The sequence below is a fragment of the Oncorhynchus nerka genome, linkage group LG13 (genome assembly GCF_034236695.1).
Source record: "Oncorhynchus nerka isolate Pitt River linkage group LG13, Oner_Uvic_2.0, whole genome shotgun sequence".
Lineage (NCBI taxonomy): Eukaryota > Metazoa > Chordata > Actinopteri > Salmoniformes > Salmonidae > Oncorhynchus > Oncorhynchus nerka.
The window spans coordinates 78,129,566-78,417,923 of record NC_088408.1 but is presented as its reverse complement, the minus strand read 5'-3'; the positions used below and the strand labels follow the sequence as shown (position 1 = coordinate 78,417,923).

Genomic DNA, 288,358 nt, shown 5'->3' with positions numbered 1-288,358 from the left:
CAGACAAGGGCACAGTTTCATGCCAGCATCCTGATGTGTAGTACACTGTTTATAAGGAAACTGTTTACAGTGGTTTCACATCTCCTTCCACACTGTATTCCCTCCCCTTAAAGAGATTTGCCGGTACTTTTGTATAGCTTTTACACCGTTGATCTGAACGTACACTACCGTTCAAAAGTTTGGGGTCACTTAGAAATGTCCTTGTTTTTGAAAGAAAAACACATTTTTGACCATTAAAATACCATCAAATTGATCAGAAACACAGTGTAGACATTGTTGATGTTGTAAATGACTATTGTAGCTGGAAACGGCAGATTTCTTATGGAATATCTACATGGAGGGAAAAAAAGTATTTGATCCCCTGCTGATTTTGTACGTTTGCCCACTAACAAAGAAATGATCAGTCTATAATTTTAATGGTAGGTTTATTTGAACAGTGAGAGACAGAATATCAACAAAAAAATCCAGAAAAACGCATGTTAAAAATGTTTTAAATTGATTTGCATTTTAATGAGGGAAATAAGTATTTGACCCCCTCTCAATCAAAAAGATTTCTGGCTCCCAGGTGTCTTTTATACAGGTAACGAGCTAAGATTAGGACCACACTCTTAAAGGGAGCGCCCTAATCTCAGTTTGTTACCTGTATAAAAGACACCTGTCCACAGAAGCAATCAATCAATCAGATTCCAAACTCTCCACCATGGCCAAGACCAAAGAGCTCTCCAAGGATGTCAGGGACACGATTGTAGACCTACACAAGGCTGGAATGGGCTACTAGACCACCGCCAAGCAGCTTGGTGAGAAGGTGACAACAGTTGGTGCGATTATTTGCAAATGGAAGAAACACAACAATAACTGTCAATCTCCCTCGGCCTGGGGCTCCATGCAAGATCTCACCTCGTCGAGTTGCAATGATCATGATAATGGTGAGGAATCATCCCTACACGGGAGAACTACACGGAGGATCTTGGCAGCTTGGACCATAGTCACCAAGAAAACAATTGGTAACACACTACGCCGTGAAGGACTGAAATCCTGCATCGCCCGCAAAGTCCCTCTGCTCAAGAAAGCACATATAAATGCCCGTCTGAAGTTTGCAAATGAACATCTGAATGGTTAAGAGGACAACTGGGTGAAAGTGTTGTGGTCAGATGAGACCAAAATGGAGCTCTTTGGCATCAACTCGCCGTGTTTGGAGGAGGAGGAATGCTGCCTATGACCCCAAGAACACCATCCCCACCGTCAAACATGGAGTTGGAAACATTATGCTTTGGGGGTGTTTTTCTGCTAAGGGGACAGGACAACTTCACCACATCAAAGGGACGATGGACGGGGCCATGTACCGTAAAATCTTGGGTGAGAACCTCCTTCCTCAACCAGGGCATTGAAAATGGGTCGTGGATGGGTATTTCAGCATGACAATGACCCAAAACACACGGCCAAGGCAACAAAGGAGTGGCTCAAGAAGAAGCACATTAAGGTCCTGGAGTGGCCTAGCCAGTCTCCAGACCTTAATCCCATAGAAAATCTGTGGAGGGAGCTGATGGTTCGTGTTGCCAAACATCAGCCTCAAAACCTTAATGACTTGGAGAAGATCTGCAAAGAGGAGTGGGACAAAATCCCTCCTGAGATGTGTGCAAACCTGGTAGCCAACTACAAGAAACATCTGACCTCTGGGATTGCCAACAAGGGTTTTGCCACTAAGTACTAAATCCTGTTTTGCAGAGGGGTCAAATACTTATTTCCCTCATTAGAATGCAAACCAATTTATAACATTTTTGGCATGCGTTTTTCTGGATTTATTTGTTGTTATTCCATCTATCACTGTCCAAATAAACCTGCCATTAAAATTATAGACTAATCATTTCTTTGTCAGTGGGCAAACGTACAAAATCAGCAAGGCATCAAATACTTTTTTCCCTCACCGTACATAGGCGTACAGAGGCCCATTATCAGCAACCATCACTTCTGTATTCCAATGGCACATTGTGTTAGCTAATCCAAGCTGATCATTTTAAAAGGCTAATTGATCATTAGAAAATTATTTTGCAATTATGTTAGCACAGCTGAAAACTGCTGTGCTGATTAAAGAAGCAATACAACTGGCCTTCTTTAGACTAGTTGAGTATCTGGAGCATCAGCATTTGTGGGTTTAAATACAGGCTCAAAATGGCCAGAAACAAAGAACTTTCTTCCGAAACTCGTCAGTCTATTCTTCTTCTGAGAAATTAAGGCAATTCCATGCAAGAAATTGCCAAGAAACTGAAGATCTCGTACAACGCTTTGTACTACTCCCTTCACAGAACAGCGCAAACTGGCGCTAACCAGAATTTTAAAAAAGTGTGAGGCCCCGGTGCACAACTGAAAGGACAAGTACATTAGAGTGTCTAGTTTGAGAGACAGATGCCTAAATTCCTCAACTGGCAGCTTCATTAAATAGTACCCGCAAAACACCCGTCTTAACGTCAACAGTGAAGAGGTGACTCCGGGATGCTGGCCTTATTTGACCATGGTGGTCATTTATGAACATTTGAACATCTTGGACATGTTCTGTTATAATCTCCACCCGGCACAGCCAGAAGAGGACTGGCCACCTCTCATAGCCTGGTTCCTCTCTAGGTTTCTTCCTAGATTTTGGCCTTTCTAGGGAGTTTATCCTAGCCAACGTGCTTCAACACCTGCATTGCTTGCTGTTTGGGGTTTTAGGCCGGGTTTCTGTACAGCACTTTGAGATATCAGCTGATGGACGAAGGGCTATATAAATACATTTGATTTGATTTATTGATGTCACTTGTTAAATCCACTTCAGGATAGATGAAGGGGAAAAGACAGGTTAAAGAAGGATTTTTAAGCCTTGAGGCAATTCAGACCTGGATTGTGAATGTGTGCTAGTTGCACCCCTTCTGAAAAAACCTACACTCGATCCCTCCGATGTCAACAACTACAGACCAGTATCCCTTCTTTCTTTTCTCTCCAAAACTCTTGAACGTGCCGTCCTTGGCCAGCTCTCCCGCTATCTCTCTCAGAATGACCTTCTTGATCCAAATCAGTCAGGTTTCAAGACTAGTCATTCAACTGAGACTGCTCTTCTCTGTATCACGGAGGCGCTCCGCACTGCTAAAGCTAACTCTCTCTCCTCTGCTCTCATCCTTCTAGACCTATCGGCTGCCTTCGATACTGTGAACCATCAGATCCTCCTCTCCACCCTCTCCGAGTTGGGCATCTCCAGCGCGGCCCACGCTTGGATTGCGTCCTACCTGACAGGTCGCTCCTACCAGGTGGCGTGGCGAGAATCCGTCTCCACACCACGTGCTCTCACCACTGGTGTCCCCCAGGGCTCTGTTCTAGGCCCTCTCCTATTCTCGCTATACACCAAGTCACTTGGCTCTGTCATAACCTCACATGGTCTCTCCTATCATTGCTATGCAGACGACACACAATTAATCTTCTCCTTTCCCCCTTCTGATGACCAGGTGGCGAATCGCATCTCTGCATGTCTGGCAGACATATCAGTGTGGATGACGGATCACCACCTCAAGCTGAACCTCGGCAAGACGGAGCTGCTCTTCCTCCCGGGGAAGGACTGCCCGTTCCATGATCTCGCCATCACGGTTGACAACTCCATTGTGTCCTCCTCCCAGAGCGCTAAGAACCTTGGCGTGATCCTGGACAACACCCTGTCGTTCTCAAATAACATCAAGGCGGTGGCCCGTTCCTGTAGGTTCATGCTCTACAACATCCGCAGAGTACGACCCTGCCTCACACAGGAAGCGGCGCAGGTCCTAATCCAGGCACTTGTCATCTCCCGTCTGGATTACTGCAACTCGCTGTTGGCTGGGCTCCCTGCCTGTGCCATTAAACCCCTACAACTCATCCAGAACGCCGCAGCCCGTCTGGTGTTCAACCTTCCCAAGTTCTCTCACGTCACCCCGCTCCTCCGCTCTCTCCACTGGCTTCCAGTTGAAGCTCGCATCCGCTACAAGACCATGGTGCTTGCCTACGGAGCTGTGAGGGGAACGGCACCTCAGTACCGCCAGGCTCTGATCAGGCCCTACACCCAAACAAGGGCACTGCGTTCATCCACCTCTGCCCTGCTCGCCTCCCTACCACTGAGGAAGTACAGTTCCCGCTCAGCCCAGTCAAAACTGTTCGCTGCTCTGGCCCCCCAATGGTGGAACAAACTCCCTCACGACGCCAGGACAGCGGAGTCAATCACCACCTTCCGGAGACACCTGAAACCCCACCTCTTTAAGGAATACTTAGGATAGGATAAAGTAATCCCCCCTTAAAAGATTTAGATGCACTACTGTTCCACTGGATGTCATAAGGTGAATGCACCAATTTGTAAGTCGCTCTGGATAAGAGCGTCTGCTAAATGACTTAAATGTAAATGTTAAATGTGCTACTCAGAGGGTGAATGGGCAAGACAAAAGATTTAAGTGTCTTAGAATGGGGCATGGTAGTAGGTGCCAGGCGCATCCGTTTGAATGTGTCAAGAACTAACGCTGCTGGGGTTTTCAACAGTTTCCTGTGTGTATCAAGAATGGTTACCACCCAAAGGACATCTATCCAACTTGACACAACTATGGAAAGCATTGGAGTCAACACGGGCCAGCATCCCTATCTACTTTGATGCTAAAATCAATCGAAACCACCCTGAATGATGGCACAGCTGTGTTCTGCATTGTGTGGCTGCTCTGCTGGGTTCAACACGGAGGCAATTATGACTGTTCTGTTTTTTATGTTTCCCTGGCCTTTCCCTGCAGTGATTGCATTTGAGCTCCAGCAAAGGACCTCAGGATGTGTACAAGCCAAGTAAAGCTCTTCCTCCCTCTATCCACTCAAAGACCTCTTCATCACGGTTGACAACTCTACAGTCTCACCCTCCCAGAGTGCAAAGAACCTTGGCGTGACCCTGGACAACACCCTGTCATTCTCTGTAAACATCAAAGAAGTGACCCACTTCTGCAGATTCATGCTCTACAACATCCGTAGAGTAAGACCGTACCTCACACAGGAAGCTGCGCAGGTCCTAATCCAGTCACTTATCTCCCGTCTGGACTACTGCAACTCGCTGTTGGCTGGGCAACTTATCCAGAACTCTGCAGCCAGCCTGATTTTCTACCTTCCCAAGTTCACCTCATGTCACCCCGCTCCTCCGCACACTCCAAATGCTTCCAGTCGAAGCTCGCATCCACTACAAGACCATGGTGCTTACCTACGGGGCAGCAATAGGAACTGCCCCTCCCTCCCTTTAGGCTATGCTCAAACCCTACACCCCAACCTGAGCACTCCGTTCTGCCACCTCAAGTCTCTTGGCCCTCCCACCCCTACATGAGGTCAGCTCCTGCTCAGCACAGTCCAAGCTCTTCTCTGTCCAGGCACCCCAATGGTGGAACCAGCTTCCCCCTGAAGCTAGGACAGCAGAGTCCCTGCCCATCTTCCTTAAACGTCTGAAACCCTACCTCTTCAAACAGTATCTTAAATAATCCTCCTCACTTCGATCGCCTGCCCCCATTTAAAAATAAAATGCATTAATACATATACATGCATATAAAAAAAAATTGCACGCAGATCACACAGGTGCTGTAGAGTGGCATTTACTACCAGGAAGTCATCTCTCTGGTTGCGTCCCAAATAGTACCCTATTCCCTACAGATGAAGGATCTTAGTTTGAGACCATTTGCCAAACCTGCAGCAACAGAAAATGTGAGTTATTATATGGATTATAGTTAATGGACATTATTTGTAGGGGTTGATTTTTCGGTAGGGCAAATCCAGTCAGACATTGGAAATTACTCACTAGAAGCCTTTTTGAACATTGAATACACTACACGTTTGCATTTCCTGCTGTTCAACAAGATTCTCAGAAACAGTAGTGATCAAATTAAGATCCTACATCTGTATACTGCACTCGTTTTGACCGGGGCCCTTAGGGTGCTCGTCAAAAGTAGTACACTATATGGCGGAATAGTGGGCCATGTCGGTTAACATCTCGCTGTAACAAAGACCTTCGGGTCGAAACTTTGGACATTAAAACTGCGGGAGCAATAAACAGTGTGAAGGTATAGTATCTAGCCATCTTTCTTTCATCTTTTTACTTTTTATACTCTGCACCTGCAAGTTACTGGATATGCATGGCTACGCATGGCTACACTGCAGCATTTCCAAACCAGTCCCTATGTATGTTGTGGCCAAGATGTAGGCTCTGGCTCAACTCACACAGTGTCAAAATCTGTCCTCTGTAGTATTGTGGTAATATAACTAAAGTTGCTCTAATTCAGGATATCAAGGAGGATAATCCTCTCCCTGGTTGGGTTGTGTACCAGATGGCCCTTTGAAGCTGTTCCTTACCAGAGAGGAAGGGGTTTAAACTTTTGGGCTGCGATTTCATTTTGGAGCATATGGGCTTTATGGAAGGAAAGCAGCTCAAATCCAACAAGTGCACAGGAGGGAATTTAATTCCTTAAAAAAAAGGTTAAGTCGGGTATAAAAGTAAGATATTTGGGGCTTGGATATCTACATACAGTACTGTAACTGGCATAGGCTGAGTAATACTGTCTGTAACATCCCGACTAGTGCCCAGGCTAAATGTTTGTATAGAAAGTGATGCCTTACTAATGTGCTCCAAATGTAAAATGAAACACCTTGCAGCTTGATACTGTAAATCAATTGTGAAATAACACCGATTTCAGTGTGTTAAACAGCAATTCAAAATGTAACAATGAATATAATGCATCACCAAAATACTCATATTTTAACTCAACTCATTCAGATTGCTGTGTCAATAATATTCAAATTCCACATCTGTTATTCAGGCAGTAGCGTACTGCCATGCAGCCGTGTAGACAGTGGATAAAACATTGATTCTCCAAGCCGTGAACAAGTGGAAGGTTGAGAAGATCCTTCCAAAGCAATCTACCAAAGCTAACTGAGATCCAAATAAATACTCCCATAACCTTGTCTTTTTCAACTGCAAACTATCAAAGAGACAAAAACATAAATGTTTATGGAGTCAGTGAACTGATTATATCATGAATCAAGAACATATCTATAATAGCAACATGTGGAACATCAATCCTTCTATCCTTCATAGATCAAATGTGTCATTAGCTATGTTCATATGCTTGCTGGCAGCATATTCTCAGAAGTTAAATGTTTATTCTCAGTTTTTTTAAATACTTTGTAATACTATACTTTATACTTTAAGTATTATGATCATTTTTAACACACACACAACTGAAGTGGAGGAAACAACACATCTATTCTTGGTCAATTTAGGCTATTCCAAGTGACTCTTAAACTTGGTTTTACATGGTAAATATGCTAGGTCTACTGTACATTGCAATTACAATATAGATACATATTATTGCATAACACTTGTCACTTCAAACCTGTTAACTATTTGTGGATATTTGGACTGGATATTTCACAGTCCAGTGTAGTGTTATGGTTTAATTAGGTAATGTGAATTATTGTCTTAAAGGAACGTCGATTAATGAAGTTGACAAATTCCTTGTGATAAAACACTGCCCTCAAGTGGTTAATGAGGTACATCACACTCCCTTTGTATGCTCACACAGTACATCTGCATTATTGTACTGACAATATCCGGTAACACTTTACTTGACACCCAGTGTTATATAACTTGTAATAACATGGTTATAACACTGTCATGACCGATAGATTTTCCCCGGTTGTGATATATATTGCTTTATTTTATGGCTAGTTATGACATGTACATAAGAGCGTCAAAACCCACATTTATTCAAATGACTTTTTCTCCTACCAAGAAGTTTCCTTTGTTTGAAAGTTTCTTAAATCCTTTGTATTTGTTGTCATACATTTTTTACAGTCATGTATTTTTCATCATATTTTCAATAACTTGAAGAAAATACACTTTATGACACTGTCAGGAAGCATTATGACAATCATAATCATATAAGCCAGATAGGCCTATCACGTACATGCCCTCATGTCAGTCATCAGTCAAAAAGAGGGTGTCTTGTTCTGCTCCTGCATTCATCCCAGTCATGAGCAACAGAGCACAGGGGTAGGTGCATGTCTGACATCAGTGTGTGAAACGCACAAGGTGGCTAAAAACAGACCTCCATCCTATGCTAGCTTGTTACAGATGGCCCGGCTAGCTGTCTGAATCACCGTGAACCCAACCAACCTCACTACTCGCTGGACCCTTATGATCACTTGACTAAGTATGCCTCTCCTTAATGTCAATATGCCTTCTCCAGTGCTGTTCTGGTTAGTGTTTATTGGCTTATTTCACTGTAGAGCCTCTAGCCCTGCTCACTATACCTTATCCAACCTTTCAGTTCCACCACCCATACATGCGATGACATCACCTGGTTTCAATGATGTTTCTAGAGACAATATCTCTCTCATCGTCACTCAATACCTAGGGTACCTCCACTGTATTCACATCCTACCATACCTTTGTCTGTACATTATACCTTGAAGCTATTTTATCACTCCCAGAAACCTCCTTTTCCTCTCTTTTCCAGAATAAACATGCCCCATTCAAGAAATTTACAACCAGGAACAGATATAGCCCTTGGTTCTCTCCAGACCTGACTGCCCTTAACCAACACAAAAACATCCTATGGCGTTCTGCATTAGCATCGAACAGCCCCCATGATATGCAACTTTCCAGGGAAGCTAGAAACCAATATACACAGGCAGTTAGAAAAGCCCAGGCTAGCTTTTTCCAAGCAGAAATTTGCTTCCTGCAACACAAACTCAAAAACGTTCTGGGACACTGTAAAGTCCATGGAGAATATGAACACCTCCTCCTAGCTGCCCACTGCACTGAAGATAGGAAACACTGTCACCACCAATAAATCCACTATAATTAAGAATTTCAATGAGTATTTTTCTACGGCTGGCCATGCTTTCCACCTGGCTACTCCTACCCCGGTCAACAGCACTGCACCCCCCACAGCAACTCGCCCAATCCTTCCCCATTTCTCCTTCTCCCAAATCCAGTCAGCTGATGTTCTGAAAGAGCTGCAAAGTCTGGACCCCTACAAATCAGCCGGGCAAGACAATCTGGACCCTTTCTTTCTAAAAATGTATCTCCCGAAATTGTTGCCACTCCTACTACTAGCCTGTTCAACCTCTCTTTCGTGTCGTCTGAGATTCCCAAAGATTGGAAAGCAGCTGCGGTCATCCCCCTCTTCAAAGGGGGGACACACTCTTGACCCAAACTGCTACAGACCTATATCTATCCTACCCTGCCTTTCTAAGGTCTTCGAAAGCCAAGTCAACAAACAGATTACCGACCATTTCGAATCCTACCATACCTTCTCCGCTATGCAATCTGGTTTCAGAGCTGGTCATGGGTGCACCTCAGTCACGCTCAAGGTCCTAAACGATATCTTAACCACCATCGATAAGAAACAATACTGTGTAGCCGTATTCATTGACCTGGCCAAGGCTTTCGACTCTGTCAATCACCACATCCTCATCGGCAGACTCGACAGCCTTGGTTTCTCAAAGGATTGCCTCGCCTGGTTCACTAACTACTTCTCTGATAGAGTTCAGTGTGTCAAATCGGAGGGTCTGTTGTCCGGGCCTCTGGCAGTCTCTATGGGGGTGCCACAGGGTTCAATTCTTGGACCGACTCTCTTCTCTGTATACATCAATGATGTCGCTCTTGCTGATGGTGAGTCTGATCCACCTCTACGCAGACGACACCATTCTGTATACTTCTGGCCCTTCTTTGGACACTGTGTTAACAACCCTCCAGGCAAGCTTCAATGCCATACAACTCTCCTTCCGTGGCCTCCAATTGCTCTTAAATACAAGTAAACTAAATGCATGCTCTTCAACCGATCGCTGCCTGCACCTGCGCGCCTGTCCAACATCACTACTCTGGAAGGCTCTGACTTAGAATATGTGGACAACTACAAATATCTAGGTGTCTGGTTAGACTGTAAACTCTCCTTCCAGACTCACATCAAACATCTCCAATCCAAAGTTACATCTATTTCGCAACAAAGCATCCTTCACTCAGGCTGCCAAACATACCCTTGTAAAACTGACCATCCTACCAATCCTCGACTTCGGCGATGTCATTTACAAAATAGCCTCCAATACCCTACTCAATAAATTGGATGCAGTCAATCACAGTGCCATCCGTTTTGTCACCAAAGCCCCATATGCTACCCACCACTGTATGCTCTCGTTGGCTGGCCCCCTTATCTGTCACTTTATTCCTAGTTATATGTACATATCTACCTCAATTACCTCGTATCCCTCCACATTGATTATTAATTACATGTTTTACTTTTCTATTATTTCTCTATTTACTTTCTCTCTGCATTGTGGGAAGGGCTTGTAAGTCAGCATTTCACTGGTAGTCTACACCCGTTGTTTACCAAGCATGTGACAAATACGATTTGATTTTAATCAAATTATGCACGTGCATGAATGCATACATGTTTGTGTATGCACACTCTTGCACAAGTGCACATCTTTACACACAGTACGCGTATGAGTGAATGTGTGAAGGAGATTGTGAGAGTAAAGACAGCAGAGGGCAGTATATACACACACTCACCAACCCTTACAATGTGACAGACACACTTCGTTGAGATACCTATCATACAGCAATATACATACAAAGAAGTTATTGGGTACAGACAGTGCAACACTTCCTGGCCAATTTATATTTTCACTCTTCATCCTTTCGCTTCCCCCACACAGCCTAGCTATCTTTATAAGGGCATTATCTCATTATGTGCTCAATTGATCAGCAGAGCCATTTTTTCTAAGTCTTCATCAGGCGCTAATTAAAAGACACCTATAAAATGTGCCAGATTACAGGCCCCGGAAGACCCTGGAGGACTGGGCCTGATCAGTACTGCTGAGAGCCCCCACCGACACCCACCCAGCTCCATGGTGACACTGAAATATCTCCCCATTAAGAGACTCACAGTCTCACACACAACCCTGCTAACAAATGGACTGGGGAAGGGTTTTCTGTTTTCACCAGCCAGCCAAGCAACACGTGCATGCCTGTCTATCTGTGTAAAGGATAGGCCATCTGTCTACCTGCATGTCTGCCTCTCTGCCTGCATGTCTGCCTGCCTCCATGCCCGTCTGCCTGGCTGCCCAGCTAACAACAAACATTTCCACAACTTTAGAGAACGTTCCCTTAAGAGTCTCATTAGGTCATTAACTAACATTTCCATAGGAATGTTCCCGTGATGTGCAAGGAATGTTTACAAGAGACCATTCCCTTAATCTCAACAGAACTTACCCAGAACGTGGTTACCATGTTCTCAGAACTTAAATGGGAACTGCACCCACTGATTTGGCATCTTTTTTGCTTGTTCCTCAAGAAATGCTGGCGACCATGACAGAAGCCAAACTTGAGTTGGCATGGGGGTGTGGCTTGATGTGGGTGTGTCCTTTCCACCACCAAGGCACACCCACTGCCCGTAGCTGTTTCCCCCCACTCAATAAACCTCCTGCAGGTTAAGTTCAATAACTACAGGCAGATGTATGGTGAGATGCTGGAGGAAGCTTTGAATAGGTCAGTAGCCTACAGAGTAATATGAGAATGCAATTGCTGAATTTATGTAGATATTCTAAACTAAGTGTTTTGATAAGTTTGAAATGTAGCAACAGGTCTATGTAGAATAAAAAACTATTTACATAATACCATAGAAGCAGTGTTCTGCTAATATAACGTGTACCTTTAAAACTTTCATTGTCATTCCCAAGCGATACAGATACTGTGCCTATTAGCATTTTGTCTGGTGGTAATGAAGCTACCTTGGCAAACATGACAGTGGTCATATCTTCCTGTGTGGTGTTCTGTGTATTACAGAAGCTCCCTGATCCTGGTGCAGAACACAGAGGATTTATCCCTCCCCATGTTGACTGATACCATTAAATTAAATAATAAAAATAAAAAATACAGTAGAGGTAAAAGTTGTATCTTGTAAAATTTGAATGCCGAGTGCCAGGCCTCACTCCATTTAGAGACGCCAGTATCAAGCCCGTCTGTCAGTCTGGACATCACATCATCTTGCAAGTCTCCAATGCTGACTCCATAGATGCATTTGTGAACACATAAAGTCACTGTTCTATTACCAATTGCAGTTTGGGTAGGTGATATCTGACAAACAAACATATACTATGTTGAAATTGGATCAGGTTAGACTAAACCTACCTAATTCTGGTCTCCCTTTTGACGATCGTTGGTGAGTAAGCAAGAGGTGAGGCTGGAGGTAAGGTCTTTGCGTGCGCGCCATTGATGGGCATGGCGGCGTAGAACAGTGACTGGCCACTCAAAGATACTGGTCAGTCACACACACACACACACACACACACACACACACACACACACACACACACACACACACACACACACACACACACACATTACCAGTGGTGGTTTTGATTAGCATGGTGGAACCAACCTGATCGCTGCATTCACCTTTCTATTTCACTTCAGATATGATAATACTGATGGTTCCCTTGCCGGTCTCCTCTATGTTGCATGTTCGGCTGCAAAATGGACATCCCTCAGACATCTGCAGCAAGCAATCCTCATAACCAATGTACTTCATCATCTTATGAGGTGGTGTTGACTGGTAGGGCCTGTGACAGGGTGACACAATAGACAGCCAAGTGGTAAATTGCATTTTGTTATTAAGGACAAAGCTTTTTGATAATGCACTTCACAACCAAAAATGATTACTACTTGTATTTGCTTGGCTGGGTAATTAACCTACCAGTTGAATTAAAAACCAGGCATATTTTTATACACATTTTCAAATAACACATTACCATTGTTAATGAAGCCATCTGTCATCAGGGTAGTACAGTGTTGTGAGAAAGTATTTGCCCCCTTCCAAATTCTCTGCTTTTGCATATATTTTGTTATACTGAATGTTATCAGATCTTCAACCAAAACCTATTATTAGATAAAGGGAACCTGAGTGAACAAATAACACAACATTGGATCCATGTCGTCCAAAAAGTGATACTTTTGACTCATTTGTCCATAGAACATTCTTCCAAGAGTCTTGATGATCATCCAGGTGCTTCTTGGCTAACTTGAATCAACTTTCTGGACAAGATAGGTACCAGTATGTCTGGAGAAAACCAAACATAGCATTCTACAGTAAGAACCTCATACCAACGGTGCCACAATTGAGATGTTGTGGCACGACTTTAAACGAGCAGTTCATGCTTGAAAACCCACAAATGATGTTGAGTTAAAGCAGTTCTGCATGTAATAGTGGGCCAAAATTCCTCCACAGCGATGTTAGAGATTGATCAACAACTACAGGAAGCATTTGGTTGCAGTCTTTGCAGCTAAAGGTGGCAAAATCAGTTATCGTGTGTAAGGGGCAATTACTTTTTCACACAGGGGAATATGGGTGTTACATACTTATTTTATTTATTTAATTAACAAAGTTATGTTATTTATAAACTCTGGTTCCCTTTATCTAATATTAGGTTTTGGTTGAATATCTGATAACATTCAGTATCAAAAATATGCAAAAATAGAGAAAATGAGAAAGGGGGCAAATGCTTTTCATGGCAATCTAATTCTAGTATGCCACTAGTTAACACAGGCACAACTCATACTGACCGCCTATTTCTACAATTTGTCTTAAAATGTTATTTAAAACCTAACCCTGAACTTATTCCTAACCTTAATCTCATTGCTAACCTTATGCCTAACATATTTTTGATTTCATACATTTTTAAGATATAGCCATTTTTGACTTTGTGGCAACTAGTGGAAACCCTAATTGTAAACTAACTGTTGCTCCAGATTGGATTAGATTCAGGCCGGTGACGCTGTTGCAGTTTGTTGCTCCTATTTCACTGTATTAGTCAGAGACATGAATTAGCTAAATCCATTATTTAGTTTGTCCCTAGACAATACACTTGCAAATCCGACTTAACTAAGTATTTAGCTAACTACGCTAATGTTAACTAAAACTATTGCTAGCCTGCCTCGCTAGCTGACGTTATTTAGCCTCTGGTTTTATCAAAAGATAGCTACCATAATAACTAGCAATAACATTATCTAACACTGTTAGCTAAATTATACCAGAGCGTTGATTATATTCCAGTATCTCTGGTTATACTCACCACTACCGGTCGTTGCACACCAAACTATCATTACTGGTGCAGACTTAGGGACCGACGAACTCGAAGCATTGATGTCTTAACTATTATTCTACAATATAGAAAATGGTAAAAATAAAGAAAAACCCTTGAATGAGTAGGTGTCCAAACATTTGACTGGTACTGTATATATATACACACCTACCTATTCAAGGGTTTTTCTTTATTTTTTACTATTTTCTACATTGTATAATAATAGTGAAGACAACAAAACTATGAAATAACACATATGGAATCATGTAGTAACCCCAAAAAAGTTTAACAACTCTAAATATATTTTATATTTGAGATTCTTTAAAGTAGCTACCCTTTGCCTTGATGACAGCTTTGCACACTCTTGGCATTCTCTCAACCAACTTCATGAGGTAGTCACCTGGAATGCATTTCAATTAACAGGTGGGCCTTGTTAACAGGTGTGCCTTGTTACCAAGTCCGTATTAAGGCAAGAACAGCTCAAATAAGCAAAGCGAAATGACAGACCATCATTACTTTAAGACATGAAGGTCAGTAAATCTGGAAAATTTCAAGAACTTTGAGAGTTTCTTCAAGTGCAGTCACATAAACCATCACAGTAAATTACAGTAAAGGAAGACCCAGAGTTACCTCTGCTGCAGAGGACAAGTTCATTAAGAGTTACCAGCCTCAGAAATTGCAGCCCAAATAAATGCTTCACAGAGGTCAAGTAACAGACACATCTCAACATCAACTGTTCAGAGGAGAATGCGTGAATCAGAGGAGAATGTGTGAATCCTTTATGGTTGAATTGCTGCAAAGAAACCACTAGTAAAAAACACCAATAATAAGAAGAGACTTCATTGGGCCAAGAAACATGAGCAATGGCCATTAGACCAGTGTAAATCTGTCCTTTGGTCTGATGAGTCCAAATGTTAGTTTTTTGGTTCTAACTGCCGTGTCTTTGTGAGACGCAGAGTAGGTGAATGGATGATCTCCGCATGTGATTACCACCGTGAAGCATGGAGGAGGAGGTGTGATGGTGTGGGGCTGCTTTGCTGGTGACACTGTCTATGATTTATTTAGAATTCAAGGCACACTTAACCAGCATGGCTACCACAGCATTCTGCAGCGATATATCATCCCATCTGGTTTGCGCTTAGTGGGACTATCATTTGTTTTTCAACAGGACAATGGCCCAACACACCTCCATATGTGTTATTTCATAGTTTTATTGTCTTCACTATTATTCTACAATGTAGAAAATAGTAAAAAATTAAGAAAAACCCTTGAATGAGTAGGTGTCCAAACTTTTGACTGGTACTGTGTATATATACAGTATACTGTATAAATACACTGAGTGTACAAAATGTTCTATGATTTAGACTGACCAGGTGAATCCATGTGAAAGCTATGATCCCTTATTGATGTAACCGGTTAAATCCACTTCATTCAGTGTAGATGAAGGGGAGGAGACAGGTTAAAGAAGGATTTTTAAGCCTTGAGACAATTGAGACCTGGATTGTGTATGTGAGCCATTCAGAACGTGAATGGGAAAGACGAAAGATTTAAGTGCCTTTGAAAGGGGTCTGGTAGTAGGTGCCAGGCGCACTGGTTTGTGTCAAGAACTGCATCGCTGCTGGGTTTTTACACACTCAACAGTTTCCCGTGTGTATTAAGAAGGTTTACCACCCAAAGGACATCCAGACATTTTGAAACAACTGGGAAGCATTGGAAGCAACATGGGCCAGCATTCCTGTGGAACGCTTTCGGCACCTTGTATTAGGTGTTAGGAAGCTGTTCTTAATGTTTTGTACACTCAGTGTAAAGGAAGAGAAGGCCTAACCCCAGAGATAGAGAGAGATATGCTGGTGGCATGCTACGACACCGCCATGTATTTCTTTATGTCAGATGGCTACTGCGTCTGCTAAACAGATATAGACTTTTAAAAATTATTCTATCAGAATATTTTGTATAAAGATAAGAATTATATTGTTCGATTATAGGAGTAACTGAAACATTCTTCCTCACCTCAAATTCAACTGTCGTTGTCAGTTGGAGCACCGGGGCGCACTGCCTTCATATCATAGACCTGCAGTAGCTAAAGTTTAATAATAGCCACACCAGACCAAACTTTCACAAACGTTTCTAAACTTTATTAGGGAAATATCAAAAGTAAGTCAAGCCATTGAAAATATGAGCAGAAGAGCAAATGTAAACCAGGTGAAAAACGCGCTACCCTCCCGTGTCCAATAAAAAAAACACAGAACCCTCCCATATTTTGGACCACCCCTCCCCCAGTTCATTTTGATGCCCCCTAACTGTATCATTTAACCCCCCACCTCACTAATATTAAACCTCCCATAAAACACATCTAGAACATTATTGTATATTCTGAGAACATTGTAACCACGTTCTAAATAAGTTGTTTGACATTAAGAGAATGTTCTATCTTTAACACCAAAACATGTAAAAAAGTTATCCGAAGGGTTTCGATAACGTAGATATGTTCCCATAACTAACGGAAAACTGGACACTCATACATTAAGAGAACATTACAGGTAACATTACAGAAACGTTCTCTCTCCCTAGAATTCTTAGCTGGGTGTGTAGTGCTCCAGGCAATAGAGCTAGCTATCTCATGCTGGGACTCTGGTTAGATCACACTCAGTGGAGGAGAGGTGCATTCATCAGGCCCCTGCACTGGCTGAAACACACTCTCCCAATCCATCATCGCACCCTGCTCAGTTACTGAGAGAGGATGCCCTCTAGTCTCTACCCCCACTGACAGACCCTGCTTCTTTCTCCTTGTGACTTCCCCTCACGCTGTAGAGTGAGGGAACAAAGGATTGATACTGAGAATACCCTGTCACACATAGAACTCAGGGACTCGGGTCAAGCTCAACAAGGCATGGAAGGGTCGCCCACCACTTCTCTCACTTAATTGTCACTCACGGCTGGGTTAGGAGGCCAGTGGCTTGGCATCTGATGGCCTGGAGATGGAGCTGTGTAGTAGTTATAAGAGCACAGCTTGGCATCGCCGCATCACACTGTGTGTATGTGCGCGTGTGTGTGCTTGTGTGTGTGAGTGTGTGTGGTTGTGTGTGTTTGGGGGGATTTACAGACTCTCTCATCTGCAGGAAATGCCAGGTCTTCAGTTGCTGCGTAGCTAGAGAGATGTAGTGGAGGGAAGCTTGAGATAGGCTGGAGGACAACTGTCTTTATTACAGTCAGTGGTGGAAAAATAACATTTTCGTGCTTGAAAAAAAGTAAAAATACCTTAATAGAAAATTACTCAAGTTAAAGTGAGTCACACTGTAAAATACTACTTGAGTTAAAAGTATCTGTTTATAAATAAACCTAAGTATCAAAGGTAAAAGTAAATTCTATAAAACATTTCAAATTCCTTATATTAAGGAAACCAGACGGCAACATTTTCTTGTTTTATTCATTTACAGCTAGCCATTGACACACTCCAACACTCAGACATAATTTACATTTATGTGTTTTAGTGAATCCACCAGATGAGAGGCAGTAAAGATGGTGTCCAGGTGTTTTCTTGATAAGTGTGTGAATTGGACGATTTTCATGTCCTGCTAAGCATTCGAAATGTAACGAGTGCTTTTGGGTGTCAGGGACAATGTATGGAAGTAAAAAAATAAATATTTTTAAGGATGTTGTGGAGTAAAAGTTGTCAAAAATATAAATAGTAAAGTAAAGTCTATGCCTCAAAATACTACTTAATTAGTACTTTAAAGTATTTTTTCTTAGTTACTTCACACCACAGTGACCTCTGTCAAAAATACTTCCTCCCATCCTCCCCACTCCAGGTGAGTTTCTGAAGTCCATCCACTCAGACTGACCCCAGAGGGTAACACCATACAGAGCTTATTTCCAGGGGCCAGAGCAAAGAAAAGGGAACGTCTGTGGCGGGCGATCACAGCAGTCAAAGTGCTGGGAGGGAAAGACTTGAGCCTGGAGGTCCAGGGGCACTTTAAATTGCCAGACAGACAGTGATAGGAGCGAGAGTAGATGAAGTGCTGCGACCCGGCGGTGAGGGAAAGCAGCTCGGAGTACCGCTGCGTGGTAGAGCAGAGCGAAGTGGAGCAGAGTGACTCAGCCATGTTTTGATGGGGGGAGACACAGAGCTGCCGCCTGCCTTTGCTGTCATTGATGCCCTTGTCTTGCAGTGTTGTTGTGGCATCCAACGCAACCACCGCCACCGTCCGTCCGTCTGTGGCGCATTAGGGATGGTTGCTCCGCATACCAGAAGAGCCGTGGGGAGATGTACTCACTGCTCTCTGACAGGAGTGACAGATTAATAAAGTTGCATCATGTCTTCGCTAGACGTTGGAAGGTGAGCGGTAAGGAAGGAGTGGTGACGGTGGAAAAGGAAGACGTTAACTTGTAGGAGCCAGTTAATGCTGTGTTATTCTTTATTGATCTACAAGGACAGTGGTGAAGCGCACCATTAATTAAAAGTGTTTCATGAGGGATACAGGCGTACATTGAAATAACACTGTAGTCATATTCCTTACCAATTAACTTTGTTGCAAACAAACTTTTTCAGATGAGGTCAGTCGTTAATTTCTGTAGAAATCAAAATAACACATTTGTCACAAAAAGGGTCACAGCATGACTAAAAGATGATTTTAGATGTTTAAGCGAAAACAACAGGTGTTCAGATAAGCATGGAGAGATCATTTGTATTCAACAATACTGTGACTACTGTGAGCTGCTAAAAAACTTGCATCTAAAGATCAACAATTAAGAAAGGAGCCTATTATTTACTGAGAGGTATCCAGAAATAAACACTTACAACTGAAAAAACAGACAGCCTTTCACTCTAAAAAAGAATCATCAATAGCACCTTATATTGTTCTCTGCCAGACATTTCAAACAAGCTCTATATTAAAACAAACGTTTGTTGTATTCTGCAATTGGATATTGAGAGCATTACTGGTTTCTCCCACAATTCCCAGAGGCTTAACTTCAAAACACAGCTTGCCTAAGGCCATCTTTTAAATCCTTTGCAGACTATTAGGCATTTTGCACCAATGTCTCTCCATCACTCTCCAGGGACTAGAATGCAATGGTTCTCAGCTCAACCTGCACACTTCATTTGCTAGTGTTATACATTGAGGCTGACCTAATAAAATCTTCACAAGGTATTTTAGCTCAATTTCAATACAAAGGTGCCCCTGACGTAATTGAGAGACATCCCCTGTGCACAATACTCCTTCTGATCTGATTAGATGTTAAACCATAAACACTCACGTTTTCCGAGTCATCAGTGCTGTGGAAATCACTGCCCTCCCCTCCTCCTACTCTTCATCTTCTTCCTCTTCCTCCTCCATGCCTCCAGGCTACTGTGTGACCCCTGTGTCCTGACACTTTGGAGACCTGCCCTTGACAGCAGCATCTGGGAGCAGCCACCGTGCAGCCCTCCCATGGTGCAATGCTCAGTGATGCGTGAGTCCATGAAGGGCACATGGGAGGACAGGGGAGGACAGGGTCCCCTCACTTCTTCTCCCCACCCCACCCTCCCCAACGTAAACCAACCCTCCCCCATCCTACAATGCCCTCTCTGACACCTGACGTGTGGGACCTGAGAAAGAGCGAGCGCAAAACACTGCCGGATGCACTCATCATTTTAATGTTCCACTGATGGAGAGATGGGCTTTTTTCTCTTTCCCTCCTGGCTTTGCAGTGATTGAATTCAGACAAGTCTGGATTTACAATCACAACCCGGCACCATTACAGTACAGCTCTGATCCGGCAAGCACCCCTGTCCTTGTGCCGGGCGTAATGACACTTTGCTGCACTCTTGGTAATGGGCAGAGGAGATGGAACAAGTCTAGCGGTGTACAGTACCCTTGAGATTTCAAATCAAATACCTTCTTAACCCTTACACAAATTGATTCCTTAACCCCAGAGCCCACTCTACTTGAACTCGGAATTATGCCATCAATGGAGAATGAAATCAAAAGAGAACACTTTGGTTTTTCATTTTCTCATGCAGAAAAATATGGTTGTGGCATCAAAGGTCAGATCACACAATCATGATACATGTATAGGTTGCACAAACAACCCCATCCAATACACCAGTCTTTCCTACACAAACAAACTGCACTTCTCTTCTGTCAGCATTCTTGCTCTCTCTGAGGAATCTCCACTGATCTCTTCATTTTATTTATTTAGGAACAGTGGGTTAACTGCATTGTTCCGGGGCAGAACGACAAATTTTGACCTTGTCAGCTCGAGGATTTGATCTAGCAACCTTTTGGTTACTGGCGTAAAGCTCTAACCACTAGGCTACCTGATGTGAGATGGGATGGGAGTTTTAGCCCTAGCCTATAGTGAGTCACAGAGATGGATGCTGGTATAGTGCGGACTAGAGTTGAGTCCCAAAAGCCATTTTGGTTGCGACCTAGGCCTGGATGTAACAGATTAACTTCCTCATGTGCTGTGCTGTGCTGTGCCAAGCTGTGATGAGCTGTGCTGTGCCATCACCAGCCTGTCCCTGGCCACCTGGCCTACTTCCCAGCACACCGTTATACGCAAATTAAAGGCATATTCAAATACAGCGCTATTAAAAAACCCATGATCTAAATGTTTTAGAATATAATCACTATGCATTTTATGACCTTTATAAGAGCAAATATGTTGTGCAGTCTCTGAAACACTATAAAAAGGGTACTCTACAGCACTAGCATGAACACTGGGTTGGCAAATATGCAAGCCAAACAGTCTACATGACCACTATTGTCTATAAAGCAATAACACAGAATACAGTAGGACTCAATGTCAGTATCCCATACCACTTTACTAAGTAAGCCACACAGTGGTGGCTATAGGTCACACCCTCTATGTATATTTGTCTTTCACCCAGAATCCCTGAACCAAACTTTATTTAGTTCCTGCACCTTGCAGTAAGGCACATTTATTCAAGGACAAATGTTCTGTAGGACAGAACTGTGCATTAAGAACTGAATCACTTTGGTGAAATTAGGCCTTTATTGAGGGGTGTCTGACTGTCACCTGTCACATATCAGGGGCCCATTGTATTTGTTAAGACTGTCCCTACACGTCAAACCTGTTGTTTTTCATTTGGATGGCGTGCAGTGTGTGTGTGTGTGTGTGTGTGTGCATGCATTCCCTGGAGGGGGGAAATGTCACTGACAGACCCCTCTCTGGTGAGAATAAAATGATTGTCCAAGTGTCCAAAGTGTCTCTGCCACCTCAGTCTCAAAACAGATATGACTTACCAATTCACGCCATCCATACGCCTCGTGTGAACATGGCTGTTACAAACTAGAGAATGTATCACAATGTGTGAAGTACATGTAAGTCATTTTTAGGAGAGAGTCTGTCAAAAACAAAAAAGTGATTCCAAAACAGACATACAACTGTATAAAGTTATTATACCAACAATGGAAAATTATAGACAAGAATGTATGGAGTCAAGGGCGAAGATACCATGAATTGTTCGCTCCAAAGGACAGGTCTTTGAGAGAAATAATGGTATGATGTACATATTGATTGGATACGCCTCGATTTTCCATTTCCTGCACTTTCTATGATTACCTTTGTGATTTATGGTGATTTAGAGTTCTGCACTCTCCAAGTATTTCACTGGAGGGGTCTGAGTATTTCAGTTTGACAGGAATACGATGAGAAAAAAGAAGAAATCTGCACACTGCTCTTGATTACCTAAATTACCTCAACTATCTCGTACCCCTGCACATTGACTTAGTAGCCTTGTTATTGTTTTAAAGTGTTAATATTTCCATTTTTTTCTTATTTGCAATTATTTCTATATTTTGTACTTTTCATTGTTGGGAAAGGGCTTGTAAGTAAGCATTTCACAGTAAAGTCTACAGCTGTTGTATTGGGTGCATTTGGCAAATCAAATCAAATTTGATATGATTTGATTTACAATGTGCAGGGATACTGGAGTGATAGAGGTAGATATGTATAAGGGTAACTAGGCATCTGGATACATGATAAACAGAGTAGCAGCAACGTAAATGATGATTGTTTGGGAGTGTCAGTGTGCATGTGTGTAGAATCCTGTGAGTGTGCATATCGACAGTGCAAAAATATAAATCAAATACAAGGGTCAACTCAGATAGTTCATGTAGCCATTCTGTAGCTATTTGGCAGTCTTTTTGGCTTGGGGATAGAAGCTGTTCAGGAGCATGTTTGTGTCAGATTTTACCAGTACAGCTTGACGTGCGGAAGCAGAAAGAACAGTCTATGGTTTGGTCAGCTGGAGTCTTTAATGGTTTTCTGGGCCTTCCTTTCACACAGCGTGATATAGAGGTCCTGGATCGCTCGGCCCCAGTGATTTACTGGCCTGTCCACACCACCCTCTGTAGCACCACGCAATCAAGGGTGGTGCGTTGCCATACCAAGCAGTGATGCTGCCAGTCAAGATGCTCCCAATGGTGCAGCTGTAGAACCTTTTGAAGATTTGAGGGCCCATTCCAAAACTTTTCAACGTCCTGAGGGGGAAGAGGCACTGTTGCGCCTTCTTCATGACTGTGCATGTGTGAGTGGACCATTTTAAGTCGTTAGTGATTTGGACATTGAGTAACTTGAACCTCTCGACCAGCTCAACTGGAACCCCCCCCGCCGCCATTTCCTGTCGTCCATGATCAGCTCCTTGGTAGTTGTCCCGGCACCTGTATGCTGTCTCATTGTCCCTGTTGAATCAGGCTTACCACCGTCGTGTTGCCCGCAAACTTGATGATGGTGTTTGGTGGAGGTGATGTTGCCTACCCTCAGCACCTGTGATCGGCCCTTTACAAAGTCCAGGATCCAGTTGCAGAGGGTTGTTCAGTCTCAGAGTCCTAAGCTTGGTGATGAGCTTGGAGGGGACAATGGTGTGGAATGCTGAGCTGGAGTCAATGAACAGCATTCTCACATAGGTATTCCTCTTATCTACAGTAGGTGGGTGAGGGCAGTGTGGTGTGCAATTGAGATTGCGTTGTCTATGGATCTGTTAGGGCAGTATGCAAATTGGAGTGGGTCTAGGGTGTCTGAAATGATGGAGTTGCTGTGTGCCATAACCAGCCTTTCAAAGCACTTCATTATTACAGATGTGAGTGCTACAGGGTGGTAGTCATTGTGTCATGAAGCCTTAGAGTTCTTGGGAACAGGAATGATGGTAGTCATTTTAAGACGTGGGGATTACAGGCTGGGACAAGGAGAGGTTGAAAATGACAGTGAATATGCCTGTCAGCTGATCTGTGCATGCTCTGAGAACGCACCCTGGTATACCATCTGGCCCTGCGGCCTTGTGAGTGTTGACCTGATTAAAGACCTTACTCACATTGGCTTCTGAGAGTGAGATCACCCAGTCCTCTGGGTCGGTGGATGCCCTCACGCACAGTATGGTGTTGTTATTGTCGAAGCGTGCATAAAATGCATTGAGTTCATCTGGAAGAGAGGCATCATTGGGCAGATCTCGGCTGGGTCTTCCTTTGTAATCCATAATGGACTGTACCCCCTGCCACATACGGCAGGCCTCAGAAACTATGTCATATGATTCCAAATTATTCCTATATTGTCCTTTGCTTGTTGATGTCTTTGCATAGCTCGTAGAGGGACTTCTTATACTAGTTTGTGTCTTCAGCCATAGCCTTAGGGTTGTCTGTGATAGCCCTGTGTGCGGTAGCCCTGTCCTTTAGCTCAGCGCCAACCTCAAAGTTAATACAGTGCTTTTGATTGGGGGAGCTGTGAACCTTCACTGTTGGGAGAACGTTGCCAATGCATTTCCTTAAGAAGGCAGTGACGGAGATGGTTAGCTCGTCAATGGTATCGGCAGAGTCTAGCAACATATTCCAATTAGCGCTAGCAAAGCAGTTCTGTATCATAATCTCTGTCCATCATTTTTCTATGGAGTGAGTCCCGGTTACTTCCTGTTTGAGCTTCTGCTTGTAACAGGAAGCAGGAGTACAGAGTCATGATCTGATTTCCCGAATGGCGGATGAGGGAGGGCCTTGTATGCTGCTTGTGTTTGCTCATAACCCCCTGTCTTTATGAGTGGACGCATGACTTTCATGGCTGAATTTACATCCATATGCTCCCATGAGGCTAAGAAGGAGCTGTCTCGGCCGCTCGTGTAACATTTAGCAGCTTTGAGGCATGTGCTACGCCTCCAGTCTACAACCCACCCGTAAAACCAACCAATCAAAAGACCACTACAACACAGTAGACCTCTGAGAAATCCAATGTCTCTTTGTGAGGTTATTGATCATTCCTAGCTTCCAGTTCCAGAACCACGCTCTGCCCAGAGCCCACTCTTCATTCTATGGCTGTAACAAACGAGAAATAGGGGCCACATTGAACGGCTGCACTCTTAAGTGGTCTAAATCGCTAACTGATTAGTAGCCTTGTGTGGCGCTAGCTAGGCCAGGCATGAACATATGCAGAGCAGAGCAGGTCGTGGCAAGGTAGAGGTACCACTCACTATGTATTCAGAGTTTCTCTCCCTCTCTCTCCTGGAAAGGTAACCTCACTGCCATGGGTGTACCCATCACCTTGTTCTAGCTAACATACTCTGTAAATACAGAATCACCAGGGGACTGTGTGGACAGCAGATTAACACTGTCAGAATGTTTTCAAGAGATAACGACAAATTGGAATGGCACTGAACATGTTGTTTTTTGATCGGGCTCCGAGTACACATTTGCATGAAATTAATATGTGGATGGGGAAGAAAATGGGTGAGCACTCAAGTTAAACTCATTAGCAAGCCCAGCAGGGGCATTTGTTCCACAGCTATCAAGGAATCCTGAGCAGAGCTTTTCATTATGCATTCAATTCTAAAGCTCCCAGTCTATTTGGTTGGATAAAAAGCATTTAACTACTAGAGATGGGGAGAAAAAAAACAATGTCCGGAAATTGGTTGCTACATTTAAGAAGTGCCTTGTTTGTTTGTTTTTGTTGTTGTTGTTGATAAGGACACATTTATTCACATGTCCCTGACCTGGTGGTATGGGTCTTTACAGAGTTTCCAAACGGACAAAATTGAATTACTGTAGAGTACTTTGTTATGGGTCTTGCTTACAATTTTGTAGCTGGTGCTTTAATTATCTGTAATTGGTTTTAAATAGCAGAATACTCACTGAATTATTACTCAGTTATGAATTGCAACAAAATTAGAACCACTTCAATGTTTTCATGCACATTATCATGTCTGTTGATATTATGTGAAAGAAGCACAACTGAATTCTCTGAACCACACACTCATAGAGGACCATACTACGTAAGCACAGTTCTGTAGACAAATGCAGCAAACGTTCTGTACATATGTCAGTTCAGTAAAAATCTACCATTAGCTGAGTCACTCCTCTTCTTTCTGTACCACTGAGACTTGTAAATTCACTCAAAATAAGAAGTGTCTCAGTTATTCGCTTCAGAGCAATTTTCTAACGGGGCATTTCTAAGAACCCCCTTAGCTATGTGTTATTAAGGATTTACTTACGGGCTTTCATGCCTTATTGCTCACTTAGCTAACCAACCATGTTCAGTGTTTTACTTCAGTGACAGACAATGTCATAGTGAAATGATATAAAGCAGTGTTGTGCTACTTGAGAACGGTCTAGGTCTCGAGACCACATATTGAGTGTATCAGTCTTGTCTCGGTGTCGGATGCATTTTTACTTGGTCTTGACCCTGTCTCAGACAATGAGGACTCACATCCGAGACCAGCAGAGTAAAAAAACTCTGAATTATCAGCTCCCATTCAGTCAGCACATAAAAGCGCTTCACCGGTCCAAATATCCACACTCTTTTCACATTAATATCTTATCGTCTACTGAAACCTGGACTTCTATTTTACTCCTAATTTACTGTCCTTTACTTTCTTGAAAAATATCCTCAAACGTTGTCTCGCTTGTTAGAATTTCCATGATTCGCTGGTAGGGAAGAGTGGGGGAAATTGTTTAAACTTGCACACTCACTATTACAGTAGTAAGGGGAGACCAGGGGAAGTTGTTACATATTTAGTCTTTTCATCTATTATAGACCTGTTTGGGTTAGTAATCATTTTTACTGTCTCTATTTGCCCTCAGCATGCATTTGTTTTCACCATTCTGAATGTATAAAGAATCCATATGCTGTTCTGAAATATGGACACAGAACTACTGAACAATTTGAACTCTTATTATGGGGGCGATTTGACACAATTACAATCATGGTCTTGAATTGGACTCACATCTTTCTGGTCTCGGTCTTGACTCGGTCTTGGACCCCTTGCCCCCCTCCCGGTCTAGGTCTTGACTTTGACTCAATTTGCTCCTGTCTTGGTCTTGGCTTGCCTCAATTTAGGTGGTCTCAAACACCACACTGATCTAAAGAGTTAAAAGATTAGGAAAGACATCAGTTAATCCAAAATGGTTAAGAGGTTGACTGTAGGATAACTTTGCAATATTATTGTGTTCCAGACATTCATTGTGCAGATTACAATATTCAGTATGATTGATCCCAGACAGAGCTTTATTAATAGTCATGTCTCTCTTCGGTGTCAACAGGTCAATATATATGCCTACGTCCCAAATGGCACCCTATTCCCTATGAAGTGCACTACTTTTGATCAGGGCCCAAAGCGCACTACTTTTGACCAGGTCCTTTAGGCCTCTGGTCAAAAATAATGAACTACATAGGGAACAAGTTGCCATTTGGGATGCAGTTAGCGTTCACCTGGAAGTCTTGATTAGGGTTGCAAAGTGAGGATATATTACTGGTAACTAACAAAGGTGTAAATCATTATCCTAAGTATTAACCATCAACTTAGTGAATACCATTTGTGTTTAGTATGAGTGTTTTTCCTTTAAATATATTTTTACACACTTTTATTTGACTAAAATTCAATAATATATATGAATACATTTTTTTAAAAGTTATTCAAGTATAAATTACCAAAGTTACTATAGAATGCCATAGTTTACCTGTTAATAACCAAAATGACTGAATGTTAACTTTGGTAAATGACCAGTAGCTTTGCAACCCTAGTCGTGATGCTTTAATGTTCACTACATGGTGGGTGTTGGGTTGCTTAAGTTTTCCTGTAGGGTGAATGATATTGAAACAGCAAATCCATTTGCAGAAAACCTTTAGCAATATTCATGGCATACATAACATAACACTTACCTGACACTGGAATTACCACAGTGGAATTATGACTGTTTACAATGCCCTTTATCCAGGTAGAGAAAAGAAAACATTGCATTTACTGTATTTGAGATAAGGTCATGTTCTCTATAATGATTTTTATATACTTTATGTAATCAGTTCATACTGTAAATGTTGCTCCAGCCACCAAGACATAACAGGTTTCATCCAAATAAATTAAGTGAATCTGCTTAAAAGAGAGTCTGGCGTTAAAGGTTACCACGGTGATAAAAAACTGGGCAGATTCAAGTGGATGAAATAAGTTGGGACAGTTAATACAAAAGCTGCTTGGCTAATGAAAATGGATTCATAGTGACAGCTGCAGATAATGAGCTTTACTCAATCAGCTTGAGAGTGCATCCAACTGCCATTTCAATTGTTACCTTGGTGATGTTTTAGTGTCCATTGGTCTATCAAAATAAAGAAAGTCGCTCTCTCCATGTATAAACTCCCAGCAATTTAATGGGTATTTACCAACGTTTCTGCATCACTGTGCCTTCCTCTGGGTAATGTCATGAATACTTGAACCAGGTTATGTAGACACACAGTGCAATTAGTGTAACCAATGACAGTGGTGAGGGGTGTGTCATAATGACTAAGTTCATTCAAATGAATTAGTGAAACTGTTAAAAAATAGTATATGGCATATTAAACATATTATGCTATTGTTATCATATAGAAACAAAATGGAATATAGGAACATAATGGAATATAGTACATCCTATTAGCGTCAACATACATTATTGTTTCATTCAATTTCACATAATCATTTCGTATTTCATTTCATTTTTGTTACATGTAATCTTTTGGTTCAACCTTAATATAAAATGAGTATCATCAACAGAGGGAAAATGTTAGGTGTAAGACCTGCTCATAAAGGAACATTTGTTCATAAGAAGGGCCTGAGATCAAAGTCAATATTCAGACCACTAGGGGTCAATGTTTTTAGATAGGATATCCAGTATGCCTCCCTTTGTAGTTGTAAGATCTCAATGTTACCTCCTCTCCTTGGTAGAGCAACATGCTCAATGCCTGTGTATTTGAGGGAAGAGATGGGATGGTTAGATTCAACAAAGTGAGCTGCTACTGAATAGTCAATGTTCTTACACCTGATTGAGCTGTGGTGTTCAGCTATGTGTTGTTTTAAGTGTCTTTTTGTTTGTCCTACATAGGCTTTTCCACATGAACAGGTGATGAGGTAGATTACTCCCTTGGTCTTGCATGAGATGATACTCCTAAAAGGGATCTTTTGACCTGCATGTGGGTGTCTGAAGAAAGATGTTTTTATGGTGCTATTGCACTGTGTGCATGAGCCACATTTGTAGTTCCCATTTGGGATAGGTGTCAAGAGTGTCTAAGTGGGCTCAGGGGGCATGTCAGATCTCACCAAACTATCTCCAATATCGCGACCACGCTTATAGACCACCAGTGGGGGTTCCTTGAATAGGTGTGCAATTTTTTTGTCTGATTGCAGAATATGCGAGTGCTTTTTCAGGATTGCTTTCATTTTATCCGAACCCTTGGTGTACTTAGTGCAAAAGACGGTTGCGTTGTTTTTCTTCTTTGGTAGAGTTTTTAGTAATTGCTCTCTTGGTTTTTGAGATATTTTCATCATTGCAGCATCAAGAATTTTGTCCTTGTAGCCTCTCATTTTGAATTTATCTGTCATTTTTTTAGCATTGCTGTCAAAATCTGACTGGTGGCCACAGATTAGTTTAACCCTGCATAACTGGCTATATGGCAGACCATTATGCAGGGGAAGGGGATGCATACTATCCGCACATAGCAAGGTATTGCGATCTGTGGGCTTTGTGTATAAGTCTGTGTGTAATGCATCATTCTCTTTGATAATCCATAAATCCAGGTAGTTTATTTTTCTCTCATCAGTCTGCATGGTGAATTTGAGGTATTCAGAGCTCTCGTTTAGTAGAGTTTGGAATTAATTTAGTTCCTGCTGACTTCCTTCCCAGAGCATAAAGACATCCTCTATGTATCTCTTCCATATAAGTATTTTAGAAAGTACAGGTGTGTCTCTGTTTTAAAAAGGAATGCTTCTTCAAATTGTCCCACATACAGGTCTGCATAGTTGGGGAGAAAAGGGGAGTCCATGGGTACACCCCGACTTTGAAGGAAAATGTCTGACTCAAAGACAAAGTAGTTATGGGATAATACCAGTTCAGTAAGTTGTAAGATGCAATCATTGGATGGAGCAAGGGTAGAGTCTATCTGCTGAAGGAAGTGTTGCAGCATCTGCAAGCCTCCAGTGTGTGGGATGTTAGTGTACAAGCTCTCCACATCAAAAATAGCCAGCAGGGTGCCCTCTGGTATCCTTCCTAAGCCCTCTATCAATGAGATCATGTGACTAGTGTCTTTGACATAAGATGGGAGATTCTCAACCATTGGGAACACATACTGGCAGGGAGAGCACTGCTGTGTTTTAGTGCAGTCAAAAGAGACCGCCACAGAGCGGGGTTAGACAATTAGAATCTGTTACAATGAGAAAAATTGCAAATTTAATGTGAAAGAAATCCTTCAACATTGGGGTTTCCACAATAAGTTTATTGCATAATACATATCCAATCTATTGAAAAAGGAAAGGATCATGAAAATGAATACGTTGATGAACATAAAGTAAACATCCTTGCCCATTTGGTAGGCACGTCCTAATTTCACCAAGTGAGGCATAATTCATGATCATCGTTATTTTGTGGTCTCTGAAGCAACAATCCATCAAAAAATCTGTGAATCAAATCAGTCATATTGTTGTGTTGATCTTGACCGTAATTTAGCTGTGTTGAACTTAAAATGTTTCTTGATTGTCATTTATAGGAATTCTGAAACGAACTGTCCACGAATTACAATTTTATGCTCCATTCGAAGAAATCAGGATGAGCATATGGTAGCTAGGCTGCTTAAAAGTGAACTATCACGTTGTAGGCCTACACAAGCCACAAGAGATGATCTGTTGATGACCACATACAGTATGGTAACTGATTGGTTGGCAGTGTCGCACCATTATTACTTACCTTGATCAACATTTTTATCATGTTCATGTTACTAGAAAGGTTTTCTGTTCCTACAGCAATTCTCATTTCAAACCACATCCATTCACTTTATTAAATGTGAAATCTTTCAGCTCCAAGCTCTGGTCTAGAGGTCACTAAAATGTGAATGGAGACTTCTTCAAACACAGAATTTTAGTAAAGCTTCCTTCCAGAGACAAATATTTCTTTATGGGAAATAGACATAATATAACTTCCACACAGCGAGACATTTCTCTCACAAGGCCAACTGACAAAAGGGCTGTACTTCAAAGAATACATAATTTAACATCCTGCTTTTAAAGTGTATTATTTGCCATAGGCGGAAAGAATTTTGCACAATCATCATCAAAATGCTCTGGGAGTCATGAAAACGTCATTTACACAGACAACAAAGCATTGGCTGTGATTTCCTTCTGTTGTTCCATCTCAGGAGCTTTTATGTTATTTAAGGTTGTCATGATGTCTTATTATGGAGACATAGAGGATTGGATTCACTCTCATGTCATTATTGATTATACAGCAATGGAAGAGCACATGCACAATGGGTGCAATATCTGCTGTCCATCCAAGAGCAGCCAAACTATTCCACTGACAAACAAGCAGCCAAACTGTTACCATGCATAATTATTGTGAAATGCTAGACCCAATTACATTGTGCAGTACATTATTGAACTCCAAACATACAATATTGGCTTAGCCTATCACACCAATTCACCACCAGCGTTTTAGAAAAATGCCTTAAATCAAGACAACTCGAAACAGAGGGGCGAAAGGTGGAACACCGACATTTACTCTGGGAGAGTTCTCTGAATAATTACCTGTGTGTGTGTGTGTGTGTGTGTGTGTGTGTGTGTGTGTGTGTGTGTGTGTGTGTGTGTGTGTGTGTGTGTGTGTGTGTGTGAGTTTGGTTTCAAATGAAACAGTTGAATAGTGCACAGATTAAAGGAGTTCATCCTCCAGCAACCATTAATCAAACACATTGGAATTAACTTTCAATTGACTCTCTTACCCTTGGGGATAGAATAGATGCCACACTGAAAAATGGGGTAAGCAAGCAATCTGTAGTTCAAACTTGGTTTGTTTCTGTGGTCGGTCTGCTGGTAAGCCATAACAAAAAAAAGTAACCTTTCATTTTCATTAGAGGCAGAGAAATGCATTATCTAAAAGCCTGATGGCTATTATATGCCAAGGAGTTAGCATAATAGACTGTAAGGACAAGCTGCTCTGTTTTTCTTGCCAATATTTGTATTTATGCAGGCATTTTCAATTTAAAAAAATAACTCCATAATGGGTAGATTGCTGATCGCAATGTTAATAATGAAATCACTGTACCGGGGGATATGCTAATAATTCAAACCTGTTAACTAAAAGACCTTTTGGCAACACATCGTAACACATTACTTTACGTTGCTCCTACTGTATGTACCTGTTTAGTAGCACTATGCTATAGGTACTACGATAAGATAACTTTATTGGTCAATTCAAAACAAGGTCCAACTGAAATTTGACTTACATTTTTAACCCAGCCCCTCCAAAAGACACATGTACTGTACATACACATATACAGGTTTTGGAGAGATGTGGGTGGAAGCCCCACTGGACGCCCGGGGAACTACTGTACTACAGTAATAGCATTATGAATATAGAGTGGTACTTATGCATTGACCATAGCTATCTACATAGCACTTGTATTGTATAGTATGCTTTACAATTGGCTCATTAATCCCCCTCCTCTCCCCTGTAACTATTCCCCAGGTCGTTGCTGCAAATGAGAACGTGTTCTCAGTCAACTTACCTGGTAAAATAACGGATAAATAAATATGCAGTTGGCTCCAAAATTACTGGCACCCCTGACTGGCAATGCACAAACAAAACTTAAAAAAATAGAAACAATAGAATTATAGAGATAAACCCAAAATACTAACGTGAGAAATACTGTACTTTATTAATATTTCAATGGAACCCACCAACATCATTTATTGATTTAATTAGAAATCAATGTCCTCTAAATCAAGGTTTCACAATTAATGGCACACTTAAAGATTATTGTAAATAACATTTACAAAAATTAAACCAGAAATTAATTTCCACTTACTTAAGTTTATATAAGCCTTAAGGAACTATGTTGAGCCAGTGTCACGGATCCCTCCGGAACTTTCAACACGCACACCTGTCCCCTATTCCCACTGATTAGTATTTGTATATATGTGCCCTTTGGTTTCCATTGGGGGGTCGATTATTGTTACAATGTGCGTTGGTGCGTGGGCTTTCGTGCTCTTGTGGATTGAGCAGATGATTACAGGTTTGTCCCGCGTGTTAATCAGTGTGCGTGTGTGTTATTTCTTCGAGGTACTCCTCGTTCTTTTGTTTGGGTTTCAACCTTGTGTTTTGTTACGCGTTTGTTTGATCTTCGTCCCCGTGCCCTTACACAGCACACCGTAATTTGAGGGATATATAAACCCATATTACGCATTCCTGCGTCTGTCTCCCGAATCATTCATACCAACGTGACAGCCAGTACATCACTTCCTGTTTCACGAGGGTATAAAAATGAGGTAACACGCATGTAATATCCCTGAGTCATCAAACACCATGAAGAAAACAAAAGAACTAGCAGTTCAAAAGAGACAGATGGTCGTAGACCTTCATAATCCTGGTAATAGCTACAGGAAGATCCACAAACGATTGAATATACCACTGAGCACTGTCAGGGCAATTATTAAAACATTCAAAAGATATGGAATAGTTGAAATCCTCATGGGTAGAGGGACGTAAGGATGGGGAGGAGGATGGTGAGAGAAGCAACAAAATCCCCAAGAATCACTGTGAAAGAATTGCAGACCTTGGTGGCGTCTTGGGGTCACCAGGTTTCAAAAAGCACCATCAGACGCCACCTCCACAACCACAGGCTCTTTGGGAGGGTTGCCAGAAGAAAGCCCTTTCTCACCCCTAGACACAAACGCAAGAGCATTGGAGTTTGCCAGGCGTCATTTAAATTATGACTGGAAGAAGGTGCTCTGGTCAGATGAGACCAAAATTGAACGTTTTGTTCAGATACAGCTTCGGCATGTTTGGCGTCGAAACAGAGATGCATGCATGGCAAGGCACCTCATACCCATGGTGAAATATGGTGGTGGCTCAGTGATGTGTTGGGTCTGTTTTAATTGCAGAGGTCCAGGGGCACTGGTTAAGATTGATGGTATAATGAATTCCACCAAGTATCAGGCAATTTTGGCTGACTATCTGGTTGCCTCTGCCAGAAGGCTGGGACTTGGCCGTAGTTGGACTTTCCAACAAGACAATGACCGAAAACATACCTCAAGATCCACATGTTCTCACATGTTGGTCTTTTGAGTTAATCTCTATAATTATATTGTTTATATTTTTTTTAAGTATTGTTTGTGCAACTGCCAGTCAGGGGTGGCAATAATTTCGGAGCCCACTGTATATATTTTGCTGCCACACTTTTTTATTCTCATTGCAACCTTCCAGACATGACATAACAGTGACACCAGGAATACGACATTCCTGAAGTGGATCCTCTGTTCGGACTACCACCCAGGACAATAGAGCTAATCAAAACAACAACGCCGCAGAAGGGGCAGACTTAGCGTCCACCTGGCCAGGCTCCGTAGACCTGCACATCACACACCGCTCCTGAGTATAGTACAAGTCTCTTGACAACAAGGGAGACGAAATTCGAGCAAGGGTTGCCTTCCAGAGAGACATCAAAGATCGTAACATTCTCTGTTTCACGGAAACATGGCTCTCTCGGGATATGTTGTTCGGAATCGGTTCAGCCACCGGGCTTCTCCATGCATCGCGCCGACATAGATAAAAACCTCTCTGGGAAAAGGAAGGGCGAGGGTGCACGCTTTATGATTAACAATGGTGTAATCACAACAGCATACAGGAACTCAAGTCCTTCTGCTCACCCGATCTAGAATTCTTTACAATCAAGTGCAGGCCATTTTACCTACCAAGAGAATTCTCGTCAGTTATATTCACAGCTGTGTACATTCCCCCTCAAGCAGACACCAAGACAGCCATCAAGGAACTTCACTGGACTATATGCAAACTGGAAACCATACATCCTGAGGCTGCATTTCTTGTAGCTGGGGATTTTAACAAAGCAAATTTGAGAACAAGTCTACCAAAATTCTTCCAGCATATTGATTGCGTTAAGCGCAACAACCTCGACCACTGATACTCTCATTTTTGCGATGCATACAAAGCCCTCCCCCACCCTCCCTTCGGCAAATCCAACCACGATGCCATCTTGCTCCTTCCGTCTTATTGGCAAAAACTCAAACCAGTGACAAGAACCATTCAACGTTGGTCCGACCAATCAGAAGCCATGCTTCAAGATTGTTTTGATCATGTGGACTGGAATATGTTCCGGTCAGCCTCAGAGAACAACATCGACCTATTTGCTGACTCGGTGAGTGGGTTTATAAAGAAGTGCATTGGAGATATTGTACCCACTGTGACTATATAAACCTACCCTAACCAGAAACCGTGGATGGATGGCGGCATTCACGCAAAACTGAAAACCTGATCCACCGCACTTAACCATGGAAAGAGGTCTGGGAATATGTCTGAATATAAACAGTGTAGCTATTCCCTCCGCAAGGCAATCAAACAAGTGAAATGCCAGTACCGGGACAAGGTGGAGTCACAATTCAACGGTTCAGACACGAGACGTGGCAGGGTCTACAATAAATCACAGACTACAAAAAGAAATCCAGCCGCGTCACGGACACCGACGTCACGCTTCCAGACAAACTAAACACCTTCTTTGCCCGCTGTGCCCGACAGTGCCACCATCGCGGCCCGCTAACAAGGACTGCGCCCCCCCCTCTCCTTCTCAGTAGCTGATGTCAGTAAAACATTTAAATGTGTTAACCATCGCAAGGCTGCTGGCCCAGATGGCATCCCTAGCCGCATCCTTAAAGCATGTGCAGACCAGCTGGCTGGTGTGTTTACGGACATATTCAATTGCTCCCTATCCCAGTCTGTTGTCCCCACATGCTTTAAGATAGCCACCATTGTTCCTGTACCCAAGAAGGCAAAGATAACTGAACTAAATGACTACCGCTCCGTAGCGTTCACTTCTGTCATCATGAAGTGCTTCGAGAGACTAGACAAGGATCATATCACCTCCACCTTACCGGCCAACCTAGACCCACTTCAGTTTCCACACCGCCACCAACATGTCCACAGATGACGCAACCACCATCACACTGCACACTGCCCTATCCCATCTGGACAAAAGGAATACCTATGTAAGAATGCTGTTCATTGACTACAGCTCAGCATTGAACACCATAGTACCCTCCAAGCTCATCATCAAGCTGGAGGTCCTGGGTCACAACCCCGCCCTGTGTAATTGGGTCCTGGACTTTCTGAAGGGCCGCCGCCAGGTGATGAAGGTAGGAAACAACATCTTCCCTTCGCTGACCCTGAACACTGGTGTCCCACAAGGGTGCGTGCTCAGCCCCCTCCTGTACTCCCTGTTCACCCACGACTGCGTGGCCATGCATGCCTCCAACTCAATCATCAAGTTTGCAGACAACACAACAGAAGTGGGCTTGATTATCAACAATGAGGAGACAGCCTAAAGGGAGAGGGTGAGGGCACTCGGAGTGTGGTATCAGGAAAACAACCTCTCACTCAACATCAACAAAACAAAGGAGATGATCGTGGACTTCAGGAAACAGCAGAGGGAGCACCCCCCTATCCACATTGAAGGGACAGAAGTGGAGAAGGTGGAAAGTTTTAAGTTCCTTGGCATACACATCACAGACAAACTGAATGGTCCACTCACACAGACAGCGTGGTGAAGAACCTCAGAAGGCTGAAAAAATGTGGCTTGCCACAGAAAACCCTGACAAACGTATACAGATGCACAATCGAGAGCATCCTGTCGGGCTGTATCACAGCCGGGTACGGCAACTGCACCACCATCAACCGCAAAGCTCTCCAGAGGGTGGTGAGGTCTGCACAACACATCACCTGGGGCAAACTACCTGCCCTCCATGACACCTACAGCACCCGATGTCACAGGAAGGCCAAAAAGATCTTCAAGGACATCAACCACCCGAGCCACTGCCTGTTCACACTGCTACCATCCAGAAGGCGAGGTCAGTACAGATGCATCAAAGCTGTGATTGAGAGACTGAAAAACAGCTTCTACGTCATGGCCATCAGACTGCTAAACAGCAATCACTAACTTAGAGAGGCTGCTGCCTACATTGAGACCCAATCGCTGGCCACTTTAATACATGGATCACTAGTCCCTTTATACAATGCACTCTAAATAATGCCACTTTAATGTTTACATATCTTACATTACTTATATCACATGTATATACTGTATTTTATACTATCTATTGCACCTTGCCTATGCCGCTCGGCCATCGCTCATCCATATACTTACATGTACATATTCACCCCTTTACATTCATTCATATTCACCCCTTTACATTCACCCCTTTAGATGTGTGTGTATTAGGTAGTTGTTGGGGAATTGTTAGATTACTTGTTGATATTACTGCACTGTCGGAACCATGTGACAAAAAAAACATTTTCTTTTATTTGAGTGTCCTCCCAGCAGGGGAGCTGGTCAAATGCCCATTCTCTGTCTGTCTGTCTGTCTGTCTGTCTGTCTGTCTGTCTGTCTGTCTGTCTGTCTGTCTGTCTGTCTGTCTGTCTTTCTGTCTGTCTGCCTGTCTTTCTGTCGCTCTTTCTGTCTGTCTATCTCTCTCACTGTCTGTCTGTTGCTCTCTCTTGCTCTCAATCTCGATCTCTCTCGTCTGTCTGTCTGTCTGTCTGTCTGTCTGTCTGTCTGGCTGTCTGTCTGTCTGTCTGTCTGTCTGTCTGTCTGTCTGTCTGTCTGTATCTCTGTCTGTATCTCTGTCTGTCTCTCTGTCTGTCTGTTGCTCTCTCTCGCTCTCGCTCTCTCTGTCTGTATGTAACTGTCTGTATGTATGTAACTATCTGTCTGTAACTGTCTGTATGTATGTAACTGTCTGTCTTTCTGTAACTGTCTGTCTGTAACTGTCTCTGTCTAACTGTTTGTGTCTGTCTGTCTGTCTGTCTCGCTTTCTCTCTCTCTCTCTCTCGCTCGCTCGCTCGCTCTTACTCTCTCTCCATCGCCACATAATTATCTTCTCTGGAAGAACTGCACATGCCTCTATCTTTAATTACAATCACACAGATGGGGGCTTTAGCAAGGGGTGAAAGAGAGGGCTGTAGGCTGGCTCCTGTGCTGTGCCTCCAGTTTATTTTCATTTTTTTTCTCCAAATGGCATGAATGTTGTCGGACTAACTCCCACAGCATACAGTTTATTCTCTGTTAAGTAAAGAATAACACATTCTTGCTATTGCAGAAGTAGTTTACAAAGGCTTTTGATAGGAGAAATGGGGATGTGTTTTGACCTGACACAGTGGCTCCCCAAAGCAATGTTCTAAATGTGGATTTCAGTCTGACCATCTGGGCTGCTCTGATCCCTGCTGCCAATACACACTTTGCAGCACAGGATTGTGGGTTTGATTCCCACAGGGGGCCATTGCTAAAAAGTATGAAAAATGTATGCACTCACAACTGTAATTCACTCTGGATAAGAGCGTCTTCTGAATGACTCAAATGTAAATGTAAAAATGTATTTACATGCTTGTGTGCATACATACATAATGTATGTGTTAACATCATTTACGCTAAACATATGAGAGACAATGCCAGCTGGCATGGTCTTTGGTCCTTGAACATCATATACCGCACATGTTCTCAGCTTTCACTATTTGTCATTTACTGTAACATTCATCCCCTGAAGCAAACAACATAGGCAGGCAGCATGGCAGTACATCACCTTCTGCCTGGCATCATACAGTAGTACCACTATACAGTACATCGCCTGACATCATACAGTAGTACCACTATACAGTACATCACCTTCCGCCTGGCATCATACAGTAGTACCACTATACATTACACCGCCTGACATCATACAGTAGTACCACTATACAGTACATCACCTTCCGCCTGGCATCATAGTACCACTATACAGTACATCAGGCCTCTGTAGAGCATCTGTTTGTGTGCATCGGCTTCCACATGACAGTAGTTCTATGTTATATTTTAAATTAAAGACGTAAAGACCTTATCCATAAGCACACACTCCCCCGAACATGTACACACACACACACACAAACACACGCGTGCGCCCGCACCCGCACCCGCACATGCGCCCGCACACAGACAGACACACACACACACACACACACACACACACACACACACACACACACACACACACACACACACAAAGGTAAACACTGTACAATAGGCCTACCTGTGGAATGCTCACAGGTCATGTGATATGACTGTACATTCCAGCAGCCTGGCTAGGATGTCTACAGTAAATTGTAAAGAAACAATGATCTTCCTATTTTAGCATTCAGACAGTAAATCACAAACCATAAGCTTTGGGAACGTTTTTTGTCTCCAGCGACGAACCTACGGAACCCAATCAACCAGCATACATACAGGAACAGAGCCTTGACATTCATATAGAATAATAACTAGTGCATAGAGATCCTATTCAATTACAATTCTAATTCCTAATTCTATGGACAAGTATTTGACAGTTCACAGACAGCACATAGGGATTTAAAACAACAATATAACTGGCATAATGATGAGGTAATATGGATAGTCCATTTATCTTTGATTAGATGTTTGATGCAGTGATTCATTCCCTTGGCTAGCTATTTCATTATTCTTTCTAATTACCTGTACCGATTCGCCCATCAACGCTCGCTACACTGGCAAAACATAATTGCTTCTGCCATAAATCAAGAAACATTTCAGGGTAGTCTGGAGAGTTCCCACCCTGGTCCATTAATATATACGGTACACACTGAAAAAGTCAGGTTTATGTCCGTATTGATAAACCCACTCATTAATTTTGATATTAATTCCGATTTGTTCAATTACAAACAACAATCACACTCGCTGTCATCTTCTCCGGATGGAATATCAGATCAGCAGTGCTTGTTAATTCAGTCAATTCAGTTTTACATCGTGTCCATACATTTGAGCAGCCGTCCGTACAGTTTTACATCGTGTCCATACATTTGAGCAGCCATCCGTACAGTTTTACATTGTGTCCATACATATGAGCAGCCGTCCGTACAGTTTTACATCGTGTCCATACATTTGAGCAGCCATCCGTACAGTTTTACATCGTGTCCATACATTTGAGCAGCCATCCGTACAGTTTTACATCGTGTCCATACATTTGAGCAGCCATCCGTACAGTTTTACATCGTGTCCATACATTTGAGCAGCCATCCGTACAGTTTTACATCGTGTCCATACATTTGAGCAGCCATCCGTACAGTTTTACATCGTGTCCATACATTTGAGCAGCCATCCGTACAGTTTTACATCGTGTCCATACATTTGAGCAGCCATCCGTACAGTTTTACATCGTGTTCATACATTTGAGCAGCCATCCGTACAGTTTTACATCGTGTCCATACATTTGAGCAGCCATCCGTACAGTTTTACATCGTGTCCATACATTTGAGCAGCCATCCGTACAGTTTTACATTGTGTGCCATACTTTTGAGCAGCCGATCCTTACAGTCAGCTCAACTCAGGGCCAATGTGTTGGGTTGATGTTGAACAGACAAACTCCTTCAAGAGTGTCTGTTTGGTCCAACTTGCTTCTGAGACCAGAATGGTTCAGAATGATGAATTATAGGTAGAGAAAGACTTGTGTATGAAGGTCAGGAAGCACATGGTCTCTTAATGAGGCTTGTTGCTAATAAACACTCCATTCCATCGGCTGGCTCAGCTGCCTCCCTTCAGCGAGTCTGGAAAAACAAAACAAAAACGCCAACAAGCCTTTTAAAACTTAACAGCATAGATTCCAGTCCACTGGGTTATTAATATTGCAATTGACTTTAAGGCATTAGGCAAATCAACGGCCCCGGTTGTACTGCAGGAGAAGTGGGCGAATCAAAATGAGCTAAGGTAGACAGCACTGGGTCTTAGTTGTTTGACTGAGGTAAAAAGTGTTCATGTATGAACTTACTGGCACATTCTCAGGGCAGGCAGCACTGTATTAGAAGTCAGTATAATATGTTGCTGCTACCGTCTCTTATGACCAAAAAGAGCTTCTGGACATCAGAACTGGGATTACTCACTTCAAATTGGACGAGTTCTTCCTCAATGAGTCAGATGCGAGGTATATACTACGGACACCCGACCAGGCCCAGATCCTAGTGATTTGCCGGAAAAGGATCAAGCGACGAGTGGCTAATCTGCCCTTGCCTTCCGTTCTGCTAGTTAACGTTCAATCGCTGGAAAATAAATGGGATGAACTGAAAGCATGTATATCCTACCAACGGGACATTAAAAACCGTAATATCTTATGTTTCACCGAGTCGGGGCTGAACAATGATATGAAAGACATACAGCTGGCGGATTATACACTCTATCGGCAGGACAGAACAGCAGCCTCTGCTAAGACACGGGGCAGGGGCCTATGCATATTTGTAAACATTAGCTGGTGCACGATATCTAAGGAAGTCTCAGGGTTTTGCTCACCTGAGGAAGAGAATCTCATGATAAGCCGTAGACCACACTATCACACTAAGTTTTCATCTGTATTTTCCGTAGCTGTCTACATACCACCACAGACAGAGGCTGGCACTAAAACCGCACTCAATGAGCTGTATTCCGCCATAAACAAACAGGAAAATGCTCATCCAGAGGCGGAGCTCCTAGTGGCCCGGGGACTTTAATGCAGGGAAACTTAAAACAGTTATACCTCATTTCTATCAACATGTTAAATGTGCAACCAGAGGGGAAAACATTCTAGACCAACTTTACTCCACACAAAGAGACCAGTACAAAGCTCTCCATCGCCCTCCATTTGGCAAATCTGACCTTAACTTCTTGCGTCGAGCTATCCCGGATCCGGGATCGTGACTACAGCCTCAAGCCCATTACCATAACGCAACGTTAACTATTCATGAAAATCGCAAATGAAATGAAATCAATATGCTAGCTCTCAAGCTTAGCCTTTTGTTAACAACACTGTCATCTCACATTCAAAATATGCTTCTCAACCATAGCAAAACAAGCATTTGTGTAACAGTATTGATAGCTAGCGTAGCATTTAGCGTAGCATTTAGCTTTAGCATTCAGCAGGCAACATTTTCACAAGAACCAGAAAAGCATTCAAATAAAATCATTTACCTTTGAAGAACTTCAGATGTTTTCAATGAGGAGACTCTCAGTTAGATAGCAATTGTTCAGTTTTTCCTGAAAGATTATTTGTTTAGGACAAATCGCTCCGTTTTCTGCGTCACGTTTAGCTACGAAAAAAACCTGTATCCAGGATTGTGTAAATCTATCCACAAGCTCATTAGCATAACACAACGTTAACTATTCATAAAAATCGCAAATTAAATGAAATCAATATGCTAGCTCTCAAGCTTAGCCTTTTGTTGACAACACTGTCATCTCAGATTTTCTAAAATATGCTTCTCAACCATAGCAAAACAAGCATTTGTGTAACAGTATTGATAGCTATTGATAGCTAGCGTAGCATTTAGCGTTAGCATTCAGCAGGCAACATTTTCACAAAAACCAGAAAAGCATTCAAATAAAATAATTTACCTTTGAAGAACTTCGGAACTAAAAGAAAAGAACTAAACTTAGTTTAGGACAAATCGCTCCGTTTTCTGCGTCACGTTTAGCTACGAAAAAAACCTGTATCCAGGATTGTGTAAATCTATCCGCAAGCTCATTAGCATAACGCAACGTTAACTATTCATGAAAATCGCAAATGAAATGAAATAAATCTATTTGCTCTCAAGCTTAGCCTTTTGTTAACAACACTGTCATCTCAGATTTTCAAAATATGCTTTTGAACCATAGCAAAACAAACAGTAACAGTATTGATAGCCTAGCATAGGATTATGCCTGGCATTCAGCATGCAACATTTTCACAAAAACCAGAAAAGCATTCAAATAAAATCATTTACCTTTGAAGAACTTCAGATGTTTTCAATGAGGAGACTCTCAGTTAGATAGCAAATGTTCAGTTTTTACAAAAAGATCATTTGTGTTGACAAATCGCTCCGTTTTCTTCATCACGTTTGGGTAAGAAAAAAGATGAAAAATTAAGTAATTAAAACGCAAACTTTTTTCCAAATTAACTCCATAATATCGACAGAAACATGGCAAACGATGTTTAGAATCAATCCTCAAGGTGTTTTTCACATATCTATCGATGATAAATCCTTTGTGGCAGTTGACTTTCTCTTCTGAAGAAATGGAACGCGCATGGACCTAGAGATTACGCAATAATTTTGACACAGGACACCGGGCGGACACCTGGTAAATGTAGTCTCTTATGGTCAATCTTCCAATGATATGCCTACAAATACGTCACAATGCTGCAGACACCTTGGAGAAACGACAGAAAGGGCAGGCTCATTCCTGGCGCATTCACAGCCATATAAGGAGACATTGGAACACAGCGCCTTCAGAATCTGGGGCATTTCCTGTATGAAACTTCATCTTGGTTTCGCCTGTAGCATTAGTTCTGGGGCACTCACAGATAATATCTTTGCAGTTTTGGAAACATCAGAGTTTTTTCTTTCCAAAGCTGTCAATTACATGCATAGTCGAGCATCTTTTCGTGACAAAATATCTTGTTTAAAACGGGAATGTTTTTTATCCAAAAATTAAAAGAGCTTCCCCTATCTCGAAGAAGTTAACTCTATCCTTCTGAATCCTGCTTACAAGCTCAAATTAAAGCCGGAAGCACCAGTGACTCGGTCTATAAAAAAGTGGTCAGAAGAAGCAGACGTTAAACTACAGGACTGTTTTTCTAGCACAGACTGGGATATTTTTCCATGATTCTTCCGATGGCATTGAGGAGTACACCTTAACCAGTCACTGGCTTTATCAATAAGTGCATCGAGAACTTCGTCGCCACAGTGACTGTACGTACATACCCCAACCAGAAGCCATGGATTTCAGGCAACATTCGCACTGGGCTAAAGGGTAGAGCTGCCGCTTCAAGGAGCGGGACTCTAACCTAGAAGCGTATAAGAAATCCCGCTATGCCCTCCTTGATGAACCATCAAACAGGCAAAGCATCAATACAGGACTAAGATCAAAATTGTACTACACCCGGTCCAACGCTCGTCGGATGTGGCAGTACTTGCAAACTATTACAGACTACAAAGGGAAGCACATCCGAGAGCTGCCCAGTGACACGAGCCTACCAGATGAGCTAAATAACTGATATGCTGAAAAGATTTGGCATGGGTCCTCAGATCCTCAAAAGGTTTTACAGCTGCACCGTCGAGAGCATCCTGGCAGGTTGCATCACTGCCAGGTATGGCTCGGCCTCAGACCGCAAGGCACTACAGAGGATAGCGCGTACGGCCCAGTACATCACCGGGGCCAAGCTTCCTTCCATCTAGGACCTCTATACCAGAGGAAGGCCCTAAAAATGGTCAAAGACTCCAGCCACCTTAGCCATAGACTGTTCTCTCTGCTACGGCACAGCAAGCGTTATAAGTCGAGATACAAGAGGCTACTAAACAGCTTGTACCCCCAAGCCATAACACTCCTGAACAGCTAATAAAATGGCTATCCACCCCCCTCCCACGCTGCTGCTACTCTCTGTTGTTATCTATGCATAGCCACTTTAAAAACTCTACCTACATGTACATAATTACCTAATTTACCTCGACACCGGTGCTCCCCACACATTGACACATTGACTCTGTACCAGTACCCTCTGTATATAGCCCTTATTTACTGCTGCTCTTTAAAACTTCTTAGGGATAGGAGTCCCGCTCACTTCCAGTGAAACTGTAGGGCATGCATTTCAAATAAATAATCATAAGTATTATGGATTTTAAACATTTTAAACATGTACATGTAATTGTCTTATATCGGTTCAAAGCTTAAATTCTTGTTAATCTAACTGCACTGTCCGATTTACAGTAGCTATTACAGCGAAAACATGCCATGCGTTTGTTTGAGGACGGCACCCAACATCAAAATAGGTTTCTTAAATTCACATATAACGATTAAATATTCATGCACTTTTTGAAACTCTTCCCCTGATTTGTTATCCAAAGGCTCCCAGCCGAAACATGTAGTTTTGTTTTGTTAGATAAAATCCTTCTTTATATCCCAAAAAGTATGTTTAGTTGGTACCATTGATTTGAGTAATCCACCTGTTCAATTTGCAGAGAAAGGAATCCTGAAAATCTACCCCTAAACTTTGTTTTAACAAGTCAAAATATATTTCTATTTACTCCTCAGATTCCCTAAAATGTAATCAAACTATAATATGTATTACAGAAAGAAGTATGTTCAATGGGAAACCGATTTTAGCAGGTGTGTAATGTCTTAATCTAAAATTGATATTTCTTATTCGTTTTTGAAGTTACAAGTCTGAAACCTTGAACATAGACTGCTGACACCCTGTGGAAGCCATAGGAATTGCATACAGGGAGCTAATTTTCAACATGACCTTTTTTCTTGCATTTCTAAGAGGACGGTCTCTCCAGAAAAAAACATTCTGGTGGTTTTTCTTTGGATTTTCTCCTACCATATATATTGTGTTATATTCTCCTACATTATTTTAACATTTATACAACCCTCAAAGTGTTTTCCTTCCAATGGTACCAATTTGTGTTTTTCTTCATGTATTGGGTCAGGCCAGGGTGTGGCATGGAGTTTTTGTATTTTGGTGTGTTTTGTCTTGGGGTTTTGGTGTGTATGTATTTGGGATTGTAGCTAGTGGGGTTATCTAGCAAAGTCTATGGCTGTCTGGAGTGGTTCTCAATCAGAGGCAGGTGCTTATCGTTGTCTCAGATTGGGAACCATATTTAGGCAGCCATATTCTTTGAGTTTGTCGTGAATGATTGTCCTGAGTGTCTTGATGTCCTTGTTTGATGTTAGTTGACACAAGTATAGGCTGTTTTCGGTTTTCGTTTCGTTTATTGTTTTGTAGTGTTCGTGTTTAGTCGTGTTTACGTTTGTTTAATAAATATGGATCGCAATCGACACGCTGCAGTTTGGTCCGACTCTCCTTCACCATATGAAAATCGTTACAGAATCACCCACCACCAACGGACCAAGCAGCGTGTCAACAGGCAGGAGCAGCCCAAAGAGGAGATACGGAATAAGGATTTCTGGACATGGGAGGAAATCCTCGACGGGAGAGGACCCTGGGCTAAACCAGGGGAGTGTAGCCGCCCAAAGGTGCAGCAGGAGAAGAGGCAACAGGAGCAGCCCAAAGAGGAGCACAGTATGGACTATACTTCTTGGGAGGAGATAGACCGGTGGGCGGTCGACCCAGGGAATGTGCCGGAGCCCGCCTGGGATTCGATGGAGCAGTGCGCGGAAGGTTATCGGAGAATGGAGTTGGCGAAGCAAACTCGGCGGTGCAGACGGAAGCCTGAGAATCAGCCCCAAAAATTTCTTGGGGGGAGGCTCAGGGAGAGAGTGGCAGGGTCAGGAGTCAGACCTGAGCCAACTCTCCCTGTTTATCGTGAGGAGCCAAGGAGGAGACCAGAACCAGAGCCGGTGTTGGAGGTGAGCGAAGCAGAGACTGTGAAGGAGTTAATGGGGAAATTGGAGGAGAGAGAAATGAGGGAGTTGCTGTGTTGGTGCTTTTTGCATGGAATTCGCCCGACGGAACGTGTCGGGGATTTGATGGCACCTGAGTTAGCGCTCCATACTCGTCCTGAGGTGCGTCGGCTGGAGTCACCAGGTTGGCTGGTGAAGTTGGTGCCAGCCTCACGCACCAGGCCTCCTGTGCACATCCCTAGCCTTGCACGTCCTGTGCCAACACTGCTCTCAAGATCTCCAGTACGCCTTCACGGTCTAGCCCATCCTGTGCCACCTCCACACTCCAGTCCTCCGGTAGCAGCTCCCCGCACCAGGCTTCCTGTGCGTGTCCTCGATCCAGTACCACCAGTTCCAGCACCACGCACCAGGCCTTCAGTGCGCCTCGCCTGTTCAGCGCAGCCAGGGCTTTTCTCCTCTCCTGCGCTGCTGGAGTCTCCCGCCTGTTTAGCGCAGCCAGAGCCTTTCTCCTCTACAGCGCTGCCGGAGCCTCTCGCCTGTTCAGCGCAGCCAGCGCTTTCCTCCTCTCCTACGCTGTTGGAGTCTCCCGCCTGTTTAGCGCAGCCAGAGCCTTCCTCCTCTACAGCGCTGTCGGAGCCTCCCGCCTGTTTAGCGCAGCCAGAGCCTGTCTTCTCTCCTGCGCTGCCGGAGCCTCCTGCCTGCATGGAGCAGCCTGAGCTGTCAGTCTGTATGGAGCAGCCTGAGCTGTCAGTCTGCATGGAGCAGCCAGAGCTGTCAGTCTGCATGGAGCAGCCAGAGATGTCAGTCTGCATGAAGCAGCCAGTCTGCATGGAGCAGCCAGAGCTGCCAATCTACATGGAGCAGCCAGAGCTGCCAGTCTACATGGAGCAGCCAGAGCTGTCAGTCTGCATGGAGCAGCCAGAGCAGCCAGTCTGCATGGAGCAGCCAGAGATGTCAGTCTGCATGGAGCAGCCAGAACTGCCAATCTGCATGAAGCAGCTAGTCTGCATGGAGCAGCCAGAACTGTCAGTCTACATGGAGCAGCCAGGGATGTCAGTCTGCATGAAGCAGCCAGAGCTGTCAGTCTGCATGGAGCAGTCAGAGATGCCAGTCTGCAAGGAGCTGCCAGTCTGCATGGAGCTGCCAGTCTGCAAGGAGCAGCCAGAGTGGTCGGTCTACTTGAAGCAGCCAGAGCTGCCAGTCTGCAAGGAGCTGCCAGTTTGCAAGGAGCTGTCAGTCTGCAAGGAGCTGTCAGTCTGCAAGGAGCTGCCAGTCTGCAAGGAGATGTCAGTCTGCAAGGAGCTGTCAGTCTGCAAGGAGCCACCAGTCTGCCCAGCGCCGCCAGTGCCGCCAGTCTGCCCAGCGCCGCCAGTGCCCCCAGTCTGCCCAGTACCGCCAGTGCTCCCAGTCTGCCCAGCGCCACCAGTCTGCCCAGCGTCGCCAGTCTGCCCAGCGTCGCCAGTCTGCCCAGCACCGCCAGTCTGCCCAGTGCCGCCAGTCTGCCCAGCGCCGCCAGTCTGTCAGGATCAGTTAGATCCACCAGTCGGCCAGGATCTGCCAGTCGGCCAGGATCCGCCAGTCAGCCAGGATCTACCAGTCAGCCAGGATCTACCAGTCAGCCAGGATCCGCCAGTCAGCATGGAGCAGTCAGAGCCGCCAGTCAGCAGGGGTCAGACAGATTCTTCCAGATTTGCCAGTCAGCCAGAATCTTCCAGATCTGCCAGTCAACCAGGCTCTTCCAGATCTGCCAGTCAGCCAGACTCTTCCAGATCTGCCAGTCAGCCAGGATCTGCCAGAACTGCCAGTCAGCCAGGATCTGCCAGTCGGCCAGGATCCGCCAGTCAGCCAGGATCTGCCAGTCAGCCAGGATCTGGTGGATCCATCAACCTGCCTGAGATTCCTTTCACTCCTGAGCTTCCTTTCACTCCTGAGCTTCCTTTCACTCCTGAGCTTCCCCTCAGTCCCGAGCTTCCCCTCAGTCCCGAGCTTCACCTCAGTCCCGATCTGCTCCTCAGTCTAGTGGGGTTCTGGGTGAGGACTACTAGGCCATGGTTGGCGGCCAGGGTGGACTATCTAGGGACGCAAGGAGAGGGGACTAAGACATTTACTGAGTGGGGTCCACGTCCCGCGCCGGAGCCGCCACCATGGACAGACGCCCACCCGGACCCTCCCTATTGATTTGAGGTGCGTTCGGGAGTCCGCACCTTAGGGGGGGGGGGTCGTTCACGCCCTGGTCTAAGTATTTTGTGTTTTTCTTCATGTATTGGGTCAGGCCAGGGTGTGGCATGGAGTTTTGTATTGTGGTGTGTTTTGTCTTGGGGTTTTGGTGTGTATGTATTTGGGATTGTAGCTAGTGGGGTTATCTAGCAAAGTCTATGGCTGTCTGGAGTGGTTCTCAATCAGAGGCAGGTGCTTATCGTTGTCTCTGATTGGGAACCATATTTAGGCAGCCATATTCTTTGAGTTTGTCGTGAGTGATTGTCCTGAGTGTCTTGATGTCCTTGTTTGATGTTAGTTGACACAAGTATAGGCTGTTTTCGGTTTTCGTTTCGTTTATTGTTTTGTAGTGTTCGTGTTTAGTCGTGTTTACGTTTGTTTAATAAATATGGATCGCAATCGACACGCTGCAGTTTGGTCCGACTCTCCTTCACCATATGAAAATCGTTACAACCATTTAGTGTACAGAGAAATAACAACACAAATGTCAAGTACAGGTAGCCTAGTCAAATAATTAACATCCGATCACATTAACCATTACTCTCTCGCAGGAATTCCACGATTAGAAAAAGTAAGATCAGGACTACCTGGCCTGGTGACTCCTTGTTGTCCCCAGTCCACCTGGTCGTGCTGCTGCTCCAGTTTCAACTGTTCTGCCTGCGGCTATGGAGCCCTGACCTGTTCACCAGAAGTGCAACCTGTCCCAGACCTGCTGTTTTCATTTCTCTAGAGACAACAGGAGCGGTAGAGATACTCTAAATGATCGGCTATGAAAAGCCAACTGACATTTACTCCTGAGGGGCTGACCTGTTGCACTCTCTACAACCACTATGATTATTAATATTTGACCCTGCTGGTCATCTAGGAACATTTGAACATCTTGGCATGTTCTGTTATAATCTCCACCCGGCACAGCCAGAAGAGGACTGGCCACCCCTCATAGCCTGGTTCCTCTCTAGGTTTCTTCCTAGGTTCTGGCCTTTCTAGGGAGTTTTTCCTAGCCACCGTGCTTCTACATCTGCATTGCTTGCTGTTTGGGTTTATGTATAGCACTTTGTGACATCAGCTAATGTAAGAAGGGCTTTAAAAATAAATTTGATTGATTTGATTGAAGATATCATGAAAGAACCTCCATTATAAGTGGACACAAGGCTGAACAGATAAAACCCCAGATCTTCTCTAACACCTCCTACCTGCTCAAATAGCGCAGTGAACTCTACATTTGGCCCTTGGCGACTGCTGCCTTGGAGTGGGTGTCTATTTGCACTCTCTCTACCATTTCCTTTGGTCTGGGTATTTTTTACAGTAGATACACCGCCATTGATGTCCATGATCTGTCTGACCTCTGGGTTTTCTTGCATAATAGCGTCTCTTCTGACCGCAGTACATCTCTAAAGGACTCAGCAGACCATGTCTGTGCCCCAAATTACACCCTATTCCTTACATGGTGCACGACTTTTGATCAGGGCAGATGGGGCTCTGGGCTAAAGGAGTGCACTATGCAGGGAATAGGGTGCCATTTGGGAGGCAGTCAATGGCTGCCACATCCAGCCTGAGAGCAGCTTCAGAGGATGAGAATGTTCTGTACACTCATCTAAAAGCTTCCGTTCAAGGGTGGGAAAACAGGTGGTGGAGACTCTATGGCTCATGTGTTTTGCTGTTCAGACTAGGCACCACATGTGCTATGGGTAACACAGTTCAGGAGCTTTTCCTGACTATGTGACTGAGCCGTCACTTGAAAAACTCCAGTCCCATGTTATATTATTTCTACTGTTTTATTAAGTTCTTAACATTGTAGGTGTCCACTGAATAAGGTAAATCCGCTTTTAGTTTTCACCCTCCACATTTTTGGAATCACTTACAAAATTCATTACATTTGGATTCCCTGGTGCCACTAGGGCATTTTAAAACCATGATGATGAGTTCACAGAAGTGTGCAATTGTTTTGAGTGATTGATTTAGTAACTTGTTTATAAAGGCTGTGATGTTGGTGATGTTCTGATGTAGTGTACTTCTTATTTTATCTTGTTAGATTTTTTAATGCATTGCTTTGTGGTCTCAGGGCACCATTGAAAAAGAGTCCCTGGTCTCAATTGGGCTCCTCTGATTAAATAAAAGTTAATAAAAGGATATCGTACACAGTACAGTGTACATTTATGTAGCATACTGGATAATGGGATGCATGCTCAATTACAGTGTGTTAAAAACATCCAAATTGTGGCATTTCTTTGGTGCTCAACATGGAAAACAAAGCTTATTAGTCTCTCCTCTCCATCCGGTCACTTTCACAGGTTTGAGAGAGTCATGCAGAGACACTGTGAGCTGGATGAGTACGGTGTGTCTGGCAGCCTGCCAGGCTAATACGGCTAAAAGGCCTCAGAGCTAGATTGTGTCTGGCTTAGCTGTCCTCATTCTGAATACACAAAACAGGAACAGGGCACAGGGAATGTTTGGTAGAGGAGGAGAAAGAAGGCAGAGAAATGGAGGTAATACAATGATATACCATACACATTTTATTCAAATATGGTTTTTTTGCTGCTGTAATTTTAGGAGCTGTATTAGTAATAGTAATATTCGCAGTTGTAGGAGTTGCAGTATTCCTAGTAGCTGCAGCAGCATTAGCAGCAGCAGTAATAGTAGTAGTAGTAATAGTAGTTGTAGTTATAATAGTAGTAGTAATAGTAGAAGTATTGGTATCATAGTAGTAGTAGTAGTAATAGTAGTAGTAGTAGTATTGGTATCATAGTTGTTGGTATAATAGTATTAGTAGTAGTAGTAGTAGTAGTAGTAGTAGTAGTAGTAGTAGTAGTAGTAGTATGAACAGCAATGGGTCAGCAGAGGTGGATAAGGTGGCTACTGAATAATTCCCTAAGCCTGTCTGTTTCAGCAGCAGACTTCTCTCTCCACAAACCAAATCAGCACCTTTTGTAATGTGATTCATATTCAGCAGGAAACCTCATTACGTTCCGCAGATAAAGCCAATGATTTCAAAGCTGCTTGTCATGCAGAGCATGAGAACAAAAGGGATAGATTCAAGTGTATGAATAACAACCGAGGAGCCAATGTGTTAGCCTAGCGTGTTACCTACTCTGAGCCTAGCAGGATAGACACATGGCCTATTATCATGCAGTTGTGAAGTTCAATAGAGCAATGTGTTTGTTTCTCATTCATTAACATTGCATGTTAAACAGTAGTCCACGTGTCTTGTTTTATCTCATCTTACATTTGAATGAAATGGAAAATTCATTTAGATTTCTCATTTACACGTTCCCATTATGTTGGAATGGTTTGAATTAGAATGGCTTCAATTAAGATCCTTCACTAAAACATCTGATTGGTTCTGGGGGAAAGGCTCCATGTGCAAAGGATGTTGCCATTTTTGATTTGGAGATTTGAGGAAGTCATGGTGGGACTAATGAGTGCTACAATCAATGTAGAAATGTGTTTTGTGGGTATTACCAATGGGGATAACAGCATTAAAATACCGTTACCAATATGGGCAAGTTTGAAACGAGAGTTATGCCCCTGATAAATAAATGTAAAGCTGGTGACTAGGTAATCTCACCCCAGCCAGCTCGTAGCAATTGAGCCTGACGAGGTTAGCGACCTCACTGGCCTGATAAAGCACATAAACCATATATGTAAAATGAAGAATGCACTATGCTACTACTTGAATGCCTTGGTTTCAGAACAGTTGCCTGAAGAAATAACATTGAAAAATGAAAAGGTGTACTGGGACTTTCAACCTCTATCTCATCAAGGAATTGACTTTAGTGCCAGAAAACATTTACAAGCCTTTTTCTCTTCGTACCCCTGCCATTTTCCAAGCGAGAATTTTGCAGTCAATAAATATTTGACAGTTTTAGCCCACATCTGATTGTATTGGAAAGTCAAACAAATAAAAGAATATAAATCTGCGCTTGGCTCCTCTGAGGAGAGAGACCAGGGATTTATTTTTTGGAAGGCCTACTTCTGGGTTACTCTAATCAAGAGAAAGTGCTCAGGGATTGGCTCTGTTTGGCTGTAATTAACTAGAATTGTGATTTATTTGGAATCACTGATCAGGCAACATTTGGTCTCTAGTAGGAAGGGCAATGGCAAACTTTTCAGCCATTGAAGTCAGAGACTTGAAATTAAGACGTTTGGCGGAAAATAGTGTAAAAAATAAATTAAAAGCATTAAAATATTTTATTTCTTTTAATTAATTGTTTACACTATTTCCCGCCAAACGTCTTAATTTCAAGTATCTGACTTCAATGGCTGAAAAGTTTGCCATTGCTCTTTTATATTGTAAAGGGTACAAAATTATTACAATATGTACATGATATTTGCATAGGCAGGTACAGTACATACACATTTAACATAGTAGGCTACTTACACCTGTGATACCTGTTTGCATTTTGTGTAATTACACTGAGGTTAGTCTAACACATCTCTGAGGAGGTTGGACTTGAAATCAATTAGCACTCAATCAAGTCATAAGCCAATAATAATTGATAAACCCTTTTCTGGCTGTTGTTGTGATTAGTAGAGGGAAGTGTATCGGTTATTTCAATTTCAATAAATGCTTATTGGGAGTATGGTAGCTCAATCAACATGACTATTTATTCTATGTATGATTTATTCTGTTGGGATTAGGATAATACAATCAATCTAGAATCTGACCGGATGCAGTGCACCATATGAATTCAAATAACATTATTTTTATATTCATGTTTATTTTATCCCTGAGACAGATCATGAATATGCCTCTAAACGTCACAACACAGTAGCGCTCTTGCTTTGAGAGAGAGGCTGAAAGAGAGAGGGAGAGGATGGGATGCAAGACAGCATGCGAGAGCTAGCAAAAGAGAAGGGTTGGCTCACTCACCATGCAGTCAGGCAGTGCGAGCATCGGAACCGTTTGACAGCATTTGATGACAAAACCCGTTCTGAACTTCTATCTATCGGCACCTCAACGTTTTATTGCGATCAATCGTGCATTGATGGGAGAAACTCGCTGCACATTTGAGGGAGGCATGTGCACATTTCAAGACACATGCAAATCTATTTCAGGATCAGGACGAATCCAGTGACCACAACGCCTTTGAAAGAGGAAATGTCAAAGCAGTAATAGAGTATGCTGCTTCGCAAATACGGAATAATGCACTGCTCAGGGTGGACGAGCTGATGTTGTCCTCGTGACTGAGATTTTGACGACTTTCCACGTTGCAGTGCACGCATAGATGTTTTTCTACAGTAAATACTCGCTCCTATTTAAGACTATGGTTCGTGTCTGACGTTATTTATTTCCAGTGGACACGACAGAATGCGTTCTATGTATCTTCAACAGCAGCGCTTCTGTAAAGGTACAGGCGTGCGGCGTTGCATATGATCTAAAGATAAAGCATTGTTTTGTCCAGCGTCCTTACCAACCTTGAACTTCCTCAATACAGCATCTGCATACCACAGTCTGGGAGACTCGACGCTTGGATGTCAACAGTAGCCCCCCCACATCAGCGCTAGAGAAGCGTTCCTCCGGCATCTCAGTGGTGCTGAAAGGACAGCTCCTTGTTTCAGGATCCCAAAGTTGACTTCCACTGAAAGCATCTGCTTTTCACTGCAATACAGCCGACAGCCGAAGTAGCTAAAGTACTCCAAATGCATTATTATTTGGCTTAACGGCTTCTGCCCAACTGTTCTATTAGGGTTCATGGCTGTGGCACGCAAAATAAAAACTTTGCTCACGGTTAACATTTTTGTTTTTGTGGGGATCATATTGTTCTCGGTATATTGTAGAATACAGGACCGTTCTGAGGAACTCATTCAGATCGGCAGGATATCAGACCAGAGACTGAGGGCCAGGAATGGCAAAGTTTCCAACTTGGTGGACAGGCAGTCCATACTTCAGAGACTGGAGCGTCTGGAGGACGTTGTCTACAACCAATTAAATGGTATGTATTATTATAACTTTAACAACATATTCAGCATATAGCTTTTACTCAAGTATGAGATATTTCTCATTTTCAGCATTGTTAACTATGGAGTCATATCTCTGTATAGTTATATACATCCTGAATTACTGTCATTTTACTACAGAGCAACTATAAACAGCCCATTTAAAACTATAAACAGCCTACTTTTCCAAATACATTGAATTTGATCAGACAATGGACAATAAGATGAATATGCAACTGGTATATCAGCCATTCAGACAGTATCAGTCATTATGGTACAGTTATTATGTTCAGAGTGAGTCATCCAGTGATGAATGGTGGCTCTTCATGGAGCCACAAATTATTGCCAACAAGTGAATAGGTTTTACTCAAGTAAAATCAATGCAACTGTTCCTAATCTGTGCACTTAACCTGGTCTAATCCCTATCAAAAACACCAGCCAATAGTCGTTAGTATTGGACTCATGGAAGTGAATATTATTGAGAATCCCATAGGGGTGAAAACCCTGGTTCTGGCTACAGAATTCTGCTTTGTCATTCCCTTGGCCCAAATACAATAGTTTTGTCTGAAATGTAAAAATGAAATGGTAAAATTAAATGGTTCTCTAATCGAATGAAAAAACAGACTTATTTCTTTGTGTTACCTTTAGCCATTGAAATGTGTTGCAGGAGGTTTGGTCTGTCTGGCAAAACAGCATCCTTTAAATCATGTTAATGTTATCTCATCTCTCATTATGCTCCATGGTCCCACACTTTCATGAAACATGAGAGATTCAGACACTGAAAAGTCCAACATTTATTTTGAGACAGCTAATGCATGCATCACTATTTAGCATTCAGTCAATTCCACAATTACAATAAGAATCATCCATATGTTTACATTTTAACATTTTATGTTATCAATAGTATATAGAAATCCTATACCAATTGTAAGACAAGCAGCCTGTGCCATCACTGATTTGTTTGAAATAGTGTATGCATCTAATGACAAAGTATAATTCCCTCAATCTCCCTGTTTAGTCGATGTCAACAAAATCTAGCTTCTGCCGCTGACAACTCGGTAAACCTCAAGGTAAAAAGGTTAACATAAAATCCTTTCCATAGAGGCAGGTTCAAAAAGGATAAGTCTTGTATCCACTGTATCAAACTATCATGGTAGTATTTGTGCTTGATGCTCAGCAAACTGCCTGTTCATGTCAGAACTATTATAAACAGGATTTTGGTGAAAGTGTTGTGAAGTCAGTTTATTATTCTCTTTGTCAAAAGTGGTCAAGGACAGTCTGTATCTACTGTTAATGCTATATAGCATGGCCACAAAACACTCCTAGTTTGAGGGGTTTTATTTGATCTTATTACTGTGCTTTGGTGCTGGCTGGCATCATTTTTGTACGAAAGAGGTCCCTCTGTCAGTTTGAGTTATGCTTTGCCTTTGGAGCCAGGAGGCACTGGCTCACCAAAAGTATAATGCATCCTCTCATTCAGGGGACTTTGTCTGGAGCGAGGGGCCGGGGAGCCACCATGTATTTGCCCTGGAGTGTACAGAGTCAGACAGAGTCAGACAGAGTCAAAGAGAGAGACAGAGTCAGACAGAGTCAGGAGGAATCCTTCCCTTCTGTCAGCATCTCTTCATGTTTAGCATCCGGATATTTATTGACACATTTAATCATACATTTATATCCTGATTTATTTCTCAATTTTTAAATGGGGAACAGATCACTCATTGTATTCTATTGCCATTGGGATTGGCGTTACAGAGTGAGAACCTTGTGTGCCAATAACCATTACCATGTCCGGCAGTGATTTGAAGTAATAGCCCATTTTTCAGTTGTTTATTGTCCAACAATGACATACCAAGGGATTAAGGCTTAGATTAGATTTAGAAGACATTTACAAACTCTTCATCCATTACATGGCTTTGCAAAGTGATGCCGCTCCTGTGCATTGCGCAAGCATTTATTCCAGTACTCCTCAGTCAGTGATTTGGACGATGTTATCTCATTTTTTCTTTGACTCGGTGTGTGATATTGGTGATATTTAGGTTCCAGGTAGAACCCTTTTGGGTTCCAGGTAGAACCCTCTTTGGAAAAGGTTCTACATGGAACCCAAAAGGGTTCTACCTGAAACCAAAAAGGGATCTCCTATGGGGACAGCTGAATAACTTTTTCTAGTGTATACAGTATAGAGAATAGTGTGTCATTTCAGAAGCAATTACAGGAGCAATCTAATCTAATACTATCTAATATTTCCATTAGGTCATTCCTCACCAGAACACCAGTAAAGTGTGCTATCTGTAACTTTGCAATCCACTATGGAAATAACTGACAAGAGGCTAGGGTCATCAGCAGTTCTCCTCTCCTCTGCTGAAGAGGCACTATCCTCTACTGGATAATCATCTATCTGGGTTTAAGCTTCTTGTTAACAGGCTTATAGGACAGTGTTGTGACCTAAGCGGTGCATTAAAAGTGCCAGATCTCTACTTCCTTTCAGTGCAACTTAAGATTCACCAACAGATCCTCTCTGATCTGCGTATTTATGTTTTAGGCTACAATTTTAAAAACAAGTATATGTGTTAACCAATAATCATCAAGACATTCATATGTTATACCTAATTTACATGTTCCAACTTATGTTGCATTAATATGATAAGGTCCCTGTTGTATCTAGATGTAATTAAAATCCTGGATGTATTATAAAGTTGCCCCAAGACACTGGCCTAAGGTCAGCTCTGAGTCTCACAATGAAGTTAAGCAAAAAATATCATGCAGTTGATACTTTACTTTCTCCCAAGATGAATGCCCTGTCATTCATGCACTGTTCTCCCCAGCTCACCTCTCTGTCCTCTGACTGAGTGACCCTGCAGTGTGTCACAGCCTCCGGCTCATTGTTGTCCTTAAATGGACAGGCTGAGCTGAGCAGGGCTGAGTGTTTGTCATCAGTGATGCATGTCACTGAGTCCTGCTTTCATCCTGAGTGAGCGGAGGTGATTAGATGGCATGGCAGCAGCCTCTGAGGATGGTCCAGCTGCAGCAGTAGATATGACTCGTATTTATAATTTCCAATTATGCTGCAGAAAGACATTTTGTTTATATGTTAAAGTATGGAAAGAGAGAACTCCTGACGAGGAATTAGAAATGAAATGATGTTTCATCACCTCATACCCCATACACACTTGATGCTTCAGCCCGTACCTTAATGGTATTCATCACAGTGTGAGTATAATTTTATATTGGAGAGCCACAGACACCTCCCCAGCAGATTGGCGTGGGGGAATGGAGCCTGTGATGGAATATATTTTCCAGTAATGATATGTAGATGAGGAATCATCAACCAAACATTTTCAGTAACTGATGAGAATCTATTCAGTTCCAGCTTTTAGGAATCTGAATCTCTGTAATGTATTCAACGCCTCATCTGACAATCTGCATTTGAGCTACAAGATAATTGCACTTTGTGAAGAGCTAGAGATTTCATATGGTGGTCAAAAACTCCAGCAATTTCATTCCTGTGATTATTTAAAGACTTTAATTTCATGATTCCCTACAAAGCGCTGACATTAGTTGTCCTCGCCCTCCTAAATGAGGGGTCAGATCCATGTGAAAATATTTAATTTGCGTTAGGAAACTGGCATATTTCCTGACTTATAGACAGATCTACTGTACTGTATGTTGACTGTAAAGTATTTTTGCTAAATGGTGCTGTTTGTGCACTTCTTTTGATACAGTACTTTCTTCTTTCAGTCCTTTGCATGTGTTACCATGTAAGCTTGGATTGTTATGATGATTCATTGGGTCTCGAGATACAGTATCACAATGACAATGACAATTTACAAATACAAGTAACCCCTCTAAATCCCGATGACCCATTAGCTTGCCCTTTTTCCGTCATGAGCAGCAAATCAAGGCTTAATGCATTATCCTTTATGCGTTATGCATTTCCCTTGTTGCCATTGTTTTATGGATCACCGACATTTGAGCTTTTAAAACCAACTACTGGTAGTTAATTTCCTCTATTTGAACAACAGATCACTCAACCACATCCAAGACATCAATATTTATCACATCTCAGCATCACATTTGACACGCATAACGCCACTCTCCCTTTAAATCATTCACAGAACGGAGGTGTCTTTCAGTTTGAATCTCATCAGCCCAAATCAGACATTTTTTGAAGGTTGTTACATAATTTATCACTGTTATGACGCTATAATGTATCCTGTTGTGGGCGCCTCTATAAAAATGGATTCTGAGGTGAGTGACTGAGCATCGAGATGGATATGCACTTGGACATAGTGCACCCAGATTGATGTTTGATGGTAGCCAGCCTTTCTTGTCCCCATATCCGCACAGAAACAAATCTGTCCATCTCAGGGTGTTGGAACAGTACATCATTATGCGTCCCAAATGACAACCTATTTCATATAAAGTTCACTACTTTTGACAAGGGCCCATAACACTCTGGTCAAAAGTAGTGCACTATAGGGATAGTGTACCATTTGGCACACACCCTTCATCTCCCCATAGTGTGCTGCTAACCTCTTCATACTGGAAATAGTGCCTATGTGTTTGCAGTGGAACAACCAGATGTTTCCCTGTAATTAATTCATTGTGGGATAATGAAGGTGTTTTGCTAATCTGCAGTTTGAAGAATGAAACTAGAGGAAGTAGAGGATAATGTGTTGAGGATGTATCAGTGATACAACATGAATCATCACAACAGCATAGTACCAAAGACATCTCTAGAGAGGCTTCTGGTTAGGCTAAGAAGCTTGAAGCTCTTTTAGCTGACTTTGCCATAGTGAATAAGCAGTAGAAAAGTAACCTAAAAAGTGTCTTACTGCCGATAAATTACCGGTCAATCTAACAAATCTGTCGTCAGTGTCCTGGAAAAACCTTCTATCCTTGATTTCTTTCACCCCAGATGTATTGTGATTAATAGTCGCATAACTCACATAATAATATGTTAGGCCTGTTGTGTGCCTTGACTAAACAAGTGAATGTTTAAGCTCATTACATACAGGTCCAACCCAATGGCCCACAGAGTCTGGCCAACATCACAGTACAGTAACATGATGTGGCTTAGAGGCACACTGACATTCAGAGGACTGGCAGAATACTATGATAGCTGGAGCATTTGCCATTGCCATTTGCCTCAATAGTTTTCCTCACCTGTGTCACAATTGTCTCTCATTGTTGTAGAAAATTACTTGGCCTACTCATGGGTTTTAGTGAATGCAATCATTCTATGTTAGATTGTGCCTAGAATGTGAATTATATTAAATGGCTTGAGCTTTGTCTAATTAAATATTTCAAGTCACTTTATACACTTAACAATATCTACTTTACCGATCCAGAGTGGTTTGTAATAAAACACAGTTGAATTTAATATTTAAATGGCAATATCTATGAAGCTAACATATTGTTTTAGTATGGTCATAAGATGGACCATTTAGCAATTTGATTTAAACTTTTAGGACCCCTGTCAATATCCCCCCCCCCCCAAATATTATATAATGAACCATTGAGTTTGGCCTGCTATTAGCCCATAGAAATGCATTGAATAAAGTGTTCATACATGGCAAGAAATATAGTCCAAAAATAAATCAAAAGGATTATGGTTTGTGGTGTCTGAAATGCTTCTGAGGGATATTGGAAAGCATCAGGAACCAAAATAAAAAATAAATAAAAGGTACATGTGTAACCCTAGTCCCAAAAATACCTTTTTACATCACAGTCACGGGAGACATTCTCACGAGTCACGTGAAGCTTGTGGGCATTGTAGAGCGAAACGGAGAACACGTTCGTGTTTGCGAGAGTCACATCTTTCCATAGTGGGGTCATATTAGTCCAAACTGTTTGGACTCTACAGACGTTTTCATGAGAAGACCAATTTTCAGAATGTCTCATGGTCTGACAAACACCACTGTAGCTCTGCCATCTTCCACCGTAGATGCAGAAGGCCGATATCGACGTGGTGGATTGAGACGCAGCCCTTGCAAAAACCCAGAAGTCTCTAGCTTAAACACACAGATTTTGATGGCTATTTTTTTATTATACTAATTGGATTTCCCAACGGGTGCATTGAATCTAGGGGGTCAAGAAAGTATACATCAGGCCTCCCAAGTGGTGCCGTGGTCTAAGGCACTGCATCGCAGTGCTAGCTGTGCCACTAGAGATTCTGGGTTCGAGTCCATGCTTTGTCGCAGCCGAACGCGACCGGGAGACCCATGGGGCGGTGCACAATTGGTGCACAATTGGCCCAGCATCATCTGAGTTAGGGGAGGGTTTGGCCTGCAGGGATATCCTTGACACATCGCACACTAGCGACTCCTGTAGCGGGTCAGGCACAGTGCACGCTGACACTGTCGCCAGGTGTACGGTGTTTCCTCCAACACGTTGGTGCGGCTGGCTTCCAGGTTAAGTGGGCATTGTGTTAAGAAGCAGCGCGGCTTCGTTGGGTTGTGTTTCAGAGGACACACGGCTCTCGACCTCCGCTTCTCCTGAGTCCGTACGGGAGTTGCAACGATGAGACTAGACTGTAACTACCAATTGGATACCACGAAATTGGAGAGAAAAAGGGGTAAAAAAAATCTTTGTGGTGGAGTTGTTGGTTTTCATCAAAAGCTTAACAACAAAAATGAAAGCTTTCTTTTCCACATCTATTTTCATTATTAAGTTGTAGCATTGTAAGGATTTCTTGTTTTGCTCCAAGCAACAGAATATTCAGCCTCCATAAAAAGAACATGAGAAACATGAAAAGATGAATCAGCAGCAGACTGAGAAATGGTAGCTACAACAAATTATCCTCTGAGGTATTACCAAAGCACAACTTTATCGGCAGCAGCACAACAAAGGCAGCTCCAAAACCACATAAACTGTCCACTCACCACTTCTATAAATCCCTGAGCTGGTTCTGTTTGCTGTTGCTGCTCAATAAAGTGTCAAAACAATACAGGGTAAAACCAGTCCTCTGAACCGCACTCACACAATGAGTCACATTGCTTGAGGCGTAGAGTAGCATTGGGTCCCTGGGCCACTACCTAGGCTTTAGCTTAGTGGGCTAATGTGTTCTTTTGACGTGTAAGAGACCCGGGTTTAAACCTTGTCAGTCGCACAAGGCCTATTTTAAAATAGCTCTCCTCCACTCTGTCAGCAGTAGCAGACAGACTTCTGTGAGTGCATCCGCTTCTCCTGTAATGGAATTTGCTTCAGCCAGCCAGAAGAAGTGGGGAGTACGGGGAGCAAAATAACCAGGACCGCGGAAAACAAAACTGCAGGGATGCTAGGCTGTTTCCGAGTCTCATGCAGAGAGAGTGGCACTCCAGATTTCACTTTCAGTTGCTTCTTAGATTGCCTCAATGTCATGAGAGCGGGCAATTGGGATTCAGACGGGGTCCATAATGCTAGTGAGCCCCACCCAGGGTGTCAGATGACACCACTGCATTGCCCCTGATGGGATCCCTCTCGTGGGAGGTGACAGTTTGCAACTGCCAACTGTTCAGCTCCAATGGCAAATCTCCCAGAACCTCCCCAAAAAACATTTATTGCAATGGCTTGTTGGGGAATGTGTGACCCTAGATCTTCATTAGTATGCGCTGTTTACTTGCTGTTTCTGTCCGTCTGTTGAGAAGAGGCAACATGGTTTTCCTGTGGAGACCACTCTAGAAGTCTGACAGGAATATCAAATTAAGCCCCTACAATGTCACTGTGCAGCAGAGTTTAAAATAGCCAATCCAGAAAAGCTATGAGACATCATACCTAGGCAACTTGCAGCACAGGCTAAAATATCCAGATGGGAGAAAAAGCAAAAGACTCACTCCATACTTAAACAGACAAGGGGGGCCGAGTTAGGGAAACCCTGACCTAGTGAACGGCTATAGAAATGTAGTGGAAAGGCTGTATTTGTTTGTTGATAGATTTTGTATTATTTACCCAGTTGACCTCTTCCTCTGCAGGGAATTATAGCAGTCTAGAGAACCACTTTAGTGGCCAGTAGTATCCCTGTCAGTTCCAGTTCAAATCAAATCAAATTTGAATCGTCACATGCGCCTTATACAACAGGTGTAGACTACAGTAAAAGGCTTACTTAAAAGCCCATTTCCAACAATGCAGAGTTAAAAAGTAAGACAGATATTTGCTAAATATAAGAGGAATTAGTAACACAATAAAAACAATAATGAGGCTATATACAATGAGTATCAGTACCCAGTCAATGTACTGTAGCTCCATTCAGTTCATTTTTTATCCTGAAAATCTCCCCAGTCCTTAATGATTACAAGCATACATGATGTAGCCACCACTATGCTTGAAAACATGAAGAGTTGTACTCAGTAATCTGTTGTATTGGATTTGCCCCAAAACATACACTATATATACAAAATTATGTGGACAGCCATTTAAATGAGTGGATTTGGCTATTTCAGCCGCACCCATTGCTGACAGATGTATAAAATCGAGCACACAGCCATGCAATCGAGATAGGCAAACATTGGCAGTAGAATGTCCTTACTGAGCTCAGTGATTTTCAAAATGGCACCGTTCAACTGTAAGTGCTGTTATTGTGAAGTGAAAAAATCTTGGAGAAACAACTGCTCAGCCGCGAAGTGGTAGGCAACACAATCTCACAGAAAGGGACCGCCGAGTGCTGAAGCGCATAAGAATAATCTGTCCTCGCCTGCAACACTCCCTAACGAGTTCCAAACTGCCTCTGGAAGCAACATCAGTACAATAACTGTTCGTCGGGAGCTTCATGAAATGGGTTTCCATGGCCAAGCAGTGGCACACAAGCCTAATATCACCTGCGCAATGCCAAGCGTCCCTGGAGTGGTGTAAAGCTCGCCGCCATTGGACTCAGTGAAGCAGTGGACAGTGGAGCAGTGGAGCAGTGGACACAGATTCTCTGGAGTGATGAGTCCCGCTTCACCATCTGGCAAACGAATCTCTGTTTGGCAGATGCCAGGAGAACGCTACCTGCCAACTGTAAAGTTTGGTGGAAGAGGAATAATGGTCTGGGCTGTTTTTCATGGTTCAGGCTAGGCCCCTTAGTTCCAGTGACCTGAAATCTTAACGCTACAGCATACAATTACATACAACAACAGTTTGTGGAAGTCCCTTTCCTGTTTCAGCATGACAATGCCTCCATGCACAAAGCGAGGTCCATACAGAAACCCTGACCTCAACCCCATCAAACACCTTTGAGATGAATTGGACTGCGAGCCAGGCCTAATCGCCCAACATCAGTGGCCAAACTCACTAAACTCTTGTGGCTGAGTGGAGCATGTCCCCACAGCAATGTTCCAACATCTAGTGAAAAGCCTTCCCAGAAGAGTGGAGGCTGTTATAGCAGCAAAGGGGGAGAAACTCCTTATTAATGCCCATGGTTTTGGAATGAGATGTTCGATGAGCAGGTGTCCTCATACTTTTGATCATGTAGTTTAACACTTTGTATTCAGGACAAAAAGTTATCAGGGAGGTTTTCCAGTGCCACATTTATTGCAGTATTACTTTTGTGTCTTGTTGCAAACAGGATGCATGTTTTGGAATATTTTTATTATGTACAGGCTTCATTCTTCATTCTTTTCATTCTGTCAGTTAGGTTAGTATTGTGGAGTAACTACAATGTTGTTGATCCATCCTCAGTTTTCTCCTATCACAGCCATGAACTATTTTAAAGTCACCATTGGCCTCAAGGTGAAATCCCTGAGCGGTTCCCGTGCACTCCAGCAACTGAGTTAGGAAGGACGCATGTATCTCTATAGGGACTGGATGTAATGATACAACACCCAAAGTGTAATTGATAACTTCACCATTCTCAAAGAGATATGCAATGTCTGCTTTTTTATTTTTACTAATAGATGCCCTTTTTTGAGAGGCATTGGAAAACCTCCCTGATCTTTGTGGTTGAATCTGTGTTTGAAATTCACTGCTCGACTGAGGGACCTTATAGATAATTGTATGTGTGGGGTACAGAGATGATGTAGTCAATCAAAAATCATGTTAAACACTATTATTGCACACAGAGTGAGTCCATGCAACTTATTATGTGAGTTGGTAAGACAATGTTAAATCCTGAACTTATTTAGGCTCGCTGTCATTCTATGTTTTCTATTTCTTTGTTTTTGGCCGCCTGTGGTTCCCAATCAGAGGCAGCTGTCTATCGTTGTCTCTGATTGGGAATCATACTTAGGAGCCTTTTTCCCACCTAATGTTGTGGGTAATTATTCATTTTCTCTGTGTGTGTGTGTGTGTGTGTGTGTGTGTGTGTGTGTGTGTGTGTGTGTGTGTGTGTGTGTGTGTGTGTGTGTGTGTGTGTGTGTGTGTGTGTGTGTGTGTGTGCGTGTGTGTGTGTGCGCGCGCGCGCGCCCCCCACGGTTGCGTCACGGTCGGTTTCTGTTTACCTGTTTTTTTGTGAAGGTTTCACTTTATTAAAAGATGTGGAATGACATGCACGCTACGCCTTGGCTCATTTATGACAGGGAGTTTGAAGACCGTGAATGTGACACTCGCCATAAAAAAATAGTTAAATACATATTGACTCAAGACTTTCAGCTTTTCATTTTTAATTCATTTGTAAACATTTTGGAAAAGATAATTCCTCTGACATTATGGGTTATTTTGTGTAGCCCAGTGACAAAAACCGTAAATGTAATCACTTTTAGATTCAGGCTGTAACACAACAAAAGTGGTAAAAGTCAAGGGGTGTGAATACTTTCTAGTCACTGTATAATAAACAGAGTAGCGGCGTCAATATGCATGTGTATGTTTTTGTGTGTGAGTGAGTGAATGTAGTATGTGTGTGTGTGTGTGTGTGTGTGTGTGTGTGTGTGTGTGTGTGTGTGTGTGTGTGTGTGTGTGTGTGTGTGTGTGTGTGTATGTTGGAGTGGCAGTGTAGTATGAGTGTGTGGGTAGAGTCTAGTGAGAGCCAGTGCAAGTGAGTCAGTGCAAAACAATTAAGATCAATAAATAATTACGGGGGTCAATGTAAATTGTCTGGTTAGCCATTTGATTAACTGTTCAGTAGTCTTATGGCTTCTGGGTCGAAGCTGTTCAGGTGCCATTTTGTCCCAGACCTGGTACTCCGGTACCGCTTGGGTGGCTGGAGTCGTTGAACATTTTTAGGGCCTTCCTCTGACACCACCTGGTATAAAGGTCCTCAATGGCAGGGAGTTCGCCACCAGTGATGTACTGGGCTGTACACACTACTCTCTGTAGAGTCTTGCAGTCAGATGCTGAGCAGTTTCCATACAAAGCGGTGATTCAGCCAGTCAAGATGTTCTCAATGGTACAGCTGCAGAAGTTTTTGAAGATCTGAGGGCCCATGCCAAATCTTTTCAGCCTCCTAAGAGGGAAGAGGCGTTGCCATGCCCTCTTCATGACTGTGTTTGTGTGTATGGACCATGATAGGTCCTTAGTGATGTGGACACAGAGGAACTTGAAGTTCTCGACCCGCTCCACTACAGCCCCGTAGATGTGAATGGGGGCGTGTTCAACCTTGCGTTTCCTGTAGTCCACGATCAGCTCCTTTGTCTTGCCCACGTTGAGGGAGGGGTTGTTGTCCTGGCACCACACTGCCAGGTCTTTGACCTCCTCCCTATAGACTGTCTCATCGTCATCGGTGATCAGGCCTACTGCCGTTGTGTCATCCACAAACTTAATGATGGTGTCGGAGTCGTGCATGGCCATGTAGTTGTGGGTGAACAGGGAGTAGAGGAGGGGACTGAACACGCACTCCTGAGGGACCCCCGTGTTTGCGGACGTGTTGTTGCCTACCCTCACCACCTGGGGACGACCCGTCAGGAACTCCAGGATCCAGTTGCAGAGGGAGGTATTTAGCTTAGTGATGAGCTTGGAGGGCACTATGGTGTTGATGCTGAGCTCTAATCAATGAACAGCATTCTCATGTAGGTGTTTCTTTTGTCCAGTTGGTAAAGGGCAGTGTGGAGTGCAATAGAGATTGCATCATATGTGGATCTGTTGGGGCGGTATGCAAATTGGAGTTTCTGGGAGGGTAGTTTTGATGTGAGCCTTTCAAAGCATTTATGACTATACAGATGTGAGTCATTTAGACAGGTTAACATGCCATTCTTTGGCACAGGGACTACCGGGGTTTCCTTGAAACATGTAGGTACTACAGACTGGGTCAGAGAGAGGTTGAAAAGGTCAGTGAAGACACGCGCCAGCTGGTCAGTGCATGCTCTGAGTACGCATCCTGGTAATCTGTCTGGCCCTGCGGCCTTGTGAATGATAACCTGTTTAAAGGTCCTACATTGGCTACGAAGAGCGTGATCATACAGTGCATTCGGAATGTATTCAGACCCCTTCCCTTTTTCCACATTTTGTTACGTTACATCCTTTTCCTAACATGGATAAAATAAAATCCTCATCAATCTACACACAATACCCTACAATGACACAGTAAAAATAGATTTACATAAGTATTCAGACCCTTGCTATGAGACTCGAAATTGTGCTCAGGTGCATCCTCTTTCCATTGATCATCCTTGAGATGTTTCTACAACTTGATTGAAGTCCACCTGTTGTAAGTTAAATTGATTGGACATGATTTGGAAAGGAACACACCTATCGATATAAGGTCCCACAGTTGACAGTGCATGTCAGAGCAAAAACCAAGCCATGAGGTCAAAGGAATTGCCCGTAGAGCTCTGAAACAGGATTGTGTCGAGGCACAGATCTGGGGAACATTTCTGCAGCATTGAAGATCCCCAAGAACACAGTGGTCTCCGTCATTCTTGAATGGTAGAAGTTTAGAACCACCAAGACTCTTCCTAGAGCTGGTCGTCCTGTCACGTTCTGACCTTAGTTCTTTTGTTATGTTTTTGTTTTAGTATGGTCAGGGCGTGAGTTGGGTGGGTAGTCTATGTACTTTTTTCTATGTTGTGGTTTTGTGTTTGGCCTGGTATGGTATGGTTCTCAATCAGAGGCAGGTGTCGTTTGTTGTCTCTGATTGAGAATCATACTTAGGTAGCCTTTTCCCACCGGTGTTTTGTGGGTGATTATTTTCTGTTCTGTGTTTTTCTTCACCGTACAGGACTGTTCGTTTGTCGTTTTGTTGTTTTTCCAGTGTTCAGTTGTTTCATTAAAGAATATGAACACTTACCACGCTGTGCATTGGTCCTCACCTTCTTCCATCGCCAACGGCCGTTGCACGTCAGGCCAAACTGAGCAATTGGGGGAGAAGAGCTTTGGTCAGGGAGGTGACCATGAACCCGATGGTCACTCTGACAGACCTCCATAATTCCTCTGTGGAGATGGGAGAAACTTCCAGAAGGACAACCATCTCTGCAAAACTCCACCAATGAGGCCTTTATGGAAGAATGGCCAGACGGAAGCCACTCCTCAGTAAAAGGCAAATGACAGCCCGCTTGGAATTTGCCAAAAGGCACCTAAAGGTAGGGCTGTTGCGGTGACCATATTACTGCCACACAGGTGGTCACAAGTCATGATGGCAGTCTAATTCCACATGACCGTTTAGTCATTAGTAGCCTACCAAACTGGTACTCAGCACTCTATTGTCCCTCTATTCACTCTGACATCAATGCAAATGTAATCGAAAATCTAAACGAACACTTCATGAGAGCCCTTAAGCTCATTTTGGGCAATATTTCTACAGTTTATGCAATTGCACGAGAAACGTGTGATGGCCTCTACTAAAAATAGGAGGCTCCCCTTAGCTTTCTCTAGGCTTACTATATTTATTTATAAATGTTCCTAATATTAAGCACATTGCTTATATTTACAACAGGAGTATAGCCTACCTGGCTGGCATGTAAATGAACCACGCGAAATCTGTCCTCCATTCACTACATAAATGCATAGATTACATGGATTTTTTCCTACTGCCCCTTTTTCGATACAGGTGCATGATAATGGTCCATTCTAAATCAAAACTAATTTCCCACATATATTATTTAGTATATGTAAAGACAGGATTAGATCAAGAATAGTCTGATGGGTGATAATATTAGCCTATCACTTGTGAATTATACAGTTGAAGTCGGAAGTTTACATACACTTAGGTTAGAGTTATTAAAACTCGTTTTTCAACCACTCCACACATTTCTTGTTAAGAAGCTATAGTTTTGGCAAGTCGGTTAGGACATCTACTTTGTGCATGACACAAGTACATTTTCACAGACAATTTATTTAACTTATAATTCACTGTATCACAATTCCAGTGGGTCAGAAGTTTATATATACTAAGTTGACTGTGCCTTTAAACAGCTTGGAAAATTTCAGAAAATGTTATGGCTTTAGAAGCTTCTGATAGGCTAATTGACATCATTTGAGTCAATTGGAGGTGTAACTGTGGATGTATTTCAAGGCCTACCACCAAACTCAGTGCCTCTTTGCTTGACATCATGGCAAAATCAAAAGAAATCAGCCAAGACCTCAGAAAAAAATGGTAGACCTCCACAAGTCTGGTTCATCCTTGGGAGCAATTTCCAAACGCCTGAAGGTACCACGTTCATCTGTGAAAACAATAGTATGCAAGTATAAACACCATGGGACCAGGCAGCCGTCATACCACTCAGAAAGGAGACGTGTTCCCTCTCCTAGAGATGAACGTACCTTGGTGCGAAAAGTGCATATCAATCGCAGAACAACAGCAAAGGACCTTGTGAAGATGCTGGAGGAAACAGGTACAAAAGTATTTATATCCACAGTAAAACGAGTCCTATATCGACATAATCTGAAAGGCCGCTCAGCAAGGAAGAAGCCACTGCTCAAAAACTGCCATAAAAAAGCCAGATAACGGTTTGCAACTGCACATGGGGACAAAGATCGTACTTTTTGGAGAAATGTACCCTGGTCTGATGAAACAAAAGTAGAACTGTTTGTCAAGAATGACCATCATTATGTTTGGAGGAGAAATGGGGAGGCTTGCAAGCTGAAGAACACCATCCCAACTGTGAAGCATGGGGATGCCAGCATCATGTTGTGGGGGTACTTTGCTGCAGAGGGACTGGTGCACTTCACAAAATAGATGGCATCGTGAGGAAAGAAAATTATGTGGCTATATTGAAGCAACATCTCAAGACATCAGTCAGGAAGTTAAAGCTTGGTTGCAAATGGGTCTTCCAAAAAGATAATGACCCCAAGCATATTTCCAAAGTTGTGGCAAAATGGCTTAAAGACAACACAGTCAAGGTATTGGAGTGGCCATCACAAAGCCCTGACCTCAATCCTATAGAAAATGTGTGGGCAGACCTGAAACAGCGTGTGCGAGCAAGGAGGCCTACAAACCTGACTCAGTTACACCAGCTCTGTCAGGAGGAATGGGCCAAACTTCACCCAACTTATTGTGGAAGCTTGTGGAAGGCTACCCAAAACGTTTGACCCAAGTTGAACAATTTCAAGGCAATGCAACCAAGTACTAATTGAGTGTATGTAAACTTCTGACCCACTGGGAATGTGATGAAAGAAATAGAAGCTGAAATATATCATTCTCTCTACTTTTATTCTGACATTTCACATTCTTAAAAGAAAGTTGTGATCCTAACTGACCTTATCACAGGGAATGTTTTACTAGGATTAAATGTCAGGAATTGTGAACAACTGAGTTTAAATGTATTTGGCTAAGGTGTATGTCAATTTACAACTTCAACTGTATATTATCACTTGTGACTGATGCTCAGCATAAAAAACAGTGCCTTTTTTTGCTACTTTTTCTAATCATAGAAAAACACCTCATGTGGCCTAGCTCTATGTTTTGATAAGATTTGTATTACAACTAAAGTTGCCAAATGACTTCTTCAAAATAAGCACATTAATCAGCTTTACAAGGGGTGTAGAGCCTAACTGGCATACATAAGCATCGCATGTTTCAAGTTTGGGGAAGATCATTTTCACATATAAAATGCACTTTTATAATAAAAGCATTACATGCATAATTGCATTTGCCGTCAATTTTGATAATGGTGTTTTCTGCTAATGGACGTTAGAGCTTATCGCCTACTACCATGTGTGCATTGCTGCACTTATAATGTGAAGAAATAGCCTAATAGTTCATCAACATTTTGAGCTAAACGTTCTGATCTGTTGCGTCAGCCACATTATGTAAAAAATGTTTTGCTGATGCTAGTGGTTGTATTAATCTGGGATCTATCTATGGGGGATTGACATAGGCTAGTGCTTTTGCTGTACGTTAGGCCTTCTCATCTTGTTGGCTGACAAAAAGTAAATGTGGACAGTTCTTCCAACATCTTAAATATGCACCTCGGAATTGGACAAGGACCCGCGCAGTTGCGTCCCCGATGTGTCTGTCTTCACTTGTAGCCTGTGAGAAAGACCTGATCATGTGATGGAGAGCCATGTGAGTGAGAGCTGGTTCGGGGTGCTCAGCACTCAGGGAGAAAGGGTATGTCACCGTGAAGTTCTAGGAGTTATCAAGTGTTTGTCAAATTGGGAATGAGTTTCTGATGTAGTGTGTACAGCCTGCGCAAAAAAACTAAGCAGATTTCATGCCTTTCAAACAACTTTTTTCAAATCTTCATAAGATTCGCATCATGCAGCCTTACAATGTATTAAAAATCAAAACATGTAGCCCAACGTTTGTAGAACAATTAAAGTTACATGAATAACTCTAAATTAAGCATATAGAAATACCTATTTCTTTGTTAAACGCTCAACACACAATAGCCGTATGTGGGCACCCCCTCAAATCGTTTGGAGAAAATGTCCTTTCTATTTGATTCAGCTTTGTTCAATTGTATTCTTCATACTATAAAATGCCACGGAATTCTAAGCAAACTGGTTGGCTAAATGAACTAGGGCAGTCCACAGCCATTTGGCATAGCCAGATCAGGCTTTTAGGCTATGTGTGGAAGCCAGGAGATGCTAAATGTGTTGATGTTAATGAACTTTTAATTACTGAGAGACCGACAGTTATTTGCTTGACAATCACCAGCTGACAAAATTTTGTGACCGCCACAGCCCTACCAAAAGGACTCTCAGACCATGAGAAACAAGATTCTCTGGTCTGATGAAACCAAGATTGAACTCTTTCGCCTGAATGCCAAGTGTCAAGTTTGGAGGAAACCTGGAACCATTCCTATGGTGAAGCATGGTCATGGCAGCATCATGTTGTGGAGATGTTTTTCGGCGGAAGGGACTGGAAGACTGCTCAGGATCGACGCAAAGATGAACGGAGCAAAGTACAGAGAGATCCTTGATGAAAACCTGCACTCAGGACCTCAGATTGGGGCGAATTTTCACCTTCCAACAGGACAACAACCCTAAGCACACAGCCAAGACAACGCAGGAGTGGCTTCGGGACAAGTCTCAATGTCCTTGATTGGCCCCCCACATACAGGTGTGCCAAGCTTGTAGTGTCATACCCATTTTATTCCAAATAAATGTGCAAAAATGTCTAAAAACAGATTTGCTCTGTCATTACAGGGTATTGTGTGTTGATTGATGAGGGAAACAACTATTTAATCAATTTTAGAATAATGCTGTAACATAACAAAATGTTGAAAAAGTCAAGGGGTCTGAATACTTTTCGAATGCACTGTTGTAATGTGTATGCTGGGAGTCGGGAAGCAAGTACAGGGAGTGCAAATTTTATAATAAATAGAACATAGTACAAAAATAGAAACACACGAAAAGCTTACAGACATGAAACAATAACAGAGTCAATAACTCCTGGGAAAGAACCAAAGGGAGTGACAGATATAGCGGGTGTAATCAGGAAGGTCATGGAGTCCAGGTGAGTGTCATGAGGTGCAGGTGCGCGTAACGATGGTGGAAGATGTACGTAATGATGTGACAACTGGTCACATCGCGTTCCAGAGAGGGGAAGCAGGAGTAAAAGTGACAATACCCCCTCCCTGAAGCGCGGCTCCAGCCGCCAGATGACGCCGACCAGAGGGATGGTCCTGAGGACCAGGAGTGGGCCAGTCGCTTTTGCTAAGGCGCGGGAATGTAGAGACAGCTGAGGTGCGGGAGCCTGACGAAGCGGCTGAGGCATCTCCGGTTGCTTCGGCAGCGGCACTTGGACCCGACAAGTACTCGTTACAACTGTACAGTCGTCCAGAACAGCTGGTGCACTTATGCATAGTTCAGTGTTTCTTGCCTCGAAACGAGCATTGAAGGCATTTAGCTTGTCCGGTAGGCTCGTGTTACTGGGCAGCTCTTTGCTTTCCCTTTGTAATCCGTGATAGTTTGTAAGCCCTGCCACTTCCGACAAGCTGGTAGTATTCGATCTTAGTCCTTTATTGATGGTTCGTCGGAGGGTGTAACAGGATTTCTTAAAAGTGTTTGGATTAGTGTCCTGCTCCTTGAAAGCAGCAGCTCTAACCTTTAGCTCAGTGCGGATGTTGCCTGTAATCCATGGCTTCTGGTTGGTCACTGTGGGGACAACGTTGTTGATGCACTTATTAATGAAGCCAGTGACTGATGTGTTAAACTCCTCAATGCCATCGGATGAATCCCGGAACATATTCCAGTCTGTGCTAGCATAACAGTAGTTTAGCATCCACTTCATCGGACCACTTCCATATTTAGCGTGGCACTGGTGCACTGTTTGAGGATATAGTTATGGTCCGATTTTTGTAGGCCGGGGGTGTCACGATTGTCTAATTAGTTGACGGACCAAGGCCCACATGTTTATTACCGTAAATGAAACTCACAAAAACAATAAAGAGCAACGAAACATGACGTTCTGTAGAGCTCACAGGCATCAACACAAAAACAAGATCCCACAAAAGCCAGTGGGGAAATGGCTGCCTAAATATGATCCCCAATCAGAGATAAACAGCTGCCTCTGATTGGGAACCATACCAGGCCAACATAGAAATAAATTCACTAGATCACCCACCCTAGTCACACCCCGACCTAACCAAAATAGGGAATAAAATGGCCCTCTATGGTCAGGGCGTGACAGGGGGAGAGCTTTGTATGCATCTCTGTGTGTTGAGCAAAGGTGAGTTTTTTTCCCTCTTGTTGCACAGGTGACATTCTGGTAGAAAAGAGGTAAAATGGATTTTCCTGCACTAAAATCACTGGCAGCTAGTTCTAATTGTAATTAGGTTAACCAAAAGATTATCTTCTGTTCTTCTCCAAATAAGGAGAATTCCAACAGTGGTTTTAGACCTGATATCCTGTAAAATGAACAATACCATGGCAATGTACACATCTGTAATTTAATACTTGTGCCATAAAAATGTTAATCGAAACATTATACTGTATGTATCTCTGTCTTGCAATACCACTACTTCTTCTCTGTTCCTTGCTCTGCTCTGTCATCTTGAGAAATCCATGTCCAGGTTGGTATTTGCAGCACCTCCATAGACAGACAGAGTAATGATGTCCTACAGAAGAGCCTTGCCGAATCTAAGGGCTGTCACCCTCTATGATCCTCACAGCCCATGAATGTCAATCAGCTGTCCCTCTGCATGGCCTCTTCTCTCACCTATCATTGTCTCTCTCTCTCCCTCTCTCTCTTTCTCTGTCTCTCTGTCTCTGTCTCCCTGTGTGTGTGTGTGTGTGTGTGTGTGTGTGTGTGTGTGTGTGTGTGTGTGTGTGTGTGTGTGTGTGTGTGTGTGTGTGTGTGTGTGTGTGTGTGTGTGTGTGTGTGTGTACGTGTGTACGTGTGTACGTGTGTTTGCGCGCGTGTGTGTGTACATTCATGTCTGCATGCGTGTGTGCCTGCATGTGCCTTTGTGTGTGTGTGTGTTCTGCAGGTCTGGCTAAGCCCATGGGGCTGGTGGAGGGGCCTGGAGGTCTGGGCCAGGGAGGAGCAGCTGCTACTCTGGGGGATGACAGCCATGTTGACGGGGAGGGGAAGTACGAGGACTATGGCTACAACGCCCAGCTCAGTGACCGCATCTCCCTGGACCGCAGCATCCCCGACTACAGACCCAAAAAGTAGGATTCATTTTATTCATTAATTTATCTATTATTTATTTATTTGTGCTAAGAAAAAATAATACTGTTGCTACGTCTCTCTCTAACTAAGGTGCGTGAATAGAGGAGAAAACTGAGTGTATTTATTATTTATTATTTCAGAGAAGTACAAGTGAAACAGACAACAGAGTTTCAATAAAGTAAATAGTGCAGGTTAGGTTTGTCTCCCTAGCTAGGCCACTGCAGGCTGCATCAGCATCCAGGGCAGCTCAAAGCACAAACAGGACCGGCGGCATACAAAGGAAATTGCATAAAACACGAGTAAGCCTTACATGAATTACATTGTGCCAGACAGCAAGAGATGATGTTGATAGTGGGGCGGCAGGCTAGTTCATAATGCAGTAAAAGAAAGAAGTCCAGCAGTATTTCTTATAAAAGAGACCGTGGATACCCCATTGGGAATATTAATGGTCTTTTTCAAATTAATTTCATATTTAGAATGTAGGACTACATCTCCGATACAATGACTGGAAGCGCATAATAAGGCCTGCCACTGGCGTTTAGATCAGCCTGTGTCAAAGAACAAAAACAGACAGAGAGAGACTCAGGGAGGAAATCTGACAGCCAGAGTCTTCTTTGGGCTTTGCCAGCGATAACAATTCATTCAAATCCACACCGCTTTGTTCTACCCTATCCCTTTCTTTCACGCTGAAAAATCAACGAAAGGAGAGAGAGAGCAAAAAGAAAAGTTACTCATTAATAATACCAGCTGAAAACTGCTTGGTGGAAAATAGGATTTTAGGAAATGGTTCTTTATGAAGAGGATAATGTCTACAGGAAGACAGTGTTAGCGGTTTGATAATGTCTACATGAAGTCAGTGTTAGTGGTTTGATATAAGGTCTACAACAAGTCAGTATTAGCGGTTTGATGTCTACAGAAATTCAGTGTTAGTGGTTTGGCTAAACCGGTTATCTCCATGTTGTTGTTTACTCTCTAGTGAGAGATGCAGTCAGTCCTGTGTTTTGACACTCGGCTCTACGTTATGTATACCCTGTGGAAATAATGATACATGCAGGTCCATGCTGTGTGTCTGTGTGTGTGTCTGTGTGTGTGTGCGTGTGCGTGTGCGTGTGCGTGTGCGTGTGTGTGTGTGCGTGTGCATGTTTGTGTGTATCTGTCCTGGCATTAGTACTGAACGACCTGCCTCTATTTTAAATTAACACAATTGTTCACTCTTCCGTTAACAAACCTATGCTCAGAAAGGTAGCCCATATTGAGATGTAAACAGATCATTCCAGAGGGTGAAACCCTCCCCAAAACAAAGCAGTTCATAATAGCCATACTGTAGACACACTGTTTGATGAAGATACAGTGAGCCTCATATGCATAAAGGACATCAATATGTTTAGCTTAAAGTATTCTTGTCTTACGGTGCTGCATAACATTGGTACAGCTGAAGAACATACGCACATCCAGGTACTTTCTGCAGAAGCTGGAGTTGTAGGGAAACTCATGGAAAACAGAAAGGAAAATGCTGCACACTGCTGCTCATGCAGGTGATATTTATTTACAATGTTTCGACCCTTACGTCTTCATCAGGCATCCATATCCCAGATGGGAGTGGAAGGTCCTATACATAGGGTCATTACTCAGTGACATCACTTCCTGAAACAGGGGGTTAAAAAAATTATATTGCACCACGGCTGGAATTAAATTAAAACAAACATTGTCCCTGCACCTTGAATGACCTTGTTGGGGTAGTTAATTAGACAAGTAGCAAGATGTCTACTGAGCAAAACAAGACAAGTACTTTAATTGTAATCAAAACCTGGGTTAGGGCTATTTTCATATTATGTGAGTTTATGGCATTGCAGATTGGATTGAATTGAGCTGTGCAGAAACAATGTAAGACACACCTTCAATACACTGACACCATTTCCACCCTACTGATCCAAGCCCATCTGTACTGCATTGGCCTGCTTATGCATTCCCCTTGGTTTTTGAAATATTGCTAGAAAGAACTATGTGAAAAAATACCCCAGCCAACACAGTGTAGGATTGGGGTCGGTAGGATAGTGTGGAAAGGCTAACATAAGACACCTCTGATCTAGTACCGTAATTGCACAGGAGTCATTGAGCAGAGAGGTGTTTGATGACCACAGGGAGGCTGGGTGGGATGATTGAATGATCTCTACATCCTCACTCCTCATCCCCTCCGTCTCTGTACCCATTGGATGTGATATAGATCTTCTCCTTTTGTAAGATTTTAAGACCTACCAGCCGATCTATTCATATTAATTACATCCCACTAACAGCTCATGGTCAAATTAGGATTTATCAAGAGCGACCATTTCCAGGGACCAACTCTATTATCCCTATTCAGTGGTCTGAGCTTTATGATGGCAATCCTTCCAGCTGTGACTTTTTCTAATGGTGATCCAGAGGAAGTTAACTAGAGGCTTTATTATCCCAACCAGGAGCTGCTGGGTGGCCTGCAGCACAATGCTTCAATAATAAGTCTTAAAGAAGGATGGTGAATAATATTTACATTATTTAGTAGACACTCTTATCCAGTGTGACAGTAGTGCATACATTTTCATTCGTACTGGTCTCCTCGTGGGAATCAAACCCATATCCCTGGCGTAGCAAGTGCCATGCTCTACCAACTGAGCCACAGGGGACCACAATGTACTAGCTAGCACCTGAGCTTCACAGAGGGCAGAAAAGAATAGCGTCTGAATGAGAAGGAAAATTCAAAACATTTCTAGCCTAAACCTCACAGTCAATATGAAAATGCAATTTCCTTGCTGTTAGCTCTCTGTTGCTCTCTAGTTTCCCTCTTTACCCCCTGATCATTCCAAATGAGACATTATACAATATTTTCTATTTCAATTCATCTGTATCATTTGTAATCAAGACATGTCACGATATTGATTTTCACACCTGGATTGGGCAATAATGGCGCCGGAGGAGATGGCTGCCGTTTTACAGTCCCTTAACCAATTGTGTTATTGTGTGTGTTTTTTTACGTTATATGTAACTTATTTTGTACATAATGTTTCTGCCACCATCTCTTATGACCGAAAAGAGCTTCTAGATATCAGGACAGCGATTACTCACCCCGTACCGAAGAAGATTTTTTCTTTAACGAGTCGGACGCTAAGGATTTACTTTAGACCTCTGACAATGCCCTCATCCTAGGCATTTGCTGGAGAAAGAGACGGAGATATCGGGCGATGTAGGTCTGGGTGCCTTGTAAGGATCCGAAGGCGAGTGGCTAATCTGCCTTTACTACCGGTCCTATTAGCCAACGTACAATCTTTGGACAATAAAATAGACAAACTTCGAGCACGTACAGTATATCCTACCAACGGGCCATTAAAAACTGTTATATCTTATGTTTCACCGAGTCGTGGCTGAACGACGTCATGAATAACATACAGCTGGCAGGTTTTACATTTTTTTTGGTAGGATAGAACAGCTGCCTCCTAAGACAAGGGGTGGTGGTCTGTGTATATTTGTAAACAACAGCTGGTCTCAAGGTTTCGCTCGCCTGAGGTATTGTATCTCAAGATAAGCCTAGACCACACTATTTCTCAGGAGAGCTTTTATCTATATTCTTCGTAGCTGTCTATTTACCACCACACACCGATGATTGCACTAGGACCGCATTCAATGAGCTGTGTATGGCCATAAGCTAACAGGAAAATGCTCATCCAGAGCTGGTGTGCCTAGTGGCCGGGGACTTTAATGCAGGAAAGCTTAAATCTGTTTTACTTCATTTCTACCAGCATGTTACATGTGCAACCAGAGGGGGAAAAAACTCTAGACCACCTTTACTCCACACACAGAGACACGTACAAAGCTTTCCCTCGCCCTCCATTTGGCAGATCTGACCATAATTCTATCCTCCTCCTTCCTGCAAAAACTCGGTCTATAAAAAATTGGTCAGATGAAGCAGATGCTAAGCTAAAGGACTGTTTTGCTAGCACAGACTGGAATATGTTCTGGAATTCTTCCCGATGGCGTTGAGAAGTACACCACATCACTTCACTGGCTTCATCAATAAGTGCATCGATGAGGTCGTTCCGACAGTGACTGTACGTACATACCCCAACTAGAAGCCATTGATTACAGGCAACATCCGCACTGAGCTAAAGGGTAGAGCAGCTGTCAAGGAGCGGGACTCGAAAGCTTATAAGAGCGGAACTCGGAAGCGGGACTCCGAAGATTATATAAGCTTATATAAGAGCGGGACTCGGAAGCTTATAACCCGGAAGCTTATAAGAAATCCCGCTATTCTCCCGACGAACCATCAAACAGGCAAAGCATCAATACAGGACTAAGATTGAATACTACACTGGCTCCAACACTTGTCGGATGTAGCAGGGCTTGCAAACTATTACAGACTACAAAGGGAAGCACAGCCACGAGCTGCCCAGTGACACAAGCCTACCAGACGAGCTAAATATTTCTATGCTCGCTTCAGGGCAAGTAACACTGAAACATGCATGAGCACATCAGCTGTTCTAGACGACTGTGTGATCACGCTCTCCATAGTCGATGTGATTGAATGATCTTTACATCCTCACTCCTCATCCGCTCAGTCTCCGTCCGACATTTAAACAGGTCAACATTCACAAGGCCGCAGGGCCAGACAGATTACCAGGACGTGTACTCCGAGCATGTGCTGACCAACTGGCAAGTGTCTTCACTGACATTTTCAGAGTCTGTAATACCAACATGTTTCAAGCAGACCACCATAGCCCCTGTTCCCAAGAACATTAAGGTAACCTGCCTAAATGGCTACCAACCCTTAGTACTCACGTCTGTAGCCATGAAGTGCTTTGAAAGGCTGGTCATGGCTCACATCAATACCATTATCCCAGAAACCCTAGACCCACTCCAATTTTCATACCAATCCAACAGATCCACAGATGATGCAATCTCTATTGCACTCTACACTGCCCTTTCCCACCTGGACAAAAGGATGCCTATGTGAGAATGCTATTCATTGACTACAGCTCAGCGTTCAACACCATAGGCCCCTCAAAGATCATCGCTAAGCTAATGACCCTGGGACTAAACACCTCCATCTGCAACTGGATCCTGGACTTCCTGACATGCCGCTTCCAGGTGGTAAGGGTAGATTTTTCCATGCTGATCCTCAACACGGGGGCCCCTCAGGGGTGTGTGCTCTGTCCCCTCCTGTACTCCCTGTTTGTCAGGATTTGGCCAGGGTTGTTCCGGTTTTTGGTCACTAGATGCCCCCATTGTGCCTTTTTTCTGTCAGGACCCGGTTACAAACCCGGGTCTCCGGAGTGAGAAACAGTCACTTAACCAACTGAGCCACGAATAGTTGGCAGAACCCAGAAGATGAGGCAGACACAGCAGTACTTGAGACGATGTATTTAATGAAGTAAAAAATGAAGTTCTTCAGGAAAACATGTAACTCCACAACTTCAAAAGGAATTCCACAAGAACAAAGGTAATCCTCCAAGACAAAAAGGTAAATCCACAAAGTGGAAGGTATAGCACAAAAAGCCTAAAAAAATACTCAAAAACAAACAAACAAGAACAAAAAACAGAATTCCACAAGAGAGTCCACCGGGATCAACAAGAGTACACAGAGTACTAGGGCTGGGTGCTAACATACAAACACAGAGCAAAGGACTGAGGAAAACAAAGGGTTTAAATACAATCAGGGGAAACGAGGCACAGGTGCAAATAATAATGGGGCTCGAGGGAAAACAAAAGGTCAAAAGGCACAATGGGGGCATCTAGTGACCAAAAACCGGAACAACCCTGGCCAAATCCTGACACTGTTCACTCATGACTGCATGGCCAGACACGACTGCAACACCATCTTTAAGTTTGCCGATAACACAACAGTGGTAGGCCTGATCACCGACAACGATGAGACAGCCTATAGGGAGGTCAAAGACTTGGCCGTATGGTGACAGGACAACAACCTCTCCCTCAATGTGATCAAGACAAAGGAGATGATTGTGAACTACGGGGAAGGAGAACCGAGCACACCTGCATTAATATCGACAGGGCTGTAGTGGAGCAGGTTGAGAGATCACCAACAAACTATCATGGCCCAAACACCCTAAGACAGTTGGAAGAGGTCACGACAAAGCCTATTTAGGAGACTGAAAAGATTTGGCATGGGTCCTCAGATCCTCAAAACGTTCTACAGCTGCACCATCGAGAGCATCCTGACTGGTTGCATCACTGCCTGTTATGGCAACTGCTTGGCCTCCGATTGCGAAGGCACTGCAGAGGGTAGTGCGTACGGCGCAGTACATCACTGGGGCCAAGCTTCCTGCCATCCAGGACCTCTATACCAAGCGGTGTCAGAGGAAGGCCCTACAAATTGTCAAAGACTCCAGCCACCCTGGTCATAGACTGTTCTCTCTGCAACCACACGGCAAGCAGTACCGGAGCGCCAAGTCTAAGTCCAAGAGGCTTCTAAACAGCTTCTACCCCCAAGCCATAAGACTGCTGAACAGCTAATCAAATGACTACCCAGACTTTTTGCATTGCCCCTCCCCCTTATTTTACGCTGCTACTACTTTCTGTTTATTGTCTATGCATAGTGACTTTAACTCTACCAACATGTACATATTACCTCAATTACCTCAACTAACCGGTGCCCCCGCACATTGACTCTGTACCGGTACCCCTTGAATATTGTTACTTTTATTTAAAAAAAATTACTTATCTATTTTTTACTTAACACTTATTTTTCTTAAAACTGCATTGTTGGTTAAAGGCTTGTAAGTAAGCATTTCACTGTAACACCTGTTGTATTCAGCGCATGTGACAAATACAATTTGATTTGATTGCTCCAGTATTCATTGAGATCAATGTTGGTACATTTATCAAAGCAATGCAACAGATGTGGTTGGTTCCCCAAAGGCATGTCCTTCTTCAGTATCTGTGACTAGGAGACTATAACTAGACTATAAATCAACAGGAAGGGCACGTGGATATGCGCTACCTCATTTCTTAAGCCTCTGATACCTGGGGATGGGATCGCAAGGTCCCCGTGGTGGTCAATGGTAAGTAAAATGCTTTCAGCTATGTTTCTCCCCCGAAAACTGAGTTTATCTCCTCAACAGGGCAGCGAAATGACAAGGTAAACAATTGTCTTTCTGAGAACAGACTTTCTATAGGGGGAGAGTTGCTTTCCCATTTCCTGTGCAGCACAGGTTATCTCAGGTTAATGTGAAATTTCATAGCGAATAACATGGCAGTGAAAACCAGACGGGCCGGCCGGCCGGCACAGTGTCGCAGGCCGAGGAGGGACTGTGATGGGAATAAGTCTTAATCTGCCGCTCTGTTTCTGTCACAGCTCGTTCCAGGTCAAATTATGAGAGCCTGCCAGTGAGTTTAGTTTCATTACAAACAGATGAGTCGATCGCTCATCCTGTTATGGACCTACAAGCCTCCCCGTTGCTGCAGACAGGTACACATTTAAGGTTGAACGATGGCATAAATTGGACTCAGTAACTAGGGCATTGGAACTACAATATCACTTAACAACCTCGACACTGAATTTGGCCATAGACACAACTCAATTGAAGTGATCTGGTGCATTGCCCCATCTCCTTCTGTCTGTCATTATTATGGAAACAATTAAACATATACTTGCTAACAACTAGCCATGAAAAATCGAACTAAGCCCATATAAAACATACCTCATTTGATTTGGTATGGTTGTCAGCTTGTGGTTGTGTCCCCACTAAAGAAAAACAATTGCACAAAGATTTGTGTTTATAATGCCTGTATGGCTGATTGAAAGAGGCAGTAGAAAAGCTGTCACAGAGAATAAAAGAAACTTGAAGAGAGAGAAAAGGAAGGACCCCATGATGGGTCGCCTGATTTGAAAATGGGGTCGCGAGAGAAGCTCTTAAATACATTTTTAAAAATGTGCTTTGTTTATAGAACCGGGGTTAGGTCATTAACCTCTGGCAGCCACTAGATCCGGTTGTAAAAACAGAGGTCTCTGTTTTCTTCCTACAAATGTCGCTCTATCTTTTTAACGTTTTAAGCTACAAAATATTATGACCCCATCACTGAAAGATAAGATTCTCAAGAGCATGTATGTCTTCTGTTTCCCTCTACAATACCCACAAGCCTCATTAGAACAGAGTGGACAAGACCAGGCACTAAATCAGACTGGGGGAATAAGAACATCATCAATGATGATGTTCTTTTCTACACAGAAGATCATACAACATTATTGCCTTTTACATTTTTTTTATTTCACCTTTATTTAACTAGTTGAGAACAAGTTCTCATTTGCAACTGCGACCTGGCCAAGATAAAGCATAGCAGTGTGAACAGACAACACAGAGTTACACATGGAGTAAACAATTAACAAGTCAATAACACAGTAGAAAAAAAAGGGAGTCTATATACATTGTGTGCAAAAGGCATGAGGAGGTAGGCGAATAATTACAATTTTGCAGATTAACACTGGAGTGATAAATGATCAGATGGTCATGTACAGGTAGAGATATTGGTGTGCAAAAGAGCAGAAAAGTAAATAGATAAAAACAGTATGGGGATGAGGTAGGTAAAAATGGGTGGGCTATTTACAGATAGACTATGTACAGCTGCAGCGATCGGTTAGCTGCTCAGATAGCAGATGCTTGAAGTTGGTGAGGGAGATAAAAGTCTCCAACTTCAGCGATTTTTGCAATTCGTTCCAGTCACAGGCAGCAGAGAACTGGAACGAAAGGCGGCCAAATGAGGTGTTGGCTTTAGGGATGATCAGTGAGATACACCTGCTGGAGCGCATGCTACGGGTGGGTGTTGCCATCGTGACCAGTGAACTGAGATAAGGCGGAGCTTTACCTAGCATGGACTTGTAGATGACCTGGAGCCAGTGGGTCTGGCGACGAATATGTAGCGAGGGCCAGCCGACTAGAGCATACAGGTCGCAGTGGTGGGTGGTATAAGGTGCTTTAGTGACAAAACGGATGGCACTGTGATAAACTGCATCCAGTTTGCTGAGTAGAGTGTTGGAAGCAATTTTGTAGATGACATCGCTGAAGTCGAGGATCGGTAGGATAGTCAGTTTTACGAGGGTAAGTTTGGCGGCGTGAGTGAAGGAGGCTTTGTTGCGGAATAGAAAGCCGACTCTAGATTTGATTTTCGATTGGAGATGTTTGATATGAGTCTGGAAGGAGAGTTTACAGTCTAGCCAGACACCTAGGTACTTATAGATGTCCACATATTCAAGGTCGGAACCATCCAGGGTGGTGATGCTAGTCAGGCGTGCGGGTGCAGGCAGCGAACGGTTGAAAAGCATGCATTTGGTTTTACTAGCGTTTAAGAGCAGTTGGAGACCACGGAAGGAGTGTTGTATGGCATTGAAGCTCGTTTGGAGGTTAGATAGCACAGTGTCCAAGGACGGGCCGGAAGTATATAGAATGGTGTCGTCTGCGTAGAGGTGGATCAGGGAATCGCCCGCAGCAAGAGCAACATCATTGATATATACAGAGAAAAGAGTCGGCCCGAGAATTGAACCCTGTGGCACCCCCATAGAGACTGCCAGAGGACCGGACAGCATGCCCTCCGATTTGACACACTGAACTCTGTCTGCAAAGTAGTTGGTGAACCAGGCAAGGCAGTCATCAGAAAAACCGAGGCTACTGAGTCTGCCGATAAGAATATGGTGATTGACAGAGTCGAAAGCCTTGGCAAGGTCAATGAAGATGGCTGCACAGTACTGTCTTTTATCGATGGCGGTTATGATATCGTTTAGTACCTTGAGCGTGACTGAGGTGCACCCGAGACCGGCTCGGAAACCAGATTTCACAGCGGAGAAGGTACGGTGGGATTCAAGATGGTCAGTGACCAGTTTGTTGACTTGGCTTTCGAAGACCTTAGATAGGCAGGGCAGGATGGATATAGGTCTGTAACAGTTTGGGTCCAGGGTGTCTCCCCCTTTGAAGAGGGGGATGACTGCGGCAGCTTTCCAATCCTTGGGGATCTCAGACGATATGAAAGAGAGGTTGAACAGGCTGGTAATAGGGGTTGCAACAATGGCGGTGGATAATTTCAGAAAGAGAGGGTCCAGATTGTCAAGCCCAGCTGATTTGTACGGGTCCAGGTTTTGCAGCTCTTTCAGAACATCTGCTATCTGGATTTGGGTAAAGTAGAACCTGGAGAGGCCTGGGCGAGTAGCTGCGGGGGGGGCGGAGCTGTTGGCCCAGGTTGGAGTAGCCAGGTGGAAGGCATGGCCAGCCGTTGAGAAATGCTTGTTGAGGTTTTCGATAATCATGGATTTATCGGTGGTGACCGTGTTACATAGCCTCAGTGCAGTGGGCAGCTGGGAGGAGGTGCTCTTGTTCTTCATGGACTTCACAGTGTCCCAGAACTTTTTGGAGTTGGAGCTACAGGATGCAAATTTCTGCCTGAAGAAGCTGGCCTTAGCTTTCCTGACTGACTGCGTGTATTGGTTCCTGACTTCCCTAAACAGTTGCATATCGCGGGGACTATTCGATGCTATTGCAGTCCGCCACAGGATGTTTTTGTGCTGGTCGAGGGCAGTCAGGTCTGGAGTGAACCAAGGGCTATATCTGTTCTTAGTTCTGCATTTTTTGAACGGAGCATGCTTATCTAAAATGGTGAGGAAGTTACTTTTAAAGAATGACCAGACATCCTCAACTGACGGGATGAGGTCAATGTCCTTCCAGGATACCCGGGCCAGGTCGATTAGAAAGGCCTGCTCACAGAAGTGTTTTAGGGAGCGTTTGACAGTGATGAGGGGTGGTCGTTTGACTGCGTAGCGGATACAGGCAATGAGGCAGTGATCGCTGAGATCCTGGTTGAAGACAGCGGAGGTGTATTTGGAGGGCCAGTTGGTCAGGATGACGTCTATGAGGGTGCCCTTGTTTACAGATTTAGGGTTGTACCTGGTGGGTTCCTTGATGATTTGTGTGAGATTGAGGGCATCTAGCTTAGATTGTAGGACTGCCGGGGTGTTAAGCATATCCCAGTTTAGGTCACCTAACAGAACAAACTCTGAAGCTAGATGGGGGGCGATCAATTCACAAATGGTGTCCAGGGCACAGCTGGGAACTGAGGGGGGTCGGTAGCAGGCGGCAACAGTGAGAGACTTATTTCTGGAGAGAGTAATTTTCAAAATTAGTAGTTCGAACTGTTTGGGTATGGACCTGGAAAGTATGACATTACTTTGCAGGCTATCTCTGCAGTAGACTGCAACTCCTCCTCCTTTGGCAGTTCTATCTTGACGGAAAATGTTATAGTTGGGTATGGAAATCTCAGAATTTTTGGTGGCCTTCCTGAGCCAAGATTCAGACACGGCAAGGACATCAGGGTTAGCAGAGTGTGCTAGAGCAGTGAGTAAAACAAACTTAGGGAGGAGCCTGATGATCTTCTAAACTTCCCAATACCTTCCTGATATATTTCAGCCACTTCAAACCATACTTACTTCAGATTGAAATACTGTAAACACTACTGTCAGACTGATTTGTAATAGACTGTTATAGCCCCAATTAAAACATTGGCCTTTGATTACATCACTTTTATACATGGTGGGGTCACGCATTTTTTAAAATCAAAATGGGGTCGCCGGGCCAAAAAAGTTTGGAACCCCTGATTTATAGTATGACCTATTTAGACAACAGCTTCAGATTCTAATTTAACACTATAATATAATGTGATATATCGGATCATTTAATGGTATAATTTACCATGTATTAACACCCTAACAGTCTATCCTCTCCATATCATTGTCAATTTCACTCCAGTCAAACACACACACACACACACACACACACACACACACACATACACAGGACTCTGGTGCATTGAGACGTCATTGGTAGCACTGACTGACTGCACAATCCCCACAAGCTTCAATCGGTAGAGAGGACAGAACGCAGCCATGCTGAGTTCCATCTGGTGCACACACACACGCAGCCACACACATACACACATTCCCTCCCGGACAACCCCACTGTCACTAAGCACACAACCCTGACTCAGTGCGCACGGCGCTTTTATGTGTCACTACACCTGAACTCATGATTTTCAACGTCAGCACTTCAAATGCCAGAATGCACAGAGCCAGGATGCCCTGTTAACTCACCAGATAAGCTAACCTGGTCTCAGGGCAATTTGTTGGATTTTATACATATATTGTTCCCTCCATTTTGAATGATATATTATGTTACGTTAGTCGTGCAATAGCATACTGGTCAGACTCAGTAGGCGAGCACACCATCCACCGATTCCAAGCATATTACTCGCCAATGTCCAATCTCTAGATAACAATGTGAATGAAATTAGGGCACGAGTTGCCTTCCCGAGAGACATCAGAGAATGTAACATCTATTTTTCATGGAAACATGGCTTACTTGGGATATGTTGGTAGAGTCGGTACAGCCACCTGGTTTCTTCACGCATTTCGCTGACAGAAACAAACATCTCTCTGGTTAAAAGAAGGGTGGAGGTGTATGCCTTATGATTAATGACTCATGGTGTAATCACAACAACATAGAGAAACTCAAGCCCTTTTGTTCACTCGACCTAGAATTCCTTACAATCAAATGCCGATTATCTTCCAAGAGAATTCTCTTCGATTATAGTCACAGCCGTGTATATCCCCCCCCCCCCCCCCCCAAGCCGATCCCTCGTCGGCCCTGAAAGAACTTCACGGGACTCTATGTAACCTGGAAACCATACATACTGAGGCTGCATTTATTGTAGGTGGGGATTTTAACAAAGCTAACCTAAGAACCATACTTCCTAAATTCTATCAGCATATCTAATGCGCGATAAGAGCTGGTAGCTTTCTGGATCATTGCTACTCTAACTTCCGCAATGCATATAAAGCCCTCCCCCGGCCTGCCTTCCGCAAATCTGACCATGACTCCATTTTGTTGCTCCCAGCCTATAGACAGAAACTAAAACAGGAAACGGCCGCGTTCAGGTCAATACAACGCTGGTCTCACCAATCAGATTCCACACTTCAAGATTGCTTCGATCACATGGACGCGTGGATATGTTCCGGATAGCCTCAGACAATAACATTGACGTATACGCTGACTCGGTGAGCAAGTGTGTGACCATTAAAACCTTCCCTAACCAGAAATCGTGGATTGATGGCAGCATTCGCGCAAAACTGACAGCGTGAACCACCACTTTTGATCATGGCAACACGACCGGAAACACGACCGAATATAAACTGTGCAGCTGTTCCCTCCGCAAGGCAATCAAACAAGCAAAGCGTCAGTATAGAGACAAAGTAGAGTCGCAAATCAAGGGCTCAAACACGAGACATATGTGGTAGTGTCTACAGTAAATTACGGATTACAAAAAGAAAACCAGCTCCGTCACGGACACAGACGTCTTGCTCCCAGACAAATTAAACAACTTCTTCACTCACTTTGAGGACAATACAGTGCCACTGACATGACCCGCTACCAAAGCCTGTGGACTCTCCTTCTCCGTGGCCAGCATGAGTAAAACATTTTAAAGTGTTAACCCTCGCAAGTCTGCTTGCCCAGGTGGCATCCCTAGCCGCATCCTCAGAGCATGCACAGACCATCTGGCTGGTGTGTTCATGAACATATTCAACCAATCCCTATCCCAGTCTGTTGTCCCCACATGCTTGAAGATGGCCACCATTGTTCCTGTTCCCAAGAAAGCTAAGGTAACTGAACTAAATGACTATCGCCCCATTGCAATCACTTCTGTCATCATGAAGTGCTTTGAGAGACTAGTCAAGGACCATATCACCTCCACCCTACCGGATACCCTAGACCCAATCCAATTTGTCTTCCGCCCCAATAGGTCCACTGACGATGCAATCGCCATCACACTGCCCTATCCCATCTGGACAAGAAGAATACCTTTTAAGAATGCTGATCATTGACTACATCTCAACATTTAACAACATAGTGCCCTCCGAACTCGTCATTATGCACTGGGTCTCGATAACGCCCTCTGCAACTGGGTCTTGGACTTTCTGACAGGCCGCCCTCAGGTGGTGAAGGTAGGAAACAACATCTCCACCCCGCTTATCCTCAACACTGGGGCCCGACGATTATGCTTTCACAGCCCTCTCCTGTACTCCCTGTTCACCCATGACTGTGTGGCCATGCACGCTTCCAAATCAATCATCAAGTTTGCAGACGAAACTACAGTGGTAGGCCTGATTACCAACAACGACGAGACGGCCTACAGGGAGGAGGTGAGGGCCCTCGGAGTGTGGTGTCAGGAAAATAACCTCTCGCTCAACGTCAACAAAACTAAGGAGATGATTGTGGACTTCAGGAAACAGCCGAGGGAGCAGCCCCCTATCCACATCGACGGGACAGTAGTGGAGAAGGTGGAAAGTTTTCCTTCCTTTTCCTCTTTTCCTCTGCGTACACATCACAGACAAACTGTAATGGTCCTCTCACACAGACAGTGATGTGAAGAAGGCGCAGGAGGCTGAAGAAATTTGGGTTGGCATCTAAAACACTCCTAAACTTTCACCGCCTGGTATGGCAATTGTACCACGGTCTGCACAACGCATTACCAGTGGCAAACTACCTGCCCTTCAGGACACCTACAGTACCCGATGTCACAGGAAGGTCAAAAAGATCATCAAGGACAACAACCATCCGGCGGACGTAGAGTATTATACGTATGTCTCTGAGACCAGGCTGCTTGTTGCGTTGTAACAACAAAGGAGAATTTACGGGGAGAATTTACATTGGTGGTTAGGAGAACTAACAACAAAGGTTAGGATCAAATCAGAGTTCTTTTGGTGAAAAGCTGAATTTCTTCAGCCTCCTGAATTTATTTATGAATTTATGAATTGATGATTTACGTTAAATGTTAGGAGAACTAAAACAACAAAGTTTGGCATAACAGAATTGATGAAAAGTTAGAATAAGGGTTAGGGGTAGGGTTAGCTATAATGTTACAGTTGTCTCTGGCGTGACTCGAACACGTAACCTTTGGATTGCTAGGGAGTCGTGGTATATGCACATCCATCCTCCCCGACCAACATCACTGCTTTTGCTTTGTCTAAAGTATCTAGAACATTAGTACATATTATATGTCTTGGAGGTGCAGATAAATATGCGTAGTATGCTTCGTATGGCTCTGAGGCCAGGCTGAATGAGCATAATGTGTAGACTGCAGAGTACATGTTATTAAAGGAATATTTTTCTTTGTGAGAGCAAGAGAGAGTGAACATGAAGAAGCCCATTAGAGGGAAAATATTTAGTAGTCAATTTAAGTTTGGATCAATTTGTTGTGATGCAGTTCTGCCTACACCGCCTCATAAACATTTAATTTCAACTAAACGTGAGAAATGTTCAAAAATGTAAACATCTCATTATGGCTAGTACCCTCATTATCACCAGATTACACCAGAAAAATAGAAGATGAAAAAACACTGTTGAGCATAACAAGCATGGGAAGCGTAAAGAGGTTTGCAGTTGAAATATAATTAGGATGCTGGTGGGGGATGGTTTACAAGATGATCATGTGTACCAGTGGTTGCCATAGGAATCAGTTTCAGTGTGACCCGCTTTACCTCTAGATGACTGGAAAGTATTACGCTACTGTGAAACCCCTAGGTAAATGCAATGGGAGGAGTCCAACCGGCTATGATAATGAACAGCATCTATAATGAAAGTGCTACTGTCTGGTGCCTGTTTGTGTGCTTGTGTACAGCAGCAACCATGACTGTGGTTGTGTGCTATTCATTTCATTAACTGGGTCATTTAAAACGGCAACATGAAATCGGATTCCAATCACTAGAATCACTGCTCCACAGTTCCAGTTACTATGATGTTGGTGTGAGGCCTAATCAGTGGGAGCAATTGAGCTCCTGGTCTGTAGAGAGAGCGTGGGGAGGAGAGAGAGGGAGTTAGAGAGGAGAGAGAGAGAGAGAGAGAGAGAGAGACTGTTGGCTGTGGAGACTGGAGGGAGAGAGAGAGAGAGAGAGAGAGACTGTTGGCTGTGGAGACTGGAGGGAGAGAGAGAGAGAGAGAGAGAGAGAGAGAGAGAGAGAGAGAGAGAGAGAGAGAGAGAGAGAGACTGTTGGCTGTGGAGACTGGAGGGAGAGAGAGAGAGAGAGACTGTTGGCTGTGGAGACTGGAGGAAGAGAGAGAGAGAGAGAGAGACTGTTGGCTGTGGAGACTGGAGAGAGAGAGAGAGAGAGAGAGAGAGAGAGAGAGAGAGAGAGAGAGAGACTGTTGGCTGTGGAGACTGGAGGGAGAGAGAGAGAGAGAGAGAGAGAGAGAGAGAGAGAGAGAGACTGTTGGCTGTGGAGACTGGAGAGAGAGAGAGAGAGAGAGAGAGAGAGAGAGAGAGAAATGAAATGATCAAATATACAGACAACAAATTCCGATTGGCTATACTAAAACTCTTTAACATCATACTTAGCTCTGGCATCTTCCCCAATATTTGGAACCAAGGACTGATCACCCCAATCCACAAAAGTGGAGACAAATTTGACCCCAATAACTACCGTGGAATATGTGTCAACAGTAACCTTGGGAAAATCCTCTGCATTATTATTAACAGCAGACTCGTACATTTCCTCAATGAAAACAATGTACTGAGCAAATGTCAAATTGGCTTTTTACCAAATTACCGTACAACAGACCATGTATTCACCCTGCACACCCTAATTGACAACCAAACAAACCAAAACAAAGGCAAAGTCTTCTCATGCTTTGTTGATTTCAAAAAGCCTTCGACTCAATCTGGCATGAGGGTCTGCTATACAAACTGATGGAAAGTGGTGTTGGGGGTAAAACATACGACATTATAAAATCCATGTACACAAACAACAAGTGTGCGGTTAAAATTGGCAAAAACACACACATTTCTTCACACAGGGTCGTGGGGTTAGACAGGGATGCAGTTTAAGCCCCACCCTCTTCAACATATATATCAACGAATTGGCGCGGGCACTAGAAAAGTCTGCAGCACCCGGCCTCCCCTGCTAGAATCCGAAGTCAAATGTCTGCTGTTTGCTGATGATCTGGTGCTTCTGTCACCAACCAAGGAGGGCCTACAGCAGCACCTAGATCTTATGCACAGATTCTGTCAGACCTGGGCCCTGACAGTAAATCTCAGTAAGACCAAAATAATGGTGTTCCAAAAAGGTCCAGTCACCAGGACCACAAATACAAATTCCATCTAGACACTGTTGCCCTAGAGCACACAAAAACTATACATACCTTGGCCTAAACATCAGTGCCACAGGTAACTTCCACAAAGCTGTGAACGATCTGAGAGACAAGGCAAGAAGGGCATTCTATGCCATCAAAAGAAACATAAATTTCAACATACCAATTAGGATTTGGCTAAAAATACTTGAATCAGTCATAGAGCCCATTGCCCTTTATGGTTGTGAGGTCTGGGGTCCGCTCACCAACCAAGACTTCACAAAATGGGACAAACACCAAATTGAGACTCTGCACGCAGAATTCTGCAAAAATATCCTCCGTGTACAACGTAAAACACCAAATAATGCATGCAGAGCAGAATTAGGCCGATACCCACTAATTATCAAAATCCAGAAAAGAGCCATTAAATTCTACAACCACCTAAAAGGAAGCGATTCACAAACCTTCCATAACAAAGCCATCACCTACAGAGAGATGAACCTGGAGAAGAGTCCCCTAAGCAAGCTGGTCCTGGGGCTCTGTTCACAAACACAAACACACCCTACAGAGCCCCAGGACAACAGCACAATTAGACCCAACCAAATCATGAGAAAACAAAAAGATAATTACTTAACACATTGGAAAGAATTAACCAAAAACAGAGCAAACTAGAATGCTATTTGGCCCTAAACAGAGAGTACACAGCGGCAGAATACCTGACCACTGTGACTGACCCAAAATTAAGAAAAGCTTTGACTATGTACAGACTCAGTGAGCATAGCCTTGCTATTGAGAAAGGCCGCCGTAGGCAGACATGGCTCTCAAGAGAAGACAGGCTATGTGCTCACTGCCCACAAAATGAGGTGGAAACTGAGTTGCACTTCCTAACCTCCTGCCCAATGTATGACCATATTAGAGATACATATTTCCCCCAGATCACACAGATCCACAAAGAATTCGAAAACAAATCCAATTTTGAAAAACTCCCATATCTACTGGGTGAAATTCCACAGTGTGCCATCACAGCAGCAAGATTTGTGACCTGTTGCCACGAGAAAAGGGCAACCAGTGAAGAACAATCACCATTGTAAATACAACCCATATTTATGCTTATTTATTTTATCTTGTGTCCTTGAACTATTTGTACATTGTATATATATATATATATATATATATATATATATATATATATATATATATATATATATATATATATAATATGACATTTGTAATGTCTTTACTGTTTTGAAACTTCTGTATGTGTAATGTTTACTGTTCATTTTTGTTGTTTTTCACCTTATATATTCACTTTGTATGTTGTCTACCTCACTTGCTTTGGCAATGTTAACACATGTTTCCCATGCCAATAAAGCCCTTGAATTGAATTGAATTGAATTGAGAGAGAGAGAGAGAGAGACTGTTGGCTGTGGAGACTGGAGGGAGAGAGAGAGAGAGAGAGAGAGAGAGAGAGAGAGAGAGAGAGAGAGAGAGAGAGAGAGAGACTGTTGGCTGTGGAGACTGGAGAGAGAGAGAGAGACTGTTGGCTGTGGAGACTGGAGGGAGAGAGAGAGACTGTTGGCTGTGGAGACTGGAGAGAGAGAGAGAGACTGTTGGCTGTGGAGACTGGAGAGAGAGAGAGAGACTGTTGGCTGTGGAGACTGGAGGGAGAGAGAATCCACTGCAGAATTATTAACAACAGACTCGTACATTTCCTCAGTGAAAATGTACTTAGCAAATTACCGCAGAACAGACCAAGTATTCACCTAGCACACCCTAATTGACAAACAATCAAACCAAAACAAAGGCAAAGTCTTCTCACGCTTTGTTGATTTAAAAAAAGCTTTTGACTCAATTTGGTATGAGGGTCTGCTATACAAATTGAAATAAAGTGGTGTTGGAGTAAAAACATACAACATTATAGAATCCATGTACACAGACAAGTGTGCGGTTAATATTGGCAAAAAACACAAACATTTATTTCCACAGGGCTGTGTGGTAGGACAGGAATGCAGCTTGAGCCCCACTCTCATCAACATATGCAGTGCATTCGGAAAGTATTCAGACCCCTTGACTTTTTCCACATTTTGTTACATTACAGCCTTATTCTAAAATGGATCAAATAATTTGTTCAATTGATTGGACATCATTTGGAAAGGCACACACCTGTCTCTATAAGGTCCCACAGTTGACAGTACATGTCAGAGCAAAAACCAAGCCATGAGGTTGAAGGAATTGTCCGTATAGCTGCGAGACAGGATTGCGTCGAGGCACGGATCTGGGAAAGGGTACCAAAAAATGTCTGCAGCATTTAAGGGCCCCAAGAATACAGTGCCTCCATCATTCTTAAATGGAAGAAGTTTGGAACCACCAAGACTCTTCTAAAGCTGGCCACCTGACCAAACTGGGGGGCTGGAGTCAGGGAGGTGACCAACAACCCAATGGTCACTTTGATAGAGGTCCAGAGTTCCTCTGTGGAGATGGGAGAATCTTCCAGAATGACAACCATCTCTGCAGCACTCCACCAAACAGGCCTTTATGGTAGAGTGGCCAGACAGAAGCCACTCCTCAGTAAAAAGCACTTGACAGTGCACTTGGAGTTTGCCAAAACGCATCTAAAGGACTCTCAGACCATGAAAAACAAGATTGTCTGGTTTTATGAAGCCAAGATTGAACTCTTTGGCCTGAATGCCAAGCGTCACGTCCAGAGGAAACCAGGCACCATCCCTACGGTGAAGCATGGTGGTGGCAGCGTCATGTTGTGGGGATGTTTTTCAGTGGCAGGGAGACTAGTTAAGATTGAGGGAAAGATTAATGGAGCAAAGTACAGAGAGATCCTTGATGAAAACCTGCTCCAGGGCGCTCATGACCTCAGACTGGGGCATAGGTTCACCTTCCAACAGGACAACGACCCTATGCACACAGCCAAGACATCCCCTACCCGATCAACAGCCCTCCACCCCCCACAGCAACTCGCCCAAGCCTCCCCCATTTCTCCTTCACCCAAATCCAGATAGCTGATGTTCTGAAAGAGCTGCAAAATCTGGACCCCTACAAATCAGCCGGGCTAAACAATCTGGACCCTCTCTTTCTAAAATTATCTGGTTGCAACCCCTATTACTATCCTGTTCAACCTCTCTTTCGTATCGTCTGAGATTCCCAAAGAAGGTCATCCCCCTCTTCAAAGGGGGAGACACTCTAGACCAAAACTGCTACACACCTATATCTATCCTATCCTGCCTTTCTAAGGCCTTCGAAAGCCAAGTTAACAAACAGATTACCGACCATTTCGAATCTCACCGTACCATCTTCACTATGCAATCTGTTTTCAGAGCTGGTCATGGGTGCACCTCAGCCACGCTCAAGGTCCTAAACGATATCATAACTTCCATCGATAAGAGACATTACTGTGCAGCCATATTCATAGACCTGGGCAAGGCTTTCGACTCTGTCAATCACCACATTCTTATCGGCAGACTCAACAGCCTTGGTTTTTCAAATGATTGCCTCTCCTGGTTCACCAACTACTTCTCTGATAGAGTTCAGTGTGTCAAATCGGAGGGCCTGTTGTCCGACCTCTGGTAGTCTCTATGGGGATGCCACAGGGTTCAATTCTTGGGCCGACTCTTCTCTGTATACATCAATGACGTCGCTCTTGCTGCTGCGGGTGATTCCCTGATCCACCTCTACGCAGACGACACCATTCTGTACACCACCTCTGGCCCTTCTTTGGACACTGTGTTAACTAACCTCCAGACAAGCTTCAATGCCATACAACTCCCCTTCTGTGGCCTCCAACTGCTCTTAAATACTAGTAAAACTAAATGCATGCTCTTCAACCGATCGCTGCCTGCACCTGCCCGCCCGTCCAGCATCACTACTCTGGACGGTTCTGACTTAGAATATGTGGACAATTACAAATACCTAGGTGTATGGTACACTCTCCTTCCAGACTCACATTAAGCATCTCTAATCCAAAAGGAAATCTAGAATCGTCTTCCTATTTCGCAACAAAGCATCCTTCACGCATGCTGCCAAACATACCCTCGTAAAACTGACCATCCTACCAATCCTCGACTTCGGCGACGTCATTTACAAAATAGATTCAAACACAGTGCCATCTGTTTTGTCACCAAAGCCCCATATACAACCCACCACTGTGACCTGTACGCTCTCGTTGGCTTCAAACTCGCTTCAAACTCGTCGCCAAATCCACTGGCTCCAGGTCATTCACAAGTCTCTGCTAGGTAAAGCACCGCCTTATCTCAGCTCACTGGTCACCATAGCAGCACCCACCCGTAGCACACGCTCCAGCAGGTATATCTCAGTGGTCACCCCCAAAGCCAATTCTTCCTTTGGCTGCCTTTCCTTCCAGTTATCTGTTGCCAATGAATGGAATGAACTGCAAAAAACACTGAGGCTGGAGACTCATATCTCCCTCACTAGCTTTAAGCACCAGCTGTCAGAGCAGCTCACAGATCACTGCACCTGTAAATAGCCCACCCAACTACCTCATCCCCATACTGTATTTATTCATTAATCTTGCTCCTTTGCACCCCAGTATCTCTACTCACACATTCATCTTCTGCACATCTACCATTCCAGTGTTTAATTGCTATATTGTAATTACTTCGCCACCATGGCCTATTTATTGCCTTGCCTCCCTTATCCTACCTCATTTGTACATACTGTATATAGACTTTTTCTACTGTATTATTGACTGTATGTTTGTTTTACTCCATGTGTAACTCTGTGTTGTTGTATGTGTCGAACTGCTTTGCTTTATCTTGGCCAGGTCGCAGTTGCAAATGAGAACTTGTTCTCAACTAGCCTACCTGGTTAAATAAAGGTGTTCTCAACTAGCCTACCTGGTTAAATAAAGGTGAAATTTAAAAAACGAATAATATATAAATAAATCAACATCACAGGAGTGGCTTCGGGACAAGTCTCTGAATGTCCTTGAGTGGCCCAGCCAGAGCCTTGATTTGAACGCAATCAAACATCTCTGGAGAGACCTAAAAATAGCTGTGCAGCGACACTTCCCATCCAACCTGACAGAGCTTGAGAGGATCTTCAAAGAAGAATGAGAGAAACTCCCCAAATACTGGTGTGCCAAGCTTGTAGCGTCATACCCGAGAAGACTCGAGGCTGTAATCACTGCCAAAGATGTTTCAACAATGTACAGAGTAAAGGGTCTGAATGTGATATTTCAGTATTTATTTCTTTATACATTTGCAAAAATTCCTAAAAACCTGATTTTACTTTGTCATTATGGGGTATTGTGTGTTGATTGATGAGAAGAAAAAAATGGAATCCATTTTAGAATAAGGCTACAACGTAACAAAATGTGGAAAAAATCTATGGTTCTGAATACTTTTCAAATGCACTTTATATGAACGAATTGGCGCGGGCACTGGAACAGTCTGCAGCACCCGGCCTCACCCTACTAGAGTCTGAAGTCAAATATCTCCTGTTTACTGTTTACTGCACTTCCTAACCTCCTGCCAAACGTATGACCATGTTAGAGACTCATATTTCCCTCTGATTACACAGACCCACAAAGAATTTGAAAACAAATCCAATTTTGATAAACTCCCATATATATTGGGTGAAATACTGCAGTGTGCCATCCCAGCAGCAAGATTTGTGACCTGTTGCCACAAGAAGAGGGTATCCAGTGAATAACAAACACCATTGTAAATACAACCCATATTTATGTTTATTTATTTTCCTTTTTGTACTTTAACTATTTCCACAATGTTTCAACACTGTAACAGAGAGAGAGAGAAAGTGAGAGAGAGGAAGCAAGAGAGAGAGAGAGACTGTGTTGGCTGTGGAGACTGGAGACAGAGAGAGCAAGAGAGTGAGAGAAAGAGAGAGGGGGACTGTTGGCTGTGGAGACTGGAAAGAGAGAAAGAGACACCAAATAATGCATGCAGAGCCGAATTAGGACGATTCCCGATAATGATCAAAATCCAGGAAAGAGCAATTAAATTCTACAACCAAGTAAAAGGAAGCGATTCTCAAGCCATGAGAAAACAAAAAGATAATAACTTTACACATTGTAATGAATCAACAAAAAATAGCAAACTAGAATGTTATTTTGCAGTAAACCGAGAATACACTTGTAGCAGAATACCTGACCACTGTGACTGACCCAAAATTGAATTAAGAAAAGCTTTGACTATGTACAGACTCATTGAGCATGGCCTTGCTGTCGAGAGAGGCTCTGTCATAGGCAGACCTGGCTCTCAAGAGAAGACAGGCTACAGTATGTGCCCACTGCCCACAAAATGGGGTGGAAACTGAGCTGCACTTTCTAACCTCCTGCCAAATGTGTGATCATGTTAGAGACACATATTTCCCTCAGATTACACAGACCCATAAAGAATTTGAAAAAAATCCAATCTTGATGGAGTCCTATAACTTTTGGGTGAAACAACACAAATACTACAGTGTGCCATCACAGCAGCAATATTTGTGACATGTTGTCATAAGAAAAGGCCAACCAGTGGAGCACAAACACCATTATAAATACAACCTATATTTATCTGTTTATTTATTTTTCCTTTCGTATTTCAACTATTGTTACAACACTGTACATAGCCAATAATATAACCTTTGAAATGTCTATATTATTATTTTACTTTTGTGAGTGTAATGTTTACTCTTAATTTCTGAAATGGGAGAGAGAGAGAGAGAGAGAGAGAGAGAGAGAGAGAGAGAGAGAGAGAGAGAAAGAAAGAGATATGTTTATTTATTTTCCCTTTTGTACTTTAACTATTTGCACATAATGACATTTGAAATATCTTTATTATTTTGGAACTTTTGTGAGTGTAATGCTTTCTATTCATTTTTATTGTTTATTTCCCTTTTGATTATTATCTACTTCACTTGCTTTGGCAATGTTTACATATGTTTCCCATGCCAATAAAGCCCTTGAATTGAATTGAGACACAGAGAGAGCGACAGAGAGACAGAGACAGAGAGAGTGAGCTAGCCAGGACAGCGCTGCTTCTTCCATTTACAGCCAGGCTGCAGCTTTCCCTTGCCACAACCCTCACAAGAAAGATATGTGTTCCTATTTCCCTTACTTTGCTTTGTCAGAAAATGGTTTGGGACCGTGTTACGCTTCTGGCGACAACAATATAAAACAACATTCATTCACTGAGCATACAGTACGTACACAACTCTTCATACATTTTGCATTTCAACATATTCTGTCTCATACAATTAATACAAACAAAGCTTGGTTTATTCAAATGAAAGAAGGCAGCTCACTTTGACCTTTTCACTCTCCAAATCCTGAATTGTGTTCCATAATTCTAAAACGGTCTGATTTGTTTCATTACAGGTGCAAGCAGTTGACCTACCCAGAGGACCTCCCTCAGATCTCAGTGGTGTTCATCTTTGTGAACGAGGCCTTGTCGGTCATCTTGCGGTCCGTCCACAGCGTGGTCAACCACACCCCTGCACACCTTCTCAAGGAGATCATCCTGGTGGACGACAACAGCGACAGTGGTAAGACTTCTAGTCTCTATGCTTCTTCAGTATAACCATCTAACTGTTCATTCCTCAATCAATCAATCAATTGAATTTATATAGCCCTTTTATCATCAGCATTTGTCACAGTGCTGCTACTGTCTGCTGACCTAGATCTTAAAGAGCAAGCAAAACCAGAAGATTCTACTAGATTGTTTCCAACATTTCATTAGAAAAACCACAATCCCTGTGTTACTGCATTTTGTTTTGGATTATTGCTCCACAAACATTACTTCTCCAATTCATGTTTGTCTCTTTAAAAGTGGAGGGTGGTGTCACAAACAAAGAATTGCATCGGTTTGTGTGTAGGAAAAGTGCCAGAGGTGTCAATTCCCTTATAAAACAAACTAGTCAAGTTTCTTAACAATAAATACATGTCCAATTTAAGTGGGATTCTGTCTGTCTGTCTGTCTGTCTGTCTGTCTGTCTGTCTGTCTGTCTGTCTGTCTCTGTCTGTCTGTCTGTCTGTCTGTCTGTCTGTCTGTCTGTCTGTCTGTCTGTCTGTCTGTCTGTCTGTCTGTCTGTCTGTCTGTCTGTCTGTCTATGTGTGTGTTCAGAGAAGAGAGGAGAATGAACGAGGGAAAAGTATAGAGCGGGTGAGAGAGGGATGAAGAACCCTCGGGGGTGTGCTATTGAACACTGTTAGTGAGTTTAAAAATAACCAGAAAAAAATCTCCATTGTGATTTGGTCTTCATGAGGTTTTGGTTGCTTCCACACACCTGCACGCCCCATGGCAGCCAGCCCCGCACAGCCCCGACTCCCAGAAGCCTGCCTGTTTCAGTGGACAGAGACAATGAACTAGATTCCAACCGACACTTGGCCCTCCATCACTTGGCATGAAGTTGGGCTTAGTCCCAGTATCCCCCAGGCTGGCGCAGAGAGGAGGCGCATAAATAACATCTTGATAGAGGACCAAGAGTCAACATTGGCACATGCCTAGTGTCCCCATAGAGGCAATAGGCAACCATTTAAACCAAACGAGGTAGGCACAAATGGCAGCCGCTGCGTCAAAATACCAACCCACTTACTCCCCCCTCTCTGAATACCCCATTGTTTAATGGTTGTGATTGGTGAAGGTTATGTGTGCGTGCACATGTAGAAGCTGTTCTCTCCAGTGACATTAGAATATTAACATGCAGGCTTGGCTACTTGAGGCACAGCACAGTGGCATAAGGAGTCACACACAGGGAACATGTTTTTCTTGTCTCTCTGACACACATCCTTTAGCTGGGACATTTATTGGTTGCTGAGAGGTTTCTTTTCAGGGTTGCTCCTTAGCCATAGCTGGGCGGGCGGGGGAGCTAAATGCATGTTCTACCTGATCAGGGTTTAGTCTAGCTGTGTATACCATACAGCAACAGTCCCAAACATTCATTCATTGTTCCAGCTCACATAGTATTAGATGTAAACGGTTTAATGAGCCTGTTGGAATTCAAATCTATAGGAAAGAAAGGGGTATACCTAGTCAGTTGCATAACTGAATGCATTCAACCAAAATGTGTCTTCTGCATTTAACCCAACCCCTCTGAATCAGAGAGGTGCAGGGGGCTTCATTAATCAACATCATTGACACTTGGGGAGCAGTTCATGTTGTGTGTTAACTGCCTTGCTCAAGGGCAGAATGGCAGATTTTTCCACCTTGCCAGCTCGGAGATTCAAACCAGTGACCTTTCGGTTACTGGTCCATCACTCTTAACCGCTAGGCTACCTGCCTAACACTAGGCATGTTCTCACTACCTTAACATTACCACCCTGAAATCCTATGGCTACCTGTACGGTACAATATGTGTGAATTTCATGCTTCAAATTTTTATTTTATTAGATTTTTTATTTCACCTTTATTTAACCAGGTAAGCTAGTTGAGAACACGTTCTGATTTACAACTGCAACCTGGCCAAGATAAAGCAAAGCAGTGCGACACAAACAACACAGAATGACACATGGAATAAACAAGCGTACAGTCATGAACACAATAGAAGAAAAAAAGGGGGGGGATCACGTGACCCTTGAACGAGATGGCCGCGTGAACTAAGAGCTCCGCACAAGTAGTTTCCAATTCCTAATCTTACCTCCATTCCAAGTTCACACTCATTTAGCTTTAGTAAGAAAAAGTCATGGCGGCTACAAAAGGCGACACTACAGGTGACATTTTTACCCGGACTCGAGTATTAGCGACGGAAAAAGCCTCCAAGAAGAAGCTAGCTTCAGAAAAAACTAGCGCCATTAGCCAGGAGCAAGAGAACCCGCTCCCCCACGAGGCACAACGAATGCCAACCTCGCACTCTGTCGAAGACATCCTCTCTGAGTTGAGATCCCAACGTACAGAACTAAACACCAAATTAGATGCCATTAACTCTCAGCTCAGTGCGATAGCGGGCAAGGTGACAATCCTGGAAAACGCATTGCCTGACATCAACAACAAGATAACCATAAACGGGCGCCTGGACGAGGCAGAGGGGCGAATCCTATCCATGGAAAACTTATTGACAGATGCCATGGAAACAATAGCATATGCTAAAAAGAAAATCGAGCATCTGGAAGAGAAAACAGAGGACCTGGAAAACAGGGGCGAAGGAATAATTGTGTTCTATTCAATCTGGGCGAAAAGAAGAGGGAAACATGCCACTGATCCGCTACCTGCAAGACAAACTTCCCGAGTGGCTCCACCTGCCCACCGACAGGCCCATAGAACTCGAGAGAGCTCACCGAGCACTGAGGCCCCCACCAGCAGCCAGACAACCACCGCGCCCAATCACCATACGTTTCCTGAGATTCACCGACAAGGAACGAGTCCTACAGGCGGCGAAAAACAACACCATCACAGTGGGAAACGCCAAACTCGCTTTACACCAGGACCTGTCAGCTGGAATACGCCGAAAGCGCCGAGAATTTGACGAAGTGAAGAAATACTCCATTGACCGAGGCATCTTCAGGGGATTCAAATACCCAAACGAGCTCAGGATTCTTCACCAAGGAGCCTTGCGACACTTCAAAACTCCCGAAGAGGCAAAACGTTTTTTGAAAGACAATCCTGGCCAATGAGAAACAGACCAATGACTAAATGCGATTAATGCCAGTACTAAAGGAGGTAAGACGACATATAGCCGATATCCAGAGACCCACCCCCTAATTGTCATTATAGCCGTCCAATTTATATTTATTTGCCTTTAACTGAGAGGGATGGGCTGTATAGCCTAACCTAGGCCTACTAATGTTTCAGCCTACTTTTATTTCCCTGTTTTTTGTTGTTGTTGCTATTATTACCTGGGGTTCCCTATGTCCCTTGGGGGAGGTATATGTAGGCTGGGCTATTGATTTTATTTTTCTCCCCTCTTTTACTGAGGTCTGGACGAGGGCAACTGTGTTACTTACTCAATGCGGGGTGGAGAGGATGAGGCATTTCTTTGGTGGGGAGAGGGAGACGTTGTGCGTTGCTAACTGTTCCCGGTTTTTGTTTTATTCGAACACAGAATTGAGACTGAGCGGGGGGTAATAGATCCAACGGGATGTGTCGAGTTGTTTGGGAACTCGGCTGGGGTGTTCAGAGATTATTATTTTATGTACACCATTTATTTTCCTTTTATGTGAACGCAGCTGTAATTACTATCCACTTTTACCCAGCGATGACTTGCACTAAAGTTCGATTACTGCTCGATGACGATGACTAGTACCTTAAATCTATTGACATGGAACTGCCATGGTCTAGGGCATGCAATAAAACGGAAAAAGATACTATGTGCTCTAAAAAAGGAAAAAGCAGACATTGCGCTATTACAAGAGACACACCTCTGTGATGCTGAACATGCCAAACTCCGCAGAGCTTGGGTGGGACAGGTGTATTTCTCATCTTTCAAATCAAACAGTAGAGGCACAGCCATACTTATCCATAAAAATGTTCCATTCATAATAGACAAAACATATCTGATCCGGAGGGGAGATTTATTTTGATAACTGGGTCACTCTATGGTCAACCAATTACTATATTAAACATATACGCCCCTAACACAGATACTCCTGCCTTCTCATGTCAAAAATTATAACCCTGTTCAATGAGCATTGTGTCTCCTTTGGTGTGGTGGCCGGAGATTTTAATTGTACCCTTAACCCAACCCTAGACAAATCATCTCAAGTCCCCACCACAAATCCTAGATCTGCAAAGATGTTGAACTCTCTTACTAAAGAGATGGGGCTGATAGATATCTGGAGAGAGAATAATAGCTCATCTATGGACTATACATACTACTCTAATGTCCATAACACCTACTCCCGTATAGATTACATTTTTATCCCAAAGAGTTTCATAAATTCAGCCACTTGTACAATCGGACCCATAGCACTTTCAGATCACGCCTTTGTCCACCTCCGCTTGACCTCTGCAAAAACATCCCGAGGTCAAAGAGCTGGAAATTCAACACCTCCATGCTATCAAATGACGAGTTCCATACATTAGTAACTACATGGATAGACAACTACACACAAGACAATAAAGATTCCCCTGTTTCTCCGGCCACAATGTGGGACGCTGCTAAAGCCACACTAAGAGGTCATCTAATTGCATATGCTTCCTCTAAGAAAAAGCAATGGAAGCACACAGGCTAGATCTTGAGAGGGAGCTGGAATGCTGTGAAAAATACATAAACAATCCCTAGACAGCACTTCCTGGAGTCATCTTAAAGCAGCCAAAGCCAAACTGAATTTGGACTACACTCGGGAGATAAAAAAAAAGTTTTCTTTACTAAACAGAAATACCATGAGTATAGCAATAGGCCCAGTAGATTGCTTGCTTACCAATTAAAAAAGGAGCAGTCAGAGCGTACAATCATGGCTATCCGAACAGCAGAGGACGAGGTCACATATGACCCAAAAAAGATCAATTTAACTTTTCATGATTTTTACTGCAAACTATATACCTCTGAGAGAAAACACACGGAGGCAGAACTCCACTCTTTCCTAGAGGGAATCTCGCTACCTAAACTATCAGAGACCGACCAGGAAGATCTCAACTCCCCCTTCACTCCTGAGGAGATCCTGGAGGCAATTACCTCCATGCCACCTAATAAGTCCCCAGGCCCAGATGGATTCCCCAGAGAGTTCTATAAAGCTTTTTGGCCCCAGCTCAGCCCTATCTTCATGCCAATGCTGGAGGATTTTTGCAAAAACGGAGTTCTCCCAGACTCAATGCACACAGCTCGCATTACAGTGTTGCTAAAAAGGACAAGGACCCCTATCCTGCTCGTCCTTCCGGCCCATAAGCTTGTTGGATTTCGACTATAAAATAATTACCAAATTGCTCGCCATAAGACTAAACACTCTTCTTCCCAAAATAATAAAAGCGGACCAAACTGGATTTATTAGAGACAGATACTCTTCTGATAACATTCGCCGTCTTTTTGATATTATTGATCAAGTAAACGCACAAAAGACCCCTGTCCTGCTGGCTTCACTGGATGCTGAGAAGGCGTTTGACAGGATGGAGTGGAGCTTTCTGTTTTCAGTCTTAGAAAAGTTCAATATGGGCCCAAATTTTATTAAATGGATCAAATCACTATACTCTCATCCAAATGCCATGGTGACTACTAATGGACTGAACTCTGACAGATTCCCTCTGGAGCGGGGCACAAGACAAGGGTGCTCGCTGTCCCCGCTGCTCTACTTGTTGGGGGCGGAGCCTCTGGCAGAGCTGATAAGGAGCAATCCAAGTATTATGGGTGTTTCTGCAGGTGGCCTGCAGCACAAGATTTCGCTTTACGCGGATGATGTCTTGCTCTACATATCCAACCCTGAGAAATCCCTCCCTCTCATTTTAGACACAATTGCCCAGAATGGCAAGTTCTCAGTTTATAAGATCAATTTTAACAAATCCACTGTCTGCCCTCTCAATATTACACTCACCAGCTCTATGAAGACACTTTGTCCTTTCCAATGGAAAACACAGGGGTTTCAATACCTCGGGATCTTCATAACACCAGATCTGAATAGCCTTTTTAAGGAAAATTATCTTCCACTCCTGGATCGAATCAAGAACAATCTCCAAACCTGGATCTCCCTCCCAATTAGCTTAGTAGGAAGAATTAATGTAATCCGTATGAACGTCCTCCCTAGACTGAACTACTTATTTCAGATGCTCCCATGCTATCTCCCAGTTTCCTTCTTCAAAACAACTAACCAAAGCATCACCAAATTTATATGGGGCAATAAAAACCTAGGATCAAGTTTTCCACTTTATCAAAACCCGAATCTAAAGGTGGTCTTGCCCTTCCCTCCCTTCAATTGTACTACTGGTCTGCCCAAATCCGCAACATGCTAACATGGATCACAAACAGACAAGAGTCAACGTGGATTCAGATAGAAGCCCAATCCTGTGGTTCATTGCCCTTAAGCTCAATTATATTCATTAATAACTTTAGTGAAGTGGGCAACATAGGCAAATCCTTTGTGATTTACAGCACCCTACTAGCGTGGAGGGACTGTAAGAAATACCTGGGCATTTCCCCCCAAATATGTTCTCACTCGCCTATAGTAGGCAACCCAGACTTGCCAAAAGCCCTGAGGGATGCCAACTTTAATCTTTGGCATACTCTAGGAATCAGGACCTTTTCAGACCTATTTCATCAGAAAACCACTACACTGAAATCCTTTCAAGAGCTCTGCAGTGAATTCGACGTGCCAAGATCCCATTTTTTAAAATATCTTCAAATTAGACATGTAATTTCCTCATTTACCTCCAAGAGGAGGTTTAGAACTCAGTTGAACGAAGTTGAAACCCTTCTTGTCACAGCACAATCCATTAAAGGCAAAATATCTTGCATCTATAGACTCCTTTCTGAGAAAGGAAGCTCCTCCTTTACTCCTTTGAAAATAATCTGGGAAAAGGACCTTGGTCTGACTATTAGTGATGAGTTATGGGCGGAGGTTTGCGACAAGGTATACTGCTCCTCTACCAGTGTAAAAATGAAAGAATCTAATTACAAATTTTTGTACAAATTTTATTATACTCCTTTGAGACTCCATAGAATGAAAACAGATATGTCTCCTAACTGTAAAAGATGTACCTCTGAATGTGGAACCTATATGCATGTATTTTGGAGTTGTAGGGAGATTGCCAGATTCTGGCAATCTGTACATACCGCTGCACAGAAAATACTAGAGGTACAGTTTGATATGACCCCATGTATCTATCTTCTTAATGCCCAGCAGGACTTTGTTCTTGATCCTGACAGAGAAAATTTGCTTATGACTATTACATACTTTGCTAAGAAATGTATTCTTCTATTGTGGGCCTCTAATACCCCCCCTACATTTAAAATGTGGATTGACCAGATTGTTGACTTCCTTCCTCTTGAAAAGCTCACTTATGACCTCCACAAGAGACAGCCCAAGTTTGATAGACTCTGGTCCCCACTATTCAACTATATTTCAAACTGGACAGAGTGAACGGGGTGACTAGGGAAATGCGCAGATACATTTTGTGTAAGGTACTGTAAAACCTAAAAACGAATTATTGGCCCATCGTCTCAGCGAATGCTAGAAATAGCTGATAAGAACCTTGATAGTGCTGCTGCAAGTGGTATGTTTGTTTTTTTGTGTGTGTGTTTTTATTTTAATTTAGTTTTTGAGTACGTGTGCGTATGTGTGTGTGTATGTATATGTGCGTATGTATGTATGTATGTATATACAGGTACCAAGGAAAATATATAGATTAAGAAAAATAAATGCTTTTATTTGACTTTATCATTCATTTTAATTGTATTTTAATTTTTTCAAATGTATTATTATTTTTTGACTTTTTATTTTTTTAAAGCCTGTCACATCTGTGAATGTGGAATGTGTTTTGTTGGTTGATTGAAAAACAAGAACTTAATAAAACTTTAAATTGAAAAAAAAGAAAAAAAAGTCAATTTACAGTGTGTGCAAATGGCGTGAGGAGGTAGGCAATAAATATGCCATAGTAGTGAAGTAATTACAATTTAGCAGATTAACACTGGAGTGATAAATGAGCAGATGATGATGTTCTAGTAGAGATACTGGTGTGCAAAAGAGCAGAAAAGTAAATAAAAAACAATATGGGGATGAGGTAGGTAGATTGGGTGGGCTATTTACAGATGGACTATGTAAAGCTGTAGCGATCAGTTAGCTGCTCAGATAGCTGATGTTTAAAGTTAGTGAGGGAAATATAAGTCTCCAGCTTCAGTGATTTTTGCAATTCATTCCAGTCACTGGCAGCAGAGAACTGGAAGGAAAGGCGGCTTTGGAGATGACCAGTGAGATATACCTGCTGGAGCGCGTGCTACGGGTGGGTGTTGTTATCGTGACCAGTGAGCTGAGATAAGGCGGAGCTTTACCTAGCATAGACTTATAGATGACCTGGAGCCAGTGGGTCTGGCAACGAATATGTAGCGAGGGCCAGCCGACGAGAACAAACAGGTCAGTGGTGGGTGGTATAAGGGGCTTTGGTAAAGAAACGGATGTCACTGTGATAGACTGCATCCAGTTTGCTGAGTAGAGTATTAGAAGCTATTTTGTAGATGACATCGACAAAGTTGAGGATCGGTAGGATAGCCAGTTTTACTAGGATAAGTTTGGCGGCGTGAGTGAAGGAGGCTTTATTGCGAAATTGAAAGCAGATTCTAGATTTGATTTTGGATTGGAGATGTTTAATATAAGACTGGAAGGAGAGTTTACAGTCTAGCCAGACACCTAGGTATTTGTAGCTGTCCACATATTCTAGGTCAGAACCGTCCAGGGTAGCGATGCTAGTCGGGCAGGCGGGCGGGTGCGGGCAGCGAACGGTTGAAAAGCATGCATTTGGTTTTACTAGCGTTTAAGAGCAGTTGGAGGCCACGGAAGGAGTGTTGTATGGCATTGAAGCTCATTTGGAGGTTGGTTAACACAGTGTCCAAAGAAGGGCCAGATGTATACAGAATGGTGTCGTCTGCATAGAGGTGGATCAGAGAATCACCAACAGCAAGAGCGACATCATTGATATATACAGAGAAGAGAGTCAGCCTGAGAATTGAACCCTGTGGTACCCCCATAGAGACTGCCAGAGGTCCGGACAACAGGCCCTCCGATTTGACACACTGGACTCTGTCTTCGAAGTAGTTGGTGAACCAGGCGAGGCAGTCATTTGAGAAACCAAGGCTATTGAGTCTACCGATAAGAATACGGTGATTGACAGAGTCGAAAGCCTTGCCCAGGTCAATGAAGACGGCTGCACAGTACTGTCTTTTATCGATGGCGGTTATGATATCGTTTAGTACCTTCAGCGTGGCTGAGGTGCACCCGTGACCAGCTCGGAAACCAGGTTGCACAGCAGAGAAGGTACGGTGGGATTCGAAATGGTCAGTGATCTGTTTATTAACTTGGCTTTTGAAGACTTTAGAGAGGCAGGGCAGGATGGATAGAGGTCTATAACAGTTTGGGTCTAGAGTGTCACCCCCTTTGAAGAGGGGGATGACAGCGGCAGCTTTCCAATCTTTAGGGATCTCGGACGATACGAAAGAGAGGCTGAACAGGCTGGTAATAGGGGTTGCAACAATGGTGGTGGATAATTTTAGAAAGAGAGGGTCCAGATTGTCTAGCCTAGCTGATTTGTACGGTTCCAGGTTTTGCAGCTCCTACAGAACATCTGCTATCTGGTTTTGGGTGAAGGAGAAGCTGGGGAGGCTTGGGCAAGTAGCTGCGGGGGTGGGGGGGGGCATGGCCAGCCGTAGAGAAATGCTTATTGAAATGTTCGATTATCATGGATTTATCAGTGGTGACCGTGTTACCTAGTCTCAATACAGTGGGCAGCTGGGAGGAGGTGGTCTTGTTCTCCATGGACTTTACAGTGTCCCAAAACTTTTTGGAGTTAGCACTACAGGATGCAAATTTCTGTTTGAAAAAGCTATCCTTAGCTTTCCTGACTGACTACGTGTATTGGTTCTTGACTTCCCTGAACAGCTGCATGTCGCGGGGGCTATTAAATTAAAACTCATATTTTCTGTTTTGCACTGTCAATCCCTTTAAAACCCATTCCTTGGTCCATAATTCTCCGGTGCTGCCGATGCATTCCAGCTTTCTATTTATTTGCTGTGCACCAGAGGGGATCCTTTAACATTTCTCCCTCCCACCAAAACAGCCATGCAATTATTGCACTCTGTTGGGTTTCATCATCTTTTAGCTGCATCTGTGTAGCCACAGTTTGCACATAGGTCACAAACCATTATAGTAAACAAACATAAATGCGTCCACACACTCACATAAGCCAACAGGCAGGCACAGAGACACAGAGACATGCACCATACTCTCACGGTTAGTAACCTTAACCCCGACCATTAACCAAACCATAACCCTGACCTAACCTTAACCCTATTCTTAACCTTAACCAATTTAAATGTCAACTTCAAATCAAATTTTATTTGTCACATACAGATTAGCCCTGGTGTTCATTCAGAGGTTGTTTTATGTGCGGAGCAGGCCCCAGGCATCAGTCCCAGGCGTCTGCCCCAGGCGTCTGCCCCAGGCGTCTGCCCCAGGCGTTAGTCCCAGGCGTCAGTCCCAGGTGTCTGCCCCAGGCGTCAGCCCCAGGCGTCAGCCCCAGGCGTCTGCCCCAGGCGTCTGCCCCAGGAGTCAGCCCCAGGCGTCAGCCCCAGGCGTCAGTCCCAGGCGTCTGCCCCAGGCGTCAGTCCGTTATAAAGCTGTCCACGCCAATTGCCCTTATTATTCTTTCTCTCCCTCCCATAGAAAGTTGAGTATGTGCAACCTGATGGGAGAACCTCAAACACTTAATTAATCCTCCACAAACATTACATTGGGCTCATTCATTCAGTTAGTCTGCCATTTGTAGAATTGCTTGTTTACCTCACAGCCTTTATTTCCAGGGATGACAGTGACACGGAAAGAAAGCTAGCCTCATCCCTTGGAGTAGAGTAAGAGGGGGAGAAAGTTTTTACAGTACAGAAAGAATAAGGTAATCTGTGTTGTGCTGGGTCGCTCTAGTTTTACTTACTCTATGTAACTCATGATGCTGAGCTTTGTTGTGTGTTGTTCCTGGGGCAATTCATATCCCCATTCATTTCAGAATAACAAATGTATTGTTGTATACCAGATTCAACCTTTTCTGCAAGCTATTAATTTCAAATACAATGTAAAAAATAAAATGTTATTTGTCACATACGCAGAATAGAACAGGTGAAGACCTTACCATGAAGTTCTTACTCACAGGCCCATTTGCAGTGAAGTCAATACTTGTCAGTGTTTCTGTTATCCAAAATAACTGATTCTCTTTGTCTTGTTTTTCCAGTGGAGCTGAAGTTCAATCTGGACCAGTATGTGAACAAGCGTTACCCAGGTCTGGTGAAGATCGTCCGCAACAGTAAGAGGGAAGGCCTGATCCGAGCCAGGATACACGGTTGGAATGCTGCAACCGCCCCGGTTGTAGGTTTCTTTGATGCCCATGTAGAGTTCAACACTGCCTGGTAAGAACTGTGCTTCATCTTCATACAGTATCTCCTCATTGTCCATTTTTACTCTTGGGGTTCATGTTAGAGTGCAGTGGTTGTAGTCCTACATAATCGTAGATTAAATATGCGGGTCGCCCCTTAAGCATTTTGATTAAGCGTCAGCTAAACTGTGCTTACGCTATGAGGAATTGTTACTGAGGCAGCACATTCAGGGAACATGACCTCCATTTTGAATTAGTTAGAACAGTTAATAAGCTTTTGCTGAGATTCAAACTCATCACTTCTGAACTGTGACTAATGGCCAATAGAAAATACACTGAGTTTCAATTATGTTACCTGTACTGTACTGTAGTGTAAGTCGCTGAAATAAGCCTAAACCTTGTTTTTACGGTGGTGGGACAATGACATAAGAGATAACAGATTAAATGTTGTTTTTGCCACATTGTTTCACCCTCCTCCAGCCTTAGGCTTTAGTGTTATAAGCATGATGGAAATGACTTAAGGGGGTCTCAACCCAATGTCTGGCTGGCACCTATGCTTACCACCAAACAAGACACTCAAGCGCCTTGTAATTGGCACCTAATTTGAGCCTGTCATCCTGTCAGGCTTTTCAAGACATAGAGTGTGTGGTGTGTTCCTGGCGAAGCTGGGGGGAAGCTGGGCGAGGGCTGGAACCAAAGGTTTGGGTAATAAGTTGTTTGTCTGCCTCCCTGGCTGTAGCTCAGGCACTTCACCTAACAACATACCACCACTGCTTCATAACTGAAACATCAGCCAGAAAGGGAAGCGAAGACGACAAATATTTGCAGAATATATTTACATATCGCTTCAATAAAATTGTGGTTAAATATCTTGTTCAAGAGTATTGCATTCTATCGTGTTATGAATAAAGCATAGAGTTTGACTGTAACATGAAAATCTAGGGCCTAGATTTACCATGTCAGGTCACGTGGTCTGACTAGATTTACCAAGTCAGGTCACGTGGTCTGACTAGATTTACCAAGTCAGGTCACGTGGTCAGGAAAAAGTCCTGGTCTCCTCCTTCCTACTTATGAATAAACAACTGTATGATTCCAACACAGATTTGACTATAATAAACAGCATCAAAGCTTAAAAAGACACACAAATATGAGCACAGATAGTATCATACAAAATCAAACCAAATCACATATAGCCACAGACAGTCCATCTACTGTGATCTGATCCACCAATCATTCATCACTGTCATCCTTTTGACCTCTGGGCAGAGGAGGATCTCATGTACCTCGATTTTCACCCAGGAGTGCTTTTAGTGAGAACGTAATGGACACTCCAAACCCACAGGGTGTCTCTGCCAGTCAGCCAGCTACATCGGGGAGTTGGTTGGTTTCATCAGGAGTTGGAGTGGGTGATGATAATTGATACCCTGGTGGTTCCCTCATCTGTTTCCCCATCTGCTCCTGTTAAAAAATGGATGTGCTTTTCCGCCCCCTCACCATCCTTTCACCTCCACAGGTCCACCCTCATTGTTTCTGATGTTCGCTCCCCTGTTTTACATGCAGGGATCTATCAAAATGATCCTTTGAGTTAGCTCACTTGCTGCCTTCATGACTCACGCCGCACGCACGCATACCCTCACACTCACACTCTACATTTAAAGCGTGTTCGATACGGCAGCCGTGCATTTGCTTTGCATGAGTCTCTATTTCTGAAAAGTACAGCTGTGCACTTGGACCCCAGTGATTCTATCGAATAAGCTGTGATATGTTAAAAAACATAGAGATAATGTATATGAGATGAAAAGCATCAGCCACTACATTCTTGTAAGAAACAGGTTGTGTTGCATACAGTCCATTTTTCCCCACTTCAACTGTGAGTGTACTTATACAGTATGTGTGCACAGAGCTGTGCATAATATAATCTATTTCAGTGGGAATAGGGGGAAAAAACATGACAAATTTGTTGAATGTATGTGGTGTATTGTTCTGCTAGCCCGCAACCTTAGATGTGTCCAAGCCCCTGTATTCATCATCATATGACTATGCAATATGGCACATACTACAGTAATAAGTGAGATGGATTGTTCCCCTGCCTTTTTGTCATGAGACACAGTGAATGACCTTGTAAAAACTACTAGTGCATACCCAGGCACCCAGTTTGCTGAGCCAAGTGAACCTGCTGGCATTCTGAAGCCAAGAAGCTGTCTAGTTGATGTTGTTTACCCTTTGTATTTTATTATTTTATTTAACTAGGCAAGTCAGTTAAGAACAAATTCTTATTTACAACGACGGCCTACCAAAAGGGAAAAGGACTACTGCGGGGACAGGGGCCTGGGATTAAAAAAATAAAGGACAAAACACACATCACGACGAGACAACACAACACTACAAAGACACACAACACACCTAAGACAACAACATAGCAAGGCAGCAACACATGACAACAACATGGTATCAACACAACATGGCGGCAGCACAACATGGTAGCAGCACAAAACAAGGTACAAACATTATTGGGCACAGACAACAGCACAAAGGTAGAGACAACAATACATCATGCAAAGCAGCTACAACTGTCAGTAAGAGTGTCTTTGATTGTGTCTAGTATGCAATTGATTACACACATTTTTGGATTTATAGGATAGTTAGATATAATTGCATCATACTTGGTTTATTTAAGTGTGGATAGTTCTCATGTGAATAGTTTTCACAAATGGAACGGATGGAACACATTCAGTTTTACAGGATGTTATATCATTGCATTATTTTGTGTTCTCTAAATATGTGCACAATCCATTTCCTCCCTCTGAAGCCATTCCAGTACAACTATATATCCAAGGCTGAGAAACAGGGTCATTCATTCCGAGGCGAACATTCTAATCCCACTAAGCTCAATTTTTCTGTTCAGTAAATACAATTAATGTGGTGGAAATACAACAGGTTTGTAATAAGCATCTACGCCTCCTGAACTCTGAACTCACAGGGAGAGCCTCAGATAAATTGATATTGTTTATTTTTTTATTCTGCACCATTGCAATCTCAGGTTATTAATGAATAGTTCATGCGAGCGCTATGTGTGTATGTGTGCCTGCTGAGTGTGTGGGGGAGATTAGAGGTTGTGGGTGTTGGATGTTGGCTGCATGGCTGTAATGAAATGCACGGCTCACAACCCCACGCTTTGATGGTGTTGTGATGCTGCTGCACCTTGTGATCCCACCGTTTCCCAGGATTCAGATTGAGGTCAGGGAATGGAAAATAGGACCAATAAAAGAGAAAAGAGCAATATGACTGTTCCAACCTCTTCCAAGGACCTCTCAACTGGTTTGGATTGTGGATTCGAATCAGGGTGTCTGTAGTGATGCCTCAAGCACTGAGATGTAGTGCCATAGACCGCTGCGCAACTCGGGAGCAGGCCAATCAAAGTAGATCAGGTTTAGATTAGGTTACACACTGTATATTAAACACCATCAAAGGAAAGGTCAATTACACCTGCTTTTACACCTGCATTACTTGCTGTTTGGGGTTTTAGGCTGGGTTTCTGTACAGCACTTTGAGATATCAGCTGATGTACAAAGGGCTATATAAATACATTTGATTTGATTTGATTTGAATTATAACAGTATTCTAATACACATAATAATATTCCATAACCTATATAGACTAGAACAGTGGTCACCAACATTTTCTTAGTAGAGATCACATTGAGTCACAATGCAATTCTCTGCTGGGTGCAGGAGATCAAGTGCTCCTACAATGTATTGTGTGAGATCAATAGGGCCTCCCTATAGTGCATGGGTGGAGAAGCACAGACCTAAGTTCTATTTCCAATTAAATTACATTCCTAAAAATGATAGGCCATTGACTGGAAATAGATATTGTTTCATTCATTTGCCTAATTTCATATAAGAGAGGTCTGCTTTTCTCCATGTAGGCCTTCCCCTTAATATAAATAACCCTTATATTTCAAAACTGGAGTGTCAAGCTAGGCTATATGATGACACTGGTAATAGGTCAGTTGTTGTAGCCTACAACTTGCGAGGCACATCAGAGCATAAATTGAAATAACCTTTATCTCACTGGACTGATGGTCAATCGGATGGAGGGAGAGAGTGGGATTTCTACAAGTGTTGAAAAAAACACTGTTGTAGTCCTAAAAAAAATAAAACTCACTAATTTTCTGTACTCTTTGACAATCTCTCTCTAGGCATGGTTTTTAACTCTTACAGTAGCCTTTTCTACAGTCAGTATCAACTTTGCTGTGGGCTCATGGAAGCTGCTGTAGACACAGTGATCTAAGTTATCCAATTAGCCAGCGGTATGACTACAGGTGCACCTGATTTAGCTCTATCTTCACACTAATAAAATGGTTTAAAATGGGAATGCAGGGCATTCAGGGCAGCTGAATCAAGACCATATATTGCATTATTGGTGAATAGGCTACAAAGAAAATATATAAAAACAATAATAGCCACCCTGATTGGCTGGGCCTGGATTCACACTGCCAGTTCCGGTGCTCCTGCTTTTAATGGATATAATGAAAACAGTGTTGCTGCGCTGTGCAGGTCTATTACTACAAGTATTATTTTGAATTCTGAGCTAAAGTGAAACATGCCTTTCCTTTCCCCCTCGCTCTGACTGACTGGCCTTGGTTCAGTGTTTATCCATCTTGAAAAGAGAAGGATGGTATAAACGCTTACACAGTGAGTGCTTCACAGACCACATACCAGGCAGGCATCCAAAAATACAGAATAGACAGAGATTTATACTGCTAATACAACAGCGTTATCAAATCAGCCTGAATTAACCCCCAAGCCTATACTGCATACCAGGTAAACTGAAAACGTACAAAGTAATCTCAAGAATCTATCGGGATATTGGCAAAATCTATTTCACTGTAACTTTAAATTCAGTGTGAATTACCTTCCCTACCTTTCATCTGGAGCAGTCATTTATACAGGATTAGTATATAATATTGATATTTATGCTACAGATTCAAGCATTATTTATCCAAAGAAACAACTCTGAAGACTGGATAGTCTAAGATCTGTGCACAGTGTACAGTCTCAATGTGCTAGAACAGGGATGGACAACTGGCGGCCTTTTATAGGCCTGCGGACCAATTTCACCCTACATTTTTTTAGGAACTCAGTCGGGATCTCAATTTACTTTTGAGAGTTAGAATAATAGAGGTGAATACACAAGGTTGAATACACAAGGTGCAATTTCTAAATTTGATTGTGCATCGGCAGTCACTCAATTAGCACATGTTTAGATTGGTAAATTAGTCTAGTGGCCAGCTATCTAAACTTGCAGTAAGCATGGTCGAATTACTGACCGGGGTGGGGGCCATTGATCATCAGATGTAGATACACAGACCCACAAGCCACTGTGGCTCCTCATGATGAGTTCAGCTTTTTTGTGGCCCCCTCCCCCATCAAAGTTGCCCATCCCTGTGCTAGAACATGACCGGAAGCGATGAAGTCTGAGATCCCCACACACACACTCTCTTTCTCTCTCTCTCACACACAAACAAACACACACAGAAATGAGAATGCACACACACACAGCGTTAATGTTCTCATAAATGGAAGCTACAGGATGTCACAATGAAATTGCCTCTACTTTCTGCACAGGCAATTTACATGTTCTGCTGCATTTGGCCTGCAAACAAATTAAACTGATCCTATTTTAGGCACTTGGCGCCTGCAGTTCTGTGTGTGTATGGTTGTGAATGAAGCTAGATCCCATTATCTGATAAATCCGTGCTTGAGAAACTTTTCAAACAGGAATTCCATTAATCTGGAAAAATGGAGTTGTAATCTCACACGGCCTGCGTTCTGGGCTCTGTACAGAGGACAAAGGTAGGACAGATAGGGAGAGGAGGCATCCTCAGAAGGTGGCATGTGGACTCAAGTACACACAGATAGAGATTGAGCACATTTTGATCCTGACATATGACGCTCTACGACCCCAGGTATGTGTGACTTTGCTTAGGTTGGGAAAATCAGTGTTGATCGTAATATTAGACAATCTTTTAATTGGTTTTGAGTGTGTTAAAAACACACGCAAGGCTGTTTATTTTGGAGCATGTAGACATTCAATAAATCAAATCATGAAAATAAACAACGGATACAATAATCCGTTTTTTCCAAAACGTCTGTACATTTTTTTTTAAAGTCTTGAAACCAGGCAAGGTAGGAATAAAATGAGAGAAGCTCTAGAGTAACAACTAATGGTAAGACCTATTGCCACAATGTATTCACAATATTACATGAGTCATCGCTGAGGGAAAAAACACTATTTGAATATGAAACCAGATTGAATCTGGACAGATGTCGGTGAATAACCCTCCCGGTGATGGTGCATATGAAAAGAGAGGAAGAGCAGAGGGGGAAAATGACAAGCATCATCAGTCAAACCTGATCCCTCATTGTTTCTACGCCTTGTCCTCTCCCTCATCAACACTGGGATCCCTGAGGTACCTATTGAGGTAGCTAGTGTTGAGCATGCTGCTAACTACCTCTGGGGTGCTACTGTACCCTAGACTCTGAAGGACAAGGGAAGATGAATGGCTGATGAAGTGTACTGGAAAAGGGGGTTCTGGGTCCTCAAGGTTAGAGAATGCATACAGGATGTACCATCAGCAACATCTCAGCATGTGAGGCTATACACAAATCCTGGAGTTAATTCATCTTTATGCAGTCATTTTCAATGAATTTCAAAGTGTTCATTGACAATATTAAGTAGCATTGCAATATTCTTTATCACCCTTCAATTATTATGTTTTCATCATTCCAGTTTGACTTCAAAGCACATATGGTAAATAATGTTTGTCAGACAATTTGGTTCATCAACACCTTCCTTTACCTGGATACAAACCAACTTTCCAACAGCAGATGGTGAACTCAACCCCTCTCCCACAGACTTTTATCATTGCCATTATGCCTTAAAGTAAGTAGCGACCCAGGTCTCTCATATGCCAATCTTTCTCAATGAGATGGGAAGCTTTTTACAATCACTCCACTGTTATTAAATGATTGCTTTTACTAAGTAGTGCCTCTGTCAGTCATTTTTACTGGCAAACCCACTTATAGCTCCATTTGGATCCATTCCTCTGCACTCTTTCCACTACCTTGATGTGATGAAGAATAATTCTGCTTTTGGAAGATAAATGGGCTTGGTTTTAAAGAAATGGAGAGAACGGGGAGGAAGCGAGAGAGAAGAGGAAAGAGTTTAAGAAAAGGTGGTGAGAGAGATAGAGGATTAGAATGGAGAGAGATAAGGGAGAGGGTATATTTAAGAGTTACCTTAAATATGAGTCGTAATTGCAGCCTCCTGTCAGATTGAGAATAATGCTTGTCTGGAATGGATATTTGCTCTAAAACTGTACTGAACCGTCCGACATTAGACAGATGATCAAAATATAGCTAGGGCTGACAGTAAGGCTAAATAATTGACAGCGACCCTGGATTATTCCCTTACCATCTATCTAACGGTATCAGCATGCATGCCTTAGGCCAAAGGAGTAGAAAAGAAAGGAAACAAACACATCAATTCTGTAGCCAGCCACTTCAATGACCTGGGGACACCAACACCAAGACTGCTTCTCACTGCTTGATGTACTCTGACACAGAATGTGCCAAGCAACACCCTAGAGCACGACCCATTGTTGAAGACTGGCAGGCTTTTGGAGAAAGGATTTTTATTGAGGATCACTGGCAACCCTGTACATGGGAAATAGTAGCTAAAGATCTCAAGGGAGCCAACACTGCTTTTTTATTGCTGGGCATATGTATTCAATTGATTTCCTTACTGTTTTACCCACCTAAAGGTATGTTGATGGATGTTTGTTTGATGGTTGTGCTTGAGAAAACTATTCTATGACAGTGTCACAGTACAGTAGCTCATCCCTGATGTCTGTCTCTTCTCTTAACTAAGGGCGGAGCCTATCCTGACCAGGGTGAAGGAGGACCACACCCGGATCATCCTCCCGGCCATCGACAACATCAAGTTCAACACATTCGAGGTGCAGCAGTATGCCAATGCGGCCCACGGCTACAACTGGGGCCTGTGGTGCATGTACATCATCCCCCCTCAGGAGTGGCTGGACAAGGGCGATGAGACAGCTCCCATCAGGTAACACCCCTCACCATAGCTGAGCACCCCCTCCATTATAGATGAGGATCTTTGATGAAATACGGATAGCTAGGTCCCGGATATGACTTGTACATTGTTAGAGCCATCAACTATATGGCTCTATAGGTCTTTTGTACAAGTGTACAGGCCAAACAATCAACAGTGAACCTCTCTATTGAAAAAAAGTATCTAATTAAAATGATAAATATCTTAATATTGATGTGTGCGGTGCACGAGAGGAAGCCTTGAATATTGGGTCATATGTGTTTTTACATACGGTGGGTGAGCGTTGTACATTACTCTAGTTTACACAACTGTGTTTATTGGGTTAGTTCTCTACTGTATGGAAGCAATAGTCACTGTAATCATAGAATTTATGATTATTACCATAATTATTCACCTAGGGTCCTCAGGTAAATCATGTCTTATGTATTTTTATACAACGGGTGATTTGGAATTCACATTGTTAGAGCCTATTCTGCTCATGATATACTTAAAGTTGAACTGACAGCATTTTAGCAACATTAAATCTTATTAAAATCTGTTCACATACACCCCTAGAAAGAATGACACCTTTTTTTATTTACATTTTTTAAAACATTTTCTGACAAGCGAGCACTTGGATATGGTCATTTTCACATTTTCATAAATTCTCAGAATGTTTGGGAATGACGTATAGTAAGTCATTTGTGAAAATTCTCTAGCGGCCATGCATTTGGACAATTAATAGACACTGCAGCAAATAAAACCTAATTAAAACATCTGTCCTGACCAGGACCAGAGTCTACGGAGACCGGTGTGCCATAGCCAATCAGACCTACAGTAGATCTATATGCAAAGAAGCCATGTGCCACATGGGCCTGCCATCATTCACTTTGAACTGGACTGTGTGTATACAGGCAGTAGCAACAGTTTGACTTTAGATCATTAGAACACATTTGCCAAAGCCACAAAATACACCTGAATGGTTTTCTGTAAATATGTACACTGAACAAAAATATAAACACAACATGTAAAGTGTTGCTCCTATGTTTCATGAGCTGAAATAAAAGATACCCAACTTTTTCCATACGCACAAAAAGCTTATTTATATCAAATTTTGTGCACAGATTTGTTGACATCTATGATTGTGAGTATTTCTCCTTTGCCAAGATAATCCACCCACCAGACAGGTGTGGCATATCAAGAAACTGATTAAACAGCATGATCATTACACAGGTGCACCTTGTGCAGGGGACAATAAAAGGCCACTAAAATGTGCAGTTTTGTCACACAACACAATGCCACAGATGTCTCAAGTTTTGAAGGTGTGCAATTGGGATGACGACTGCCAGAATGTCAACCAGAGCTGTTGCCAGAGAATTGAATGTTAATTTCTCTACCATAAGCCGGTTCCAATGTCAATTTAGAGAATTTGGCAGTAGGTCGTCACAACCTCAGACCACGTACAGTGGGGCAAAAAAGTATTTAGTCAGCCACCAACTGTGCAAGTTCTCCCACTTAAAAAGATGAGAGAGGCCTGTAAATTTTCATCATAGGCACACTTCAACTATGACAGACAAAATGAGGAAAAAAATCCAGAAAATCACATTGTAGGATTTTTAATGAATTTATTTGAAAATTATGGTGGAAAATAAAAATTTGGTCACCTACAAACAAGCAATATTTCTGGCTCTCACAGACCTGTAACTTCTTCTTTAAAAGGCTCCTCTGTCCTCCACTCGTTACCCGTATTAATGGCACCTGTTTGAACTTGTTATCATTATAAAAGACACCTGTCCACAACCTCAAACAGTCACACTCCAAACTCCACTATGGCCAAGACCAAAGAGCTGTCAAAGGACACCAGAAACAAAATTGTAGACCTGCACCAGGCTGGGAAGACTGAATCTGCAATAGGTAAGCAGCTTGGTTTGAAGAAGTCAACTGTGGGAGCAATTATTAGGAAATGGAAGACATACAAGACCACTGATAATCTCCCTCGATCTGGGGCTCCACGCAAGATCTCAGCCCGTGGGGTCAAAATGATCACAAGAACGGTGAGCAAAAATCCCAGAACCACACGGGGGGACGTAGTGAATGACCTGCAGAGAGCTGGGACCAAAGTAACAAAGCCTACCATCAGTAACACACTACGCCGCCAGGGACTCAAATCCTGCAGTGCCAGACGTGTCCCCCTGCTTAAGCCCGTACATGTCCAGGCCCATCTGAAGTTTGCTAGAGAGAATTTGGATGACCCAGAAGAAGACTGGGAGGATGTCATATGATCAGATGAAACCAAAATATAACTTTTTGGTAAAAACTCAACTCGTCGTGTTTGGAGGACAAAGAATGCAGAGTTGCATCCAAAGAACACCATACCTACTGTGAAGCATGGGGGTGGAAACATCATGCTTTGGGGCTGTTTTTCTGCAAAGGAACCAGGACGACTGATCCGTGTAAAGGAAATAATGAATGGGGCCATGTATCGTGAGATTTTGAGTGAAAACCTCCTTCCATTAGCAAGGGCATTGAAGATGAAACGTGGCTGGGTCTTTCAGCATGACAATGATCCCAAACACAACGAAGGAGTGGCTTCGTAAGAAGCATTTCAAGGTCCTGGAGTGGCCTAGCCAGTCTCCAGATCTCAACCCCATAGAAAATCTTTGGAGGGGGTTGAAAGTCCGTGTTGCCCAGCAACAGCCCCAAAACATCACTGCTCTAGAGGAGATCTGCATGGAGGAATGGGCCAAAATACCAGCAACAGTGTGTGAAAACCTTGTGAGGACTTACAGAAAACATTTGACATCTGTCATTGCAAACAAAGGGTATATAACAAAGTATTGAGATAAACTTTTGTTATTAACCAAATACTTATTTTCCACCATAATTTGCAAATAAATTCATTAAAAATCCTACAATGTGATTTTCTGGATTTTTTCTTCTCATTTTGTCTGTCATAGTTTAAGTGTACCTATGATGAAAATTACAGGCCTCTCTCATCTTTTTAAGTAGGAGAACTTGCACAATTGGTGTCTGACTAAATACTTTTTTGCCCCACTGTATATGGCGTTGTGTGGGCGAGCGGTTTGGTGATGTCAACTTTGTGACCAGAGTGCCCCATTGTGGCGGTGGGGTTATGGTATGGGCAGGCATAAGCGAAGACAATTGCAGTTAATTAACCTTTTTACGGCTGCTGTCCCTGTACAGGGATCAACATCAGCGGAAATTTCAGAGTGACAACTAATAGTACTCGATACAACTCAAACTTTCATTAAAACACACATGCAGGGTACTCAATTAAAGCTACACTCGTTGTGAATCTAGCCAACATGTCAGAATTTTAAAATGCTTTTCGGCGAAAGCATGAGAAGCTATTATCTGATAGCATGCAACCCCCGAAATACCCAAAGGGGACGTAAACAAAATAATTAGCGTAGCCGGCGCTACACATTAGTAAACGTTAATAATCGATCAAATTGATCACGGGGCGATCTGTATTCAATAGCAGCAAGTCTTGAAATCATGGTCCATATTCTCCCTTTCATAACTTCCTCCGGTGTAGTCGACGACAGGAAGTGCCTATTTCTCATTTGACCAAGGATTAACTTCAACCCAATTGCCAAGACTGGCGACATCGTGTAGAAGCTGTAGGAACTGTAAACTGGACGCTATCTATTTTCCCTTGCCATAGACAATACAGAGACTGGCGGAGTGATATTTTGTTTTTGTTTTTTGTGAACAGTTTTCCTTGGGATTTTGCCTCCTACACACGTTCTGTTATAGTCACAGACATGATTTAACCAGTTTTATAAACTTCAGAGTGTTTTCTATCCACACATACTAAACATATGCATACATTATATTCCTGGCATGACTAGCAGGACGTTGAAATTTTGCGCGATTTTTAACAAAAAGCTGCGAAAATTCGCAGCGCAATAAGACACAAGAGGCAGTGGCCATTTACCTGTGACTGTATACATGATATAGCACTGTCTAGTGTGCTTTATTGCTTTTTTGAAACTGTTAACATGTTAAAAATGACAATGATTTACATATTTTCATTAAAATGTTATTTTGATAAGTCAATACATACAATGTCATTCTTTCACCAGAAGATATTCACCTAATTTTTGAACGCTTTTAAAACACGGAAGACAAACGCGGAAACTATGGATACAACCTCGTCCATGCTCGGTATTATCATAATTTATATGCGAGCCACTAGAAATCCCTACATTAGCATGTTTCTGTTAACCGAAACATCCTGACAAAATACAACATATTACTGGCCTTACACAGTACCCAAACCGGCCGTGCACAAATTTATTTTGCCCCTCCCCCCCATACCAAACGCAATCACGACATGCAGGTTAAAATATAAAAAACTCAACCAATTATATTAAATTGGGGACAGGTCGAAAAGCATTAAACATTTGTGGCAATTTAGCTAGCTAGCTTGCAGTTGGTAGCTAATTTGTCCTACTTAGCTAGCTTGCAGTTGGTAGCTAGTTTGCTGTTGCTAGCTAATTTGTCCTGGGATATAAATGTTGAGTTGTTATTTTACCTAAAATGCACAAGGTCCTCTACACCGACAATTAATCAACACATAAAGCGGTCACCGGAATCGTTTCTAGTCATCTCTCCTCCTTCCAGGCGTTTTCTTCTTTGGACTTTATATGGCAATTGGCATCTAACTTTCATAGTTACCACAACACGACCGAACTCAGTTCATCTTTCAATCACCCACGTGGGCATAACCAATGAGGAGATGGCATGTGGGTATCTGCTTCTATAAACCAATGAGGACATGGGAGAGGCAGGACTTGCACCATGATCAGCATCACAAATAAGAACTGACTTCTATTTTAGCCCTTGGCAACGCAGAGCAATGTGGGTGCAATAATTGAATAACATGTATGTTTACATTTATTTTGCAACACTGGAGCATGCAACTGGGGCGGTTTGGTCAGCATGTTATGTGCCTGGACCTAAACTAAACTGCAGAGAAAAAACCTGATTCAAATGGTTGCCCAATCAGGCAGGCTACAGTAGATGCAAGGCATTTGAGCAGTTATTCAAATAGCCTACACAGCCAGCCAATCGCCAAATAATGCTTTTGGGAACGGGTAGAAAAAGTTAACATCAATCTAGAGGCAAAAATGACATTGTTGTGGTTTAATTCCAAATGCCAAAAAGTGCAAACGGAAAGTTGAAAATATATAGAAGTGAGGGACAGAAAAGTAATGTTCGGAAAATATTTGGTGAAGTGGTAAAAAGAGGATGATAGCAGTGCTGGCTATGTTATGTGTGATGATTGTAAGGCTTGATACAAATTCGACAGTCTCAAGATGGGACTTTAAATAGGTCTATGGCATGTCAAGTGAACTGTAGCCTACTGTTTGCATGGGTTAAATCAGGGGTGTCAAAGTCAAATGGACGGAGGGCCAAATAAAAAAATCAGCTACAAGACGAGGGCCGGACTGTTCGAATGTTCATTGAAAAATTTTTAAATGACGCATATAGTCTAGTGAACCTAATTGAACCTACTGAAAACCTAACAAATATATTACAATATGATCAGATAAATAAAGCAATATTTTCTTATGGCTCTGTCAGTAATCTTTAATTTTCAACAGACACAAAAGACAAATTTCCTTTATATAAATATCCCCATAACATGAACATTAAATGAAAGAAACCGGTATTCAAGGCACCATCAGTAGACTATATTTTCTATTTTAGCAAAAGTGGGCTAAATTTACTTCAAAGAAAAAACAATAGTAGCAATTTTCTATCATCCACTCAACTGAAATATTTTTAAAATATAATTGGATTGAAATACAAAAAAATAAAGTGCAAAAATCTATTAATCAAAAACAACACTTTGTTTAAGGAGAAGTAACATGCAGTGAAAACAAATATTAAATTTTAACTTTTAAACTTGAACTGAGTAAAAACTCTAAATATGTGATTGCACAGTAATGTTCACTTGTTTGAGGTTGAGGGTGATACTTGGTGGTGTCCCATCTTTTCCACAAGTTCATCAATGTTCGGGGTAAGGCTCTGAGCTGAAGAAATCCTCAGAATTGAGTGGAGGTGTTCAGCAGTAAGTCGACTTCTGTGTGATGTTTTGTTCAGGTTCATCAAAGAAAACAGTTGTTCACACAGGTATGTGCTGCCAAACATAGACAACGTTTGAGCAGCCTGGATGCGCAGCTGGGGCATTGTGCCGGGAGGAAACGGGCGAACTCCGCAGCACCCACTGCCGCATATTTTGCCCTCAGTGCATCATTGCATTGGAGGTCAATCAACTCCATTTGGAGGTTTGGTGGTGAGCTTTCCACGTCAACAGCAAATGGGTTACCGAGCAGTTCCAACCTGCTTTTTTGTGCTTCAAAGTCAGCAAATCGGCGTCGAAAGTCAGCGGCAAGCATACCTATTTTATCAGCCAACTGTGTGCTCGGGAACGCACTGGTAGAGAGCTTCTCTTTCATGGTCTGGCAGCTGGGAAAGTGGCTCAAATTTTCTTTCCGCATCTGCGTCTCCCACAGAGTCAGTTTGGTTTTAAATGCCTTCACTGTACTGTACATATCAGAGATGACACGATCCCGACCCTGCAGCTGCAAGTTTATTGCATTCAGATGACTCGTAATGTCACACAGAAAAGCCATTTCACACAGAAACATTTCGTCTCGGAGTTGTGTTGTGTCTTTCCCTTTGCTGTCCAAGAACAGACAAATCTCCTCACGAAGCTCGAAACATCTTTGAAGCACCTTTCCCTGGCTTAGCCATCGCACCTCTGTGTGATAAGGCAAATCACCATGCTCCGTTTCTAACTCCGTCAGAAATGCCTTGAACTGGCGGTGATTCAAACCTTTGGCTCTGATAAAGTTAACTGTGCGCGTGATGATGCTCATTACATGCTCCATTTTCAAGGCTTTACCGCACAACGCTTCCTGGTGTATGATACAATGATAAGCTGTCAGCTCACCTGTCGCGTTTTCCTCTTGCATCTTTTCCCGTATCTTCGCCACCAGTCCGCTCCTGTGTCCACACATCGCAGGTGCTCCGTCGGTTGTCAAACCCACGAGTTTTTCCCAAGGCAGCTCCATCTCATTTACACATCTTGACACCTCTTCATACAAATCATGCCCCGTAGTTGTGCCATGCATAGGACGTAAAGCCAAAAACTCCTCTGTCACGCTTAGGTTGGAGTCCACTCCGCGGATGAAAATTGACAACTGGGCAATGTCAGAAATGTCGGTGCTCTCATCCACAGCCAAGGAATATGCAATAAAATCTTTTCCCTTTTTCACAAGCTGCTCTTTTAGATTGATGGACAACTGGTCTACTCTCTCGGCAATGGTGTTTCTGCTCAGACTCACATTTAAAAAGAGTTGCCTTTTTTCTGGGCAAACTTCGTCACAAACTTTAATCATGCAGTTTTTGATGAAATCCCCCTCCGTAAATGGCCGGGCTGATTTAGCGATCTCTTCTGCCAAAATAAAACTGGCCTTGACAGCAGCCTGGCCTTGTGATTTGGCTTTTTTGAACAGAGCCTGTCGAGATTTGAGGCCTCGTTTTAATTCCTCTGCCTTTTGTAGCCTTTGTTCCATGTCCATATTCTTGTTTTTGTCCGCGTGTTTCGTTTCATAATGTCGTCTCAGATTATACTCTTTCAGTACCGCCACACTTTCTCCACACAGAAGACACACAGGTTTTCCAGCTACCTTCGTGAACATATACTCCGACTCCCACCTTGTTTGAAACCCCCGGTTCTCAGTATCCACCTTCCGTTTTGCCATTTTTGATGGGTATCTGAAAGTTAATTTTACTGTGATGCTGACGACTGCTGTGCCAATAAATATTGAAATGAAGCAGCCTACTGCTCGGTGCGTCACCTTTGCATTGTGGGAAATGTAGTATTGGTGCGTGTAAAAGATCTGCGGGCTGCCGGCTTGCTGCGGGCCGGTTCTAATAATAAATCAAGATCATCCCAGGGGCCGTAAAAACCTTCTTGCGGGCCGGATGTGGCCCGCGGGCCTTGACTCTGACATATGTGGGTTAAATGGAATCTGAAATCTGGAAATTGACCAACCAGAATAACCTACTGTTTTTTTGGCAAACTCTATTTTCCTCTGAAAATACTAGTCCGGTGCGAATCAACGTCCCTGTGTTTTGAGTTTGACAGGTGTTCAGCAATAAAAAATATTTGATTGATAAATTTAACAAAGTGTTGCGCATAGCCTATATATGAAGGGCCTACATGTGTGGACTTTCACAGTGAATGCTTTTATTTAAACGTTTTGTGCGAATGGAATGAACATCGCCAAATACATCATTAAAATATTTTGCGCCTCTGGAATGACGGACATTCTGGGGTAATACAGTACATACCTAACCAACGTTCTCTAGTAATACTAGTTCCGTGCAAATTGAGCTATAACCTTAATAATAACTCCTGCAGAATTAAGCATTTCTTGCAGAAAAATTAGACACCAAATGTAGGCAAAATTTGGATTTAGGAACAGGAGTGGAGAAATATGATTTCTTTCTTTCTGTATCTTGAGAGAATGCAATGTTCAGTTAGATACCATCTGTAGAGGTGTTGTCTTCATCATAAAAACATCATAAAAGCTGATAGTATTTTAACCAAATAAAATATGCATCGAAACCGAACTGAAATCTTATCAGAAACGCATTCGGGTTGTTTTCACAGCTTTCTTTTTCCTTACAACTGGTCTAAATATAATTTGGACATTTTGTACAGAAAATCGTGTTTTTGTTGTTGCTTTATCGTAATTTCTCCCCAGCCCCTAAACGTCTTTGCACTGCGAAAGATGACATGGATAAAAAGGTGTAGATTCACACGCAGATCGAGGCAGGTGTTAATTTCGCCTTCTCAGAAGGCAGGAATCGTGGTCACAGGCAGGCAATGGTCATACACAGGTAGACAAACAGGCAGGTGAATCAACAACTAGGACTGAATGCTATAACTGGTTCTCACAAACGAGCTAGGAAAAGGCTTAGTAGAGTTCAAACTAACAATACCTCACAAAGGCACAAACAGAAAGAACTGAACTAAATAAGGAGCTGATGCGACCAGGCAAGTAACTAACACAGGTGAAATCAATGAACAAAAATTAAAGACAAGGCTTCGTTGAAGAACACAACGAAACAGAACACAAGGTTGACTAAGAAAATAAATACAAAACCTTACACTTGTAGGTCTAGCACCTTTATCGAACTTGAATGAAATACATATACAATTACACTTACACTTTTTTACTTGACTTTTACACTCTATAAATGGAATCGTTCAAATAATTTACTCCAGCAAATTTACCACGTGTGTACTGCAGTACGTAAGTAAAGCGGAAGTCGAATCCATCACATCACACCGTTGTTTGGCTTTGCCCATAGCAACATTCGAAAATGAGGTGGATAGTCCAGACAAATTTGGTTGTTAGTGATTTTGTTCATGTTGCTACAGACACGACCCTAGGCATTAATTATGTTGGCATAGTTGCTATGCAAAAGGTCTGGTCTTCAGATCTAAACAAAATGGCTGCTATGCAAGGCTGGAAAACATGTCTTGTTATTTGCTAGCTAGCTAGGCAACTGCAGCTAACTCATTCACTCACGTCAAACTTTTAACCTGGAATGACATTACACTTGCTGCATTTTCGTTTGTTTGAGCTTCTTTTCTGTTGGTATTTACTTGGATTTGATTTCGACTGGCTCAGAAAAAAAAGTTGTCTGGTCGGCACGATTCACTCTATGTATAGTACTCGCTACAGAAATCGAAATTCAAAAGTGAAACATTGTTTCCGAGGCAGGCAGACAGCTAGGCTTATATTAACCATGCTGTATCAAACCAAATGCTTAAGCTGGAAGCAAGGGGAATTCATGTGAGTGTTGAGATAAATACAAGAGATGATTCGGACAGTATTTTTATGGAGGCGCAGTGTTCATTTTCAGATGGAACTGTTAGCAAGCATCGGAGTGTCTGGTGATGACTTATACAGCACGCCTTGGAACGCTGATCGTCCAATTCATCCAGGATCCAAACAAGCAGTTTTATAATAGACAATTTACACATGGCTGATCATTCATTAAACGTGCCATCCTTTCTGTCGTTATCTAGCAACGCACTACTACTTTTACAAATGCACTGTCCAGCCATGCAATTTATGAACTTGATCTCCACTGTAAAACGCATCTAGACATTATCTCTGACATTTGCAACATTGTTCAAAAGTGAAACATTGTTGGAAGTCGGGAGGAGACAGAGAGCCAGCTTTTCACAGTCAGTCGAAATCGTGAATCAGCATACTTTTTATGGATATATACAAAGACATTTCAATAGAAAAAAAGGCAAAACGAAACAAAATGCAGCTAGCTTGCTGTCTTTCCAGCTTTAGTCTGAAGTGATTGTGTTAGCTATGTTGTTGGCTAGCTAACAGGGGGGAAGTTCATAGCAACCATTTTTTGTTTACCATAGCAAAGTTCTGGAACTATCAACCAGCCTTGGTTAGTTTTGCTTCACATGGCATTCAATATGAATAGAACTAACGACCAGAGAATACCTACGATTGCACTGGACAACAAGTGTTAGTGAATGTAGAATCACGTTTTGTTGAAAAATGTATCGTTTGAGAAAGAATCTAGCTTTTTAAAGTCCACATACAGTTGAACTGTATGTGGCTAGTAGATCATCTCATTTGAAAATCATGGGCAATTATATGGAGTTGGTCCCCCTTCTCTGCTATAACAGCCTCCAATCTTCTGGGAAGGCTTTCCACTAGATGTTGGAACTAGAGGTAGACTGATTATGATTTTTCAGCGCCGATACCGATTATTGGAGGACCAAAAAAAGCCGATACCGATTAATCTTCCGATATTTATATATATATTTGTAATAATGACAATTACAACAATACTGAATGAACAATGAACACTTTTATTTTAACTTAATATAATACATCAATAAAATCAATTTAGTCTCAAATAATGAAACGTGTTCAATTTGGTTTAAATAATGCAAAAACAAAGTGTTGGAGAAGAAAGTAAAAGTGCAATATGTGCCATGTAAAAAAGCTAACGCTTAAGTTCCTTGCTCAGAACATGAGAACATATGAAAGCTGGTGGCTCCTTTTAACATGAGCCTTCAATATTCCCAGGTAAGACGTTTTAGGTTGTAGTTATTATTGGACTATTTCTCTCTATACCATTTGTATTTCATATGCCTTTGACTATTGGATGTTCTAATAAGTACTTTAGTATTGCCAGTCTAATCTCGGGAGTTGATAGACTTGAAGTCATAAACAGCGCAATGCTTGAAGCATTGCAAAGAGCTGCTGGCAAACGCAATAAAGTGCTGTTTGAAGGAATGCTTACGAGCCTTCTGCTGCCAACCACTGCTCAGTCAGACTGCTCTATCAAATCGTAGACTTAATTATAATATAATAATACAGGTAGCCTGTTGTGATAAAAATGCCATAACACATGTCCTCTCATGTATTACTGCTTAATTAATATGTTCACGATTAAAGTGTTATATCATATATTCTACATCACACAGAAACAGTCATATTTCTCCAGACATGTTTGGCTGGGCAAGGTCGAAACACACACTTGGTAAATCAGGTCATACAGAGATTAAATTAATTATTCATATAACCCCAAATGCTGTGTCTGAACACTGGAGGTGACTGCTGAACTTATGGGCCATTTGTCTTCTTGTTGAGGCATTAAAGCATATTACCATATGATTGTAATTTCACACAATGTCAGGAGCCAACCAAGAGCGACAGCAGAGACAAGATAAGAATCAGCCTTACCCTCTTAAGGAAGATTTCAAACAGGCTGATCTGACAATACGGCTATGCTATTTTGCTTATCACTATTTGAATTGCCTACAACCGAACTATGCATTGCCAGTTAGACATAAATTGTCTTTCCAAAATGTGCCTTGCAAATGTGCCAGCAAAAATTGCAGGTGCTGTTTGCTATTTGTGGTCCTGTTATTGATACTTTGCTATGAATGGACAGTGTGCCTAAAGTGGCAGGTAGTGTGTCAGCCATTTGGATCCATTTTGGAAATAATTTCTTTACTTGTTTCCTCAAGCTCTCTGCCCACCAACAATAGATCTATGGCTATTCAGAGCTGAGACCGATTGCCATGGTACTAATGTATTTGGACACATTCAATATAAAAGCAAACACGTCTCTTTTATAAAATTTGTCAGGTTACTAAGAGTGTCTGAAAATGTAATAAGAATTGAAGGTGAAAACCCTACAGAGGATGAGTGTGTAAGCAGTGTGTACATTGGAAAAGTGAGCTTTTTTTGCCAGATATCTATAGAGAACTGACTGTGCAGTAGGAAGTGGAGACAAAGCATTTTTGATGAGAGAATTAGACATGCTTTGGTTGTTTTTTGAGTGTGTGTGTGTCTTTCTTTCTTTCTTCCCCCACAATAATTCCAAAAAGTACACTCCAAGCAGATTATTTTGTGAAAAAGAAACTACTGCAGTTATCGTCTAAACACAACTATATGCATACAAATATATACATGCACAGCATCCTTGATAGCCCTAAAACAACATTATTTTGAATATTATCAATGAAATCATAGTCTCCTCTTCATCCTTCCTCTCCAATAACCTCCTTCCACTAATTTATTGTAGGCCCAGTCGTAGTGGACTGCACTCTCCACTGTGCATGTTCATGTATGGTGTACTAACTGCAGACACAATGTTGCAGTAAATAACGGCTAAACGCTGATCAGATTGAAAAGAAGCCTTTTAACGATGCGTGCCATCACACAACATGGACAGCTATATTTCTATATAACGTATGACATCTTTGTCACAGAGCACTTTAAAGTTCCATGGATAAAGCCAGTAAAAGCATGCCTATGGTGACAGTAGTCCCGGAAATAAAACTACTTTAGAGACCTTGAGAGGGAGAGCAGGGTGGAGTGGAAAAGAGTGACCCATTCTATCCTCAGGCCATCACAGACGGCTATCTCATGGCATGTGTGTGTGTGTTCCAAGGGGAAACTTCCTGACATTTCTGACAGTGTCATCTATATTTACTAGAGGACATTGTCCCATCATAGCTTCCCCCTCATACCCCTCAAATGTCCCTAAAGCAATCTTTCTTGAAAAGCTTTATTGTATACTTAGTTACATTGTATTATGAGGATGTCTCTGGAAGTTGGTCCTTTTGATGTTTTAACAGTGACACCCATGGAGAAATGCATATCTAAAGACATGCCAAACCCTGAGCCTGTGCTATTTTTACAGAATGTAGATTTATCAAAACACATTCATGTCTGAGTACACTTGTACATCACATGCAAATATAAAATTAAGAGAAAACACTGGTGTCCTCTGTTAATTATTTTTTATAGCAACACATATAAAATGCATTGTTATTCAAAGGGCTTTCCAAGGTTAATTCTGCATAGATTTGGAAACTACATAAATTCAAGTCAATCGTGTATCGGCCTGCAATGTAGCCCGGGGTGCATACTGTCTTGTGTGCAGTGATTATAAACATTATTATGAATCCTGTTGTTTAAGTAAAGGCTCTAATCAACAGAATGCACAGTGGGTGTATAAAGGTTTGTCACTGAAGCTGATCAAGACAATGACAGGGGAATGAACACAGTTTTTGAAAGCCTCTCCCCCTCTCTTTCCCTCTCTCTTTTCATCTAGGACACCAGCTATGATCGGCTGCTCCTTTGTGGTGGACAGAGAATACTTTAGTGAGATTGGCCTCCTTGATCCTGGCATGGAAGTCTATGGAGGCGAGAACATTGAGCTTGGCATGCGGGTGAGTACAACAACACTGATTCATTCTGCTTATCAAATTCCTTTCCTATTCTCAAATGGAAACATTTATTTTTGAGAAGTTACAACATGAAGGTATTACATCATAACCACACAAAAAAAGTAGTTAGAAATGCCATTAGAAAAGTTGGGGTTGTTTATGAGTCTATTCTGCTAAAGCTAGTGGGTTTGGGTTCTGATTGCTAGGTGGAAAGGAAAGGCTAGTGTGCTGGAACACTAGCAGTCATTACAAATCCAATATTAGGTACAGTAGCTCCGGATCACTTAAGTCACTGGTGAAAATATTTATGAAATATATTTTCCCGTCTTTGGAATGGCTCATGATTAAGTTTCCTTATTTTTTTTTTTAGGCTTAAGGGTTACAGCTTAAGATTCAATACCCAGAGGCATCAACAGAGAAATGTTTAAACTCTGCAAAGTCAGAAAGTTTCTCAGATAGGAGGGAAAACCCTTAATGCAAATAAATATTCAGTCAACCCAAAGGCCTTAAAGCCCTATACTGAAAATGTCAAAATCTTTGCAGCTGATTTTAGTTGAATTTAATGCTTCATGTGAGCGGCGGCTTGGTTGAAGAATTGGTAGCGTTTAAATTCAGAAAATGTTTCTCCTCAGCCAAGTGGAAGTACTCTGAATCTAAACTCACTCTCTGCTTATTGAAATGAGAAATGCTTGAAAGATCCTTCTTCATTTAATGTCATCACTTTCATTTCAAAATCTTCAGAATGCTTGAATGGTGCTTCAGAAGGGTATCTGTAGCCTTTGAAAACTGACTCCAGAGGCGAGAGGATAGATCCTGGTTGGTTTATTGATAACTCAACCCCTCAGATGAACCTGAAGGCAGTGTTATAGTAGCTAATGACCGTCTCAGAGTCCTCATCATTCCAAGTGGACTAGCATACCATATCCTCATCAATAGCAAGGTTTCCCCCCCAAATAGTAAGAGGCATTCAGACAATAATATGTTCTCCATGTCTCATTATGCAGTAACTGTTTGTTTTAGGTTTAATTCCAGTGAACAGTCACCTTCCTCATTGCTCCTAATGGTTATTTCAGTATTCGGTGTGCCATCCCAAATTTCAGTCTTCAAGGTTAACTGTGTTGTGTTATTCACCGGACCTGTCTTCACGCAGCAAACCATGCCACTGGGTGGGTTCATAGGGTAGGAGATTCATTCAGACAAGGCCACTAAGTAGTGTTATAACAAACCCACTAGAGTGTGTGTTCTATACTGATGTACTCCACTTTCTTATTCTGCTCAGTTGGATGACTTGTGTCAGGTCTGACATTTGCACTGTGCTAACCTAAAGTAATTGCACTCTCCTTGAGTCATGTAATAATAACTTAACACCAATGTCACAAACATCGGCATAAGTCTCTCTTTGTCTTTCACCATAAAACTTACACGAACAGTATTTTTATTTCAAACCTTTTCTTTAGTTCTGGTATTGTGTGAAGAAAATAAAATACATTATCATTAAACAAACAGGATATTGAGATAATATACAGTTGAAGTCGGAAGTTTACATATACCTTAGCCAAATACATTTAAACTCAGCTTTTCACAATTCCTGACATTTAATCCAAGTAAAAAGACCCTGTTTTAGGTCAGTTAGGATCACCACTTTATTTTAAGAATGTGAAATGTCAGAATAATAGTAGAGAGAATTATTTATTTAAGCTTTTATTTCTTTCATCACATTCCCAGTGTGTCAGAAGTTTACATACACTCAATTAGTATTTGGTAGCATTGCCTTTAAATTGTTTAACTTGGGACAAACGTTTTGGGTAGCCTTCCACAGCCTTTCCACAATAAGTTGGGTGAATTTTGGCCCATTACACCTGACAGAGCTGGTGTAACTGAGTCAGGTTTGTAGGCCTCCTTGCTCGCACACGCTTCTTCAGTTCTGCTCACAAATGTTCTGTAGGATTGAGGTCAGGGCTTTGTGATGGCCACTCCAACACCTTGAATTTGTTGTCCTTAAGCCATTTTGCCACAACTTTGGAAGTATGCTTAGGGTCATTGTCCAACTGGAAGACCCATTTGTGACCAAGCTTTAACTTCCTGCCTAGAAATGTCTAGAAATGTTGCTTCAATATATCCACATAACTGTCCTTCCTCATGATGCCATCTGTTTTGTGAAGTTCACCAGTCCCTCCTGCAGCAAAACATCCCCACAACATAAGCCTGCTACCCCTGTGCTTCATGGTTGGGATGGTGTTCTTCAGCTTGCAAGCGTCCCCCTTTTTCCTCCAAACATAACAATGGTCATTATGACCAAACAGTTCTATTTTTGTTTCATCAGACCAGAGGACATTTCTCCAAAAAGTGTGATCTTTGTCCCCATATGCAGTTGCAAACCGTGGTCTGGCTTTTTTATGGCGGTTTTGGAGCAGTGGCTTCTTCCTTGCTGAGCGGCCTTTCAGATTATGTCAATATAGGACTTGTTTTACTGTGGATATAGATACTTTTGTACCGGTTTCCTCCAGCATCTTCACAAGGTCCTTTGCTGTTGTTCTGGGAAGGATTTGCACTTTTCGCACCAAAGTACTTTCATTTCTAGTCTAGGAGACCGAGGGTCTCCATCCTGAACAGTATGATGGCTACGTGGTCCCATGGTGTTTATACTTGCGTACTATTGTTTGTAAAGATGAATGTGGTACCTTCAGGTGCTTGGAAATTGCTCCCAAGGATGAACCAGACTTGTGGAGGTCTACAATTCTTTTCCTGGGGTCTTGGCTGATTTCTTTTGATTTTTCCCATGATGTCAAGCAAAGAGGCACTGAGTTTGAAGGTAGACCTTGAAATATATCCACAGGTACACCTCCAATTGACTCAAATGATGTCAATTAGCCTATCAGAAGCTTCTAAAGCCATGACATAATTTTCTGTAAATTTCCAAGCTGTTTAAAGGCACAGTCAATTTAGTGTATGTCAACATCTGACCTACTGGAATTGTGATACAGAGAATTGTAAGTGAAATAATCTGTCTGTAAACAATTGTTGGAAAAATGACTTGTGTCATGCACAAAGTATCTTTCCTAACCGACTTGCCAAAACTTTAGTATGTTAACAAGAAATTTGTGGAGTTGTTGAAAAACGAGTTTTAATAACCTTTAGCGGGATCATTTTCGTCTACATCCGGTGATTTGCAGAGCACCAAATTCAAATTAAATTACTAAAAATATTTAATTTTCATGAAATCACAAGTGCAATACACCAAAACACAGCTTAACTTGTTGTTAATCCAGTTGGCATGTCAGATTTAAAAAAGGCTTTACGGTGAAAGCAAACCATGTGATTATGTGAGGACAGCTCAGCAGACAAAACATTAGAAACAGCTAGCAGCAAAGTAGATTGGTTTACGAAAGTCAGAAAAGCAATAAAATAATCGATAATATTTCAACCGGACGGTAGCCTTTTCAATAGAAGAGAGAAAGGAAAGGTCTCGCTCCTGGCGCGCGAGCGCACAAATCTGAGGACATCTGGCTATCCACTGACGCAATGTGATCATTCTCGCTCATTTTTCAGAATAAAAGCCTGAAATTATTTCTAAAGACTGTTCACACCTTGTGGAAGCCATAGGGAAAGGAATCTGGTTGATATCCCTTTAAATGGAGGATAGGCTTGCAATGGAAAAGAGTAGTTTCAGAAAAACAGCACTTCCTGGATGAATTTTCCTCAGGTTTTCGCCTGCCATATCAGTTCTGTTATACTCACAGACAATATTTTGACAGTTTTGGAAACCTTAGTGTTTTCTATCCTAATCTGCCAATTATATGCATATTCTAGTTTCTGGGCCTGAAAAATAGGCAGTTTACTTTGGGCATGTTTTTCATCCAAACATCAAAATACTGCCCCCCAGCCTAAAGAGGTTTTAATGACTCCAACCTAAGTGTATGTAAACTTTCAACTGTATACCTGCATGTACAGTATCAGTCAAAAGTTTGGACACACCTATTCATTCTAGGGTTTTTCTTTATTTTTACTATTTTCTACATTGTATAATAATATTGAAGAGATCAAAACTATGAAATGACACATGGAATCATGTAGTACCCAAAAAAGTGTTAAACAAATACAAATACATATTTATATTTGAGATTTTTCAAAGTAGCCACGCTTTGCCTTGATGACAGCTTTGCACGCACTTGGTATTCTCTCAACCAGTTTCATGAGGTAGTCACATGGAATGCATTTCAATTAACAGGGGTGCCTTGTTAAAAGTTCATTTGTGGAATTTCTTTCCTCATTAATGCGTTTGAGCCAATCTGTTGTGTTGCGACAAGGTATGGGTGGTATACAGAAGATAGCCCTATTTGGTAAAAGACCAAGTTCATATTATGGCAAGAACAGCTCAAATAATCAAAGAGAAACGACAGTTGATTATTACTTTAAGACATGAAGGTCAGTCAATATGGAACATTTAAAGAACTTTGCAGTCGCAAGAACCATCAAGAGCTTTGATCAAACTGGCTCTCATGAGGACCGCAACAGGAAAGGAAGACCCAGAGTTACCTTTGCTGCAGAAGATAAGTTCAGTAGACTTAACTGCACCTCAGATTGCAGTCCAAATAAATGCTTCACAGAGTTCAAGTAATAGACACATCTCAACATCAACTGTTCAGAGGAGATTGTATGAATCAGGCCTTCATGGTTGAATTTATGCAAAGAAACCACTACTTAAAGAAACCAATAATAAGAAGAGACTTGCTTGGGCCAAGAAACACGAGCAATGGACATTAGACCGGTGGAAATCTGTCCATTGGTCTGATGAGTCCAAATTTGAGATTTTTGGTTCCAACCGCCATGTCTTTGTGAGACGCAGAGTAGGTGAACGGATGTTCTCCGCATGTGTGGTTCCCACCGTGAAGCATGGAGGAGGAGGTGTGATGGTGTGCTTTGCTGGTGACACTGTGATTTATTTGGAATTCAAGGCACACTTAACCAGCATGGCTACCACAGCATTCTGCAGCGATACACCATCTCATATGATTTGCACTTAGTGGGACTATCATTTGTTTTTCAAATGGACAATGACCCAAAAAATATCTCCAGGCTGTGTAAGGGCCATTTGACCAAGAAGGAGAGTGATGGAGTGCTGCACCAGATGACCTGGCCTCCACAATCACCCAACTTCAACCCAATTGAAATGGTTTGGGATGAGTTTGACCATAGAGTGTAGGAAAAGCAGCCAACAAGTGCTCAGCATATGTGGAAACTCCTTCAAGACTGTTGGAAAAGCATTCCTCATGAAGCTGATTGAGAGAATGCCAAGAGTGTGCAAAGCTGTCATCAAGGCAAAGGGTGGCTACTTCGAAGGATCTCAAATGTATATTATATTTTGACTTGTTTAACACTTTTTTTGGTTACTACGTGATTCTATATGTTTTATTTTATAGTTTTGATGTCTTCCCTATTATTCTACAATGTAGAACATAGTACAAATATAGAAAAACTCTTGAATGAGAAGGTGTGTCCAAACTTTTGACTGGTACTGTATATGAATGGCTGAATAACATTCAGCTTTGCTTCACCGCCATACATTTTGTATATTCCTTTAATGGAATGGAGATCGGGAGCAATTATGTCTCCAAGGCCTACTCATTGAAACTGGTGAGTGAGAGAGACAGAGAGAGATGGGTGGATGAATGTATGGATGGATGAATGAATGAATGAATGGATATAGAGACAATGAGAGAGAGAAAGGGAGGGAGAGTTGCCATTTGGAATAGGCGTGATTGACAGGAACATGTTTAACAATTACCCAGGGCAGCTCTCAGTAGCTGCCTGCTGCCCAGGACCATTTCACCACGGGTGTGGATGTAAGGCCAAGTTCACAGCCAAAGGTTGTGTAGTATTGTAATTTACTGTGCATTCTACACTCCATATAAAAGGGTTTTCTGGGCTGGCACCTAGGTGCTGGCCTCTTTAAAAGAAGAGAAAGGTTAAGATAGAGAGATGTTGAGATGAGCTGGTGCTGGGTTCATAGGCCACAGTGGTGTTTTGTGTGATTGTGGAGACCTTGAGATAGCAGTAGATGAATAAAACAAGGGCATTGGAGGGTATCAAGATCAGAAGTATAAGATCTTGTTGGATTTTTTCCATGTACGGTATAGAGATGTATTTACACTAGAGAGAAGAGGAGGAAAAGACCGATACAAGAGAGGTAGTCAATGTGTAAAAACAATAAGATACATTGACTATTGACGTTAAAGTAAATGTTTCAGTACATAACCTGGGTATGGGTTTAAAATTACACTCATTTGTAAGTCAGAGTGAACTGCATCAAAAATGAGCTACTTTAATACTAATATTTTATTGGAAGAGCTGCAATGACATCGATAATCAACAACATTAATATCATGGCTAAATTACCTAAAGTACCTTGATAACACAGTTTGCCAATCTATCTCAGTATGTGTAAAATGTAGGTAATTTAGTCAAGATATTAATGATGTTGATTATCGATGCCATTGCAGCACTTCCAATAAAATATTATTAAAGTCGTTTATTTTTTATGCAGTTTACATTGACTTACAAATGAGTGTAATTTGAAACCCATACCCAGGTGTCAGACATTAAAATATTGCTTACCTTGAGGCTGAGTATGCAAAGAGAAAACAATGTCAAGAAGGAATAGAAATTATGAATTCTGCCAGAGGTGTCAATACACATTTATTGCGTCATGGTTTTTCCATCTCTCACTTATTGTTTGCTGATAAAGCATCTCATGAGACCACAACATCGCTCTTCATGTCCCCTCAGCTACAGTATACATACAGTACCAGTCATAAGTTTGGACACGCCCTACTCATTCAAGGGTTTTTCTTTATTTTTTACCATTTTCTACATTGTAGAATAATAGTGAAGACATCAACACTATGAAATAACACAAAGGATTCATGTAGTAACCAAAAAAGTGTTAAACAAATAAAAATATGTTTTAGATTTTATATTATTCAAAAGTAGCCACCTTTTGCCTTGATGACAGCTTTGCACATTCTTGGCATTCTCTCAACCAGCTTCATCTGGAAAGCTTATCCAACATTCTTGAAGGAGTTCCCACATATGCTGAAAACTTGTTGGCTGCTTTTCCTTCACTCTGCGGTCCGATTCATCCCAAACTATCTCAATTGGGTTGAGGTCGGGTGATTGTGGAGACCGGGTCATCTGGTGCAGCACTCCATAACTCTCCTTCTTGGTCAAATAGCTCTTACACAGCCTGGAGGTGTGTTGGATCATTGTCCTGTTGAAAAACAAATGATTGTCCCACTAAGCGCAAACCAGATGGGATGGTGTATTGCTGCAGAATGCTGTGGTAACCATGCTGGTTAAGTGTGTCTTGAATTTGAAATAAAACACTGACAGTGTCACCAGCAAAGCACCCCCACACCATCACAACTGCAGTTGAAGAAACTTCTACAATGTGGAAAATTGTGAAAATAAAGAAAAACCCTTGAATGAGTATGTGTGTCCAAACTGACTGGTACTGTACATACATGCATAGAATATATCAAGGGGTCAAGAGTGACACTGCATGTATTTGTAAAGGGTTTATCAAGAGTTACAGGGAGTATAAATACCTACTTATGAATTTGTAGATACAAATCAAATATGTCTCTGTTACATTAGAAATAAATGATAAACAGACATTCTTTATAGGTTAGTTCCCACCTAAATGGTCTTATTGGTATATAGGCACTATGCGCTCTGCAGGGTTTTCTTCAAGAATTCAGGTTTTACTCAGCCCCAATTTAACTAAACCTTCTGTGAGTGATCCCACCAGGGCACTTCTCTTGGGACAATCCAATTAATTCAACCAACCCAAGCCATTTCACATGTATTTAACAAAAAACTTACACAATAATTTCCTGAAAGCCCCTCTACCGTATCCACACTGGCTCTGGTTCATCCCTGGCATATAGTCATAATCTCACTTCAGTTTGAGAGGGAATTTGCTTAATTAAAACTCCAGAAACATCAATACAAATTTGGAGAGGAGACGGACATCGCTCAACTCAGCTGGGTCCTCTCCTACCCAAAAGATAGGATACCCTCCTGCCGCTTCACTTTCAGGGTTTGTTGTTTGGCAGGATATTTTCACGTACTTGTAGAAAAGGGAGGAAAGGGAATCCACACAGAAGAAAAGGGAATCCACACAGTAGAAAAGGGAATCCACACAGTAGAAAAGGGAATCCACACAGTAGAAAAGGGAATCCAGACAGTAGAAAAGGGAATCCACACAATAGAAAAGGAAATCCACACAGTAGAAAAGGAAATCCACACAGTAGAAAAGGGAATCCACACAGTAGAAAAGGGAATCCACACAGTAGAAAAGGGAATCCACACAGTAGAAAAGGAAATCCACACAGTAGAAAAGGAAATCCACACAGAAGAAAAGGAAATACACACAGAAGAAAAGGGAATCCACACAGTAGAAAAGGGAATCCACACAGTAGAAAAGGGAATCCACACAGTAGAAAAGGGAATCCACACAGAAGAAAAGAGAATTCACACAGTAGAAAAGGGAATTCACACAGTAGAAAAGGGAATCCACACAGAAGAAAAGGGAATCCACACAGAAGAAAAGGGAATCCACACAGTAGAAAAGGGAATCCACACAGTAGAAAAGGGAATCCACACAGAAGAAAAGGGAATCCACACAGTAGAAAAGGGAATTCACACAGTAGAAAAGGGAATTCACACAGTAGAAAAGGGAATTCACACAGTAGAAAAGGAAATCCACACAGTAGAAAAGGGAATCCAGACAGTAGAAAAGGGAATTCACAGGCCTTTAACTAGACTTGTGTTCTTTTTTTGTTTCTTTTTTTTACAGTTGAACATATTGGAGGGAGTTTGTGTCTTGAAACTTCAAACATTTCTATAGTTAAAGAAAACCAGACAAAGATTGGTACACTATTGAACTTGGGTAATGCCAAAGCTTTCAGGTAAAACACTCACCGATTTGAATTGTTGTTTTCAGATGCTGTGGCTAGTTTGTCCACTGTTTGTTCCTTTTACAGCAAATGTTCCTTCTATGCTCGGGAGACCGACACTGCCAAATGGATTGTTAGAGGATAGTTCCTTTTATCAAAAACACAAGTCTTTTTGCAATGGTGGTGGTGGTACATAGTTGTTAGCTACACATTTCAAGATGTCCTCACACTACACTTACCACAGTTCATGTTGACCACAGAATTAAATAGTGTTATAGCTCTATGATGTTTACAAAATCACAATAGAGTTCATACTGGGAAGAGGGTACACAATCATAATATCGAAGAGTAGAGGAGATCTCTCTGTAGTGGTGTTTGCTTTGCTTTCCTCTGTATCCTCACATCCACAACAAAGAGAGAGAGAGTCACCTTGAAAAGTTCAGCCCTGTCATTATGAGCCCACATTAAGCCTCAGCCATCTGTGGTAACCAGCCATTCCAGTTCCAGCCGCTGCTAAAGCTAAATCACCTGGAGGCCCACGTCCATCAGGCAGCAAATGACGAAGTGGCTGACCATATGTGGGCCCACTAAAACAAACAGACCACTTACAAAAAATAGGACTGATTTGAGCCAATTGCTGAGGGAATTTGATCATTTGGCTATACTACATCATGGTTTGAAGGTAGACATGATGAGCCTTGGGAGAAGAAAGTGATAGATGAGAAATATTTACATTAGTGTGAGAGATCACTGCAACAGGAGACCTGATCTGTGTCGTATATCAAATATCGACTACAGATATACTGTATCTCTTCCTTTCCTCCACTGGCTCATCTCTCCATTACATGAATGATTAATTCTCACATAATACAGTCCTTTAACCGAGAGGACATGGGAGGAAAGATCCGTTTTTCATCAATAGGCACAGTGCAAAGGTAACAATGGGGGAGACCATACCATATTGATCAAGCATTTGTCCCTTTCAATACATGCATTATTTAGAGGGCATGAATCAATCTGCTAGGGATTAATGGACAGAGGTATTTACTCTATGCTTCATTACAGTAGGTTGTACCTCACTACCTCACCACTTGTCACAGGAGGGAGGACAGAGAGGAGAATAGGAACTACAGTGATATATAGCTTTCTTATTCTTATAATACCATATAGGGACTCTTAATGCTCCATTCATTCAATGGTGTGAGTTTACAAAATGTGGCTGTCCCAGTTCTTAAAGTTAATATTGAAGTAAATACGGTATAGATATGGGCAGCTTTTGTGTACTCTGTCAAAGTGATTAGCAATGAATTTACATAAGCAGTAATTATGATGCAAAGTTGTTTTAATGCACTGTTTCATTTAAAACCAGATAGCATTAAAACACGTTTAGAATTTGCATTGTAGTGTCTGTGGGCACATATAATTGGACTGAGTTTATATTGTTTTATAGGGTATAGTGCTGTAACAGTAATCTGCCAGTAATTTATGGTGAAACAGGTTTTGAAAAGCAAACTTATCCCCTAACAGCCCATGCAGCTTATTTTCAAGACTTTAAAATTCTTGAATCCGACAGCCTTTTGAAGATTGCCATGGTTATGTGGGTATCAAAAACATAATGTAGCACTCGACAGACAGACAGACAGACACACAGACAGACACACAGACAGACAGACAGACAGACAGATAGACAGACAGACAGACAGACAGACAGGCAGGCAGGCAGGCAGGCAGGCAGGCAGGCAGGCAGACAGACAGACAGACAGACAGACAGACAGACAGACAGACAGACAGACAGACAGACAGACAGACAGACAGACAGACAGTTATGCCCCGAAAAAGTTAAGCTTATTAACCACCCAACTCTGTCTGAATTTACCATACTTACTTAACTTTACTAACTTATCTTTAATTGGGTGGTGTTCGATGTGTTTGACAAGATATACATTATTTTGACACCTAATCTACTGTAACACAAAAAACGGAGGAATCCGCAAGTATGCTAGACATTTCACAAATAAACTCACTACAGTACAATCAAGAGGGACTACCAAGGAGAAGCAGGGGATTCAATTGCTTTGCATGTTTTGACAGTAGAGTTGAAAGAGCAGCATCACATCCCTGAGATGTCCTGGTTTGAACTATACATTTTCGAGAGAGAGAGAGAGAGAGTCACTCATCTCATAGGTCCAGGTTTACCGTTTGGAGGGGCAGGGTAGACACACACTAACTTTGCATTGCAACACATTACGATGATGCTGCCGGGTATTCTAATCATTCTCAAGAGCTTAGACGATGGTCTGACTAATTCTGATTCTGTTAACCATGGTGTTGCATGAGTATAACATACAGTACCAGTCAAAAGTTTGGACACACCTACTCATTCCATGGTTTTTCTAAATGTTTACTATTTTCTACATTGTAGAATAATAGTGAAGACGTCAACACTATGAAATAACACATATGAATCATGTAGTAACCAAAAAAGGGTTAAACAAATCCAAATATATTTGAGATTATTCAAAGTAGCCACCCTTTTCCTTGCTGACAGCTTTGCACACTCTTGGTATTCTCTCAACCAACTTCATGAGGTAGTCACATGGAATGCATTTCAATTAACAGGTGTGCCTTGTTAATTTGTGGAATTTCTTTCCTTCTTAATGCATTTGAGCCAAACAGTTGTGTTGTGACAAGGTATGGGTGGTATACAGAAGATAGCCCTATTTGATAAAAGAACAAGTCCATATTATGGCAAGAACAGCTCAAATAAGCAAAGAGAAATGACAGTCCATCATTGCTTTAAGACGTGAAGGTTAGTCAATGTGGAAAATGTCAAGTAGATTCTTCAAGTGCAGTCGCAAAAACCATCAAGTGCTATGATGAAACTGGCTCTCATGAAGACCGCCTCAGGAAAGGAAGACCCAGAGTTACCTTTACTGCAGAGGATTTCAGTAGAGTTAACTGCACCTCAGATTGGAGCCCAAATAAATGCTTCACAGAGTTCAAGTAACAGACACATCTCAACATCAACTGTTGAGAGGAGACTGCATGAATCAGGCCTTCATGGCCAAATTGCTGCAAAGAAACCACTACTAAAAGACAGCAAAAATAAGAAGAGACTTGCTTGGGCCAAGAAACATGAGCAATGGACATTAGACTGGTGGAAATCAGTCCGTTGGTCTGATGAGTCCAAATTTGAGATTTCTGGTTCCAACCGCCATGTCTTTGTGAGACGCAGTGTAGGTGAACGGATGATCACTGAATGTGTAGTTGCCATCGTGAAGCATGGAGGAGGAGGTGTGGGGGTGCTTTGCTGGTGACACTGTGAATTATTTGGAATTCAAGACACACTTAACCAGCATGGCTACCACAGCATTCTGCAGCGATACACCATCCCATATGATTTGCACTTAGTGGGACTATTATTTGTTTTTCAAAAGGACAATGACCCAACACACCTCCAGGCTGTGTAAGGGCTATTTGACGAAGAAGGAGAGCGATGGAGTGCTGCATCAGATGAAATGGCCTCCACAATCACCCAACCTCAACACAATCGACATTGTTTGGGATGAGTCGGACTGCGGAGTGAAGGAAAAGCAGCCAACAAGTGCTCAGCATATGTGGGAACTCCTTCAAGACTATTGTAAAAGCATTCCAGGTGAAGCTGGTTGAGAGAATGCCAAGAGTGTGCAAAGCTGTCATCAAGGCAAAGGGTGGCTAATGTATACACTTTTTTTGTTTACTACATGTTTCGTGTGTTATTTCATAGTTGTGATGCCTTCCTGTTCACCCATGACTGCGTGGCCATGCACGCCTCCAACTCAATCATCAAGTTTGCAGACAACATTACAGTGGTAGGCTTTATTACCATCAACGATGAGATGGCCTACAGGGAGGAGGTGAGGGCCCTCAGAGTGTGGTGTCAGGAAACTAACCTTACTCAACGTCAACAAAACAAAGGAGATGATCGTGGACTTCAGGAAACAGCAGAGGGAGCACCCCCCTATCCACATCGACGGGACAGTAGTGGAGAAGGTGGAAAGTTTTAAGTTCCTCGGCGTACACATCACAGACAAACTGAAATGGTCCACTCACACAGACAGCGTGGTGAAGTAGGCGCAACAGCGCCTCTTCAACCTCAGTAGGCTGAATAAATTCAGCTTGTCACCAAAAACACTCAAACTTTTACAGATGCACAATCGAGAGCATCCTGTCTGCACAACGCATCACCGGGGACAAACTACCTGCTCTCCAGGACACCTACACCACCCGATGTCACAGGAAGGCCAAAAAGATAATCAAGGACAACAACCACCCGAGCCACTGCCTGTTCACCTCGTTGTCATCCAGAAGGCGAGGTCAGTACAGGTGCATCAAAGATGGGACTGAGAGACTGAAAAACAGCTTTTATCTCAAGGCCATCAGACTGTTAAACAGCCATCACTAACATTGAGTGGCTGCTGCCAACATACTGACTCAATCTCTAGCCACTTTAATAATAAAAAATTGGATGTAATAAATGTATCACTAAACTATGCAACTTTATATAATGTTTACATACCCTACACTACTCTTCTCAAATGTATATACTGTACTCAATACCATCTACTGCATCTTGCCTATGCCGTTCGGCCATCGCTCATCCATATATATTTTTATGTACATATTCTTATTCATTCCTTTACACTTGTGTGTATAAGGTAGTTGTTGTGAAATTGTTTGATTATGTCACGTTCGTTGTATGGATGAGACAAAGGCGCAGCGTGATTTGAATACATCTTCTTTAATGAAGGAAGAACACTGAACGAACTATAAAAAAAATATTTAAAAAAACAAACGTGAAGCTATATAGAATAAGTGCAGACACAGGCAACTAATACATAGACAATCACCCACAAATTATCCAAGGAATATGGCTGACTAAATATGGTTCCCAATCAGAGACAACGAAAAACAGCTGCCTCTAATTGAGAACCAATCTAGGCAACCATAGACATACAAAAGACCTAGACTAGTACCAACCCCATAAACATACAAAAACCCTAGAAAGGACAAAAACACAACAAACCACCCCTTGTCACACTTGTTAGATATTACTGCATGGTCGGAACTAGAAGCACAAGCATTTCGCTATACTCGCATTAACATCTGCTAACCATTTGTATGTGACAAATCAAATTTGATTTGATTTCAACATTATTCTACAATGTAGAAAATAGTAAAAATAAAGAAAAACCCTTGAATGAGTAGGTGTGACAACTTTTGACTGGTACTGTAAATAGTGACAAAAACACCAGTGGGGGGGTGTAGGCCAAATGAATTATGCTCAAACCAAGGTGTAGCAATTATTATTATTTTTTTAAATGGCCCATCTCTCTGTTATAGAGGATATGTTTAATTATTCTACTATTCGTACTGAACATTTGAGGGAAAGATTTTAAGTTCCTTTTAAAATGTTTTGTTCTTCATGTCCACATACTGAATCAATACATGTACAGTATATGTGATTTGCATGGAGGAGTGATTACAACCGTGCCTTGAATGCTAGGTGTCCACACTGCACAGTGGGGTTCTCAAATTGAATTAGTCTTCAAAGTCACACTGTCTGTCAGAAAAGCATACAAGAAACGGATGTGAGGGATATTGATTTTTCTTTACAAAGCAAAACAGCTTCATGGGAGAAGATATCACTTTGTGGTCAGGATTTCCTGCTATGTCTTTGAAATGGGCAAATCTTTCATATTTTATGTTAAAAGGAGGAGATCTCTCCTGGGTCTAGAAACCAGTGAGCATAATTTCAATTAAGACCAGAGACAGAGACACAAATTCCTAAAACACAACTGAGCATACACAGAGCTTATTAAGTCAAGTGGTAAAACAAGCCCACAGATGCAAGTCTTTCTTCTTATAGTTGTGAATATTTCCGCTCTGCGTTGTAGTGTACATCTCTGTAAGGCTCTGACAGTAAAGCTGTTGAGGGATTCACGGGGCTTTGTTAAAAAGCAATAAGATATCCCAATCCCTTTTAATCCTCCCTCATCCATTTGTTGCTTCACTCTAATTTAACGCAACATTTTTCACAAAATTGCAGCTCCGTGGCAGAAATGGAAATAAGGACCTTTAGGGCAGTCTCCCTCCCAACGATGAGTCAGGAATCACTGGTGGCTCGTGGCTAGTCCCATTCTGTGTCATGAAGTTAAACTGGGTTAACGCTATAATAGTTGGATTCATTGGTTTCACAAGATTATTCACATTTGTCTAGGTACTGTTGTAGTTGGTACTGTATATTACAAGACAAAAAGGGATTAGGAGCCGCTGTGTTAGAGAAACTTGACTGTTACCAGACCTTTGTATATGCTAATCAGAGAAATGTACTCTATGCGATATAGGGGAGATCTGTATAGACTTTTGAATGTTTCAAGTGCTATAACTCAGAAATGTCAATTTTGTGATTTGTGGGATTGTCAATGGGAGAAGTACATTATCTAAGTCTAAGGTATATATTTTCATAACCATATGGTTGATTGCAAACCTCCCTTTGTGGAACATAGACACTTAGTGGTATATACCCACATTTATAAAGTATTTATAAATTGTTACCAATTTCAAAAGGTGTGCATTTTACATTATTTACAGGTGACTATCAGTAAAGTAGTTATGGAAAATGTATGTTTTCTTTTGGCTATAAAAGTTTATAGTAACCGGAGGTCTCCTTGGGTCATACCTCGGTACATTGCCTTTGTCTCGCCATCCATGCTAACATGACTAGTAAATATTAGAGCTTAACTCTGACCCCCCAGGCAGCTTCTACAGTCACTGGAAAGGACTGACATTGTCCATTGTATTAGTTACTAATACTGGACAATTTCCCACACTGTCGTGTCAAATTAGTCAGCTGCCGGTCAAGTAAGATGAGGCAGAAAATTAAGTCTGCAGGACCTCAGCCAAACTTCTGAAGATCTCAGACTGACACCATGGCTACATGTGTGCATGCGAATATGAGTTGATTTTGTCGATTCCCACTAGACGGGATCATGACACGCAGGTTAAAATACTAAAACCAACTATATACATTTTGGGACAGGTCGAAACACATGAAATATTAATGTACATTAAGCTAGATAGGTGTTGCTAGCAGTTTGTCCTGGGAGACATTGGGTTGTTATTTTACCTAATCATGCAAATGGTCCCCTTTCTAGCTGGTTCTTTGTAGATCATTAAAATTGTGTTTCGTTACTCCGACAATTAATCCACAGATAAAAAGGGAAACCTAAGCTATGTTTGAAAACCCATACTAACATACTGTATACTATATACTTAATGAGTATATGCTACATGCTATTAGTTCATTTTAGTATAGTGTAAACGAATGGTATCCTTTCAGTTGTGTACTAGCGCTTCACCTATCCACCGGAAGTTGATGCTGTTGATATGCAACTTCTTCCTCTCTTGTTAGCATAGCTAACAAATTACTAGCTAAACATCTTAAGACTTCATTAACAATGTCCATTGATTACTTGTTATTTGAAAAGGCATTACTTTATTACATTGCTCAATATTTTGTAAACATTTGTCATAATTAGTTCAAACAATGAATTTGAATCCGCTCTCGTCACTTTGTCTGCATATTTTTTTTAAATCTGAAAATGTTGTGAAGTCACGCTCATTTTCTGAAGAATTTTTTATTTAATTTTTTTTATTTCACCTTTATTTAACCAGGTAGGCCAGTGGAGAACAAGTTCTCATTTACAACTGTGACCTGGCCAGGAAAAAGCAAAGCAATGTGACAAAAACAACACATAGTTACATATGGGATAAACAAACGTACAGTCAATAACACAAAATCAAGTCCAAATCAAATGTATTTGATCAAATACACATGGTTAGCAGATGTTAATGCGAGTGTAGCGAAATGCTTGTGCTTCTAGTTCCTACAATGCAGTAATAACCAACGAGTAATCTAACTAACAATTCCAAAACTGCTACCTTATACACAAGTGTAAAGGGATAAAGAATATGTACATAAAGATATGAATGAGTGATGGTACAGAGCGGCATAGGCAAGATGCAGTAGATGGTATCGAGTACAGTATATACATATGAGATGAGTAATGTAGGGTATGTAAACAAAGTGGCATAGTTTAGTGGCTAGTGATACATGTATTACATAAAGATGCAGTAGATGATAGAGTACAGTATATACGTATACATATGAGATGAATAATGTAGGGTATGTAAACATTATATTAAGTAGCATTGTTTAAAGTGGCTAGTGATATATTTTACATCAATTCCCATTATTAAAGTGGCTGGAGTTGAGTCAGTGTGTTGGCAGCAGCCACTCAATGTTAGTGGTGGCTGTTTAACAGTCTGATGGCCTTGAGATAGAAGCTGTTTTTCAGTCTCTTGGTCCCAGCTTTGATGCACCTGTACTGACCTCGCCTTCTGGATGATAGCGGGGTGAACAGGCAGTGGCTCGGGTGGTTGTTGTACGTGATGATCTTTATGGCCTTCTGTGACATCGGGTGGTGTAGGTGTCCTGGAGGGCAGGTAGTTTGCCCCCGGTGATGCGTTGCGCAGACCTCACTACCCTCTGGAGAGCCTTACGGTTGTGGGCGGAGCAGTTGCCGTACCAGGCGGTGATACAGCCCTATATACACACAATAGAAAAAGTTTATGTACAGTGTGTGCAAATGTAGTAAGATTAGGAAGGTAAGGCAATAAATAGGCCACAGAGGCGAAATAATTACAATTTGACATTAAACACTGAAGTGATAGATGTGCAAGTAGAGATACTGGTGTGCAAAAGAGCAAAAAAAATATAGAACAATATGGGGATAAGGTAGTTGGGTGTGCTATTTACAGATGGACAGATTTGCATTATAGATTTGCATTATGGGCCCGAAAAGCACAGAAATATTGTCCACTGCTTGGACACTTCGTATTTTAACTAATGTAGTACGGCATCTGGGAACTTTTGGCATACTAACTATATCCATACTATAACCAATAAGCATACTACATACTCAAATTACATCACAAATAGTAAGGTTAGTGTGGTTAGTATGAGTATCCTCATTCATCTTTGAAGCAAACACATGGGTTTGTATGTTCCTGATACAGTTAGGAGGGGATTTGCATCATTTGGAGCATCTCAGATAGAACCAAGTTCTATTTTAGCGATTGGCTACGCAGACACTCGCTCACGCTAGCGGTGTGGGGGTAACTTGGTCTCAGAGCATTTCGTATTATTCTGTACGTAAATCTGAGACACTCCATTTAGAATATGTTACGTATTAATTTGTGGATGTCCATCAATCATTTCGTATGATATGTTACAAATTACAATTTGTGTAATAAACCATACAACTTACAAATTTGGCAAATTAACAATATGTTGCAAATTTGCAAATTGTATGATATAGTACAAATCCTAACTAGGTGGGTAAAGATATTAAGCTAGGGATTAGAAGGGATAGCTAAAAGGTTAGGGGAAGGGTTTGCTAACATGCAAAGTAGCTAAAAAGTAGTAAGTAGTTGAAAAGTTGTTAATTAGCTAAAATGCTAAAGTTGTCTGAGATTCAAACTCGCAACCTTTGGGTTGCTAGACATTCATGTTATACAAAATGGACAGTTTGTGTTTTAGGAACATATCTTTTGTGTTGTCCCCACATTGTTCTCAGATAGTTCCCACAACCTAACGAAACATTCTGGGAACCTTTTTAAAGAACAAATTATGTGTTATGGGATGTGTTATGGGAATGTTCTTTTAACGACCGGCAAATGTTTCATACATATGAGAACATTTTCCATGCCCAAACAAATGTTCTGGGAACTTTCACAGAACTAATTACTGGTTATTACCTGAAAACCTGATGAGAACTTTGGGAGAATGTTCTGTGGTGGTTGTTACAGATTTTCTATACAAAATGTTAGTGAATGTCGACTGAACATCCCAAGGATATTTAGTTTTGTTTTAATTGAAAAATACAAATATTTTGTCAAACGAGATACTAAGTCTTTCAAACTAGATACTAAGTCGTTCAAACAAGATAATTGTTATTTTGTCCAATTACACCGGCTCCGACGCTCCTGATGTTTAAATTTTTTTTAACCTTTGTTTAACTAGGCAAGTCAGTTAAGAACAAATTCTTAATTTCAATGATGGCCTAGAAACAGTGGGTTAACTTTCTTGTTCAGGGGGACAACAGATTTGAACCTTATCAGCTCAGGGATTCGATCTTGCAACCTTTCGGTTACTAGTCCAACACTTTAACCAATACGCTACCTGCCGCCCCAGATGTGGCAGGGCTTGCAAACTATTACAAACTACAAAGGGAAGCACAGCTAAGAGCTGCCCAGTGACATGAGCCTACCAGACGAGCTAAATAACTTCTATGCTTGCTTCGAGGCAAGTAACACTTAAACATGCATGAGAGCATCAGCTGTTCCAGACGACTGTGTGATCACGCTCTCCGCAGCTGATGTAAGACCTTTAAACAGGTCAACATTCACAAGGCCACAGGGCCAGACGGATTACCTGAACGTGTACTCTGAGCATGCGCTGACCAACTGGCAAGTGTCTTCACTGACATTTTCTACCTCTCCCTGTCTGAGTCTGTAATACCAACATGTTTCAAGCAGACCACCATAGTCCCTGTGCCTAGGAACACTAAAGTAACCTGCCTAAATAACTACCGACCCGTAGCACTCACATCTGTAGCCATGAAGTGCTTTGAAAGGCTGGTCATGGCTCACATCAACACCATTATCCTAGAAACCCTAGACCCACTCCAATTTGCATACCGCCCCTCAACGTGATAAAGACTAAGGAGATGATTATGGACTACAGGAAAGGACTGACCACGCCCCCATTCTCATAGATGGGGCTGTAGTGAAGCAGGTTGAGAGCTTCAAGTTCCTTTGTGTCCACATCACCAACAAACTAACATGGTCCAAGCACACCAAGACAGTTGTGAATAGGGCACAACAAAGCCTATTCAAATTTATTTCAAATCAAATGTATTTATTTATATAGCCCTTCGTACATCAGCTGATATCTCAAAGTGCTGTACAGAAACCCAGCCTAAAACCCTAAACAGCAAGCAATGCAGGTGTAGAAGCACGGTGGCTAGGAAAAACTCCCTAGAAAGGCCAAAACCTAGGAAGAAACCTAGAGAGGAACCAGGCTATGTGGGGTGGCCAGTCCTCTTCTGGCTGTGCCGGGTGGAGATTATAACAGAACATGGCCAAGATGTTCATAAATGACCAGCATGGTCGAATAATAATAAGGCAGAACAATTGAAACTGGAGCAGCAGCACGGTCAGGTGGACTGGGGAAAGCAAGGAGTCATCATGTCAGGTAGTAGGAAGAGAAAGAAAGAGAAGGAGAGAATTAGAGAACGCACACTTAGATTCACACAGGACACCGAATAGGACAGGAGAAGTACTCCAGATATAACAAACTGACCCTAGCCCCCCAACACAAACTACTGCAGCATAAATACTGGAGACTGAGACAGGAGGGGTCAGGAGACAACCTTCAGAAGGATGAAAAAATATTTGGCATGGGGTCCTCAGATCCTCAAAAGGTTCTATAGCTGCACCATCGAGAGTATCCTGACTAGTTGCATCACTGCCTGATATGGCAACTGCTTGGCCTCCGACCACAAGGCACAACAGAGGGTAGTGCGTACGGCAACATTACATCACTGGGGCCAAGCTACCTGCCATCCAGGACCTCTATACCAGGCGGTGTCGGAGGGCCCAAAACCCTGTCAAATACTCCAGCCACCCTAGTCATAGACTGTTCTCTCTGCTACCGCACACCAAGCGGTACCGGAGCGCCAAGTCTAGGTCCAAAAGGCTTCTAAAACACTTCTAGCCCCAAGCCATAAGACTACTGAACATCTAATCAAATGGCTAGCCAGACTACCTGCAATCCCCCCCCCCTTTTACACTGCTGCTACTCTGTTATTATCTATACATAAGTCAATTTAATAACTCTGCCCACATGCATATATTATCTCAATTACCTTGATTAACTAGTGCCCCCGCACATTGCCTCGCTATTGTTATTTTACTGCTGCTCTTTAATTATTTGTTACTTTATTCATTTTTTTGTATTTTTCTTAAAACTGCGTTGTTGGTTAAGGCTTGTAAGTAAGCATTTCACTACAAGGTTGTAGTCGGCGCATGTGACAAAAACAATTTGATTTGATTAATTAGGCCTAATTTATTATGCAGCTTGTCAGACCATTTAATGGTTGCTGCAGCCATTCATTCACTGATTCCATCCATTGATATGATTTTCAGTTCTTTGTTAGACTAAAGCATGGCTGCTTTTGAATGCCAGAGAATGTAAGTGTGCAAGTGTGGAGGGAGGCGCATAGCATAATTGAGCAGTTTAAAAAATAATGTTGGCCTTCTCTCCGGCTCCAATTTCGCTATGCCACAAGCTTTGGGCAGGCTTTGCCTTGAATATTTAGTTTCCATTATCATTATTCTTTTAATTAAGCTTATTCCATTTAAATTATTTAGCCTACCCCACCCACAGTTGCCTATATCTAGTTTATATTGTGCTTTCTAACATTAGGATATGTAGTTCCTAAAGAAATTTAACATCTTCCCCAATAATAAACTGTGTGTAACTCAGGAATTAAAAGAGCTTCTCAACCAGAACAAAAGTGTTTAAATCAGGTGGCAGTAAAGAGGAAAGGAAAAATATTCAGAGGCAACTTAAAAGCTAAATTAAGGAGTGCAAGATACCATACAAAGACAAATTACAAAACCTTTTCAAGGAGAAAGACAGTAGGAAAGCCTGGCAAGGGCTGCAAACCATCAGTCTACAAACCAAAGAGACATTCTATGATCATGTAGGACCTTTGCTTTTGCAAATGATTTGAACAGTTTCTATTGTAGGTTTGACATGTGTGATTTTACATCACAGCAGAAAGTGGCCAGTATAGACGGCATACCAGCTGTTGCTATAAAGATCTCTGTGAATAACGTCAAGCAATACTTTCAATGTGTAAGCCCACGAAAATCATATGGTCCAGATGGCGTCAGCAGCAAGGCACTTCACGCATGCACAGACGAGCTCGCATTTCCATTCTAGAAGGTGTTCTAGCTGTCACTGAACAGTGGGACAATTCCAGACTCATGGGAGAAGTCACTGATTGTCCCAATACCTAAAAACAACAGGCCAAAAGAATATAACGATTATGCCCTGTAGCCCTTGAAATCTGTACCTATGAATCATTTTGAATAAATAATTAAACTAATTCTCTCTGGTCTCTCATCCCAAATAGACTCAAACCAATTTTCCTTCCATGACTCCAGGGGTGTTGATGATGTGTTTGTCAGAGTCGTGTGTATCGGTGGCAGGGAAGTCGGGCGCAGGAGAGTCAAACGGAGTGTAAATGGAGTCTTTTAATATAAATCCACTTAACATGCTCCAAACACGTACATACATAAACGAACATGGGTACGAGGACCCGTCACGCACCTATTCACCATAAAACAACACCTGACATAAAACAATCTCTGACAAAGACATGAGGGGAAACAGAGGGTTAAATACACAACAGGTAATGATTGGGATTGAAAACAGGTGTGTGGGAAGACAAGACAAAACCGGTCTCCTCCCCTTCTGTCACACCCTGATCTGTTTCACCTGTCCTTGTGATAGTCTCCACCCCCTAGAGGTGTCGCTTATTACCCTTTGTGTATATATCCTTTTGTTTCTCTCTGTGCCAGTTCATCTTGTCTGTCAAGCCAACCAGCGGTTTTCATTGCTCCTATTTTTTCCCAGTCTCCTTTGGTTCTAGTTCTCCTGGTTTCGACCCTTGCCTGTCCTGACTCCGAACCCGCCTGCCTGACCTCTCTGCCCGTTCTGTCTTCTAGCCTGCCTATCCCCTTGTACTGTTTTGACTCGGATCTGGTTACTGAACCCCTGCCTGGCCTGACATCGAGACTGCCCTTTGTCTGGTACTGTTTTGGACTCTGACCCAGTTTATGAACTCTCGCCTGTCCCCGACCTACCTTTTGCCAACCCCTTGGATTAATAAATATCGGAGCTCAACCATCTGCTTCCTGTGTCTGCATTTGGGTCTCGCCTTGTGTCCTTATACCTTCATCCAAACTGATCGAAGTGGATTTAACAAGTGACATCAATAAGGGACCATAGCTTTCACCTGGATTCACCAGGTCAATCTATGTCATGGAAAGAGCCAGTGTTCGTAATGTTTTGTACACTCAGTGTATACAGTATTCCTATGAAACCATAGAAGGATACTTAAAGACGTCCTCCAGTAATTTTTTAAATGTTACTGTTAGTATAAATACAGTAAAGTACACACAATTCTTAAATATTTTTTTTTAAATAGTGTTTTTTAGACACAACTGTAAACATCAATTAGTTGGGCATTCAAAGAGTTAGTCTGATGGGGGTTAATGATGTCATTGGCTTCCCCCTTGCTTGATTAACAATAGAGGAGCAATAGAGAACAAAAGAGGAAAGGCCCACTCGCCATGCCATGAGGATACCTGGACCACCTATTGAGCTGTGCCTTTTGTTAAATAAATCAACTGATAAATGAGACTGGTGTAGGACTTTACATATGTTTATTTCCTGATATATTCAGAGGTGAAAAGGTCATGTGTGGATGATGCTTTTATGTAGGTTACCAACTGACTGTGATACATGACTGTTGACTCCATAGAATGCCATAGGAGTCCTATAAAGGCACAAACGTCAACACTCATAGACCAGGGTAAAACACCAAACTTTGAGATAAATGTTGTTTTACCTTGGTAATAATGTGTATTACTGCTGGTAAAAAAAAAACACTTCTTTAAATGTGACTTGATGGGCCAGATGATGCACCTGCAGATCAATTATTGCCTATTTGAGGAGATCAGGCGAGAGCTGTGCTACAGGCAAGGCTCTCTCAGCATGGCGTAAATGTGTTTTCCATGCAGCCCTGGCACAATCATCACATCATCATTATGCCTTTTGTGTCCAGGGAAAAGAAGGCATTTGGTCTGATTTGTTTTGCTAATGCCCTGGCTGACACCTCCAAAGATACGAGAGCGAGACAGCAGTGTGAGAAGACATCCTGGAACAGACGTGACATACACGAGAAGCCAGCAGTCTGCTCCTTCTTCTGCCTGGTACTGGTCTGCTGCATGCCACTGATTGGCTAACACTGGGATGCTCTCTCTCGCTGTCTCATCATGCTGCAAAGGTCACATCATCACTGATGACTTTGCGTTTTAACCTCTAGTGACACCCCATCCCGTGAACGGGACCGTTGTCATCATCTGACACTAATTAGCATAACGCAACGGACATAAATCTTCCTAGAAAATATTCCTATTCATGAAAATCACAAGTGAAATATATTGGAACACAGTTTAGCCTTTTGTTAATCACCCTGTCATCTCAGATCTTCTAAATATGCCTTACAGCCAACGTTAGACAAGCATTTGTGTAAGTTTATCATAGCCTAGCATAGCATTATGCCTTGCTAGCAGCAGGCAACCTTGTCACGGAAATCAGAAAAGCAATCAAATTAAATCGTTTACCTTTGATGAACTTCGGATGTTTTCACTCACGAGACTCCCAGGTAGACAGCCAAAGTTCATTTTTTTCCCAAAATATTATTTTTGTAGGCGAAATAGCTCCGTTTGTTCTTCACGTTTGGCTGAGAAATCGCCTGGAAATTGCGGTCACCACAACTCTGAAAAATATTCAAAATTAGCTCCATAATATCGACAGAAACATGAAAAACGTAGTTTAGAATCCATCCTCAAGGTGTTTTTCTAATATCTATTCGATAATATATCCGTAGGGACAATTCGTTTTTCACTAGGACCGATTGGAGTAATGGCTACCTCTGTATTTTACGCGAGAATCTCTCTCGGAGCCACCATGTGACCACTTACGCAATGTGGCCGCCTACGGCTATTCTTCAACAGAAATGTGTAAAACTATGTCATAATGCTGTAGACACGTTGGGGAATACGTAGAAAGCATAAGCTCGTTGATGGTACATTCACAGCTGAATAGGGAGTCATTGGAACGCAGCGCTTTCAAAACCTTCCGGATTGGATTTTTCTCAGGCTTTCGCCTGCAACATCAGTTCTCTTATACTCACAGACAATATCTTTGCAGTTTTGGAAACGTTAGTGTTTTCTATCCAAAGCTTATATTATATGCATATTCTAGTATCTTTTCCTGACAAAATATCCCGTTTAAAACAGGAACGTTTTTTTTCCAAAAATGAAAATACTGCCCCCTAGCACCTTAACACTAGAACCACCAATGGCCATTGATGTTTGATTTTGTACATTTAAAAAATCTGCCAAAAAAAGCAACATCCTGCTCCTTCCCTGATCTTTCCTTAATATTTGTTTTTTACATTGCACAGTTGTCAGAAAACCTCAAACAGGCTTTTTACCTGTTTTTTTTCTTTACACCTATTAATATCTTAAAGGGCCATGACAAATGCTCTGTAGGACGTTGGTATCTAAATCTGCCCCCCCCCCCCCATGGAATGGATATATTTCCACAAATATTCCTTCCTTGTTTTTGCACTATTTAACAAGTGTTGGTGCTTACTGTTTTATCAACATGTCATATCCAAGTATTACGCTCTATTTGAGCAGTGGCAGTCAAGCATACTGTGCTTCATCTCAATGTGCTTCTTCTTCTCTCTCGTCACTAAGAGACTACAGGAAGTCTATATGTTGTTGTAATTCACAAGTCTGACACTTTGGAAATCACGACTGAAAGATATTGATCTTCAATTGACTTTTAGTGAAAGGAAGGGTATATTCTAGTAGCCAAGCACTGCAATCACACACACACACAACCCTGGTTGTTTATCCATTCTGAACAGCATACCGTATACAAAGAAAACAAGCTGTATTCAAATATTACAATAGATATGTGGTTCTGCTACAGATTAAAAGGAAGAGAAGTTGCAATAGTGCGATTAGTGTGTGTTTGTTGTTCGAAACCTAATCATTGATCAATAAAAAAAAAATCATTCATTAGTGAATGCATTAAAACGACATCCACAGACTCACAATGAAAGCAAGTAGTTGGTATGTTGTATATTTGTCTTAGTCCATTGTCACTCCACGGTTCTCTGCTGTTTAATCTAAGAGAGGGTTTACAGCCAATCGGGGTCATTATGCAGGTTGGTTGAGTGAAATGAAACCATTGAGGGTGGGAGATGGAGGAGGTGAAAGGTTTTTCACAACTATGAAATGGGTCAAAAAGCATCCATATTAATTCAGTGAATGAAACATTAAATTAAACACACTCATATAAACACATGGTAACAACAACTTGATTAATATTTGATGTCTGTAATTTCCATGAACATGTCACACTGTACCATATGGCTCAGGGGCTCAGCGGCTCCAACATATTACCTCGATGAATTTCACAGACCCACTTATCAGCAAGAATGTGTTTGGCTTATTTGAATATTTGCACGGCATTATATTAGTCTAGTGCTTGTTACACTATCGCTCAAATACCTCTGCATAAAATATGGTGAATTACAACAAGTTAAAACATAAGCTGCCACAAACTGCTAGGGAAAAGATGGAAGAGTATATGCTCTGCATAGCAGCAGGCTTCTTGGGGTCATACACTTACAGCATACACTATATGTCCCCTCTGGGCACAAATTATGACACTGAGTACAACGTTTATCTGGCAAATCCCTGCAATGATCCAGCTATTACTCTTGTGTCCACAGTGACTGAGAATGGAGAAGGGGGAGAGAAAACCATGACAAACAACACCAGCCATTACATGCTAGATACAGTACAGGCAATTTCAGAAGGACAGATAAAAGGTCAAAGTTAATGGTGGAGACTGAAGTGAAATTGTGCAGCTAATTGAAGTCCCTGACTGTGCTATTCCTCTGCTAGCTAACTGTTTTATCAATTCTCTCTGATGTACCCACTACATGTCCAAACATGTCATATCCAAGTATTACGCTCTATTTGAGCAGTGGCAGTCAAGCATACTGTGCTTCATCTCAATGTGCTTCTTCTTCTCTCTCATCACTAAGAGACTACAGGAAGTCTATATGCTTTTGTAATTCACAAGACTGGGTCCAGATTGCAGTTAGGGTAACACTTCATTTTATTACAGTGTAATTACATATGTAATTACACTGTAACAAGTGTTGTAATTAATTGTGATAATTCATAGTTACCTTGTAATAACAACATGTAACTGGTGGTAATTGCAGTCTTTAAATAGAGGGGTGTAACAACAAATGCTTGTTACCATGCTTGTTGCAAATGTTAAAGTTTCCGATCGCATCCCAACCTGCACAAAGTGTTAGCCAATTGAAAATCGACTGCCTCATTGACACAACTCTGTAATAAAGCAACAGCCGTTAATAAAAAGTTAAAATATTATACAAATCTAAATATAAATGCACTTAAAATGGTCATATGACAAACTCTTATTCCATAATGTAACCTTGAAAGAGTTTTACTGTTGAGGAACATTCTCACTTTTGGATGGGATTCCATGGTGCAATTATTTACTTAAGACATCATGCCAAGATCTCAATGATTTTTATATAAACTAGTTGACTGATAGGGGGTGCTGGTAAAACCACCGTGCCTCTACTTGACACCCCCAACATTATAAAGAATGTATATTTTGGAAGCTATAGAAATGTATTATTATTATTAATTTATTATTAACGTCTACATTCGTTTTTGACACATTTATTCTATTACAAACACCTGGATATATATTTTTAAATATTATGTGAAAAAAACATAAAATGAAAAAAAAATGGAAGTACAATTTTTAGAGATTACTAATGCTACTGTCCCCATTACAACAATAAAAATACTTAAATACATGTTATTTTGTCCTTGAAACAATTGATTGAAATACTGTAGAAATCCAATCATTCCTATGGAGGACTGCTCCTACTGTTTGCTTCTAAGCCTCTCAATGTACAATACATAGCATCAGCAATCCAGGGTTTCTATACACATTTCAAGAACCTGCCCATCTGCGCAACATGCTCGGAATAACAAAGACCTCGAACGTGCCCACGTGTTGACACTGACGTCATACAACAGTACGCAAAGAACAGGGTTGAGAAGAAGGCCAGTGTGCAAAATCCAGACATGGAAGATAGGGTTGGGCGGTATTCATATTTTCATACCTTCATACCGTTCCTGTACTATATAGTACTGCCAACATAAGGGCCATTAGTCCTTTTCAAATGTAATTTTATTCAATTTTGTCTACACACAGAACAAATTAAGGAACTGGGGGGGATTGATTGTCTTTTTGGTTTTAACCAAGAAGCATTATCTTGCAAGTAGCCATTTAGCTAGCAAGTTAGTAAACCAAATGCATAGTTCGAGCAGATGTAAGTGCCTTTGAATGGGGTATGGTAGTAGGTGCCAAGCGCACCGGTTTAAGTGTGTCAAGAACTGCAACACTGCTGGGTTTTTCAAGCTCGACTGTTTCCCGTATGTATCAAGAATGGTCCACCACCCAAAGGGAATCCAGCCAACTTGACACAACTCTGGGAAGCATTGGAGACATGGGCCAGCATCCCTGTGGAACGCTTTCGACACCTTGCACAGTCCATGCCCGATGAATTGATGCTGTTTCTAGGGCAGATGGGGGTGCAACTCAATATTAGGAAGGTGTTCCTTATATTTTGTGCACTCAGTGTGTGTGCCTATGTTAGCAAATGTTGTAAACAAAAACACAGGTTAAAGTCACACACAATGTATTAACCTATTACAACTGGAGCAGGCCAACCCTGCTGGGTGTGCAGGTTTCTGTTCCAGCCCAGCACTAACACCTGATTCAATTTAACAAATTAGTTGATAGTCATGTGTGCTATTGCTGGGCTGAATAGAAATCTGCTGCCCAAGTAGATCAGGGACCCGTGGAGTGAGGTTGGCCTCCTCTGGTATTTACTTTTTTTTGTTCACCTGAAATTATGCTTTAGTAATAATAGATAACTTGTTACTAACCTTTATATTTGAGTTAGCTTACTTATACACTTTGAAATTCTATTACATAAATTGTTGATTCTTTGAAGTGAAGTGTTTAAACTTGTTTTAATTGTTAACTTAAAACTATTATTCAATGTTGATTCATCACAGATCACAATCCTGCAATAAAGAGGGGAAGGGAATCTGTCTCTTATTTGTCTGTGTTTCTGTGTTGTATTCTTAAATGAACATTACCTTTTTGTTCAGTTGTAATCTCTGGATATCAACCATGTGAACCCATTTTGCATTTGATGATAATGGCATGCAATGCCTTTGCAGCCATAGGCCTACAGTATGATGGTATTAGCCTTTAGGGCCTTTGTAATTCACCACTGGAAAGTGCATCTGTAGCAGAGAATAGCTTAACTCACACATTGTTTACATATTGTTGAGCTATATGTTCTCAATTTAAAAACCAGTACCATACCAGTAGACAATGTAAATGAGGCTAATTATTATACCAGATGTTGTACATGCCATGTGCTGACATGAAATTGTTTAGTGCGAATCCAACCCTTGTAATCTAGGTAGATGAAGTGTCGAAGCAGGAGATGATGGGTCCTAGCTTAAAACGTACTACTACTAAGTTCAATGCCAGATACTTTTCCCCCCAGAAGGTCTGAGTGGCACTAGGAAGTACCACTGTGATAATGAAGATGGTTTGTCTAAGACTACTACAACAATTACATTTTTTATGCTAAATGTGTTTAAATTGTAAAAGAAAGAAAGAACAGTTAGGCTTTAAGAAATACATTTTATTCAATGAGGCAAGCCAATGCAGAGATGGCACACAAAATACTTGAAATTTCACAATATAGTCTATTATTAAAGTTCGGTATGTTTACAGTATCATAAACAATATTTGTTTACATGTGGTTCCAAATTACATTTGATATATTCATACAAGTGTACGGAAATAGATCACTATGAAACTGTGTTTCTGTTGAAGGGGCACTTCCTTCAGTTTAAGGGGCACTTTTGTCATGACGACAAGGTGACGTTGCTCTCTACTCAAATGGCACAACAGAATCATTCAGATTGACCAAGGCACAGCATATGACAATCATTTTGTCTAACTGAGGGATGTCTCCTTTCATGTCTGGAAAAGGAGGAGGTAGTAGAGGTAGAAACAGATTCTGCTGCAGCATTGCTCATCTTCACAGTGGGAATCCGGTCCTTGATAGGTCAGCTGGTGAACCTACTGTCAGGACCCGGTTACGAACCCGGGTCTCCGGAGTGAGAAACAGTCACTTAACCAACTGAGCCACGAATAGTTGGCAGAACCCAGAAGATGAGGCAGACACAGCAGTACTTGAGACGATGTATTTAATGAAGTAAAAAATGAAGTTCTTCAGGAAAACATGTAACTCCACAACTTCAAAAGGAATTCCACAGGTAATCCTCCAAGACAAATAGGTAAATCCACAAGGTGGAAGGTATAGCACAAAAAGCCTCAAAAAATACTCAAAACAAACAAGAACAAAAAACAGAATTCCACAAGAGAGTCCACCGGGATCAACAAGAGTACACAGAGTACTAGGGCTGGGTGCTAACATACAAACACAGAGCAAAGGACTGAGGAAAACAAAGGGTTTAAATACAATCAGGGGAAACGAGGCACAGGTGCAAATAATAATGGGGATCAAGGGAAAACAAAAGGTCAAAAGGCACAATGGGGGCATCTAGTGACCAAAAACCGGAACAACCCTGGCCAAATCCTGACAGAATCCCCCCCCTAGGAACGGCTCCTGACGTTCCTACCAGCTCTCTCAGGGTGGAGAGCCCTGAACTGACGAATGAGGTCAGGGTCCAGTATGTCTTTGGCAGGAACCCAGGAGCGCTCCTCGGGACCGTAGCCTTCCCAGTCCACCAGATACTGCCAGGACCGCTGCACCCGGCGGGAATCCAGTATCCGATGGACGGTATAAGCCGGCTGGCCTCCAATGACACGAGGCGGAGGGGGATGTCTGTCTGCCGGGACAAGGGGAGAAAAAACAACAGGTTTTAATAAGGAAATGTGAAATGTGGGATTAATCTTAAGGGATCTGGGTAAGTGTAGGCGATAAGAAACTGGGTTAACTCTCCTGGCAACCTTAAAGGGACCGATGTATTTTTGGGACAGCTTGCGAGACTCCACCCGTAGTGGTAAGTCTCTTGTGGAGAGCCAGACTCTCTGGCCGGGGCGCAGGGTAGGCCCGGGACGGCGACGTCTGTTGGCTTGTTGTTGGTACCTCTGTGAGGAACGCATAAGATTAAGACGGGTCTTCCTCCACATAAGCCGACAGCGTCTGACGAACTTCAAGGCTGAAGGCACTCTGACTTCTGCCTCCTGGTCCGGGAACAATGGAGGGGCATAGCCAAACTGACACTCGTGCGGGGACATACCAGTGGAGGAGGAGCGCAAGGTGTTGTGCGCGTATTCGGCCCAAACAATGAAGGACGACCATGTGGACGGGTTGTTACGAGTCATACATCGGAGGGTGGCTTCCAGCTCTTGATTCATCCTCTCTGTTTGGCCGTTGGACTCCGGATGGTACCCTGAAGATAGACTGGCAGAAGCACCCATGAGTTGGCAGAAGGCCTTCCAAAACCTTGAGGCGAACTGGGGACCTCTGTCAGAAACCATATCTTGAGGAATGCCGAAGACTCGGAACACATGATTAATTACCAACTCAGCCGTCTCCTTGGCAGAAGGTAACTTAGTCAGAGGGACGAACCTGGCCGCCTTTGAAAACCTGTCGATTATGACTAGGATAGTAGTATTGCCATGGGATGGAGGAAGGCCAGTAATAAAGTCCAACGAGATATGGGACCAGGGTCTGTGGGGAATAGGTAAAGGGTGAAGGAGTCCTTGAGGGCGGAGGTGAGAAGATTTGCCCTGGCAGCACACGGGGCAGCCATTGACGAAAGAGGCAACGTCTTCTCTTATGGTAGGCCACCAGAACTTACGCTGGATGAACTCCAAGGTGCGACCTACGCCCGGGTGACAGGTGAGGCGAGAGGAGTGCCCCCACAGAAGGACCTGAGTCCTCACTGCCTTGGGGACAAACAACCGATTGGCAGGACCCCCTTTCGGGTCCGGTTCGATAGCTTGAGCTCGTCTCACGGTATCCTCAACTTGCCACGAAATCGGAGCCACGATCTTAGCAGCAGGAAGGACAGGCATGTCCGTGTCATCTCGAATGGCAGGAGCGTAGACTCGGGACAGGGCATCCGGTTTGAGATTCTTCGACCCGGGCCGATAGGTGAGGATAAACTGGAATCGATTGAAGAAAAGAGACCATCTAGCTTGTCTAGAGTTCAACCGCTTCGCCTGCTGGATATACTCCAGATTTTTGTGGTCCGTAAGCACTTGAAACGGGTGAGAAGCCCCCTCGAGCCAGTGTCTCCATTCCTTCAATGCCATCTTAACCGCTAGGAGTTCACGATCCCCACATCGTAGTTCCTCTCAGCCGGGTAAGCCGGTGTGAGAAGAAAGCGCACGGATGAAGCTTCTTGTCTTCACCCCTCTGAGACAGGACAGCTCCAACACCAACCTCTGAGGCGTCTACCTCCACCACAAACGGTTCATCCGTAGTCGGTAGTATCAGGATGGGAGCAGAGAGGACGCGCTGCTTGAGTCCTTGGAAGGCCGTCTCAGCTTCTCTTCCCCACAAAAACCTTGCATTGCCACCCTTGGTTAAAGCTGAGAGAGGGGCTGCCACCAAGCTGAAGTTCTTGATGAACTTGCGGAAAAAGTTTGTGAAGCCCAGGAAACGCTGAACTTCCTTAACGGATTTGGGGTGGGCCAATCCGCTACCGCCCTACCTTCCTGGGGTCCATTTGGACTCGACCGGGTTCCACTACAAATCCCAGGAATTGTACTCGGGATGAATGCAATTCACATTTTTCCGGCTTAACGTACAGATGGCTGTCTAGGAGGCGTTTGAGTACTTGTCTGACATGCTTTGTGTGTTCTTGAAGAGAGCTCGAAAAGATGAGGATGTCATCCAAGTAAACAAACACAAATATGTTAAGCATATCCCTAAGCACATCGTTTATGAGCGCTTGGAACACCGCTGGGGCGTTGGTCAGGCCGAAGGGCATCACCAAGTATTCATAGTGACCAGTAGGCGTGTTGAACGCGGTCTTCCACTCGTCACCAGGTCTGATCCGCACAAGATGGTATGCGTTCCGCAGGTCAAGCTTAGTGAAAACAACTGCTTCCTGGAGCAGCTCGAAGGCTGTGGCCATAAGGGGTAGCGGGTAACGGTTACGGACGGTTATGGCATTGAGTCCCCGGTAGTCGATGCAAGGACGTAATCCACCGTCTTTCTTGGCCACAAAGAAAAACCCTGCTCCCGCCGGGGAGGTGGATGGACGCAAGAGGCCTGCTTCCAGAGTGTCCTTGATGTAGGTATCCATAGCAGCTCGTTCGGGTGGAGATAGGGAAAAGATCCGACCCCTGGGGGGGCAAGTGCCCGGAAACAGTTCGATGGGGCAATCATAAGGTCTATGGGGTGGTAGCATGGTGGCCCTCTGTTTGCTAAATACCAGTTTGAGGTCATGGTAACACTCGGGAACTCGGGTCAGGTCGATGGATTCTAAAGACTCGGGAGTAGAACTTGGGGAATTCGGGAAAATACATGTAGCTTGGCACGTAGGACCCCACTGCTTGATAGTGCCCACAGACCAGTCGATGTGAGGGTTATGGCTGTGAAGCCAGGGGTATCCAAGGACGAGAGGGAACTCGGAACAGGAGATCAAATGAAAGTTCATCAATTCCTTGTGTTGTGAAACTGAAAGTCGCAAAGAGGTAGTGACATGAGTGACAAGTCCAGATCCCAAAGGGCTTCCATCCAATGTAGTAACCCTCATGGGGTTACTTAGAGGTTCAGAGGGAACGCCATTCTCCTTCGCCCAGACACCATCCATGAAGTTACCTGCGGCTCCAGAGTCTACCAAGGCTTGAAGGTGAAGCTTGTGGTTGTCCCAGGAAAGGGTGACTGGAATGAGCAGACGGGAGTTGGACGGATGGGAGGAGGTTATGTTTCCCGTTACAGTTCCCCCCCGGTCTGTACGGGACAGAGCGTTTCCCTGGAGCCCGGGACACGTGGAACGGAAATGGCCCGGTTTGCCACAATATAGACAGCGTCGCTCCCTCATCCGGCGTTCTCTCTCAGCCTGGGAGATGCGTCCAATCTGCATGGGTTCCGGTGGAGCCAGCGAGGATAAAGGTGGGGACTCGGAGCTGGGACTGATAGGGGCTAGAGGTCTACGGTTGAGTTCTCTCTCTCTCAGACGCTGGTCAATGCGTGAGGCCAACTTGATCAGGGACTCGAGATTGTCCGGTGGTTCCCGAGTGGCCAGTTCATCTTGGATAGTGTCGGAAAGGCCTTTCAGAAAGCACACAGTGAGCGCCTCGTTGTTCCAGCCACTCGCTGCTGCCACCGTGCGGAACTGGATGGCATAGTCCGTCACGCTGCGCCGACCTTGGTGGAGAGTCAGGAGCTGTTTGGCTGAGTCAGGACCACTGCTTGGGCCTTGAAACACTCGTTTGAATTCCTCAGCAAAGGCAGAGTAGCTGGCACAGCAGGAACTATGGGCATCCCACACAGCAGTAGCCCAGGCCAGGGCTTTTTCCGACAGCAGGGTGATGATATATGCGATCTTAGACCGGTCGGTGGGGAACGACGAGGGTTGCAGCTCGAAGGAGAGAGAACATTGGGTGAGAAACCCTTTACAAGCACTTGGATCACCTGAGAACCGTTGGGGAGTTGGAAGACGAGGTTCAGCCAGAGGGTTAACTGCCATGGGTACGTGAATCTGAGGTACTGGGACGGGAACTGTTGCCGAGGTAAGTCGATCAGATATCTGCTTTATGGAAGTCAGCATCTCCGACAGAAGATGAGAATGTCTAGCCATTAAGGCCTCTTGCTGAACCAGGGCAGCTTCGTGGCGTTGGACAGTCTCCTGGTGGTGGAACAGCCTGGCAACAAGGTCCTGGGAACTGGCTGCCTCTGGGTTCATTTTTTGGCTCTGTGTTTCTGTCAGGACCCGGTTACGAACCCGGGTCTCCGGAGTGAGAAACAGTCACTTAACCAACTGAGCCACGAATAGTTGGCAGAACCCAGAAGATGAGGCAGACACAGCAGTACTTGAGACGATGTATTTAATGAAGTAAAAAATGAAGTTCTTCAGGAAAACATGTAACTCCACAACTTCAAAAGGAATTCCACAGGTAATCCTCCAAGACAAATAGGTAAATCCACAAGGTGGAAGGTATAGCACAAAAAGCCTCAAAAAATACTCAAAACAAACAAACAAGAACAAAAAAACAGAATTCCACAAGAGAGTCCACCGGGATCAACAAGAGTACACAGAGTACTAGGGCTGGGTGCTAACATACAAACACAGAGCAAAGGACTGAGGACAACAAAGGGTTTAAATACAATCAGGGGAAACGAGGCACAGGTGCAAATAATAATGGGGATCAAGGGAAAACAAAAGGTCAAAAGGCACAATGGGGGCATCTAGTGACCAAAAACCGGAACAACCCTGGCCAAATCCTGACACCTACAGTACATAAACAAATACAAAGCACACCTGATGTTAGAATATAACTTCTTCAGGTCACTTTGTCACGCCGGCTCCCGCTCCCCCTCTCTGGCGCTCGAGGGTGCCAGGCTGCCCAGTATTACACATACATGTCACCATCATTATGCGCATTACCGCAAAGAGAAGTTTCAATAGTGCATTACCACAGAATGTTCATCTGTGAAGTGCCTGTGCTTTAATAGAGGCAACATTGAAGATTAGTGCGTGTTTGTTTGATTAAGTCTGTGTTTGTTGTTTGAAACCTAATCATTGATCAGTAAAATGAGAAGTCATCCATTAGTGAATGTATTACAAGGACATCCACAGACTCACAATTAAAGCAAGTAGTTGGTACATCCATCCACAGACTCAAAATTAAAGCAAGTAGTTGGTACATCCATCCACAGACTCAAAATGAAAGCAAGTAGTTGGTACATCCATCCACAGACTCACAATTAAAGCAAGTAGTTGGTACATCCATCCACAGACACATAATGAAAGCAAGTAGTTGGTACATCCATCCACAGACACATAATGAAAGCAAGTAGTTGGTACATCCATCCACAGACACATAATGAAAGCAAGTAGTTGGTACATCCATCCACAGACACATAATGAAAGCAAGTAGTTGGTACATCCATCCACAGACTCACAATGAAAGCAAGTAGTTGGTACATCCATCCACAGACTCACAATGAAAGCAAGTAGTTGGTACATCCATCCATAAGTACCTTGGCATCATACTTGATTCCAACCTCTCTTTTAAAAAGCATGTGAAAAAGGTAATTCAAATAACTAAATTCAATCTAGCTAATTTCCGATTTATACGAAATTGTTTGACTACAGAGGTAGCAAAACTGTACTTCAAATCTATGATACTCCCCCACTTAACATACTGCTTGACTAGTTGGGCCCAAGCTTGCTGTACAACATTAAAACCTATTCAGTCTGTCTACAAACAGGCTCTCAAAGTGCTTGACAGGAAGCCCAATAGCCATCATCATTGTCACATCCTTAGAAAGCATGAGCTCTTGAGTTGGGAAAATCTTGTGCAATACACCGACGCATGTCTTGTATTCAAGATCCTTAATGGCCTGGCTCCCCCTCCACTCAATATTTTTGTTAAACAGAAAACCCAGACATATGGCAGCAGATCCACAAGGTCTGCCATGAGAGGTGACTGTATAGTTCCCCTAAGGAAAAGCACCTTTAGTAAATCTGCATTCTCTGTGAGAGCTTCCCATGTCTGGAATACACTGCCATCAGACACACATAACTGCACCACATATCACACTTTCACAAAATGCTTGAAGACCTGGCTAAAGGTCAATCAGATTTGTGAACATGGTCCCTAGCTGTGTGTTGCCGCTTTCCATGTTGTCTGTTGTCTGTAGCTTGTGAGGTGTGGAAACACTTTGTTGCTTTTATGAATTTTGTCTTGCTGCTTTTTGTTCTATGTTGCTCTGTCTGTATGCTATGTCTTGCTTGTCCTATGTTGCTATGTCTTGCTTGTTCTATGGTGCTATTGTCTATATTGTAATTGTTTTTAATAACCTGCCCAGGGACTGCGGTTGAAAATTAGCCGGCTGGCTAAAACCGGCACTTTTACTGAAACGTTGATTAATGTGCACTGTCCCTGTAAAAATAAACTAAACTAAACTAAACTAAAACAGACTCACAATGAAAGCAAGTAGTTGGTACATCCATCCACAGACTCACAATGAAAGCAAGTAGTTGGTACATCCATCCACAGACTCACAATGAAAGCAAGTAGTTGGTACGTTGTAGCCATGCAGGTGCGTATTGGGTAAGTAATGGTAATGGGGCTGATTGATTTCTTAGTCCATTGTCACTCCACGGTTCTCTGCTGTTTAATCTAAGAGAGGGTTTACAGCCAATCGGGGTCATTATGCAGGTTGGTTGAGTGAAATGAAACCATTGAGGGTGGGAGATGGAGGAGGTGAAAGGTTTTTCACAACTATGAAATGGGTCAAAAAACATCCATATTAATTCAGTGAATGAAACATTAATTAAACACTCACATAAACACACTTGAGTGTTACTGTAAATGTAAATTATGGTAACAACAACTTGATTAATATTTGATGTCTGTAATTTCCATGAACATGTCACACTGTACCATATGGCTCGGGGGCTCAGCGGCTCCAACATATTACCTTCACAGACCCACTTATCAGCAAGAATGTGTTTGGCTTATTTGAATATTTGCACAGCATTCTACACTGCTCAAATAAAGGGAACACTTAAACAACACAATGTAACTCCAAGTCAATGACACTTCTGTGAAATCAAACTGTCCACTTAGGAAGCAACACTGATTGACAATACATTTCACATGCTGTTGTGCAAATGGAATAGACAACAGGTGGAAATTATAGCCAATTAGCAAGACACCCCCAATAAAGGAGTGGTTCTGCAGGTGGTGTCCACAGACCACTTCTCAGGTCCTATGCTTCCTGGCTGATGTTTTGGTCACTTTTGAATGCTGGCAGTGCTTTCACTCTAGTGGTAGCATGAGATGGAGTCTACAACCCACACAAGTGGCTCAGGTAGTGCAGCTCATCCAGGATGGCACATCAATGCAAGCTGTGGCAAGAAGGTTTGCTGTGTCTGTCAGCGTAGTGTCCAGAGCATGGAGGCGCTACCAGGAGACAGGCCAGTACATCAGGAGACGTGGAGGAGGCTGTAGGAGGGCAACAACCCAGCAGCAGGACCGCTACCTCCGCCTTTGTGCAAGGAGGAGCAGGAGGAGCACTGCCAGAGCCCTGCAAAATGACCTCCAGCAGGCCACAAATGTGCATGTGTCTGCTCAAACGGTCAGAAATAGACTCCATGAGGGTGGCATGAGGGCCCGACGTCCACAGGTGGGGGTTGTGCTTACAGCCCAACACCGTGCAGGACGTTTGGCATTTGCCAGAGAACACCAAGATTGGCAAATTCGCCACTGGGGCGGCAGGGTAGCCTAGTGGTTAGAGCGTTGGACTAGTAGCCGGAAGGTTGCAAGTTCAAACCCCCGAGCTGACAAGGTACAAATCTGTCATTCTGCCCCTGAACAGGCAGTTAACCCACTGTTCCTAGGCCGTCATTGAAAATAAGAATTTGTTCTTAACTGACTTGCCTGGTTAAATAAAGGTAAAAAAAATAAAAATTAACTGGTGCCCTGTGCTCTTCACAGATGAAAGCAGGTTCACACTGAGCACATGTGACAGACGTGACAGAGTCTGGAGACGCAGTGGGTCAGTCATAGTGTGGGGTGGCATTTCTTTGGGGGGCCGCACAGCCCTCCATGTGCTCGCCAGAGGTAGCCTGACTGCCATTAGGTACCGAGATGAGATCCTCAGACCCCTTGTGAGATCATATGCTGGTGCGGTTGGCCCTGGGTTCCTCCCAATGCAAGACAATGCTAGACCTCATGTGGCTGGAGTGTGTTAGCAGTTCCTGCAAGAGGAAGGAATTCATGCTATGGACTGGCCCGCCCGTTCCCCAGACCTGAATCCAATTGAGCACATCTGGGACATCATGTCTCACTCCATCCACCAACGCCACGTTGTACCACAGACTGTCCAGGAGTTGGCAGATGCTTTAGTCCAGGTCTGGGAGGAGATCCCTCAGGAGACCATCCGCCACCTCATCAGGAGCATGCCCAGGCGTTGTAGGGCGGTCATACAGGCACGTGGAGGCCACACACACTACTGGGCCTCATTTTGACTTGTTTTAAGGACATTACATCAAAGTTGGATCCAGACCTCCATGGTTTGATAAATTTGATTTCCATTGATAATTTTTGTGTGCTTTTGTGTTCAGCACATTCAACTATGTAAAGAAAAAAGTATTTAATAAGAATATTTCATTCATTCAGATCTAGGATGTGTTATTTTAGTGTTTCCTTTTTTTGAGCAGTGTATATTAGTATAGTGCTTGTCACACTATCTCTCAAATACCTCTGCATAATGTATGGTGAATTACAACAAGTTAAAACATAAGCTGCCACAAACTGCTAGGGAAAAGATGGAAGAGTATATGCTCTGCATAGCAGCAGGCTTCTTGGGGTCATACACTTACAGCATACACTATATGTCCCCTCTGGGCACAAATAATGCGTCAGAAACGCAGCCAAACCAATATTTTCTAATGAGAGCATTCTCAATGTGTCAGTGGAAGTCCCAAGTGAATGCAATGGGTTACATTTATGCAACCCTGTCCAACAGAAAGGTTCGAGATAGAACTTTTGACGCAATTCATCCTGACTAGGGATCCATCTATCAATCGAATTTGAGCAATGACCTTTATCCTCCTACCTCAATTCTCTCTGCTATGCCTTATACCCACATGCACTCAGTGGACCACCATGCATCGTTGCATGTGGTTTGGTATGAAACCACCTTATGTTTGACATAAAGCACAGTGTAAGTCCATGCTAGCACAAATTTATGCAACTGTCGTGTCTTTGGCTATGCCGGATTAAGTGATATGACATGCTATTCTATAAAATAATTTCTCTGTAATTAATATTACCTGATTGAGCTAATCATGTAAATGTAATTAACTAGAGAGTCGGGGCACCACAAAATAATATTTATAGAGCTGTTATCTTCCGAATAAACTCTTAAAGACCTAGTAATATTTTACATCAATAGCAGTCAATATTAATCGTCATTTTAATTCAGTCTCATCTGAAAGTTGTAAATTCTTGGTTATCTGCACAAACCCTGGGTATCAAGTTGAACCAGCAATACAAAATTGGGTTTAATTATTTATTTACTAAATACCTAATCACACAGAATTACACATACACATAATTAAATCATGACTTGATTACAAATGATGTCATAAAGGAAAACGTCCCTAGCGAAAAAACGTCCCTAGCGAGCGGAACAGATATAACAGCTTGTTACACAAAAGAAAAGGGTCTGGGTTTGAGTGAAAGAGCGGGAAGACTGAGGACTGAGGTCCAAATCTAACTGTGGTTACACGTGGTCTGCCTTTGTGAGGCTGGTTGGACGTACTGCAAAATTCTCTAAAATGACGTTGGAGGCAGCTAATGGTAAAGAAATTAACATTCAGTTCTCTGGCAACAGCTCTGGTGGACATACCTGTATTCAGCATGCCAATTGCACGCTGCCTCAAAACTTTAGACATCTGTGGCAGTGAGTTGTGTGACAGAACTACGCATTTTAGAGTGGCCTTTGTCCCCGTCACAAGGTGCACCTGTCCACTGATCATGCTGTTTATTCAGCTTCTTGATATGCCTCACCTGAGAAATTCTCGTTAACAGGGAAAAAATACATTTGTGCACCAAATTCGAGAGAAATAAGCTTTTTGTGCATATGGAACATTTCTGACATCTTGTATTTCAGCTCATGAAACAGGGGACCAACACTTTACATGTTGCGTTCATATTTTTGTTCAGTATACAGTTTGTATTTCGGTACGATAGCTTTCTCTGGTGGAGCTCCATGATTTCTTCAGGGTATTTTTCTGCGGCATGCAGGCAGTTGTCTGTCTGCTTGTATTCTGAGAATGATGTAAATGTTGGGTTCAGTGGAATGTTAATGGTTTGGAACATCTGTTATGTTGTGATGATCGTTATTAAGAGACTCTCAGGGTGCCGGTAGCTCTGCAGTTTAAAAGACAGGAGAAGTTCATTACCATATGCTGTCCTCTCTAATGTCTTTCTGCTCTGGACAGAGTTTACATTTAAGCTATTTCTTTCTCTCTCAAGTTGTGACTTCACTTTCCTTTTTATGCTGTCATTTTGTATCTGGACAAGAGTCACAGTATTTTTTCAGGCTGTATTCAATCAATACTTTCAGCAGTGATGGATGTTTTTCTCCAGGATGACATGCATTTACTGTTTAGTTGTATGTATTACCCCTTATGTACAGACAGACACTATTCAGGATTAATCCGGTGTCAGGGTTTATATGTGTCACAGGAAATTTTCCAGGGACACTCATATTTATGGGCCATTCCAACACACACTCATTTATTAGGCCCCTTTTCACCTACTCCAGCAGAAAATAATGGCCCATGCAACCTAATTGCTGCATCGAGGAAAAGCACTCCTTTGTAAAAAGATAAACAAGGAGGAAGCTATAACAACGAACAGGAAATCCTGTAGATACAAATGTTTTCTCTGTCAGAGCCATTTCCCATTTCCCATTGTGGAAGATCAGTGATGTTGCTTTCCCTGTAACTGGCTTTGGTCTAGGGTAGATAGATAGATTTATTTGACCATTTGAAACATCTTACAGATCCGTCCCTTTGTTACCATTTTCGCCTAAAATGACATACAAAAATCTAACTGCCTATACCTCAGGACCTGAAGCAAGAATATGCATATTCTTGATACCATTTCAAAGGAAACACTTTGAAGTTTGTGGAAATGTGTAATTAATGTAGGAGAATATAACACATTAGATCTGGTAAAAGATAATAGAAAGAAAAAAAACATGCTTTTTATTTGATTTTTTTACCATCAACATTGAAATGCAAGAGAAAGGTGTCACAACTTCACCCGAAGTCGGTCCCTCTCCTAGTTCGGCGGCGTTCGGTAGTCGACGTCACCGGCCTTCTAGCCATCGCCGATCCACCTTTCATTTTCCATTGGTTTTGTCTTGTCTTCCCTCACACCTGGTTTCAATTCCATCAATTACATGTTGTGTAATTAACCGTCTGTTTCTCCCATGTCCTTCTCCGTAATTGGTTCTTGTAGTGCTTGTGTACATTATGCTAGTGGATACCGGGTTTTGTTTGACCCATTCATTTATTGTTCTGTTTACGGTGGTTTTATGTTTATTAAACGACACCGTTATAAATCAGTTTTTGCTCTCCTGCGCCTGACTTCTCTGCCGCCAGTACGCACCCCGTTACAAAAGGCCAAAATGTATTATTCCAGCCCAGGCACAATTTATATTTTGGCCACTAGATGGCATCAGTTTTGGACTGATCCAATGAACCATTGCATATATGTTCAAAATGTTGTATCAAGCCTGCCCAAATGTGCCTAATTGGTTTATTAATACATTTTCAAGTTCATAATTGTGCACTCTCCTCAAACAATAGCATGGTATTCTTTCACTTTAATAGTTACTGTAAATTATACAGTGCAGTTAGATTAACAAGAATGTAAGCTTTCTGCCTATATCAGATATGTCTATGTCCTGGGAAATGTTCATGTTACTTACAACCTCATGCTAATCACATTAGGGTACTATGTTAGCTTAACCGTCCCGTGGGGGTTGGGGGAACACCGATCCTGTAGAGGTTAAAACATAATACGACAACACGTGGATAATGCATTTGAAATCATCAATGTATTTCCATTGTGGTCCTTTTAAAATGGCGACTGCACTTCCTGATTTGGCCTGGTTTTGAAGATTGCTCATTAAGAATGCTAGCGGCAATGACTGAAGCTATTTGAGAGTTATCTTGGGGGTGTGATTTGATGTGGGTGTGTTATGTTCGCATATTGTGTCCTAACAGGTACGGTTGTTTGTCCCTCCTGAATCACTGTAGCAACAACATAGCCATTTCCTCAAAATAGTCACTTTCTTAAAATAGTCAGAATGATATCTAAGATAAATCAAGAAAGCTGTAATTAATTTAGACGTTTTTGCCAAGGAGGTCCTAGTAACGCAATTTTACATCTAGCAAAGTGTTTGGTGCAGTATATTTGAAGTTTTAAAAAAGTGCTAAAAAACTACTCAGTGTACTGCATACAGCCTATTGAGTCAGGACATTGTGTCTGTGCACTCAGGACTGATTTCTGAGAACAATAACATGTCTGCAAGCTGTTAAACTATCGTAAATAAAGCACAAGCTACACGCTGTTTATCAGTGCCCAAAATCACTTGCTAGCTAGCAAAGTTCCAACTCTGTGTTTGTCAAGGAAGCTAGCAAGTAGTAGCCAGCAGGCACATTGAGCAGCCAGGCCACAATCAGCTTATCAAGTCATTGGTGAGTGGTGACGTTTGTGCTTCACTGCCGTTTAGGTTTTTACAACTTTCTCACTTACCAGAGTGTGAGTCTGTCAGGCAGTGTTTCATAGGGAATCATGTTACAAAACAGGTCGTGGGAGGACACAAAGGCTCGCGAATGGGAAGTTACAGTTGTGATCATCTCAATTCTCATATTGCCCAACAAATGGGCAGACTAGAGCGATTGACACTATCAAACACATAAGGAAGTGGCCACTCCGTAAAAGGCTTAGTGCCAAGGGTGATTTCAACGTAACATTGGTGACGTGTTGTCTTATGTAAACTAAACAAGTCTGAGGCATTGTGTAATGGGCAGGTCTGTCTCACTGTCTGGAGGTTCTGGCTGCTATTTTTGGATAAAGCGCACAGCTGATAGAGCGCAATCAGCACAGCTGCTTCTCTCATGTTAGTGGGCATTGGGCAAGTGGGCGTGATCATAGTTCATACCCAACCCTCCAGTAAGTTTTGACAAACTCACAAAACTCAGTTTTGGACGAGACTGACTTTATTACCAAAATTATCCTATTTACACTTTGTAGTAAATTCTGACACTAGATTGCATGTTTCTGACTCATACCGATGCCAGACAGGCTGTTTAAAACTAAAGAAGATGGTTAAAAAAATGTACAAACATAAACATAGAAGGCCTAGGCTACACAGTAGAGCTAGCCTACTAGGCATACTTGGGTTACACAAATAACACACAACAAAATAAAGGACAAGACGACATTGTCATAGGCATAGAGCAGGATTCCCTCAGAAGATCAGTGATCACAGGCTCCTAATCTGAGTTAGATGATGGCTTGATGATGGTGATGCCAGGTGATGCTTGATGCAATTGATGCCACATGAGGGTGATTCAGTTTGCCTGCCAGCTCTGATATTATCCTCTGCCTCTGTCTAGCCTTTGATGCCTTGTGATGGAGTTGGTATACTGCAGGGTCACTGTCTTCTCTCTGCTGTTCTCTCCTCTAGGTGTGGCAGTGTGGGGGGAGCATGGAGGTGCTTCCCTGCGCCAGAGTGGCGCACATCGAGCGGACCAAGAAGCCATACAACAACGACATTGACTACTATGCCAAGAGGAACGCCCTGCGGGCCGCCGAGGTCTGGATGGATGAGTACAGGTCCCACGTCTACATGGCCTGGAACATCCCCATGAATGTGAGTGTAACCATAGTCTCACAGCACCTGACCTATGAAGAAACCTAGAATGGCTAGAGTTGTGGTTTTTGTATCCATAGGAAAATAATGACATTATATGACACAACAGGCATTCTATTGCTAATCTAAAGGAACATTGCTTGAGACCTGAAGACTTGTGGTTCACAACGCTGCTGGTCACAAGAGCCTGGCTGGTCTTTCAGCCCACCCATCCATCCATCCCATCCTCACCACTTGTTCATTCAGACCAGCAGCCTGTTCTGTGCCGAGCGGGGTGGGCCCCTCTAGACAGACCGCTAGGCCTCAATGGATATTCAGATTTCATTCCACTCGACCTTCAGAGCAGCTCAGTGAGATCTGAACGACGACGTCAGGCTCTGAGTGGTGGAGCGGAGTGAAGAGCTGAAACCAAATGAATGACTAATTTAATCAGTGCCACTTTCATACACATCAGTTAAGACGTAATTGCTTTCAAGGGCCTTTGAAATAGGCGTGGAAAATAATAAACAGCCATTTTCAATAATAAATAAAAAGGGATTAATGGCGAATACTAATTGCCATGTCTAGTAAAGGAGTACTGCAATGATCTGAGTGGCACAGTGGGCGGTGACAATGCTTTAAAACATAGCCTGGTAGTAATTGTAATGTTTTCAAGACATTATTGTCATTAGAAACAAACTTTGGATTGTGTTTCACTCAAACAAGGCCTCCTGCACAGGGGCACATTACGGTAATGATCCCAGGGAGGCCAATTCTTCTGTTAACATGGCAGAACGGTCATTCAAAACACAGGGAGAGGCACAATGGATACAGGCAAGAGGACAGTAACTAAGACAGCACCCTATTAAACAAACTGCCTCATCGCCCAACATTCTTCGTCCAGTGTAATTAGGAACACAGTGGTACAGTGCTCTATTAACCCTCTGTCCCATGGTGCAGACTTATTTTGTACATAATGCTATAACTAATATATCTCCCATTCCCAACACCACACACACAGGATCACATAGTTTTGTTGTTGGTTAGAGAGGCTGGAGGAGAACGCAATTACTCCGGTAGGAGGGCAGGGTCTGATTCACTGTGATTACCACCACCATGTAGTCCAAACAACATCTCTCATGGAATGCATCTGTTATAGCTAATAAAAATAACAGAGGACAATGCCAGTGCTCATTATTCACAGATATTAAAATATGGCTGATACCTGTGGCTCAATGTAGTGAAGTATGCTTAAAGGTCCAGTGCAATCAAAACATGAATTGCCTGTGTTTTGTATACACTGAGAGTACAAAACACAAGAAACACCTTCCTAATATTAAGTTGCAACCCCCTTTGCCCTCAGAACAGCCTTAATTTGTCGGGCATGGACTACAAGGTGTTGAAAGTGTTCCACAGGGATGCTGGCCCATGTTGACTCCAATGCTTCCCACAGTTGTGTCAAGTTGGCTGGACGTTCTTCGGGTGGTGGACCATTCTTGATACACATGGGAAATTGTTGAGCGTGAAAAACCCAGCAGTGTTGCAGTTCTTGACCCACTCAAACCGGTGCGACTGGCAGCTGCTACCATACCTTTTCAAAGGCACCAAAAATATTCTGTCTTGCACATTCACCCTCTGAATTGCACACATACACAATCCATGTCTCAATTGACTCCAGGCTTAAAAATCCTTCTTTAACCTGTCTCCTCCCCTTCATCTACACTGATTGAAGTGGATTTAGGTGACATCAATAAGGGATCATAGCTTTCATTTGCATTCACCTGGTCAGTTTATATTATAGAAAGAACAATGTTTTGTACACTCAGTGTATATTTCCACACTATGAAGTTGGAATAATACTCAGAAATTGTGAAAATTATGATAATGCTTTTTTATTGTAAGAGCTGTTTGAAAATACCTCCTGAAATTTCAGCCTGTTTTGGTGGAATGTAGTTTTGGCCTGCCTTGTTACATCACAAGACCAATAAGAAAGAGAGTTCCAAACCTCTCTGCCAATAACAGCTAGTTTTCTGTTTCCCCCTCCCCACTTAAGAAATTGCTCTTTGCTAAGAAGCTATTTATGTTTTATTTTTGGCAATTTTAATATAACAATCACAGTAAGGTACTTAATTGAAACCAACAAATTATTTGATATTTAAGGTTTAGAAACAGCTGCGGTCCAAACAGAAACAGGCTGCAGTACAAACACTTAAAAGACACACCCTTGTCCACTTACCCTCGCCTTATGCCCTTGGGGGAATCCCCGTTGCCATCTTGGAAGACAGTCCAAATGATTGGCCAGGCAAGGGAAGCAACATAAGCCCTCGTTTTTAGTCGGCTTTGCGAGTGTACAATTATGTTCTCTCCGGGGCCTGAAACTCCCCATAATTCAATTTGCGACGATTGTACATCCACTAAGAAAAGTCTGCGAAAATGTAAAAACAACATCAATGGAGAAGTCAACGTACAAGTGTAAGTAAAAAGGAATGCAAATCATTTTGAAATTGTGCTACCTTTGCACATGACGGCACAAACACGTCTCGTAAAACGTTGTTTTTGTTTGGTCTTCTTTTGGAAATTGTAGAAATAAAACATTTTCCTTCTTCAGAAGTTCCAGCTAGGCAGGCTAACGTCGGTTAGCTAATACATTTGCTAGCTATCACGGTAGGCTTATATTAATAATTCTATGTAATATAAGTAGACATGCAATCATAATTGACTATAGCGCATGTAAAGTACCCACAAGCTACCGGTGGCTGAGGACACAATCATCGCGGGTTGAACGAGTGACAAATTTCCGGCCAAGGGTGGTCCATTTCAAAATCATTCCTTCCTCCCTCGCCACTTGCCCTGCAAGTGTATACTCATCAGAAGTGTCCACTTAATTTGAGGGCTGAGGGGATAGGGTGTGTCTTTTCATTGTTTGGACCGCCGGCATTGAGCCTTTCTCTTAATGAGGCAGTGCATGTCTGCTGTGGAGGCCAGGGCACAGTGCAGACCTCAGAGCAGAGCAGTTATTAAGCATTCCCCACATCAATTTGGGAAGCCACCTCCATGCACAACGCTGCTCGGCGTGGCAGGGCCATGAACACTCATAATTAAGCAGCTGATTAGAATTTGCACAGCATACTGTCATGTCTAATGAAAGAACAATGATTGTCCCACATGACAGCCTCCATCTATCTCTTAACCAAATACACTCTTCTTCTCTCAGGCTCCTTCACTTTTTGCTTTTTCCACCCTTCCTCCTTCCACAAATCTTTTGAGGCCTCCATTTTTCTAATTACATGAAGAGTAGTCATATATTGCTTAGCTTAAGTCATTGTGTCCTGGTTTAATGTATTTTCTCTGTGTTTGCTGCCAGAACCCTGGGGTTGACTATGGGGACGTGTCTGAGCGGGTGGCCTTGAGGAAGAGGCTGCAGTGTCGGAGCTTCCGCTGGTACCTGGAGAATGTCTACCCAGAGATGCGCATCTACAACAACACCATCACATATGGGGAGGTGAGACATTCCCTATTCACTATCAATAATAGGTTTACAATACAAAAGCACAATCAGGTTTTGAGTGGAAGACCTGTACTGGATGTAGTGGAAGACCTGTACTGGATGTAGTGGAAGACCTGTACTGGATGTAGTGGAAGACCTGTACTGGATGTAGTGGAAGACCTGTACTGGATGTAGTGGAAGACCTGTGCTGGATGTAGTGGAAGACCTGTACTGGATGTAGTGGAAGACCTGTTCTGGATGTAGTGGAAGACCTGTACTGGGTGTAGTGGAAGACCTGTACTGGGTGTAGTGGAAGACCTGTACTGGGCGTAGTGGATGACCTGTACTGGGCGTAGTGGAAGACCTGTACTGGGCATAGTGGAAGACCTGTACTGGGCGTAGTGGAAGACCTGTACTGGGCGTAGTGGAAGACCTGTACTGGGCGTAGTGGAAGACCTGTACTGGGCGTAGTGGAAGACCTGTACTGGGTGTAGTGGAAGACCTGTACTGGGCGTAGTGGAAGACCTGTAATGGGCCTAGTGGAAGACCTGTACTGGATGTAGTGGAAGACCTGTACTGGGCGTAGTGGAAGACCTGTACTGGGCGTAGTGGAAGACCTGTACTGGGCGTAGTGGAAGACCTGTACTGGGCGTAGTGGAAGACCTGTACTGGGCGTAGTGGAAGACCTGTACTGGGCGTAGTGGAAGACCTGTACTGGGCGTAGTGGAAGACCTGTACTGGGTGTAGTGGAAGACCTGTACTGGGCGTAGTGGAAGACCTGTAATGGGCCTAGTGGAAGACCTGTACTGGATGTAGTGGAAGACCTGTACTGGATGTAGTGGAAGACCTGTACTGCGTGTAGTGGAAGACCTGTACTGCGTGTAGTGGAAGACCTGTACTGCGTGTAGTGGAAGACCTGTACTGGATGTAGTGGAAGACCTGTACTGGATGTAGTGGAAGACCTGTACTGCGTGTAGTGGAAGACCTGTACTGGGTGTAGTGGAAGACCTGTACTGGGCGTAGTGGAAGACCTGTACTGGGCGTAGTGGAAGAACTGTACTGGGCGTAGTGGAAGACCTGTACTGGGCGTAGTGGAAGACCTGTACTGGGCGTAGTGGAAGACCTGTACTGGGCGTAGTGGAAGACCTGTACTGGGCGTAGTGGAAGAACTGTACTGGGCGTAGTGGAAGACCTGTACTGGGCGTAGTGGAAGACCTGTACTGGGCGTAGTGGAAGACCTGTACTGGGCGTAGTGGAAGACCTGTACTGGGCGTAGTGGAAGACCTGTACTGGGCGTAGTGGAAGACCTGTACTGGGCGTAGTGGAAGACCTGTACTGGGCGTAGTGGAAGACCTGTACTGGGCGTACTGGAAGACCTGTACTGGGCGTACTGGAAGACCTGTACTGGACGTACTGGAAGACCTGTACTGGACGTAGTGGAAGACCTGTACTGGGCGTAGTGGAAGACCTGTACTGGGCGTAGTGGAAGACCTGTACTCGGCGTAGTGGAAGACCTGTACTGGGCGTAGTGGAAGACCTGTACTGGGCGTAGTGGAAGACCTGTACTGGGCGTAGTGGAAGACCTGTACTGGGCGTAGTGGAAGACCTGTACTGGGCGTAGTGGAAGAGCTGTACTGGGCGTAGTGGAAGACCTGTACTGGGCGTAGTGGAAGACCTGTACTGGGCGTAGTGGAAGACCTGTACTGGGTGCAGTGGAAGACCTGTAATGGGTGCAGTGGAAGACCTGTAATGGGCCTAGTGGAAGACCTGTAATGGGCCTAGTGGAAGACCTGTACTGGGCGTAGTGGAAGACCTGTACTGGGCGTAGTGGAAGACCTGTACTGGGCGTAGTGGAAGACCTGTACTGGGCGTAGTGGAAGACCTGTACTGGGCGTAGTGGAAGACCTGTACTGGGCGTAGTGGAAGACCTGTACTGGGCGTAGTGGAAGACCTGTACTGGGCGTAGTGGAAGACCTGTACTGGAAGACCTGTACTGGGCGTAGTGGAAGACCTGTACTGGGTGTAGTGGAAGACCTGTACTGGGTGTAGTGGAAGACCTGTACTGGGTGTAGTGGAAGACCTGTACTGGGCGGAAGACCTGTACTGGGCGTAGTGGAAGACCTGTACTGGTTGTAGTGGAAGACCTGTACTGGGCGTAGTGGAAGACCTGTACTGGGCGTAGTGGAAGACCTGTACTGGGCGTAGTGGAAGACCTGTACTGGGTGTAGTGGAAGACCTGTACTGGAAGACCTGTACTGGGCGTAGTGGAAGACCTGTACTGGGCGTAGTGGAAGACCTGTACTGGGCGTAGTGGAAGACCTGTACTGGGCGTAGTGGAAGACCTGTACTGGGCGTAGTGGAAGACCTGTACTGGGCGTAGTGGAAGACCTGTACTGGGCGTAGTGGAAGACCTGTACTGGGTGTAGTGGAAGACCTGTACTGGATTCAATTTTCACGACACGATACAAAAACAGAAGGAATATGTGCAGCCTACTGTGTGTTTGAAGAAAGCTGACAATAACATTCTACAAAGAATAAAAACATCACATTAGTTTGCCAAGAGATCATTAATTCATCAACCCACACATTCTTGAAATCTCCTCTTCAGTCTTCTGTTGAATTATCTTGTCTCTTGCAGTGATTGCAGAGTGCTTTGTGGTAAGGAATGCTTCAGTATAAGAAGTAGTGTTTGTTTTAATATCACATACAGTGTTAGGCAAGATATGTTTAAATACTGTATGCACAAGCAATCTATCGTCAACAGTGTATTTCATCCCGTCTGCGCTTCAGAGATTACATGTTGAAGGGAAATTAATTAATTCAGAGGGAGTCATCGAAAGGTAAAGGTATCATGTTTCCATAGCAACACGGCACAGCTACAAGATTCAATGCAATTTCCCCGTAATGAAATTTAATTAAACAGTTATTAGCTTTCGATGCCTACTTGATTGTTTTGAGCTCGACTGCACAACCCTGCACAGCGAAAAAGGTTCTGACAGGACAAGAAATTGAATGCAAGAAGTCGGTCAATTCGTAATCATTGTAAAATAAAAGTCAAGCCTTTTACTTATTGATTTCAAATTCAGAGAAGGGGAAGGAAATCAGCCTTTTCAAATATATGGTTGACATATATCCGAAGTAAACTACAGATTCATCAAGCAGCACAGTGTTGGTGGCCCTGGTTCTTCTACAGTCTTGATATGAATGCTCTCTACGCCGGCATCTTGCAAATGGATTCCTCAAAGCAGCTCCCATTTAGGTGGCACTATTTCAAATCTGCGACAAGCCACGGAACAGTTACCTTGTGTTGCCACAGCGCAGCAGCTGAAGCTCATCTGTCATTGGAACTTCAGCGCACCCCCTGCACTGACCAGACCAGCAGAGCGGAGCCTATCTGACAACACAACATGATAGATATCTTCACAGGGTGGAAATAAAGTGATACACATTCAAATCACATACCTCCTCCAACACATAACTCCACTAACACACACTAGCATCTGGACTAGGAGTGTAGAACATTGACGAGGTTTTCCTTGCATACATGATACCCTATCTTAGAATAAAATGAAATCTCTCATTACTATAGTGTGTAGATGATTTGTTTATGAGACATGGTGAGATGACAAAGTGACATTGCATTTACTAAGGGACAGATTTATTTAAGAGTTACCTTTTACAGTGTTAGATAAGACTGTTATAACAACCGTTTTGAGTTTATACCTTTTTATTTCCTTCTCGAAATAACAAATGCAAACTTTAATCTGAATCAGGAACAATAAGGTCTATGTCTGTTGTGTTGCAGGTCAGAAACAGTAAGGCCAGTGGCTACTGTCTGGACCAGGGATCAGAGGACGATGACAAAGCCATCCTCTATCCCTGCCACGGGATGTCCTCACAGGTTAGCAGATTTCACTCCTATTAGCTTTGATATATTTACAAATAATATAAAGACTGTTCATATTTTCAAAGTTGGTTGAACGTGAATGTACCTTTTTTCTTCAACAAATAAGTGTTTAAGCATTATTCTTACATTATACTGTGTAATGCCATGGTATCTCATTATTGACAGCCAAGCAAAATAACATTTCATTTTGGGGGAAAAGCTCAGACTTGTGAATATATTCTGCTAAATGTGGTTTTAAGAAGTCTAGGCACTACAAAGTCCTCCTGAAGTGGAAGTAATTCATCAGCCAGTAGATTCTTGCTTTCTTATTGGTTTGTTCTAATATTCTAATCCATGGCCTCTAGAGCCCCCTGGAAGTTTCATTGGAGAATGTTCACTAGGTGCTGACCTGTGAGTGCCAGGGCAAAAGGGGCTTTGACTATTTTTGTTGTGCACATGCAACAAAACTAAAGCTCATGCCTGAGAAACAATCATGCAAATATTATTCATGGCTGATTATTTTTTTCCCCCTCCAGATGCGGAGTGACATGTTTATTATCAGGCGCATGCTGAATATCAATAAATTGTTGAGCACTGGGTGGCTCTTTCCTCCTTCCCTCCTTCTGAGAGAGCTCAGTGCAGTCCAGTAATGTAAAGCTACATCAAGTCTTTAATCCTAACCTCAGGGGAAATAAACAAATGGAAATGAATTTTATGCCATTGCATCATTAGATTACAACGATGACTGGCACTATGCTACTACACAGGACCCAATTCCATTTTTGGAGCCGTTTAGATTTTACTGAACCTTTCCAATTCTGTATGAAAAATGTAATTGTGCTGAATAAATCTTTATTGTGCCTCTTAAAAGTCTGTCTCTGTTTCTACCATGCCTCCTGTAAGGAGATTTAAAAGCAGGAGGACAATGGCACACCTTGTCCATTTGGCTAATCCTAATATAGGGCATGACAGAGGATGGAGGTTCCAGGCCCAGGGTCTCCCCACTCAACCCCCTGGCTCACCCCAGCAGGAATCTCAGCTATGTATGTTGTTCATGGAGCACTGGATGTTGCTCCCTGTTTTCTATTTTCACCACTTATGCTAAGAGGCCTCTTAAGTCCCCAGCCAGGAGCTCTGTAGTAGTCATGGCCTGCATACCAAATTGCACCCTTCCCCCTATATAGTACCCTAATTTTGACCAGGGCCATAGGGAATATGGTGCCATTTGGGACACAAACAGGGTGTTTCACATCAAACACAGGTATCCTGCTGTGGCTCAGCCCCCATAGGGAGAGGACATGTCCTGTCTTCTGTCCAGGCTACACTGAGCCTGCCTGCCTGGGCCATACATGTAACATAAGCCTGCATGGCCCCTCACAAAGTACAGTAATCTCAGTGGGACATTGCAGTGCTGTCGCTCCATGGTAGAGCGAGGGGCGGAGGAGGAATTACTGTAGCAGGTAGTCTCCCTCAAATACTTCCTCCTATACAATAAAACATCATTTAATGTGCTCTACCCTACTGTGTTAATGTGCCAATTAGTGAACACATGATTAGCCTGACCCAAAGAGGCTCCCCCCAAACCTTATGGCGTCAAGAAAGTAATTGAGCATCAGCTTCTAATATAATGCTTTGAGAACTGGTTGATTGGCTTTCCAGAATAATTTTGTTATGTTGGCTAAGTATTTGTAATAATAACATTTGAACTGCATTAGGAAATAAAGGCATCTACTCCGTAACGCTGTCAACACATTTTAACAGGGATTATGTCTTTGGCCTGTGCCCAGTTCTCGTTTACACTACTGATAAATCATCTTGTGATGCCATTTACTACACATTTCACGACCTGTAAACACTAGGATAGAAAATCCGTTTGAGGTATTTTGAAAGAAGAAAAAGAAGAGTGAAATGAATGAATTACAAAATAAATCACCTAATCCTTTACGATCTATTAGCCTTGCTGCCAGGCAGGAACCCACTTCCAAACAGAATTTTGCAGCAGACAGCATATAGTTTAAAAAACTTTTATTGGTATTTTAAACACTTTCTCTTGGTATTTCAATAGAAATAGTGAAAAGGCAATCAGCTACAGGATATTAACCAGTCCAAAGGTAGTAAAAGTTTATATTTTTTACTCAAACCATAGCCTCCTTCAAACAAGTGTACCTTGAAAAGTCTGGACAAGTACGTGGCAATATATTTTTCATATGTTCCAAATTGGTGTCTCTTAATCGTTAAGGTTTTTATGAGTGCAGTACTCTGCTAAAAGGGCACCCAGTCAGCTTCAGTCATAGCGACAGTACAGCCTGTTAGCCCCACATGAGCTGGCTGGTATATAGTTTTATCCAGCTCAGAGTATTTGGTTTAAGAGAGTGGTAACAGAAAATATAAACCGGCAGCTATCAGCAGCCATTCATTCAGCTGCAAGGCTCACATATTCTCCATCTAAGCCTAGTCCTCAACAGTATGGGTTCAAAAGCATTCTGTTACATTGATCACCCTCCTCTTGTTCTGGTTCATACAGTTACGTGTAGCTCCGTTACAATACCCACTCTTAGCTGGATGACTGAGGAACAATGGAGAAGAGCAGCATTTCACACTGTGTGTCAAGTGGGTTGTATTGAAGACCCCCTTATCTTTGGCATCTCATTTCTGTGAGAGGATCAGTGTAATGAATAATATATGTTAACTCTACTGTATCCTTATGTAAAAGATATGAGGCACAGACATACACTATTTCATGTACTGGATTAAACGTCTAGGGATAATATTTGGTTGCAAAAATATTTAGCATTAATGAACTATATACTTTCTATCTGTATATAATGCCCTAGGAAAGTCACATAATAGACTTAGCTCCAAAAATATTAAGATAATTGAAGTCCGCATACGGTTAATGAATTTGCTCATTGAATCAGAGTTGGAAGATGAAAATACCTTCCAGTGCACTGCAATATCTATGAACTACTTGCCAATTTTGTTTTCAGCATTTACACAAATGTACAGTATTTTGGATCCATGCTTATTTTTGATACAATCAAATGAACTGCCTGATGTTCATCTCTGTTTCAGCTTGCCCGTTACTCAACAGAGGGGCTTCTACAACTAGGACCTCTAGGGTCGACCACCTTTCTGCCTGACACCAAATGTCTCATCGACGACGGAAGAGGGCGCACGCCTAGCTTGAAAAAATGTGACTCTGTTTCGCGGGTTTCCCAGAGGCTGTGGGATTTTACACAGGTAAAAACAAAACACAAATGGATTCAAATCTAATAATTGATCAATGTTTCTGGCTTCTTTGGAATAACTGAGTCATGTAATGCATACATATAGAGGCATTGAGGTCAAATAAATTGTTCTGTATAATACGATGAGCCATGTGCTAAATGTTAGATTAAATGTGGTTGCTGCTGGTAAAGGTACCTCCATTGCAGAAGACTATGCAAAATCCCACTGAGTCATAGCAAAACACATTTCCCACTTTCATTCAGTGCATTTGCATTCACAACTGGCTCAAAGAAGGATAATAGCAACGTGGATTCTACTTTGAAGTGTGCCAGTACTGAGTATAATAACACTATTTGAACCATAATATCTACCATCAGGATTATAGAGAGTGATTTGAGGTTATGCAAAGTTATTTGGAAGAATGTGTTCTTTTTCAATCTCAGTGTTACTGATATGATCTTTTCCCATCTTGTTTTGCAGAATGGTCCAATCATCAGCAGGGACACTGGACGGTGCATGGAGGTGGAGATGTCCAAAGATGCCAACTTCGGCCTTCGATTGGTGGTGCAGAGGTGTTCTGGTCAAAAGTGGATGATACGGAACTGGATAAAGCATCCGAAGCATTGAGGCAAGACATTTCCTCTGAGAAAAGAATTCCATTTCAGTCTTGGAGGGCAAACCCATGGACAGCAGTCTGAGAGCATTCCATATGAGATAGCTATAGGCCCTGGGACTGATGAGATGAGTAGTTCACAGTTTGTGGACTCTTCTATGGACTGTGTGCACTGTGCCCTCCCCTTAGGGCATAGAGCTTTCAACTGCTGAATCTTTAGAAGAAGATATGTTTTCAGCTGAGCTGGGGGTCAAACATGGAGAGCATACCATAGGCCTACAGCGAGCTATACAGTACTGTTTGAAATGCTTTTTTTTACAGAACATCCACCTATGTAGAAAATTAATAATAAGACAATGGAATGCAACTCCTAAGGGGGTTCAACACTGACAATGACAAGCAATGTGTATTTGGTATAAAGCCAATCCCAGGAATCTTTGCAGATCAAAATATGAAATTGCTTATTAGTCACCATATCAACTTGTAATTACTTCAGGCTATCATTTGGAGAATTTCTTTGGACATTTCGCTATCCTGTTAAGAGATTTAATATGCTTCAAAAAGCTGTTAATCCTCCCGATGAACTGATCAGGATGCAAAGCAACTACTGTTCTCACAAATACAAAAGGATATTCATTTCTCTTTTTCTTTTTGGCTGTATTGCTCGCCACTGATTATCAGAGCAATAACGTGCCTTTTCCCATCCTTATGAGTCATCTGACCAGGGAATGTCAATTCCACAAGCATGTACAAATTAGTTTAAAGTAATTAATATATAAACCAACGTAAAAATGGCTAAATAATAGTATTGTTGTAAAATTGATATTAGTCCTCCAAGAACAGTTAAGATAATAAAAATGTTTATGACCCAGGAGTACATTTTGTAAAACTGGATTCATTCAAGAATTCTAGATTATTCACAGAGCAAGGTAGTGTATATAATGGAACATTCCATGATTTCTAAAGATGTTCCTTACTCACAATGCTGTTCACTGCATGTTACATGGAAGCCGGGCCTATTTTTACAGATGTAAAGACAGATGCTGGTGGTTGTTTTACACTGACAGCGAGCACAATTATCTGCCTTTGTTGTGTTTCCACTTAGTCTCCTACTGGATACTGGCCTCAACTCTCTAATCATTAAAACCCACCCACAGGATAGCATGTCTTCACAAAGTACTGAAAGCTTTCCAATTTATTATGCTCAGCAAGAAACTTTTTCCCCACTGTATTTTCTGATGCCCGGCCAACTTTGAAGATAAATAATTCTTCTCTAAACCTTTTTGGTACCATATTTTGTGCCTCATTCATTCTAATGAATGGTCAAAATGTAGAAGTGCAAATGACATTTTCTTGACAAGTGAATTATATTTTTTAAATCTGTTGCCACATTTGCTAGAATAAATGTCGGACCAAGGCGCAGCAGATGTTGAGTTCCACATTTGAATGATAATGTGAAACTTAAGACAAAAACAAATAAACAACAAACCGTGTCTACAGAGGTGCCACATGCACGAACTCAAAACAATATCCCATAAACAAAAGTGGGAAAAACAGCTACTTAACCCATTTAATCCTGAATTTTTCCAAGACATGAAAATATCCAAATCAAGTGTCATTAGTAACCCTTTGAAGTAATCAATCATTATTTTTTGAAATTTTTATGGAAAAATAGGTGAAAAGGTGTGTTTTTATGGTCAGTCACAATTGTGACCGGTGGGATAATGTCACATACAGTGCCTTGCGAAAGTATTCGGCCCCCTTGAACTTTGCGACCTTTTGCCACATTTCAGGCTTCAAACATAAAGATATAAAACTGTATTTTTTTGTGAAGAATCAACAACAAGTGGGACACAATCATGAAGTGGAACGACATTTATTGGATATTTCAAACTTTTTTAACAAATCAAAAACTGAAAAATTGGGCGTGCAAAATTATTCAGCCCCCTTAAGTTAATACTTTGTAGCGCCACCTTTTGCTGCGATTACAGCTGTAAGTTGCTTGGGGTATGTCTCTATCAGTTTTGCACATCGAGAGACGGACATTTTTTCCCATTCCTCCTTGCAAAACAGCTCGAGCTCAGTGAGGTTGGATGGAGAGTATTTGTGAACAGCAGTTTTCAGTTCTTTCCACAGATTCTCGATTGGATTCAGGTCTGGACTTTGACTTGGCCATTCTAACACCTGGATATGTTTATTTTTGAACCATTCCATTGTAGATTTTGCTTTATGTTTTGGATCATTGTCTTGTTGGAAGACAAATCTCCGTCCCAGTCTCAGGTCTTTTGCAGACTCCATCAGGTTTTCTTCCAGAATGGTCCTGTATTTGGCTCCATCCATCTTTCCATCAATTTTAACCATCTTCCCTGTCCCTGCTGAAGAAAAGCAGGCCCAAACCGTGATGCTGCCACCACCATGTTTGACAGTGGAGATGGTGTGTTCAGGGTGATGAGCTGTGTTGCTTTTACGCCAAACATAACGTTTTGCATTGTTGCCAAAAAGTTCAATTTTGGTTTCATCTGACCAGAGCACCTTCTTCCACATGTTTGGTGTGTCTCCCAGGTGGCTTGTGGCAAACTTTAAACGACACTTTTTATGGATATCTTTAAGAAATGGCTTTCTTCTTGCCACTCTTCCATAAAGGCCAGATTTGTGCAATATACGACTGATTGTTGTCCTATGGACAGAGTCTCCCACCTCAGCTGTAGATCTCTGCAGTTCATCCAGAGTGATCATGGGCCTCTTGGCTGCATCTCTGATCAGTCTTCTCCTTGTATGAGCTGAAAGTTTAGAGGGACGGCCAGGTCTTGGTAGATTTGCAGTGGTCTGATACTCCTTCCATTTCAATATTATCGCTTGCACAGTGCTCCTTGGGACGTTTAAAGCTTGGGAAATCGTTTTGTATCCAAATCCGGCTTTAAACTTCTTCACAACAGTATCTCGGACCTGCCTGGTGTGTTCCTTGTTCTTCATGATGCTCTCTGCGCTTTTAACGGACCTCTGAGACTATCACAGTGCAGGTGCATTTATACGGAGACTTGATTACACACAGGTGGATTGTATTTATCATCATTAGTCATTTAGGTCAACATTGGATCATTCAGAGATCCTCACTGAACTTCTGGAGAGAGTTTGCTGCACTGAAAGTAAAGGGGCTGAATAATTTTGCATGCCCAATTTTTCAGTTTTTGTTAAAAAAGTTTGAAATATCCAATAAATGTCGTTCCACTTCATGATTGTCTCCCACTTGTTGTTGATTCTTCACAAAAAAATACAGTTTTATATCTTTATGTTTGAAGCCTGAAATGTGGCAAAAGGTCGCAAAGTTCAAGGGGCCGGAATACTTTCGCAAGGCACTGTATGCTAAATTAACATATTTCTCCTATGCTATTATCAAAGTTCTTATAAATCCCAACCCAGTTATTAACACATTTAAAACTGTCACTGGCAGTCCCAAGCATTGCCTCTAGAATGCCCCGTCACATTCTAGCGTGACTATTTTACACATCAAAGACCCTTATACAACACGATATGAATACTGAGAGCAAAGACAAAAAAACAACCATCAACATATTTCAATACTGTAACATACATTGTAACATTGTTACTTTAGTACAATATTAATTGAAACATTAATATTGTAACATTTGAACATGCACTTTAGTGCAACATTCACTAACAACTGAATAGCAGTCCTGTGATTCATTCCCACTGAACATAAAGGTAACATTTAGGAGAGGTAGCCTGTAGAATATGCATTCAAGTAGAGGCCTACACTAAACAAAATACAATTACACATATATATATTTTAAAAAAGCACCACTGCACAATGAGTGCATATATATATATATATATACACACACACACACACACACACACACACACACACACACACAGTGGGAAGAACAAGTATTTGATAACCTACAAAATCGGCAGTGTTTCATACTTACAAAGCATGTAGAGGTCTGTAATTTTTATCGTAGGTACACTTCAACTGTGAGACACAGAATCTAAATCAAAAATCCAGAAAATCACATTGTATGATTTTTAAGTAATTAATTTGCATTTTATTGCATGACATAAGTATTTGATACATCAGAAAAGCTGAACTTAAATTTGGTACAGAAACCTTTGTTTCCAATTCAATTCAGATCATACGTTTCCTGTAGTTCTTGACCAAGTTTGCACACACTGCAGCAGGGATTTTGGCCCACTCCTCCATTCAGACCTTCTCCAGATCCTTAATTGAAACATTAATATTGTAACATTTGAACATGCACTTTAGTGCAACATTCACTAACAACTGAATAGCAGTCCTGTGATTCATTCCCACTGAACATAAAGGTAACATTTAGGAGAGGTAGCCTGTAGAATATGCATTCAAGTAGAGGCCTACACTAAACAAAATACAATTACACATATATATATTTTAAAAAAGCACCACTGCACAATGAGTGCATATATATATATATATATACACACACACACACACACACACACACACACACACACACACACACAGTGGGAAGAACAAGTATTTGATAACCTACAAAATCGGCAGTGTTTCATACTTACAAAGCATGTAGAGGTCTGTAATTTTTATCGTAGGTACACTTCAACTGTGAGACACAGAATCTAAATCAAAAATCCAGAAAATCACATTGTATGATTTTTAAGTAATTAATTTGCATTTTATTGCATGACATAAGTATTTGATACATCAGAAAAGCTGAACTTAAATTTGGTACAGAAACCTTTGTTTCCAATTCAATTCAGATCATACGTTTCCTGTAGTTCTTGACCAAGTTTGCACACACTGCAGCAGGGATTTTGGCCCACTCCTCCATTCAGACCTTCTCCAGATCCTTCAGGTTTCGGGGCTGTCGCTGGGCAATACGGACTTTCAGCTCCCTCCAAAGATTTTCTATTGGATTCAGGTCTGGAGACTGGCTAGGCCATTCCAGGACCTTGAGATGCTTCTTACGGAACAACTTCTTAGTTGCCCTGGCTGTGTGTTTCGGGTCGTTGTCAGGCTGGAAGACCCATCCACGACCCATCTTCAATGCTCTTACTGAGGGAAGGTTCTTGGCCAAGATCTCACGATATGGCCCCATCCATCCTCCCCTCAATACGGTGCGGTCGTCCTGTCCCCTTTGCAGAAAAGCATCTCCAAAGAATGATGTTTCCACCTCCATGCTTCACGGTTGGGATGTTGTTCTTGGGGTTGTACTCATCCTTCTTCTTCCTCCAAACATGGCGAGTGGAGTTTAGACCAAAAATCTATTTTTGTCTCATCAGACCACATGGCCTTCTCCCATTCCTCCTCTGGATCATCCAGATGGTCATTGACAAACTTCAGACGGGCCTGGACATGCGCTGGGTTGAGCAGGGGGACCTTGCGTGCGCTGCAGGATTTTAATCCATGACAGCGTAGTGCGTTACTAATGGTTTTCTTTGAGACTGTGGTCTCAGCTCTCTTCAGGTCATTGACCAGGTCCTGCAGTGTAGTTCTGGGCTTATCACTCACCTTCCTCATGATCATTGATGGTCCACGAGGTGAGATCTTGCATGGAGCCCCAGACCGAGGGTGATTGACCGTCATCTTGAACTTCTTCCATTTTCTAATAATTGCGCCAACAGTTGTTGCCTTCTCACCAAGCTGCTTGCCTATTGTCCTGTAGCCCATCCCAGCCTTGTGCAGGTCTACAATTGTATCCCTGATGTCCTTACACAGCTCTCTGGTCTTGGCCATTGTGGAGAGGTTGGAGTCTGTTTGATTGAGTGTGTGGACAGGTGTCTTTTATACAGGTAACGAGTTCAATCAGGTGCAGTTAATCCAGGTAATGAGTGGAGAACAGGAGGGCTTCTTAAAGAAAAACTAACAGGTCTGTGAGAGCCGGAATTCTTACTGGTTGGTAGGTGATCAAATACTTATGTCATGCAATAAAAGGCAAATTAATTACTTAAAAATCATACAATGGGATTTTCTGGATTTTTGTTTTAGATTCCGTCTCTCACGGTTGAAGTGTACCTATGATAAAAATTACAGACCTCTACAAGCTTTAGGTAGGAAAACCTGCAAAATTGGCAGTGTGTCAAATACTTGTTCTCCCCACTGTATGTATATATATATATATCAGAGTTAGGCTTCAGACCGAAGTGCAAGATTAGTTTGTGCATCACTATTTTAAACTGTGATCAGTCAGACCTACTGTCATACAGTATGCCTTGAATCAATTGACCTTTTCCAAAAGCATTTGTCATTTTGAGTGTCTTTTTCGTCGACTTTCTTTTCTTCCTAGAGTCCGTTGTACTGCTTCTCCTCACCCTTTATCGACTTTTCTATTTTTCTTTTGTCTTTTTCAGACCTTTTCCATTCGCTCTTATCTCCTTTTCTACTGTCCATGGTATATCTTGAAGCACTCAATGTGCAGTGGCGCTTTGCATTTCTCACATGCATAGGTAGTACGTTTGTCCCAATGATGACTTCTCTGGAACCGGTGCATCGTGTTGATTGGCCAGTGAGAAGCTTTGTCATATCTTGCCTGATATTCAACAGTAGCAGCAAGTAAAGATCTCCTTCCGTGGCTCAGTGGTTTCGTGCCAAACTTTTGCATATTTGGGTTGTATACTATGTGTTTTGGAATCACATCAGTGGCAGGCCTCTTCGATCGTTTGAACACTCAATCTTTATTTTTGACCACCTGTGTCACGCCCTGACCGTAGAGAGCTCTCTATTTTGGTTTGGTCAGGGTGTGATTTGGGTGGGCATGCTATGTTCTTTTTCTATGTGTTTGTATTTCTTTGTGTTGGCCGGGTATGGTTCTCAATCAGGGACAGCTGTCTATCGTTGTCTCTGATTGGGGACCATACTTAGGTAGTTTTTTCCCACAGGGTTTTTGTGGGTAGTTGTTTTCCATATCAGTGTTTGCACCTTACGGGACTGTTTCGGTTTAATTTATTCTCGTTATTTTTGTATTTAGTGTTCAGTTCAATAAATAAATATGAACACTTATCACGATGTGCTTTGTTCCGACTACTCTTCATCATCCTACAACGAAAGCCGTGACAACCTGCAGCTTTACCCTTGGCTCTTCTAGCTGACCCCTATGGCTTGTAGAGGCCCTTGGCTCTTCTGACTGGACCCACTGGCGGGTAGAGGCCCTTGGCTCTTCTGACTGGACCCACTGGCGGGTAGAGGCCCTTGGCTCTTCATTATCAACATATACAGAACTTGACTCAAAGTGAAACTAAAAGAAAGAACAGAGTAGAAAGTTAGGTAGAACAAGAACTATGTATACCTAGATGCACTGTTATCCCGCTGGTCACTATTGTTGCTGTCAACATGTTTACACATTCTATGACCACACTGAACAAAGTTGAGTAATTGCAAATGCATATATCAATACTAGACACCTTAAAGATGATATGTAAGAAAATCTTTGTCCTGACTTTATGTTAACATACTTTACTAACCATTTGTTTGGGTGCTTTGATGCAGCCATCCTCTTCTCATGGTGCAACCAGGAAGTAAACAGCTCTGGTCATGTGACAATTTACACTAAACATGTGACACTGCACATCTTTCATTGAGACCCTTTATTATTTCAATATTTGCTGGAAATGCATTGATAGATCATTCAGTAACATTTTTAGAGCCTTATAACGGAAAATGTTTTTTACGATGGGATTAAATTGTTTAAATATGATCCCCAATTAGAGACGATACCAGCTGCCTCTAATTGGGAATCATACACATCACCAACATAGAAAACAAACTAGAACACCACATAGAAATAAACAAACTAGATCACCCCCAGTCACGCCCTGACCCCCTTCACCATAGAGAAACAATAGCTCTCTATGGTCAGGGCGTGACAGCTGTTGAATGCTGTTATTACTTGCAAGAGATGTCCTTGAATGTCATCTATCCTCGAAACCCAGGGCCAGATATCGTGCGCAGCACCAGGCAGGCAGACGTTCCTCCTCCAATAAGCATGGCCATTATATCCACCTGTGTGCTCCTGAGGCCAGTTTTAATTTGGTTTCCAGCTGGTTCACCACCAGAGATGGCTGGAGCTCTCGTGTCACGCCACGCTACCTCTCCTCTAATCATTTCATAAAAGCAATGCATTATTTCTGTCCTCTAAAAATGTCAAGCGCATCATAAGGCTTGGGCTTTCCACTGCAATGTCTTATTCAAACGCCAGCAAGATTTACAAACAGCACTGATGAGCCAAATCAGTTTCATAGTGTTGGTAAATAGAGGAAATTATTATTTTGTCAATTATGCGTTGTTTGAACACACACAGACAGAGTAAGGATGTTCTACTTGGGAGAATTGATAGCAGGCCAACTACTGTGCCGTGAAATACGCTAGTGTTCTTGATATTTTACATTCCCCACCTTGGGGGAAATACAGTACATATGGCAGCTATTGGCTTAATGGCAGCTAGCTGAGAACTAGAGGAGGCTGAGGCTCCCCTGAGGCTCTTACCTTCATGTACACTCACTGATTGTGTAAATGCGTGTGTATGTGTTTGTGCGTGCATGTGCCAGGGTTTCCATTAGCCGGTAACAGCCGGCTTTTGGGGCAAAAAAATGGAAAACACAGTAAATAAAATTGGCTCCAGCCAATTGTCCCCCTCAAAATATCCCATTGTGAAATAAGGCTTTTTAGCCTATTCATTGATGGAAATACCCATTGACGTAAATACATTTGACCTGTCATGCTTATTGGTCTATGGGTTAATTTGCATAAATTTGTGGAATTAAATTGGTGCATGTGTACATTCCTTATGTATCTTATTTATCACCTGCACACAGCATACAGATACAGAGCCTTTGAGCGGAAAATCTGTCAGACAGCACTTTTATAAGCCTAGTCATTGCGCAACCATTCTAAATGCAATCGTTTGTTAAAATATATATTTTTTAGTGTCTGAGTTGCAAAGAAAAAGCCATATCTCAGACTGGCCAATAAAACGAATAGATTAAGATGGGCAAAAGAACACAGACACTGGATAGAGGAACTCTACCTAGAAGACCAGCATCCCGGCGTGACCTCTTCACTGTTGACGTTGAGACTGGTGTTTTGCGGGTACTATTTAATTAAGCTGCCAGTTGAGGACTTGTGAGGCGTCTGTTTCTCAAACTAGACACTCTAATGTACTTGTCCTCTTGCTCAGTTGTGCAGTCTCCCACTCCTCTTTCTATTCTGGTTAGGGCCAGTTTGTGCTGTTCTGTGAAGGGAGCAGTACACAGAGTTGTACGAGATCTTCAGTTTCTTGTCAATTTCTCGCATAGGATAGCCTTCCTTTCTCAGAACAAGAATAGACTGATGAGTTTCAGAAGAAAGTTATTTGTTTCTGGCCATTTTGAGCCTGTAGTTAAACCCACACAGGAAGATGCTCCAGATACTCAACTTGTCTAAAGAAGGCCAGTTGTATTGCTTCTTTAATCAGAAAAACAGTTTTCAGCTGTGCTAACCAAATTTCTAATGATCAATTACCATTTTAAAATGATCAACTTGGGTTAGCTAACACGACGTGCCATTGGAACACAGGAGTGATGGTTGCTGATAATGGGCCTCTGTAAGCCTGTGCACATCGATTTAAAAAATCAGCCGTTTCCAGCCACAATAGTCCTTAACATTAACAATGTCTACACTGTATTTCTGATCAATTTGATGTTAATTTAATGGATACAAAATTTGTTTTTTTTTCAAAAACAAAGACATTTCTAAGTGACCTCAAAGTCAAATATTGTATACAGACTTACATATACCATTGAAATCCGTAGCCTATGTTCTATTGGTTTTCAACTTAATATAATTTCCCGATAGACAAATGCACTTTCACGGTAGCTACTGCCTTGAGAGCATTGCTGCGCAATAATGTTAAGAAATAATAGTTTATCAACATGTTAAGCTAAACATTCTAATCTGTTGTATCAGACTCATTGATTTTTTATGTTTTTTTTTAAATGTAGCCTGGGCCTACTGGTTGTATGAATTTGGGATCTATCGTCCCACAACTGTCCCGGAGTCTGTTTGGTCTATTTCTTTCTCGGCAAGCTGACCAACAGAATAGATCAACTTTTCTACTATGGGGGAAAGTAGATTGACATAGGCTCATTGGCAGCTCGTCCTGAGTGTGCCCTGTGCATATTCACTCTTTATAATTGTTGGGTCAGTACCACTTAAAAGTTTGTTTTTGGACAATCAGTTCCTCCTCCAGTTTAGATGGACGTTATATTATATTTGTGTCTCCTCTTCTCGTAGGTATATTATGTGGACAACATTGTTTTTGTTGATCTGTTTGTCAGTATCATTAGAGTACACTACCCTATAATTTGTTGTATTAAAACAGATTCTACTAATGTCTCTAGTCATATAAAGTGTAGTATAATTGCATGAAATGTGTTTTTCCCATGAAAAGAAAGAAGAAACATATCTGATATAGCCTATAGCCTGGCCTCTACACTATACATGCTCAGCCATGCATTGAACTGTCTTTTTTGTGAACAGTGATTGAGTTATATTATTAGCCTAAATTATGACTATCCAAACTACTCATCACATTACGAATAGTAGGCTATCTTACATAAATGTGATGATGCATGAAATGCTTTATGAAAATATTCTTCCCCAAACTTGAAACTCACGTGCCACCTAATCATAGGCTAGTGATTTTGCTGTTAGTTACTGGTCTTGCTGGCTGAGGAAAAGTACATGTGGACAGTTATTCTAACATCTTCAAAGTGTGCAGTCAGGACACACGTCATTGCATCCTCGACTTGCATGTTCTGTTCAGACTAATTACCATAATCTAAATGTGATTTCTGTCATTTTGAGCACCGTGAGTGGACACCCTAATCAGGATACGCACCCATTGCATATTGGTAGAGAAATGTACCGGTAAATTAAAATGCTGCAGGTCAAATGTCTGGCTCCACATTTTCACAACGGAAACCCTGTGTGTGAGTGGATTTGCATTACACGGTTAAATTCCACAATAGCTGTTGCGCACCTCCTAGCGGAGACTGGAGCAGATCATCCGACAGAGAATGCATTACAAATTTCATTCTTGATTACGTGCTGCGTAGACAGATAGTGTGACAGTGAGTGATGGGCTGGGGTGGCAGGAGTGTGGTAGAGGAGGGAGTGATGGGGGAGCAGTCTGTGGGCAAGAGTTGCAGGTGGACAAGGACACACAGCTGTCATGAGCAGGGGACCAGGTAGTTTCTCATTGGCATGCTGACAATAGTATTTTTATGCCTGGGGCCCAACCAACAGGGAGAGGTGACTTCATTACTCAGACAGATGGAGGGAGCAATCACTGACAAATGAAGGGGGAAGGGTGCATCACACAGAATCTTATAGGACTCTGTGTTCCGTTGTCTGATTGCATATACAGTACGTAGGCAGCTCGTCACTGCAATCTGAGAATTATTCTACAGAAACATTGACAGCAATTATTGGAATGTACAGTACCAGAAAGAGGATAGATTTCCAGCACTGGAGCTAGTCAGCCACTGAGACAGAGCATTGTGTGGATATTCATAAGAATAGTTCAATGGGGGGTGGGAAATAAGCATAAACCAACTGTATGCTGTAGAAGATATAAGATCCTATTAAGATATGTCAAATAAAAAAATGTATATATTTGCTGTACCAATGAAGGCTCAAATACATTGAATAATGATCCATCCATGATCTGTTCTGTTATTTTGATTTATCTTGCCCCGTTAAGTTATCATTACTAATTTAACAATATGTGACTCGTTTCAGGAAACTAGGCATATGTCGCGCATCTCTACTTCAAAGGCGAGGCATTTCAATGTAAAACTGTATTCTGGAACATGTTAACTTTCATGTGCCTTAATAACAAACTTGTATGCCATCTGTAAATTCAAATACAATTGTTAAATTATGATTCTAGTTGGTTTTTAAAAAAAAAAGTCATGAACCTTCCTGCTAGCCATGATTGACTGAGATAATGGATGGGCTGGACATGCCGAGAGAGGAGTTCAGATTGGTCTGCCATGTAGCACGCTTCTGTCTATAACAAAGGGCTGCTCAGGTAATCCTTTCTAATGCGTATTTTTTTAAAGATATCACAAATAACTGCAAAAGTGTTGCTCTCCACTTTCTGGAGGACAGAGTTTTGAAATCAGTGGAATGCCTGGTGGAAGCAGAGTATGACAGATAAGGAGATGGAGAAAATTCTGGCATTTGATTGCAAAATGCAGAGGGAGTTGAAAAGAGAGCACACAGAAGGGTGTTGTATGAAACACCTGTCTCCGGATTACATCTTCAAACTAAGGGCAACCATGGCATCCGTGACAGAGAAGGAGAAGCATTCATCCGGGTAAGAGAGTCTAGCTAGCTACATTTTCAGATAGTATGCATTTCTAATTGTATCAGAAAATAATTTTCATTGCAAATTAAAACTTCTTGACGCACCCATCCCGTTAGCGGGATCATTTTCATCAAAACCCGCTGAATTGCAGCGCACCAAATTCAAATTAAATTACTAAACATATTTAATTTTCATGAAATCACAAGTGCAATATACCAAAACACAGCTTAGCTTGTTGTTAATCCACCGGGCGTGTCAGATTTCAATACAGCTTTTCGGCGAAAGCATAACAAGTGTTTATGTAAGAACATCTCTCTCAGTAGACAAAATATTACAAACACAGCAGCCAAGTAGATTGGTCACGAAAGTCAGAAAAGCAATAGATTAAATCGCTTAACTTTGATGATCTTCGGATGATTGCACTCACAAGACTCCCAGTTACACAATAAATGTTCCTTTTGTTCCATAAAGATTATTTTTTATATCCAAAATACCTCCATTTGTTTGGCACGTTATGTTCAGAAATCCACAGACTCGAGCGGTCACAACATCGCAGATGAAAATTCCAAATAGTATCCGTAATGTCCACAGAAACATGTCAAACGTTTTCTATAATCAAATCCTCAGGTTGTTTTTCAAATCGATAATATATGAACCGGGACTGTCGCTTTTTCAATAGGAGAGGGAGAGCCAATGGCTGCCCCACTCTGTTAAGCAAGCAAAACTCTGCGGACACCCAGCTATCCACTGACGCAATGTTATCTTTCTCGCTCATTTTTCAAAAGAAAAGCCTGAAACTATGTCTAAAGACTGTTGACACCTTGAGGAAGCCATAGGAAAATTAATCTGGTTGATATCCCTTTAAATGGAGCGAAGGCAGGCTATGGAACATGGAGATTTCAAAATAGAAGCCACTTCCTGGTTTGATTTTCCTCAGGTTTTCGCCTGCAATATCAGTTCTGTTATACTCACAGACAATATTTTGACCGTTTTGTTTTTTTCTTATCCTAATCTGACAATTATATGCATATTCTAGTTTCTGGGCCTGAGAAATAGGCAGTTTCAAATGGGTATGTTTTTTTTTGCCAAAAACGAAAATCCTGCCCCCTCAAGAAGTTAAAGCTTACTGTTAGCTAACTAGCTAAAGTTACCTGGCTGGCTCGCTAGCTAACGTTACATGTATGATCTGTGTAGCAATATTATTTGTATATCAGAACCATTTGCATTGCTAGTTATAGCCTAATGTTTAGCTAGCTAACTAACATTGAATCTAGTTAGTTAGTTACCTGCAGATTCATGTAGGGTTGTAACGTTATGAGTTGGGATTATGGTTAATTGTTTAGCTAGATAGCTAGCTACAGTACATGTCCAAACAAAAGACACTATGCAAAGTATCATTTCACTGTACCATTTACACCTCCTGTATCCTATGCATGTGACAAATAAACATTGACTTTATTTGAGCCGAATGTCTGTCAAATATCCAACTTACAACATCAAACTAATTCTACCACGGTCCAAAATTTTTCGCGCTGGCTACAGACTTGCATCTTGACAGGGATCAATCATCCAGTGCAAGGTGGAGACTAGAATCGGAAGTCAAATGTCTACTGTTCGCTGATGATCTGGTGCTTCTGTCTCCAACCAAGGAGGGCCTACAGCAGCACCTAGATCTTCTGCACAGATTCTGCCAGACCTGGGCCCTGACGGTAAATCTCAGTAAGACAAAAATAATGATGTTCCAAAAAAGGTCCAGTGGCCAGGACCACAAGTACAAATTCCATATAGACACTGTTGCCCTAGAGCACACAAAAAACTTTACATACCTCGGCCTAAACATCAGCGCCACAGGTAACTTCCACAAAGCTGTGAATGAGCTGAGAGACAAGGCAAGAAAGGCCTTCTATGCCATCAAAAGGAACATAAAATTTGACATACCAATTAGGATCTGGCAAAAAATACTTGGATCAGTTATAGAACCCATTTCCCTTTATGGTTGTGAGGTCTAGGGTCCGTTCACCAACCAAGAATTCACAAAATGGGGCAAACAACAAATTGAGACTCTGCATGCAGAATTGTGCAAAAATATACTCTGTGTACAACGTAAAACACCAAATAATATATGCAGAGCAGAATTAGGCTGATACTCACGAATTATCAAAATCCATAAAAGAGCGGTTAAATTCTACAACCACCTAAAAGGAAGCAATTTCCAAACCTTCCATAACAAAGCCATCACCTACAGAGAGATTAACCTGGAGAAGAGTCCCCTAAGCATGCTGGCCCTGGAGCTCAGTTCACAAACAAAAACAGACCCCACAGAGCCCCTGGACAGCAACACAATTAGACCCAACCAAATCATGAGAAAAAGATAATTACTTGACACTTTGGAAATAACTCACCAAAAAATAGAGCAAACTAGAATGTTTGGCCCTAACAGAGCCTCTATGCTCACACACAGTGGCAGAATACCTGACTACTGTGACTGACCCAAAATTAAGGAAATCTATGTACAGACTCAGTGAGCATTGCCTTGCTATTGAGAGAGGCCGTCATAGGCAGACCTGGCTCTCAAGAGAAGACAGGATATGTGCACACTGCCCACAAAATAAGGTGGAAACTGAGCTGCACTTCCTAACCTCCTTTCAAACGTATGACAATATTCGAGAGACATATTTCACTCAGATTACACAGATCCACAAAAAAACTATTTTGAAAAACTCCCATATCTACTGGGTGAAATACCACAGTGTGCCATCACAGCAGCAAGATTTGTGAAGAACAAACAAGTGAAGAACAAACACCATTGTAAATTCAACCCATATTTATGTTTATTTATTTTCCCTTTTGTACTATTTTCTCTTTTGTAACTATTTGCACATTACAACACTGTATATAGACATAATATGACACTTGAAATGTCTTTATTCTTTTGGAACTTCTGTGAGTGTAATGTTTACTGTTAATTTTTATTGTTTATTTTACATTTGTTTATTATCTACTTCACTTGCTTTGACAATGTTAACATATGCTTCCCATGCCAATAAAGTCTTGAATTGAATTGACAGAGATGATGAAAAAACACATGAACTCTCTATGGTAGAGAAGAGATACTGTGGTATTCCACTAGAGCAGCACATGCATAACCTACAGTACCTGTAATTACAGTTTTTTGACCTGGCATTTAATAGAGACCGGCTTTTCTTTGCTTAAATGTGAAGCATGACCGGCCATTAAAAGAAACCAGCGTTTGTTGGAGGCTTGGCACTTAATGGAAGTTTTACGATAGTTCAGCTCCTGTAAGAAGAATGTGGAACGCAACCCTTTACAACACCATGTGCAATTCCTGACTATTTGTCGGAGGCAACTTCATGGTGAATTTAAATGGGTCATGTCTTAGCATATTAATGTTATCTAGTTTATGAGCTCCCTGAGATTAAATAATTTACTTGACCAATATTTAACCTATTTTAATATCTCAATCCGGGGTGGCAAAAAAACACCCAAAGAAACATATTTTTTTAAATATAAAGTATTGATCATTATGAATTACAGAATTTAAAAAGTTTCAATAAACCCAGTATGTAAAGGAAAATCAACCAAAAAAGTGAGCCTCCAACCCCAACCTCCCGTCCCATTCCTCCAACCACCCATATCCGGTCCCTCTTTAAATGACGTTCAGCTTTAAAAGGCTTCATAAAGCCTTCACAATGCCTTCAATACTGTAAGCACTACATAAATGTGTTACAAAGTATCTATAACTGAATGTCATGCTTTATAAAGGGTTGATAAATGTGGCATAAATGTGTGACATAATCACCAATGTCAAATGTGACATAACGCACAATGTCGAATATGGTATAAACATGTGCTTTATAAAGGGTGACATGTTGGGTCCAAGGATGGCAAATGCTCTAAAGCAATTTGAGTCATTTTAGTCACATTACACCTAATCTTGTTCCCAGACACTTCTGCATGGTGTACTTGCCTCCTGAGTCGGACTAGAAGTCCACTCCGAATACCTCTTCTCCATCGGCAGCGTTTTGGAGCAGCCTCGGGGATAAGTTAAATTGCTCTGGGACGTGCGAACAAAGGATCCAATTCGTGAAAGTCGTACTCCTGGTAGTAATGTTGGTGAGTTACCGTCGCTCTGATTTCCAAAAGTTATTTACGGCTGTATGCAATAACACAAAAACGTTCTGGGCTAATAATGTAAGAAATAACACACCAAAAAACGAAATACTGCAAAGTTGCTTAGGGACTAGAAGCAGAGCTGCCATGTCTGTCGTCGCCATCTAACAGCTAAAACAAATAAACGTTAAATATATGTTTAAACCACACATTTCCTTTTATTTGTAAATTTTTAAACAATACAAGTCCCACATGTAATAGTAGAAAAGTGTGGAAAAGGGTCAATAACCATTCATGATATTCTGTATGAAAAATTATTGTCTAAACATTAACAATGATTCATATTTGTTCATATTTAAATGACATTTGCATTACATTTTAAAAGGTCAAATAAATGCACCCAATGTGAATAACTATATCGAATAGATATTGGTTTTACAGCCAGAACTATTCTGGGTGCAGCAGTAAAAGGACTGTAGGTAATACTCAGTAGGGTCAGTAGAATGTCCTGTATAGATAGTGTCACTTCATGAGGCTCTGAATAAGAGTGTTTCTGGCCTGTTACTCCACCCATTCCATTGGCGGCTGAATCACATCACATGTGAGCTTACTGCACTACAGAAAACCCTCTAACCGAACAACAATGCAGGGTATGCTCACCGAATTAAAGAGCAACAACACTCAAAAATCAAATATTCTTAGATTTTTCCCAGACCTCAAAAGTCATCCTCTACTTTGGTTTAAGCATTGTTGTGAACTCAGAAAATTTTAAGTATCAAAAAATGGGGTAAAATAAAAATAATGTGGGAAACCCAAAACCAGGAAAAACAAAACCAAGAAAACATAATTTGGGGGAAAAAGATTTTAAAAGGCCCTATCAATGTTTTTTTGCTGTGCATGACTGCACTTTAGAGCGTGTCATCCTGCAGCACAGCATTTTGGGAGAAGTTGAGGTCAGGTCCAATATTGACTTTGCACCCAAGAGGAAAAGAGGTGTGGCCTTTCTGAAAAATAATATAATATATAACATTTAGCAGACACTTTTATCCAAAGCAACTTACATGAATACATTTTTACGTGTGGGTGGTCCCGGGAATCGAACCCAATATCCTGGTATTGCAATTCTCTTACAAGATACATGACATGAAATTCGTAAGGACTTAAAATCTGCATAGCTACAGTATAGAAAGGTATTATAAATCACATTTGTGTTCTCCTTTTACAAATCAATGGAAGAGAGAATGTTCTTTCTTAAACTTCTCCACAATGAGTTACTATACAATACTGTCAGCAGTCATCAACTACAGAGAGGTATTTGGCAGTAAGCTACTACAGCTACATCCTCAACAATGACCAAACTTTGCTAACATTCAGGGAACTGACATCCCATCGTTAGCTCGAGAGAAGAAAATAGACATGTCAGATATGGATGGATGGTAGGCAGTAAGTAAGGGAGACCTAACTTGAGGAATCATCTATTTGAATTTCTTTCTGTGTCTGTTTTATTTCTCGATGCTTTCATGCACACTTTCATCATCAACAATAACTGATGTAGGTATGACGTCAATGCAATGCAGTGCAATAGAGATCTTATCTGAGTGAGTTGTACTGTACATTAACTATGGGTTAATGTGCTGAGAGAGTGAAGGGGGGTTGTACGTGCCTCAACAGCTTGTGGATCCTGTAATGAGATCTCCAGAGATGACAAGAGTAGCTCCAAGACACAATTAGACCAGCATAGCTCTACCTCCAAGTTAGAGTAGTACAGAATAGTACAGAGGTGCAGTGTGTAACCTTCGAGTGTGTGTGTGTGTGTGTGTGTGTGTTTGTATGTGTGTGTTTGCTTGTGGTTGCGTGCGTGCATGCACGCTTGTGTACCATCGACCCTTAAACAATGGTGTGTACAGTATATAAGCCAGTGGGAGGTGATGAACAATAAAGAGTTATATTACATATGCTGTCTGTGTGAAGCATGACCAGCCATTAAAAGAACCCAGCGTTTGTTGGAGGCTTGTCGTTTAATGTATGTTGAAATATTTATTCTTATCTAAATCAGCTGGTTGAGATATAATAATAGGTGCGTAGTGGAACAGTACACTATAAGTATGCCTCTAAAGTAGACAAATAGACATGAACAATTTTGCCTGTGGATTTTAATTTTATTCTCTCAATTGCAAGCTCCAATTTGCATACTTATAGTCTTTAAACCCTTTCCTGTGGCTTTCTAATGCCCTCTCCTGGCTGCTTCTCAGGACATACTGTATGTGTAAAGAATTTGACATGTTTTTACTGACATTGTATGGAGAGGCATCTGACCTCCACATAGCTTAGATGGAAGAGAAATTAATTTAATGAGCATAGTTATTGTACTTAAGAATATACAACAAGAGTGTACATTATGGGCTACTCTCTTATATCCAGTACTGCTCTGCTCTGAACTTATCAACAAGGCTGTCAGTCAGAGCTACTTCAAACATAAAGGGAATAACAACACTAACTATAAGAACAATCCCAACAGCACGCATATGTCTATATCCAGCTCCCAGCATGAGTGCTGTAAACAAAGACATTGATTAGACAGCGGAGCAGGAGACAAGAAAACATTTCAGCTCATTACACTCAGGTATGGGTCAATATGTGTTCCTGTTCAACTCCTCAGCAGTGAAGTCAAAGAAAGTCAAATCTATAGAGAAACAGCAGGAATATATCATGAGATGTAATTAAGATGGCGGCGCTGAGGAGGGTGCTCGTCTTGTAGGTTCCTACTCGACTTGGCTTTTTTTATGGCTTTTTTTGTTGTTAATTGTTGATTGTAATTCAAATAAACGTTGAACTCAGAGAAAGGCTTCAATCGCAGAGGAACATCAGGGAATGCTGTGTCTTTGTTTTTACAGAGACATGGCTTACGGACAATACACTCACCACCTCTGCTATTCAACCAGATGGCTTTTCCATTTTCCTTATGGATCTGGTGGCCTCCCTCCCAGATGAGGTTAACACATTTTATGCTTGCTTTGATGCAGAAAATACCAAGCCATCCAGGAAGACTTTTGCTGCTCCAGATGAACAGGTGCTTTCACTCTCCGAGGCTGACGTGAGGAAAACTCTCAAAAGAGTGAATACTCTCAAAGCCACCGGCCCAGATGGCATCCCTGGCCGTGTCCTCAGAGTGTGTGCTGACCAGCTGGGGAGTGTCTTCTCGAATATCTTCAACCTGTTCCAATCCCAGGCTATAGTGCCCACCTGCTTCCCAGTGTCCAAGAAAAACAAGGTGACATGCTCAAATGATGCCCCGTCGCACTCACCCCATTCATCATGAAGTGCTTAGAGAGGCTGATCATGGCCTACATCAAGGCCAGCATGCCAGGCACCCTGGACCCACTAATTTACCTACCCTCTAACAGATCCACGGAAGATGCCATTTCCATCATTATTCACATGACTGTAACACATCTGAACAAGAGGAACACCTATGTGAGAATGCTGTTCATTGACTACAGTTTACTATTCAACACTATTGTTCCCTCCAAGCTCGACACCAAGCTCACATCCCTGGGTCTGGATACCAACTGGATCCTGGACTTTCTGACGGCCAGACCATAGGCTGTGAGGATTTGCACGATGTCCTCAGCCCTCTGCTGTACTCCCTGTTCATCCACGACTGTGTGGCTTTGCACGACTTCATCATCAAATTTGCTGATGACACCACGGTTGTAGGTATGATAACCAACAATGACAAGTCAGCCTATAGGGTGTTGGTAAGTGAACTGGCATTCTGGTGCCAGGACAACAACCTCTCCCTCAACGTCAGCAAAACAAAAGAGTTGTTTGTTGACTTTAGGAAGCAGAGGAGGTGATTTGCATAAATGGGAATGTGGTAGAGAGAGTCAGCAGTTTCAAGTTCCTTGGCGTCTACATCGCTGAGGACTTGACATGGACCAACAACATCACCACTCTTGTCAAGAAGGCACAACAGTGTCACTACTTCCTAAGGAGGCTGGAAAAATACTACCGCTGCACTGTAGAAAGTGTCCTGGTTGGTTGCATCACTGCCTGGTACGGGAAAGTGCTCCTTTCACGACCACAAGACCCTCCAGCCGGTGGTGGGATTGTACTCCCACTACTCAGAACGGTGCCTGAGGAAGACCTGCAGCAGCATCAAGGACCCCACACACCCCAGCCACATGTTGTTCACTCCCTTACTGTCAGGCAGAAAGTATCAGAGCACAAGGTCTGATACCAACAGGCTCAGAGACAGTTTCTGTCTACACTACATAACCAAAAGTACTTGGACACGTGCTCATCAAACATTTAATTCCAAAATCATGGGCATTAATATGGAGTTGGTCCTCCCTTTGCTGCTATAACAGCCTCCACTCTTCTGGGAATGTTTTCCACTAGATGTTGGAACATTGCTGCAGGGACTTGCTTCCACTCGGCAACAAGAGCATTAGTGAGGTCGGGCCCTGATGTTGGGTGATTAGGCCTGGCTTGCAATCAGTGTTCCAATTCATCCCAAAGGTGTTCGATAGGGTGGAAGTCATGGCTCTGTGCAGGCCAGTCAAGTTCTTCCATACCGATCTCGACAAACCATTTCTGTTTGGACCTCACTTTGTGCATGAGGGCATGTTCATGCTGAAACAGGAAAGGGCCTCACTGTCACGACTTCCGCCGAAGTCGGTTCCTCTCCTTGTTCGGGCGGTCGGTGTCGCCAGTCTTCTACCCATCATCGATCCACTTTTCATTTTCCTTGTCTTCCCACACACCTGGTTTCAATTCCCTCATTACATGTTGTGTATTTAACCCTCCGTTCCCCCCATATCCTTGTCCGGAATTGTTTATTGTAAGTGCATGTGCACGTTTATCTGGTGTGCGACGGGTTTTGTACCCATTGATTGTTTGTTCTGGATGCGGGTGGTTTTATGTATTAAACTGCTCCATTGTAAACCCAGTTTTTGCTCTCCTGCGCCTGACTTCCCTGCCACCAATACGCACCCCTTACACTTCCCCAAACTGTTGCCACAAAGTTGGAAGCACAGAATTGTCTAGAATGTAATTGTATGCTGTAGTATTAAGATGTCCCTTCACTGGAACTAAAGGGCCTAGCCCGAACCATGAAAAACAGCCCCAGACCATTATTCCTCCTCCACCAAACTTTACAGTTTGCACGATGCATTCATCCATCAGACTGCCAGATGGTGAAGCGTGATTCATCACTCCAGAGAATGCATTTCCACTGCTCCAGAGTCCAATGACAGCAAGGTTTACACCACTCCAGCCGAAGCTTGGCATTGCGCATGGTGATCTTAGGCTTGTGTGTGGCTGCTCGGGCCATGGAAAACCATTTCATGAAGCTCCTGACAAACAGTTATTGTGCTGACGTTGCTTCCAGAGGCAGTTTGGGACTGCCGAGCGCTTCAGGACTCGGCGGTCCCGTTCTGTGAGCTTGAGTTCCCTACCACTTCGCGGCTGAGCCGTTGTAGCTCCTAGACATTTTCACTTTACAATAACAGCACTTACAGTTGACCGGGGAAGCTCTAGCAGAGCAAGAATTTTACAAATGACTTGTTGCAAAGGTGGCATCCTATGACAGTGCCACGTTGAAAGTCACTGAGCTCTTCAGTAAGGCCATTCTACTGACAATGTTTACCACTGGAGATTGCATGGCTGTGTGCTCGATTTTATACACCTGTCAGCAACAGGTGTGGCTGAAATTTCCGAATCCACTAATTTGAAGGGGATTCCATACCCCGTTCAAAGGCACTTCAAGATTTTGTCTTGCCCCTCTGAATGGCCCACATACGCAATTCATGTCTCAATTGTCTTAAAGCTAAAAATCCTTCACCTCTTAAGGATCGGACACTTTTTTTCAATTTCTGCCTAAAATGACTGCTTGTAGCTCAGAACCTGAAGCAAGGATATGCATATTCTTGATACCATTTGAACGGAAACAGTTTGAAGTTTGTGGAAATGTGAATGTAGGATAATATAACACATTAGATCTGGTAGAAGATAATATGAACAAAAAACATCTTTCTTTTTTTTTCATCATCTTTGAAATGCAAGAGAAAGGCCATACATTGAGAAAGAATTCTAGGTGTAATTTATATGTTGTCAGTGTGTGTGCAAAGATTCAGACTGATCCGGTGAAATCACAGCAAGATTACTGAATGTAAGTACATTATTTACCTTCAGAGGTGAATGTATCAAACCAGTTGCCGTGATAAAAGTGTTTTGTTGTTGTGCACTATCCTCAAACAATAGCGTGGTATTTTATTGCGGTAATAGCTACTGTAAATTGGACACCGCAGACTAACAACAATTTAAGCTTTCTGCCCATATAAGACGTCTATCTCCCGGAAAGTTGGTTGTTGTTTCCACATCATTCTAGTCAGATTATCGCATATTGAGCAACAACTGTCCCAGTTTAGGGACACCGATCCCATAGAGGTTTTAACCTGTCTCCTCCCTTCATCTACACTGATTGAAGTGGATTTAACAAGTGACATTAATAAGGGATCATACATAGCTTTCACCTGGTCAATCTATTTCATGGATACCAACAGAAGTCAGTTGTACAACTGAAATGTGTCTTCCGCATTTAACCCAATCCTGCTGAATCAGAGAAGTGCGGGGGCTGCCATAATCGCCATCCACGTCTTCGGCTCCCGGGGACCAGTGGGTTAACTGCCTAGCTCAGGGGCGGAACAATAGATGTTTAGCTTGTCAGCTCAGGGATTTGATCCAGCAACCTTTCAGTTACTGACCCAATTCTCTAACCACTAGGCTACCTGCCAGAGCAGGTGTTTTTAATGTTTTGTATACTCAGTGTACATTCATGCTACACGCATTATGATTTCTAAATGCAGTACCATTTCAAGACTTGTACCATTTCAAGACTTGCTTGTTGTAGCACTGTCGAGAAGGAACCTGCAAGTAAGCATTTCGTTGGACAGTGTTGATCATGTGTATCCTGCTCATACGACTAATAAAACTTGAAACTTGAAGCAGGCTCATTGTGAGATCATTTTCGATAGTCTCAGGGTAGATTCAGAGTGGATTTGTGTTGTGTGGTGTGCCAGTGAAGTGAAAATGAATGCAATTTATATCGAGAATCATGTATAGAGAGCACAGGCAACACAATAATAATATCATTGTGAAGCAGGTTCATCAGATCGTTGTATTTCCATAGACTCAGAGTGGATTCATTGGTTTGGTGTAGTGTGGCAGGAAACAGCTTGCTGACTCTGAGTGTTATACAGGCAGCAGAATGTTGTCGGACTGGAGTGTTCTTTTATGCAAATATGTACCGTCAAGTCTACTTTGTGCTCATTTTGCATCATGAAAAGTGACAGTTAATGGTTCCGCTTCCAAAATGCCAAAAAAACAATGTAATGACCTGAGGGAGAATATTAACAACAATACATTATTTATTACATTTCTAAAGTGCTTTTCACTATATAGAATAATCTCAAAGTGTATGAAATAAAAATAAATAAAACCAAATTGACACAAGTGTAATGGTTTTCTTCCGCTGAAGGAGAGGAGGACCAAAATGCTGCGTGGTTAGTGTTCAACATCTTTAATATAGATGATAACCGAGAACACTACAAAATAACAAATGTGAAAACCGAAACAGTCATATCTGGTGCAATGACACAAAGACAGAAGACAATCACCCAATACCCAAAGAACATGGCTGCCTAAATATGGTTCCCAATCAGAGACAACGACAGACAGCTGCCTCTAATTGAGAACCAATCTAGGCAACCATAGACATACAAAACTACCTAGAAAGGAAACAGCCCCATAAACATACAAACCCCCTAGACCAGACAAAACACCCCATGTCACACCCTGACCTAACCAAAATAATAAAGAAAACAAAGATAAATAAGGCCAGGGCGTGACAACAACACAGTGCAACTGACACAATTAACCCAGATAATGCTACAAGGGACAAGGACACCAAGGAGCACAGCTATCAACAGAAAGCCTTACTACAGAGAAAGGTCTTTAGGCCCGTTTTAAAGGAGCCCAGAGTCTGTGGTGCCTTCAGGTAGTCATGGAGAGCATTCCAGAGGCTCGGGGCGGTCAAGCTGAAAGCCCGATCCCCTAGGGAGTAGCGATCCTGAATGCATTACCCATATCATAACAGGGAGTGCGTGTGAGGTCACTCTCCAAAGGAAGGCTTTTCTAACCCTCTGAACTCTTTCTGGGTCTTTATCACACCAAAGGAAGATTATACTGTGAAATTAAAACTGTGCTGTACCACTTCTGGGTATTGGTTCATTTTTACTGCATATGTAGCTTTTTTTATATGTGACCATGTATACTGCTGCTGGTACATTTCCCCTGAATAATTTGGGTTCTAAGGAGATATCACATCTACCATTAGATTAAAATATGTGTGGCTGAGAAATGATGCAGACCTTCCTTATTTGTTATCTGGCTATGATTGAAAGGGGGTTCATAGTCTTCACAGTCAATGTAATGCAGTCAGACTATCAGAGGAGCCCTGCATCTAATCGTCTTTGATATTTCAAAGAGGCTGCTTACAGGAATACCTAATGGGGGTGTAGACACATAATGTACTGGAGTGATGTATTCGATAGCAGTGATTGTATGAGGAGAGTAGCCTATACAATCCATTTAACAAACCAGTATAGAAAGAGGAAAATAGCTACATCTCTGTTCTACACAGAACCCAAGGACTAGAGGAAACAATTACTAAACACATTGCTAAAGCATAAAGGGCCAATTGTTGAGAGTTAAGTTGTGACCTCTGAAATGCTATCGCAATAGATTGTCTGCATTCAACGTTGAGCAGCATTAGCACTATTGTAACTATGTCATGTTGTCGTATTATTGGATAACAATTTCGTAAATGTAAATGTATCAATCAATCCCTAAATGTAGAATATGCTACTCTGAGCAATTATCAGAATACCTTCTACAAAAGAATATAGACACAGGAACTGGCAAAGAAAGCCTCGTCATGTTCATACTAAAGGTCGAACAATCGGACAATCGGAAATTTGTATTTTTGGGCACAGATTTGTCTGTTTTTTATTTTATTTTATTTAACTAGGCAAGTCAGTTAAGAACACATTCTTATTTTCTATGACGGCCTAGGCACGGTGGGTTCACTGCCTCATTCAGGGGCAGAATGACAGATTTTTACCTTGTCAGCTCGGGGGATTCAATCTTGCAACCTTACAGTTAACTAGTCCAACGCTCTAACCACCTGATTACATTGCTCTCCACGAGGAGCCTGCCTGTTATGTGAATGCAGTAAGCCAAGGTAAGTTGCTAGCTAGCATTAAACGTATCTTATGAAAATAAAAATAAATCAATCAACATAATCACTAGTTAACTATACATGGTTGATGATATTACTAGTCTATCTAGCGTGTCCTGCGTTGCAGATAATCGTTGTGGTGCGTATCTTTGCTCCAATGTGTACTTAATCATAAACATCAATGCCTTTCTTAAAATCAATACACAGAAGTATATATTTTTAAACCTGCATATTTAGCAAAAAGAAATCCAGGTTAGCAGGCAATATTAACCAGGTGAAATTGTGTCACTTCTCTTGCGTTCATTGCACGTAGAGTCAGTGTATATGCAACAGTTTGGGCCACCTAATTTGCCAGAATTTTACGTAATTATGACATAACATTGAAGGTTGTGCAATGTAACAGGAATATTTAGACTTATGGATGCCACCCGTTAGATGAAATACGGAACGGTTCTGTATTTCACTGAAAGAATAAACATCTTGTTTTCGAGATAATCGTTTCCGGATTCGACCAAATTAATGACCTAAGGCTCATATTTCTGTGTGTTATTATGTTATAACTAAGTCTATGATTTGATAGAGCAGTCTGACTGAGCGGTGGTAGGCAGCAGCAGGCTCGTAAGCATTCATTCAAACAGCATTTTCGTGCGTTTTTCCAGCAGCTCTGCTGTTTATGACTTCAAGCCTATCAACTCCTGAGATTAGGCTGGTGTAACTGATGTGAAATGATTAGCTAGTTAGCGGGGCGCGCGCTAATAGCGTTTCAAACGTCACTCGCTCTGAGACTTGGAGTGGTTGTTCCCCTTGCTCTGCATGGGTAACGCTGCTTCGAGGGTGGCTGTTGTCGTTGTGTTCCTGGTTCGAGCCCAGGTAGGAGCGAGGAGAGAGACAGAAGCTATACTGTTACCCTGGCAATACTAAAGTGCCTATAAGAACATCCAATAGTCAAAGGCTAATGAAATACAAATGGTATAGAGAGAAATAATCACCACATCCTCATCGACAGACTCGATAGCCTTGGTTTCTCAAATGATTGCCTCGCCTGGTTCACCAACTACTACTCTGATAGAGTTCAGTGTGTCAAATCGGAGGGCCTGTTGTCCGGGCCTCTGGTAGTCTCTATGGGGGTGCCACAGGGTTCAATTCTTGGACCGACTCTCTTCTCTGAATACATCAATGATGTCGCTCTTGCTGCTGGTGAGTCTCTGATCCACCTCTATGCAGACGACACCATTCTGTATACTTCTGGCCCTTCTTTGGACACTGTGTTAACAACCCTCCAGTTGAGCTTCAATGCCATACAACTCTCCTTCCGTGGCCTGCAATTGCTCTTAAATACAAGTAAAACTAAATGCTATTCAACCGATCACTGCCTGCACCTGCCCGCCCGCCCGTCCAACATCACTACTCTGGACGGTTCTGACTTAGAATATGACGACAACTACAAATACCTAGGTGTCTGGTTAGACTGTAAACTCTCCTTCCAGACTCACATAAAATATCTCCAATCCAAAGTTAAATCTAGAATTGGCGTCCAACTTCGCAACAAAGTATCCTTCACTCATGCTGCCAAACATACCCTTGTAAAACTGACCATCCTACTGATCCTCTACTTCGGCGATGTCATTTACAAAATAGCCTCCAATACCCTACTCAATAAATTGGATGCAGTCTATCACAGTGCCATCCGTTTTGTCACCAAAGCCCCATATACTACCCACCACTGCGACCTGTACGCTCTCGTTGGCTGGCCGTCGCTTCATACTATTCGCCAAACCCACTGGCTCCATCTTCATCTACAATTTTTCCCCCTTGCCACCCATTATTTCTATCTCTACTTTGCACATTCTTCCACTGCAAATTTACCATTCCAGTGTTTTACTTGCTATATTGTATTTACTTCGCCACCATGGCCTTTTTTTTTTTTGCCTTTACCTCCCTTATCTCACCTCATTTGCTCACATCGTTTATAGACTTATTTTCTTACTGTATTATTGACTGTATGTTTGTTTTACTCCATGTGTAAATCTGTGTTGTTGTATGTGTCGAACTGCTTTGCTTTATCTTGGCCAGGTCGCAATTGTAAATGAGAACTTGTTCTCAACTTGCCTACCTGGTTAAATAAAGGTGAAATAAATAAAATAAATAAATAGTCCTATAATTCCTATAATAACTACAACCTAAAACTTCTTACCTGGGAATATTGAAGACTCATGTTAAAAGGAACCACCAGCTTTCATATGTTCTCATGTTCTGAGCAAGGAACTTAAACGTTAGCTTTCTTACATGGCACATATTGCACTTTTACTTTCTTCTCCAACACTTTATTTTTGCATTATTTAAACCAAATTGAACATGTTTCATTATTTATTTGAGACTAAATTGGTTTTAGGTTGAGGCTAAATTGGTATTATATTAAGTTAAAATAAGTGTTCATTCAGTATTGTTGTAATTGTCATTATTACAAATACATTTTAAAAAATCGTCCGATTAATCGGTATCAGCTTTTTTTTGGGGTCCTCCAATAATCGGTATCGGCGTTGAAAAATCATAATCGGTCTACCTCTAGTTCATACCATTTCATTAATTGTAGTCAACATTATCAATAGGTTGGATGAACGTAAGGAACTGTACAATACCCTGCCAAATGATGCCACTTGTTTCAGGCAGATCATCAGCTTGAACTACTGTAGAAGGCAGGTCAACTGGCAATGGCACAAGGATGGAGCCATCTAATTGAATTGTCAAAGACAACCCCTGCACTGCACTGCCTGTCCATTGGCTCTCCTCCAAGTCTCTAATAACACGGCTGAATGAAATCAATCTCCCCTAGCATTGATGTGGTAATGCGACATTCATACTTTTATGTGTGCAGTGGAGTGGAATCAAGTACTGCAGTGGAGTGGACACAGTTGACTAGGTGATCTGTGCTGATCTGCTCAATGTCACTTATACCTTAGCGACGCACTGGACATTAGCGCTATGTGCCTGTGCATGCATGACTGCCTTTTTATTTCCATCAATGGGAGTTACATTTGCTCTTTCATTTGCTGTGAGTTACATTTGCTCTTTCATTTGCTGTGAGTTACATTTGCTCTTTCATTTGCTGTGAGTTACATTTGCTCTTTCATTTGCTGTGAGTTACATTTGCTCTTTCATTTGCTGGGAGTTACATTTGCTCTTTCATTTGCTGGGTGTTGCATTTGCTCTTTCATTTACTGGGTGTTGCATTTGCTGTTTCTCTAACAATGTTCATTACAGCAGTTGCAGGACTTTGGATCAAAACGCTCTTCAACTCAATGGTCTCAGTCAAACGTCCCTTGATTTCTCCTGAAGGTCACTGAAGAGTCCTGCTGAAAATACAATATGCCTCTGCAGATCATCTGATAAAGTACCAGCAATTACCTATTTGATGGAGGCTGGTGTTCAAGTGTTCACTTGAAACCAAAAGTTGTGACTTTAAAAACAAAATAAGTGACTTTCAAAACACAACAAAGAGTGGTATCACTTCATTTGAAGGGTACCTATATGAGGAATTCATAACACATTTTTATAAGTAGTAGGTAAGCATTTCATAGCTGCTAATATCAACTGCAAGTTGATGTCCACCTTATCCACTGTAAAGATGATTGTTTATTGAAAACAACCAAAGTTAGTTGTTTTCAATAAACAGACAGAACTGCAGACTGCCTGCTCCCGCAGACCACAGTGTACAGTTAGCAGTAAGTGCTTAAGTTACCATTAAGATTATGCCTCACTGTTGGAGCACACTCTCTCATTAGCATGTTAATGTGCCGCTCTTACCTCAATTAAGACTTCCATTAGCTATGGTGCTCTTCTTAATAAAACTCTTAGGTTCTTTTCCAATATCCATACAAGTCAGAACCATATACAGAGTTTGGAAAACCCACTATTCACAACAATAAAGGACGCCATAATAGTATGGGCAGTTATTATGTAACTTTCAATATGTTCTCAAAATAAAATGTTTAAGCAGGTGACTTTGGTAGTTTCATGAAGGTAGTTTGTTAAATTATTACAAGTATGATTGTGCAGGGATAGATACAGAGACCAGAACAGACAAAGCCCTGCGTCTTCAGAGCAAATGTCAATCCATTCTAGGACACTCTAATCCTTGTTTAAATGCCAATCGGAGATCAGACTGAGAGAAAGTGAAAATGAAGATTCGGGGTCCAGTCTCAACAGCTGTGGCTCATATTAGGATGAGGAGAGAGCAGACATTGATTTGTATAATTGTTCGAGAAACTAGAAGTATTTATTGTTTTGTCAGAACATTTCTGCACAACTATTGTTGGAATGTCTTTGTAAAAGCCATACATGTATGCCACTGCATCTTGGCTCTACTAAAGATCTATTCACCACCAGGCTTTGGGCATAACCTGAGAATGTTTTCCCTAACACAAGCCTTGCTCCTATTGTACAGTACATGGCTTTCATACTAGTATAATGCTGCCAATGAAAGCTAGCTATAAGGACATGAATTTCAAGTCAGCGACTAATTTCTGCTGCTACTGTGTATTACCATCATTGTCGCAGTGTCAGTTTAACCAAGGGTGTCACTTATAGGCTATTTTCATTTGCAATAATGATGTCCGCCATGACTTGAGGCCACAATGTACTCTCAACGGCCATGTGAATGAAGATGAGTCTCTCTTTATCTTACTCAATAATCAACCATGTCTGTTCAAATGTATGCAGTCCCCCATGCCCTTGATTCAGTTTCTAGAAGGGAAATTTGCACAGCACACGTACGTGATATAGTCGGCCATTACAGAATCATAGCCTTCTTCTATTACTCAGGGACAAAGCAGATCCATCAAGGTCATTCCTGGGGGGAGGGAGAGAGAGATATTTTCTTGCTCCTAGATAACCTCTGCAATCAGCCCTTAGAGGACAACTCAGTGTGATAAAATACATCACCCGCACCTTCTCTCCGATGGAAAATCAACATTTAATCACCATTTCTGTGCCGCACCAGGAGATGATTATCATTAGGGGAAAGTAGCTCATCATAAAAAAGTGACTATGTGGACTAATGCATACCAATTTCTTACCTCCTATTTCCAGGAAACATTGCAGAGGACACACAGATAATAGGGGGGAATATGTCAACTCAGCAAAAAAAGAAACACCCCTTTTTCAGGACCCTGTCTTTCAAAGATCATTTGAAAAATCAAAATAACTTCACAGATATTCATTGTAAAGGGTTTAAACACTGCTTCCCATGCTTGTTCAATGAACCATAAACAATTAATGAACATACACCTGTGGAACGGTCGTTAACGCCTAAGACAGCGCTACAGGGAGACAGGACGGACAGCTGATCATCTTAGCAGTGGCAGACCACGTGTAACAACGCCTGCACAGGATCGGTACATCCGAACGTCCCACCTGCGGGACAGGTACAGGATGGCAACAACAACTGCCCGAGTTACACCATGAACGCACAATCCCTCCATAATTGCTCAGACTGTCCACAATAGGCTGAGAGAGGCTGGACTGAGGGCTTGTAGGCTTGTTGTAAGGCAGGTCCTCACCAGACATCACCGGCAACAACATTGCCTATGGGCACAAACCCACCGTCGCTGGACCAGACAGGACTGGCAAAAAGTGCTCTGCACTGACGAGTCACGGTTTTGTCTCACCAGGGGTGATGGTCGGATTCGCGTTTATCATTGAAGCAATGAGCGTTACACCAAGGCCTGTACTCTGGAGGGGATCGATTTGCAGGTGGAGGGTCCGTCATTGTCTGGGGCGGTGTGTCACAGCATCATTGGACTGAGCTTGTTGTCATTGCAGGCAATCTCAATGTTGTGCGTTACAGGGAAGACATCCTCCTCCCTCATGTGGTACCCTTCCTGCAGCCTCATCCTGACATGACCCTCCAGCATGACAATGCCACCAGCCATACTGCTCGTTCTGTGAGTGATTTCCTGCAAGACAGGAATGTCAGTGTTCTGCCATGGCCAACGAAGAGCCTGGATCTCAATCCCATTGAGCACGTCTGGGACCTGTTGGATCGCAGGGTGAGGGCTAGGGCCATTCCCCCCCAGAAATGTCTGGGAACTTGCAGGTGCCTTGGTGGAAGAGTGGGGAAACATCTCACAGCAAGAACTGGAAAATCTGGTGCAGTCCATGCGGAGGAGATGCACTGCACTACTTAATGCAGCTGGTGGCCACACCAGATACTGGCTGTTACTTTTGATTTTGACCCCCCCCTCCCACCCCCTTTGTTCAGGGACACATTATTCCATTTCTGTTAGTCACATGTCTGTGGAACTTGTTCAGTTTATGTCTCAGTTGTTGAATCGTGTTATGTTCATACAAATATTTAAATGTAATGTAAATGTAAATATTTACACATGTTACGATTGCTGAAAATAAACGCAGTTGACAGTGAGAGGACGTTTCTTTTTTTTGCTGAGTTTAGTAACACAAAGGACAGCCTGTCCACATAATCAATAAATAACCCGTATCAGACACGCACATTTTTTAAAATGTCTTAGAATCTTTTAATTTGTCAGTACACCTCAGTAAGAGTATTGACATATTGCGGGGTTACACTGGATTATTATCCCTGGTTTTGTTGAAGACAACCCCAGTGACATGTTCATTTTGAAATCATGCTCCCCTGGGCTCCTTCTTAACCCCCAAAGAGAACAAAATGACAAAGTTTTTATCAGACTCAAGTTAGACCAGTGAAATTAGTTTTTCTTGCTTGTATCAGTGGTGGCGATGCGGCTATTACTGCAAGGCCCTTGCGAGAGTAAAGCTACACTGTCCAATCACCAATGATTTATGGTCTGTTTGTTTCATGAGATGGAAAGGTTAGCCTTTGATACCCACAAACAATTGTGGCACCAGTGCTCTTCCCTCTGAATTGATTCTCTTCTCTATCTGCTTTGGAAAATGCACTTACTCAACCTCAAGATCAATTGCTTTTCACCATTTATGGTCTTCAGAAGGGGGGGGGGATTGAAATTATTACAACAAAGGTAAATGTCATGCATTACATTTTTTATTTATTTCAGGTGTACCATGTAATTTATTTTGTCTGAACAGTGTCTACAAAATAGTAAGAAATGAATAGCCCAAACAAATCATCATCAGCAAGCCAATTATGTGTGGTGATGTGGAAATAAATTGACATCTATCATTCATATGCAGAATTTGTGTTGAATGGCTCCCTGCATGAAACTCATCAATGCCTTATATTGTAGTCTATGAACAGTATGCTATCCCTTCACTATAAGCTGTGCCATAGGACTAGCTGGAAAATAGCAGTTTATAATTGTTCACCTTCTACCCATTTGCAGTAATCTGAAATGCCACATGCCTTTCTGCTTTTACATAACACATTACACAACTGTGCATTAGTTATTGGAAGGAGCCTGCAACCTGCAGTACGTTTCCTTGTCTCCTCTTTTAAAAAAGGGCAAATCTAAGTTTGGAGTAGAAATAATGCAGCATTAATGATATTGTGGCATGCCACTGTCCTGTTTTACAGTTGATGAAAATGTCACCAACCTAAGACGACGTTACATAACCTCTCTTTGTTCTCTCATTCTTAAATAAAGAGGCAATGGCGGTGTTACAAATGGCACCTTATTACCTATTTAATGGACCACTTTTGACCAGAGCCCTATGGGCCCTGGTCAAAAGTAGTACACTGTATAGGCAATAGGGTGCATTTTGGGACAAAGTGAATGTATTCCAGTTCCACTCAGATTGTAAAACAGCGCATTGATTCAGGTCAGATTGTATTTTACAGGTTGGTCTGGGATTCTTCTGCGTCCATTTGTTTCCCATCTTGCCAAAGACCTCTCAATAACATACAAGGTGTCATCCTATATCGACTTTAAATGTTTTTAGTGTTTGATTGATGATGAGATGAAGCAGTAACCATCCTCCATACTTTCTGGGGCTGGGGCTGTATCTCTACTGTGAGATGGGCCATAATTTATTGAGTCTCGTTGACTTAGGTAGCAAACCAACCCAAACCTAATTTTCTCATAGTTGTTTTCTGTTTATAGTATCTCCTGTTGGGTACTTGTACTGTGCTTCCACTGCTTGAAAGTCATGATTAAAATCACTATGCATTTTCCTTCATAAGTATAAGCATGTAGCAGGGCATATTGTGACTTCCTAGTTCATTTTCCCTCGCATCACATTTTTGCGGCTTTCCCATGAAGTCTTCAATCAGAGCTAGGAGATTATCGTCCCTAAGAACAATTCATCTAAATTCTGAAATTTTACCCATGTAGTAAACACAATATTTTTGAAAACAATTGTATGCACTGCGGCTGGTAATTAATTATGTCTTGTCAAAGGGCTGTGTACAACAACAGTGTTGTAATTTGGGATCCTCAGGAACGGTCATTAATCTTTCCAGTTTATCGTAAATTATCTACCTTATTGGTTTTTTATTCACTCCCCCCTGTATATGCCCACACATATTTTTGTATTATTTTTATTAATTTATATTCTGGCAGAGGCCATCTTATCCGCAGAGCATTATTCAGAACATCAGAGTTGGTGAAATATGAGAGAGGTGGCATAGCAAGTCCGCAATAGATTTGACCATCCTCTTAGGACTCGTGGTAAATAGAATAAAATGTTATTTGTCACATGCCCGAATACAACAGGTGTAGACCTTACCGTGAAATGCTTACTTACAGGTAAGTAACTAGGACAGTGCAATGCGTCTGAAACATGTACTGTCAAATCACACTATAACCAACTTGAGTACAAGTTAATAGAGTCCAGTTATTCTCCATGTCATACTCATAAACACTATCATTACTCTGAGTCAGTCCTTTTAAGTTTCAAAGAGACGAGAGCTGTTTTGACAGCTCTGTCACACAGTGTTTGATCCACAGTATTTCTGGGACAGGTTAGGACCTCCAGGGTCTGACAAGAGTCAATGTTGCAGTGGTGCCCCAAGGGATGGAATATCAGCCATGGTCTCTCAGATCAGAGCTGAGGGATCCCTCTTGCTTGCCGTTCCAGGCAGCTAAGCATCCCCGCTCCCCAGCCAGACCTCCAGAAAGCATAAGGGAGCTCTTTACTCTAACCAGTGAGAAGACCGAGACACTTTGCTCTTTGATGTGAATGAGTGACATTGTGCTGTACAGAACTGGAAGATGAAATTGGTCATTATCAGACTCATTCCAGTTATTTAACTTCCTGTACACCCACAATACAAATGCCCAAACAATACAAAGGGAGCAATACAAAAATAATATTACATTTGATTCTACATCCATATTCTGAACATGTCAAATATAAAACAGGTTAATAATCATCCCATCCCTTGACTATTTCATTCTCAGAAGATTGCTTCCACCATCTGATAACATATTGGACATTTTTTCATTACATGGTTAGGAAAAATAAATCAAAATTAAGACCTGAGACATAAAAAACATGTAAGTCACAGACTTCAGATATGACTTTTTTTGTCATAACAACTCTGTATTACTATCAAAGCAAATACATTTTTGTTTGGCATCAAAACAAAAAACATATTCCCTGTCTTGATTGACATTTATTGTACCGTATGTATCCTGTCTACCACACATCTTTTCTATGTCTCACTGGTAGGTATGAATGAATAGGGCCTGTATATGGATTTAAGACCATTGCATTATCTTGACAGAAGAAAAATTACCATGCCTTCAGCTACACTTCACTGTCAATTTCCTGTCACATATCCAAAACACATGGAACATGGAGGATGCATTTAGTATGGTGCAGGAAATGGAGATGAGAAGGAGAGGAGAAGGAGGATGAGAGGAGGAGTGGAGGAGAGAGGAGATACGCCAACACTGCTACAGGGCTCCTATCCCTGGCTGTCAGGGTAGTTCCTGCTCTATTCTCTCCATCCAAAAGAAAAGTACAAGAGGTCCAATTTAGATCTGACATTCAACTGGAAAGCCCTCTCTGTGATGGCACAATATGAGACAAATCCTCAGTTATAGTACATATTACTGACAACAGAACAAATTGCTGACTAATAACAGTTTCTGGTAACATTATGTTTCATTTAGGAGAATCTTGCTGAAAATTAAGAAGAATTTGTCAACCAAGTTCAGAGAATATTTGGAGAACAATGAGATTATCAGAGATACTGTACCTTTTCTTACTAAATTCTACATGAACTGAGAGTAAACAGAACCTGCTGCCTCATTTGACTGGTCACTCAATGTTTAATTCTCAATTTCCTGCGTGATAAGGGCAACAACTTTGGATGTCTAAATGAACCAAAACATTTGGTGAATAAATCAATTATAAATGAAATGAATGTGATATTTACAATGCACTAGATATGGCTGGTTGCTCTCATCAGTTTGATCATTACACCACACTGATAGGGTCACTTACTCCTCCTATTGCTGTTCTGGATTCCTTCATTGGAAAACTAATCATGCATTACCTTCCCATGCTTTTAGAGAAGTATTGTTGGGCTATTAAAATGCATTTTATTGGAAGCAACAACAGGTCATTTCTGTCCTGTAAAATAAAGCACCATGGTGTTTTTCTGTCATTATTGCAGTGCTACTTCAGCTTAGCTGGAGCATGGAGAGTGAGCTCACCACTCCATGAAACATCCATGGGGAGTTGGAGTGTACTTTTGTCTTCCATGTGCTGGCGGGGTAAATACCTGCCTTTAAAAACCATACAGTTGATTGACAAAGTACACTCCACTCAAAAGGAGTACGAGTAGCATTCACTGGCTGATGGTTGAGAGCCAGATGGAAAGAAAAATCTCCCATCTCACCACTCAAAACCTTTCAACACAGTTCATATATGGTTAATAGAGGGAGGAAAAACATTGTGACTTTAGGTGAGCAATATACCGTATGTATCTCAGAACCAGAAAAATAAAATGAGCTTATTGGAGCTGTGAGCAGTGGTAAAGGGAGTTTGGGTTTAGTTAGGCAGTATAGAGTTTTGAGTAAAATTCCTAAATCTACAGTACACTGTGAGCCTAGGAGATCCTTTATTCATACATACGTTTTCAGGACATAATCCATCCATGTAAGAGTGTGAGAACGAACATACGGTGCATTCAGAAAGTACTCAGACCCATTCACTTTTTCCATAATTTGTTGCGTTACAGCCTGATTCTAAAATTGATTACATTGTTTTTCCCCTGATCAATATACCCACAATAATGACGAAGGATTTTTGTATTTTTTTATTTAAATTTTGGGAAAAGTAAAATAAAACAGAAATATGACGTTTACACAAGTATTCAGACCCTTTACTCAGTACTTTGTTGATGCACCTTTGGTAGCGATAAGAGCCTTAAGTCTTCATGGGTATGAAGCTACAGTACAAGCATGGCACACCTGTATTTGAACAGATATAGAACAGATATAGCCATAGGTTCACTCCAGACCTGACTGCCCTCGACCAGCACAAAAACATACTGTGGCGTACTGCATTAGCATCGAATAGCCCCCGCAATATGCAACTTTTCCGGGAAGTTAGGAACCAATATACACAGGCAGTTAGGGAAGCAAAGGCTAGCTTTTTCAAACAGAAATTTACATCCTGTAGCACAAACTCCAAAAAGTTCTGGGACAATGTAAAGTCCATGGAGAATAAGAGCACCTCCTCCCAGCAACCCACTGCACTAAGGCTAGGAAACACTGTCACCACTGATAAATTTATGATAATCAAGAACTTCAATAAGCATTTTTCTACGGCTGGCCATGCTTTCCACCTGGCTACCGCTACCCCGGTCAACAGCACTGCATCCCCCACAGCAACTCGCCCAAGCCTCCCCCATTTCTCCTTCACCCAAATCCAAATAGCTGATGTTCTGAAAGAGCTGCAAAATCTGGACCCCTACAAATCATCTGGGCTAGACAATCTGGACCCTCTCTTACTAAAATTATCCGACGCAATTGTTGCAACCCATTTTACTAGCCTGCCTGCCCGTCTAGCATCACTACTCTGGACGGTTCTGACTTAGAATATGTGGACAACTGTTTAGACTGTAAACTCTCACAGTAAGCATATCCAATCCAAAATAAATTTTTTTGGGGGGGGTTCTCCCATTCTTCTCTGCAGATCCTCTCAAGCTCTGTCAGGTTAGCTGGGGAGCGTCGCAGCACAGCTATTTTCAGGTCACTCCAGAGATGTTTGATTGGGTTCAAGTCCGGGCTCTGGCTGATCCACTCAAGAACACTCAGAGTCTTGTCCCGAAGCCACTCCTGCGTTGTCTTGGCTGAATGCTTAGGGTCATTGTTCGGGTTGGAAGGTGAACCTTTGTCCCAGTCTGAGGTCCTAAGCGCTCTAGAGCAGGTTATCAACAAACTCTCTGTACTTTGCTCCATTAATCTTTCCCTCAATCCAGACTAGTCTCCCAGTCCCTGCCACTGAAAAACATCCCCACAGCATGATGCTGCCACCACCATGCTTCACCATAGAGATGGTGGGAGGTTTCCTCCAGACGTGACACTTGGCATTCAGGCCAAAGAGCAATCTTGGTTTCATCAGACCAGAGACTCTTGTTTCTCATGGTCTGAGAGTCTTTTAGGTGACTTTGGCAAACTCCAATTGGGCTGTCATGTGCCTTTTGCTGAGGAGTGGCTTTCGTCTGGCCACTCTATCATAAAGGTTTGAAGGAGTGCTGCAGAGATGATTGTCCTTCTGGAAAGTTCTTCCATCTCCACAGAGGAACTCTGCTACTCTGTGAGAGTGACCATCGGGTTCTTGTTCACCTCCCTGACCAGGTTTGAAGGAGTGCTGCAGAGATGGTTGTCCTTCTGGAAAGTTCTTCCATCTCCACAGAGGAACTCTGCTACTCTGTGAGAGTGACCATCGGGTTCTTGTTCACCTCCCTGACCAAGGCCCTTCTCCCCAGTTTGCTCAGTTTGGCCGGACGGTCAGCTCTAGGACAAGTCTTGGTGGTTCCAAACTTCTTCCATTTAAGAATGATGGAGGCCACTGTGTTCTGCAGAAATATTTTGGTACCCCTCCCCAAATCTGTGCCTTCGACCTCAATTCCTCCGACCTCATGGCTTGGTTTTTGCTCTGAAGTGCACTGTCAACTGTGGGACCTTATATAGACAGGTGTGTGCTATTCCAAATCATGTCAATCAATTGAATTTACCACATGTGGACTCCAATCAAGTTGTCGAAACATCTCAAGGATAATCAGTGGAAACAGGATGCACCTGAGCACAATTTCAAGTCTCATAGTAAAGTCTCTGAATACTTATGTAAATAAGGTATTTCTGTTTTTTGTTTTTGTTAAATTTGCAAAAATGTCTAAAACTTGTTTTTGCTTTGTCATTATGGGGTATTGTGTGTATTGTAGGTTGATGAGGATTATTTTTACATTTTAGAATACGTCTGTAAAGAATCAAAATGTAGAAAAAGTGAAGGGGTCTGAAAACTTTCCAAATGCACTGTATTTATGAGTACACAGTGTGTCACGCCCTGACCTTAGAGAACCTTTTTATTCTCTATTTTGGTTAGGTCAGGGTGTGACTAGGGTGGGTAGTCTAGTTTTCTAATTTCTATGTTGGCCTGGTATGGTTCCCAATCAGAGGCAGCTGTCTATTGTTATCTCTGATTGGGGATCATATTTAGGCAGCCTTTTCCCACTGTTTTTTTGTGGGATCTTTTTTTTTCTCAGAACGTCACGTTTCGTTTTCTTCTGTATTGTTTTTAGTGAGTTTCATATTTATTAAACATGTGGAACTCTAAGTACACTGAGCCTTGGTCCATTCATTCAACGTGACACAGTGAGCTCTTTCATCATTCAACTTTTATCATGAGGAATTGAATAGGTTGTTCTTTTCAAACAATTACTGTGCTGTACTGTTTGCAAATTGGATCAGGAAGTATGGGTTACTGGTTGATTTAATGGAGTGTTAGCATTGAAAGGCTGTGTGGACTGGACAGGGCTGAGGGAGGGAGGGAGAAGTGGCTGCTGGCAGCTGGTCGCTGGCTGCTTTGGTTGTATATCACCACTGTCTGCAATGCCCTTCACAGCCCTATAAACTCCAAGCTGTGCTTTTATAGGGGTGCACAATGTTTTAATGGAGGATGATATAAAGCTTAGCCTTCCTTTTACAGGATGACTTACACTTCATGATCAGCTGGTGGTTTGCCATAAAGCAAGACTAAGCCCGGTCATTTGACTGTCTATTTACTTATGAATTTGAGCTCCTGAGTGGCACATTGTTCTAAATCACAGTGCCAGAGGCATCACTACAGACACTGGCTCAATCCTGGGCTGTATCATAACCGGCCATGATCGGGAGTCCCATAGGGCGGTGCACAATTGGCCCAGTGTCATCCGGGTTAGGGGAGGGTTTGGCCAGGGTCAGCCGTCATTGTTAAATATGAATTTGTTGTTAACTGACTTGCCAAGTTAAATCAAAGTTAAATAAAAAAATGAAACAAAAATGAATCATCGAAAGAGGGACCAGAATTTCATCTACTTCACGATTTGTAAATACTATGATACTTTGATGAATACACAGACTGAACTAAATAGAATCATATCAAGTATACAGAAAACAAAATATCACAGTTAAATAATCAGTCATCAAAATTCAACTCTAATTCCATTTGGACTTGACCACACTTGTTTTAGCCCAAACCATTCCTCTACCTAATCCAGCAAAATAATGTATAGTACAGGTGGAGCAATGAGAATATATATATATATATATATATATATATATATATATTTTTTTTTTACCTCAAGGAGATCTGAGGCATCAGACGTTTCTCTGAAATAACGTCATGCTGTAAAACACCAGAGGAGAGAGATCCTTACCTGGTGGACGGAACGGAGGTCCTTGCTTGCTCAGTCTGCCTCAGCAGAGGGAGGGGAGGCAGCTCATTTGAGCTGCCCGCTGGTGTTCCACAGGACACCTGAAACACTGATGGACTTGATAGATTGGTGACAGCACCAGGGGGCTTTGGGAGAGCGGAGGCCAAGGGCTGACAGGATATAAATCCAGCAAGCATCATCTGTATCAGGTATGAGAAAGGCTCCATACAAATACCTCTCAGAAGAGCCAGAGCTTTATAATGAGAGGATACTCAGTGGAAAGTGGAGATTGGTTTTAAGAATAAACCCATGGTGTGTGGCCACAGTCAGATTTGCATCAGCAGTAAGAATGCTTTGTTTTATTGTTGTGTATTTCTTGTCAAGTGTCCAACAAATATATTATAATTTGTCATTTGAAACATTTCTTTAAAAGCAAATTATGATTCAATGTTTTGGTCGCACCTCATTGGTTGAGCCCCCTCCACGTCCTTCCTAATTGGAACAACTCACAAATGTGTCATTTGTAAATTGATCAATGTTATCTTTACAATATTTAATGTTCATGTAAATATGTCCCCATTCTTACTTCCCTCAGCACAGTATATTTAGCAATATATTTTTACCATATCTCACACAAAAGTTTTAAAATCAGGCATTGATTTTCTTTGGTATCAGTAATTAAAAAATTCCCTGACATGTCGGAACCAACCACGAGAAGCTCCAAGAACACAAACATCACCGCCATTAAAGGGGTTCTGGTCCCCACCAAAATAAAAGAGGAGTGATGTTATTTTGCAGCAGTTTTAATCAGCCAAAGTAAATGCTGTCTGTGGAATTCTCAGGGGAAGCAAGGCAGTGACAGTGAGCTGCCACCTTCTATTAGCCAGTGTTGTGGTGAGGGACACAAAGCCCTTTACCTGGTGGAATCTCTCCTGTAGCACAGATAGGACTCTCCTACAGACCCTCCCATAATCTGTCTCTCTGAACGAATTGTAATGGAGAAAATGGCAATTGGTTAATGGAGATTGATTCAATAAAACATCAGAGGCAATCAATAAAGTTCACAGCTAGATGGAGTGACATGCTTACCCCCTGCAAGTCATCTCAACCGCTGGTTATAGCCTACTTGTCACAAAGTTGGGCAACATCAAGCTGCCTGCTGCCGTGTCATTTATGATGAAGGCGTCACTCTTAGACTGATACTCTATGGATGACAGCGTTAGGTTCTGACAAACAGAGTGAAAAACTAATGGACAACTAGTCAAAGCTCAAACCAAATTTATTCACCCACTGGGTCAAACAGCTGAAAGACAAAGACATGTTTACACAAGTACATGTATTTATACCCTCTACTGGGCTAAGTCAACTCCTTGCACCAGCAGCCAATACACCTCTGTTGCTAGGCAGGAACTAACATGGTTCCTCTCATTAGTGTAGTCATGGCCCTGCCTCCTGTATGTGTATGTCATAGGACTGTTCCTTCTCACATCATCTGGCATGACCTCCGTCCACATTCCTCACTCCTTCCTAATCCACGGCTATACAACCTTATCAGTGACTGAAACCAGACTGTTACTCTTTGCCTCTCTCCATAGGATATACGAGAGTTGATAATAACATGTTCTGACAGAATGACAACTTTCTGCACTCCAGTTTCTCACTCAGTAGATGTCCAAAAACCCAGTTCCTGTCCTGTTGTCCTAGTTTCCAATGGTTTGCAGAAGAGTATGTCTTCCTTAATTGACCCCCCATAAACGTAATGGACATATACCAGGAGCTGTGCCAGGCCTGCCACGTCTGTTGACTAATCAGCTGTAACGCATAGAATTCACTGGATTGTATGCTAAACAGTAATTGTTTCAAAATATCTCCTGCCATGTCACTGATGCGTCCTGAAACAGTGTTGTTTGATGGAGGCATTGTCTGAATAGTTTTTTGGGGCCTTTTCCCCCAGCATTGTCCAAGTCATGTCCGCGGTAGCAGGAAGAATGAAGTCCTCCACAATAGTATGGGGCTTGCCTGTCTTAGCCACTCGGTAGCTCACCATATAAGACTCTTCTAACCCCTTATTATTAATGGTATCTGTTGCTTTTATGCATGTCTTACTACTCGAAAGTCAACTTTATTCTCGCTCAAAAAATTCCTGTGGCTTACTTTTCAAATTGGCATGTTTTGTGTCCAAATGTCTGCACAAGAGTGAAGGTTTCATCAAGTTATGAGATAGTACTTTTGCACATATAACACACTGTGGTTGAGGAAAGGCACTACTCCCAATATAAGTGAACCCCAAATCAATGTAGATCTCATCATATTTACGCCTCTTCGATGGTCCAACGTCCCTGTCTGTTGTTCGGTTGTTTCCCGGGTAAGGGGGCAGTAGCTCTTCGGCTGCATCAGATTCAGTGTCCATGCTAGCTGGACTAACAACAAATGTAGAATTACTGATGCTAGCATTGGATGTGCTTGTGGAAGCAGAACAACTTGTGTCGTCGACAGGTGCAGGTGTAGTACTGCTGTTAGTAGCAGCACTACCAGTAGAGCTGGTATGTGTCTCCATTGACGTGGGCCACGACGGCATTGCGCATACCCCTTGGGGGTTAAGCTAACGTAGGCTAATGTGATTAGCATGAGGTTGTAAGAAACAGAAAAAATCCCAGGACATAGACATTTCTGATATGGGAAGAAAGTTTAAATTCTTGTTAATTTAACTGCACTATTCAGTTTACAGTAGCTATTAAAGTTAAATAATACCATGCTATTGTTTGAGAAGAGTGCACAATTATGAACTTGAAAATGTATTAATTAACCAATTAGGCACATTTGGGCAGCCTTGATACAACATTTTGAACAGATACTGTAAACAGTGGTTCATTGGATCGGTCTAAAACTTTGCACATACACTGATTCCATCTAGTGGGCAAAATCTAAATTGCACCTAGGCTTGAATAATGCATTATGGCCTTTCTCTTGCATTTCAAAGATGATGGTAAAAAAACAAAAAAATAACATGGTTTTTCTTTGTATTATATTTTTCCAGATCTAATGTGTTATATTCTCCTACATTAATTTCACATTTCCACAAACTTCAAGGTGTTTCCTTTCAAATGGTATCAAGCATATGCATATCCTTGCTTCAGGTCCTGAGCTACAGGCAGTTAGATTTGGGTATGTCATTTTAGGCGAATATTGAAAAAAAGGGTTGGATCCTTAAGAGTATATTGAATATGTGACAGGTCATAGCTTAAGTGGAGGGCAGTGAGGGGTGAACACATACAGTACATTCGGGAATGTATTCAGACCCCTATCCCTTTCCCACAAAATATATATTTTTAATTCAATCCTAATCAATCAAAAGTAAAACAGTTATTTTTACATATTTTTGCAAATTTATAAAAATTAAAAACAGAAATACCTTAAGTATTCAGACCCTTTGCTATGAGACTCGAAATTGAGCTCAGGTGCATCCTGTTTCCATTGACCATCCTTGAGATGTTTCTAAAACTTGACTGGAGTCCAGCTGTGGTAAAGTCAACTGATTGGACATGATTTGGAAAGGCACACACCTATCTATATAAGGTCCCACAGTTGACAGTGCATGTCAGAGCAAAAACAAAGCCATGAAGTTGGAGGAATTGTCCGTAGAGCTCTGAGACAGGATCGTGTCGAGGCACAGATCTGGGGAAGGGGTACCAAAACATTTCTGTAGCATTGTAGGTCCCCAAGAACACAGTGGCCTCCATCATTCTTAAGTGTTTGGAAGCACGATGTTTGGAAGCACGAAGACTCTTTCGAAATTTGACTGCCCGGCCAAACTGAGCAATTGGGTGAGAACGGCCTTGGTCGGGGAGGTGACCAAGAACCCGATGGTCACTCTGACAGAGCTCTAGAGTTTGTCTGTGGAGATAGGAGAACCTTCCAGAAGGACAAACATCTCTGCAGCACTCCATCAATCAGGCATTTATGGTAGAGTGGCCAGATAGAAGCCACTCCTCAGTAATAGACACATGACAGCCTGCATGGAGCTTGCCAAAAGGCACCTAAAAGACTTTCAGACAATGAGAAACAAGATTCTCTGGTCTGATGAAACCAAGATTGAACTCTTTGGCCTGAATGCCAAGGTTCACGTATGGAGGAAGCCTGGCACCATCCTGACGGTGAAGCATCGTGGTGGCAGCATCAAGCTGTGAGGATATTTTTTCAGCGGCAGGGACTGGGAGACTAGTCAGGATTGAGGGAAAGATGAACACAGTTAAGTACAGAGAGATCCTTGATGAAGTCCTGAGCGCTCTGGAGCAGGTTCTCAGACTGGGGCGAATGTTCACCTTCCAACAGGACAACAAGCACACCGCCAAGAAAACAGAGGAGTGGCTTCAGGACAAGTCTCTGAATGTCCTTGAGTGGCCCAGCCTGAGCCCTGACTTGAACCCGATCGAACACCTCTGGAGAGACCTTAAAAAAGCTGTGCAGCGACGCTCCCCATCCAACCTGACAGACATTGAGAAGGTCTGCAGAGAAGAATGGGAGAAACTCCCCAAATACAGGCATGCCAAACTTGTAGTGTCATAACCAAGAAGACTCTGTAATCGCTACCAAAGGTTCTTCAACAAAGTACTGAGTAAAGGGTCTGAATATTGTAAATGTGATATTTCCATTTTTTTTTTATATACATTTGCAAAAATTCTATCAACCTGTTTTTTCTTTGTCATTATGAGGTATTTTGAGTAGATTGATTATGGGGAAAAAGGTATTTAATCCATTTTAGAATAAGGCTGTAACGTAACAAAATGTGAAAAAAGTCAAGGGGATCTGAATGCACTGTATTTTTGCATGACCCAAATAATGTACCTATCAATAAACATACAAAGGAATCTTATTGTTTGGGGCTGCAGGGTAGCCTAGTGGTTAGAGTGTTGGACTAGTAACCGAAAGGTTGCAAGTTCATATCCCCAAGCTGACAAGGTACAAATCTGTCGTTCATCCCCTGAACAGGCAGTTAACCCACTGTTCCTAGGCCGTCATTGAAAATAAGAATTTGTTCTTAACTCACTTGCCTAGTTAAATAAAAAAATATAAAAAAATGTTCTTGGCCTGGACTAAACTGCCACAACCAGGTGGGAAAACAAATGTGTTTTTATGGAGACACACAAAAACAATTGCTTCCCTTTCAAAAAGCATTGTCGTGTGATTTGTGGGCAACTATGAAAAATAATTAGAATCGTGTAGTGTTAATACAGATGAATGCTCCTCAGACCACAGCGGATGTCATTTGCTGACATGAGCTCAGCCACTACCACTGACAGTCTTCGCTTTAGTAGTTCTGGCTGCCTGTTTGCATTACACAGCTGGCTCCACTTCATCTGCACACTGAATGCATTCCCTTTATTTATTCATTCATTTCCATGTGGCGACCGCTGTCACTTTGATGAATGGGAGCTGGAACTGGCCAATTGTTTTCACTCAGCAGACAAGTCTCCCATGCTTTGAACTTAAACGTCCTTTCCTGTAGGAGAGGGGCGAACTGTGTGCTACCCTCCGCCCGCCTTCACCCCCACTGACGTCCCCAGAGGTTTTCCTTATTGGAAGTCACCTGAGGATTCAGCCCTGTACGGTTCTATCCTGGCTCAGTGGTCTGAAATGCATCATTCCAGGTGGTTATTATTAAGTCAGCTCTGACTCTTCTGGTGAGGGTTGATGAAGTAACAATGGTGGATGTTTAGAGCAACTGTGGTGGTGTGGAGGCCTTGGGGTGTTGACACCGCAACACGCACAATAAAACACAGAAGACGGTACAACAAGGTACAACATACTTTACAATTGATACACACATAACAAACCCCATTCAGGGGCATTGTACACTTCACAGAAAAACTTCACGAAACATTAGCGTACATTAACCAGGACTAGACCTGTTTGGGGTAAGGCGACTGGCTTGGACATAGGGTCATGTGCATTAGGGCATAAAGACCAAAGCAAGCAGAGGTTAAGTCATTACATACTAGAGAGCAGGTTAGCGTTTTTCATCATCAATCTTGTTTTGGAGGCAGCTCTGCAGAGTGGTCACCAGCTGGTAGAGCCACAAAGTCATACAATCTGATTTTAAACCTAACCCTAACAGTAACACTAACCATAACCACACTGCTAACCCTAATGCCTAACCCTAACTCTAAATTAAGACCCAAAAGCATTTTTACAATATAGCCAATTATGACTTTTCAGCTGGCCTATCTACAGACATAACCTTTAGTTCTATCTCCAGGACAAGACTAATGACAATAAACATCAACCTGCTGCTAGAGACCTACAGCACAGCCATCAAAGGAATATACTCCTAATGTCAGTGAAGAAATGTAGGTCATGGCCCGGCGATAGAAGATGATTAATGTTACATTTAATCAGATTGTAAATCTGTTTCACCTCTATGTGCTGTAAACCTGTCCACGGTCACCTCTGGACATGATTTTGACAGTAATTGGTATGCAAAAACAATGTTGGATAAAAAAAAAGGATTCTTAGCTGTGTATGATTCATTTATGCTGACAAATCATCAAACCTTAAAGTCCAAATCTGCAGTTGCTTTTCCCAACAGAAGGCGCCTCACTGCTTGTATAGTGATAGAGAAGAAATATGGAGTTTGAGCGAAAGCATGGGGGTTTGGCCCAGCCATAGCCACTGGGCTGACCTTTGTGAAAGGTGTGGCTCAAAAGACCTTCATCGTGCCTCAATCTGGGAGCCAGTGGAATGAGAGGAGCTGAGACTACTGCCACCAGACTCAAACACAGCCAACACGCACTGACAAGTGACAAAGTCACACACAAATGACCAACGTTCTCCTATTCAGGTCAGCGTTGAGATTGTTGCCTTTATAAAGTTAGCCTGATTGCTACTTTCTATCTAACGTTAGCTGCTAACCTGTGTTCAACAATGTAGCTAAAATGTTAGCAAACTAGCTACCTATCTATCTTGTGTCTTGTATTCTGATTGTTTTTTACTTACTAATAAGCAGTCTACTTTAACTAGCTACATTGTCTATTATTTGATAACTAGCTAAAGCTAGATGTGCAGATTGTTGACATGACAGTATGTATGTTTTTTATGATAATGCTAGCTAGCTAGGTGGTTGGCAGCATGTTTGCCTCAAGATTGCCTCAAGATCACCTCAGATCACCTTTGACCTTTATGATGCATTTTGCATCATACTGTATGATGCATCAAGGCAAGTTTTTGCTCTATTGAAACTGCTTTATTTTGAAAACCTGACTGCTGATATGAAAAGTTTTGGGAAATTGTATTTCTAACAGTGGACTAACAGACAAAATATTATTTTAGAGTGTAGTATTCCTTTAAGATCCCTGTAGTGATGGAATCTAATCCTCATTATCCGCTATTTTTAAAGGGCAAATCAAGGCAACAGAAAAAACACACTGACTGATCTGAATCACACTGGACAATGCTCGACCTGCCAATACATTGTGTCAACCAAGAGCTCATGGGGAAATGAGCCATCAATTATCAAAAGACGCATTGAATGAACATTAACCTTTTGATTTATTGTGGACATTGTGACTGCTGCCAATGAAGAGTACATGCTTTATTTTTCACTGCAATACTCTGATGGACTATGGAAAGACAATCTGCAGTGTCACATATGCATACTGGAACGAATCAAAAAATGCATAGGCCTATCCACAATGTGTATGATGATGGATGACTGTGGTGTTGTTTGTTTGTCATGCAGCAGTTTACAGAGAGAAGATACATGTGTGTGCACATTCTTTTGGCAACTAAGCAGTTATTTTGTTATTCACGATTGATTGTATATGTACAATTCTCCATTCTGTGGTTTAAATCAGTGGCTTTACTTGAACAAGCAACGAATTGAAAATGAAGAGGGTTATTTGTATTTGAACATGCCTTTACTAGAAGGCACCAAAAGAAAATGTTAAGGATTTGCTTTCAATTTGTTCAGACCGTATCTACGTACTTTGATTCAATAACAACAAAATGAGATTCAAACCCTAATGGTGTAGTCGAGAAGACGCCTAAAGAATGCCACATATTTCCTTGCAGGGAAATGGGATGCTAAGCCATTAACTCCCCCTCACTCCCTGGCTGTCCACACATCATGGCAGTAGAGGGCATCAATTATCAGCCTTTGTTTTCAGTTGCTTGTTATGTTGACAGTCTCAGTTACCATGGAAATAGTGAACACAAAGCAGGGGGGAAACTGTCATTGTGAAACTACATTTGTAATCTTCTTACTCTGCCGATGTCAGTGGGTCATCTCTGCCTGTCTGTGTTACCTTCTCAGAATTAACAAAGAGCACACATTGCCTGAGGAAGACTTAACAAAGTGTGAAATTTCCCTTTGTGTGTCCTATCGTGAGTCCTCGCTCAGACAACATTTCTTTCATGCATCTCCTGTCAGCTCATGACTCATTGGATTTTCATCTTCCTTTGCCAGATAAGAATGATCAGCTTTTTGCCTAATCTGATAGGCATTAATCATACAGGTTACACTAATGCTTAAAAGGGAAGAATGAGAGGAGAGGTGTTCAGCTATAAGATACAACCAGGCTTCAGAGAGTAGCACTTCTGAAGAAAGACAGAGTAGATGCATAAACTGAATACTAACCATGGAAAGTAATAACACAAGTGATATAGTAACATTGTTCACCCATGACTGCGTGGCCATGCACACTTCCAACTCAATCATCAAGTTTGCAGACGACACTACAGTGGTAGGCCTGATTACCAACAACGGCGAGACGACCTACAGGGAGGAGGTGAGGGCCCCCAATGTCAACAAAACAAAGGAGATGATTGTGGACTTCAGGAAACAGCAGAGGGAGCAGCCCCCTATCCACATCGACGGGACAGTAGTGGAGAAGGTGGAAAGTTTTAAGTTCCTCGGCGTACACATCACAGACAAACTGAAATGGTCACACAGACAGCGTGGTGAAGAAGGCGCAGCATCTCCTCTTCAACCTCAAGAGGCTGAAGAAATTTGGCTTGTCACCAGAAACACTCACAAACCTTTATAGATGCACAATCGAGAGCATCCTGTCGGGCTGTATCACCGCCTGGTACGGCAACTGCTCCGCCCACAACTGTAAGGCTCTCCAGAGGGTAGTGAGGTCTGCACAATGCATCACCGGGGTCAATTTATCTGCCCTTCAGGACACCTATACCACCCGATGTCACAGGAAGGCCAAAAAGATCATCAAGGACAACAACCACCCAAGCCACTGTCTGTTCACCCTGCTAGCATCCAGAAGGCGAGGTCAGTACAGGTGCATCAAAGCGGGAACCGAGAGACTGAAAAATAGCTTCTATCTCAAGGCCATCAGACTGTTAAACAGCCATCACTAACATTGAGTGATTGCTGCCAACATACTGACTCATTTCTAGCCACTTTAATAATGAAACAATTGATGTAATGAATACATATCACTAGCCACTTTAAACAATGCCACTTTATATAATGTTTACATACCCTACATTACTCATCTCATTTGTATATACTGTACTCTATACCATCTACTGCATCTTGCCTATGCCGTTCGGCCATCGCTCATTCATATATTTTTATGTACATATTCTTATTCATTCCTTTACACTTGTGTGTATAAAGTAGTTGTTGTGAAATTGTTAGGTTAGATTACTTGTTAGATATTACAGCGTGGTCGGAACTAGAAGCACGATCATTTCGCTACACTCACATTAAACATGTGTATGTGACAAATAATTGGATTATTATTTGAATTGCCATTATTTCATCAAGTACTGCACATTTAGCAGCGGTTTATTGTAGGTTAGTTAAATGCCAAGCCTAATGAACAGCTCTGTAAAATACGAGGAGCAAACACATACCATTCCTGTGAGCTCCTACATTAATATCTCATGACTGCTTTGAGCACTTGTTTTGAGTGGTCTGGTTTTGATATGGAAGCACATCGTGCAAACAATAAGATATTTTATAGTGGTACAAAACACATAATGTTACCATTGAAGAGAAATGTGGCATCTTGCATGGACTTAATTTGGCCGGTATTCACAATCACACAAATACATATTTTGCTCCTCTGGGCAACAGGCAAATAAACAATCCACTCTCACATGTTTTCTTACCTTGTCAGGTGTAATATCTTTTCACAGGGAGATGTAGTAATTAACTGTGGTGTGTGACCAACATATTAAGGTTTTAAACTCTTTTCCTATACATTTATTCTATAGCAGCGTACAGATGGGCATCAACACTGTCCTATTCTATGAAATAAAAATGCACTCTACACAAAAAACACAAAAACAAATCCAAGTGTCAAATGGGTTTTCGGAGGATTTTTATTTTAAATTTTTAATAACGTTCCATTGGGAAGTGCACAATTTCACTCTCTGAACTATCTCCATCATGTTCCCCAGAAGAAAGAGAAAATATTTCCCACGGGACTGCAGTTGTTACTTTTAATTCAGGCACAACGTGAGAGGCTGAGAAAGAGTCATGAAAGAGAGTCGTTAGAAAAAGTCATGAAAGAGAGTTGTTAGAGAGCTGAATGTGTTTTTCACCACACCCAGAGAGCTGGCTGTTTCAGGCGAGGTGCAAGGTGTTGTGGGAATACAGAGGCCCAGCTGCACTTTGCAGATACACACCACTGTGCTTTCATGCCCAGACCCGTCAAAATGGCCCTGTCAGCTGCCTTTCTCAAGGGACCTGGTTTTGCACTACAGGGGGATTATAGCTTTTTTTTTATGAAACAGCTTCATGACCAAAGGTGTCTGGCAATTCCAGTCAGTTGCTGTTTTACAACAACAAAAGATGGGCTTTACATGGTGGTACATGCTATAGCTAATTGCATGGATTTGAATTTTGGATAAGCAATTTAGAGATGTAATTGAAGTACCCATAGATTCACAGTAATGATTACAACTGTTTATTTGAACTTCTTTTCACAACAATGTTGCAATGGATCCCCACCAGTGTTGTTCCAAAAAACATTTTTTTTGTGCCGTATCAGTGGATATCTGCAGAGAATCCTATCCCAAGCTGTGACAACAGCTCCAAATGTGAGCTCACAAACAGTGATAATTGTAATCCCTGTGGCCCGGGTGTGCTAAGTGGCGTGCTGGAGAGCCACGTTTGTTACATTCCTATCTGACTGGCTGCCGTTAGAATGACTGACTCATCCACTATCATGGGACTTGAAGATTTTATGAAAATCAAATTAAAAAAAAGAAGCTTTATTTACATCCATCTCAGGACTTCATGGTGCACTTGGCGACAGATCAAACACCCATAATCTCAGCCGATTCAGAGGCCTGTCACTAGGGATAAAGTGTGCTCTGTCAGATAAGGTCTAACTCTTCTCTTTTAGTAGTAGCAGCCCTAAAACCTCCATACGCTATTTCTAAGCCAAGGGCTGGCCGTCTCACTGTAGATCACAGACATATACAGTAAAACAGGAAATAGTCCTTTTAAAGTCAATGACATAGGTGACCATCAATGCAGATCAGGTAAAAGTGCAGTGCCTTACAGATGTTCCAGATTTGATGATGAAGTGGGAAAATAATGTGTAGTAAGTTGTCTTGTTTTCTACAAGTCTCAATATCCTTTTTTTAAACTGAACATACTGTTGCCTCCTTCAAGACTATATCATGTGATATATCTGGCCATAGTTTATCCCCTGGTCAGTCTGACTGATGGAGGTTTAATATTGTGTGAAAGTTGATGAGTCCTAATCAATGATATATAGTACCTTCAGAAAGTATTCACACTTTTTCAACATTTTGTTGTGTTACAGCCTGAATTTAAAAATGATTAAATTGAGTGTCACTGGCCTACACAAATTACCCCATAATGTCAAATAGGAATTATATTTGTTGAATTTTTACAATGTAATTACAAATGAAAAGCTGAAATGTCTTGAGTCAATAAGTATTCTACCCCTTTGTTCTGTCTAGCCTAAATAAGTTCAGTAAAGATTTGATTAACAAGTCACATAATAAGTTGCATGGACTCACTCTGTGTGCAATAATAGGGTTTAACATGATTTTTGAATGACTACCTCATCTCTGTACCCCACACTTACTATTATCTGTAAGGTCCCTCAGTCGAGCAGTGAATTCCAAACACAGATTCAGCCACAAAGACCAAGGAGGCTTTCCTATGCGTCGCAAAGAAGGGCACCTATTGGTAAACAGGAAAATAAATAAAAAAAGCAGACATTGAATATCCCTTTGAGTATGGTAAAGTTATTAATTACACTTTGGATGGTGTATCAATGCAACCAGTCACTACAAAGATACATGTGTCCTTCCAAACTCATTTGCTGGAGAGGAAGGAAACCACTCAGGGATTTCAGCATGAGGCCAATGGTGACTTTAAAACAGTTACAGAGTTTAATGGCTGTGACAGGTGAAAACTGAGGATGGATGAACATCATTTTAATACTCCACAATACTAACCTAAATGACAGAGTGAAAAGAAGGAAGACTTTACAGAATAAAAACATTCCAAAAGATGCATTCTTTATGCAATAAGGCACGAAAGTAAAACTGCAAGAAATGTGGCAAAGAAATTAACTTATGTCCTGAATATAAAGCATTATGTTTGGGGAAAATCCAACACATCACTGAATACCAATCTTCATATTTTCAAGCATGGTTGTGGCTGCATCATGTTATGGGTATGCTTGTCATCGGCAAGGTCTAGGGAGTTTTTTTGGATAAAAAAAACAAAATAGGGCTAGGCACAGACAAAATCTGGTTCAGTCTGCTTTCCAATAGACACTGGACTATAACCTAATACACAAGGTCATATATACACAGTGTACAAAACATTAGGAACACCTTCCTACTATTGATTTGCAACCTTTTTACCTTCATAACAGTGTCAATTCATCAGGACATGGACTCTACGAGGTGTTGAAAGCATTCCACATGGATGCTGGCTCCAATACTTCCCACAGTTGTGTCAAGTTGGCTGGATGTTCTTTGGGTGGTGGCCTATTCTTGATACACACGGAAAAATGTTGAGCGTGAAATACCCAGCAGTGTTGCAGTTCTTGACACACTCAAACTAGTGCGCCTGGCACATACTACCATATCCTGTTCAAAGGGGCTTAAATATTTTGTCTTGCGCATTCACCCTCTGAATGGCACACATACACCATCCATGTCTCAATTGTCTCAAGGCTTAAAACTCCTTCTTTAACATGCCTTCTCCCCTTCATCTACACTGATTGAAATGGATTTAACAGGTGACATCAATAAGGGATAATAGCTTTCACCTCGATTCCCCTGGTCAGTCTACGTCATGGGAAAGAGCAGATGTTCCTAATGTTGTGTACACTCAGTATAAAACTGGAGTTGCTTACCAAGACGACATTGAATGTTCTTGAGTGGCCTAGTTGCAGTTTAGACTTGGCAAAGCTTGAAGAATTGTTTAATGAAAAATGTACAAATATTGTACAATAAAGGTGTGCAAAGTTCTTTCCCAGAAAGACTATGAATACTTATTGTTATTAGATATCTCTGTTTTCTTTATATTTTGGTTAGGTCAGGGCGTGACTAGGGTGGATACGCTAGTTTTTGTATTATCTAGTTTTTTTTGTGTCTAGGGTTTTTGTAGGTCTAGGTGATTTGTATGTCTATGGTGGCCTGATATGGTTCCCAATCAGAGGCAGCTGTTTATCGTTGTCTCTGATTGGGGATCAAATTTACGTAGCCATTTCCCTTTGGTGTTTGTGGGATCTTGTCTATGTGTAGTTGCCTGTCAGCACTCGTTTGTATAGCGTCATGTTTTTTTATTTTTTTTTAGTTTGTTCAGTGTTTCATTCTTTAAATAAATAAGAATGTACGCATACCACCCTGCACCTTGGTCCGATCCTTATGACGAACGTGACTCTTATGTAAATGAGATATTTCTGTATTTCCTTCTTCAATACATTTGTATAAACATGTTTTTACTTTGTCGTTATGGGCTATTTTGTGTAGATGGGTGAGAAAATAATATATTTAATACATTTTGAATTCAGGCTGTAACAACAAAATTTGAAGGCACTAACTGTATAGTGGTATGAATACCTTCTTGAAGGCACTGTACATGCTTAGCGTGCTGCTCTCTGTTTTATCTAGTGTGCTAAGTATGCCACCCAGTGGCTCCTATGTGGAATTAGGATACTGTATCTCTCAGATGACTGCTATTGTGTCATTACTTGTTAAATAGACAAATGTATTTGTGATGAACACGGTATCCTGTCAAATTTTTATAATACTATTATTCAGTAGTATTTGTGGTGCATTGTAGTCGGGATTGTTTGTCTAGGCTTTTTTATTTTTTTTATTTTTTTAACCTTTTTTAACCTTTATTTAACCAGGCAAGTCAGTTAAGAACACATTCTTATGTTCAATGACGGCCTGGGAACAGTGGGTTAACTGCCTGTTCAGGGGCAGAACGACAAATTTGTACCTTGTCAGCTCGGGGGTTTGAACTCACAACCTTCCGGTTACTAGTCCAACGCTCTAACCACTAGGCTACGCTGCCGCTTTGAGAGTGGGGAGACTGAAAAAGATGGCGGAAGCGGTCTAATGGTTGTAGAATCAAGAAGAATTGGAATCTTGTCCAAAATAATGGAAAAGGGAGCAAAGTAGGGTACAGTGATGAGAATGTCACTTCGTATCTTGTAGGAGTATGGTTTGTAAATGAGGAGCAGCTGATCGAATGACCAATCTTGAGGAATCCATTTGAGATATCCAAACTGGTGGAGAGAGTGCTGGGTAGAGTGAAGGCTGTAAGGATCACGAGAGGCAGATCAGAAAAAATGTGTGTTGCGTCTCACCCGATTTAATAAGTTTGAAGTGTTATGTGTGTCTCTTGGAAACAGGGCACCCCTCAAGGGGGTTATATCTGGCACATCGTGGAAGTCGATGTTGAAGAGATTCAAAATATTCCTGGAGTGATTAATGCATGTCAAATGAATCGTGTGGTGAATGAAGAAAAAGTGAAGAGTCTATCTGTTCTTTTGTTTTTTGATATGGAGTCTCTCCCTAATCAAGTGTAGTTAGGGTATATTAACTACAGAGTCAGAGCATTTATCCCAAGTCCAATGCAGTGTGATCATTGTAAGGCTATTGATCATGTTTCAAGTGTTTGCAGAAGGGAGAAGCTGAGATGTCCAAGTTGTGGAAAAGATCATATAATGTGTTATAAAAGTGATGAAAATGTGACATGTTAAAATTGTGGTGGGATCCATGAAGACAGCCCTGACTTTGGCCAAAGTCAGGGCTGTCTAGAGCATTTCATATGCAGCAGCTGTTAAAAGGGTTGAGGGTTTGAATGGTGCACCTGAAGAGTCCATGGTGGTGGATAGGCCTTCACTGCAGTCTGCAGGGGTTAACTTTCACCAGCAGGATCCTGACATTTTAAAGGTTAAGAATGTGGACTTTGTGGCATTTATAGCTATGGTGATTAATGGCACTGCCAAGGTGGAGAGAAGGTCCAGGAAGATATAAATCATTGCGGATGCGGTGGAGCACTTCCTGGCACTGAAATATTTCTCGGTAAAGGAGTTACGTGAAATATTGTCACAAGCCGAACCACCCTCTCAGGCCCTAGAGCCTGAAAAGGGAGTTAAAGAGATTTGAAAGAAGGAAGAAGTGGAAGTTTTGATTTATCAATGTACTATTTTTATTTGGATGGATTAAGTTCGTTTCATATTACGTATGGATTTTCTTTGTACCTTGTTTGGCGGCAAAAACACCTTTTGTGGTTTTAGTCCGCCATAAAACCTACAGAAGAAGAAGAAGAACGGTGGTTGCGGATACGGAACTAGACCGGAACTATCGAGGATTAAACCTTTGCCTCAGATCGGTGTACAGTGCCAGTAACACTTCACATAATGCTAGCTAGTTCGCTGTGGGGTTGCCTAAATTTCGTGAGTGTATTTCTAGGGTTGTTTCGTTATTTTATGACATCACATACGGTTTTCTAGAGACTGCATATATGTAGTTTCATTTGTTTATTTTGACGCTTGACTAACGTTACTAGCTAGCGATACATGTAGTTAGCCAGCTATTTAGCTAGCATTCATGATAACGGTAGCTAACTAGCATCCATAGCAATCCAAATTAAGCCGAAGACAGTAGCTAGCAAGCTTCATCGTGAGTGTTTGTTATATGTCCGATCGTAACTACGAGAGTAAGCAATTAGAATTTGTTACACATGTTTGCAGTCAGATGTGCAGTTGACAGAAGTGAGATGTTGGCTAACGTTAGTGAACTATTTTGTTAGGACTAGCAGCTGACTGTAGCTGGTGTGCAGTAATTGTATTTACCGGAGTGGCGTTCCGTGACAGTGGTTTCATCTCATAGAGAATCACTGTAGAACAGCATGACCTTAATCATGAGTCATGTATGTTACAAGATTAAGCTTGACCTTAGCCCAATATGTACTGTTAAGGAGTGTAGGCTTGCGTCTTTCACTTTGGTGAAGGTGAGCTAAGCTTGAGCTGAACAAGTACTCCTGCTTCAGTTGCTACAGTACAGCTTGAAACTGTCTTTTGTGCTTCCAGTTTCTCTTTCAGGCAGCTCCCTGTGCACCACATATTGTCATTCTCTGCCAATGGGCTGACTGCTGGTTGCTGAGATGTTGCTGAAAGACATTCCCCAGGAGGTGTTGATGCGCCCTCTTTCCCGAAATGAAGTAGTGGGAATGATCGTGAGACTGACAATCTTTGGAGCTGCCACCTACTACGGCATCAAATGGGTGGTGGAGGCAATGGACCCTACACATAAACAGAAGATCCAGGCCAAGAAAAGGGTATGCGCACATTGTTTATGTTTAGATCTGATTCATCTTATAATATATATTTATTTATTATTGTTAGATTAATCATCAATTGTGTTAAGCAGTAGAGTGACATCCATCTCCTCCTCCAGGCAGAGCAGCTGATGAAGCAGATTGGAGTGGAGGGTGTCAAACTCACTGAATATGAGATGAACATTGCTTCTCACCTGGTAGATCCACGCAGCATGAGGGTAAGGAAATCTATAAAGTGTGACAGTTCTTCTTTATATTGTATTTTTGTGACTTACCAAGTTTGTTGTTACATAATCGGTGCTTTGTACAGTAAGTTAGAGGAAAGGAGTCATTTTGCACATTGTTTATAAAGTTGTAAGCCTAATGATTTTGCTGCTCTTCATCTGTAGGTGTCCTGGAGGGATATTGCAGGGCTTGATGAGGTCATTTATGAGCTGCAGGACACTGTTATCCTTCCCTTCCAGAAGAGACACCTACTGGCTGGATCCAAACTCTTTCAGCCTCCCAAAGGTGAATGCTTCAGGGCACATCATCTTGTATTTTGCATATTTTTTTCTTCCAAAGTAAATTATTTTGGTTAATACTTTTGGGCATTAAGTGAATTAATGATTTGATTCTCTCTCTGTCACCACCTCAGGGGTGTTGTTGTATGGGCCTCCTGGGTGTGGGAAGACTCTTATTGCCAAGGCAACCGCCAAAGCCTCAGGATGCCAGTTCATCAACCTGCAGCCCTCCACTCTGACGGACAAGTGGTACGGCGAATCACAGAAGCTCACCGCTGCGGTCTTCTCGTTGGCTGTCAAGATCCAGCCATGTATCATTTTCATAGATGAAATTGGTGCGTGTCATTACGTATCTCTCTTGTTTTAAAACTAATTTGTCAACCATTAGTGAGAGCCGTTCATTAAATATCCAGTAGTGTAAATGCTCTTGATTGATATCCTTTACTGATTTCTTTAACCTCAACCATTTATATAATCATATTTGAGGCTGTGTTCACTTTTCGAGTCTTATTTTTCAGACTCCTTCCTGAGGAATCGCTCCAGTCTGGACCATGAGGCCACAGCCATGATGAAGGCCCAGTTTATGAGCTTGTGGGACGGGCTGGAGACTGGGGCAAGCAGCCAGGTACCACTACCAACTCCCATAGTTAGATTTGTCTTATTTGCTTTTACCTGAGTATTGGCCATTGGTTTAATATCTTGCTTTGCTGGTTGTACAGTTGTTAAATAGTTGTGGTATTGTTCTTGCAGGTGATGGTGATGGGGGCCACCAATAGACCACAGGATCTGGACCCAGCCATACTGCGCAGAATGCCCACCACCTTTCACGTGGGCCTACCAGTGAGATATACACACTTGAATGTTGTGAATGCACTCTGATAATCAAACTGTCATGTTAAAAACTGTCTCTCATTATGTTATGTACTTCTGTAGACTACAAGACAGAGGACAGAGATACTGAAGTTGATCCTGGCAGGAGAAAATGTAAGCTAACACCATCTCCATCCCTTCGTTTCCTCTCAGATATCCAACCAGTTTGTCGTTTCATATCTATCCACTGTTGATGAATTTCAAGGTTAAATAGTAACAAAAATCACAAATGACAATGAAATCTGGAATAGTGATTTACAGTATCATGCCTGAATAAATGTACTGTATACTAAACCAACACTTTGTCCCTCTCTTCCTCAGCTAAGCAATGCCATTAATCTGAAGGAGATAGCAGAGAAGTCGGAGGGTTCATCAGGCAGTGACCTCAGGGAGCTGTGTCGCGATGCTGCCATGTACCGTGTTAGAGACTACGTCCGCAAGCAGCAGATGAAACAGATAGCCCAGCAGATGCAGGAGGAGGACGAGGAAGACAAGTAACAACCATTACTGTTTCTAACTCAAGCATCAAACTGCTGGTCTTTGACCTTTTTACTATGCTGAATGTAGCTGTAAGTTACAGTATACTTCATTGTGTTGTGCTTGTGTTTTTCACTTTCAACAAGAGAAGTCTTCAGCTGTTCAAAGCTGGCGATGGTTGAACATTTTTCATAAAACACATACAGTACCAGTCAAAAGTTTGGACACCTACTCATTCAAGGATTTCTGTTTACTTTGACTATTTCCTACATTGTAGAATAATAGTGAAGACATCACAACTATGAAGTAAAACATATGGAATGCTTTTCCTTCACTCTGCGGTCCAACTCATCCCAAACCATCTCAGTTGGGTTGAGGTCAGTTGATTGTGGAGGCCAGGTCGTCTGATGCAGCACTCCATCACTCTCCTTCTTGGTCAAACAGCCCTTACACAGCCTGGGGGTGTGTTGGGTCATTGTCCTGTGGAAATGATGGTCCCACTAAGCCCAAACCAGATGGGATGGCGTATCGCTGCAGAATGCTGTGGTAGCCATGCTGGTTAATTGTGCCTTGAATTCTAAATAAATCACAGACAGTGTCACCAGCAAAGCACTATCACACCACCACCTCCATGCTTCACGGTGGGAACCACACATGCGGAGATCATCCGTTCACCTACTCTGCGTCTCACAGACACGCCGGTTGGAACCAAAAATGTCAAATTTGGACTCATCAGACCAAAGGACAGATTTCCACCGGTCTAATGTCCATTGCTCGTGGTTCTTGGCCCAAGCAAGTCTCTTCTTCTTATTGGTGTCCTTTAGTAGTGGTTTCGTTCAGCAATTCGACCATGAAGGCCTGATGCATGCAGTCCCTGAACAGTTGATGCTGAGATGTCTGTTACTTGAACTGTGTGAAGCATATATTCGGGCTGCAATTTCTGAGGCTGGTACTCTGCTGCAGAGGATAAGTTAATTAGAGGTTACTCTGGGGCTTCCTTTCCTGTGGCGGTCCACATGAGAACCAGTTTCATCATGGTGCTTGATGGTTTTTGAGACTACACTTGAAGAAACTTTCAAAGTTCTTGAAATGTTCCAGTTGGACTGACCTTCATGTCTTAAAGTAATGATGGACTGTCGTTTCTCTTTGCTTATTTGAGCTCTTCTTGCCATAATATGGACATGGTATTTTACCAAATAGGGCTATCTTCTGTATACCACTCCTACCTTGTTAAAACACAACTGATTGGCTCACAACTGATTGGCTCAAATGCATTAAGAAGGAAAGAAATTCCACAAATCAACTTTTAACAAGGCACACCTTGTTAATTGAAATGCATTCCAGGTGATGACCACATTACTACATGATGAACATGTTTCATATTTTTTTGTCTTTTTATGTCACTATTCTACAGTGTAGAAAATAGTAAAAAATAAAGAAACCCTTGAATGAGTAGGTGTATCTACTTTTGACTGGTACTGTGTGTCTGCATCTTTGGTTGACCTTTGTCCCATCCGTCTCCAGAGCAGGGGTGGAGGAGCGTCTGCGGCCCATCACCCAGCTGGACCTGCTGTTCGGCCTGGACAAGATGAAGGAGTCCAAAAAGGCCACCATGCCCCAGGAACTCATACCCCGAGAGGTGCCTCTGGACTAAACCTTTCTTTCAGACACCCTTTACAAATGCATTGTTACTGACCAGTGGCCGACCCAAGTGTTTATCCCCCCCATACACACACACGTCTCCCAGTCCTAGCACAGTGGTCCAAAGCAGTCTGAGAGAGATGTCCCTGGACCACAATCTCTCTGTACCCCTTCTCTTATCCCACACCAATACCCTTCAGTGTCCAGTTAATTCCTGTCTGTCCACTGTTACAGATTGTATTGACCAACTAATTCCAACCTCCCACACAGTGTCCCAGAACATTCCCATTGCCCGGAGTCATCATAAAATACTAGAGCCTTAGAAAACGGCCTTTGTACATATAGCTGGGAAGCAGGGCTGTCCACTGTAACGCTGTTGAACAGACAGCACAGGGTGAGAGGGACCGGACAGAGTCTGTCTCTAAGAACTCTGTCATCAATGTTGTTATTATTTATTTGTGTCACACATCTTATGAGAAAATGTGAATCAATATTGGTTTTTAATCATGCTTTAAAAAAGTACTGAATAAGGAATATTACTGTATTTGCACTGTCAATGTTCTTTTGGGCAAGCACTAAACCGTCCCAAGTGTCTAGTTGTCTGCATGTCTAAGTAATAGAATGAGAAACATTAGGTACACAATAGTACACATGTTACAGTTAACAAAGACCAAGAGTCCCTGGGAGTTGAATCAGTTGGTAAATCTGATATTCTGAATCTACTTTTTATTGAATGTTCATCACTGTATTTAATACTGTACGTCTCCAAATGTTGGATTGAAACTACATTATTAATCTTTACTGACGTAGGTAGCTGCCTCATGTCTTCTTTTGTTTTATGTCACAGTAATATGCCCTTCATTGGTCTGCTGTCTTACAATCTAATGTTATTGAAATCATTTCATGCTTTATATAATGTGAAAAAGCAGCTGTGCTTTTGCCAGTTCCATAATCAACAACCTTCAAACATGGGTACATGGGTATTGACCAGCACAGCAGTCTGTCTCAAAATGTCAATCATTCCAGTCTGTCTCCATGGAAACTAGACAGAGTTCTACAGTTAGGCCTTGGTCTCTAGTGTGACCCATTGTCTGCTGTTTTCTGTTCTGTCTTTCAAACAAGAATCTGATTTTGACCTGGGAAACCAGGTTTGTGCACTTTGTGAGAAATCAATTTCCTGGAAAAAGAAAACAGACCTTCTCAGGTCCCTTACTCTCGGAGGACCATTGTTGTCCAACTACAGTCTGGTAGAATTGGACTGTAGTCAGGCACACAGTTCCATTATTTTATTTTGGACTACGCAGATTGTTCCTTTTGTCAGAATATTACAACATGCAACTCTGGAATGGGCTTTTCTCAGTCTTGCTCATTAGACCTCTACTTAACTTACTCTCGGTAATATGAATAGGGAGGAGTTTCCTCTGAAGAGTGACCACAGGCGGGTGCTGTGGCTCCGCTACTCTCAGGTCGGCAGTATGAGTGGCAGGTCTGGGTGTTGAGTCGGACTATTCCCCCAGACAAAACACCCTACAGTACCTTTTGTACTTAACTGTGAGGATACACATTATACATGGGTCTACAAGTTCTATGTGGCTCACTGAATACCCCCCCCCGCCCCCCATTGTGTGGAACTGGGCAGATCCAGCTGTTTAGAAATGCTTAAGCAGTCCCACTCCTGTGTATTTATTTCCCACTGGTTTTCGCTTTCTTTCCCTCTGCATAACCTGGTTTTGCTTTTTGATGATGATCCTCACTATGTATAAGCCACGGATGGCTGGATGCTGTCCAACGTTGCCCCACTATCCCTTCACTATTCACCCACTATCCCACTATTATTTCCCTTAATTCACCTAATCTGTGGTGCATCATTGTCTCTAGAGCATATCTTTGATTTAACTCCTCTGCTTCATACCAGGCTTTCAAAAAATGGCCTAGCTTGCATAGCACTTGTGACAGTCATGTTTGCATGCGTTTTCTGTAGGCGCTAACAATAACCATAGGCTAGGTCAATAGAGGACTGCTGGACCTCTACAAAGCCTGCTAATCTCGTGGGCCCATTTGGGAATGGAAAAGATTTGCCTGGATTTGGTCAGATAAACCTGAGTCTATTTTTAAAAGCAAAGGACAGCCCTTACAAAACAAAATGTTTTGGCTGACTTGATTTCCCTGAGGGTAGAGGGTGCTACCAAAGATGTTATTGCCAAAGCGTGGATAAATTGATGCTGGCAGTTGAAAGATTTTTACATTTCTAACACATCTTGTGATACTGTTGATGTGTATGTGTGCCATCTGGTTTTTGACTCCCAACTAACCCAATTAATCTTCATAAGAAGCATTCAAATGTGGGTCAAAAAGCAAAGCAAGGCTTCCATGTTCCCTCCCAGTTCTTGTCAATTATAGAACTTTATCCATCTCTTGGTAAACAACATGAGTCTCAATGGAAAACTTTCAGTTCCATTTGAACATGAATGACTGTAGATCAGAGAGGCCTGCTGAGAGGGATGTCTCTCAGTCAGGCTGTCGGTGGCTTTTATCACACAACCACTTCTTGTCTCAGACTTCAACATTGTTCGGTATCAGCTCTGAGTGGAGACTTTGAAAAGGATCCATACAGATACACCAGCCTGTGCTCCTCATGCTGAGAAAGCAGTATCAGAACAACATTGTCTTGTCGACCTTAAAGGTCCAGTGCAGTCAAAAACAAGATTTCCATAGTTTTATATTTCCATATTATGAGGTTGGAATAATACTGTGAAATTGGGAAGTTATGATAATGTAAGAGCCGTTTGAAAAGACTGTTTGAAATTTCAGCGTGTTTCATTGGGATGGAATGTTTCCCTGCCTGGTGACATCACCAGGCGGTAAATTAGTTAACAGACCAATAAGAGAGTTCCAAACCTCTCTGCTAATAACAGTTACTTTTCAGTTTTCACATCCCAAATCAGACCATCCCCAGACAGTCCTAGCAAAATTCGTGCTTGAGAAATTGTTCTTTGCTAAGAAGCATTTTTTTGTGTTTATTTTTGACTGTTTTCAATGAAAACAATCACAGTATGGTACTTAATTGTTACCCAGAAATGATTTGATATCGAGATAAAAACAGCTGTATTGGACCTTTTAACCTTTTTCCATTTTAGCTCTGAGAGGAGACAGTGGAAACGATCCATACTTTACCACCAGATATACTCCGCATCCACTTCCATACCGTGACACTCTGTTCTCTCACGGCATGCCGCCGACTTGATCGACCTGAGCCTTGAGTAATCAGCGTCAGCTGTGGTTCTCGCCACAATTCTCAGTAGGATATCCTGTTGGTTTATCGACTTTGGAATTGTTAATGGAGCACATGTTTTGTTTACTCACTATCCCGCTGAGTCATGACGGGTCAGTGGGAGTCCTCCAGTAGGGACCACTTTCATCATCATGTATGTGTTTTATTAGAAGGAAAGTATCATGGAGTGCTCCAGAGTGGCGCAGCGGTCTAAGGCACTGCATCTCAGCGCTAGAGGTGTCACTACAGACCCTGGTTCAATCCCGGGCTGTATCACAACCGGCCGTGATCGGGAGTCCTATAGGGCAGCACACAATTGGCCCGGCGTCGTTAGGGGAGGCTGGGGTAAGCCGTCATTGTAAAATAAGAATTTGTTTTAAACTCACTTGCCTAGTTAAATAAAGGTAAAAAATCCAGCAACATGGAGAAAGGGAGCCACACACACCTACTTGATTAATAGCAGCATATGAAAACGGTCACAATTAATTTGTATTTGTGTCAGAGGACCCCAATAGAAGACAAATACTACCTGTAAAGCAGCATCTAAAGTGATGAATAGACAATAAAAACATCAACACAAATCAACTTTGGCTGTGTGGGCTTCTTCAGTACTGGAGGAGGTTTCATGCCCTTTGTGGTTATAATGGGATTCATATGTTCTAGGAACGGACAGTGGATCTGAACATGAATGGAGTTAAAGTTTACCACAGTCGGTCATGAAAATAGATGCCCTCTGGACTAAAATGTAAATGTCTTTCAACTTTACCACTGGACATAAGTGTTGCAAAAGAGCAATATCTTCTGACAGTTCTCAGAATGTTAGAGAAAATACATTTGCTATTCGAGAGGAATTTCCAAAGCTTTTATGAGTTTCAGACCTGTCCAGAGCCTAAAGTGGTTTATCCCTCAGCTCGCTAATAAAAAGTATTGTCCTTAAATAACTTTCCATTCTTCATCAAGCTTTTCTTCTCATTTTTTGTCTCCTCTTCACCGAATGGAAGCTATATGTTGAACAGAGGCCAGGATATTAGGGCTGGTAATTGAGGCCTTCTGTCTGCATCACTGCAGATGAAAGGTAAAATAGGGTGCGTGGAGGGCGACATGGCATGTATCAGAGGAGGTGTTGAAAAAAGGTCATCTCCAGACTTGATGTAGGGTCTCAAAGGTGAGAATTACACTGCTCCTTTCTAGACCTGAAAAGCTCCTCCAAAATTAGAGGCCCAGCATACTATTTCTTTGTGTGTGTCGAGGGGTGTAAATGATATGTCTGGCTACCCAAACTCCTTGCACCGGCCAAACGCTACGCCGCGGCCGTTTGTTTCTTCTCCGCAGTCTGGATCTGAGTACCTCCCTGACGATTTCTAGAACGCAAACACATTTTAAATGTTCTGATTGGCCCCAGAAACCGATATATTGGGCAAGAGCCAGGACACAAGTGGGTAAAGCGGCATTTTGAAAATGTGTCATTGGCGTTGATATTCTGGTTATGTAGCGAACAATAGAGCAGTGGAATAATTCAGTTTGAGTCATCAGGCAAGTAAATGATGCCCTTAGAAAGAAGCAAACTTGTCCTCGCCAATGATATGACACCCCCAATGTTGAAGTCAAACTTTCAGGTCTGTCAGTCTGATTTTGTAAAGAATAAGAACAAAAAGAGTGTGATCTCATCTGTTTCTTTCTTATGGTTGCTATCCAGCATCCTCCTGTGCCTCCTTCCTTCCTCTCTGTTCCATGTTTACAATGGCCCTAATGAATCCTATCAGTTTATCAAGCTTGCTGCAAAGCCATAGCCAGCCTGTTATGATGCACTGCCATGTTCCTAAATCATGTGCTCAATTGAGAGGCAGCGGGTGTCACGTTGGCGGCTGTGTTAGCTATGTTAATCAGGCAGGACAAAAGCCATGCGCCCACTCAGGGAAGCGGAGATGGGATAATGATCACTAATTAATTGTGCACTGGGGTTCGCAGGCCTCCTCTCTCCACCACCGTCAGGCCCACTGAAGACATATGAGCGAATGATTCACCCTGCACAGCACAGCAGGAGAGGAGGCAGAAGGCGTGCGAGGAAGGCGACCGCCCAGAGACGTGTGTAACTCCGTCACCAGGGCTGTATTTAGTGGTGTGAAACGTTATGAACGTTGCAGATAGAAATAGAATGAATAGAGCTGACATGACTCCCCTGTTATAGCTGATGGAAAATCAATCAATACATTTCTATTTTAACGTTCTGTAATGTTACATCCTCCGGAACAACTGCCTGGACATCTGTTGCTTACCAACCGTTGCCATCGACATGTCTGAGTGGTTGGGAGGGAACGAATGACAGACGTTTTGGGCTGAGATTGACTTGACGTGGTTTTGTCTCTACAGTATTGGTTAATGATCAATTAAAGTCGCAATCGATTCAATCCAGACGTTGTAATTAGCTGTCCAACGAGGAGTTGTGTATGTCCAAACCGTTCTACACAAACAAACATTTTAAGGATTATTGTGGACTTTTTTTCACCATATGAAGTCTGAAGTGATTGTTAAGTAGAGCATTCTTAGAACCACTTGACATATGGTGGATCTATTCAATAATAAATATTCAGTAGTTAAGCACTTGAAAGGGATTCATTCAAAGGTGCTTTAAACCCAGCTCAGTTGTTTATGACATCCCCTACAAATGGATGTTGAATATGTATGTGTGGCACCATCATTAGCACATGTTCATATTTTATAGGCATGATGCTAATTACTTTACTATTTAGTATAGTGAGATTTGTGGGTAAACAGCTTATTTCCCAGGACAGACTAATTTCCTTGAAATGCATGTGGTTTTGTGAAGACTGTATGTGTCTAAGCCAGACATCAAGTCATTAATGAATGCAGTCCTGCTGATTTTTCTTTCTCCCTGTAACTTGATTTCCCAGAGTCCACAGACCTGCACGGTGTCCGTATTAGTACAGCCTCAGTCTCAGCGGGAGTAGCCTCAGTCTCAGCGGGAGTAGCCTCAATCAAATGGATGAACAAATAAATGTTGACATAATCGTCAGAGTTGTGCACCTCTGTTCTAAGCATTGTCTGAGATTGTAAGCAATTGATCATTTCAAAGGATATATACAGTAACAACACTTGGCCATAGGTGGAGCCTTAACCGTATAACTCCGAACTCCAACCTTTAGTAGAGTTTGAGCCTTTACTGTAAAACAAGAAAAAGTTCCTCCAGGCACCAAGTAATCATGTTCTTGGTGTAGTGGCAATTTGTGTGACAAAAAAAGCTTAACAAAAAAGCAATTGAATGCTGGAGCCTGTGTCAAGAAGAGTCAGGCCAATTGAATGCTGGAGCCTGTGTCAAGAAGAGTCAGGCCAATTGAATGCTGGAGCCTGTGTCAAGAAGAGTCAGGCCAATTGAATGATGGAGCCTGTGTCAAGAAGAGTCAGGCCAATTGAATGATGGAGCCTGTGTCAAGAAGAGTCAGGCCAATTGAATGATGGAGCCTGTGTCAAGAAGAGTCAGGCCAATTGAATGCTGGAGCCTGTGTCAAGAAGAGTCAGGCCAATTGAATGCTGGAGCCTGTGTCAAGAAGAGTCAGGCCAATTGAATGCTGGAGCCTGTGTCAAGAAGAGTCAGGCCAATTGAATGATGGAGCCTGTGTCAAGAAGAGTCAGGCCAATTGAATGCTGGAGCCTGTGTCAAGAAGAGTCATGCCAATTGGATGATGGAGCCTGTGTCAAGAACCGTCAGGCCAATTGGATGATGGAGACTGCGTCAAGAACCGTCAGGCCAATTGAATGATGGAGACTGCGTCAAGAAGATTCAGGCCAATTGAATGCTGGAACAGACATCAAGAAGATTCAGGCCAATTCGATTCTGGAGCCTACGTCAAGACGTTTCTGGCCAATTGGATGCTGGAGCCTGCGTCATGAAGATTCAGGCCAATTGGATGCTGGAACAGACATCAAGAAGATTCAGGCCAATTGGATTCTGGAGCCTACGTCAAGACGTTTCTGGCCAATTGGATGATGGAGCCTACGTCAAGACGTTTCAGGCCAATTGGATGCTGGAGCCTACGTCAAGACGATTCAGGCCAATTGGATGCTGGAGCCTACGTCAAGACGACTCAGGCCAATTGGATGCTGGAGCCTGCGTCATGAAGATTCAGGCCAATTGGATTCTGGAGCCTACGTCAAGACGTTTCAGGCCAATTGGATGCTGGAGCCTGCGTCATGAAGATTCAGGCCAATTGGATGCTGGAGCCTATGTCAAGACGATTCAGGCCAATTGGATGCTGGAGCCTACGTCAAGACGACTCAGGCCAATTGGATGCTGGAGCCTGCGTCATGAAGATTCAGGCCAATTGGATTCTGGAGCCTACGTGAAGACGTTTCAGGCCAATTGGATGCTGGAGCCTACGTCATGAAGATTCAGGCCAATTGGATGCTGGAGCCTACGTCAAGATGTTTCAGGCCAATTGGATGCTGGAGCCTGCGTCATGAAGATTCAGGCCAAATGGATGCTGGAGCCTACGTCAAGAAGATTCAGGCCAATAAATCACATTTGGATTTCCACGTGAAGGCATCAAACTAAGAGAAAAGGTGATGACTATTAACTTCCTGTCAGTACTTCAACACTCATGAAATTGTGAATTGTAAATAATAACATTTTTATCCCTTTGCCCTTGATGGAGATGTATGAGTCTTAATTAAATATAGCAGCAATATCTTTTTGAGGAAGGACGGTCAATTAATAAGCTAGTCCCTGCTTTGCAGGTACTTCATTTTGTGAAACCTAGGTTTGGATCTTATGGATCAGTGAGAAGGGTCTCAGGGCACAATTCAAGTCAAATATGCTAAGTCTGACGAAGGCATGATGGCCGAACCATGTCCATTGTGACTGCATACAATAAATCTAAGTAAAACTTTATTTGCAAATGCTGATCATCTTTTTCTTCCAGGTCAGACTACTCCTCCTTGGCTACAATGCTCAAAGATGTATTTACATCATTTTGTAAGAGTTGAGCACATCAGATTTTGCACAATTGGCGAGCCAGCCAGTGGAGACTAACTGGGGAGATGTGAATGCCTGACAGGGCTCACCCAAAAGTTATCCACCATGAATCTTAACATTGTCTGTCATATGTCAGGTGTCTGAAATGGTATCCTGTTCCCTGTATGCCCAATAGTGCACTAGTGTGCCATTTCAGATGTGCCCTTTGTCAAATAGGGCAGAGACAAACTTTTATGACAACAAACAAAAACACTTGCTGCATGCAATCCATGGCACCCAGTGCAGCTGTCTTTCTGAGTCACAGTAGCATATAGTGGCAGTTTTATGTGTAAGGTGATGGCTGATTGATTAGACACCAACCATGCCTTTAAAGGCAGCTCACATCTGTATCTGCGTCTTCCTGACCAGACTGTCCTGCAGGGCCAGACATGACCTGTGGAGCTGCTGTGGAGAAAGCCTGAAGAGGTGCCACCACATCAGTCTGTGTTCCACAGACACATACATCACAGGGAGGCTGTAGTTGCATAGATAGAGCACAACACAAACAAAAACATATATAAGTGCAGCACATGAAATTCCCTATTTTTGGTAAACGAAACATGATCTCACAATGTAAACAATGTATACGAAATGCTTCAGTCTGGTTTTAGACCCCATCATAGCACTGAGACTGCACTTGTGAAGGTGGTAAATGACCTTTTAATGGCATCAGACCGAGGCTCTGCATCTGTCCTCGTGCTCCTAGACCTTAGTGCTGCTTTTGATACCATCGATCACCACATTTGTTTGGAGAGATTGGAAACCCAAATTGGTCTACACGGACAAGTTCTGGCCTGGTTTAGATCTTATCTGTCGGAAAGATATCAGTTTGTCTCTGTGAATGGTTTGTCCTCTGACAAATCAACTGTAAATGTTGGTGTTCTTCAAGGTTCCGTTTTAGGATCACTATTGTTTTCACTATATATTTTACCTCTTGGGGATGTCATTCGAAAACACAATGTTAACTTTCACTGCTATGCGGATGACACACAGCTGTACATTTCAATGAAACATGTGGAAGCCCCAAAATTGCCCTCGCTAGAAGCATGTGTTTCAGACATAAGGAAGTGGATGGCTGCAAACGTTCTACTTTTAAACTCGGACAAAACAGATATGCTTGTTCTAGGTCCCAAGAAACAAAGAGATCTTCTGTTGAATCTGACAATTAATCTTAATGGTTGTACAGTCGTCTCAAATAAAACTGTGAAGGACCTCGGCGTTACTCTGGACCCTGATCTCTCTTTTGAAGAACACATCAAGACCATTTCAAGGACAGCTTTTTTCCATCTACGTAACATTGCAAAATCAGAAACTTTCTGTCCAAAAATGATGCAGAAAAATTCATCCATGCTTTTGTCACTTCTAGGTTAGACTACTGCAATGCTCTACTTTCCGACTACCCGGATAAAGCACTAAATAAACTTCAGTTAGTGCTAAATACGGCTGCTAGAATCCTGACTAGAACCCCAAAATTTGATCATATTACTCCAGTGCTAGCCTCCCTACACTGGCTTCCTGTCAAGGCAAGGGCTGATTTCAAGGTTTTACTGCTAACCTACAAAGCATTACATGGGCTTGCTCCTACCTATCTCTCTGATTTGGTCCTGCCCTACATACCTACACGTACGCTACGGTCACAAGACGCAGGCCTCCTAATTGTCCCTAGAATTTCTAAGCAAACAGCTGGAGGCAGGGCTTTCTCCTATAGAGCTCCATTTTTATGGAATGGTCTGCCTACCCATGTAAGAGACGCAAACTCGGTCTCAACCTTTAAGTCTTTACTGAAGACTCATCTCTTGAGTGGGTCATATGATTGAGTGTAGTCTGGCCCACGAGTGGGAAGGTGAACGGAAAGGCTCTGGAGCAACGGACCGCCCTTGCTGTCTCTGCCTGGCCGGTTCCCCTCTTTCCACTGGGATTTTCTGCCTCTAACCCTATTACAGGGGCTGAGTCACTGGCTTACTGGGGCTCTTTCATACCGTCCCTGGGAGGGGTGCGTTACTTGAGTGGGTTGAGTCACTGATGTGATCTTCCTGTCTGGGTTGGCCGTGGCGGAGATCTTTGTGGGCTATACTCGGCCTTGTCTCAGTATGGTAAGTTGGTGGTTGAAGATATCCCTCTAGTGGTGTGGGGGCTGTGCTTTGGCAAAGTGGGTGGGGTTCTATCATTCATGTTTGGCCCTGTCCGGGGGTGTCCTCGGATGGGGCCACAGTGTCTCCTGACCCATCCTGTCTCAACCTCCAGTATTTATGCTGCAGTAGTTTATGTGTCAGGGGGCTAGGGTCTGTTATATCTGGAGAACTTCTCCTGTCCTATTCGGTGTCCTGTGTGAATTTAAGTGTGCTCTCTCTAATTCTCTCTTTCTCTCTTTCTTTTTCTCTCTCGGAGGAACTGAGCCCTAGGACCATGCCTCAGGACTACCTGACATGATGACTCCTTGCTGTCCCCACTGTTCTGCCTTATTATTATTGGACCATGCTGGTCATTTATGAACATTTGAACATCTTGGCCATGTTCTGTTATAATCTCCACCCGGCACAGCCAGGGGAGGACTGGCCACCCCAAATAGCCTGGTTCCTCTCTAGGTTTCTTCCTAGGTTTTGGCCTTTCTAGGGAGTTTTTCCTAGCCACCATGCTTCTACACCTGCATTGCTTGCTGTTTGGGGTTTTAGGCTGGGTTTCTGTACAGCACTTTGAGATATCAGCTGATGTACGAAGGGCTATATAAATACATTTGATTTGATCTCCTCTACAGTTGCATCTTGGCCTGTGAGAAGACACAGGCCTATTCCCTGTGACTGGGTATAGTGATGGTACTACTGTATTATCTGACCTTATCTGGTCTTGCTTGTTTCTGTTTTGTGACTGGTGTTTGGTCCACAGAGCGCATCGTCTCTTACCGAGCCTGACATTATTTTCACCTCTGTGACTCAGTGCAGGCTGCTGCTGCAGTGCTTGACATTCTGATGTGGAACAAACAGCCGGCGGCCCACTGCCTCGCCCTCATCACCCAGCCCATTTAGATCTATCTATACCTCACTCTCATCTCTTCCTCTCTTTCTTTCTCTCTCAATATCTCTCTCCCTCATCACCCAGCCCATTTAGATCTATCTATACCTCACTCTCATCTCTTCCTCTCTTTCTTTCTCTCTCAATATCTCTCTCCCTCATCACCCAGCCCATTTAGATCTATCTATACCTCACTCTCATCTCTTCCTCTCTTTCTTTCTCTCTCAATATCTCTCTCCCATCACCCAGCCCATTTAGATCTATCTATACCTCACTCTCATCTCTTCCTCTCTTTCTTTCTCTCTCAATATCTCTCTCCCTCATCACCCAGCCCATTTAGATCTATCTATACCTCACTCTCATCTCTTCCTCTCTTTCTTTCTCTCTCAATATCTCTCTCCCTCATCACCCAGCCCATTTAGATCTATCTATACCTCACTCTCATCTCTTCCTCTCTTTCTTTCTCTCTCAATATCTCTCTCTCTCATCACCCAGCCCATTTAGATCTATCTATACCTCACTCTCATCTCTTCCTCTCTTTCTTTCTCTCTCAATATCTCTCTCCCTCATCACCCAGCCCATTTAGATCTATCTATACCTCACTCTCATCTCTTCCTCTCTTTCTTTCTCTCTCAATATCTCTCTCCCTCATCACCCCCCCATCTCTCTCTCTCATTACTGTGATTTGGTTTGTGCTTGCCCTTCATTGTTTTCTGTGGAGGAAATATGTACAGCTCATAGGTAAATCAGCAGCAAGACTAGGCCACCGGGTAGATGCGAGTGACCTGTTTAAATTATTTGTAATGACTGGGTTGTGTCACGTTCTGACCTTTATTTCCTGTGTTTTGTATTTAGTTAGTATGGTCAGGGCGTGAGTTGGGTGGGCAGTCTATGTTTGTTTTTCTAGGTTTTGGGTATTTCTATGTTTTCGGCCTAGTATGGTTCTCAATCAGAGGCAGGTGTCATTAGTTGTCTCTGATTGAGAATCATACTTAGGTAGCCTGGGTTTCACTGTGTGTTTGTGGGTGATTGTTCCTGTCTCTGTGTTTGCACCAGATAGGACTGTTTTGAGTTTTCACATTTGTTTGTTTTTTGTAGTCAGTTGTTCATGTGTACCTTAACGTATTAAAAAGAACCATGGACACTTACCACGACGCATATTGGTCCTCTGATCCGTTTCGCCTCTCCTCTTCGGAAGAAGAGGAGGAAATTCATTACAGGTTGTATTACTGTTGCAAGCTATTGCCATTGCTGTAACTGTATTGTTTGAATTATTATTATTATTTTCTGTTGTGCCTCTCTTGAGAGACTGTACAGTGGTTTCCAAAAAGGCCATCTGAGAGAAGAAAAAACAACCTGTTTCGATCTCAAAATCAATCTCTCGAGCAATGTAAATCAGAGAGAAAAATCTATCCTAGCTTCTATTAAGGCTCTATTCAATCTGTCTCGCAGAAGTTCAGCGTTACAGCGTGATTGAAATTTTATCACAATGTTCTCACGTTAGCAGAGACAGCATAGTCAGTAATTATAGGTGTGTGTGTGCCCATATGTTTACCTGTGTGTGTCTGTGCGTGTGCGTTCAGCATTTGCATGTGTCTGTGCGCAGGTGTGCTTTCCTGTGTGCCTGAAGGCTGTGGAGAATGGGATAGCAGCATTGATGACGCCCGAGGCTTAGTCCCATGGTGTATTGAGAGGTGTGGGGGAAGTGAGTGTCTGTGAAGGAGACATTTGGAATAAAAGCCTTCTCCCTGTGAGGTTTCCAGGTGAAGAAACGATTATGCTCTCATAAAAGGAGGCTCAATGCAAAGACCTCCCCTGCCTTCCTCCCAAGTTGCCATATCTTTGTGAATCCTCTTGATTTCCCCCTAATGGAAACGGACGGTGGGGGGTGTTGCATTTGATTCTTTTGTGTTTTGTTTGGCTTTGTTCATAAATGAAACACAGCAGTCATGAAGGAGACTTTCTAATACAGATACAGGCCACTGGGCAAAAACTGGTTGAATCAATGTTGTTTCCACATCATTTCAACAAAATAATTAAATGTGGTGATTTGCAAACAGTCATCAAAGGGAATTTCGCATTTATTCCACCCAACTTTTAGCCTAAATCCATATAATTTTTATTTAATTTAATGTTGAATTCACATTAGTTGACAACTCAACCAAATGTAAATCAAAACTAGACATTGAACTGACATCTGTACCCAGTGGGAGTGAATCACACATGACAACAAAGGAACACTGTTTCAAGTCCAGAACGGTGAATCAGCATGGTGTGATAACTCATTGTTCCCACTGCTCTGCCTGTCAGACTGTAAAGATGTTCCTACATGTATGCTCAAAAAGATTATTTTAAACTAATACCATTGCTCAGAGACATACATTTTGTTTAACAAGTAATACTTGTTTTCTAAAAAAAGAGGTCAAAATTGTCACCCCTGTTTTCAATACCTCACCTTGTGAAAAATGTTGATTTTTTGTGGTCAATTAACCATTTCTTTGTGGATGTTGATGTGTGCTTGGGGTTATTGTCTTGCTGGAAGATCCTCTTGCTGCCAAGTATCAGCCTCCTGGAAGACACAACCAAGTTTTTATTTAAAATGTTAATGGGTAAAGTTCATGATGCCGTTGACCTTTAACAAGGGCCCCAGGACCAGTGGAAGAAAAATGGCCCCATAACATCAAAGATCCACCACCATTTGTTACAGTAAGTATGGGGTTATTTTCTTCATATGCATCTTTCTTTTGACGGCAAACCCATGTAGCAATCTCCAGGTGTTTATATTTATTGGATGACATGAATATGGAGCACACCCGCAGTTGTTTTTCTGTCAAAAGACTTCATTTTGTGTAGATCAATTACAAAAACAAAATCACTATTAAATCTATTTCAATCGCAACAAATGTTACAAAAATTCAAGGGGGGTGAAAATGTATGATACCCACCGTACCAGTACATCACATAGCTGGGCCCATGTGTGACAAACAGGTAGCAGTAAAATCTATTTATTCTCTCCTCACCCTCTCACCCTCTGCATATTACAATGTGAGAGCAGAGAGGGTGAGGAGAGAGGAAATTGATTCTATTGCCACCTGTATGACAGATACTTAAATCAGGAAGCCATTTAAACATTTTAAAAAGAACAGACGCGTAGGGAATTCTTTATTCCAAATACTACTAAGTTCAGCTATGCATACAGTATGCTTGGTGATGGGTTTCTATTGTTTCAATTATGTATTTTGTGTCTTCATTACGTGGGTGTGGCTTCCTGATAGAGTTGCTGTTGTGCTTGTTCTTCAAGTTAAGTCAATTATCTTTATCATCCTTTCCTAACAGTGGGACATTCTTATCCTTGGATTTTACCTCAGTGTATGTTAACTGCTGTTGTGACAATAATGTAATGTCACATTACATAAAGAATGTCTTGTTTGTCTCTGGTGGAACCAAATATTTATTTCGTTATAAGGGGCCTATTTTACCTGAGCCTCTATTGTTGTTGGTAAATAAGAATACATCTGTGTAGTCCTGACTCATAGATCTACTAACAACCCTAGAATCAGACCTCATCTCACAGGAAATAACATACACTGAGCATACCAAACATTATGAACACCTTCTTAACACGCCCTCAGACCAGCCTCCATTCGTTGGGGCATGGACACAAGGTGTCGGATTCGTTCCACAGGGATGCTGGATCATGTCGACTCCAATACTTCCCACAGTTGTGTCAAGTTGGCTGGATGTCCTTAGGGTGGTTGGACCACTGTTGATACACACAGGAAACTGTTGAGCTTGTTGAATTCTGTTGAGTTCTTGACACACTCAAACCGGTGCGCCTGGCACATACTACCACAACCCATTCAAAGGCACTTAAATCTTTTGTCTTGCCATGTCTCAAGGCTTAAAAATACTTATTTCAATCAATCAAATGTACAGTTGTGGCCAAAAGTTTTGTGAATGACACAAATATTAATTTCACAAAGTGTGCTGCTTCAGTGTCTTTAGATATTTTTGTCAGATGTTACTATGGAATACTGAAGTATAACTACAAACATTTCATAAGTGTCAAAGGCTTTTGACAATTACAAGAAGTTGATGCAAAGAGTCAATATTTGTAGTGTTGACCCTTCTTTTTCAAGACCTCTGCAATCCACCCTGGAATGCTGTCGATTAACTTCTGGGCCACATCCTGACTGATGGCAGCCCATTCTTGCATAATCAATGCTTGGAGTTTGTCAGAATTTGTGGGGTTTTGTTTGTCCACCCGCCTCTTGAGGGTTGACCACAAGTTCTCAATGGGATTAAGGTCTGGGGAGGTTCCTGGCCATGGACCCAAAATATCGATGTTTTGTTCCCCGAGCCACTTAGTTATCACTTTTGCCTTATGGCAAGGTGCTCCATCATACTGGAAAAGGCATTGTTCGTCACCAAACTGTTCCTGGACGGTTGGGAGAAGTTGCTCTCGGAGGATGTGTTGGTACCATTCTTTATTCATGGCTGTGTTCTGTGGATTCAGTTAATTTGCATGGCAAAGAGGGACTTTACAATTAATTTGCTATTCATCTGATCCCTCTTCATAACATTCTGGAGTATATGCAAATTGCCATCATAGAAACTGAGGCAGCAGACTTTGTGAAAATTAATATTTGTGTCATTCTCCAAACTTTTGGCCACGACTGTGTTTATAAAGCCCTTCTTACATCAGCTGATGTCACAAAGTGTTGTACAGAAACCCAGCCTAAAACCCCAAACAGCAAGCAATGCAGGTGTAGCAGCCCAGTGGCTAGGAAAAACTCCCTAGAAAGGCCAAAACCTAGGAAGAAACCTAGAGAGGAACCAGGCTATGAGGAGTGGCCAGTCCTCTTCTGGCTGTGCCAGGTGGAGATTATAACAGAACATGGCCAAGATGTTCAAATGTTCATAGATGACCAGCAGGGTCAAATAATAATCACAGTGGTTGTAGAGGGTTCAACAGGTCAGCTCCTCAGGAGTAAATGTCAGTTGGCTTTTCATAGCCGATCTTTAACCTGTCTCCTCCCCTTCATCTACACTGATTGAAGTGGATTTAATAAGTGACATCAATAAGGGATCATAGCATTCACCTGGTTAGTTTATATCATGGAAAGAGCATGTGTTCTTAATTTGTTGTATACGCAGTGTATATTATAGCACTGGTCCATGAATAAAATGGACTCAAACGGTTTCGCATTCCTGACCTACACCAGGAGACCTTGACTGAATTTGTCATCAGTGCAGCAGGAGATAAAGGGACAATTGAAATACTGCATGCAGTGTTGATTAGACTATGAAGAATTTTCTACAGGCGACATGATTCTCTAGTTGTCATGCAAGCTTGACTGGGTATCTCATTGACATTTTAGTCATTTAGTAGAAGCTCTTATCCAGACAGACTTACAGTTAGTGAATTCATCTTAAGATAACTAGGTGGGACAACCCACATACTGTATCTCAGTCATAGGAAGTACATTTTTCTTCAATAAAGTAGCTATCAGCAAAGTCAGTGGTAGTAATGGGCAAAAAAGTGTGAGTGTTAGTTTACAAATGGCTTTAAAAAAAATCCTGATATGTTCTATAGCCTCGAGTGTAGATGAATATTAAAATGTGTCACCAGAATAATAATGTGCTAAGGACTGACTAAGCTGTAATTTCATGGGGGATGGATTTGTTTTCTACGAGTGGACAAGTTATTAGGGGAATGTTGTTAAGTGGCTTGTGAACAAAATTACAATATATCTGTTGAAGCACATAGGTTAGTTCTGTGTGTGAAGGGTGAGGAGTGGACAGCTCACAGTACCCCCAAAAACAATGAAGAGCGTGGCGTGTTTTTTTCTGCTGGGTTGTGGTCATTGGTTTCAAACCTCAGACATTAGAGCAGCGAAGAGAGCAACACTTCTCATTTTATTGTGTGCAAAAGACATGCCATACTGGAAGGATTTCTGGTTGAAAGTTTCACTGGAGAGAAGTGTGAAAGGATGTTTGCTTCCACATCATTCATCTACAGGTGTTAAACTCGTGATTTTAGCATCACTTCAGCATATTATCCCACATCAGTGTCAGACAGTGACAGCCTGTTTGAATAGTGTTTAAAAAGCACACTTGACCTCACATGCATTTCCAATAGTAGACACGAATGGACTGGAAAAATCCCCTCTAAAACATTCATAAACCAAAAAGAATGAGAGGTATAAATTGATTAAAATGTATAAAATAAAATCACATTAACCATGGATATATATGGTCTGGAATGGACTGTTTGTCAGTGGATTTTTTTGATTGCAGCATGTTGTCTCTGTGCCAGAATTCTCCCCATCTCAGACCACCCACCCATGGCCATCTGAAAAGGCCATAGACATGCTGTTGTTGTCTGAAGGACCATAAGGGATAACTAAGAGTTTAGCGTCTCAAATGGCACCCTATTCCCTACATACTTTGGGCTCTGGTCAAAAGTAGTGCACTAAATTGGGAACCGTGTGCTATTTGGGATGCAACCAAGTACTGAGGTTATAATCTGTAACACAGCGTTATGCATATTTACCACCACAGAACCTGCATCAGCATCTTAACTCATCATCACCTTGGTGGGAAGAATATCTCTTAGCCCCCCTCTCAGTAGCTCCGCTCGCCAAAGCCAGAGCTGCTTCTTATCCTCAGTATCAAACAGAGACTAAAACAGTCCACATCATCCACAATCACATCTGCTATTTGTCTGTCTGTTGGTGTGGGTATCATACTCGCCCTCCAGGCATGGGTCTCTTGGGTTGAAGGGAGAGGGAGGTAGTGGACGCTCCAATGAATATGTTTGGGGACATTCTGTGTTTTGTATATTTATTGTCACTTTCACAAGGGATTTTAGCCAGATGGCAATGCATGTGTCACCATATTTCATTCTGCTTGCCATGCAAGCTATGCTTGTGTGAATGTGCTGTTGTTTTTTGTTGAGCATTTGAATTTGGAGTGGAGATGTACAATATCAGAAATGTATCTTCATGCACAACGGAGTTTGCTTGACCTGATTTAGTTAAAACGAGCTTGGTGTCCTTTCAAGAGTAAATAATCTGGATTCAGATATCAGCCGAGGAGATCTCGAACACTAAATCTGCACCGACTCTGACTCTGCTCCCGGGCGCATGCAGACCAGGGGCACAAATAGATATGACTCTGTCCTGAATATATTTTGCCCCAAAAACAAGAGCACTCTCTCCCCTATCTCCCAGAGACAGACTCCTCCCTAATATCCTTGACAAAAATAGCAACCACGGACACTGGCCAAGGAGCCTTCCTGTTCCATCTGATGCTATCTGAAGAAAATGATTTGGACTCCCGCTGAACATCATACTGTTCCTACCTCCATTCTGTGCAATGAGAAGAAATAGAAATCAAAGTACTGTATATAAAAGAATGGATTACAAATGACCCACCTGGATGGGCAAAACCTGATTCATTAATCAACAATAAGAATATTGTTTATATTATCTAGAACCCTCAAACTCAACTCTGGACCTCGAAGCCAGTTCCACTGCATTTGTTCATTGCAATTAATTATCAGGTAGAACAGAAAACCAGCAGGCTCCAGACCTCAGATGATAAGAGTACCCCTGATCTAGAATATCGAGACTCAACAGTGGAATTACTCCACAAATGAATGACATTACCATCTGTTAAACATTTTAGATGACAAGCTGTGTGTGTGTGTGTGTGTGTGTGTGTGTGTGTGTGTCTATTTTGCTGTTGCTGCATGACCACATAAAGATTTGTGTTTCTTAATCATTTTCAGCCAATATGAGCCATTAAAAACTACTGTCACGGAAGTTTAAAAAGTCAATCTGAAGTCAAGGCTTATGAGATGGAAATCTGTGTAGAAAAGATGAGGGGGAAAAGGAAACTGGTTTGTCTACTGTCTAGGTGATTTTGTTCAGCTCCATGGATTTTGTGTGAGGATCTTCAGAGCTGTAGCTCTGTGCGTCTGAGCTGGCTGTGTTCTCTTCAATATGGCTGGTCAATACGAGGCGAGAATCTCATTTTCTATTGTGGCACCTTGAGCTTGGGTTGTTGCCCCAATATTCACTTTACAGGCCAATATACTGTAAGAAGCGATTCCACTAGTCAGTGTCAGCACATGTATAACTCAATGCAGAGTCTCTGTATTTCCAGTCCTAAAAACTAAATAGAGAGGACAGGGTTCTGGCCAGAGCCACATAGGAGAATACTGCATGTGTACTAGCTGGCCCCTTCCTCCACCAACACACAGGTGACTGAGTGATAGACTGAACACACAGATGACTGATAATGCATTGTGGGAACCCCGAGGAGCAGGCTTAGGTATGGGAGCGTCTGACAGACAGACAGACAGGGTGTCAGCCATGAAGAAAGAGTCTAACAGCAGCTAAAGTCATGGATCAGAACCAATGTGCTCTGACACCAGGAAGGTCAGGAGTGACCGGCTGTGTAAGTGGCTGAGACCGATATGAGGAGAGCACCTGGCTGTACTATGCACCTTATGCATCAACTTCCGGGGCATTGACACAGCTGGTAATGTCGTTAAATATAAAGTATATTTGTCAACTTTTAAATAACGTGAACTGAAATTAAAAGATATGTTAATTTTCTGGTGAGGAAAATAATAGAAAAATGTTAAACGTTTGTTTTCACGTAGCATAATCACTCAGAAGCCGGCGGTAGCATAATTAGCATTTCCCATATAGTTAACTTGACGTGTTCGCTAGTTAGTTTCATGGCACAACAGATTGCAAATATCCTAATGTTATCCACATTTACATTTTTGTCATTTATCAGAAGTTTTTATCCATAGTCACTTACAATTATTGCATTCAGATTGCTAGTTGAGACTACAACACATCACAATCATATCAAGTACATTTGTCAACAAAGTATTTATCAGCTAAGTCAGTGCTAGCAGGAAAAGACAAGTGCTTATTTTATTACATTTTTGGGGGAGAGGGGGGGGGTGTTTCAGATTTTTTCGGAAGATGGGCATCGAGTCCGCTGTCCTGATTTTAGGGAGAAGCTTGTTCCACTTTTGTGGTGCCAGAACAGAGAAGAGCTTTGACTGGGCTGAGCGGAGTTGCCCTCCCGTAGGGCTGGGAGGGTCAAATCAAATTGTATTAGTCACAGGCACTGCAAATAGTCTGGGTAGCAATTTGACTAGATGTTCAGGAGACTTATGGCTTGGGGGTAGAAGCTGTTTAGAAGCCTCTTGGACCTAAACTTGGCGAGAGATAACAGTCTATGACTAGGGTGGCTAGAGTCTTTGACAATGTTTAGGACCTTCCTCTGACACCGCCTGGTATAGAGGTCCTGGTTGGCAGGAAGCTTGGCCCCAGTGGTGTACTGGGCCGTTCACACTACCCTCTCTAGTGCCTTGCGGTCGGAAGTCAAGCAGTTGCCATACCAGGCAGTGATGCAACCAGTCAGGATGTTCTCGATGGTGCAGCTGTAGAACCTTTTGAGGATCTGAGGACCCATGCCAAAATGTCTCCTGAGGGGGAATAGGTTTTGTCCTGCCCTCTTTACAACTGTCTTGGTGTGCTTGGACCATGATAGTTTGTTGGTGATGTGGACACCAAGGAACTACAAGCTCTCAACCTGCTCCACTGCAGCCCTGTCAATGAGAAGGTAGGATTTCAGCATAGCTTGAAGGTAAGGAAGAGGCAAGCACCAGTGTCTTAGAGATGATGCAAGCTTCAAACTGTTTTGTTGAGTTTGAGGTGGTGGGCCAACATCCAAGCTGAGATGTCCCCCAGGCACGCAGAGATGCGTGTCGCCATTTGGGTGTCAGAATAGGGGAAGGGGAAGAGTAGTTGAGTGTCATCAGAATAGGAATGTGAGTATATGACAGAGCCAAGTTACTTAGTGTATAGAGAGAAGAGGAGTTGGCCTAGCACTGATCCCTGGGGGACACTAGTAGTTAGAGGATGTGCTGCAGACATAGATCCTCTCCACGCCAGCTGGTAGGAGTGATCTGCCAGGTAGGATGCAATCCAGGAGTTTGCGGCGCCTGAGACGCCAAACCCGGAGAGGGTAGAGAGGAGGATCTGATGATTCACGGTGTAGAAGGCAGCAGATAGATCTAGGAGGATGAGAACAGAGGAGAGAGAGAGTCCGCTTTGGCAGGGAGGAGAACCTCTGTGACACAGAGGAGAGCAGACTGAGTTGAGTGAGCTGCCTTGAAGGTTCTGAGAGAGAGTGTTTTGGAATGAAGAACTACAAGGGTAGATAAAACATCTCGCCACCATTTCTGTCTTTGGTCCTTAATATCGTCTAACAACATTTCCCTTTCAAACATTGATTTAAAAGGGATACAGCCTGTATGGATAGTGACCATTAGATACAGTAAAATAAGCTAACTAGCTAACCGCCATGCTACCTCTATTTGAATGCTAACGTTGGCTTCCGACTGCTTATACCACAGGAAAACATATGTTTGAATTTTTCACAATTTTCCTCAACAGATAATTAACATACTGTATATTTCAAATGATGTGCACTTTACTGAATAGTTTGATTGACAAATTGAATTCATATTTAAAGATGGTTTTGCTTGTTTGTCAGTGGGCCCGGAAGTAGAAAAACAACCGTGTTCAATCAGTGGATGAGGCTTCATAAGAAGTATACACTGTGTTCCCATCCCAAAGCTATGTAGTTAGGGACCTGAATGTTTCAAGATGGTGTGTGTCAGTGAATTGTGAATGTGCAGTAGGTACTGTATATATGATCAAAATTGGTGAGAAATATGGATTAGAAACATAATATGACAAAATTAAATGTTTTATTATACTAAACATTAAGAATACCTCCTCTTTCCATAACATACTGTATCCCAAACTGGGCTACGCGTAATGCTTTTGGGGGTACGCCAAATAAAAATGTGATTCACATAAAATATATATATATATATATATATACACAGTATATAAATAAATACAAATTCTTCACATTTTCAAACAGTCCATTTATATTTTCCAACTGGGCTATACATTTGGGTGAGGTTTGTTTCTCGCCTGAGTAGCCTTGTTTCACTGACAAGAAAAGGAAACCATCTAGTGTTCAGCAAAATAACACAATGTCAAATACAGGTAGCCTAGTGAAATAATTAACATCCAATCACAATAACCGTTACGCTCTCGCGGCAATTCCACTATAGTTTGCTCGAAAATGTATGGTTAATGGTTAAAAAAAGTAAGGCCCGCATCCATAGACACATACCAGCTCTACTGGTAGTACTGCTACTACCAGCAGTACTATCTCATAACTTGATGAAACCTTCACTCTTGCGCAGACATTTAGAAACAAAACATGTCAATTTGAAAAATAAACCACAGGATTTTTTTCAGCGAGAATTAGATACCATGAACAGAAAGGGCTAGAAGCATCTTATATGGTGAGCTACCGTTTTATTATACAAAACATTAAGAATACCATCTTTAGGACAGGCAAGCCCCATACTATTGTGGAGGACTTAATTCTTCCTGCTGCTGCAGATATGGCTGGGACAATGCTGGGAGAAAAGGCCAAAAAAAACTATACAGACAATGCCTTCATCAAACAACACGGCTTCACGACACATCAGTGACATGGCAGACGCATCAGTGACATGGCAGGAGATGTTTTGAAACCATTACTGCTTCGCATACAAGTCAGTGAATTGTATGCGTTAGAGCTGGATGAGTCAACAGACGTGGCGGGCCTGGCACAGCTCCTGGTACAGTATATGACCGTTACCTTTATGAGGGGTCAATTAAGGAAGACATCCTCTTCTGCAAACCACTGGAAACCAGGACAACAGGAGAGGATATTTTTTAAAGTACTGGACAGCTGTCATGGAAGTTCAGTACTGAAAGAGACTTGGTCATTTCTTCAAACAATCATCTTTATTTAAGGGCAGCAGGGTAGCCTAGTGTTGGACTAGTAACCGGAAGGTTGCAAGTTCAAACCCCCGAGTTGAAAAGGTACAAATTTGTCGTTCTGCCCCTGAACAGGCAGTTAGCCCACTGTTCCTAGGCTGTCATTGAAAATAAGAATTTGTTCTTAACTGACTTGCCTAATTAAATAAAGGTTAAAAAAAATATGTGTGAATGAAACTGTCAGCCCAACAGTCTTGTTCTGACTGTTAGGCTGAGAGCCTAACTGAAAATGAAAAAAATGATATTATGTAGAACCTAAAAAATGTTTAGTCATGATGGTTCCATCTCCCATAAGCCACCTTGATTATCTACACAGGATGGTGTTTTACCCCCAAACCGGCTTAGTTTCCCAGATGCCAGGAAGATGAGACAATGAGGCATTGTTCTAAACTCTTACAGGGTCTCTCTATCTCGGGTCACACACACCACATGTTGTCTATGAAATGCCATCTTTTAATCACCAACATCAATCAATTGTCAGCTTCAAGCTATCTCTAGTAAAACCCATGTCCTCAACACCTAGACTATCTGCAGGGTGCTAGAGTGGAGACCATAAAACACAGCATTAGCAGAAATATCTTACTGTTTGTTAAGTAGTCAACAACGCAGCCTCTGCCAGCTAGCCTACTTCAGCAGTACTGTATCATTTTAATCATTTTAGTCAATAAGATTCTTGCTACGTAAGCTTAACTTTCTGAACACTCGTGACGTGTAGTCCACTTGTCATTCCAATCTCCTTTGCATTAGCGTAGCCTCTTGTGTAGCCTGTCAACTATGTGTCTGTCTATCCCTGTTCTCTCCTCTCTGCACAGACCATACAAACGCTTCACACCGCGTGGCCGCGGCCACCCTAATCTGGTGGTCCCAGCGCGCACGACCCACGTGGAGTTCCAGGTCTCCGGTAGCCTCTGGAACTGCCGATCTGCGGCCAACAAGGCAGAGTTCATCTCCGCCTATGTCTCCCTCCAGTCCCTCGACTTCTTGGCACTGACGGAAACATGGATCACCACAGACAACACTGCTACTCCTACTGCTCTCTCTTCGTCTGCCCACGTGTTCTCGCACACCCCGAGAGCTTCTGGTCAGCGGGGTGGTGGCACCGGGATCCTCATCTCTCCCAAGTGGTCATTCTCTCTTTCTCCCCTTACCCATCTGTCTATCGCCTCCTTTGAATTCCATGCTGTCACAGTTACCAGCCCTTTCAAGCTTAACATCCTTATCATTTATCGCCCTCCAGGTTCCTCGGAGAGTTCATCAATGAGCTTGATGCCTTGATAAGCTCCTTTCCTGAGGACGGCTCACCTCTCACAGTTCTGGGCGACTTTAACCTCCCCACGCCTACCTTTGACTCATTCCTCTCTGCCTCCTTCTTTCCACTCCTCTCCTCTTTTGACCTCACCCTCTCACCTTCCCCCTACTCACAAGGCAGGAAATACGCTCGACCTCATCTTTACTAGATGCTGTTCTTCCACTAACCTCGTTGCAACTCCCCTCCAAGTCTCCGACCACTACCTTGTATCCTTTTCCCTCTCGCTCTCATCCAACACTTCCCACACTGCCCCTACTCGGATGGTATCGCGCCGTCCCAACCTTCGCTCTCTCTCCCCCGCTACTCTCTCCTCTTCCATCCTATCATCTCTTCCCTCTGCTCAAACCTTCTCCAACCTATCTCCTGATTCTGCCTCCTCAACCCTCCTCTCCTCCCTTTCTGCATCCTTTGACTCTCTATGTCCCTATCCTCCAGGCCGGCTCGGTCCTCCCCTCCCGCTCCGTGGCTCGACGACTCATTGCGAGCTCACAGAACAGGGCTCCGGGCAGCCGAGCGGAAATGGAGGAAAACTCGCCTCCCCTGCGGACCTGACATCCTTTCACTCCCTCCTCTCTACATTCTCCTCTTCTCTCTCTGCTGCTAAAGCCACTTTCTACCACTCTAAATTCCAAGCATCTGCCTCTAACCCTAGGAAGCTCTTTGCAACCTTCTCCTCCCTCCTGAATCCTCCTCCCCCTCCCCCCTCCTCCCTCTCTGCAGATGACTTCGTCAACCATTTTGAAAAGAAGGTCGACGACATCCGATCCTCGTTTGCTAAGTCAAACGACACCGCTGGTTCTGCTCACACTGCCCTACCCTGTGCTCTGACCTCTTTCTCCCCTCTCTCTCCAGATGAAATCTCGCGTCTTGTGACGGCCGGCCGCCCTACAACCTGCCCGCTTGACCCTATCCCCTCCTCTCTTCTCCAGACCATTTCCGGAGACCTTCTCCCTTACCTCACCTCGCTCATCAACTCATCCCTGACCGCTGGCTACGTCCCTTCCGTCTTCAAGAGAGCGAGAGTTGCACCCCTTCTGAAAAAACCTACACTCGATCCCTCCGATGTCAACAACTACAGACCAGTATCCCTTCTTTCTTTTCTCTCCAAAACTCTTGAACGTGCCGTCCTTGGCCAGCTCTCCCGCTATCTCTCTCAGAATGACCTTCTTGATCCAAATCAGTCAGGTTTCAAGACTAGTCATTCAACTGAGACTGCTCTTCTCTGTATCACGGAGGCGCTCCGCACTGCTAAAGCTAACTCTCTCTCCTCTGCTCTCATCCTTCTAGACCTATCGGCTGCCTTCGATACTGTGAACCATCAGATCCTCCTCTCCACCCTCTCCGAGTTGGGCATCTCCGGCGCGGCCCACGCTTGGATTGCGTCCTACCTGACAGGTCGCTCCTACCAGGTGGCGTGGCGAGAATCCGTCTCCACACCACGTGCTCTCACCACTGGTGTCCCCCAGGGCTCTGTTCTAGGCCCTCTCCTATTCTCGCTATACACCAAGTCACTTGGCTCTGTCATAACCTCACATGGTCTCTCCTATCATTGCTATGCAGACGACACACAATTAATCTTCTCCTTTCCCCCTTCTGATGACCAGGTGGCGAATCGCATCTCTGCATGTCTGGCAGACATATCCGTGTGGATGACGGATCACCACCTCAAGCTGAACCTCGGCAAGACGGAGCTGCTCTTCCTCCCGGGGAAGGACTGCCCGTTCCATGATCTCGCCATCACGGTTGACAACTCCATTGTGTCCTCCTCCCAGAGCGCTAAGAACCTTGGCGTGATCCTGGACAACACCCTGTCGTTCTCAACTAACATCAAGGCGGTGGCCCGTTCCTGTAGGTTCATGCTCTACAACATCCGCAGAGTACGACCCTGCCTCACACAGGAAGCGGCGCAGGTCCTAATCCAGGCACTTGTCATCTCCCGTCTGGATTACTGCAACTCGCTGTTGGCTGGGCTCCCTGCCTGTGCCATTAAACCCCTACAACTCATCCAGAACGCCGCAGCCCGTCTGGTGTTCAACCTTCCCAAGTTCTCTCACGTCACCCCGCTCCTCCGCTCCCTCCACTGGCTTCCAGTTGAAGCTCGCATCCGCTACAAGACCATGGTGCTTGCCTACGGAGCTGTGAGGGGAACGGCACCTCAGTACCTCCAGGCTCTGATCAGGCCCTACACCCAAACAAGGGCACTGCGTTCATCCACCTCTGGCCTGCTCGCCTCCCTACCACTGAGGAAGTACAGTTCCCGCTCAGCCCAGTCAAAACTGTTCGCTGCTCTGGCCCCCCAATGGTGGAACAAACTCCCTCACGACGCCAGGACAGCGGAGTCAATCACCACCTTCCGGAGACACCTGAAACCCCACCTCTTTATGGAATACCTAGGATAGGATAAAGTAATCCTTCTCACCCCCTTAAAAGACCTAGATGCACTATTGTAAAGTGGCTGTTCCACTGGATGTCATAAGGTGAAAGCACCAATTTGTAAGTCGCTCTGGATAAGAGCGTCTGCTAAATGACTTAAATGTAAATGTAAATGTAAGTAAATATTTGTTACATTTCCAACAAATAAGGTGAATACATAATTTTTCCATCACACAGCTTTGTGACATCAAATAGACTTTAGTGGTCAAGATGTGTTGGTATCCGTACTGATGTCACAAAAGCCATGACAGGGAGACATAGTGGAGTGGTAACGCGTGTGCAAGCAGTTGCTCCCGACGCCACTTGGGTACACTGCATCATCCACCGAGAGTCTCTTACTGCCAAGGGAATGCCTGACAGCTTGAAAGAGGTTTTGGACACTACAGTGAAAATGGTTAACTTTGTTAAAGCAAGGCTCCTGAACTCTCGTGTATTTTCTGCACTATGCAATGATATGGGCAGCAACCATGTAACACTTTTACAACATACAGAAGTGCGCTAGTTATCAAGAGGCAAAGTATTGACACGTTTTTAAAAAATTGAGAGAAAAGCTTAAAGTTTTTTTACTGACCATAATTTTCACTTGTCTGACCACTTGCTTGATGAGTTTCTCACACGACTGGCCTATGTGATGTTCTTTCTCGCCTGAATGATCTGAATCTCGGATTAAAGGGACTCTCTGCAACTATATTCAATGTGCAGGACAAAATTGAGGCTATGATTAAGAAGTTGGAGCTCTTTTCTGTCTGCATTAACAAGGACGACACACAGGTCTTTCCATCATTGTATGATTTTTTTTGTGCGTAAATGAAAGCAAGCTTGTGATGTGATATAACGAAGCACCTGAGTGAGTTGGGTGTGCAATTATGCAGGTACTTTCCCGAAATGGATGACACAAACAACTGGATTCGTTATCCCTTTCATGCCCTGCCTCCACTTACCAATATCTGAAAAAGAGAGCCTCATCGAAATTGCAACAAGTGGTTCTGTGGAAATGTAATTTAATCAGAAGCGCACTGCAAGATTTCTGGATTGGGCTGCGCTCAGAGTATCCTGCCTTTGCAAATCGCGCTGCTAAGACACACACATTATTATGTTTAATAAATGTATCGTATAGTGTGTGTGTGGCAGGCTTACAATGATGGCAAAAAAACAAAATTAGAGAGTGCGCTGACCCTGGTACTAGAGGGGGTAAGCAGCGGGAGGTTGAGTGTTTGAAGGGGTATGGGACTATAAAAGTTTGGGAACCACTGCTGTAGACTAACCAGGTGAATCCAGGTGAAAGCTATGATCCCTTATTGATGTCACTTTTGAAATCCACTTCAATCAGTGTAGATGAAGGGGAGGAGACAGGTTAAAGAAATACATGTTATTTTCTACCTGACTTGTGTGCGAGTGTAATTAAAGCCTCTAACTTATAATACCATGTGTGGCTGGAAAATTACACCATCATCAGATTAAAATGAAAGGAACTCTCAGCACGTTACCAGACATAAAAGAGAAAGGCAGGAGATAAAACATAAAGCCTACTTATTTTATAGGATGCTGGTCTTAACTGACCCCACAAAGCGATTTTCTCTGCCACTGGCCTGGGCAGATCGAGTGTAGGTGAGGCAGAATACCTGCTAGACTAGAACAGATAACAGAACAGCATGACACTCACCTGGAATGATTATGAGACGGAAGGAGAGAATGAACAATAGTAGTATACTATACAGGCTAACTGGCCATCTCAGCTGCATCATTCACTTCAATGTTTCATGGTGATGATAGTTATAGTCAGCTGTCAGGCCCTGATCTGTTTCACCTGTCCCTGTGATTGTCTCCACCCCATCCAGGTTGTCGCTTATTTTCCCCAGTGTATTTATCCCTGTGTTTCCTGTCTCTCTGCCAGTTCGTCCTGTATGTTTAGTCAAGTCAACCAGCGTGTTTTTCCCCATGCTCCTTTTCTATTCTCTTTTGCTAGTCTTCCCGGTTTTGACCACTGCCTGACTCTGGACTACTTTCCCGCTTGCCTGACCTTCAATCTGCCTGCCCTTCGGTACCTATTGGACTCTGAACTGGTACATGATCATTCTCTTACCTACTCCTTTTTGGATGAAAAAACATTGTAAGACTCCAACCATCTGCCTCCTGAGTCTGCATCTGGGTCTCGCCTTGTACCTTGACAGTCGGCTACTTCTTTCATATCTTACATTAAGAAATGTGGTGGCCATTGGTTTTGCTCCGGAACATAATTATAATAATTTGTACACTGCATATTGACCACAACTAAGCCCCCCAAAATATTGTATTTGAAAATAACAATTAAAGTCAAATCAACTAAGCGCAAACCAGATGGGATGGTGTATCGCTGCAGAATGCTGTGGTAGCCTTGCTGGTTAAGTGTGCCTTGAATTCTAAATAAATCACTGACAGTGTCACCAGCAAAGCACACCCACACCATCACACCTCCTCCTCCATGCTTCACGGTAGGAACTACACATGTGAAGATCATCCGTTCACCTACTCTGCGTTTCACAAAGACACAGCGTTTGGAAACAAAAATCTCAAATTTGGACTTATTAGACCAAAGGACAGGTTTCCACCGGTCTAACGTCCATTGCTGGTGTTTCTTCGCCCAAGCAAGTCTCTTCTTCTTATCGGTGTTCTTTAGTAGTGGTTTCTTTGCAGCAATAAGACCATGTTGGTCTGATTAAGGCAGTCTCCCCTGAACAGTTGATGTTGAGATGTGCCTGTAACTTGAACTCCGTGAAGAACAATATGGCCTTAAATGGCCATTTACTCTTATAATCTCCACCTGGCACAGCCAGAAGAGGACTGGCCACCACTCGGAGCCTGGTTTTTCCAGGGAGTTTTTCCTAGCCACTGTGCTTTTACATCTGCATTGCTTGCTGTTTGGGGTTTTAAGCTGGGTTTCTGTATAGCACTTTATGACATCTGCTGATGTAAAAATCGCTTTATAAATACATTTGATTGATTGATTGAAGCATTCATTTGGTCTGCCATTTCTGAGGCTGGTAACGTTAACCAGCAGAGGTAACTCTGGTTCTTTCTTTCCTGTGGTGGTCCTCAAGAGAGCCAGTTTCATCATAGTGCTTGATGGTTTTTGCAACTGCACTTGAAGAATTTTCCAGATTGACTGATCTTCATGTCTTAAAGTAATGATGGACTGTCGTTTCTCCTTGCTTATTTGAGCTGTTCTTGCCATAATATGGACTTGATCTTTTACCAAATAGGGCTATCTTCTGTATATCACCCCTACCTTGTCACAACACAACTGATTGGTTCAAATGCATTATTAAGAAGGAAAGAAATTACACAAATTAACTTTTAACAAGGCACACCTGTTTTATAAAATGCATTCCAGGTGACTACCTCATGAAGCTGGTTGAGAGCATGCCAAGAGTGTGCAAAGCTGTCATCAAGACAAAAGGTGTCTACTTTGAAGAATCTCAAATATAAATATATTTTTATTTGTTTAACACTTTTTTGGTTAATACATGATTCCATATATGTTATTTAGTCATTTTGATGTCTACGATATTATTCTACAATGTGGAAAATAGTAAAAAGAAAGAAAAACCTTCATGAGTATGTGTGTCCACATTGTGAAGACATTGAAGTGGGTAATGTATTGTGCTTGTATACATACAGTACCAGTTAAAAGTTGGTACTGTATGTATACAAGCACAATACATTACCCACTTCAATGTCTTCACATTCTTTTGAGAATTTTGTTAAAAGTTTACACAAGTTTCACAGATTATTAATCTCATATGTATACGTATATACTGTACTCTATATCATCTACTGCAATTTTATGTAATACATGTATCACTAGCCACTTTAAACTATGCCACTTTGTTTACATACCCTACATTACTCATCTCATATGTATATACTGTACTCGATACCATCTACTGCATCTTGCCTATGCCGCTCTGTACCATCACTCATTCATATATCTTTATGTACATATTCTTTATCCCTTACACTTGTGTGTATAAGGTAGTAGTTTTGGAATTGTTAGTTAGATTACTCGTTGGTTATTACTGCATTGTCGGAACTAGAAGCACAAGCATTTCGCTACACTCGCATTAACATCTGCTAATTAACCATGTGTATGTGACAAATACATTTGATTTGATTTGAGTATCAGCTGAATCAAACCCGTCTGACAACAATTTTGACCATTGGTATTTTGTATTCCTGACCAAATCCATATGTTTGATCAGGTTAACAAAACATGTTATATTAACATTGGTAACTGTTAAAAAATCCTGTATCATCAACTCTAACACAAATATTTTTTTGTAACATACCATCCAACTCTAAAGCCTTGGATATATAGTATTTATTGCCAAGGCAGCAGCTACTTTTGCTGGGGTACGGCAAAATTAAGGCAGTTATATAATTTTAAAAACTACAGTTCGTCCTTGAGATCTAACAATTGTTTCAACAGATCCTTGAATCTTGGGCAATGGCAGTTGAAAACTAAAGGCCTTCAGAGCCCTAGCCAAGGCCGGTTTCAGTCTTGGTGTATAAAATGGTTTTGTGATGTCATCAAAGTACCTCTCAAAATAATATAATCTGGTTGAAACAAACAACAATGCCTAAGCTGGCTAAAATGGTTCACTTCACACCACATGCACAACTTATTTGGCTTGATCGCTACGATGTGCTCCAGGATAAAAAACAATGTTGCCTTGATAACTTTTACGATTGGGGTGGTGAGACTGTCCGGGTCATCAAGCACTTCCACAGGCTTTGGCAGGCATGTTAGATTCAAAGGCCCTATTTTCGAGCCAGTGGTAGTTTGTTGGTGGAAAAGACTCCAGAGTCGTAGGTATTTGGGGTGGACATGCGCCAGGAAAACCAGTCTGCACATTGTCAGCCAAGGCCTCAAGGTACCAGTCCATAAGGCTGCGGTCTTCAAAGCCGGTTTGTGAATATTCTTTAGACATACTCTTCAAACTGGTGCCAGGAATTTGTCATTCAATAGTTGTCTTGTCTCTTTTAAACCGTTGTTCTGGTAGCTCGAGGCGGGCCCACAATACGTCAGTGTTTAATATCCACAGTCACACTCTAGCTCACCTTCAACATTGGCCAGAAGTAGCTCTGGTCTAATATAGTCATTCCGTTTTAACCCTTCAATACATTTGAACAACACATCTATTCTGTTAGCGACATCTTGCGTGTGAGACATAGAAAAAACGTTCCTGAAATCACCCCATACCCTTGAGGTGAAATCCACATGTGGTGTCTTACTTTGCAAAAACTCCTTGCCTTCTTCTGTTGTGTAAAATGTAACCATAGGTTCCCAGGTCAAGAAAACATAACCCCCGATGCGACCGTCTGAAATGTACCACTCGTCCCCTCAACATATCTGAATTCAGTTGGAGAACATCTCAAAATCGACAGAGATTTCTTTGGGGCTGACAAATTCATCACGTCTTCAACATCAAGATGGACCCTCTTGGTGGAATAAAGTAGACCCGACCTATTGGTAGATTTTGCAGGTGCTTCAACATCCATCACAGGTACTTGATCAAGCTCCATGGTAGAAGATCGATAGGGCATACCAAGTTTCACTCAGCCAAGTCTGAACTAAATACCCTAAACGTTGTTGGAAAACAAAAATAAACTGGTGTGTAGTTTGAACCCGAGACAATTCAGATCAAAAGCGTTTACAACCACAGGTGAAACCACCGGGTTATCTATTTGAATTACTAAATGTTATTACCACCGGACATGCCCCCATCGTAAATCCAGAGGTGTGCAATACAGTTTGACACAAACCGCCCTACAATAACTACTAATGTCGTTTTGGTTAGCAACTCCGGTGTATATTTGGCTTTGAGTTTTATGTTATTGTGTTTGTCTCCCAGTGTCTGTTGGAAAGCAGACTGAACCAGGTTTTCTTCTAAGATTTTGCCTGTGCTTAGCTCTATTCCTTTTCATTTTATCAATGAAGAGTGGTACTCAGTGATGTGCGGTGTTGGATTTGCCCCCAACATAATGCTTTGTATTCAAGCCAAAAGGTCATTTCTGTGCCACATTTTTTACATCATTACTTTAGTGCCTTATTGCAAACAGATGCATGTTTTGGAATATTTATACGATGTACAGACTTCATTTAGGTTAGTATTGTGGAGTATCTACAATGTTGTTGATCCATCTTCAGTTTTCTCCTATCACAGCCATTAAACTCTGTAACTGCTTTAACATCACCATTTGGCCTCATGGTGAAATCGCTGAGTGGTTTCCTTCCTCTTCAGAAACTGAGTTAAGAAAGGCGCCTGTATCTTTGTAGTGACTGGGTGTATTGATACATCATCCCAAGAATCATTTAGAATTTCACCATGGTCAAAGGGATATTCAGTGTCAGCTTTTGTATTTGGACCCTTCTACCAATAGGTTGCCTTCTTTTGAGGCATTGGAAAACCTTCCAAAGGGACCTTATAGATAATTGTATGTGTGGGGTACAGAAATGGGGTAATCATTCAAGAATCATGTTAACCACTATTATTGCACACAGAGTCCATGCAACCTATTATGTGTCATGTTACTCCTGAACATATTTACGCTTGCCATAACATATGACTTGAATACTTATTGACTCAAGACATTGCAGCTTTACATTTATTATTCATTTGTATAAAAAAAATCTAAAAACGTTGACATTGTGGGTTATTGTGTGTGGATCACTGGCACAACATCTCAATTGAATCCATTGTAAATGTAGGATGGAACACGACAAAATGTGTGTGTGTGGGGGGTGGGCAAAAAAATCAATCGCCTGTTGCCAACTCAACTCTGACGTTGTCGACAGCATCAAGGAATGATTGAATAACCCGTTAGGGGGGATAAGTTTTTGTACATTGAGAGAATATGAAAATATGTAAATTGAATATGGATGCAGCACCTTCCCACACAAGACTCTGGTTGATCTCACGTTACTGTATATATATATATATATACTGTTCATAGGAGTGTATTCTTGGCATTGACCATAATGAACATACTGTATTAAAAGGGAAGATGGTGAGTCAAGACTCAAATATTCTGTGATGCAGGGAAGTAATTACTTACTGTTCCAGAAAAGACAGAGTGATAGGCCTGCATGGTGGGTAAGATTTGCAAAGGGGGGAGGGGGTAGAAGGCTACATCATGTAGGCTACAGTAGCTACTGCTTTGATGCCATGTTTATGTTTACACGAGTGTAGCTATCTCTCGTGCAGAATTCGGCACAGATTCTAAGTATGTCTGTGGGAGGACCTTGATATTTCAGATCACTCAGTAATTACTCAGTAATTGCCGTGTTTGTAGCCCAATTACATGAGAAAGAGTGTGTGTATAAGTCCTCCTGGCTATGCATGTTTTGGCCTCCTAGCGTTATGGTTCATAACTTCATATGGCTGCAGGGGCAGTATTGGGTAGCTTGGATGAAAAGGTGCCCATTGTAAACGGCCAGCTCCTCAGTCTCAGTTGCTAATATATGCATATTATTACTAGTATTGGATAGAAACACTCTAAAGTTTCCAAAACTGTCAAAATATTGTCTGTGAGTATAACAGAACGGATATTGCAGGCGAAACCCTGAGGAAAATTAAAGCAGGAAGTGGCTTCTATTTTGAAAACTCCATGTTCCATAGCCTCCCTTTGCTCCATTTAAAGGGATATGAACCAGATTCCTCAAGGTGTCAACAGTCTTCAGACATAGTTTCAGGCTTTTATTTTGAAAAATGAGCCAGAACGATAACATCGCGTCAAGTGGTCACATGAGTTTTGCTTGCGCAACAGAATTTGGACAGCCATTGTTTTCCCCTCTCCTACTGTGAAAGACATTTGCGGTTGATATATTATCGATTTTTTTATTTTAAAAACAACCTGAGGATTGATTATAAAAAACTTTGACATGTTTCTGTGGACATAATGGAAACTATTTGGAATTTTCGTCTGCGTTGTCGTGACTGCTCTTTCCTGTGGATTTCTGAACATAACGCGACAAACAAACGGAGATATTTTGGATATAAAAATCATTTTTATGGAACAAACGGAACATTTGTTGTGTAACTGGGAGTCTCCTGAGTGAAAACATCTGAAGATCATCAAAGGTAAATTATCAATTTGATTGCTTTTCTGATTTTCGTGACCGAGCTACCTGATGCTAAGTGTACTTAATGTTTTATCGTGCGATTGATAAACTTACACAAACGCTTGGATTGCTTTCGATGTAAAGTATAATTTCAAAATCTGACACGACAGGTGGATTAACAAAAGGCTAAGCTGTGTTTTCCTATATTGCACTTGTGATTTCATGAGTATAAATATTTATAGTAATATTTATTGTATGTAGCGCTATACTATTCTGCGGTTGTTGATGACACTTATCTCGATAGGGGGATTGCAGCCATAACAGGTTAAGAGGACCACAGTACCTTAATTCATGCTAACAGAATAGGTGACCTAGACGTACTTCTCAAGTGTTTGGTGATATTTATAATAGCAACAACATTTACATAACTTCCCCTTGCTCCATTGCACACATCAAAAACATTTACTACTGTATGCTTTAGGACATGCTTGTACTGCTCTTGGCTAATCATTCCCTTTATGAATTAGGGCACAGGACACACATTAAAAGGTGTTAACATTTTACAACTTCAGAGCTGTTTCCTTTCATGTTTAATAAAAGTATTCCGCTTAATTTCCAGGCAGGATTAAAAATAGCAGTGTGTGTGGGTGTGTGTGTGTGTGTGTGTGTGTGTTTCTCTGTTCAACCAAACAAGATTTTTCAAAATCTTCAAGAAGATTTTGTGTTCCAGAGTGGTGGTCGTTCGACGTCTCAAGCCTGATGACAGTTATCCACGTATGTTCACCCCTCACCCCCTCACAGGCTGTCATATTGCAGTTGGCAGTGGGAACCTTTGGGTAGCATATGTGAAGGAGTCATCTGCTACTGTCTGCTTCCCTTTGATGAACAGACATCACATGTGAACATTTGCCCCCATCTCCCTCCCAGTGGTAATACGCATTTATTCCAGCACAGGGACAGAGACAGGAAGCTAGAGAAGCTGTGTGCTGACATGCAGGGTGGCTTCCTCTCAGGGTGTGCTCTTCTCATTCCTCAGTGTTACCCATGGCTGTTAGGAGATCAGACATCGTCGGTTGGACAGGATGGGGTTGGCAGTCCTGTGGGTCTGACTGCCACAACCAGAATGTCAGCATGCTACAGGAGCAAAGACTATTTTCTCACTCCCTCGTTTGTTGTGTATGCTCCTTTCTCTCCTCTCAGTCATACTATATACCAGGGATCATCAACTAAATTCAGCCGGCGGAACGATTATTTCCTGAGCGGATTGTCAGGGGGCTGGAACATACTTCCAAATAATTTGCAGATTGCTAATTGACCGGAAGAAGCCCAAAGATATATATTTTTTGAGGAAAACATAATCATTTCAAACCTTGCTTACATTTGTATGCAATCATGTGTCTCTCTATTATGCATGAGAATACTTGGGAACATAGTTCTTGAATTAAAATCATTTGCATTTTGTTTTCTTGTTTTATTTTGCTCAGAATACTTGGGAGGACAAATAAAACCATTTTGGCCTGCAGGCTGCCCGTTGGGGAACAGTGCTGTACACCCAGCTAGCAACAAAAGTTCACACAACGAAGAATGTTCCTCTAAAAGTCTCATTAGGTTAGGGGTTCCAAAATGTCTTTGGCCCGCAATTTGATGTAAAAATTATTTTGAGGCCCCACTCAAAAAACGTTTTCATTGGGGCTATAACAATCTATTACAAATCAGTCTGAAAGTAGGTTTGACAGTATTTCAGGCTGAATTAAATATGGTTTGAAGTGACTGAACATATTGGGAAATTCAGAAGATCATTAGGCAATAATTTTGTATGATCTTCTTTGTGGAAAAGAACATCATAATTGATTGTTCTTTTCCCCACAGTCTGATTTAGTGCCTGATCTTATCCACTCTGTTCTAATGAGGCTTGTGGGCATTGTAGCGGGAAACAGAGAGTCTTATCTTTCAGTGATGGGGTCATAATATTTTGTAGCTTAAACAGTTTAAAAGATAGAGCCACATTTGTTAGAAGAAAACAGATACCGCTCTGTTTATTACAACCGCATCTATTGGCTACTGGAGGTTACAGACGTAACCCAGTTCTATGAACCAAGCTCAATTTTATTTTATTTTATTTGTGTTTCCCTCGTGACCCCATGTTCAAATCAGGCAATCCAACATGGGGTTGTGACCCCTAGTTTGCAAATGCTGGTTTTATCACGACTCAGGATATTACCCAGATGCAGATATAGGAGGCGGATAGTACAGTTCTCAGATGATTTATTGAAAACACAGGGCAGGCAAACGGCAGGTTGAGGACAGGCCTGGGTTCGTGATCAGGTCAGAGTCAGGCAGGTACAGGACAGCAGGCAGGCTCAGGGTCAGGGCAGCCAGAATAGTCAGAACCGGGAAAACTAGGAAAACAAACTTGAGAAAAAGTAAGACGGGAAAGCACGCTGGTAAGACATGACAAGACGAACTGGCAAAAGACAGAGAACACAGGTATAAATACACAGGGGATAATGGGCAGATGGGCAACACCTGGATGGGGGTGGAGACAAAGCACAAAGACAGGTGAAACAGATCAAGGTGTGACAGGTTTAGGGTTTTTTCTGGACAGGGCCTAATACTGGCCCATAAACACATGCCCTATACGTAGATATCCCTTATCGGGAGAGTGGTTACGATGTTTGTCATTGGTGCTGATGGCCTGGCAATTTATATCAAAAGGGAAGTTCACCCAAAAACACTTCTAGGCCTTTTATAACACTTGGTGGTTCGTCAGTACCCCAGACAGTTTTTAGTTTTTAGGTCCATTGCTTGAGTATTTAGATGTAAGTAATAAGCTGATTCTACCCCCACCTTCCAATAGAAACTCCATGCAACTTTATTCCCAGCCATCTAACCTCAGCTAACATTAGTTAGCTAACAACAAGCTTTAACTTGGGGTATTTTGTTTAGACATGTCACGTTAACGTTAGCTAGCTAAAAAATGAACTATAATCCCAATCCATAGAGTAACGTTACAAGCAATACAAACTGATTGTCATAGCTAAAGTTAACCAAATAAGTTAGGTTCAATGTTAACGTTAGCTAGCAAGCGAGCCATCGAACTTCTTCCGTGACAACAACACTGTTGATCGCTGTATCTTCGCCATCACCGTCATCAGAAGACTCCACAATGTCTTCTTCAATGAAAATGTTTTGACCTAAATCAGAGATTTCCTCATCGTCTGATTAATTTTCAAAGTCAGAGAGTCAACATGCCACGATCGTCCTCCTTAAAGTAGTCCATCCCAACTTTTTCTACAGACCTTTGTCGATAGTGCCTGATAAATTCAGAGCAGCAATGTTATTGAGAGCAGTAAAAACACATTTGCAGTTCTCCACGGCTAACGTTATATCTTTAGAAAAAACTGCAGTAGAAAGGATTATCTAGGCATAACGAGCAGCTCATTTCATAGACACAAGATGCTACACCACAGAACAATCTGAAACAAATCTCTCGGCATGTTCATCCCACTCATTGAGAAAACTAGACTGCCCACCCCAGTCACACCCTGACCTAACCAAAACAGAAAATAAAAAGGATATCTAAGGTCAGGGCATGACAAACAGGCTGAGTTCAAACCAAGACATGAATTGAGGGGGTATAAGGGGGTATTCCATAGGCCTACCTTGTATTAAAGGAAATAGCAAAAAGTACAGGCTTTTAAGCTTAAGTTTTTAAAGAAAATTAAATGGATCTGATTATATAAAGTAATCTATAAGAGCGCTTTGGTCCGCAATGCTTTATGCTAGATGGAGTCTGTAAAATACCCGGGAAAGACTCTGATGCATAATGGGCATATCATTGTTTTGTTTCTTTGACATTCAGAGGCTGAATTTGTTTGGGAAGCAGTCCAATTCTGTCACTATCCATTGATTAAGTTATTCACTTTTTGCACATTAGATGTACATTAGATGTTTAAAACCTCTTAAGAATCTCTTGCAGCCGTTGGATGGTTGAGCTAATGTGCGCTAATGCGATTAGCATGAGGTTGTAAGTAACAATAACAATTCCCAGGACATAGACATATCTGATATTGGCAGAAAGCTTAAATTATTGTTAATCTAACTGCACTGTCCAATTTACAGTAGCTATAACAGTGAAATAATGCCATGCTATTGTTTAAGGAGAGTGCACAGTTATGAACTTGAAATGTATTTAATAAACCAATTAAGCACATTTGGGCAGACTTGATACAACAGTTTGAACAGAAATGTAATGGTTCATTGGATCAGTCTAAAACTTTGCACATACATTGCTGCCATCT

At 42.3% G+C, this 288,358-nt stretch overlaps 2 protein-coding genes across 3 annotated transcripts; both read left to right on the top strand.

Annotated features, from left to right (window-relative positions):
* The first annotated feature begins 73,847 nt into the window (after positions 1-73,847).
* Positions 73,848-189,469, top strand: LOC115140216 (polypeptide N-acetylgalactosaminyltransferase 9). Its single transcript, XM_029678422.2, has 10 exons — positions 73,848-74,025; positions 98,519-98,685; positions 109,992-110,166; positions 118,068-118,265; positions 131,973-132,090; positions 176,663-176,848; positions 180,192-180,329; positions 184,120-184,215; positions 187,273-187,440; positions 187,909-189,469. The coding sequence occupies exons 1-10, from the start codon at positions 73,856-73,858 to the stop codon at positions 188,053-188,055; spliced, it is 1,563 nt and encodes a 520-aa protein (XP_029534282.2). The 5' UTR covers positions 73,848-73,855; the 3' UTR covers positions 188,056-189,469.
* Positions 189,470-244,451: 54,982 nt separating this feature from the next.
* On the top strand, positions 244,452-252,819 carry atad1a (ATPase family AAA domain containing 1a). Of its 2 annotated transcripts, none has more exons than XM_029678420.2 (10): positions 244,452-244,588; positions 245,225-245,472; positions 245,592-245,690; positions 245,862-245,982; positions 246,110-246,310; positions 246,494-246,600; positions 246,726-246,815; positions 246,909-246,959; positions 247,167-247,339; positions 248,847-252,819. In XM_029678420.2, exons 2-10 carry the CDS (start codon positions 245,299-245,301, stop codon positions 248,974-248,976), a joined length of 1,146 nt encoding a protein of 381 aa, XP_029534280.1. In that variant the 5' UTR covers positions 244,452-244,588; positions 245,225-245,298; the 3' UTR covers positions 248,977-252,819. The 2 variants fall into 2 exon arrangements, with proteins under 2 accessions (XP_029534280.1, XP_029534281.1); XM_029678421.2 differs by lacking the exon at positions 244,452-244,588 and adding an exon at positions 244,620-244,814.
* The last annotated feature ends 35,539 nt before the right edge of the window (positions 252,820-288,358 follow it).

Excerpts from the sequence above, each read along its gene's own strand:
- atad1a (XM_029678420.2), top strand. The coding sequence starts at position 245,299 with ATGTTGCTGAAAGACATTCCCCAGGAGGTGTTGATGCGCCCTCTTTCC. Across the intron at positions 245,473-245,591 it reads AGATCCAGGCCAAGAAAAGG|GCAGAGCAGCTGATGAAGCA; the intron begins GTATGCGCACAT and ends CTCCTCCTCCAG. Across the intron at positions 246,311-246,493 it reads CATTTTCATAGATGAAATTG|ACTCCTTCCTGAGGAATCGC; the intron begins GTGCGTGTCATT and ends CTTATTTTTCAG.
- LOC115140216 (XM_029678422.2), top strand. The coding sequence starts at position 73,856 with ATGGGGCTGGTGGAGGGGCCTGGAGGTCTGGGCCAGGGAGGAGCAGCT. Across the intron at positions 74,026-98,518 it reads CCCGACTACAGACCCAAAAA|GTGCAAGCAGTTGACCTACC; the intron begins GTAGGATTCATT and ends GTTTCATTACAG. Across the intron at positions 180,330-184,119 it reads ACACCATCACATATGGGGAG|GTCAGAAACAGTAAGGCCAG; the intron begins GTGAGACATTCC and ends GTTGTGTTGCAG.